This window comes from Nyctereutes procyonoides, unplaced genomic scaffold (genome assembly GCF_905146905.1).
Source record: "Nyctereutes procyonoides isolate TBG_1078 unplaced genomic scaffold, NYPRO_anot_genome, whole genome shotgun sequence".
In the NCBI taxonomy this organism is placed as follows: domain Eukaryota; kingdom Metazoa; phylum Chordata; class Mammalia; order Carnivora; family Canidae; genus Nyctereutes; species Nyctereutes procyonoides.
The window spans coordinates 7,504,667-7,724,794 of NW_026575043.1; the positions used below are offsets into that span (position 1 = coordinate 7,504,667).

General features: G+C 39.3%; 1 protein-coding gene across 2 annotated transcripts; it reads left to right on the forward strand.

Annotated features, from left to right (window-relative positions):
• Positions 1-264: 264 nt before the first annotated feature.
• MBOAT1 (membrane bound O-acyltransferase domain containing 1) lies at positions 265-115,908 on the forward strand. 2 transcript variants are annotated; one of them, XM_055323401.1, is made up of 13 exons: positions 265-331; positions 59,377-59,522; positions 60,767-60,844; positions 66,454-66,549; positions 89,441-89,496; positions 91,453-91,507; positions 92,994-93,177; positions 95,470-95,662; positions 101,488-101,591; positions 103,857-103,921; positions 105,909-106,041; positions 108,417-108,568; positions 114,589-115,908. In XM_055323401.1, the coding sequence occupies exons 3-13, from the start codon at positions 60,798-60,800 to the stop codon at positions 114,713-114,715; spliced, it is 1,212 nt and encodes a 403-aa protein (XP_055179376.1). In that variant the 5' UTR covers positions 265-331; positions 59,377-59,522; positions 60,767-60,797; the 3' UTR covers positions 114,716-115,908. The 2 variants fall into 2 exon arrangements, with proteins under 2 accessions (XP_055179376.1, XP_055179375.1); XM_055323400.1 differs by lacking the exon at positions 265-331 and adding an exon at positions 1,290-1,544.
• Positions 115,909-220,128: the final 104,220 nt, after the last annotated feature.

Genomic DNA, 220,128 nt, shown 5'->3' on the forward strand with positions numbered 1-220,128 from the left:
CTTTCTTTCTTTCTTTTTCCTTCCTTCCTTCCTTCCTTCCTTCCTTCCTTCCTTCCTTCCTTCCTTCCTTCCTTCCTTCCTTCCATTGGTGAGGGAACATTGGTTGAGGGACTCTGGCTTGGTGATGTAAAATTCAGGGCAGCCCCTTGGTGATGGAACTCCTCCAGCAGGCAAAACTGAATGCTGGGCTGTGGAGGGGAAGTTGTTACCAGTATCTGGCAGGCCTGCAAGTGCATCTGAAGTCAGAGGCCACACTGATCACCATATAAGGTCTGCCTGGACGTCACTGCCCCCCTCTTTGGATTCTCCTCGGTTCAATAACATCTCCCAGGTAAACTGCTGATGCAAAAGCTTTGGGCTCGGTTTTCCCCATGAATCCTGCGGGCTCCCGTGGGCCCCCTTTCCCCTGGTCTTCTGCCCATCAGTTCAGGGCACTACTTTCCTGAAAGCTTTCTTCATCAGCTGGCGCACAGCCATTCCTGGGAAGACTCTGCAAGACTCGCATGATTCTGGAAACCCATGGATCGGGTGAAACAGTCTTCCCGAGTGCCAGTGATACATTTGTCCCCGTCTGGGGGCAGAGAGGAAGCGTTTCCCCTTTGAGAACCCGCGCACGAAGAAAGTGTATCGGGATGCACGTAACAGAAACACCCGTTTCGTCCAGAGGCCAAATATTTCTCAATCCGGAGGGATGGGAGGAAGCGATCAGAAGCCAGCCGCGCTCTGCCTTTGCTGGGGTGACGCGGATCAGGGTGCAGGAAACCCCGTCTTGCTCAGAGGAGGGTGAAGAGAGGGGGCGTGGGTGCCGGGGCGCCGGCTCTCCCCGGGCTCCCAGCCGCCGGCACGTTAACCCTCTGGGGCGACGGCCGCCAGGGAGGGGGCTGGAAAGGGGAGCGCTGAGAAGGACCGGGGCGCCGACCCGCGGGGGCACGGCCGGGAGGGGCCCGGGGCGGCCCGGGCGGAGGGGGCAGCGCGGGGCGGGGGCGGGGGCGGGGGCGGGGCAGGCCCGCGGGCTCGGGAGGAGGAAGAGGACGGCCCAGACCGCAGGCCCCGCTGCAGCCGCGCACCCCGGTCCGCGGCGCGGGCTCCCGCAGGGCTGGGCGCGCGGGGCGGCGCTTCCCCGCCTTCCCTCCTCCTCCTCCTCCTCCTCCTCCTCCCCGCCCCCCCGGGGCCGTCCCGCGGCCCGGCCAATGAGCGGCGAGAGGACGGCAGCGGGAAGCCGAGCGCCGGGGCCGCGGCCTCCCCCGCCCCGCCCCCCCCCCCCCCCCCGCGCCCCGGGGCCGCCGAGCCCGCGCCAGGTCTGCGCCCCGGGACTTCGCGGCCGTCGCGGCCCCGGCCTGGTGGCTCGTCCCCGGGAGGCAGGCGGCGGCGCGCGAGCTCTCGGGCCGCGGCAGGGCGAGCGGGGCGGCGCGGGCTGGGCCGGGGCAGCCGCCTCCCGAAGATGCGGGATGGCAGCGCGGCCGCCGTCCAGCCGCTCCCAGCGCACCACGGGCTCCACCTGCCTGCACGCGCTCAGCGAGCTCCTGGGCATCCCGCTGGACCAGGTAAGCGCGCGGCCGGGGCGCGCGGGGCGCGGGCGCGGGGCCCCTTCGCCCCCGACGCACCCCTCCCGGGCCCGAGCGGGTTTCACCGCTCCACACGCTCCACACGCTCCACAGGTGGGCTTTTTTTTTTTTTTTTCCTTTTTCTTCCCCCCCGCCCCCCGGCTTGATGTTTTTTGTCCTGCAAGTGTAGAAAAACAAAACAAAACAAAACAAACAAACAAAAAAAAAACAACTGGCAGACAGGTTCAAATAAGCTTTTTTTTTCTTTTTGAGGTTTTGGGTTGCCTCGTTTCCTGTAACCAGGTTCTAAAGTATTTTGATAGATAAATCAAGGGTTTTTTTCTATCAGCGTGGTCGAGTCTTTATTATTTTTAATTTAAATGTCTCTACTTTTTTTTTTTTTTTTTTAGTGTTTATTTGAGAAAGAGAGAGCAGGAGCAGCGGGTGGAGAGGGAGAAGCAGGCTCCCCGCGGCCCGCGGAGCAGGGAGCCCATGCGGGGACTCGATCCCAGGACCCCACGATCATGATCTGAGCCTGGCCTGAGCCGGAGACAGATGCTTAACCAATGGAGCCACCCAGGCGCCCCTAGACATCTCTATTTAAAAGAGAAGCCTGATGACTCTGTAGGCGGTGGTAGCCTGTAGCTTTTGAACAGGGGGACCTGGGTTTTAGACTTGGGCGGTGGAACTCGTGTCACATCAGGGTGACAGTTATTTTGTACCACGTATGACGTCCACAGGGAGGAATTACACAAGGACCCTGTGGTTTCCTGAGGGCCCTTACTTTATTCAGTGGGTTTATCCTTGAGGTCCCAGGCTCCTGGGTGAGTTACATTAGTGTGAGAAGAGAGGCTCGTGGAAGTTACTTGGACTGTCCAGGAATTGTCTGCTCCTATTAAAATTGAGAATGGCAGGAAAGAACAGTAATTCCTGAACATGAAACCTGCCTGAGGGTTGAGGCTGTCTTACTCATTTTCTTTTCTCTTTAGGTGCTGCAAGCTAGTGCTGCTATGTATTTCATAGTGAGTCAATAAATACGTGGTGACTTCGTGGAATGGGGAGCGGTGGAGGAGGGCCGATTACATTCCTTTTTCGTGTCATACTGAGTTTTGCTCCAGGTTTCTTTTTTTGCTTTTTGCTAGTGATTTCTCCCCCCCCAAACGGGAGAATACCTGCTGCCTTCACCACTCACATTCCTTCTGCAATGAGGAAGTGAGATCTGGCTGTTTGCCTTATTCAGATACTGTTTACTAAGCCACCCATCCACCTGGCTCCCTCCAAGGATCTGATTCAGAGCTCCACCTCCTCCTGGTAGTTGCCTTCTCATCAGTTGAAAATCCAGAGAGTTAACACCTTGGGAGAGGTACCAGATGCTGACTGGTGCTTTTGTAATTTGTAGTGAGGATGAGAGAGACCCAGGGACTGGGGCAGAGGTGGAGAGGCTAGCGAATTCTTTTGTCCTGAAATTACTGTAACTCCCAGCTGAATTTCCTTAAGGGGAGTGTGTTTTGTACTTACCCCTTCAGCCCCAGCCCCACCCCCATCAGAATTTATTTTAATTGCAGTTTCTGTTTTAAGTTATTTGGCATTGCTGGAGAGAGGAGTCCAGGGAGGCTTTTTGCGTGGAAAGGGATAGTTAGGAGACCTTGACAAGTTACAACTGGGAAGTGCTAGTATGATGTTATTGAGTGCTTTTTTCACTGCATCCACCTCCATCCCCAATCTTCTGGATTTCTGTCTCAGGGACCCTGTTTTTAATTTATAAAGAAATGGGATGCCTGGGTGGCTCAGCGGTTGGGCGTCTGCCTTTGGCTTAGGGCGTGATCCCGGGTGCAAGGGTTGGGTCCCCTCATCAGGCTCCCTACAAGGGAGCCTACTTCTCCCTCTGCCTATGTCTCTGCCTCTCTGTGTCTCTCATGAATAAATAAAAAAAAATGATTTATAAAAAAAAAATCAAAGAGCCTTAAGGGTGTTTAAGGCTGGGAGAAAGGAATTTCTGGAATAAACTGAAGGACAGATATGAGCAATGGGCAAGGAAGGAGCCCTGTTATTTCGTGGATCTTAGGGTGGTCCCAGCACCCTCCCGCAGGGTCACATCTGAGTGGCTTTTGGTAGAAGAAGCAAGTCTAGGGCAATGACCCTGCTTGTTTATTTAAGGCCTGGGGCAAATCCCAAACCATAAGTAATGTGGTTTGAGGCTAAATTGTGGCTTGAGAATTTGGAAGCTTGGTGTGTTTTTTTCCCCTCACACTTTCAAGGCCTTTTAAAGTCTTAGATGTCAGACTTGACCTGCTCTGCCAGCAAACTTCTTTGGTGACTGCTTCTGTGACCACTGGCCTCTAAGAGCCCCAGTGTCCTCATGGGTAAAATCAGATCTACATTTTGGAGTTGAGGAATTTTATGTAGATAGAAAATGCCCGACATCAGAAAGGTTCTGCACTCAGGCAGGGCCCCAGCAGCAAAAATAATTTAACTCAACAGGTTGCAGTGAAGAAGCTTTAATGAACTAGAGGGATGTAGGCAGAATTTAGGGGGCGTTCAGATACCAAAACCTGGACTAGCAAGAGGACAGGGGAGGATGTGCTGTTGCCATGGCCCAGTGAGAGCTGCATCCAGGCCCTTCTGGGATGTAGGTGGGAAGCAGAGAGAGAACCTCAGTGCTTCTCCTCTTCATCTGCAGCCCTTCCAGCTCTTGCCTGTTCTCTCTTGGTGGTCAGACCCCACCCAAGTGTGGCTGGCTTGGGGTGTCCTGGTGATGCAGTCTGTAGGGGCTCCACCCCACCCTGTGCCACCCCCCAGCACAGAACTTGGAAGAGAAAGATAGAGCCAGATCTGGAGGACAATCCAAGGACAAGAGCACAGTCCTTAATAAATGTTTGCTTCTGTCCCATTAAAAAGTGACTTGTTCCTGGCCTTCGATATGCTAAACATGATGACACATGTACTTCAGGTTACTCAAGTAGCTCTTCACATGCCACTTGAAGGCATTGAATCTTTTCTCGCCCATCTTAACATTTCATGTGTATATTTGTAATTTTTTTAAAAAAAATTTTATTTATTCATGAGAGACACAGAGAGAGACAGAGACATAGGCAGAGGGAGAAGCAGGCTCCCTGCGGGGAGCCTGATGCTGGACTTCATCCCAGGACCCCAGGATTAGGACCTGAGCCAAAGGCAGATGCTCAACCACTGAGCCGCCTGGATGCTCCTATATTTGTAATTTATGAATGGAATGCACTTCTGAGGATGTCTTTGGCTTCTGGGTGTCCCCATGTCAAGTAGTTTATTACTTGCAAAAACTGAAATGTCCACTGAGCATTCTGCTGCGTGAGTGAAGAACCCTTTTCTTATTTTTCATTTGCCTCTTCCATTTGTCTGTTCTGTTAACTCCTGGTAGAAGTTTGTGTGTGATTGTGAGGAAAAGTCTATGGTTTTAATTTCCAAGGATTTTACTAGTCTGACATCTTCCTAAAGATGTTAACTGTAAGATCATCTTATTTAATTAGAAGTGAGTAGAGCACAGAATTCAGATGCAGAGTGTGGGAAATGAAGGATGGCATAGGAACCCCCACAGGTGCCTCACAGATGAGTTTGTTGGAAGTTGCATTTCTAAAACAGCAGGTTCCTGTATCTCTAGCAAGTACGGAGTTCTGGCCACTAGTAGGATTATTCAGATATAAAGCTTCACTTACCCAGGATAAATGAGGTAAGCACTTTTCTTTCCCTTTCATAGTGAATCAGGGAACAAAGGATGTGTTTTGTCTTATTGTTTAAGCCATCAGCTCATGCCCTCTCTAGTTGGTTTTGGTTGTGGTTTGAGTCACCATCTGCCTTTAACCATCACTTACGAAGTTTGCAAGACTGATTTAGCCACGGAGATGGATGGATATTGCTGACGTTATTAATTTACGTGGTATGTGGCCATATACTAGGAGTTGTGGAAGCTGAGAAAGCCAGTTGTGGAAGCCAGTTTGCTGGCTTTAAGGAATTTCCAGTTGAAATGGGGTGGGGGAGCTCTGGGTGCCAAGGCTGTTTTTACCCACCGGCACCCTGAACTTTTGTATTTTCGCATAAAGTATCAATTCATTGTTGAATTAGGATTCCTTGTCTGGGTCTCATTTTTTCACCCCGCAACCTGATCAGAAAAAGGAGCAAGGGAAAAACAGACCAGGACATAAGAACTCAGGAAATGATTTTGAGATTAAAGCAGCAAAGATTGAGGACAATTAATGCAAGTTTGTATTACAGTTTGAAAGGCTGGGTGAACGAAGACCAGCTCTCAAGACCTGCCATTCTTCACTAATGGTGATACCAGTAGTGAGTTTTGATGATTCCATTGGGGCCTCTGACCTCATGGTTTCTTTAATTGTCTAGACCTTTTGGTCAGTGGTTGGCTCCTTTGTCCATCCTTAGAAAGCCCAACCTGCATGTTTCTTCTTCTTCTTCTTCTTTTTTTTTTTTTTAAAGGAAATTAGTATTTATTTTAAAGATTTTATTTATTTATTCATGAAAGACACAGAGAGAAAGAGAGAGGCAGAGACACAGGCAGAGGGAGAAGCAGGCTCCACGCAGGGATCCTGACTTGTGACTCGATCCTGGGTCTCTGGAATCATGCCCTGGACTGAAGGCGGCGCTAAACTGCTGAGCCACCCGGGCTGCCCCTTCGTGTTTCTTCCTACCTAAATCTTGCCCTTGGCTAAATGCTCAGCTCATGTTCCACCCTCATTATTCAATCAATTAAATATTTATTTAATGCTCTTAGTGCCACGAACCTGGCCAGGTAGTAGAAATACAAGGATCAGAAAAATCCAAGTCCCTGTTTTGGAAGAGCTTATAGACCATCAGAGGAGACAAAGGCCCCATATAATGAACAAGTAGTGTGTACTCACCGACTTGTGCAGGTGCTAGCAGAAATTTGTAGGTGGTGCTCTGGTGGAACAGAGAAGGGAAAACCAAACCACAGGACTTGTTGGATTCCTGTAGAATTTACTATTTAGCTTTGACAGGTTTACTTTTGACACTTGGTAAACATGACCTTGGATTGTTAGTTATCTTGCTGTGTTTGTTTTTTTTTTTTAAATTTTTTTTTAAAATTTATTTATTTATGATAGTCACAGAGAGAGAGAGAGAGAGAGAGAGGCAGAGACATAGGCAGAGGGAGAAGCAGGCTCCATGCACCGGGTGCCCGACGTGGGATTCGATCCCGGGTCTCCAGGATCGCGCCCTGGGCCAAAGGCAGGCGCCAAGCCGCTGCACCACCCAGGGATCCCCCTCTTGCTGTGTTTGTATGCTGAATTTCAAACTCATTTAAAGTCTCCTTGAAGTAGAGATTTTATCCCTCCTTGTATTCCAAGGACATAGTAGGTACTTAATAAATATGTATCATTAGTAACAAATGTGCCAGTGGTAATGATGTGCATTATCGAACTTCAATATACTTAAAGCTTGTTTTTATTATTTATTTATGTATATATTTATTTAAAACTATTTTAAAATTATTTATTTATCTATTCATGAGAGACAGAGAGAGAGAGAGAGAGAGAGAGAGAGAGGCAGAGACATAGGCAGAATCGAGTCCCATGCAGGGAGCCCAACGTGGTACTCGATTCCGGGTCTCCAGGATCACACCCTGGGCCAAAGGTGGCGGTAAAACTGCTGAGCCACCGGGGCTGCCCTTAAAGCTTGTTTTAAGGACAGCAGATCAGCCTTTGTAGAGGGAAGGGTTCTTTGCCTAACTGGACCCCTCCGTTGATGCTACCTCCAGGCTGTACCCTTGGGTTTCTGACTTGAACAATCTGCTCTTTGCCTTGGGGCTTTCCAATTCATCCCACCTCAGGATGGGTTGGGCATATGGCAGGCCATAGAACATAAGCCCAGTAGAATCTCCCCTTCATTGTCTGATTTTGAAAATGATGGGCTAGCAGGAGAAAAGTAATTGGGTTAGGCTGCAAATAAGTACTGAGTTTCTGTGGTGCGCCTCAAGAATTCCTTGGGGAGCGTTAGGTTGTGATGATTTAAACAGGATTAAAATAGGGCCCATCCTCAAAGTTTTGCTGGGTGAGGCAGGGACAGATACACCAGTTCTTGCTCATGTGTAGTGCCTGGGCCAGCAGTAGCAGCTCGGACGCTAGTTAGAAATGGTCATCCTCTGTCTAGTGCCTCATCTGCTGCCCCGGGGGGTTGGTTTAGTGAACCCCGCCAAAGTCTGTGAACCACTGCTGCACACAGCTAACTGGGATGCAAATTAATCAGGCATAGAGGAAGCAGAAGGAAGGGAAAGATCTATTCTGCTTTTATGGGGGGGTACTGAGGTATGCTTGTGAGAGAGCCTCTCGCTGATGAGGTGGGACACAAACTGGGTCTTGCAAGATGATGAAGGGGCATTTATCAGGCATGGTGTGTAGAAAGAACAATTCAGAGGAGCGGATGAGTGAATTTGTGCTTTGTTCTGGGAACTGAGAGCCCACTGAGGTGGATGGTGGGCTGCTGTGTGCAGCCTGCGGGGTCTGGGCCAGGGAAGAGAGCAGGAGTCCCATCAGGAGGAAGCCAGAGGGCTCTGGTGGGGTGTGTGCATTTCATCCTGCAGGCCAGGGGTCTGCAAACCTTTTCTGTAGAGGGCCAGACAGTAAATATTTTAGGTTGCACTGGCCCTGCAGCCTGTCACAGCTACTCAACTCTGACTTTGCATGAAAGCATCCATAGGTAATATGTAAATAATTGGCTGCAGCTGTATTCTTATGAAACTTCATTAATGGACACTTCTGAAATTTGATATACATATATTTATATAATATATATTTTAAAAAGTTATTTAAATTCGGATTAGTTGACATATAGTGTAATAGTAGTTTCAGGGGTAGAATTTAGTGATTTATCAATTGCATATGACATCCAGTGCACATCACATCAGAGTTTCATATAATTTTAAATCCATCAGGCAATTTTCTTTTTGTGATTATTTTCAACCCTTAAAAAATAAAACACACACACACATGTATATTTTTAGCAGGTAGGCCATACAAAAATAGGCAGTGGGCTGGATCTGGCTCGAGGCCTGGACTTTGCAGACCTTTGCTAGAGAAGAACTTCAGGTTTGATGCGTGGACTATTGTGAGAATCCGCTGCCATGCATGTTTCTGGGATTTGGCCCAAACTGGTGAATCCAAATGTGAGGGTATGGGGGCTCCCCAGGGGATTCTCCGGCCTACTGAATTTTAGGGCCACTGGTGCCATCAAAGGGAAGGCCCCGGGGGGCTTAAGTTATGAAAAGATTTTCATTTTGTGACATTTTGTGATGTGGTGCAGGACTCCTGGCTGCAGGATGCAGGGATGGAGGACGCATGGGGGTCTGAGGTGGGTGTAGCATTGTCTGTGGGGCAGCAGAGGAAGAGCCGTCCAGGGTCCATGTAACGGGTTGCTGAGTGTAACCAACCCACTGAAAATCGCAAATTTTTAGCGGCACGAGTTTGTGCCAATTTGTGATTTTTCTCTTTCAGGGGCTCCTTGTAGGAGCAAAAGTAAAACCGGTGGACCTTTGCAGAGAAGGTTGCTGAAAAGCGAAGAAGGAAGGGTGTTGAAAGATGCTGACAAGTACTTGGAAGGGAAACAGCCAGAGCTTGGAGGGACTCTGAGGAGCAGGTGTAGAGGAAGGGGAGGGTAGCTGGGCCTGCACGGTGCTGTGGAAGATTCCTAGTGAAGCTTCTCTTGGCAGTGACAAAAATCTGGGTGTGCGTGTGGGAGGAGGGATGACAGCTGGGTTTAGCCTGGAGTGGCAGGGTACTGGGAGATTTCGCACACTTCCTCCCAAGAGATTGCGGCAGGTGAACTTGGGGATGTGAGCTGGAGCCACTGCAAGAGCGAAGCCTTCTAGTAGATTCTGGGTGTGTGAAGCCAGAGGGAGAAGGCACTGCTTGCCCTCAGGCGCTCAAGCACCTGCTCTGTCCACCTCGCTCTGTGTGAGGGAGTCTGGACGGAGCACAGGTTTTATTTAAGGGAGGTAGAAGGAAAATGACCTAAGTAAGGCAGCAGAGGGAGATTTGGAAGGGCAGTGACGTCCTCCTCTCTACTTGCCTGTTGTGGCGGTATAAGGCGCAGGCAGGTGCCTGGAGGCAGGCAGTTCTCCACCAAGCCTCAGAGGGAAGGGAGAGAGCTGGGAAGGGCACCTCGGGGTTTGGGGTGGGGTTTAGGGTAGAGTGGAGGGAGGACTGTGAGGAGGTCAACAGTGGGGAGGAGGGCTGAGGTGGGGTGATGAGTCACGGGGGATGAGGAAGTCAGGAGTGGCATGTGGCTGCAAGTTGACAAGGAGGGCCTGGTGGCTAGGCATGAGGGTCAGGGTGGATGGCAGGCTTCGGGGGAGGCATGGGTGGCCCCCTGGGGTCCCAGAGTCCTGCTCTGCTGGTCACTGGGTGCCCAGTGACCAACCCCAAACACTATGGTCTTTCCTGGGGTTGCACATAAATGTGGTGGAAAGTTCCTTTGCGGTTCAGAGGAGGTTGCTCTCCAGAGGTAGAGGGCAGCTTGCAGAAACAGGGAATATCAAAGGGTAAGATGTGTTGAAGGCAAGATTATGAGGACTAAATCACAAACACTATAGAATTGAGAGGACAGGGCTGGTGGAGTTAGGGCCATCCCTCTGTCCAGATCCTGCAGGAGCCTGTGCACACAGAGCAGGAGGATGAGCAGTCTCCATTCGAGGGGACTCTGGGTGAGTTCAGTTGTTGGGCTGGCCCCACTGGAAAGTGTTGCCGGGTGTTGCAATCTGGTGGCTTAACTGGACAGTCACTGAAGGGAGGCAGAGAGAGTGCAGCTGTGGCCATGTACTTCCTGGAACAAGAGGTGGGTCTTTATAACCTCGCCTCGGTTTACCTTTCTGGCTTAACGACACCAACAGCTCTGTATAGTGAATGCTTGTGCTGTCAGGCATTCAGTCAGCTTCTCTGTGAGGATTATATCATTTAACTGGTATGACAACACTGAAAGCTATGCCAGAAACTTCCATTTAAACAGTGGGCCTACAGGGTGTAACTCCTTGTAGTCCTGGGGGTGGGGGCAGAGGCGGGACTCGAACCCAGGACCTGTGACAGCTGTGCTCCTAGGCACTGTACTGCAGGGCACCCACCACTTACTTCCGTGTGCTGTCCCCCAGCGGACTGTTGATATCTTATACCTCAAATGCTCTGTGCCTTTTGCACCTGCCAGCTTTCCAACCACACCCTTCCTTCCCTCTGAGCCTTGTTCTTCCCCATTCTTCTTTCCTATCCCATCTCTTCCTGCTCTCTGTAACCCTTACCTTGCTGTCTCCCTTGGCTCCAGGGCCAAATGGGTGCCTTCTTTTTTTTCTGTCTCTCCACAGCACTGTGCATACCACATCGCGGATATTACCTTATGTTTTCCATATTTATTGGTCTTTCTGCCTTGCCTGACCCTGGGAGGCCTGCCTGCCCTTCCTCTTAAGAGTTCATCCATTTTTTTGACAGACAGAGAGAGAGAGAGAGAGAGAGAGAGAGAGAGAGAACAAGCAGGGGGAACAGCAGTGGGAGAGGAAAAAGCTTAGCAGGGAGCCCGATGATGTGATGATGCGGGGTTCCATCCCAGGACCCTGAGATCACGACTGAGCTGAAGGCAGAGGCTCAACCGACTGAGCCACCCAGGCACCCCTAAATGACCATATTCTTTGTAAACCCTTAGGATACAGTGAGCTCCATGCTTCAGGGAGTGTGTGTACCTGCCACTTCCCCAGGGAACTGGGAGGATCTGGGTGGGGTAGTGGGGACTTCCTGGGAGTTGCTGCTTTAGGAGGAGGAGAAGGGGAATGTGCTGGGCCCGAGCCAGGTGGGATGGGCAGCGTATTCCAGGAAGCAGAAGCTGTTTGAGCAAAAGTGCTGAGACTCAACTGTAGAAAAGATACACCTTGTTTGTGGGCAGTGACCGAGCACGGATCTTAGTCATTGTGGTGTGCTTCGTGCTGTGTAGGAACTTAATAAACTGTCTGTTGAAGTGGGATTTTATTTACATTCTTGTATCGGAATGAAGGAGTAAGTTAAGTTAAACTTGGGCACCTGTTCATTTTACCAACTGGTGAGGTCTGCATATTGTTATTTGGAACCTTCATTTCAGATTGATAGGCCTAATTTCTGATTGAAAAGTTAACAGAAGGCCCAGCTGGCTGCTGATAGTTGGATGTTAGGCTTGACTTGTTTAAATATAAAATTCTCCATTCCCATTTTCATCATGTGGGGTTGATGTATGCATTCTTTGGAATGATAGATGCAGATACTAATGTCAGTTTGGGGCCAGTTTTCTCAGATTCGTTTGAACAACACGAGGAAGTTTCCTTTAGCAGCCTGTGGTCAAGTCCCATGGGTAAATGGTGCCATATACCCAAGAATTTCCAAGAGTTTTGCAGCACGGCCTCCGAATTGCATTTATCAGGAAAGATTTCTTGAAAAAGACTCTAAGGAGATCCAATCTAGAAATATGTTTTGTAGCAGGAATTCAGAATGTGTAATTTAATAACAGTACTTGGTTGTGTGCTTTCCAGAAGCTTTCTATTTTAAGTAAGTCAACCTTTTTGGTAAACAAGATAAAGGGGAAACTTGCTACAGTCTTATTAATGGCCAATTCCTACAGTTTCACCAACATCAGTGTAGTCAGTGGGAAAAGTAATATCACATCATTTATATCGGTTAAAAATGTGCTTTATTGAAAGACCACTGTCCCTTTGGGCTCACAAACGTTGACCATCTACCACTCGATGAGCTCATTAACCCGTTTGTGTTTTTTTAGTTTATCCAAAAGATGTGCCCCTGGTCCCTTGTAGTGGTGGGACTCTGCTTACAGCTTTCTGCACTTGTGAGATGTTCGTCTTTTATGTGTTAGTAATAACAGTCTGATTTGAAGTAGGGTTTGGAAAGTCCACAGCAGCATCAAAGCAGTTTTAGGTGTTGAATTCAGATTTCTGGGCTGATACTGCTGGGGATTTCCCAACCCTCTGATTATTACCGATATTCCATTTTCAGGTATTTTTACCAAACAGCACAGAGCTCAGGTTCTAGTCTCATTTACAAAAGAGCAGGGGTACCTTTGAACACTTTTTGTTCAGGTGGTTCTAACTGCTTCCTTCAAACAAGGAATTCAAATGAAAAAGATTGGTTTATGTTCCCCTCCCCCCCAGCCCCCATCCCTCAGCACCCCCTGTGCCCCATCCATCTTCTGAATGCAAAGGTATTCAGCCAGAGGTTGCTAAGGCCTCAAGGAAGTGGCTAAATTCAAAAGTCGTTTTGTGAAATTCCATGAAGTGGTTTAACTGTGAATGTCACAGGGTTAAAACTTTTTTTTTTCCTGGCATTATATTTTACTCTTTGTTTTTATTTAAATCTTAAAAATTATTTTTAACTAATGAATTTTGTGCTTTTTATTTTGTATAAGTACAGTAAAAAAAATCAGTTTTCTGATGACATAACGTATATGCTTATTATCAAAATCACAGAAAAGAGGAGATAATGAAGGATTCCCCCCTTCTCCTCCTTTGCGGCTGTCTGGATCCCCTCCCCACTGGCAGCCAGTGACATCCTTTCAGAGGCAGGCTTTGCATACGTGTGCACAGAATCTTTTCGTCTGTTTTTCTGATAGTGTACAGTTCTTCCACTCCTTGCCTTTTTTTTTTTTAACTTAACAGTGATCTCTTAGGGAGTGATTCATATCTGTATATACAAGAGTTAGTTCTGACTCTTGTGGCATTTGACTTCCTTTCTGCTTTTTCTGAGAGTTCTGTTTCTTTGCTTCCAGGAACTGCCTTGTCCCTTAGCAAAGGCTGATGGTGCTGTTGGTGCTGGGTGAGGAGGTTGGGGAGGGGTCTTCCCACGTTGGCACCGCCTCCTCCGTTCTCAATCCCAAGGACTGTAGTAATAAACAACAAAATTTCAACTGAATGAATATAAAGATCAAGTTGGCTTTATTCAACATTTCATGAATCAGACAGCATCTCATCTAGTAACAGAAAGGAGCTCTGCCAAGCTGAAGGAAAGGAAAGATTTTTAAATGCAGAGAGGGGGTGGAAAAAGGAAATTATTAGCAAAGAATGTATTATTTCAGGCAAAGTCCCCTTCCTCAGGAGAATCAGAAGGGTCCCTGGGGAGGGATTATCTCAACAGTGCTGTCAGCCAGTGATTCCAAGTTGATTGGTTAAAGTTTACATTCCCGGGGAGGTGAAACTACAATTAGTTTAGGTATTAAGTCTTTGCCGATTGGGGCTTAGCACAAGTGACTCCAATTTGGGCATGCTCTCTCCTTTTTAACAATGGAGAGCACTGATGCTCCCCCCCCCCCCATCCAATAGCACTTGTGGTGGGGAGAGAGATTGGGGTTTGTTTCCAGTTTCCCCTCAGATGGAGAGAAGTACATCTAGACTGAAACATGAGAATCTGAAAGATCTCCACTATCCTTGAGTCCCAGAGATGAAAATGGCTCTATCTCTAACCAGCCTGGTGTCGCTGTGCTTCTCCAGACCTCTTAGTATGCCCATCTGCTGGAAACGTACTTAGCTCTAAATTTTGTGATTGCAGAATCTTCAATAGTAGCAAGGAAGGCTTGGTTCTACATCACAAAGAAACACTTTTTGAGGGTAATGCCCACCAACCAAGGTTCTTTATTTTCCATGTTTTAATGGATGTTTCTAAAAGGAATGTACATATGTTTTTTACTATCTTATTTCTGTAAGTGAAATGCATGCATTTTGGTGCATATTGGCTGAAGTGAGTTAACATTTGGGGTTCTGAAATTGTCTTCTTTCACCTCTGTTGGCATGGAAGACATTTTCTATGTCCTTCTGAGTCTGTCTAGCTGAACCAAGAATCAAATTGACATGAGACTGATTAACAGGAAAAAATCAAATTTAATAGTGTATGTGTAGGGAGTCCATGCAGACATGGAAATTCCAATGGCAGGCCTCTATGACAGGAAGCCTCTATGACATCCTGAGCTAAGGAGAGGGGTAAGGTCTGGAGATACAGAGAGGAGGAAGACCATTAGCAGAAAGGTGAGGAGATGTTTGGAAAACAAAGGTTGCCCTGGATGCAATGAATTTCTTAGGTAAAGAGGAGTCTGTTAACAGCTCTCTTCCTGATACCAGCTGTACTTTCCAATGTAAATTTAGGCAGTGGACAGGGAGGTGAAGGATTTTTCCTGTACCTGCTGGGTTTTGATTGCTTTTAGCTCAAAATCATCTTGATGCCAAAGTGGTCCATCTTGGGGTTGCCTGACCTTGACCACCATATCCCCTTGTTAGACTAAGATCACAATTTAGGAATTTGTGTGCTTTCCTCTAGAAAGAAGGTCATGGAAAGGAGAGCTGCTATTTCTCATCTACTAGGGCTGTTGAACTGTTTTTCCTCCCTTGTCCATTCTTCTCCAGACATGTTCACTTGTCTGCAGATTATTTAACAAAAGGAAAGCAAACCAACATTTATGTGAAATTATATTTAGAGAGTCATTTTATACAATTGTGGAGGAAAGGACAAAATGATTTTTTTATTATTTTAAAGATTTTATGTATTTATTCACAAAAGACACAGACACACACACACACAGAGGGAGAGACACAGGTAGAGGGAGAAGCAGACTCCATGCAGGAAGCCCACTATGGGACTTGATCCCAGGACTCCGGGATTACAACCTGAGCCAAAGGTAGACGCTCAACCTCTGAGCCACCTAGGCGTCCCTACAAAATGATTAAAAAAATTTTTTTTAATGTATAGTGTGGGAAACAGGGCAAAAGAAGAATTAAATTTCTTTACTACTTATGTCCACTGACAAGTCCTTGAAACAGACCTGACAAGTCCTTGAACTACCTTCCTGTGGTAGTTCAGCTGCGTTTTGACATTTTGCTAAGGGCTAAAGCCAATCTTAGCCCAACCCCCCCGGATTCTGTAAGTCTACTTTAACATGTAAAAATTCCTTTGGGGCACTTGGGTGGCTCAGTGGTTGAGTGTGTCTGCCTTTGGCTCACATCGTGATCCTGGGATCCTGGGATTGAGTCCTGCATTAGGTTCCCCGAGGGAGCTGCTTATGTCTCTACCTCTCTCTCTGTGTCTCTAATGAATAAATAAATAAAATCTTTAAAAATTCCTTTGGAAACTTCCTTTATCTCTTACCGTCCCCTGCCCCCCACCAAGATATATGTTAGCAGTTATCCTGCAAGCATATGGCCCACAGATATACATCTAAAGGGTCTCATGACTAAGGTTTTACTAGACAGTAATGAATGACCTTTTCCTAAGGATAGCTAGCCCCCTCAAGGTCCTGGGAAGCTTGTTTCCAAAATACCTTGGAGGTTTGTACTGTCGCTCACCCCCTCCCAACTTGAAAGTATATAATGAGTCACCTGTCACAACCGCAATGCAGCTTTCTCTGCCTGTCAGTCCTGTCTCCGCACTTTAATAAAACCACTTTTTTACACTGAAAATGTCCCAGGATTTCTTCTTGACCATTTGCTCTGAACTCTATTTCCATATCACCTGGAGATGGAGTTTACAAAAGTATTTTCACAATCTCAGCCTCATGGAGTTAACAATTACCTCAATTTTATAGTTAGCTTTACTAAATTGCAAAACTTAAGTTGACTTATGTGGTTTTTATCTTTCTATTCAAGTATTTGAGTGTCTTTAGACATATCTTTGTTTTATTGCTGGTTCTGTTATCTTAGTTTAAAAGAAGGGCAAAATGTGGTTGTAGTCTAAAAATAATCATTTTATCAAGATTTAGGGTGAAGCTCAATTTCTGCATACTAATGAATACTGAATTATAAGTGTGCATCTTAGCTAGGTGGAATCACAGAGAGAATTTGAAGGCAGGTAGGGAGCGATAAAACTATTTAGAAATTGATCATTCACGAGTTTTTATGAGAGCTGGAGAATCAGATCTTGTATGCTTGGCAACCCTGAAACATTTACTAGAGTAATATGTGTCTCACTTTAGTCCTCTGTTGCAAAGTTTCCAGAAGAATTTGAGTGTTAGGAAAAGGCAATGAAAATGGTCATCAGAACAACTTAGCTTCACAATTATGTGAAGATTGCTAAATGAAAGGAAATAACTTTGAGTAAAACAACAACAACAACAACAACAAAAAACAAAACAAAAAAAACCTAAGGATAGCAAAAGCCACAGAACAAGGAGTGGCCATCAGTGAAGACCTTCAAATGCTGGTTAGGAACCTTAGGTGGGGTGCATCACTAATGCATCTCATTTCCCCAAGAAGGCCTTAAACATGATGGCTTCTGTGGAGAGCTCCTTTGTTGTGTTATTTTGTAGTTAGCTCTCATATGCTCAAGTGAAAATACCAAGGGTCTCCACAGTATTTTAGGAAATGACTTGCACTTCTTTCAAAGAGTGCCCTTTGCTTTATCATAGATGGATCACAGGTTTTGGTAAAAAGATTTTTTTTTAAACTTTTTGTTTTGGAGTAATTTTAGATTTATGGAAGAGTTGTAATGGTAGTACAAGGAGTTTTTGTATATGCCTCAGCCAGTTTTCCCCAATGGCAGCATCTTACATTACCATAGTACATGTGTCAAAACTGAAAAAATCAACATGGATATATTATATTAACTGTTAAATAAATTCCAGACTTTCTGAATTTTACCAATTTTTCCATTAATGTGCTCTTTTATCCCAGGATCCTGTATGTTACAAGTCACCCATTTACAGTGTGTACAGTTCAAAATGTTTTCTAGTATAGTCACAGAGTTCTGTGCCCATTGTCACATTCTAATTTTGGAACATTTGTGTCCCTCCTGCCCCAAAGAAATCCCCATATCGTTAGCAGTTCCCACTTCTTCCCAAATCCTACTTCTCTTTTTCTCCCTCTGTCCAGGCCCTGGCAACCACTAACCTACATTCTTTCTCTGTAAATTGACTTATCCTGGCTGTTTCCTATATATGGAGTCATATAATGTATGTTTTTGTGATTTTTTTTTTTTAATTTTCAAAGGTCTTGGTGGTTTTTGACTGGGTGCTCATGCTCTGTTATACTTAAACTATGGAGATATTTTGAGACCTGGATCTAAAGCACAAACCTTTTAAGCAAATTTGGGTTTCCCTCTGCCAGGGCACCTGGGAGCACTCCCAATCTGCGCTCACTTAAATTACATTTTCTGCTTTGGATTTTTTTTTTTTTTGTGGTCATACAGGGCATATAAATTTAGGCCTCCAAGCTCTCATTCTCAGGGGTGTCTTTGTACATTTTGTCTCTCCACTGAGAGTCACAGCCCATATAAACACACATTCCACTGTCTTGGCTGTGGGAAGAACAATTTTCCCTAGTGAGGGGTTGCCTTTTAGGAGTTTAAGTCCAGTCCTGGCTTCAAGACATGTCTTCACTTTATGCAGAGTCTCCAGTTTTGTCTTTTCTCAGCCTGCTTTGTTTCTGGGGCCTAAGCTCTGGACTCTCTGGAGGACGTGTCAGCTTACACGTCTGATTTCTGCTTTTTTGCATTTCTGGCTTCTGAGGAATTTGTTTACTTTCTCACTAGTTCAGTTGTGCATGAAAATGATCAAGCATGTCAGTATGAGCTCATGTTTAGCTTAACAAACATAGATGATTTCCATTTAGGAATGTTTTAATATGTGTGTATACTCAAGAGTTGGTATATACACCTATTTTCTTTTGCTGTCAGCTCAAAGGGTCTGCTGGAGTGACAATCCACTAGCAGTGAGTACACCTGTACCCAGATATTGGTTTCTAATACCTTTCTCCAAAACAAAATAAATCAAAACAAAAACAAAAGCTCCTAGTGATGAGAATGTTTCAAATCGACACAGGAGCCCACCCAAAAAGAGCTTGGAATGGCTAGAACTGGAAATATTTGAGCAACGGAGTAAAGAAGCCTTAGATTATAAAAGTATAGATTATAGATCTATAATCTACAGATTATAAGCCAAAGTATAAAATAAACATCAAGCAGTTCACAGTGATATAAATAAATAAGTAAATAAATGGGGGAAAATAAACAAATCTCCTTGCAGACGAATTCCAAATAATACTCTTTCCTCAGGGGAGGGGTAGTATAACTTTCCACTCCATGAATGTGGGCCGTGCATCATGACTTCCTTCCAAAGAGAATAGTATGGAAACGGAAGGTGGGGGACAATAGTTGGACAGTGCAAGAACTTAGTAAGTCTTACCTCTGTCAAGTGACGAAGACCAATATCAGTGAAAATTATATTGGTAGTGCATTACCCTTTGTATGGTGTGGGGAAAGTGACACTTCCATCATCTTTCTTTCCAAAGCCCATAACCCTTATCTAATTATGAGAAAAACATTAGACAAATCCCAGTTGAGGGAGTCTACAAAGTATCAGACTAGTACTCCTCAAACTGTCAAGGTCATCAAACACAAGGAAAGTCTGAGAAACTGCTAATCATGCCTACGGTAAGGGATTGTTGTGAATGTCAGATGAGGTAGGTGATCCCTGGGGAAGGTGATAGCAGACACCAAATGACATTTGCTGTCATTTCCTCATTGCCAGCTCAGTCCCTCTTTTGAAGCTAATAGAGAAAAATGTAAGCACTTCAGTGAGGTGGGTGTGGGTGGGTTCAGCTAGTATCTGATGAACAGGAAGAAAACATTGGACTTTGCAGATGCTAGAGGAGGAAGGAATTTGGATACTCCAAGGCAGAAAAGAGGGGGCAGAAGGATTAAGTGAAGATGTGGACAACAGGTGGAAGGAAAGCTTTTTTTTTTTTTTTTTTTTTGACCATAGTGAAATGGGAAGGTGGAGATCTAAGCTGATAGGTGAGTAGGTTTTGTGTACCTAGGAAGTGTGAAAGAAACTTTTTTATCAGGTAAACATTACTTATCAACTGAAACCTGGGGTTGTTAGTTTGGGTGTGTTCCTAACCACCAGGGTGGCTTTGCATGTGGGAATATTAGGAAAATCAACTGTCTTCTAAAGCAGACACCAAGGCATAGTTTTTTACTTATTTACCAGACATTTGGGTATATAAAAGACACAACTTTGATTTCTTGGGATGAAAGGAAAATACAGGGGCGTCTGAGTGGCTCAGTGGTTGAGTGCCTGCCTTAGGCCTGGGGTGTAATCCTGGAGTCCCGGGATCGAGTCTCACATCAGGCTCCCTCCATGGAGCCTGCTTCTCCCTCTGCCTGTGTCTCTGCCTCTCTCTCTCTCTCTCTCTCTCTCTCTCTCTCTCTCTCTGTGTGTGTGTGTGTGTGTGTGTCTCATGAATAAGTAAATAAAATCTTAAAAAAAAAAAAAGCAAAGGAAAATACAACTTAAGCCCTGAGGAGGTATGGGTCATAGGTATACTTACTGTATCATATGGCAATATTTCTCATTCCAGCTTCCAGTCATGGTGCAAATCTAGCTATATGTAAAGCTTTTTACAATGACTGCTCCCTATATACTGTGCTAAATACACACTCTGCACGAATTATCTCAAGTAAGCCACACAACAACCCTGTTGGTAAATCATATACCCCCATGAAAAACTGGGAACAAATATGTACTTGGGTGAGATCCCGTGGCTGGTCAGCAGTACAACCAGGATTTCAACCCAGGAATTTTGAGTTCCAATCCTAGACTCCTATCCACTCTTGTATTTTATGTCTAAGGGTATGAAATGCAGCCTCAAAGTGGGAATGATTAGGAGAATATTTGGAAAATCTGGGAATGAACTAGACTACAAAGAAGTTTTGCAGTTGCCCCATTTGACTTGTGTGGGGGTACCATGATCTGAGGGACATGTTTTGCTCTCCTGTCCATAGCAGGTGATGCTCTGCAAAGGTAGGTGGCCACAGTCCACTCTGTGCTGTTGGAGTCACAACCCCTCTGCCCTGGTTTTTAGTGCTGGGTGTCAGTTTAAGAACAGTTCCAGTTTAAGAACACTGGAAAACCGAGGTGTAGCTGAAGGAAGATGAGCCTTGTACCTGGTTCATACGAGGATAGATAAAGGAGAAAGATGTGTTTAACTTAAAAGCCTTATATGATTGCAGTTTTCAGATATTTGAAGAATATAATTGTGTCCTCAACACAATTAAACTCATGGGACAGAAACTTTAGGTTTCAATTCATCATAAAGTTCCTTATTAATGAGAGTTGTGTAGATGAAAGAAGACCATTGGTGTTCATGAGTCCGCCATCCCTGGCAGTATTCAATCAGAGGCTGTAAGATGACTCATCATCAGGAGCTATGCCCTTCCTTCCCCATGTCCCTACCTGCGTGCCCTGAGTCTTGTTGCTTATCCAGCTGCCACTCTACGTGATTCTGGTTTTAGTGTTAATTGACTGACAGTGGCTTAAGGAGCAGCCTTTCTTGGCGGGCATTTAAAGGTCACAGGATCTGTAAATGTTAAGCAGTAAATGAATAGTTGGATTAAATCATAGTATTTTCAAGCTATGGAACCATATACAGGCATTGGAATAAAGGCAGATTTGAAGATGTCCATCACATTGAATAAAAGCAAGTTGCTGGACAACGTGTATATTATGATCCCATGTCTCATTTAAATAAAAAAAAATCAAAATACTCTCTCTCTCTCTCTGTCTCTCTCTCTCTCCAGTTCTGGAATGATAGTTACCAAAATGTAGCTAGTGGTCACAGTGACCTTGACCTTCTCAACAGTCATCCAGATGATTGGGGAGGGCCAAGGAAACTTGTAAATTTTTACATCTCTCTCTTTTTTTTTTAATATAGCATTTGGCATTTAAAAACTTTAAAAGGAAAGAGCTTCAAGACCTAAAGGAATGAAGTAGTTGTGCAAAATAAGTTGGTGTGGTGGTTGCTTTGGGGCTATCACAGTTCTGAAGCCCATAGGGTTGCAGAGAAAGGTGTCAGGAGACAAAGAAGGTGGAGTTCTTACACACTTAGAGTTCTGAGTATCTGGGTGAATGGAACTGTTTGACAGGAAAGTGAAACAATGTGACTTCTGCTTTGGGCCACATTAAGAGGAGAGCAGAAAAAAAAAGAGGAGAGCAGACTTTCAAAAATGAGTTGTCTTTGGGGGAAAGTGAGCTGTGAGTGATCAGAGCTGGGAAGATGGAGGTTTGGAGAGCGCCAGCATCTGAAGGCAGAAGGCAGAGGAAGCCAGGAAGAGGCATGACCTTGGTGGCATGGTGTAAGCTGAGGTCACAGAGACTTGCCTTGGCCAGCATTTCCACTGAGCATGCATAGAGGAGCCAGGAAGGGCAGATTAGAAAAGGTAGTTTATTTATTTTTTATTTTTAAAAGGTTTTATTTATTCATGAGAGACACAGAGAGGCAGAGACATAGACAGAGGGAAAAGCAGGCTCCCTGTAGGGAGCCCTATGTGGGACTTGATCTTAGGACCCTGGGATCATGCCCTGCACTGAAGGCAGACACTCAACTACTGAGCCACCCAGGTGTTCCTAGGAAAGGTAATTTAGACTAGTAGTTTGGGGTTGGGTGATGATGGGAGGGGTGTTGTAGGTTCCTCAGGTGGGAGGAAATGGACATATGTGTAGACCACTCATGAGAGCAGTCTGGTGACTTTGGAAGAGAGACAAGACATAATGGCAGGAAGGATCAAGGGGGAGTTTGGTGTTTGTTTTTTAAGATGGGAATTGTCCATGTTTGAAGATAGCGGTGAAGCTGAAACCTGGGGAGAAGAAGCTGACAGACATGGTGTTATACAGTAGATTAAATGTGAGAACACTAGGCCAGCTGAGGACACTGACAGAAGGTCCCTTCTCCACCCAGGAGAGTGGGATTGGGCCTGACTTACTTCACGGTGGAGATGGGAAGGAGGGGTGCTCCTGCTGAGTAGCTCTGGCTTTGGTCTTTGGGTAAAAATATGAAAAGTAACTTACCAGGGGCTCCTGGGTGGCTCATCAGTTTAGCCTCTGCCTTCAGCTCAGGTCATGATCTTGGAATCCTGGGATTGAGCCCTGCGACAGGCTCCACGCTCAGCAGGGAGTCAGCTTGAGGATTCTCTCTCTCTGCTCCTCACACATTCTCTTTCTCTATACATAAATAGGGATGCCTGGGTGGCTCAACCGTTGAGCAGTTGAGCGTCTGCCTTTAGCCCAGGGCATGGTCCTGGAGTCCCGGGATTGAGTCCCACATTGGGCTCCTTGCAGGGAGCCTGCTTCTCTCTCTGCCTATGTCTTTGCCTCTCTCTCTTTCTGTGAATAAATAAATAAAATCTTAAGAAAAATAAATAGTCTTTAAAAAACCCTAACTTATCAGTATTTATTGTTCAGAAAGAGTGAAGTGGACAGAAGCCATCAAAAAGGTAGAATGGGCTCAGTGTCCCAAAGACGTAGGGCATCCTAAAGGCTTAAGGCATTCTAGGGCAGTTCACAGTATCTGTGGTGTACAGCACTCATTCCCAAACAGTGGTCACCCTCAGAATTACTTGGGCGTCTCTTTAAACACAGGGATGCCTGGGACCCACCCCTGATCTTTCTGAGTCTGAATTTCCTAAGAAGTCCCAGTCTAAGACTCTTAGGAATTTAAAGAATCAGTGTACCCTTCAAGAGCTGCCTGGGACATGCTGATGGCCTTTAAGAGGAAGCATGACTTTCCAAACCGTAAATACTCTGAGTATAGTGTGAAGGTTTGCTTGTCTGAGCATTGACTCCTCGAGGGACTTGTTCTAACTAAATTTTTGCTCACTTGGGAATTTCAAGTCTACCATGGTAATCAGGCAACGTGGTATTTCTCAGGCTGAGCACCTTCTGTATGTGCAGATATGTGTTTGTTCATTGTTCTCAGCCTACCATGTCTTGTTCTTCCTCAACTCCAAGGCCTCTCTAACTGCCCCTCAGTCCTTTTTCTCTGAGTGCTCTTCACAGGGTTGCTTCTTACTCACGCTTCATATGGTGTTTGCATTTTACTTTCAAACATTGGGAGAAAACCAGTGTTCTGTTAAATTTCTTCCTTTCTTGACCTGACCAATGGAAATGATTCTTTCGTATTAATTAATCCAGAAGTCTCACTCTTAGTTATGTGACTCTTTCCTACTCCTCTTTGTTAGAGATAGAGATTGCTGGATCTCTTCTGGTTTTGTAAACTATTTTAAATTTGTAAAAATAGGAATTTGGAACTATTTTCACAGTGAAAGTGGGAGGAAGAAAGGGTGTTCTGTGGGACCACAGTAGAGACCACCCCAAAGAACATTTCCCATTAAGTGTGTGTGGAAGAGCCATTTAGATACTTGTGCAAAATATGTTACATATGTTTTGTTATGAAATTTTCTGGATTAGCCTAACAATAATCTTATTTCCTTCCTCATTTAACAGCAAGATCCAGGCTTACTGAAATTAGATTACTTGCCCAAGGACATCCAACTAGCTAGTGGCAGAACTGGGCTCATGTGCTTTCCAGTATGGCAAGCTTACTACTTTGTTCATGTCTTCAGAATTAGTAAGATGTGTCCATGGTAAGAAGGCTGGACCATTGAATTAAATGCTTACTGTAAATGAAGTTTCAGGTTTTTAAACATTCCAGACAGCTTAGGAATTTGCTCTTATGTCCTTGGGAGGACTTTATGTTACTATCTGAAATGAGCAAATTGTGATGGTCAGAGATGTTTCAGAGGAATAAACAGAGGTTATTTTTATCTCTAAGATGTTTAAATTTGAAGTACATGGTTCCAAACAACTTGGTAAATAATAGTTTTATAGCCATGTTTACAGGCTGCAGGTTTTGCCGAAAGCTTTCCACATGTCAGAATTTGGAACTTGTTCAGTTAACTAGAAATTGATCTTGGGGAATAACTCAAGGCTCTGTGTTTTTTCTGAATTTCTGGTTTATTTACTTTCAAAAGTAGATGGCTTTTTTTCTCGTGTGGTTTTCTTAAGTCTCAGACCCAGTTAGAGTTTAAATCCCTTTACGTTGCCTGAGATGTACCTTTGATAGAATATTCCTGTTTGTGCTACTTCTTCAAGGGCTGTCCCAGTGTACTGCCTCAAAGTCGTGGCAGTTCAGGCTGGTGTCTTTGACTCCAGATTCAGACCAGTGGTCAGGCAGGAAAGAGTGTGCACTAAACTTACTTTTTCTTTTCTTTTCTTTTCTTTTCTTTTCTTTTCTTTTCTTTTCTTTTCTTTTCTTCTTTTCTTTTCTTTTCTTTTCTTTTCTTTTCTTTTCTTTCTTTCTTTTCTTTCTTTTTTCTCTCTTTTCTCTTTCTCAACCTCTTTTTCTGTTTCTCATTCCCTCACCTTGGGTTTTAGGAAGGATGATGAAAATGAGGGCACTTGAGTTTTTAAGTGCTTAGGAGAGTGAGGATGGTGGGGATGGTATACCAGAAGCACCATTGAAGATGGACCACGTGCTGGTGTAGCCACTGTGGACAGCAGCATGGAGGATCCTTAAAAAAACTAAAAATAGAACTACCCTAAAATCCAGCAATTTCTCTTCTGAGTATATACACAGAGGAAATGAAATCACTCTTTTAAAGAGTTATCTTCACAGCCCATATTCATTACAGCATTGTTCATAATAGCTAAGATGTGGAAACAATCTAAGTGCCCATTGATGGATGAATGGATAAAGAAAATGTGATACACACACACACACACACACACACACACACACAGCAGTGGAATGTCGTTCAGCCAAAAAAAGGAAAGGAAAGCCTACCATTTGTAGCAACATGGTTGAACCTTGGGGATATTATGCTAGGTGAGATGAATCAGACAAAGACAAATGCTGTATGGTTTTACTTTTGTGTAAATCTAGATAGACTGATGATGTCTGTAATCATACTGAAAATCTATAGATTCTTATTCAGGAGGCCGAGAGGGGTGGGGTGAAGATCGAGTACCTGCAGAATGAATGGAATCCCTGCAGGTGCTGAAGCTTTCAGCAAATTCCAACCCTCCTACCCCCATTTCCTTCCTCCTCAGAGTTTGTTGATGTGAAGTAGTAGATAAAGTCAGACACAGCTGTTTATTAACTGCCTGGGAAACCTTGGGCAAGTTACTAACCCTCTTGTGTTGGGCACTGTCCTAGGTAATAGGTTTACAGAGATGAATAAAACTTGTTCCTTGCCTATAGGGAACTCAAGCCTAACTGGAATACAGGCACACAAACAAATAATTGCAGTTACATGTGACAATTAAAATAATAGGTACATATAAGTAGTACAGAGCTAGCATAGAGGCAGATATCTAGTCCACCATGTGTGTCCAAGGATGGGAGTAGGAGGGTGGAGAGAAGAGGGGGAGAAGTAGGGAATTGGGGGTCAGGTGATGGTAGGGGGTGGGCTGTACCTGAAGGTCTTGGCAGAGATGTGGCTGGATTGTTCTAAGCAGTTCATTTAACACAGAATGGTTTGAGTATGTACAGATGAATTGCTTGCCACAAAATTTGGGGAGTTTTTTTGTTTTGGTGGAGGGGATTTAGCTTTGTGATAGGAGTATCTTCTTGTTCATGCCCAAAGGGAAGTACTAGAGGAAAGTGGGTGTCGCCACTTGGCCACACATATCCATGTGCTTTTGTGAGACAGCTGCACCTGTGTGGAGAACCAGCTCCTCTCCATGTGTAAATTGGTAGAGCCACTTTGAAGGACAGCTTTTGGAAAAATCCACAAAAATTTAAAAATGTGCATGGGTTGACACAGCAATTTCATGTCTCAGTATTTCCAAATGTGCGCAAGCAGACGTGGGTGGGGATGCTCACTGGAGCAATAATGAGAAACTGCAAGCTCCTGCTATATATCCACCAGTAAGGGAATTGCTAAATGAGCCATGCTCATTGCATACCGTGAAATATTATGCAGCAGGTTAAAAAAAAAAGGCAGTTGGTTCTATATGGACTAATATAGTTCTCCATGACATAGTTTTGAATGGAAAGCGAGTTGTAGCATGATAACTACAATGCACTACCTACTTATGAAAAAGAAAACAAACCTGTATTTATTTAATGTAAAGAAAAGGTTTGGGGAGATAAACACTTCAAACTGATACCTCCTCTGGGAGGATGGGAAAGACTGGAAAGTCAAAGGGGACTTGTCTGTAGGGTTAACACATTTTCAAACAAGGAAAAATTACTGATGTATTACATGCGAAAGTGAACTTTAAAAAAAGGACTCCTCGGCTATTTTTGGTGCAGTAAACTGTTTCTCAAACCTGCCTGAAGATAAGGAATGGCTTGGAATGCTTGTAAAAAACCCCCAGATTCCCAGCCCCAAGAATCCATATATGTATGTATGTGTGTGTGTGTGTATATATATATATATACTTTAAAGATTTTATTTATTTACTCATGACACACACACACACACACACACACACACACACACACACACAGAGGCAGAGACATAGGCAGAGAGAGAAGCAGGCTCCATGCAGGAAGCCTGATGTGAGACTCGATTCCGGGACTCCAGGATCATGCCCTGGGCTGAAGGCAGATGCTCAACTGCTGAGCCACCCAGGTGTCCCAAGAATTGATATATTTAATAAGCAACCCAGGTGATCCCTACCAGCAAAGTTGGGAAACTTTAAGGTAGAGCCAGCCCCAGATAATACTCAGGAATTTTACTTTTCCTGGGTATTTCTCAGCCTTGTTCATTAAAGTGAAGCAAGAGTCACTGTTAAATGCAGCTCTCTCTTGCTTTCTTCCTTTGGGAGTCAAGTAGAGTAAGAGAATATCAACATACCTCAGTCCACCTCCAGAATTTAAAATATAGAGGTAATGGCCCCCTCTGTGTAATATTGAGGGCTTGCCCAAATCTGGGGAGTCTTGTAGACACGCAGGTGTTAGTTATCCATCTAGGGATTAAGGCCCAGCCATCAGCTGTGGCTAAGTGACTAGGGTCCTGCTTTCCTAGGGTGGTTGCCCATTCCTTGTATGCCTTTCTGCCAGTGTCGGCTTCCAACCCTGGGTTGCCATCGAATATTCTCTAGCCTCTTTTTGTGAATGGTGTCACTGTCGACAGTGTCCCATCCTCTGCCTGTCTTCCCATCTGCAAGATGACCAGGGATGCTGTGATCGTCAGACTTGGCTTTGCCAGACAGGCTAGACTTCCCCATCAGTGCCAGCACTGGTACAGACCCCTGGAATGCTTCTCTGATGTTAGGTGAGGCATCTTCCTGCCCATCTTGCTGTGAGTTACTGGCTAGAGACCCCCTGAGTTCCTAAGATACATTTCGATTTTAGGGGGAGTGATGTCAAAGATTTTGGAGCTGGGTGGGAGGCCTTTTGGGGAGCACTGTGCTGGCAGCAATAACTTGGTGGTCACAGCTATTTAGTTCTTGTCCTTTGCTTTGCTAATTAGTCTTTAGTCTTGATTTTGTTAGGAAACTTATACTTGACGGGGCTCAGAGCTGGATACCACCAACCAACCAGAATACCTTTTCATCCATTCACCATGACAAATACAACAGATATGCAGGATGGAAATACTGATGTTAGTCATTCCATTTATATCCCACACAAGATACTTTCCCTGCAAATTTAAAGTCTCATCATACATAAAGGGGGTCAGCTGTCTGGGCGTCACAGTTGGGGATTGAGCTATGCTGGTGGACCCAGCTGCATCATATGGCTGTACCTGGGTCAGCTGGTTGTGGTACCTGTTCCCCCAAAGGGTGCTCACATACTCAACTTTTTTTTCTTTTGTTGTTTAATAGAATCTTTGCAGACCTCCCCTTTCTGTACACACATTATCTTTTCCAGGTAGATCATAGTATGGATTAGATTATGGTTTGTTTTAGTTACATTCCAGCCTCAAGGACAGGGCAGCCTGCCAGGTACCTTGAGTGAGAGAGTAACAAAGGGGAACAGAGGACAGGGAGTTCTGTGTGGCTGTAATGATAGCCTCACTTCTCTGGACAGAAGTGATAAGGTCAGGGGATTTTCAATATCTGAAGAGTACTGTCTCTTTGGATAAATGTAATACCAGTTCTTTCCATTGTGTTCTCCAAATATTTGTCCATCAGTGATAAATAACTTCTCCATTATGTTCCAGAATTACAAAAACTGTTGGCGTGTAAGGGTTTCCATTTTCACCCTTGCCTGGGTGAGTGGAATCAATTGAGAAATATTCACAGGTCTCAGCTGAGATGCTAGGTATCAGCTTTGATACTGGGAAAACTAACATGGAGATGTCAGTACGGCTCTGGGGCTAAGGAGGAGCTCCTGCAAACCTGGATTGAACTGATTTATACCAATGTGGGGTGGAACAGCATGTTGTTGCCCCTTGGCCAGCGAGAGGTGGGGGAGACTGAGCAGCCTTTAGGGAGGCATCTCAGGAGGGAGTCTGGACCTCAAGGTCCTGATCCCTCCCCTAGAAAAAGGAAGGATCCCCCTAGTGTCAGTCATACCCTCCTTTGGGCATACTGAGGGGCAAGGGGGGAAAAGAGGATTTCTGCTCAGTGTTCTAGAGAGGAGAAGTCTTGGATTGTATGTGAGCCCAGGAGGAGAGGTTCTCGGCTTGTAAAGATGTGAGTAACCTTTGGCTTGAGTAAATACTCATTCTCTTAGAAACTCTGGAAGTGGGCTGGTACTCTCATTTTAAAACTGAGGAATTTGAGTCATTTGTTCAGGGTCACCCAGGTCTATGTGGAGGGCACGGACTTCAGCCAGGGCCCCCTGATGCCTAACCCCAAGCCATACCATCATACCAGGTTGCCTGTCAGAGGATGTGTGTGGTGCTAACCCTTCCTTAAATTCACTCTGAGTTAAAATAATCTTTCAATAGGCCAAGGCCTAAGACAGTCAATATGTGTACCTGTACCCTTTAATTGTGCTCTACACGCACAGCATCTACTTAGCGTGACCCCTTCAACATCTGGTTCCTGTGCAGAGGTGAGCTCTCTCAGATGCTCATGGGGTTCGTGTCTCACATGCGGGGAAATCAGCGATGCCTCATACCTGAGTGGTCTTTTGTGCTTGCTTCAGCCCTTTCTCTAGAAGACTGGCACCAGAGCACCTGCTATTTTTTGCATATTGTAGCAGTAGTACAGTGCCTGAACCCACCCAAGCTCTCTGGGGTTATTTAATTGAGTAAATGTCTTCACCTACTTCTGAGTTCAAGAGAGAAGAGGATGGAAGGGAGAGAGAAGGCCAGAAAGAGAAGATAGAATAAAGTAGGAGCAAGCAGAAGGAGAGGATGGAGGGGGATGATACTAAGGGAGTGAAAGAAAATAATTTTTAAAAAGGAGAAGACAGGAGAGGTCACAGAATATTGTGCTTCCTCCTCGACCTGAGACAGCCCTGCCCCTTTTGGGGGGCACTGGCTGTCCTTGTCTTTGGCAGTACATGGGAAGGGGCATCACCACAGCCATGGCCAGTGTGGCCTCTTTTGTTGCCAGAGTGTCATTCATGATTCGTCAGTAGTAGCCTCCAAGATGGGAAATGCTCTCAACAGGCAGGTACTTTGGTGGCTGACAAGTAGGCAAGGTTAAATCACCTGGTTTCTATTTTTAGCATGCTGTTAGTCCTAAAGCTGATTGGTCCAAGCTAATCATTTGCTACTTTATTCTATTTTAATTGTGTGTCTCACTAAACTCAGTTTCAGCTACATCAAACTGGCTTTTTCTCCTTTTCCCTTAAATTCTAGATATTTTATTGTTTGTGGTGCACCCATAAGTGGGATTATTTTCATTTATTTATTTATTTATTTATTTTAAATTTTTTATTTATTTATGATAGTCACAGAGAGAGAGAGAGAGAGAGGCAGAGACACAGGCAGAGGGAGATGCAGGCTCTGTGCCGGGAGCCCGACACGGGACTCGATCCCGGGTCTCCAGGATCGCGCCCTGGGCCAAAGGCAGGCGCCAAACCGCTGCGCCACCCAGGGATCCCTGGGATTATTTTCTTAATTTCACTTTCTGCTGGTTCATTATGGGTATATGGGAATGCAACCGATTTCTGTACATTGATTTTGTAGCCTGTAACTTTACTAAATTCATTTTTCAGTTCTAGGAGTTTTTTGATGGAGTCTTTAGGGTTTTCTTTTCTATCTATAGAATCATGTCATCTGCAAATAGTGAAGTTTTACTTCTTCCTTACTAATTTGGATGCCTTTATTTCTTTTGGTTGTCTCATCGTGTTGCAAGGATTTCCAGTACTATTGAATAAAAATGGTGAGAGTAGGGGCGCCTGGGTGGTGCAGTCGGTTGAGTGCCTGGCTCTTGGTTTTGACTCAGGATATGATCTCCTGGTTGTGGTATCGGTCCCGTGTCAGGCTTCCCGCTCAGTGCAGTCTGCTTAAGATTCTTTTTCCCTCTCCTTCTGCCCCTTCCCATTTGTGTGCTCTATCTCCCTTTATCTCTCTAAAATAAATAAAATCTTAAAAAAAAAGTGAGAGAGGACACCCTTGTTTTTGCTTCTGACCTTAGGGGAAAAGCTCTCAGTTTGATGATGATGTTTGCTGTGGGTTTTTTATTTTAATAAAGATTTTATTTAAAAATAAAGAGACAGAGAGAGAGAGGCAGAGACACAGGCAGAGGGAGAAGCAGGCTGCATGCTGGGAGCCTGAATTGGGACTCGGTCTCAGGACTCCAGGATCACACCCTAGGCTGAAGGCGGCGCTAAATCGCTGAGCCACCTTGGCCCCTGCTGTGGGTTTTTCATATAAGGCCTTTATTACATTGACATATGTTTCCTTTAAACCTACTTTGTTGAGGGTTTTTATCATGAATAGATGTACATTGTCAAATGCTGTTTTTATATTGAAATGAGCAAATGGTTTTTATCCTTTTTCTTATTGATGTGACATATCACATTGATTGTTTCGCAAATGTTAAAGAACCTTCGCATCCCAGGAATAAATCCCACTTGATTCTGGTGAATGATTTTTAAAAAATGTATATTGGATTCTGTTTGCTAATACATATTTCTTAAAATTTTATTTATTTATTTGATAGAACGAGAAAGAGAGCACACGCAGGAGGAGCGGCAGAGGGAGAGTGAGAAGCAAACTCCCCGCATAGCGGGAGCCCACGCATAGTGGGAGCCCAGTGCAGGGCTCAATCCCAGAATTCTGGGATCATGACCCTAGCCAAAGACAGAGGCTTAACCTAGTCACCCCTGTTTGCTAATATTTTGTTGATTCATGAGAGATATTGGCCTAGAGTTCTCTTTTTTGGCAGGGTCTTTATCTGGTTTTGGTATCAGGGTAACGCTGGCTTTGTAGAATGAATTTGGAAATTTTCCTTCCTCTTCCATTTTTGTAACAGTTTGAGAAGAATAGGTATTAACTCTTTAAAATGTTTGGTAGAGGGATCCCTGGGTGGCGCAGCGGTTTGGCGCCTGCCTTTGGCCCAGGGCGCGATCCTGGAGACCCGGGATCGAATCCCACGTCGGGCTCCAGGTGCATGGAGCCTGCTTCTCCCTCTGCCTGTGTCTCTGCCTCTCTCTCTCTCACTGTGTGCCTATCATAAATAAATAAAAATTAAAAAAAAAACTTAAAAATAAAATAAAATGTTTGGTAGAATTTGCCTGTGAAGCCGTCTGGTCCTGCACTTTTGTTTGTGGAGAGTATTTTGATTACTTTTGTTTGTTGAGATTATTCTGATTACCGATTCAATTTCATTGCTGGTGATGGTCTGTTCAAGTTTCCTATTTCTTCCTGCTTTAGTAGGTTATATGTATTTGTGGTCTTTCCAGATTTTTTCTTATGTTTGATTTCTAGTTATATAGGATTGTGGTCAGAAAAGATGCATAGGAATAAACCAAAGAGGTGAAAGACTTCCACTCTGAAAACTATAAAGCACTAATGAAAGAAATTCAAGACATGCAAAGAAAGGGACATTTTATGCTTATGGGTTAGAACAACAAATATTGTTAAAATGTCTATAATACCCAAAGCAATCTACACATTTAATGCAATCCCTAACAAAATACTGACAGTATTCTTCACAGAACAAGAACAAACAATCTGGGCAGCCCGGGTGACTCAGTGGTTTAGTGCTGCCTTCGGCCCAGGGTGTGATCCTGGAGACCCGGGATTGAGTCCCACGTTGGGCTCCCTACATGGAGCCTGCTTCTCCCTCTGCCTGTGTCTCTGCCTCTCTCTCTCTGTGTCTCTCATGAATAAATAAATAAAATCTTAAAAAAAAAAGAAACAATCCTAGAATTTGTATGGAACTACAAAAGACATCACATAGCCAAAGCAATCTTGAAAAAGAAAACAAAACTGGAGGTATCACAAGTCCAGGTTTCAAGTTATATTACACAGTGGTAGTAATTAAAATAGTATGCTACTGTCATAAAAATGGACACGTAGATTAATGGAATAGAAGAAAATCCAGAAATCAACCCACAGTTATATGATCAATTAATTGTCAACAAAGGAGGAATCCTTTGGGAAAAAGGATCCAATGGGAAAAAGACAATCTCTTCAATAAATGATGTTGGGAAAACTGGACATGCAAAAGAATGAAACCGGACCACTTTCTTCTGCATCACAGAAAAATAAACTCAAAAGGATTAAAGACTTAAATGTGAGACCTTAAACTATAAAAATCCTTAAATAGAGCATAGACAGTAATTTCTCTGATATAGGCTATTTTTCTAGATATGTCTTCTGAGGTAAGGGAATAACAGCAAAAATAAGCTATTGAGACCATGTTAAAAAAAAAAGCTTCTGTACAGCAAAGGAAACAATCAACAAAAGTAAAAGGCAACCTATAGAATGGTAGAAGGTATTTGCAAGTAACATATCTGATAAAGGGTTAGTACCCAAAATATATAAAGAACTGGTGTAACTCAACACCCAAAACCCAAATAATCCAATTAAAAGCTGGGCAAAAGACAGGAACAGATATTTATTCAAGGAAAACATGCATATGGCCCACAGAGACATGAAAAGATGTTCAACATCACTTATCATCAGGACATGCAAATCAAAACTACAGTGAGATCTCTCCTTACACCTGTCAGAATAACTAAAATAAAAACCACAAGAAACAACAAGTATTGACGAGGATGTGAGGAAAAAGGAAACTTTGTGCATTGTTGGTGGGAAGGCAAACTGGTGTAACCACTGAGGAAAACAGTATTGAAGTTCCTCAAAAAATTAAAAATAGAACTACCTTGTGATCTAGCAACCACACTACTAGGTATTTACCCCAAGAATACAAAAGCACTAATTCAAAGGAATATATTATTTATGGCATTATTTATAATTGACAAACAATGAAAGCAGCCATCAAATGATGAATGGGTAAAGATAAAGATATATATTATATAAAATATTTCACTATATATAATATATAATATTCTACTATATATAGTGAAATATTACTCAGCCATAAAAAAGAATGAAATCTTGCTATTTGCAACAACATGAATAGAATGAGAGAGTATTATACTAAGCAATGTAAGTGAACTAAGTTAGTAAAAGATAAATACCAGATGATATCATTCATATGTGAAATTTCAGAAACAAAACAAATGAGCAACAGGAAAAAAAGAGAAAGACGAACCAAGAACTGACTCTTAACTATAGAGAACAAACTGATGGTTACCAGAGGGGAGGTAGGTGAGGGTATAGCTAAAATAGGTGATGGGGATTAAAGAGAACATTTACCATGATGAGAAACAACCACCACCAACAACACAACAAAATAAAAACAAAAAGAAAACACAAGAACAAAAAACTCACCTGCAACCCACCAGGGAGTTCAGGACTTTTGATCATTAGCTCCCCATTCTCCTGGGTGGTGCTATACCAATAAATAAATAAATAGCAAATTGCCTTTCTTCACTGCAAAAAAAAAAAAAAAAAGTTCTAATTAAGCCTTTTGGTGCCTCTAGTTTGAAAATATTTTATAGGTTTACATAAGGGATGCCATTTATTAAATGAAGTTTTCTTTATATTCACTTGTCCATGGATACATGGTATGTTTTTAATTTGGAAAAAAAAGTAACAAATCATTGGTACTTGTTAAGTGGTAGAAGGGAGAGTAGGTGCCATGTTTAAAAGCCAGAAAATCTATTTAAAGGCCAGAAATTCACGTAATATTTAGGGCAGCTCAAAGCGGAATTTTGTTGGCAGATTCACCAACTGCAGACAACTCTTGAATTTAGTTAGCAAAGAAATCAGAGCAGCGATTCTGTGTGGGTGGGGGAGTAGGGTGTAGACAGTCCATGACCAGTGGTGCTTGTTAGAACGAGAAGAGGTTAGTGAGTGCCCTTGAGGTCTATCTGAGAGTCTGCACTGGGGCATCTCAGAGAGATTGATAGAGTGAATAAATTGCAGAGCTGTGTGACGAATGATGGGCAAGAGATCCAGAAAGAGCTAGGGTGATTGGACGTGATTGGGAGAGGAATAAGGGAAAACTGAAGCAGGTTGGAGGCTATCAAGCTACCTCAGATGTTTATTGAAAGAGCCCAAGGAGTGTCTGCTCTCTGGGCGATGCTAAGGTCAACCAGATAAGGCTCCTCTCTTTAAGGAGGACATAGGCTACTAGTGAAGAGGACCAGTCCATGGATACTTCAGGTACAAGACATGACGTGATGGGTGCATTTGGCCCACATGAGCCAGAGGGAAGGGGGAGACTCAGCGTTTGCCTCTCCCTAGTTCTTATAGAAGTTTTTTTTTTTTTTTTTAACAAAACATGTTGAGCCAGGACCCTGAGATCAAGACCTGAACTGAGATTAAGAGTTGAATGCTTAACTGACTGAGCTATGCACGTGCCCCTGATTTTCTTTTTTTCTTTACTCTAACTCTTGGCAAGTCCCTGTTACCAGCTGAACATCCAGTGTATGTTTGGTGAGCTGAACTTTGAGGAACAGTGGCTGGTGGGATAGGCTAGCTCCACTCATTGTGTTGGTGACAGTGCAATGTATTTATTTCTCATGCTGTCTGTGTGGTTACCAGTACTTTTACATGAAGTGAACTAGTTAATCATTAGCTGGCAGATGACAATCCACCTGCTCCCGTAAGCTAAGTCACTTGATCTCGACAAAAGTGTTAGAATCATTTATGGGAATTTCTGAGTTAGAAAGGAAATCATGGATCATCGATGTGACCTCCTGATGGCCTCAGAAAGCTGAGGCCCTCAGACGACCTGAGTTGCCTGATGTTTCATACATAATAGACATTGACTGCAGCCCACGTTTAGCCTGTCACAGAGCTAGTCAGTGTCCTGTCTGGGGTTAGGAAATGGATAGCCTCACTCTGATTCCACATGTACTTGGAAGGGCCATCAAATCTAAGATACCTATTTATTTTTAAGTACTTATTTCCCAGAATTCTGTGATGCTTTTATAACCTGGGGATGTTTTGTGGCATTAGCTACTTGATAAGGATTGCAGTGATGGTCTCTTCCTAGCCATAGCAAGCTCAGCGTTCACTGTAGAGGGAAAGGGTATCATTTGGGGGTGGCCTAGGAGTGTATTCATTGAATAAACAAGTTGCGACTGTGTGCACATTCTGTACGAATTTTAGGAACCTTCCTGTTTCATTATGTGCAGGTACCCTTCAGCCTCCTCTTCCCCATAGAATTTATATCCCTGAGAACTAGCAGCAACAGGCAGTAACTGCTGCCTTATACTGTCGAATGGCCCAATTCACAAATAGAAATAGAAAAAAAAAAAAAAACACCACAGGAGGAAGGAAATGGTTATCTTGGCTTAGTGGGGTTGCAAGGTGAGTAGATTTCTTTTTTTAAAGTTTATACCACTGCAAAAGCTAAATTATAGACTCTGGAGGACTGAGGGGTTACAGGTAAAACCCACAGGACTTTTCCCTCCATATTGGGACAGATTACCTTTAACACTCGACTGTGAGCTTGCAGGGCATGGGTTCCGTGAGTGACACTGAGTGCCGGCTCACATCTGCCCAATTGTCATTCCTTCTGCCATCAGGGACTTAGAGAATCTGATATCAGAAAAGAGGGCAAAAGGAAGTTGAGGCGGTAGAGGTGCTGGCAGGCAAGTTGTACTTTGGTGGGAATCAAACAAAAGTGAGAAAAAGTTTTAGCGATAGCCAACATTTTAGGATAATTAGAAACATTTGCCAAGTTTTGTGAAAAATCTTTGTGCTTCACTTTATTGTCCATATATATCTATACGGCTTGGTGGATTTTTAAAAAATAGTTACCTTTATTATGATAGCATCCCCAAGGCAGATCTGAATCCCCCCTCCCCCGTTTGCTCCTTAAAATAATGAAACAAGAGAAAATATTTAAATTCCTGAAGGCCAAAGGCCGATGAACTGGCAAAAGGTGACTTTTTAATTGTTGAAACGCCAACAGTTGGGGTCTTCATTAGTGTTTTCATCCAGGTATGGGCAGGTAATTCTTGATGGTAGGTTAGGCTGTAAAAAAATTTTTTAGTGTTTGCTGTGTATGAAATCACTTGTCAACTGTCCAGTTCAACCCATCTTTTTTTCTTTTTTAATAAAGATTTTATTTATTCATGAGAGACACAGAGAGACAGAGACATAAGCAGGGTCCCTGTGAGGAACCCAGTGTGGGACTCAGTTCCAGGACCCTGGGATGATGACCTGAACCAAAGGCAGATGCTCAACCACTGAGCCACCAGGTGCCCCTAAGTTCAACCCATCTTTAAAATTAATAATTGTGAGGCCATACCTCCTTATTGGCTTTGAAATGGAGTAAAAAACTGATCATAAATGCTCTCATCTCCTTTCGGTCTTATTTTCTGACTGTTTAAACTCTCAACTTTAAAAAAACTTAGCTATTTATAAAGTAAAAATAACTTTTGATGATGATAATAATAATGAATCCTTGGATTTGCCAGTGCTATTCTAGACATTAATATCTTACATATATATTAATTCACTAAAACCTCGCAACCACCCTAAAGTGGGAGGGCTTATGTCTATGAATGAAGACATTAATAAGTAGTGGGTGGATACAAAATCTGGATCTGGAGAGACCCCAGGCTGTACTTTCAACCACAACACTGCACCATGTTAATTCTAAAATAAACAAAACCCAAAAACACATGCCCTCGCAGGCAACCTCCAAAATTAACTCTTGCAACAACCTTTATGATGCTATTGGGCTCCTTGATGTGTGTTGCAATTGTGCATATGTCTTACAGCACGTGATATTTTTTTTTTCTTAAATTTCTCTTGAAGAGGAAAATAAAAATAAGAGCCTAAGCTTAAATTCTCTACTAAAGAGGAAGCAGTGTCTGGGCTAAAGATAGTTTCTTGCCTTGGGCTTTTCTTCCTATATTATTTTTATTAATTAAAGAAAAATTTGTTGTGAGCCCTTAAAGGGGATCAGGTGTTGGGGAAGGAATTGTGTTTTGATGCTTTTCTCTGTTTCCCCTCCTTGCCTACAGAAGTCTTCACTGTGCATTTCAGAACTTAACAGAAAATGGCTTTACTGTAACTTTCTTTCTTGACTGTCTTAGTAAATAATATATCCAAGGTGAATTAATTTGCCTCTTATGAATGTCACCAACTCTGTTCTGCCATGGGTCCATCATGCCAGATGTGAAAATGGAAATTAAAGGACTTTTGACAATATAACTTTTTGCTTTGAAAATTGTCTGTAATTGGTTGGTTGATATTATTTTTAGTTGGTGTGGGTTCCATGAGTGGAACTGTTTGCAGGTCTTGATTTCTTCAAGCTACTCACAAGAAGCAGCTCTTCCTTCTGGTGCCCTGATGCATCCCACCGGATTGCACACAGCAGTGCCATTGTGCTGTGCGACTCCAGCAGTGGCCACCTGGAGCTTCTATAGATTGGTGGCCTGGGTACCTGGGCCCCCAGTACTGCTTTTACCCCTCACTTCTCCCTCTGTTGTCTTAGATTTTCTCTAGGCATGCCCAACAGCTCTGCACTGTATCATGAAGCTCATTTTTTGAGACAAGAGCAAGTGCAACGATGCCACCTGGAAGAGGTGTTCCGTTGATAGCCATGCACACTGCTCCATGCATGTTGCTCCTATGTGTGCATATTCCTTGCACCATGATGGGTCTGGAGTGCACCACAAGAACTGCAATCAGTGCCATCACAGACTTGTTTAGTGTGCTACCATTTTTTTAAGTCCCTTCAAACCCTGTATTTTATATAAAATTTATAAACCTTTACAGAAAACTGGCCATTATTATTAGTCTTGCTTTTCTTTTGAATTCATAGAGGCTCCAGTAAGTGGCTGGCTGAGGGCTACTGGGGCCTGACAGGAAGCCTGTGGAGGTTGGCCCATGGGATGAGGGAGGCAGGAACTTCACCACAGCCTGGTCCATGCTGTGTTTGCTCAGGACTGTCTCTTGGGCATTGAGAAGAGGTAGGTGGAGTAGTGAGAACACCGGGTTAGAACTGTCTTTGCTTTTTCAGGTCTAGAGAAAAAACAAGAAATCAAGCAGTTTTCCAATCAGTAAAGCCTGAGTATAATTTTGCATTTGCCCAAATAGCCTATGACCTACTGGAAAGCACAGAAGGGAAAAGAACTAGTTGGAGTCCTTCTTTGGAACCACCAGAAGTGGGAGCCATTGAGCGAGGCATGCTGTAGCTGTCTGTATTCCCCCCTTTTTCCCTTGGATTTATTTCAGTTTTCTTCTATACATCTCTTTTCTTCTTTACCATTAGGTTTGGATTGTATTAATTCCATCTAAATAGTTGTACATTCATTTATTCTACAGAGATTAAATTCTTATGTGCCAGGCGCTGTACTAGGTGCCAGGGATCCAAAAAGTAACAGGCCAATAGGTTTCTGTCCATGAGACCCTCACATACTATTGGAGAAACAATTGGATTTTGTCAAGAGTCTTAATTGTTTGTGCTGTCAATTCTGAGTTCTAGAGTGATGTGGCAAGAAGCGACCATTACCATATACTTTTTGTCTTTTCCCTTCTTATTTATATGCCATCCCCAATATTTTTGTCTTTATCATTTCTCTATATTTTAAACCCAGGATTCCTAAATATTTACCAGCACTGCCTAGCTCTGCATGTAGTACTCAGACTTAAACAGTTGTCCAATTTCTGGTCCGTCTCTAAGTCAAACAGAGTTTTAAATCTCTTTTGTGTCCTCCTATTTATGAACAGCAAAATGTATTTTGACTCTTTCAGATATTTTCCAAAATTAGTCATTAATCATTTCTGATGACATGTTTCCATTAAGTTGTGGTATTGTTTTGTTTTGTTTTGTTTTTGTTTTTTTAGAGAGGAAGAGCATGCACATCTGCACGCCTGCGGGAGTGGGGGTTGGGGGCGGGGCAGAGAGAGAAGGAAAGAGAGGATCTTAAGCAGGCTCCATGCCTTGTGCAGAGCCTCATGTGGGGCTTGATCTCCAACCCTAAGATAATGACCTGAGCTGAAATCAAGAGTCAATAATTTGAAGAATTAACACTTGGAACTTAAAGAACAGCACTTCTTGAAGTCATTCATAGCTCCAAAACATTCTTGTAATCTCAAAAATGCCTTCCAGTAAACATTTTCTGAATGCCTAGCAGAGGTATGACACTATGTTCCTTATAGAATAAAAAATAAGCATAGTCTCTGCCTTCTTGAATCTATTGGTCCAGGTAATGAGATCTTTAAAACAGAGCACAAGAAGTGATGTGATTGTGGAAGTTGAAGGTGTAGTGGGAGCAGGAGAAGGGAAGGCTTCCTAGAAGAGGTGACCTCTAAGCTACAATCAAAGGACTGCAGAGGAGGGGAGGGAGGGATGGACAAGATCAGAGGTAGGGAGATTAGCAAATGGCTGTTGGAAATTGTCGAGTTGAAATGAATGGTAGCCTGAATTAAGTTAGATGTGGAGAGGGGAACATGCGGATTTAAGATAGATTTAGAAGGTAGAATTAATAGAGTGAGGAGATTGGTTCTGTTTGGGAGGGGGCATGTAAGAGAGAAGTACAGTTCTCTGGTTTCTGGCCTGAAAGCAGTCAGGTGGTTGAAGAGTCCCACCCTTTAGCAGAGACCCAGAAAGAGGAATAGATGGGAGGGAAAGATGATGAGCTCTGTTAGGGACATACTGGAATTCAGGTGTCTGTAGTTTATCCAAGCAAAGATTCCAGCAGGCATGGGAATATACGTATAGGAATTCAAGGGAGAACCTCTGGGCTGCAGAAAATGATTTGGGATTCTCCAGCTGGTATTTGAGGCATAGGAGTAAGGGAGGTCTCTTGGCATGTAATGTGGTATGAGAAGAGAAGCTGGCCTAGAATGGTCTCCAGAAGGCCACTGTGGTAGCAGGTGACAGGGGAGCAGCTCTCAGAGGAAAGGGATAAAAAGTGATCAGAAAGGTAAAGACAACACAGAGAATGTGGTGTCAGGGAGTCAAGAAGAAAGAGCGTAGAGTCAAGTATAGTGTCAAATATGTTCCTGGCAGGCAAAGACTGGATATGGTTCCTTGGCTTTGGCAAGCAAGAATATGGTGGTGATTTGGGCAGAGCAGTTGTGGGGTATTAGGGATAGGCCATAGTTTGTGGCATGAAGGGGAGGTTGAGAAATGGAGTATGATTTTAGGGATTCTTTGGAATTCATTTTTTTTTTAAGATTTTATTTATTTATTCATGAGAGACACAGAGAAAGGCAGAGACACAGGCAGAGGGAGAGGCAGGCTCCATGCAGGAGCCCGATGTGGGACTCGATCCCAGAACTCCAGGACCATGCCTAAGCCAAAGGCAGATGCTCAACTGCTTGAGCCACCTAGATGTCCCATGGAATTCAGTTTTTAAAATAAAATCCCATCCTTTTCCCCTATGACTGCATAGGTGGAAGAATTAATAGGTACCAAAGAAAAGCATGCTTATTACTTGAAAACAAATTTTTAACCTTAGTTGGTAATTTGTTTCCTACCTTTGAAAACTGTATATAGTTTGCTGTTGAATAGGCTAAGGTGTTTTTGTTGTTGTTTTTAAAAAAACAGGATGCACGGTTTCTTTGACTCTTGGTCCACATTACAAGTTCCCTTTTGCTACAAACACATATTCTAGAGAAGGTGATTACATAATAGGAGCTGAAAATAGATTTGTTCCTAGGGACCAAGCAAAATCACAGATTTTCCTCTTAGAATGATCTGCCATGATACAAGGGCTACCAGCCCTTCAGTAGTCTCTCCACTGTTGGAGCAGTTATATCTCTGTTGTATCCCACCTGGCCCCACAAGGTCTCTCTCTGATAAAAGCTAAATGGTAATGTGTTTTACTTTCAGTGTAAACTAAATTAAAATTAATTCTGCGGTGAGACTTTGGAGAATTTCATAACACTCTCAGATAATTGGTCACACCCTAGGGAATTGCATAAGAAAATATAGTCCTGGTTTTGCATTTTCTGTTTCCCCAAAGATCTCACTGAGTAGCATCTTCAACAGCAAGTAGTATTATGAGTGTTAGGAAAGTGTATAGTTCAGTGGAGGGCATCTTCCTTGGAGAGGTAAAGTTTTTACTTAAGTCCACCAGGAAAGAAGTTCAAATTGGATTTTCTTGTTTAGGAGCAACATAAGTTGTTGGGGAGAGAGGCAAGTTGTGAGTCTGTTTCCTTCCCTCTCGTTAAATAACCTTATTTAACCTCTGCATTTTATCCTCTGGGAAAACAGTGATGCTATTTGTACTCACTGCCTCCTTAGTGATGTGAAATAACCAAATGCAGTGTGTGTCTATGAGTACACATGTGTGTTACTTTTTTATAAGAAAGATGACACTGTGGTATCATATAGTTAATTCATGCTCCATGCTGGTTGGGCTTCTGTTTCTCGATTAATTCTATTTCCAATGTGTATGCCTAAGAATTTTAAAATAAGTAATGAGATTTGGAAAAAAAAGTGTTAGAGAAAAGGATGAATGTAGCCTTTTAAAAGCACAGTCACAAGCTCATCTCATTTGGCAAAGAAGATGGATTAATTGTGTTTTCATATAGGACAGATATTTGACTATAGAGGAGCATATTACGCATTTGATAGGCCATCAGGGATTTTTTTTTGGGGGTATGTTTCATCATTTATATCCTTTCTACTAAAGGATGTGTAGAGACATTCGTCAACTATAATTAGTACTTGAGCTTTTCTCCTTGCTACTGTGTTGGGAAAACAGCTTGATGGAAAAAAAAAAAAGATAATATCTAGCATGTACTGAACAAGCAGTGTGCTAATCACTTGACATGTATTAACTCATTTAATTCTGTGAGAGTAGGTCTATTATCATGCTTATGTTATGGAAGAATTTGAAAAACAGGTTAAGTAACTTGGCTAAGGTTGTCCAGCCAGGGGTTGAGTTACGATGGGATCTGTCTCCAGCAGGCTGAGTTCATAGCTTGTATTCTTCACTCTATTCTAGATATCATCACTATTGGTTAAATCTGTGTGCTTAATTCATCTGCATAACTCTCCCTTTTTATAGTAAATACTTAAAAATGTTAATGTAGTGGCCAATAAAGTCATTGGCCAAAGCTCAATAATAAATCAACTAGCAGTCAGGAAAATGTAAATTGAATTACTACAATACCAATGTTTACTACCTGATTGAAAAAATTAAGCAGATTCATAGCATACAGTGCTGGCAAAGGTGAAGGATAAAGACCATAGGCATATATGATGGTGGGAGTAAAACATTTCTTCCAACTTTTAGAGAAGGTATCTGGTCATACTTATCAAATTAAAAAAATATATACCATTTGTCTAAACTCCTAGGACTTCATCTTACAGACAAAATCTTCAGTGCATAAAGATATATATCAACAAGGATTTTTTTATGGTGCTGTTTGTAGTGGCCGAAAACCCCTGGAAACCACTTGGAGGTTGGAAACTACTTGAGTAAATTATGTCGTAAACATAATATTGAAATTTTGGAAAACTAATAAGGCCCTTTTCTTTCCTCCTGGATGTGGACCAACTTGGAAATAGAATCCAAGAGACAGAGGAAGATCAAAATATTACCTTTATTAATGATAAAGTTGATTAACCTTTATAATATAAAACAAAACAAAGAAAAGTTGATTACTTTATTAATGATAAAACCACAGTAGGTTCCCTTTCTCTTTACCCTTGAATGAGACTGACTTACCCCTCAACCCTGAACACTGGTAGCTGGGCAACCACACAAGACCCCCTCGGAAGGACAAAGCAGGGAGCATAGAGAGAGAAGGCCCTTTCTAAATGCAGACCTGACCCTAAAGAGAGAAGTCCCAGAAGGTCTGAACTAGTCATGTTCAGTGTTTCCTCTCAAATTCAGTTGGCTAAGTCATGCCTCCGTCCCAGGAAAGGAAGGACTGAGGGCGGTCAGGTTAGATACTGTTCATATTTTCCCTTCTAGGGAATGGAGTGGAAATTATTTTTATGGAAATCATTCTATGGAAAACTAAAACATTCCCCACTCTAACACATATTATGGAATACCATGCAGTTTTAAAAAGTACATACAAGCTCAATGTGAGTAGACCTGGAAAGATGTCTGTGATATTTTATTAAGTGAAACATTGAATTACATGATTACCATGTAATCAATACCATGATTATATTAAAGGAAAAACCAACATGTATGGGTACATTTTTATAGATATAGATAAAAATATTAAAAAATTGACTCCAGTTTGCAAAGAAACATGGTGGGTGGTGTGTGTAGAAGGTTGGGAATGGGGGGGACCATGAGTTTTTTTCACTGTATATTTCTGTGTCTTTCAGTTGTTAAAATAAGTGTTTATTAATTTTTTTATAGGAACATAAAATGAAATGAAAAATAACCACTACTTTTTTCAATTGACTTCATTTTGGTATAGTTTTGCTAGATGCCTGGAAGAAAACCCTGAAATTCTTTTGTTATATTTCATTTAGTTCTCATAATATAGGATAGTAGTTTGATTACTTTGGATGACTTTTGTCTGTTCTGTATGAATCAGTTGGTTTTCCAATTTGTTTTTAAACCTTCTACAAAAAGTGGGGTGTACAGTGCACTAGACCTTTTTAGTAGCTCTTCCTATAGTTAATAAAGCTCTTCTGTGATGGGGTGATGAGTGTCAGGGAGCCAAAATGTAGCCAGTTAGTCAGCCAGCAGGTATGTCAACAAAGTATTAATAAAGATATTGTAGGTCATGTTGGGCATGGAGATCTGAATCCATTTATAAGGTGGAAGCAGATCTGTCTGTAGATTTAGGAGCCTCCTGCCATAGTCTCCCCTCTGTGGGCTAGTTTCCTTACCTACAAATGAGGGGCTTGCTCCAGATAATTGCTAATAGTCTAAGATTCTCTTGTATATTTTATGACTGAATTAAAATCTTTAATTACTCTAAAATGGACTTGCTAAACTGCCTGTCACACACACACACACACACACACACACACACACACCTGCTTCTGGTGGTGATCTCTATCTGTGTGTAAAACTTGACATATCCAGGCCCTGGTCAAGATTATAAAGCCATAATCAAACCAGTAATCAAAAACCTCCCCACAGGGACACTGGGGTGACGCTCAGTTGGTTGAGGGTCTGACTCTTGGTTTCAGCACAGGTTGTGATCTCTTGGGTTGTGAGATTGAGCCCTCTGTACTCAGCAGGGAGTCTGCTTGAGGATTCTCTCCCTCTGCCCGCCGCCTCTAATCTTTACAAAAACACACAAAACCTCTCCACAAACAAAAATCCTGGACCATATGGTTTCACTGGTGAATTCTACTGAACATTAAAAAGGAGGATTAATACCAATCCTTAAACTTTTTCAAAAAACAGAAGAGGAGAGAATACTTCCAAACTAATGTTATGAGGCCAGCGTTACCCTGAAACCAAAACCAGACAAAGACACCACTAGAAAAGAAAATTATAGGCTAATCTCTCTGGAAAACAGAGATGCAAAAGTCTTCAACAAATATTAGCAAACCAAATTCAACAATATGACAAAATTCAAATGTCATGATCAAGTAGGATTCATCCCAGGGATGCAGGGATGGTTCAGTATCTACAAACAATCAACATGATACATACACCACATTAACAAAATGAAGGATAAAATCATATGGCCATCTCAATAGATGCAGAGGCATTTGACAAAATTCAGCATCCATTTATTATAAAATTGACAAAGTGGGTATAGAGGGAACAATTCTCACAATAATAAAGGCCATTATAATAAAACCACAGCTGATATCATATTCAGTGGTGAAAAGGTAAAAGCTTTTCTTAAGTCAGGAATAAGGCAGGGGTGCCTGCTATCACTACTTTTATTCAACACAGTAGTGTAAGTCCTAGCCAGAGCAGTTAGGCAAGAAGAAGAAACAAAAGGCATCAGAATTAGAAAGAAAGAAGTAGAACTGTCTCTAATTCCAAATGACATGTTCTATAGAAAACCCTACAGACTGTACCAAAAAACTGTTAGAACTGGTAAATTAATTCAGTAAGTTGCAAGATATGAGATCAATGTACAGAAATCTGTTATATTGCTACTCACTAATAATTAGCTATCAGAAAGATAAATTAAAATAACTCACAATTAAATAAAAAAGAAGATACCAGAATAAATTTAACCAAAAAGGTGAAAGACCTGTATATTAAAAACTATAAGATATTGGGGCACCTGGGTGGCTCAGTGGTTGAATGTCTGCCTTTGGCTCAGGTTGTGATCCTGGAGTCCTGGAATCGAGTTTCGCATCAGGGTCCCTGCAGCGAGCCTGCTTCTCCCTTTGCCTATGTCTCTGCCTCTCTCTGTGTCTCTCATGAATAAATAAATAAAATCTTAAAAAACAAAATAAAACTATAAGATATTGATGAAAAAGATTGAAGAGGACAGAAATAACTGAAAAGATAGACCATGCTTTTGGATTAGAAGAATGAATATTGTTAAAATGTCCATACTATCCAAAGCAATCTACATATTTAATGCAATCCCTATCAAAATTCCATGGCATTTTCCACAGCAACAGAACAAACAATCTTAAAATTTGTATAGAGCCACAAAAGACCATAGCTAAATCAGTCTTGAGAAAGAAGAACAAAGCTAGAGGCATCATGCTTTCTGATTTCAAAGTATTCTACAAAGGTGTAACAAAACACTATGGTATTGGTATAAAACAGTTTAATGGAACAGACTAGAAAACCCAGAAATACACCATGTTACAAATTAACGGTCTATTAATTTATAACAAAGGAACCAGGAATGTATAATGGGGGAAGTACAGTCTTTCCAATAGATGATGATGGGAAAATTGTACAGCCACATGCAAAAGAATGAAACTTGACCACTATCTTTCACCATACACAAAATGGATTAAAGATTTGACTGTAAGACCTGAAACTGTAAAACTCCTACAAGAAAACATAAGCAGTAAACTCCTTAATGTAGGTCTTGGCAATGATCTTTTGGATTTGAGGCGAAAAACAAAGGCAATCAAAAAGTGAACAAGTGGGACTACATCAAACTAAAAAGTTACACATCAAAGGATATCATCAACAGCATCAAAAGTCAGCCTAGCGATTCAGAGAAGATATTTTGCAAATCACGTATGTGATAAGGGGTTAGTATCCCAAATATATAAAGAACTCATACAACTCAATAGCAAAAAATAATCTGGTTAGAAATTGGGCAGAGGAACTGAATAAACATTTTTCCAAAGAAGATATACAGATGGCCAACAGACACGTGAAAAAAGATGTTTGATATCACTCATCATCAGAGAATGCAAATCAGAAGCACAGTGAGCTATCACCTCACACCTGTCAGAATGGCTGTTATCAAAAGGATAAGAAATAATATGTGTTGGTGAGGATGTGGAGTAGAGTTCTCATGGTGGGAGTTCTCCTCATGGGCTATTGGTGGGAGTGTAATTTGGTGCAAACACTATGGAAGATGGTATGCATGCTCCTCAAAAAATTAGAAATAGAACTACCATATGATCTAGCAATTCCACTTCTGGGTATTTATTCAAAAGAAATGCAAACTCTTTACTTGAAAAGATATCTGCACCCCTATATTCATTGCAGCATTATTTGCAGTAGCCAACATGTAGAAACACCCTTAGTGTCCATTAATGTTTGAATGGTTAAAGAAAGTGCATATGCATATGCATGTGTGTGATGGAATATTACTCAGCCATAAAAAAGGAAAATTGCCATTTGTGACAATATTAATGGACTTTGAGGGCATTATGCTAATGAAACAAGATAGAGAAAGACAAATATCATATGAGCTCACATATGTGGAATCTAAAAAATATCCCAGAACTCATAGATACAGAGAACAGATTGATGGTTGCCAGAGGTAGGGGCTGGGGAGTGGGCAAAATGGGTGTAGGGCATTGAAAGGCACAAACTTCCAGTTGAAAACCAGTCATGGAAATGTAATATACAGCATGGCGACCGTCATTAACAATACTGTGTTGTGTATTTGATAGTTGCTAAGAGATAGATCTTAAAAATTCTTGTCACAAAAAAAAAAAAATTCTTGTCACCAGAAAAAGAACTGTAACAATGTGTGGTGATGGATGTTAATTGGCTTATTGTGGTAATCATAACATAATGCACAAAAATATCAAGGGGCACTTGGCTGGCTCAGTCAGAAGAGCATGTGACTCTTGTTCTCAGGGTCGTGAGTTCGAGCCCTAAGTTGGGTGTGGAGATTACTTAAATAAGTGAATATATAAAAACTTTAAAAAAATATATTTATTTATATTTACATATTTATATATATTTTTATTATATATATATATTTTTAAGTTTTGAAACTAAATATCAGATCTTTTTTTGTACACCTGAAACTAATATGTTATATGTTAGTTAGATATTAGTAAGGTAAAGTTGCCCCAAACATTACACTTCCTAGTTAAGTGGTTCTTCCTTCTGTACTTCTGTCCCTTCTTCCCACTGTTAGTCTTAGGGTTCCTCACTCAGACCTTATTCTGAGACGGTCCTCTCAGACCTCCTGCATCCCATCTTACTTCCATCCCACATCCAAGGCTGGTAAAGAATTGCAAGCAGGTACACTGGACCAGAGTCGGGACACCTTAGTTCTCAGCTCTGAGAACAGCCACTCGGTAGCTGTGTGACCCAGGCCAAGTCATTGACAGTCTCTGGGCTTCACTTCTCTCACCTGGAAAATGAGATGTTGGAATGACAGGTGAAGGTTTAATTAAGTGAATCATCCATGGTGGCTAAGCAGATTGTTTCTGGATCCAGAATCCCTGAGTTTAAATTCTAGTGTTGCCAGTGACTAGGTATGTGATGTTTGTGAAAATGTCTTAACTTCTCTGTGACTTAATTTACTTTTGTTTAAAATTTACTGTGCCTCAAAGAGCCTCAAGAAGTTGTGAATGTTGAAGGAGTAACACAGGAGGACTTAAAGCAGTGCCTGGGATGTACACACCCTGCTGCTAGTTATTATTATCGTGTTGCTGTTGTTGTCACTTTTGACTGGCTAACAATGGAATTCATTCTAGTGGGCAGATCACATCTCCAGAGGATATATAGGTGGCTGTCTGTGGACAGGGTTTTCAGGACTCCTCAAATGGTCCTGAATTCTATTCAGTCTTCCTGCCTCCTTGGCCCAGGATTAGAAGTATATGATTTATGGGGTGGGAGATAAGCTGGAGACAGATCCTTAAAAAAAGATGTCACCCACATATTTTCAGGTTTTACTCTGCCGTGGCTAAACAGACAGCATAAACATTTTTTTTTGCCCCTGTATCCACTGGAGTTCATTTTTAAAGCATTTTAATTTTAAATCATAACTAATACATGACACAATATTTACAGAATAGGGCAAGCTGCAAGTCTTCCTGTGCAGTGTAAATGAGCCAAGAATACAGGATTTTTTTTTCCTTTGAAGTAAGAGAGGGATTATCTCATTCCAGAGGGACTGGATGACATACCCTGAACTGGGGGCAAGGAGGCTTCTGATGTGAGTATACAAACTCCAAAGAGAAAGTCTATGGAAGTCTCCGAGATGAGTTGTTGGAACTGGCTTTGAGCCCCACCTCCTCACCCTACAAGATGGAGATCTTGAGAGGCAATCGCAGGCAGTGGCTAAGCATGTCAGTTTAAGTCCTGATGCTCCTCTCTGGTGGAGGAGCTTTGGAGTCCTTTATGTTGTGTCTGAGATCCTCGGTAGGACATTGAGGCTTGCCAAGAAGGTTAAGTCAGGTAATGGGTGTGAAGCACTTAGTATCACAGCCAACATTTGTTGAGCTCAGTAAATGTACATGCCCAATAAATGCCTATTGTTATTACTTAAAACTTGTGTGTTTTAAACAAAGCCTACGGGTTGTGTAAAGCCATTGTAGGCCAATGAGCTTTTTTTTTTTTAAGTATTTATTTATTTGAGAGAGAGAGTGCCTGAGAGCAGGAGCAGAAGGGGGAGTGCAGAGGGAGCGAGAGAAGCAGACTCCCTCCTGAGCAGGGAGCCTGATGTGGGGCCCGATCCCAGGACCCTGGGATCATGACCTGAGCTGAAGGCAGATGCTTAACCAATTGAGCCACCCAGGCGCCCCTGCCAATGAGCTGTTGATAGCTGTGGGGTCAGGGAGGCAGGGGGCAGGGACACCCCTCTCCTGTGGGTGGGCCGAGAGACCCTTCCAGGGTGTAGGAGGTTCCCACATGTGCCAAGATGCACAGCTCCTCACAGCCTTGCCTTTGGGGCTTGCTCACTTTCCACACGTGGGTGCAAGGGAAATGAAGTGTGTTTCATTCCTGCAGTTTGAGTAAAGGATTTTTACTGGGCGGTATGATGGGGTTGAATCGTGGTCCCCCACCAAATCCAGATGTTGAAATCCTAACCGTTTGTGAATCCAGCCACCATACCATAACCGTTTTGGTTTTCATCCTCCTCACGTGTGAAATAGGGAGGAAGCTACTTCAAAAAGTTGTTACAAAGCTTAAATCAAATAGTTTACATGGGGTTTAGCACTGCACCCGACACGTGGTGAGCACTGGATGAATGGCACGTATGGTTATGGTGGGCCACTAAAAGCCCATTTCGTTTTAAACCACACACGTGGATGATCAACTTTAAATGATATTTGCTTATCGACAAGCTTCGAAAAAATCAGCTCATTACACGTTTAAAAGGACTTCTTGCTGAGGTTCCAAGGCGTTGGAACAGAAGCGTCACAAGGATCTCTTTGAAAGTGCAAAGTAGCAGAAGAGTATGGTACAAACACTTTTTGTTCTGTGCTGCAGAAGGGAATAGGATTTCTTGTCATCTCCCCCAGCCACATTTATTAGTAGGAGGCAATGCAAGAGAGTACTGTTTGTGGAGGAGGAATGGCTGGCCTTTAAATAAGGAATTGTTTAATTAGATTGGTTTTGTCTGGGAGCATATAAGGCAGTGTTGCTTGAGAGAAACATTCCAGGCCTGGATGGTCGCCTGCGCCTCATTGGTGAGCCACCATCGTAGAGGAAATAATTTTGCACTGTAATATTTGCTGTTTGTTAAAAATAGACTGCTTGCATCTCTTCATTAGGAAGAAGGCAATGTTTTTTGCTCCTGGCAAAGTTCGTTTCTCGTTGGAAGGATATGAAGGCCATGGAACAGAAATCCCCAAATAATGCCTTTGTAGCAGCACATAACTGCTGAAAGATTTAAGATTTAAGACATACATTAGAAAATTGCAGCACAGTTTGCTTGTGTTTTGGTGAAATAGGGAGTCAAACCCTTGGGCTTGTGTTTTATTTTCTTGCAATGACTTTGAAATCTTGTAAGAGCCGTGGAAATTGAGCTCCTGTTGAATCTGAGGTATGTCAGGCTTGCGTGTGTGGAAGAGACTGACCAAAACAGCTGTGCTCTCCTGTTTCCTTGTGCATAAGGACCCACACAATACTTTAATTGTGCAGAGCATATTGTTGAATATCACAAATGAAAGCGCAGCTTTCTTTTCTGCTCCGGAGAGGGTGTGTCAGCACAAAAGTAGAGACGTTGCACATGTTCCTTTTAAATGTGAAGTTTATTTAAGAGCATCATGGTACAGATTTTATTCTTTCTGGCCGTCCACACTGTTACCATTGACATTTTGCCACGTATAGAACGTGTTTTTCTTTAAGAGCAAACTTGTTACAGGTTGTTTTTTTTTTTTTTTTACTTATGGCTAATTCTTCCCTGAACTTTATCTGCAGTTGGTGCTAATAAATGCAACCTTGAGGCTTAGGGATTTTAATGAAGATTTTTTTAAAAAAAAGATTTTATTTATTTACTCATGAGAGACACACAGAGAGAGGCAGAGACATAGGCAGAGGGAGAAGCAGGCTTCCTGTGGGGAGCCCGATGCAGGACTCGATTCCAGGACCCCAGGATCCTGATCTGAGCCAAAGGCGGACACTCAACCACTGAGCCACCCAGGCACCCCTAAATGCAGATTTTTAAGTTTCTTAGATTGCCTTGATGGTGTGTGTGTGTGTGTGTGTGTGTGTGAAAATCCACATGGAGTTTACAACTATAAATTGTAAAAAAAAAAATTACAGAAAATTTGCTTTGTTTCCTGTCACCTGACAAAATAGCCAACTTCCACTTTGTGTGGTACGTTTGCCTTTTTTCCTAATGCCACTATTCGTTTTTTTTTTTGACATAGTTGTAAACATACATACAATTTTATACTCTGTGTTTTTTAATTAGTTATAACAAATGCTTTTCATCTGATTATAGGCACTTTGCATGCCCAGTTTTAATACTGTTACACTGCATAGGTCTACGCACTAATTACTATCCTCCATGTCCTGTGTTTAAAAGGTAGATCTTACTTTATTTTGTTTTATAAGTAATACCTTCACATTTTCTCAGCATTTCACCTTCTGTTATCCAACAGATGGATTTCCAGGAATTGGTTGAATGTGCAGCTTATAGCAAATACCAGCACAGTGCTTTCAAGAAGGATTATACCTCAAGGTACATCCTTGAGCTGTTTCATATGTTAACCAGCGTCTTTACTAGTTGTTGAACTTTTAGGTCCCTTCTTCTTGGGACTGGAAATAATACGGCGGTAAAAATTTTTGTGTAAAATTTTGTGCACATTTCTAATAGTGGCGATGATGATTGGTTGAAAATTTACAGCCATGGCTAGCTATGCAAAAAAATGTGACTTTGAAATTCCTCCCTGCTGCACTTTATTTAGCTTTCAAGCGAAATTTCCAGTTATAAGCAGCTCCCTAAAGTTTTGTCTGCCCCTGCCCCTAGGAATAAGCTAAGCCTGAAGGGTCCACATACCTTTGGAGCCATGGTGAGGGCCTCAGGTCCTTGTGCCACTGGGGCCTCGCTGGCCTCTGCTGGAATGGAGCCTCTCAATTTGGTTTTGCTGCTCTTTGCTGCTTTGTCCTCTGTACCATGCAGTGTCTCCCGTGGCTCCTGGGGGCAGGTTCACACTTAGCATCCACATCAGTGAAACCCCAAGACCTTCTCAGGCCTGTCAGCCCTCTGCCGGTCTCTCAGCTGCTCCCGGAGCCTGGGAGAGGGGCCTGAGTGATGCCTCTGGTTTGTGTACTTCATCACCTTCTGAGCCTCTTGGAAGCACTGCTGGCATCACCTGGGGCTGCGTTGAGAAGCCAGGCAACCAGTGTCCTATGGAAATACTTGTATCATTCCTCCAGACTTCTTTCCTTTATTTGTAGAGACTGCTTAGACTTTTTCAGATTTCTCTCTGCTTTAGGTTTACGAAACCCAACTTGGGAGTTGGAAAACCCAGAGATTGACTCTTTGTCGTAGGCTGCATTGCCTCTCCCTGTGGAAGAAAGGACACATGGAAAATTCTGGCCGTTGCCTGAACATGTGGTGGGAAAGGGAACCAGTACAAGGGCAGCAGGGAGGAGGCTGGGGAAGCCAGATCGTAATAGCTCAACAGTAGTTACTGTGTGTTGAGTTACTCTACACATAATTCGTTATGTTATCATAGTGGGTGTAGAATAATATTAATAGCAGGTGCCTGTCAGCACCAGGCACTGGGGAGCCAGTTCGTAATAGCTCAATAATAGTTACTGTGTATTGAGTTATTCTACACATAATTCGTTATCATAGTGAGTGTAGAGTGATATTTATTAATGTTAATTAGAATAATATTAATAGCAGGTGCTTGTCAGCACCAGGCACTGTTTGAAGTAATCTTACGTATTTAGTTCCAACAAGCCTGTGAAGTGGTACCACCACTATTACCCCCATCAAATGAACTAAGAGTAGAAGCACAGCAAGCTCTTGTGGTTCTTCAGTCAGTAAATGGTGGATCCTGGTTTTGAAGCCAGATATTCGGCTCTAGGTCAACTCTTGCAACACCTGGATCTATTGTTGGTTGTGGGATGCGGGGTCATGAGCCCTTCAAGTGGTTATTATTGAAGGTAGATCTGTTTCTTTTGTAATGGTAATTTGACACGCTTCTTCTGGAAGTTTGATCATTTCATAAAAGGCTTTTGTTATTATTGTTTTTACTATTTAAGAAGACAGGATCCCTTTATCACTTTGATTTGTTTCTGTACTTACGTGTATCTATTACCTCACTAACTTAGGTGTTTCTCCAATTTGGGTAGTTTCAACTTCTGGTAGTCACCAGAGTTTAGTATCTATCATCTCAGGCCAGTGATTTGCTTTCCAGAGTTGTGTAATTTTTAAAACCTGTTTGTTATGGGAAGGCTCAAACACACACAGAAGTGGAGAAGTTAGTAGGATGAGCGTTCTTAGGCTCAGCACTCACTTTTCAGCTCATGGCCAATCTTGTTTCATCTATACCATGATTTGTTAACACTGGCTCTCCTGACCTGTTGGGTCAAAATATTCTCTGTTGTGTGGGGCTGTCCTGTGCCTCTTCAGATATTATCCTCTACCCACTAAATACCAGTAGCATTTCTTCTGGTTATGACAACCAAAAATGTTGCCTAAGGAGCAAGTCTTCCCCTGAGAACCACTGATTTGTACTCCCTCCACTCTCCCTATCCCTTCAAGATTATTTGAAGGCAGATCCTATACATTAAATCAAAACACATTTTGAGTTGTGTTTCTGAAAAACAATGCCTCCAATTTTATTGGTCCTATATATAGAGAGGAAAGAAGTAATGATCTCATTCTGTCCCTATATGAATTAGTGTCATGGCAGCCTGCCCCCATCGGCTGCAGAGATGGTCATAGTTCATTCCAGCTACTAGAGTTGATATGAAGTAGCAAATGCAAAGAAATTGGTACCATGCTTCAGCCTAAAGTTTAAAAAAATGTTTTGTGGTAAAATAGACAAAATATAAAATCTTCCATTTTAACTATTTGTAAGCATACAGTGCAGTTCAGTGGCATTAAGCACATTCCCATTGTTATGCAACTATCACCACCACCCATCTCCAGAATTCTTTTTATCTTGCAAAACCGAAACTCTGTATCTGTTAAATAATAACCCCATTCCCCCACCCCTCAGTCTGTCTACTATGAATCACCTTTCTACTCTCAGTCTCAATGAATTTAACTGCTGTATTCTAGGTACTTCATTTAAGCGGAGTCATGCAATAGTTTTCCTTTTGTGACTGCATTATTCACTTAGCGTAATGCCCTCAAAGTTTATCCATGTTGTGGCATATGTCAGAATTTCTCCCATCTCAAGGCTGAATAATATTCCATTGTGTATTAGGCCACATTTAAAAAAAATTATTTATTTATTCATGAGAGACACCGAGAGAGAGAGGCAGAGACACAGTCAGAGGGAGAAGCAGCCTCCATGCAGGGAGCCCGATGTGGGGCTTGATCCCGGGACTCCAGGATCACGCTCTGCACCAAAGGCAGGCGCTAAACCGCTGAGCCACCCAGGGATCTCCTGTTATACCACATTTTGTTTATCCATTCATCCGTTGATAGATGCTTGGGTTGATTCCACCTTTTGGCTATTGTGAATAGAGCTGTTACAAACATGGGCGAAGAAATATATCTTCAAGACCCCACTTTCAGTTCTTTTGAGTAAATACCCACAAGTGGATTTGCCAGATCATATATATAATGTATAATGGTAGGTTTAATTTTTTGGAGAACCGCCATGTTGTTTTCCACAGTGGCTGCACCATCCTACATTCCTACTTGCAATGCAGAAGTGTTCTAATGTCCTCATCCTTGCCAACATGTATTTCTTTTTTTAAATAATAGCCATTCTAATGGGTGCGAAGTGGTGTCTAACTGGTTCAACTTGTGCCTTTTAAGATATACATCTGATAGTGGAAAAGCAGTTCTGTTAGAAGCCTCCTGTAGAACTAAGCAGTGCTGCTGTGTTTCCACTTTTGCCTTGGAACAGTTTGCCAGGGAACATTCAGATAGCCGTCCATGACTCACTCCCGGGAAGAGGATGAGCGAGTGGGTTGTGTCTGTGTGGAGGAGGAAGCTTGCAGTCCCTAGCGAAGTCTTGCATTTAAACATTAACTACTAACAGTTAAAGGATTCAGGTTAGATTAGCATCAGGGGCCATTAGAGCCAGAAAAGACATTAGAGACCAGGTCTACCAAATCACGTTTGGCAACCCCCTCCAAAAAAACTGAAACCCAGAGCGTGTCAGTCTTCTTGACTTGGTGGTAGTGACAGTTTCATGCCCGCTGTCCCCAGTACCTGGCATGCAGAGTCAACCTGTGAATGTTTGTAGAATTATTCAAGGAATTACCTAAGGCTGCCCAGCTGATACCTGAGAGTCAGAACTAGGGCATTCAGTCAGGTTCAGGTGAGATTATGGTGGCTGAAAGATGGCAGATAGCGTCAGTGACCCAAGCAGTCTTCATTCACTTCTTCATTTCTTTATTGATCGCTGGAATGACAAGATGAGATGGAATTTTTGCACGGTGAGCCTTATTCTTCCTTGGAGGGCAGCAGGGACCCACTTTCTTTAAGACAACCCAGCTGATGACTGTCGGGGGGCTGAGGAAGGGCCAGCTGAGTGACAGCCACCAAGCTTAAATCTGTTCCATCTTATCCCTGCCCCGCAGCCTTTATGGTCCCATCCTCCCATCCTCCCATCCTCTACTTGTGCCTTTCTTCTTTCTGGGAAAGCCTAGTTCCTCCTGGGTACCTCTGTGTGTGGGGGGGGTCTCTATCTTTAGTCTGCTAAAGCAGGTGTTCTCTATCTTGCCTGCTTACCAGAACCATCGGGATGCATCGGAAAGTCCTGATGCCAGGCCAGTTATATCAGAAGGCCTGGGGACGGGACCCCAGCAGCAGTATTTTTAATGTCCTTAACCACCCCCCCCTTTGCCTTCCAGTTTTTACCTAAACATTTTTTTCCTCCTTATTATTAGCCTGAGTCTCCTCCTTCCTTAGCCATGAAACTTCTTTTACTTATTTGGATCTAAAGGGCACATAATATAAGAGAATGATAATGTAGTAAGTTCACACAATGTTATTGTTACTTTATGATCACTTGTAGGTTGTTACACTCCTTTCTCAGAGTATAAGCTCCTGAAGGCAAGGGCGGTGGCTCCTTTCTCCTCTGTCTCACTGTGTCTCAAAGTGACTGTGCATCACCATCCCTTGGGGGGCTTTAAAGCAGCCCACCTTGAGAACGTCTAATTTAGTAGGTCTCAGGTGGGACATAAGAATTTGCATTTCTGACAGATATCCACGTGATGCTGATGCTGCTGGTCTGGGGACTACACTTGAGAAAGCACTACTCTACCCTTTGAATCATTCCTCATGTGCAGGGGCACTCAGTAATTACTGGCCTACCCAAAGTTATGGAACAGATTTCCCCTTGGATGCTCTCCTAAATGACTATGTTCCTCTGTGGCTGAGAGAATGAAAGAATATTTGATTGATCACCTACAGATGATCCTAACTTCAACTTTATGGTTGCCAATTCCTTTATATTTTGAACCTTGCTAAGATGGTTATTTTTCTCTCCATTGGGTGTGTGTGTGTGAGAGAGGGTTGTTGTTGGTGTATTTAGGCTACATAAAAAGGTAGGACTTCGTGGGGAGATGGGATAATTGGGTGATGGGCATTACGCTAGGCACCTGATGTGATGAACACTGGGTTTTATACACAACTGATGAATGAATTATTGAACTCTAAATCTGAAACTAATAATGTACTGTATGTTGGCAATTGCATTTAAGTTAAAAAAAAAAAAAGTATGACCGTAACATGTAGGCTCAGATCACAATTCACTTCCTCTCTGGCTTTCAGGATAGAAAGTGGTGGCAGAGGCACCTGGGTGGCTCAGTGGTTTAGCTTCTGTCTTTGGCTCAGGGTGTGATCCCTGGGTCCTGGGATCGAGTCTCACATCGGGCTCCCTGCAGGGAGTCTGCTTCTCCCTCTGCCTATGTCTCTCCCTCTCTTTCTGTGTCTTTCATGAAAAAATAAATAAAATCTTTGAAAAAACAAGAAAGTGATGGCAGGCAAGAGCGGGTATAGTTTTTGGAAACATCAGTAAAGAATGATCTTCTAATAGAGGGGGGTGGGAATTCAGCACAATTTTTAAAAACGACACAGAAGGGCTGCCTGGATGACTCAGTTGGTTAAGCAGCTGACTCTTGATTTTGGCTCGGGTCTTGATCTCAGAGTTGTGAGTTCGGGCTCCGAGTTGGGCTCCGTACTGGGCATGGAGCCTAATAAAATGGTAATAATAAAATAAATAAAAAAAATGAAACAAAATATTCTTCAAAAGCATTTCTGTGGATTATCAGGAGTCCATAGTAGCCTTGATTTTTACTGGGAAAACAAAATGAACTCAGGGGGCACCAATGTTGCCCCCTCCAGCCCCACCGCGGCGACAGCCCTAATGAGTTTCACCAACAGCCACAGTTTTCTGTAGTGTAAGGGACTGTGGAGACTAAATTTGAGGCTCTATATAGATATCTATATCCTTGCTCCCTTTTATGTTAAATGTCTTCTAAAAGTGAAGTTTTCATTCTGAATACTCTTGAGAAGGTTGATCCACTTTTCCGGTTGTCACTGACGGTTACATCACTTGAAAGATCAGCTGAACTTTCCCATGGGTATCAGGGAATTATTTTTATATATTCCTTTAGGTCTAATATTTTTGACAGAGAGATCAATGGGATTTTTCTAGGGAATTTGTTGCCTGTTTTGCATAATTAGCAGGAAGTTTAAAGGGAGGCTATTTTCTTCTTCTTTTTTTTTTTTGAGACTTTATTTGAGAAGGAGGGAGAGCATAAACAAGGGTGGAGGGGTAGAGGGAGAGGGAGAAGCAGGCTCCCTGCTGAGTAGGGAGCCCAACATGGCTCCATCCTAGGGCCCTGGGATCATGACCTAAGCTGAAGGCAGACAGTGGTTAACTGATTGAGCCCCCAGGCACCCCGAGGCTCTTTTGTTTTATATATGGATTTTTAATGCTACCCCTTGGACTTGACCAATGCTTTTGTTAATTTGGTGTTAATTTAAAATGAGAAAAATTAGGGGCACCTGGGTGGACTCAGTAGGTTAAGTCTGCCCTAGGCTCAGGTCATGATCCCGGGGTCTGGGGATCAAGCCCCGTGTCAGACTCCCTGCTCATCAGGGAGTCTGCTTCTCCTTCTCCCTCTGCCCCTCCCCTCAAGTTATGCCCATACTCTCTCTCTCAAACAGATACAATCTTAAAAAAATGAGAAAAACTAGAGTCAAAACAGCTGATGATTACTTTGGAGAGACGGATTTAGTTTTTTAGGTATTAAATGAAGACAGCGTCATGGATTTGATTCATTTGTGTCTCTAAGGGAACACGTGCTTTATTTTAAGATCATGCTGTGGGTGAGCATGGGGTGGGGCAAAAGAGACCCAGTAAACTGACCTCACCATCACTGAGGTCCTTTTACATTAAAAAGCCCTCTTTATGGGTGGAAAAGCAACCTTGGCTAGTTTTAAAGGATTGGAAACATAACTCAGGTTCCTCACTTCTTACACCAGATGAAGGCATGGTTAATTTTTAGCCCCTGAACCTTTTCCAAATGAACACACTGCTGAGAAGAAAATCCAAGGCCAAGTCTTAGAGGCCCTTTGCTCTAGAAATCTGAAAAGAGTAAAGAGAACTTACACAGGTAAAAGGGTAAAGGTTTTGAGTCTCTCTCTCTCTTTTTTCCCCTGTACAGGTGAATTTTGTGGCATGCCAGCTCTTTGCTTTGTTTGCTGCTTTCTGGTTCCGCATCTACTTAAGTCCTGGTAAAACCAGTCCCGATGTCCGGCACGCACTTGTCACCATTTTTGGCATCTATTTTGTCATCTTTTGTTTTGGCTGGTGAGTATGAGCCTCAGGAATACTAATCTTTATCCTTTGGGTAATACTCTTTGTGGCAATACCCTTGGCATTTCCCAGGCACCAAGGAAAGAAATATATTTACTGCTATTATAAACTAATGGAGATGTTCCAGGAATGTCCATTAGCGGTAAGAACCTAGAACTACCCGTTAGAAGTCAGTTCAGTGAATTTTTCTATAAGTTATGCTTCTATTGATTTCACCCTGGGTCATGTAAATGAATCAAGATTTCATTTTCCGGGTGAGGGACCTTTCCTATCTGTTGTAGATATTGATGGTGTTTTTCTTGCGTTACTGTTAGAGCTAATCGGTGTTAGTCCTATGCCTGGAGTAGAATAATAGTTTTAGTGCTGGTTTGAGGAAATGCGAGTCATAGCTCAACAGAGAGAGCCCATAGATGACACTTCTCTACTACATAAACGGACCGGTTACCGTGGGAGTGGCACTTCTCAGGGAAAAAATTTTAGGAACCAACATTTTTAGACATACAACATACAACCTAAATTTGTGAATTTATTCAGAATACTAGAATACTACTCTTCAATAAAAATTTGAGAAAGGATGATACATATTTTGAATCAGCTGTCAGGAGATAATCTTGATATCTGGGAAAGGTCAGTTTGAGTCCTGATTTTTTTTAAGATTTTATTTATTTATTAATAAATAAAAAAAAAAAGAGAGAGAGAGAGAGAGGCAGAGACACAGGCAGGGGGAGAAGCAGGCTCCATGCAAGAAGCCGGATGTGGGACTTGATCCCGGGTCTCCAGGATCAGACCCTGGGCTGAAGGTGGCGCTAAACCCCTGAGCCAGCCAGGCTGCCCCCCTCTCACCTTTTTAAAGATTTTAGGGTCCTGATGTTTTAAAATCAAAACAACAACAACAATAAGTTTTGAGAAAAGAACTCTTCTGCATTCTCAGCTGTATGTGTGCAAAAGCATCAGCATTCCATTTATGGGCTCTTGACATCACTAGCACTGCAGTTGGCAGACCATGCCATGACTTTCTCCTGTCATTTCAAGATGTAGTATCTTAATTACACAGAGCAAAAATACTTGATTTATTTTCTCTTACATAAACACGAGGTAATGGATCACGTGCTTTTTGCCGGGGTGGGGGGGTGGGGGGGTGGGGGTGGGAGGGGGGGAGCAGTAGCATCGAGTATCCAGTAGGTATGCTAATTCCGAGTGTATTCAGTGTTTTCCCTTCTCTCCATAATGTTTTAAAGGTACTCTGTACATCTTTTTGTGCTGGTGTTAATGTGCTACGGGATCATGGTCACTGCAAGCGTATCCAGTATTCACAGGTAAGATTCTGGGAGTGAACCAGGCAAGGTGAGGTTTTTCATGACCTCTGCAATGTGTTTCCAGGATAAAGGGGCACCTTCCCTATTTGCCTGTCACAGTGGCATATCCTAAGTGGGATATCCCATATCTCTGGGGTATCAGAAAGAGAGAGGGGGGCCCTTAAACACTGGAAGTATTCAGAGGAAGCTTTGCAAAAGTGGTGGGAAGTCTCAGGTGTCAAAGTAGAAGCAGCCCTGTGGTAGCCACGAACTGGAAACAGTCCAAATGGCCACCACAGTGGGATACTACTCAGCAATAGAAAGGAATGAATGACTGATAACACACAATCACATGGATGAATCCTTGAAATAAATATACAGGAAGAAGGAAGCCACACAAATTCTGTTCTTGAAAATGCAAACTTACCTGTAGTGATAGAGAGCAGATCAGAGCTTACCTGGGTGGGACGGTACAGAGAGACGTGGAAGTAATCAGAGAGGCAGGAAGAAGCATGGGGGTGATGGATATGTTACCTTGAATTTGGCTGTGGTTTTCCAGTGGTGTACCTATGTCAAAACTTTCTGTACTTAAAATATGTACAATAAAATGTTAAGAGCAGAAGAAGTATTCTTACCATGATACTTTCATTCAAAAGTACAAAAGTAACTTAATTCTGCCTTGAAGGCAACATGCTTGGATTATTGATTCAGACACCTGGGTATCATCTATTTAGCTTTGTCTCTGTTTCCCATGGTCTGTAAAAAACCTCAGTATTAATACTGCCTTTCAGTAACGCAGGAATGTAAGCTCTATGAAAACAAAGTTCACAGTTGTATCCTCAGAGCCTAGAACAATACCTGGCACAAGTAAAGACTTAATATTTATGGAATGAATGACTGAATATCTTTGAAAAGACATTTGCCCTGTTATGACTTCTTTTCTGATGGCTTCTCTGAAAAAGCGGGTGCCTTACATCAGCTTCAGAAGGCTCTCTGATTAATAAGGCTGTTAGCATGATGGTTTTCCTTTTGAAAATTGTTGGAATTTAACTTTTTAGTGTATAATTGTGTAAAGTACTCAAAATAAATTTCTGGTTTTCAAGGAAAAATATATTTGCATGATTTTGAATTGTGTTTTCACCCAACTTTGTGTCCAGATGAGCTCTGAAAAACTGGATGGTAATCACCTCTCTTCTGAATGCCTTCCTTGAAGGGGATAGTGTCACTCCTTCAGAAGGGAAATAGGAAATCCACATTTCTAAGCCTAGGTTTTGGGAATGCTTCATATTATGACAAAATGCTGTTTTTAGTGGAGGGTGAAAATGTCTGGCTTTTCCCAAACTTGAGTTTCAGAGCAATTCAACAGTTGATAAAAATGTTGTTGCATCTCTATAGCACATTTTTAACTGCCTTGCAAATTGTGATTTGTCAGCTCTGGCCACACTTGTGGGATGTTGATGGGGTGTGGACCATTTTTCGGAGGGTCAGGAGGCTACACTCACACTTGTTCCAGGCTGGGCCCAGTGTTGGTCTCTGGCCAGGAATGGAACACTCCAGCCTTGGCCAAGCAAGTGGTTTACTGACAGGCTATGAGTGTTTCACCATAATAATATTGTGGTAGCAGAGGGCCGTGTCATAAGACCAGAAAGGACGCCAGAACGAGTTCTTCCCTTCTTTCTTTGCTTGTGTAGTTGCCAAGACAGCAAAAGTAGGGAGTGGTTCATCATTCATGACGAAGAGAAGTTGCTTCCTATTGATGCAAGGAAAGAGCATTAGACTGGAAATCTGGCTCTTTCTAGCAGCATGAGTTCAGAAAGTTCACACAGCTTCTCTGCACATTAGATTTCCCATAAAATGAAGGGCTTGGACTTTAGTTTTCTTCAGGATCAGGATTTCATGATTCTTTGTGAATTGTTTCCTTCCCCTTGCTGAGTTACAAGAGTTCTGTCATATGGCTGGGGAAGGTCAGTCTTTGCTGCTATGGGGAGTTAACCCATTTCTGAACATATCCTATCTGTCTTTGTCTAGAGAATTCTTGGGGCACCAGGTCTGTTTCCTTCCAAAGCCACTCTATTGGACAGAAATCATAGGTGTTAATTTATCATATCTGAATCAACTGGAACAGAATATATAGTTTGTATCTCCCAAGACTGACACGGAATGTGATAATGTGACCAGTTGTAGGGGGTACTGCTTTATGCCCAGTGCTAACTAAGCCAAGCTCCTTTAAATAGTTTTCATTATTTTTAATATCTAAAGTCTTTTTAGTGTATCATTTAATATATTTAATATTTCATATAATTATTGCAAATATATTCTTTCTAGGACAGTCCTATGGGATTTAGGTCCTCACTCGCCCCCTCCCCTGCCCGCCAAGGTGAGGAAATGAAAGCTCAGAGAAGTAATAGGTATACAGATCAATGAATTTTCACAAACTGAATATATCCATGTTATCATCACCCAGGTCAGTAGGGAAATATTATCATTGCTCAGCCCCAATCTCTACCACACCCCTTCTTCCTAAAATAACTACTCTCTGGACTTCTCACATGAGTTTGGCCATGGTTGGGATTTGAAATCATGTTGGTCTGTCTCCAGAATATGTACTCTCTCTACCACTCCTGGATTCCTTAGATTTTTCAGGTTTGTGTAGAGGATGAATACATTGCCCTGTTGTATTGGGCCATAGTACTTGGCACCATCCTTGATAGATAGCTCTTTTTATAAGAAGTGAGTTGAACTTGCTTTTCTCTCTGGGTGAAGGGGCAGAGGAAGGTATGGGTATAGTTCATGTTGAGGAGAAATAGGACTCAGGCATGGTTGCATTCAAAAGGGCCCTGCGAGAATTTGTCTTCTGATTTGGCTTTTGCTTTTGCCTTGACCCTCACGAACTGGCTGGAGAAAGAAACAGAGGCTGGAGGCAGAAAGGCCTAATTACATTCTATTTCTGCTCAGCTCTTCAGAGAGTTGCTTTCTGTTAGTTGCTTTGTTCACCATATTCCTGTCTTGGAAAAGGTTAAGGATGAACCTGAGGCAGGGCAAGTCTTTTTTTTGTGTGTGTGTGTGTCATAACATCATTGTAAATAACAGTAAAAAGAACATAAAGTCACACAGTGCTTCAGAGTTTACAGAACTCCTTCACACACACTGTCTGGTTCTCCCTTGCTACCAAATGAATTTTTATTATTCCTATTTCACTATTCCGTAGGTTACGCTGGTCTTCACGAGTTATTTTAATGAGGATTTGTGAAGTTCAATAAGAATTTGATACGAGAATATATATCTCCCCTGTTTTATGACCCATGTTTAAAAATGTTATACCTTCTGCATTTATGTCTATTTCTGAGGGGTTCCTGAGCCATTTAAAATGTTGAATGTACTCATTTCAGTTCATGTTAACTAATAGTGCATGAACCTCTTCTATGGTCAAGAGTTGGGATGCTCAAGGTCACAGTGAGTTGGCATAACAGACACGTGCATATAATTGCAGCATTATAATTATGTGTGTTGCATGCAGTGCTAGAGAAATACTGGCAGTGGAGCAATGAATTGTGCTGGAGGTGGGGTGGAAGGGATGGGGCAAGCCAGCGCCAGGGACCTGACTGGGAGCTGAGCCTTACCTTAATTAGGCAGTTCGCAGGTGGGCTAGAGGATGGGGAATGGGGTTGCAGGCAGGGGAAGGGGCATGTGGAAGGCATTTGGCCTGAAGATGGAGTCTGTAATTGTGGAGAGTGAGCACGCAGTGGAGTTTGAACGTAAGGTGTTTGTGGAGTGTGGCAGGAGATGACTCTAGAAGGGAAAGGTAGAGCTTAGTGTGTGAAGCACATCACAGGCTGCATTTAAGAGGTTTGTGTTTTTTTTTAAGATTTTATTTATTTATTCAGGACAGACAGACACACACACATACACACACACACACACACACACAGAGAGAGAGAGAGAGAGAGAGAGGGAGAGGAGAGAGGGAGGGAGAGGGAGAAGCAGGCTCCATGCAGGGAGCCTGACGTGGGACTCAATCCCGGGTCTCCAGGATCACACCTCGGGTTGAAGGCGGTGCTAAACTGCTGGGCCACCAGGGCTGCCCTGCATTTAGGAGTTTTGATGTGACTGGACAGTGGGACCCATCACAGGCTTTTAAGATTGGTAACATTTATTTAGTTGTTGGTGCATGCAGTATGCAGTAGTCTGTTCTTGTGAATGAAACACACAAAACATTCTTGCTTTCATGGGGCTTTTGATCTAGTAGGGGAGACAATGGTTAATTAGATTATCACTGTTAAAAAGAAAACCTTAGGGGCGCCTGGGTGGCTCATTGGTTGGGCCTTTGACTTGAGTTGTGATCCTGAGATTGAGCCTGGTGTCCTGAGCAGGGAGCCTGCTTCTCCTCCCACTGCCTCCCCCTGCTTGTGTTCTCTGGCTCTATCTCTCTGTCAAATAAATAAATACAATCTGTTTAAAAACAAAAACAAAAACCCATAGACCCACATGGAGTCACTTAGGCCAGCTCACCAAACAGGGGCTTAATACCTAACCTCCCTGCAGTTTCAACTCCCAGAAATATGTCTTCACCGGTCAGCCAGGAATTATCTGGCTAGCACCTAGGAGGCTCTGTCACGTGGGCCCTCCCCGTCCCCCAAAGGGAAGGGGAGGCCATCTGCACCGTAAGACACTTCCCTTTAAGAGAAAGTGGCCTTGTCTGAAACAACTCCTTCTTCTCTTTTCTTGGTCACTTCCTCATTCTACTCTTCTTCCTGTAGAAATCTTCCATTTTGTACCACTCCTTGGAGCTCCCCTCTACTTCCTAGATGGGGTGCTGGTACTAGATCAACACATCACTTAATAAAGATGATTACATCTTCAAGTTTGACTCAGTTGCATTTTTGTCCTTTAATGTCACATATGTATAATTACAGATTGATGAATGTTCTGAATGGTGCCCATGCATGTGTATGTGTATGCGTGCATGTTGCTGGTTTGTACCATGTTCAGGGCTGGTCTCTGAAGGAAGCCACAGGACGATCGGAGTCTGTGGTAACTGAAGCCTCAGGCTTGGGCAGGGAGGGTCCCCGAGCAGAGCACTGGGAATGCTAACACCTAAGGAGTAAGCGGAGTAAGATAAGCTGAGCAGAGCCATGGAGGAATTAACTAGAGAAGTAGGAAGCAGATAAGAAGAATAGAAGCCAAGAAAACAAAGTGTTTCATGATGGGAGTGGTCAGCAGTGTAATACTGGTCTGTATTTTACAAAGATCTTGTGTAAATGCGATGGTTGTGAAGAGGAGAATCTGAGTGCAAGACCTTCCAGGTCAGTGCTTCCCAGCTCTGGCTGCACAATGGAATTACACCTGCTGGGTGTAACTTGTACCAATTAAGCCTGAATATTGAGGGCAAGTCCCAAGGCATCTGCAGTTTGGAAACCTTCCTGGGTGACTCCATTGTCCTGTCATGGTCCCCATGACAAAAGATGAAGGGTTCCAGGCAACGAATGCAAAAGTGAAGGGAGCGCATGGACAGGCTTGCAGATAGAGCAGAGAAGACTTTGTGATGGATTGCATATGGGGAGTGAAGGAGAGGATGGAGAAAATTGTCATTCCCTTGCGTCATCATCTGATCCTCCCTGTTTTGGTTTCAGATACACCTTTTTAGTAGCAATGGGATACCTGACCATATGCCACATCAGCCGAATATACATCTTCCACTATGGAATCCTCACTACAGATTTTTCTGGGTGAGTATCTTAATTTGGCTGGGGGGTCCTTTGCCTGCAGACTCTGACTTACTCTCTTGGGGTCTGTAAAGATCAAGCCTACACAGGAGACTCCTTGGTGGTTGGTTAAATCAGTTGGTAAGACTGATGAGGTTGGGGTAGAAGATTTGATTGGTCTGCGGGACCACTGGCTCTGCCGTGTTGCAAGGTAGGGGTTGCATACATGTTGCATATGGTCTCTGTGCCGTATCTCTCCTGCTGCCTGTTTTTTGTAGTTACGTTGGAACACAGCAAGGCACGGACTCATTTATGTGCTGTCTCTGGCTTACGGTGGTAAGACTTGTGTAGTTGTGACAAAACCATATGACCCACAAAGCTTAAAAGATTTACTGTCTTGCTCTTTACAGAAAAGTTTTTCCAAGCCCTATCCTAAGGCTCCTCACACAGGGTGTTTATCTCATCCTAATTTTTAATAATATGGAAATTCTTCCAAACTAGCTGATGAGGGGATCCTTGGGTGGCTCAGTGGTTTGGCGCCTGCCTTTGGTCCTGGAGTCTGGGGTCGAGTCCCGCGTCGGGCTCCCGGCATGGAGCCTGCTTCTCCCTCTGCCTGTGTCTCTGCCTCTCTCTCTCTCTCTCTCTGTCTATCATGAATAATAATAAAAAAAAAATTCTCAAACTAGCTGACGAACAGACCCCCTTGAGCATGTCCCCTGGCTGCCCTGGCCCCTCCCCCAGATTCCCTAGACTTCTGGCAACTAGAAGGTAATACCCTAGCACAGCAAGGGTCTCCATACCAGTTGTAAAAACTTTTTTATGTCACCATGGCCTTGACCTAGTGGACCGCCCCTCTCCTGATGGTCACGTGGTGAAGACTATAGAGAGAGAAGTGAAAATTTTGTGCTCTGTTGCTCTTTGTGTAGGAGCAGTATTTTATGAATCTCGAGGAGTGGACAGTAATGCAGAGAGACCCCTCATAACACATTGTCTGATAGCCATGTTACTTCCCTAGGAGCTCGGGCCTGTTTTCTGCAGCAATCCGAGGTCAGGGAAAGCCTGTTTTCTCCACTCAGGTTGGATTGGGCTTCATTCCATGAGTTCTTGGAGAATGGGTAATAAAATAAAGGGGTTGCAACTCACAGCTTGTTTCTGTAAACCTTGCTGCTCATGCAGCTCCACAGTTCCACCATGAAGAGGCTCCAGAAGACAGAGATGTTGCTTTGAGGCACCAAGACTGTTGGTTGTCCTTAAGTTTTCTGTGTTTGTGGTTTCCTCTTTCAGGCATCAGTTCTCTCAGTCTTGGGCTTCTGAGATCTGACGTTTCTCTTTGACTAGTCTCCTTTCTGCATTCCCCTCCCCATAGTTGCGGGGTGCAGTTGTTCAGTTTTTCTGAGACGAATTCACAAACTCTTTTTTTAAAAAGATTTTATTTATTTATTTGAGAGAGAGAAAGAGAGCATGAGCAGGGGTCAGGCGCAGGGAGGAGGGAGAAACAAACTCCCGCTGAGCAGGGAGCCTGATGCGGGCTTGATCCCAGGACCCTGAGATCATGACCTGAGCTGAAGGCAGACGCTTAAAGCTTAACTGAGCCACCCAGGTGTCCAGATTCACATTTTACTTTCTCATAATGTGTCTTGGAAAAATCATGTTAGGAGCACCAAAGACAACAAGCCAGGAAGTTATAGCATTAAAATGAATCTTTAAACAGTGATTATAACATAACTAACCCTAGTGTTTGGTCAACAAACTTCATTTTTTGGTTTTACCCACAAACTGTAACAGCCCCCCACCCTCGCCCTCCACACATACACACACACATACACCCTTAGAAGAGCTCCTGACACTTATTAGGTGTTTGGTAAATGACTCTGTGAAATACTGGAGTTAATTTGTCAGTTCTTTTTTCAGTGCTGCAGAAGCTGCAGTTAAGGAGCTCCTCCAGCTATACTGAGTTGAGATAGTGAACAAAAAGCTTTGACTTCAACCCCAAGTAGATTATTACCTGTTTCTCACCTATATCATCTTTTCTTTTGGGGGGCATGAAACATATATTCATTCATTTACTTCTGCAAGAGTTTTTGAGACCCCACTTTGCTAGGCACAGTGCCAGGTGTGGAAGGCACCATCACTTAGGTAGGAGGAAGGGTGCTTCAGGCAGAGGAAGCAGCAATACAAGAGCACAGAATTGTGACAGGTGCCTATCAAGGTTCCAGAAACCTGCCTTGCTCTCCTTTACTTCCCACATTCCTTTGTCCCCAGGTCCTATCAGGCAGGCAGCCTGGCTGTCACTAGGCTCCAGACACTGCTGTCTGTGTGTCCTCTGCCACCACTTTGGACCACCCCATGTCTGCATCTTTCCCAACTGGCCGTCTCATTTTACCCTACCCCTTGTCCGCTCTGTGCTGTCTATACCGACCAGAGCGAGCTCTAAAATTTCAAAGCAGATGATGATCTGGACCCGATTCTCCTGTGGTCTTCTCCTGCTGTGTACTGCATATGGCAGCATTGCAGGAGAGCTTACGGCCTGCACACACGCACACTGGGCTGGTTCATGTCTCTGTGTGTATGCCTTGCTCATTCCTCTGGTTAGAAGGCCCATTTTTACCCTTGTCTGTGTGGAAATCTCTTACTGCACTTTCTACAACCCAGCTCAAAATCGCTGCTTTACAAAGCTTTCCCTGATTCCCACCTGTTCCTTCCCCCATCCCCTTCTTCTTCCTCCTGTTGGTCATTGCATTTTGGACCCTGCCTGGGAGGAGGGCTCTCACGTGGCTTTCATGGCTGGTGCCGCCTGTCACCTGTAAATCCGACCCCCTGAGATCCCAGTGCACAGTGTTTTGAGTTAGAGGGCAGGGGTGCTTCTGCTTTCACCAATTGATCTGTATGCTTGTCTAGTGTCATATATGTTTTATTCCCAAACTGACTTATTCCGGTTTGAACTTGAGTAGAACTGATTATATGTGGATGTGAAAGGAGAGAGTAGTTTCTCTAAATCTTGGCTGGGGCCTTTGGAAAGGGACTAAGGCAAGTTGGGTGTGTTACAAGTAGTAGGTGCTGAATGTAAAGTGGTTAAGAGTCTGGAAGGGAATGGGGGAGGACTAGAGCTGGGCAGGATTCTGTTCTCAGGTCACTCTGCAGTGTGTGCATCTTGACTTTGTTTTACCTTCTCAGTCCACATCAGAGGCAGTGACTCTGGAGGTGGCACGCGGGGCTCATGTAAGGGAGAATCTATCACTCAGCTGACCCAAGCTCCAAGGAGAGGCTTTGGTGCTGAATCAAGAGGTGCATTCATTTATCACTTGGCAGATGCTGATGGAGAACCCTGAGCATGCCAGGCCGGGTCACAGGAGGGAGGGACGAGCAAAGGCTGTGGCAGGTACTTATACTTACGAACTACAAGTCTGTATGGGGAATTCACACATGAGCATATCATTGTGAACTGGTTGAACTCAGTCTCAGAACATGTTCTTCTTTGGAAATAGGATCTTTGTAGGTATAACTAGTTAAGATGAGGACATACTAGATTAGGGTAGGCCCTCAATTCATTATGGCTGGTGGGGTCCTTCTAAGGAGGCCATAGGTGACACAGATGCCAGGGATGCATAGTGGGGAGAAGGCCAAGTGAAGACATAGGCAGAGATAAGGGCGAGGTAGCTGTAGGCTAGGGAGCTCCAAGGACTGCTGGAAGCCACCAGCAGCTGGAGTAAAGCATGGCCTCCTTGGCCTCCAGAAGGAACCAGCCCTGCCAACACCTTGATTTCAGACTTCTGGGCTCCAGAAAACAGTGAGACCATCATGTTCTGGTTTAAAGCCACCCAATTTGTGGTAATCAGTTATGGCAGCTCTCTCGGACATCAGTGCACAGTGTTTTATGACTGCTTGCCTTTTGATGGGCTAACAGGTGTGCCCTGCTTCTGATCATGCAGGGTAAGATAATGTCCTCACTGTCCCCATTTCTCCCCCTTCTGATCACACCTCCTCCTCTGTAGGTTCTATCCATAAAACCGCAAACTCTTGAATGATTATTACATCGTTTTTAGTATAACCAGACCTGGCGGAAGTTATCAGTAGGAAAACATAAAGGGCGTTCGTGGAAAACAGCAGTGTGCTTGTGAAATGTGGTGGATTTTGGGGACTTTGATAACAGGGGACAATGGAAACCCATCACTGTCAGCTTGACTTCCAGCAGCATGGTCATGACACATTTCCTCAAGTGATGTTTGTGCTTGGGCATTTTTTTGGTCTCCTTGTATTAAGGAGTCGCTAATATTACACACAAAACCATAGAATGTTTGGGAATGCCTGGGTGGCTTAGTCAGGAAGTCTTTGACTCTTGATCTCCATTCAGGTCATGATCTCAGGGTTGTGAGACTGAGCCCCATGTCAGGCTCCATGCTCAGCTTGAGGTCTGCTCAAGATTCTTTCTCCCTCTGCCTGTCCTCCTCCTCCTGCTTATACACTTTCTCTCTAAATAAATAAAATCTTTGACAACATTTGAACTAGAAGGGACTCTGTGGGAAAGGATACAAAGAAGGTAGGCCTATTACCTGTAGCTCTCAGTGGTTGTGCTGTTTGGCTCTTAAGGGTACCTTTTTTTTTTTTAATTTTTAAGTTACAGAACATTGTTAAGCAGCATTATTTTTCTACTCCCACCATAAATGCATACGGGCCTCACTGACATAAATCCATCTTCTCGGATAAACAAATGGAGAGATACAGACCAACCTGAAATTGACAAGATGTTTTAAATCTCAAATTGTCAGTTAGAGATTCTTTACCAATGTCTGCTTTATAATGATGAACATGTAGGCAACCCCCAGCTCCCCTTCAGAATGTAATTTGTTTAGCACTGCCATTGGATTCAGTTTTAAAATCTTATTTTGTGGAGGAATAAAGTAGCATTTTGATGTTGAACCTGGTGTTTTAAAGCAGCCTGATGAGAGAGCTATTCTCTCTGGAGCATGCATCCAAATCTAAGTGCTTAGCATGCTTTATTATGTCTTTAGAATAAGAGCCCAGAAAGGAATTGAATGGGATTAGTTGAGATAAGTATTTGTGTCAAACAACATATATATGTTTTTAATTTGGGGGAGCACATAAACTCATGCTTTAGATTATTCTGGGGCTTGAAATTTTATCATTCTGAAAGCAATCAAGTTTTCATGGGCTGGACTGGCATTAATGGTGAGAATCACACACAAGATACAGTTTTATTGGTGTTGCTAATACAGTTTATATCAATACGTGTAGTGGTAGATCCTTTGTGTTTTCTCTGTGAATGTGGGCTATTAAAAATACCAGAACATTTACTGTTCTCGTGGGGGAAGCTCAACAATTGCTTGTAATAAACCTGGTACTTGATTCCTTTTAAGTTTGAGATAGTGAATGGATTCTTCTTTTCTGCTCACAGAAGGGTACAAATTGAGTATTATGAGGGAAGCAGCAAAAAGAACCTTTATTTCCTCTTTGCAAGCTAGGCCAGATTCAGGCAGATAATTGCTCTCCTATGATGTTGGCAATTTGAATTGCCTGTGTGTTTTTGAAAACGGTCTGAAATGAGAACTCTTACACACTTAGAGTGGGAGTATAAATTGGTACAACCGTTCTAGAAGACAATAAAATTTCAAGCAAGAATTTTTGCTTTTGAAAAGAATCATATTCTAGGGGCTCTTGGGTGGCTCAGTTGGTTAAGCATCTGACTCTTGATTTCGGCTCAGGTCTCGATCTCAGGGTCATGAGATCAAGCCTTGCTTCAGGCTCTGTGCTCAGCAGGGAGTCTGCTTGAGATTCTCTCCCTCTGCCCCTCCCCCTACATGTACCTGCATGCATGTGCTCTCTCTCTCTCTCTCTCTCTCTCTGTCAAATAAATAAATGTCATCTTTAAAAGATCATATTGTGTGATAGGATAAATTCCTAGGAATTAAAAAAAAATTCCTAGGAATTGAATTACCTTAAGGAAATCAAATTTATTCATAAGCGTGTTCAACTGTTGTCAATGGTAGTGAAAAATTGGAAACATCCTACATGGTCCAGAAAGAGGCAAATGATTAAATTATGGTACTACTGTGTGTCTACTGAAAATGATTTCGAAGAATGTTTAATGACACTGGAAAATGCTTCCAGTGGAATGGAATATCAAAATTGCAAAGCTAATCCACTTAAGACTCCCATTTTTTTATGAATATGGACATGTGTCAGAAAGGCTGGAAGGAGGTAATCAAAATGCTAAGACAGTGGTTCTGTTGGGGGGGTCTTTATTGGCTATTTTAATAATTGTTTCTTTTTTATGATTATAATGAGACATCCTAAATGTTATTTAAAACTATTTGCAAGTACATTATGAATGCATATCCTATGCATGCTGAATTATAGCCTCTAGGAATGGACCAATAGCCCTCTGTGTTCCCTGTTACCTTATTGAGGTTGATAGAAATAATGGAAATATTACTTGTCTGTACCCCTTGCTAGTGGAAGTGATAATTTGCCTAACTCTCCACAGAAATATGCTTTCCTCTGTTGGTTTACGACATCCTGTCCCTTCTACCTGGCCAACCCAATATGTGCGAGAAATTGGGTTCTACTATGATATGGACAAAGAAGTGATATTTGTAGGGAGTTTTCATGATTTGCTTATTTCATGTTTATTCTTTAGGATTTTGGCAGCTTCTTGTTAACTTAGCTTAGTCACTTGGAGTTGAAGTCCAAGGGCATGAGTTTAAGTTCTACCAAGAATATTTGGTAAGTTCCTATTAAAATGGAGAACTGGTATTTTGTTGTGATCATTAAATGCCAAAGAAGGGAGATTATATCTTCGAAAAATTAATAGGAAGAAGCCCATTCTTCTCTGCTTGACTGGTGGATGGTTCCCAGAAGATACCAGGCGAACTTTGAAATGAGTTGAGAGGAGTTTCCCCTACTTTCAGTTGTAGTCCTAGGGAGCCTGATGGGACAATGTATTTTGTTTGCTGTGGGTCCTGGAGTCCTGTGTTTTCTTCGCTGATGCTGGCACAGTTGAAAGGAGTTTGGGAGCATTCCACTAAAATTGAAATATCATCACCTCCCTCTTCAGTAATCCAGGGAGCAGGGGGTAAGCAGTAAGGCAGGAAGTGATAGGGAGGTGAGAAAGTACCATCTGAACCTCCTGTGTCCCTCAGCTATTGGGCCGAGGCTACTATTTGCACAGTTCATGTTGCAATTGGCTCTCCTGGTTGTTGTGCAAGATGGCAGGCCCAGCCGATGTTGTTGCTGATTGCAAGTTTGTTATGGTCCTATTCTCCCATCCTGTCAAAGTAATGCTTGCCTGACTCTTCGCTTTCCTAATGTATTACTATTATAAGGGGACTTCCATTAGAAAGAAAGAAGTAATAAAAATACAAAGCATAACTTTTGGGATCTAAAATTACCTTTTCAGGAAAATAAGATCCCTGAATATCAGATCTGGCTTGATGCTGGCCAGCCAGCTGTATGATCAACTGGCTCTTTAACCTCTAACTGAGGACTGCATAATATTATTGCTCCGTCCCAGTTTTATCAGGACAGAGGACTTAACCACCCTAGGTCCAGAGAGTAAGGGAAGTTTTATTGGAATAGTGTTAAAAATTGAGATTTTGTTTAATGTTTTCAAGATAGGTTTTTTATTGTTGGGAGTTGATATGAGAAGTAGATAGAATGGATACCACTTCTGGTAAATTGCCCAGAGTTTGTTGGAAGGCATTGATTTTCTGTGTGTGTGTGTGTGTGTGTGTGTGTGTGTGTGTGTACATACATATGTACGTATTGGGGGGAGTGGCATTTTTTTGTCTTTCTGCTCTAATCACATATCTATCTGCCTGTTTTTCCTTATTCATTTTCCCCCTGTATTTTTTTTTCTTATCCCAATTAGAATAATAGTGTTGGGGCACCTGGGTGGCTCAGTGGTTGAGCATCTGCTTTTGGCTCAGGTCATGATCCTGGGGTCCTGGGATCAAGTTCCGCATCGGGGGGTGAGGGGGTGGGAGCCTGCTTCTCCCTCTGCCTATGTCTCTACCTCTTTCTCTGTGTCTCTGATGAGTGAATAAATAAAATCTTAAAAAAAAAGAATAATAATGTTAGGGTCAGGAAGAAAAAAGTGCTTTTCTTTGTGTGTGTGTGTGTGTATACATTTTCTTCTTTTATTGAATTACTCATTTTTAAATATTAAGTATAATTAACAAAGAATGTTATATTAGATTCAGGTGTACAATATCGTGATTCAATATTTCCATACATCCCCTGGTGCTCACCACAGCAAAGGCCCTCCTTAATCGCCATCATCCCCTCCCTCTCCTCTGGTGACCATCAATTTGTTCTCTATATTTAAGAGTCTGTCTTTTGTTTGTTTCTCTTTTTTTGTGTTCATTTGTTTTGTTTCTTTTCTTTTTTTTTTAAGATTTTATTTATTTGAGAGAGAGAGAGAGGTAGGGAAGGGCAGAGGGAGAGAAAGAGAGAGAGAGAGAAGCAGATTCCCTACTGAGTAGGATGCCTGGTGCAGGGCTCAGTCCTAGGACCCAGAGATCATGACCTGAGCCAAAAGCAGATGCTTAACAGGCTGAGCTGCCCAGGCACCCTTCATTTGTTTTGTTTCTTAAATTCCAAATATAAGTGAAATCATATGGTATTTGTCTTTTCTCTGATTGACTCATTTCACTTAGCATTATATTCTCCAGATCCATTCATGTTGTTACATATAGGAGGATTTCATTCTTTCTTATGGCTGAATAATAATCCATTGTTTGTGTATATTACATCTTCTTTATCCATTTACATGTCCATGGACACTTGGGCTGCTTTCATATTTTGGCTATTGTAAATAATTCTGCAATAAACATAGAGGTGCATGTATCCCTTTGATTTAGTGTTTTTGTATTTCTTGGGTAAATAAATTTAGTGGAATCACTGGATCATGTGGTAATCCTTTTTTTAACACTTTGAGGAACCTCCACACCATTTTCCATAGTAGCTACACTTGTTTGCATTCCCACCATCAGTGCAAGAGGGTTCCTTTATTCCATGTACTCATCAATACCTGTTTCTTTTGTTTTGGATTTTAGCCATTCTGACAAGTGTTAGGTGATATTTCATCGTAGTTTGGTTTGCATTTCCCTGGTGACGAGTGATGTTGAGCTCCTTTTCCTGTGTCAGTTGGGCATCTGCATGTCCTCCTTGGAGAAATGTCTGTTCATGTATTTTGCCCATTTTTTTAATTGGATTGTTTTTTGGGTGTTGAGTTGTATGAGTTCTTTATATATTTTGGTTTCTAACTCTTTTTTGGGTATGTCATTTGCAAATATTTCCTCCCATTCTGTAGGTGGCCTTTGAGTTTTGTTGATAGTTTCTTTCCCTGGGCAGAAGCTTTTTACTTTGGTGTAGTTCCCATAGTTTTATTTTTGTTTTTGTGTCCTTTTCCTAGGAGACATATCTAGAAAGATGTTGTAACTGCCAATGTCAGAGACATTTTGCTTGTGCTTTCTTTAGGATTTTGATGTTTTCAGGTCTCACATTAGGCCTTTTTTTTTTTTTTAAGATTTTATTTATTTATTCATGAGAGACACACAGAGGGAGACAAAGACATAGACAGAGGGAGACTCAGGCTCCTCAAGGGGAGCCCAATGTGGGACTTGATCCCAGCACTTCAGGACCACACCCTGAGCCAAAGGCCAATGCTCAACCATTGAGCCACCCAGGCATCCCTCACATTTAGGTCTTTAATCCATTTTGAGTTTATTTTTGTGTCTGGGGTGAGAAAATGGTCCAGTTTCATTCTTTTGTAGCTGTCCAGTTTTCCTAAGACCATTTGCTGAAGAGACTTTTGCCCATTGCATATTTTTTCCTCTTTTGTCAAAGATTAATTGACCATATATTGTTGTGGGTTTATTTCTGGGCTCCCTATTGTGTTCCATGGATACTACAGCTTTGTAGTATATCTTGAAATCTGGGCTTGGGATACCTCCAGTTTTATTATTCTTTTTGAAGTTTACATTGGCTCTCCAAGGTCATTTATGGGTTTTGTACAAAGTTTAGGATTATTTGTTAGGATTATTGAAAAATGCAATTGGAGGGTGCCTGGGTGACTGAGTTGGTGAAGTGTTGGACTTTTGATTTTGGCCCAGGTCATGATCTCAGGGTCCTGAGTTTGAGCCCCACATTGGGCTCCATGGTCAGTGCAGAGTCTGCTTGAGATTTTCTCTTTCCCTCTTGCTCTGCCCCTTCCTACCAGCTCATGTGCTCTCTCCCTTTCTCTCTAACTAAAATCTTAAAAAAAAAAGAAAAGAAAAATGCTGCTGGTATTTTGCTAGGGATTGCATTAAATATGTAGATTACTTTGGGTAGTACAGACATTTTAATAGTATGTTTAATCCATGAACATGGGATATCTTTCCATTTGTGTCTTCTTCAGTTTCTTTAATTAATGTTTTATAGTTTACAGAGTATAGGTCTTTCACCTACTTGTTTAAGTTTCTTCCTAAGTATTTTATTCTTCTTGGTGCAATTATAAATGGAATTTTTTTTTAATTTGAGAGAGAGTGGGTGTGTGTGCATGAGCTTGGGAGGGGGGCAGAGGGAGAAGTAGAAGCAGACTCCCTGCTGAGCAGGGAGCCAGCCTTGGGGCTTGATCCCAGGACCTGGGGATCATGACCTGAGCCAAAGGCTGATGCTTAACTAACTGAGCCATGCAGGCTTCCCTGGAATTGTTTTCTTAACTTTTTTCTGCTATTTCATTATTAGTGTCTAGAAATGCAACAGATTTCTATACATTGATTTTGTATCCTGTGGTCTTATTAAATTCCCTAATCAGTTCTAGTAGTTTCTCGATGGAGTCTTTTGGGTTTTCATTCTCTTTTTCTCTCTCTTTTTGTCTCTCTCTCTCTCCTTTAAGATTTTTCTTTTATTTGGGAGAGTGAGAGAGAGAAGAAAGGGGTAGGAGGAAATTGAGAATCTTGAAGCAGTCTCCCCACAGAGCATAGAGCCTGATGTGGGACTTGATCTCAGGACCATGAAATCCTGACCTGAACTGAAATCAAGAGTTAGCCACTTAACCAACTGAGCCACCCAGGAGCCCCTTGGAATCTTTCAGGTTTTCTGTAGTTAGTATCCTGTCACCTGCATATAGTGAAAGTTTTACTTCTTCCTTACCAATTTGGATACCTTTTGTTCCTTTTTCTTGTCTGATTGCTGTGGCTAGGACTTCCAGTACTATGCTGAATAAAAGTGCTGAGGGTGGACATCCTTGTCCTCTTTCTATCTTAGGGGAAAGCCCTCAGTTTTTCACCATTCAGTATGATTTAGCTGTAGTTTTTCTGTATATGGCCTAATTATGTTGGGGTATGTTCCCTCTAAAAATGCTTTGCTGAGGGGTTTTCTCATGAATGAATGTACTTTGTCAAGTGCTTTTTCTCCATCCATTGAAATGATCATGTGGTTTTTTATCATTTTTCTTATTGATATGATGTATCACATTGATGATTGTGAATATTAAACTACCTTTGCATCTTGGGATTAAATCCCACTTGATTGTGGTGAATGATTGTTTTAATGTAATGTTTGATTCAGTTTGCTAATATTTTGTTGAGGATTTTTGCATCTGTTTTCATCAGATATATTGGCTTACAGCTCTATTTGTAGTGTCTTTCTCTGGTTGAATTGGGCAGTTTTCATTCTTCTTCTATTTTTTTGGAATAGTAGAATAGTAGGTGTTAACTCTCCTTTAAATGTTTGGTAGGATTTATCTGTGAAGCTGTCTGGTCCTGGGCTTTTGTTTGTTAGGAGTTGTTGTTGTTATTATTATTATTATTATTATTATTATTGTTTGAATTTCATTGCTGGTGTTTGGTCTGTTCCATTTTATGTTTCTCCCCGATTCCGTTTTGGGAGGTTATGTTTCCAGGAATATTCTGGGTAGTCCAGTATAATGGCATATAATTTTTCATAATGTTCTCTTACAATCCTATGTATTTCTGTGGTATTGATGGGTATTTCTCCCCTTTCATTTCTGATTTTGTTCGAGTCCTCTCTCCCTCTCTCTCTTTTGGATCAATTTGGCTAAAAGTTTGTCAGAATTTGTTGATCTTTTCAAAGAACCCGCTCATGGTTTCATTGATCTGTTCTGTTGTTTTTTAGTTTCTATTTTGTTCATTTCTGCTTTAATCTTTATTATTTCCTTGCTTCTCCTGGTTTGTGGTTTTGTTTGTTTTTCTTTTTCTAGCTCATTTAGGTATAAGATTAGGTTCTTTGTTTGAAATTTTTCTTGCTTCTTGAGGTGGGCCTATTGCTATACACTTCCCTCTTAGAACCACTTCTGCTGCATCCCAAATAATTTAGATCAGTGTGTTTTCATTTTCATTTGTCTCTATGTCCATTTTTTTAAATTTTCTCTTTGATATCTAGGTTGATCTGTTCATTGTTGAGTAGCATGTTATTTAACTTCCATGTATTTGTGTTCTTTCCAGATTTTTTTCTTGTGGCTGACTTCTAGTTTCTTGGTGTTGTGGTCAGAAAAGATGCATGGTGTGACTTAAGTCTTCTGAATTTGCTGAGACTTGTTTTGTGGTATAACATGTGATCTCTTCTAGAGAATGTTCCCTTTACACTGAAAAGAATGTGTATTCTGTTGTTTTAGGATAGAATATTTTGAATATATGTTAGGTCCATCTTGTCCAATGTGTTGTTCAAAGCTACTGCTTCCTTGGTGATTCTCTGTTTGGATGATCTATCCATTGATGTAAATGGGGTGTTAAACTCCCCTATTTTTGTATTAGTATCAATGACTTCCTTTATGTTTTTAAGTAACTGTTCAATGTATTGGAGTGCCCCTATATTTGTTGCATAAATATTTTTTATTTAAATTCAGTTATCCAACATATAGTACATCATTAGTTTCAGATGTAGTGTTCAGTAATTTATCAGTTGCATATAACACCCAGGGCTCATCACATCACGAGGCCTCCTTAACGCCCATTACCCAATTACCCCATCTATTTCCTACTTCCCCTTGGTTACATAAATATTTACAGTTGTTCTGTCTTCTTGTTGAATTGTTCCCTTAATGTTTATGTAGTTTCCTTTGTCTCTTGTTACAGGTCTTTATTTCAAAGTCTATTTTGTCCAAGTATTGCGATTCTGACTTTCTTTTGACCTCCATTTGCATGATAAATGTTTTCCCTTTCCATCACTTTCAATCTGCAGGTGTCTTTAGGTCTGCAATTGGTCTTTTTTAGGCACCATATAGATGGGTCTTGCTTTTTTATCCATTCTGCCATCCTGTGTCTTTTGATTGGAACATTTAGCTTATTTGCATTCATAGTAATTATTGACAAGTATGTGTTTATTGCCATTTTGTTACTTATTTTACAGCTGTTTTTATAGTTCTTCTTTGATCCTTTCTTCCTATTAGATTGACTGACTTATTTAGTGATATACATGGCTTCCTTTCTCTCTCTCTCTTTTTTTTTTTTTTGCTATGCATTACTAGCTTTCTGTTTGTGATTATCATTAGGTTTATATATAACATCTTAAGCATATAGCAGTCTATATTAAGTTGATGGTCACATATGTTTGAATCCATTGTAAAACTAAGTTTTATTCTCCTCCTCCCTACATTTTAGATATATGATGTCATTCTTTATATCTTTATTTTCTGAATCTCTTGACTGATTTTTGTGGATATACTTAATTTTACTGCTTTTCTGCTTCTTACTTTGTTCCTGCTTATGATCTTCCATTTCCACTCAAAGAATCTCTTTTAACATTTCTTGTAAGATAGGTTTTGTGGTAATGGATTCCTTTAACTTTTGTTTGTCTGGGAAATTCTATATTTTCCCCGAGATAAAAAATTCTAGATACTACTCAGTGCTCATTCGTGATAAGTTTATTCTTTAATCCCCATCATCGATTTCACTCATCTCTCCACCCACCCCACCCCCCTTGAATAACCATGAGTTTGTTCTCTACAGTTAAGTCTTTTTCTTGGGTTGTCTCTCTTTTTTCCCTCTGTTCATTTGTTTTGTTTCTTAAATTTCAAATATGAGTGAAATCATATAATATTTGTCTTTCTCTGACTGACTTATTTCACTTAGCATAATATTCTTTAGATCCATTCACAACTATTTGTTTTTTGGGTGTTGAATTGTAGGAGTTCTTTATATATTTTGGACACTAACGCTTTATTGGCTATGCCATTTGCAAATATTTCCTCCCATTCTGTAGGTTAACTTTCAATTTTGTTGATGGTTTTCTTCCCTGGGCAGAAGCTTTTTATTTTGATGTAGTTTCAATAGTTTTATTTTCACTTTTGTTTCCTTTGCTTAGGAGACATATCTAGAAGGATGGTGCTACGGCTGATGTCAGAGACATTTTGTGCTCTCTGCTAGGATTTTGATGGTTTCAGGTCTCACATTTACGTCTTTAATCCATTTTGAGTTTATTTTTGTCTCATGTGAGAAAGTGGTCTAGTTTCATTCTTTTGGGTGTAGCTGTCCAGTTTTCCCAAGACCATTTGCTGAAGAGACTTTTGCCCATTGCATATTTTTTCCTCTTTTGTCAAAGATTAATTGAACATATAATTGTAGGTTTGCTTCTGGACTATTTTGTGTTCTATTGAAACATGCGTCTATTTTTATAACAGTACCATACTGTTTTGATCACTACAGCTTTGTAACATAACTTGAAATCTGGAATTATGATATTTCTAACTTTGTTTTTCTTTTTCAAGATTTCTTTGGCTATTTGAAGTCCTTTGTGGTTCCACACAAATTTAAGGATAATTTGTTCTAGTTTTATGAAAACTGTTGGTATTATGATAGGCTTGCTTTAGATCTATAGATTGCGTTGGATAGTTATAGACATTTTAACAATATTTGTTCATTCAATCCGTTAGCATGGAAGAGTTTTCCATTTGTTTGTGTCATCTTCCATTTCTTTCATGCTAGTGCTTTATAGTTTATAAAAGTGCACATTTTATAAAAGTGCACATTTCACTTCCTTGGTTATGTTTCTTCCTAGGTATTTTATTCTTTTTCATGCAACTGTAAATGGGAGTATTTTCTTAATTTCTCTTTTTGCTACTTCATTATTAATGTATAGAAATGCAGTTAATTTCTCTACATTGATTTTTGTATCTTGTGATCTTATTGAATTCCCTTACCAGTTTAAAAAGTTTTCTATATGTGTTATCATGTCATCTGTGAAAGTTTTACTTCTTCATTACCAATTTGAATGCCATTTATTCCTTTTTACCTGTCTTATTTCTGCGGCTATGACCTTTAGTAATATGTTGTATAAAAGTGGTGAGAGGGGACATCCTTGTCTTGTTCCCAATCTTATGGGGAGACTTTCAGTTTTTACCAGTGATTATGATGTTAGTGTGGATTGTTTATATATGGCCTTTATTATGCTGAGGTATATTCTCTCTTAGCCTACTTGTTGAGTTTTTATCATGAATGGATATTGTACTTTGTGAAATGTTTTTTCTGCATCTTGAAATAATCACATGGTTTTTATCCTTTCTCTTACTGATACGAGGTATCACATTGATGGATTTGTGAATATTGAGCTACCCTTGCATTCTTGGAATAAATGCCATTTTATTGTGGTGAATGTGTTTTTAAATGTATTGTTGGATTTGGTTTGCTAATATTTTGTTGAGGATTTTTGCATCTGTGCTCATCAGAGATATTGGCCTGCAGTTCTCTTTTTTTTGTAGTGTCTCTAAAAATTTTTTTTTTTGTAATGGCTTTCTCTGATTTTGGTATCAAGGTAATGAGGTAAAGAATAAATATGGAAGTTTTCCTTCCTCTTCAGTTTTTATAAACATTTTTTTTAAAGATTTGATTTTGGTATCAAGGTAATGGTATCAAGAATAAATATGGAAGTTTTCCTTCCTCTTCAGTTTTTATAAACATTTTTTTTAAAGATTTTATTTATTTATTCATGAGAGACACAGAGAGAGAGGCAGAGACACAGGCAGAGGGAGAAGCAGACTCCAAGCAGGAAGCCTTATGTGGGACTTGATCCTGGGACTCCAGGATCACGCCCTGGGCCAAAGGCAGGCACCAAACCACTGAGCCACCCAGGGATCCCCTTTCCTCTTCAGTTTTTTTGGATTATTTGAAAAGGGTAGGTATTGACTCTTTTTAGATGTTTGGTAGACTTCACCTGTGAAGCTGTCTGGTCCTGGACTTTAGATTCAATTTCATTGCTGGTCATTGGTCTTTTAAAATTTTCTATTTCTTCCCAATTAATTTTTGAGAAGTTCTATGCTTCTGGGAATTTATCTGTTTCTTCAAAGTTGTCCCATTTTGTTGGCATATAATTTTTCATGATATTCTCTTATAGTCCTTTGTATTTTTGTGGTGTTGGTTGTTCTTTCTCCTCCTCTTTCATTTCTGATTTTGCTTATTTGAGTTCTTTTTTTTTTTTTTTAAGAGTCTGGCTAAAGGTTTATCAATTTTGTTGATCCTATCTGAGAAATTCTTCATCTCTCCTTCTATCCTAAATGATAGCCTTGCTGGATAGGGCATTTTTGGCTGCAGATTTTTTCTTTTTAGCACTTGAAAATATCCTACTTCTTCCAATTGGCCTACAGACATTCTGCTGGAAAAATCAGTGGAGAGTCTTATGGGGTTTCCCTTGTATGTAACCATTTTCTTTCTTTCTTTCGCTGTTTTTAAAATTTTCTCTTTGTCTCTGCATTTTGACATTTTAATTTCTTATGTCTTAGTGTGGACTTTCTTGGGTTGATTTTATTGGGAGGAGGGATGGGGGCTCTCTGTGCCTCCTAGATTTGGATCTCTGTTTCCTTTCCCAGATTAGGGAAGATTTCACCTGTTATTTCCTGAAATAAATTTTCTGCCCACTCTTGTCTTTCTTCTTCTGGGACCCCTGTCATGTAAATGTTGTTACATTTTTTGATGTCACTGAGTTACCTTAATCTCTTCTCATTTATTATTATTTTTTCTTTCTCCCATTCAGCTTGATTGTTTTCCATTACTCTGTCCTCCCAGTTGCTGATCCATTTTTCTGCTTCCTCTATCTACATTTATTCCTTTCTGGAATATTACTTATTCTGTTTCATTTAGGTCTCTGCTCTGATTTTATCCTGTTCTTTCATTTGGGACATAGTCCTATGTCTCCTAATATTGTCTTACTCTCTGTTTCTCTGTGTTGGGACAATCAGCTATGTTTCCTGTTCTTCAGAGTAGTGGCTTTATGAAGAAGACGTCCTGTCATGCAGTGTCCCTGTTCATCAGAACCTGGTCTTTAGAGTTGTTTTCTTTTTTTTTTCTTTTTTCTTTAAAAGATTTTGTTTATTTATTCATGAGAGACACAGAGAGAGGTAGAGACACAGGCTGAGGGAGAAGCAGGCTCCATGTGGGGAGCCTGATGTGGGACTTGATCCCAGAACTCCAGGATCATGACCTGAGCTGAAGGCAGATGCTCAACCGCTGAGCCACCTAGGCGTCCCTGTGGTTGTTTTCCTATGTGTGTTGAGTGCACCCTACTATTGTGGTTGAACTGCATTTGTCTTTATTCCAGTTGTCTGCAATGGCTCTCTTTGCCTGTTGTGGGCAGGATTTGGTCCCTTTACTGCTAATGGACCAGTTGGGCTGCCTTCGGCTTGAATTTGTTCAGACCAGGCATTTTCTAGAGCTGTGGTCACATTGAACTATGTGCTTTTTCCTGACAGGCTCGAGTTGGTGGATAGGACCTTCAGTCAGACCAGATTTCTGTCCCAGTCCACTACTAGGGCCACAATCTAAATGGTGTGTGTGGTTATTGTCCCCTCTCCCCCAGCCAGGAGTCACTTGGAGTGCTGTTGGTCCCTGTTGCAGCTGCTTTCACAGTGCCAGCTTGTGATGCTGTTCTGAATGGATTCTTGCCAAGCACAGATTGGACAGGGCAGGGGAGTGGGGGTTGTACAGTATTAGCGAGCTAGTTGGAGAGTGTTTGAGCTTGTTCTTGCAGGTGAAATAGGCAGGGTTGTGGGGGAGAGAAATGGTTCCTTTTGTTTTTGGAGAAGATTCTTAAAGATTATTTGCCCCTCAAGCACACATTCTGAGATTAGTAAATACATCTGTATACCACAGTATACCCCAGGTATTTCTCAAACTGTTGCTTCTGTGCTGTATCTCAGCAGAGCTATTTGTTATGCTGTCTCTTTAGGGTTCAGGACTCAGTTTCCCATCACCCTCCAGCTGTCCCAGAGCTGAGCCTGCTGATTTTTAACATTCTAGTTGTTAAGCCTTGCTGGTTCTAAGAAGTGGCAAAGTTTAGCCCCTTTGGTTTTCAAAGCCAAATGTGATGGGGGTTCATTTTCCCACTCTGGGTCCCCAGGGCTTGAGGTACCTGAGCAGGAACAGGTGTCTGCTCCTGTCCATGATTGCAGTGTCGCCTACAGACAGTCTCATGGGTCAGTTTGGTTCACAACCATGTCTCCACTCTTCCTACTCTTTTCAAGGTGGCCTTTTCTCTATGCTTAGCTGTGGCAAGTCTGTTTTGCCAGTCTTCAGGACATTTTTGGGGCTATTTACACTAGCTATTTTCTAGCTGTATCTGTGGACAAGGTGAGCTTAGGATCTTCCTACTTTACCATCTTCCCTAGAAGTTGACCTGATGATATTTTTTTGTTTTTGTTTTTTATTCATTGAAAAAAATTTGTAAGACAAGAGAAATGGCCCTACCTCAACCATGCTGGACCCAAACCTTGATTTAAGATGATCGGATGGTTCCCATGGATTCAAGTCCAGTGTCTACTGCTAGTGAATGTATACAAATCCATGGACAAGGCACACTTCTCAGGGGGTGGAAAGTCTGAGTACAATTCAAGTGTCAAGGCCTCATTGTTCTGAGGAAGTTCTTTGGCTACACCAAGGAGACTTTTTTGTGTCCTTCTTGTACTTGTAGTATGTGTTCATGTACCCTGGATTTTGAATTTTTGCAAAAGTTCGCATGAATTTTAATCACAAACCATCAAACACGTCTTGGATTATTTTAGGTTTTGACTGAAATACAATATGGATGATACTTGAGTTTCATCTTTTAATTTAAGTCAGTAACTTTTTGGATTTCACTCTCAAATTTCATAACTTGGGCATTCTAAATTTGGCATCTGATCTACTCTAAGTGTAAGTAAATTGATCAATGAAAAAGTGTTGAGAGAGGAAGTCTTCTGAGCAAGAGCATATGGCACTCCTTACATCCATAGAAAAGTGAGTAAGTAGGAGGATTCTAACTCCATTTCCTCTTTGTGAACAGGTTCTAGTTCTAGCTTGCAGATTTTAGATCTGCTTTTTCACAAGTTAGTAGTATATTGTGTTTAATAAACCCATGGTCACGTGTGAATTGTTTCTTAAGTTGCTAGAAACTTCTTGAGATGTTTAAAATGGAAGCAATATATTGTTGAAAGTAGTCTAGATGACAAATAACTAAATTTGGTCCACAGCTTTTTTTTCTCTCCAAAGGAGACATTGTTTCCCCAAAATAAAGATGACAATACAATTTTTACACAGACCCAATAGTGCTGACCTCATATTGAATATTTATTGACCATTATCTAGAAATTCAGTATTGCGTATTGTATTTGTCCAGGTTCTCTGAGGGGGATGCCAAGATGGGAATAGCAGCATAAGAGATTTGCCATGTAAAATGCCTGTGAGGGAAACTAGGGAGGCTGGAATAGCCATCAGATTGAAATGCATGTCTGACCCCTGAGATGAGAGAGGCAAGGAAGAAAGGAAGACCACAGTGCAGGTCTAAGACAATTTCATCAAGTTCAGTAAGCAGTCTTCTAGCAAAACTTGCCCTGGGGAGAGTACCACACCTCATTTGCAGGGGTCTGCCTTGGTACCTGCCACACTCTGTCACCGGGCTGTGTCATTGGCTGGAGTAGCTCAAGGGGGCGTGACCTCAGCATGAATTTGGAGATAGAATTGGCAGCAGCAGTGGCTAATCATTGCTCCCTCCCTCAAAGCTCATAGTTTTGAGTGACTTCTGCTCATGGCAATTGCATATATAAGACTATTTACTGTATTTTTGAACATGAGCCTTATTATGGAATACATTAAATGTAATGCCAGATAGAGGAAAACAAATGTTATATTTCTATAGAGACAGAAAGTTAGGCTAATTCCATAACATTTTATTTTTTGATATATCTATTTTTTAAACCCCTTAAAAAATGAAGCTATGGATTAAATGGAATGTACAAACTTACTTGGTTTGCAAATTGCATAGTCATCAGAATGTGTGCCTCAAATTTTAAAAAATGTTGTACTGGGCTTTGTGTAAGGAAAGTTGAGAGTTAGGTCCTATTACTGATTCCTAGGACTTTTGATCTAGTAGGAAAAAAAAAGTCCAAAAGGCTTTGTAAAGAAACTATCGTGTTTTCAAAGTTATGTTAAAAAAAGTTCTTGGCATCTGTTATACGTTCTGGGTCCAAGGTCTTGTTGAATATCAGGAATGTGAGATGCAAAATTATATTGGTCTTTAAGACCACATTGTTGTAGAAAGCTTCAACACAGCTCTTATTCTGGGATCCAAACCTCTGTGCTCTGGAAGAGCAATTCTTTTTTTCAATCTAAATGAGCATAGTCACAATCAGTGTTAGCTATGAGCATGTCCTACAGTACTAGAATGATCACTTTGATGGCTCCCTATTTTGCCACACCTGCTTCTCACCAGTCCTGGAAGAGCATGGCTATCCTTCCCTTCTGCAGTGTAACCATTAGCATAATTAATTATACAACATTTTCACCACCCCCTAGAGAAACCCGTATGCATTAGCTATAGTCCTCATTTCCCTCCCAATTGCTCCAGCCTGAGGCAACCAGCAATTTATTTCCTGTCTCTATGGATTTGCCTATTCTGCTATTTCGTACAAATGGAATCATACAATATATGACTTTTGTGTCTGGTGTCTTTCACTTAGTATAATGTTTTCAGGTCCATCCATATTATAGCATGGGTCAGTACTTCACTGTGTTTATTGTTGAATAATAGTCTAATGTACAGACATACCACATTTCACTTGGGTTATTTCCTTTTGGGCTATAATGATGTTTTTCTGAACAGGTGTGTACAAGTTTTTGTATAGATACATTTTTATTTCTCATGGGTATATACCTAGGAGTGGAACTGCTTGGTAATACAGTAACTCTATGTTTAATGTTTTAAGAAACTGCCAGACTTTCTGAAGTAGCTGGACCTTTTAATGTTCCCACCAACAATGTTTGAGGGTTCCAGTTCTCCACCTCCTAACCAATACTTGTTATCTTTTTGATTCTAGTCATCCTTGTGCTTGTGAAGTGGTATATGATTTGGTTTGCATTTCTCTGATGGCTGATTATGGCTGAGCATCTTTTCACCTGCTTATTTACCATTCATATATCTTTTTCCGAGAACATCCATTCCAGTCCTTTGACTATTTTTGAATTGGGTGATTGTCTTATTCTTATTGAATTGTAAGAGTTCTTTATATATTCTAATACCAAGTCCCTTATCAGACGTATAATTTGCACATATATTCATACATTCTGTGAAATGTCTTTTCACTTTTTTGATGGTATGTGTCATTTGAAGCACGGAATTTTAAGTTTTAAATGCTACCCATTTAACCTATATTTTTCTTTCATTACTTATGCTTTTGGTGTTACATTTATGACACCATCACCAAAGCTAAGGCCATGAAGATATGTGCCTATGCTTTCTTTGAAGAGTTTTATAGTTTCTGCTCTTACATTTAGATCTTTGATGCATTTTTAATTACTTTTATATTTTTATGTGGCTATCTGGTTGCATCATCACTATTTTAAAAAGCTGTTCTTGAGCAGCCTGAGTGGCTCAGCGGTTTAGTGCCGCCTTCAGCCTAGGGCGTGATCCTGGAGACCTGGGATCGAGTCCCACATCAGGCTCCCTGCATGGAGCCTGCTTCTCCCTCTGCCTGTGTCTCTGCCTCTCTCTCTTTTTCTCTCTCTGTCTCTCATGAATAAATAAATAAAATCTTTAAAAAATAATAAAAATAAAAAGCTGTCCTTGCTTCCGTTGAATTATCTTGGCACCTTTCTTGGCATGGGTGCCACTTCATAGGCAAATTTTTATTTGATGTCTTTTTTCAAATTAGGATGGGTGTTATTTTTTGGTCACTAAATGGTTTATTGACAGTATTTTACAAAAGTATCTTTTGCTATGTGTGCATGGAAGAATTGCCTTTAATAGAGCAACACATTTAGGACATATTAGGATAAAGAAGCCAGAATATTATATCTCGTCCAAGTGGAACTGGGGCGCTAGATTAGGTATCCCCCAAACTAGGAGTGGTCATACTTTGTGCATCTGAGTTCTCTAGAGATCTTGTTCAAATGCAGATTCCCATTTTCTGGCTCTGGAATGGAGTGTGCAAGAGTCTACATTTTTTTTTAAAGATTTTATTTATTTATTCATGAGAGACACAGAGAAAGAGAGAGAGAGACAGAGACATAGGCAGAGGGAGAAGCAGGCTCCATGCAGGGAGCCCAACGTGGGACTCCATACCGGGTCTCCAGGATCAGGCCCAGGGCTGAAGGTGGCCCTAAACCGCTGAGCCACCCAGGCTGCCCGAGAGTCTGCATTTTTAATGAGCCCCAGAGCACACTGATGGTGCTGGTCCTGGAACTTACACTTTGAGTAACAGTGCAAGAGGGGCCTCCTGATATGATCTCGTTCAGTGTTGTAATATCTACTTATTTAAAATGATTTGAAGGGAGTTTATTGAATTTAGTGTTTTTTTGTTTTGTTTTGTTTTGTTTTTGTTTTTGCTTTGTATTAAATAGCCTTCAAGATGAAAAAACTACCATGCAGGGAAATAGAATAAATGTTTCTTCTAGTGGTCCTTCTGCCAATCGATTATCCTCTATCTTCCTTTTAGGCCTCTGATGATTGTCACACAGAAGATCACGACCTTGGCATTCCAAGTTCATGATGGTGAGAAAAATGACTCTCCTGTTGGTGCTGAGAGCGAGACTGACATTCAGAGCTCTTTGTTTGGACTCTACCCATAGTCCAGAGTTTAGCCAAGTTCTGGCAGTTCTTCTATAACTTGTCAAAAATTTGCAAGCTTCTTTAATCAAAACTCTTCTCAACTATTACGCACCACTTCCCTGCTGAATCTGTAGTCTAAATTTGCTGAAGTATTTACCCTGAGAACAGTTGGCTTTCTGTTTACTTATGTAATATTTTAAATTTATGGTTCTCACTGCCCTTCATTTCCAAATCTGCTGAGAAGGAATGGCATTCTTTTTCTTTGGTTTAATATGAGAAGCTCATAAGGTAATAAAAAAATAGTATTGGCTGGTTAACCATTTTTAATGCTAGTTTTGTTTTGTTTAGTGTTTTTGTTTTGTTTGGCTTGGAAGATTATCTAATGAGATTAGCCTGGCCCTTCTCCTTGGAAGAAGGAAGGATCTTCTGTTTGTATACAATTGAACATTTTCTTTGCTCATGCCTTTCCTGCAAATGACCAGAAAGTGTGATTTACACGATTAGGACCTGGTTCCAGGGAAGGAGGACGGCACTTTCAGCCTGGTGGAAGATTTCAAAGTGGGTGGAAGAGGTGTCAGGTGCAATTAGTAAAAGTATATTTTGCAGATTTGTACTGCTCTGGCAAACGCTTTCTGACTGTTGAAGCTCCTTTATGTGCTACCAGATTGAGAAGATTTATGATCTCTGCTAGCTAGTCTTATTTTTCTTTAAAGCTTGGGATTTGATTTAATTTCATTCTGACCCTGGATATTCCTAGTTCATACTTGACGATTTAGTCATTCTTCAGAGAACAGGGTCATTTTGTATCAAGGATGGAGCCTTTCTAGGGTAACCAAGTGTCCTGGTTTGTCCAGAACAGAGTAGTTTCCCAGGACATAAGACCTTTAGGGCCCAACTTGGGAAAGTCCAGGGCAAACTGAGGCGAGTTGCTAAATGTCTTTGTACCCAAGTCTAGTTGGTAGTCGTTATAGTCTAACGTTAGCACATAAACTAGTAGCTAAAATCAATTTAATCTTTAGGACTGCCAGAGATGTATGGTTGACATCTTAGAAAAAAATGTGATTTTTTTTTTAACACTGCTTCTTTTTTTTTAATAGGCTTTTTGCCTAAATTTACTTTTTAAAGCATTCTCAGTTTACCTGATTTTCTGGAAAAACCCTTACATGCAGCAAGGTGTTTATTTGCCATTTCTTTTTTTCTCATGTGCAGTAGGAACAAGTAAATTCCAGAAACACTGTCTTCCTTTATACATATTTTCTGAATTGCCTTTTTGATTGGTGACCATCATCACTTTTAGCTGAATATACAGCTTTGTAGTCAAGCTCTGTAGCTTTTAGATGACATGTCGGATTTTTTGACTATAAGTTAACATATACATTTTATGAGAAGCACAAATGTGATTTGGTTCCCTCCCCCTTTTCTGACATGGATGAATTTTAAAAGAAGCAGAATCACCTAATAAATCTTTTATGTTTTCCCTGCATTCAGGATTATATTTCCTGTTTTTTAGAAGAGGAAAGTCCCCTGTTCCTTTCCCCATTCCACACCCATGCTTTCAGCTGGTGCCAGGTGTCTGCAGCCAGCATAATCAGGGAGGTCTTTAAGGTGGTGCAGGCTGCAAAGGCAGGCTTCTTTCTCTCATGTAACAATGAAAACATAGTACTTTGGTAAGGAGTGCAGGAGATGTAGGGAGTTCCCTGAGATCCATGTCCTATGCAATTTAAATAGGAGTAACCCCTACTCTCTCCCCTCTTCACAAGAGCCTGTAGAGACTGTCAGAAAAGAAAATGATTTTATGATGTGTGAAATAAAGCACTTTTTTTCAAATGACTTTTAGAAGCCTCATTTAGAATTATCTACTTCAAACATCTTATTTCTACATTTTTTTTTATTTTGTAGGATTAGGTCGAAGAGCTGAAGACCTCTCTGCTGAGCAACAGCGTCTTGCTGTAAAGTAAGTTAAACAATATATTCTTGAACCCTTTGTATATCAGTGTCTAGAAATCTCTCTCATTTCTCAGTAGATATTAACCCTATTAGATGGATGTATTATTATTTATTTAATGAATCTGCTGTTGATGGATACTTGGGTTGTCTGCCACTCTTTGGCTTTTACAAACCCTGTTCCCAGGTCATTTTAAAGAGGTTTGGGCATAGCAGTGGGGGATAGGTTTCCAGAAGTGGGATTACTGGGCCAGAGAGTAAATGGATCTGTGATTTTGTTAGTTTTATGAGATTCTCCTTCACGACTGTAGTTATGTCCGTTACAGAGTTATTTTTATTGGCCCATGTGTCTGAGGGTCCTCAAGAAACAATAATCAGCGCGCATCAGAATGATTAAATGCCTCGATGAAGACGGATAGGAGGTAGGGCTGGAGAGGGGAATGTAGGATGGGACTGAGTGCCTCGTTTTCGCAGTAAAAGATTGGGTAGGACTTGGAAGCAATGGAGACCCACTGCAAACGACTAATGAATCAGACTCTTTGCTCAGCGTTATGGGGGGTATAAATGCTGGGCATTTGACCCTGGGTATTCCTAGTTCATACTTGACAATTTAGTCATTCTGTAGGGAACGATGTCATTTTATACCAAAGATGGAGTCTTTTTAGGGTAACAAACTGTCCTGGTTTATCCAGAACAGAGTAGTTTTCCCAGACATGAGACCTTCAGGGCCCAACTTGGGAAAGTCCAGGGCAAACTGGGGCGAGCTGCTAAATGTCTTTGTACCCAAGTCTAGTTGGTAGGGCATAATTCCAGTGACCGGTTAGCAATGGCATTTTAGGGAGCCTTTCCCCACAATACTCTCCGGGCCCTTTAAATGCCATTAAAACACTACCCAGAACTGGTCTCTACAGAATTTTTCCCCTGCCAATACTTTTGTCTGTTGTTCAGGACCTCGTGCCTGGATGCCAAAGCAGACAAGAGGGAGTTACAGAGGGAGTTCTGTGTGTCCTCTTCAAATGGAAACTGATTCCACCCATCATCTGTTTTGTGTTTATTTTGGCAGCCGGAAGGGGGCTTTCCCATTTCACAGCATCTCAGTCAACTCACATTAGGTCAGGTTCCCACCCCACCTCGTGTTTATTACCTCCATTTTCTCTTGCAGACAGCTAAGGCTGCTGAGAAAGAGCACATCTCAGCCTCAGAGTTGCCCTGGACCTCTCCCTCCGTGTCTATAGCTGCAGTCGACCAGCAGAGGGCGCCACGGAGCGCTGTGCCTTCCCTGAGCCACCTGCCTTCTCTGAGCCACCTGCCTCTATTAACTTGTCCTTTCCACAAGGTTTCTAGCTTAGATGGGTTTTCAGAGAAACAAAGACACCCCATGTCATGGTTCATCATCCATAAAGACAACACCTGTGTTTAGGAGTGGCTTATTCGCAGATATTCAAGAAAAATCCGAGACTGAAGGTTTTTCAATTTTTTTTTTTCTATTTTCACAGAGTAAAACCCTCGTTTTTGGAATACTTAAGCTACCTTCTCAACTTCATGAGTGTCATAGCTGGCCCTTGCAACAATTTCAAGGATTATATAGCCTTTATCGAGGGGAGACATATACATGCGAAGTTGCTGGAAGTGAACTGGAAGCAGAGAGGTTTCCACAACCTGCCAGAACCTTCTCCCACCGTAAGATTTTAGTGCCAAGTATTTACCCAGAGCTCCACAAAAATAGAGTTCTGCTGCCAGGGCTGAGTCTCACTAGTAATTGTTCTAATTAAAAAGCCAAGTAGTTTACTAGAAAGCTTGGCCAATAACTCGCTGTCACCCTCATTTACCTCACAGAGGAGCTTATTGGCTGGAATAATTAAAGCAATCGATCCATTCTGCAACTGGACAATATTTAATGCTTATAATGTGCTCAGCACTGTGCTAGTTAGTGTATTCGGATTGATGAGTGTTTTTTTTTTTTTTTTTTTTTGTCCTTATGTATAGAAATTCATATCCAGCCAAAGGACAATGTCATGAAAGGGGGATGGGGAGAGAGTGGGAACCAGAACCAATGTGATTTTTATTGCAGGGCCTGTTTCTTGAATGGGAAACCAGTGTTATGTTGGCATGCTTAAAGATTGGTTTTATTGGCTGAATGTTTAAGATGTTTTTTTGGAAATAATATTTTAATTTTAACCTGAATTTTATTAATTTCGAATTAGTCGACATTAGGATGACTTATTGAACTTTACAAATATGCTAAATTTATTCAGATCAAATATCCCATATTTAAGGGAAGTCTAATTATTTGAAAGAACAGGGAAAATTGGAAAAAGGAGAAAATCAGGATAATTGAGTTAAATATTTGTAAATGCTAAACTCTGGGCAAAATTAATTATTTGAAAACTTAAGTAATTTATTAAGCATGAATTTTCAGATAGTTTTGACACAGTCAGGTCTTCGGCAGCTTATGGCTTGTCAATTGTCTCAGCTCTTACTGTGTTATTGAAGCAGTGCAGGGGTAAGGTCGCCATGGCCATGAGACATCAAAGTCCTCACAGGTGTTTCTTGGCTGAATCTACCAGAGTCGTGCTTTTGTGTTTCACATGCTCTCATTTAGAGACTATGATCACAGAGTCTTAGTATCACTCTCCAAGGAGACTCTTGCATTTTTGTGCAAAAAGTGAAGTGGTCAGGTGGTATTTTGGCTAAGGACACATCAGTGGGAGGTATCTGGAACTCACAGGCTGATGCTTCCCCAGTGTGTTGTCATAATCATGGCTAAACATGGTGAGCACTTGACTGGGAGCCAGATGCTATTCTCGGTACTTTGCAAATATTCATTCACCTGAACCTCAAGCCACTCTGAGAGAGGTACTGTAGCTATCCCCTTATTACAAAAAAAGTGCCCCCCCCCTTTTTTAAAGATTTGAGAGAGAACACACGATGGAGAATGCAAGCATGAGTGGGGAGGGGGAGTGAGGGAGAGAGAGAATCTTAAACCAACTTGGCAATGAATGCAGAGCCTGAGACTCGGCTTGATCTCATGACCCATGAGATCATGACTTGAGCCAAAATCAAAAGTTGGTGCTTAATTGACTGAGCCATCCAGGCACCCCACTAAGTGGCCTGTTTTTATAAAGTTGGGCACTATAGTTCTATTGATGTTATATGACATTCCCTGGAATGTCAGAGAAAGTGGGCAAAATCGTTTGGTCTAGAGGCATTTAAAATGCCAATGCATCTTAATACTAGAGCCAACTACATGTAGACCACCTTGGAAGGCTTTCTAAAGCTTTCCATTACCTGCTCATGTCTTGATTCAGGTATTTAAAAACTTGTACAGAATCCTTCCTAGCTAAGCCTCTGTCCTCCTTTTGGTAATTCAAACCCATTTCCTTGACTCTGCTGGTGACAGAAGTGGAAGGCGATTGGTTATTTCTTTCTGATGGAAGACTGCCACCCTATAATGCTCTTTCTCTTATGTTTTGGGTTATAAGTCTACCTTCCTTTTGGGGCACCTGGATGGGTCAGTTGGTTAAGCCTTTGGCTCAGGTCATGATCTCAGGGTCCTGGGATGGAGCCCCACACTGGGCTCCCTGCTCAGCAGGGAGTCTGCTTTTCCTTCTCCCTCTGCCCTTCCCCCCTACTCATGCTCTTTCTCGCTCTCAAATAAAATCTTTTTTTTTTTTAAAAAAAAAAAAACTACCTTCTTTTTGTTGGTAGAATGTGCTGGTGATCATTTTCTTCCATTTTAGATATATTCAGACCTCAAGTGTCAGAGGTGTATTCTTCATTTACATTTAGCCCATATGCCCAGCATCCAATTTGTGTCCTAAGAATGCGCCTACTGGTGGTGTTCCATCTAGGGAATATTACCAGAGCAGCTATTGGAACAGCTTTGTTCAAAATGTGCCCTTGCTGAAATTGTTTTCCTCATACCAGAGGCCTGAATGGTTACACTGATTTTTTTTTTCCCCCACATTTCAGGGAGCTGTGATACACAAGTTGTGTATGACCTTGGTGTCTCTCCTCCTGTTTTTGACACTCACCAAGACCTTCCCGGTCACCTGCCTGGTTGATGATTGGTTTGTTCACAAAGCAAACTTTCTGACTCGGCTCTGCTACTTATATATTGTCATGCAAGCCTCGAAGCCCAAGTATTACTTTGCCTGGACGTTAGGTACGTTTGATGGAATGGCCCTGAATGAATGAGGGAGAGTGATACTCCTTGGATGGCTTACCCAGAACAGCATTTTGGATCACCTAATCAAAAAAAATTAATACATGATGGAGGCAGCTGAGCCAATATCATTTTGTACTTTCCAGCTAGCACTCCTATGTCCCACCATCCATAAATTCAATTATCTGTGATAAGAGAAAAGCAATCTTGGCTGTCATTTCAGCTCAATGTTATTAACAGATGTCCAAACTTGGAAGCTTCCTCCACCAATTGAAGCTCCATTAGTACAGTGGAAAGTTAAGGGAAAATTCTAGAATGATCTGGCTGTATTGTGATTTTTCTGGGTGGTACATAATAGAGGGTACACGCTTGAATAACTTTACCAACACACATGCTGATTTAGGTTGCACTTTTAAAGAAACAGTTGTTTAAAAAAATTTGTTGGTTAAGCTTTATGCCTTAGAAACTGACTTCAAGTGATAAATATTTTTTTTTAAGGTAGAAAGTTCAACTTTATTTGCTTTTTTCCTCTCTCCTTTCAAACAATTTTAGACTGGAAAAGTTTAAAGCTTTGCTGGAGTGAGCAGTAAGTCCTCCTATTTACTTACCAGGAATGGTAAGGAATTTTGATAAGGCACGGCAGCCCTATCTACTTCATATTTGGAGCCCTTACAGGAATGGAAATTTAACTTCTTAGCTGAAGGTGATCTGGGTCTTGATGTCAGAAAGCACTGATTTGGTTTATTAAGTCAAACAGATGATTAAACTCAGTGCCTAATGCTTAGCCCATGTTCCATGAGTGAAGGCATAGCACTTCACTGAGTTCTGTTTCCTTCATTTCATGCTCCAAGTTTTTAATCCCTAAATTAAAGCTTGTAGCTGCTAAATGATTTTTATTTTTTTTTATTGTGATAAAATATAACATAGAATTTGTCATTTTACCCATCTCTAGTGGACAAATTAATGGCATCAAGTTCATTCACAGTGTTGTGCAACCATCACCACCATCCATCTCCAGAACTTTTCCCATCACCCCAAACAGGAGCGCTGTACCCATTAAGAAAAAAGTAATAACTCCTCATTCCTCTCTCTCCTCAAGTCCTGGTCCAGATTATTTTTAAAAGTTGACATGTTCAGGGAGAAATTCAGTCCAGTGCAGTGTTTATGTAACACTTGGCCAGAAAAGATCAGCTTTTAAAAAATTTGCAGTGTGGGAAATTTGGTCACCTTTGGTTTAATGCAGGGAGTGTTTGCTGATAGGAAGGTTCTGAGCTAGGAGGAATGCAAAGGTGAATAAGGCCTCTTCTCTGCCGTCAAGACTGTTCTGGTCTGTGGGCATGGAGATGTGTGTGCCCACCATGGAGAGCTGTCTCAATGCCAGGAATACCGAAAGGAATGCTGAATATAGACCCGTTGTTTTGGAAGGCTGCAAAAGCCTTATTTTCACTCTTTCTGCAGTGGCTTTATTAAGAATGCTGATCTCTTCGGTAGGTAGGCATGATACGTGCTATGGTTGAAATCTGTTTAGAACACCAGGCTTACTTTTCTACATGAAATACTTATTATTTTCACCTTGCTCTAACCTGTGTGTGTTTGCAAATGAGAGAGTGAGAGGAAGAGAGACCATCTCCCTCTCCTTTCTACCTTCTACTTCTTTACTTACCCTTCCTTTTCTCTCCCTTCTCCCTACCTTTCCCACTCCCATGTTCTGTGTCCTAGGGCTTCAGGGCTGGCTTCTGGACTAAATCAGCTCCTGCTTTAGGAGGGAAGCAAGGCCATGCGTGGCCTCCTAGGGAAAGTCTAACACGAGGTGGGTTGTGCTGGCGGAGGTGGGGGTGAGGAGGGGCGGTTCTAGGCAACAAGGGGGCGTCTGGCATCGGTCTGCCCTTTTGGGACTGCCCCAAATATTGGGAGTGTCCTTTTCTGTGGGTAGCTTTCTCCGTGGACTTGGCTCTTTTCTGTACGTCCTTCCCTTTATCTTTTTTTGGGTAGCTTCAGGAGAGACGCACTTCATTAATTTGTACGGCCTCGATTTGAACTTTGTTACGGTGTCAGTTGCATAGGCTGGTCTGAAATTAATCTTTGTATTATTTATGATTAAAGAAGCAATGAATAGCATAACGGGGAATATTTAAACTGCTTAACCGAATGATTGTTTTTTCCAACTCCTTAGAACATCATTTGCATATAATTGATGCACTAATTATACATGATTATAAATTTAATCCTTAAAGCTGGCCTCTTCATGAATCTCAGCCGATCCGCATGGTGTTCGCCTTGCTCTCCTTACTGTTTATAGTAAAATAATAAAAGCAATTTTCTTTGGATGTAGTGTACAATTCTGGTTGTTTTTCTCTTACTAATTAGTACTAACTAGTGAGACTCAACTTCAGCCCAGGCTGTGTTCCAAGGATCACAACCTCCAAAATATGGGTGTCCAAGCTCATTTATCTGTAATAATACAATAGACAATACAAGTAAAGCCAGTTTGGGGTTGGCGAACTTAGAACCTCTCACTGCTCGGAGGCAAAAAACACGTCTTGGATAAACGGTGGTGGAAGGACAAGGGGGTACAGGCTGAGTAGCCAGGCTCTGGATGCAGCATCTGAGAGCCACTATTCTGGTCCTTCCTTTGTCTTTCATAGTGGCTCCCAGACACTCAGGTAGTGGGATCAGAATTCTTTCTAGCATTTGGAGCCTGGCACTGTTTACCACCTGAGTGATCAGTGTGTTAGCATCGCTAAGCCTTGGGAAGATGGGGATAGTGAGAACAGCAGCTAACATTTCTTGAGTGCTGACTTGGGCTAGGCACTGTGCCATGAGCTCTACTCACATCTCATCTAATTCTTTCAATGTGGCTTTAAGATAGGTACCATTCATATCTCCATTTTCTTCTCAACGGAATGGATTTCTAGATGTTAGACACTCTCTCGAGGCTGTACATTCTGTATGTTGCTCAGTGGACATGGGAAGCCAGGGGCTCTGCCTCTAGAGCCTGCCCTGACCCACCATCTTCACACCGCTGGGAGCACTGGAGGAGAATGCCTGTAGAGTGCTTTGTAAAATCCTAGAAAGACTGCAGGCACCAAACAGAGAAGTTGTTGCTATTCTGCTTTTTAGATGAGGCTGGAGGTAGGAGAAGCAATTGCAGGGCTCCTGGTCTCATACCATCCACCAGCTTAGTTTTAGTTTCCAACACTGACCCCGAAGGGCTCCTCTCCTTCTGGTTCAGCTCATCTTGTCATTCAGTGTCTTCCCACACATTTAAAACTTCAATCCTTGGGGCACCAGGGTGGCTCAGTCATTCAACCATCTGCCTTCAACTCAGGTCATGATCCTGGGGTCCTGGGGCCAAGCCTGCTTCTCCCTCTGCCTGCTGCCCCCTCTGCTTGGGTATGCGTTTGTGCATCCTCACTCTCTCTCTGTTAAATAAACAATCTTGGGCAGCCCAGGTGGCTCAGCGGTTTAGCACTGCCTTCAGCCCAGGGCATGATCCTGGAGACCCGAGATCGAGTTCTGCGTCAAGCCTGCTTCTCCCTCTGCCTGTGTCTCTGCCTCTCTCTCTCTCTGTGTGTGTGTCTCTCATGAAAAAATAAATAAAATCTTTTTAAAATAAATAAATAAATAATCTTAAAAAACAAACAACTTTGTTTCCTAACTGGTACACCCCTGCTAAGTTGCTTTTTTCCTTTTCCATGGAGTTTCCATCCAGTCAGCTAGGGAGAATGACCTAGCAGCACTCAGAACTTCTCATCCTTCTAAAAGAAACCAGATCATTTCCCAGTGAAGCCAAGCATAAGATAAGCAGTGTTAAATCACCCAACTATGCCAAAAGGAAAGGAGACAAACATAGATTGTTTTTCTTGAGAGTAACTCTTCAGAAGTCACTCTGGAGCTGGACCTGAATGTCTATGGAGAAAAACGAATGAAGCCTCAAGACAGACTTCTCTAAGATCTCCCTAGATCTAAGATCTAGTTGTGGTTGATCTTACAGTGTTGTGGTTTACAGTGTTGTGGTTTAGTTTACTTCTTATTTTGATTCCAGTATAGTTAATATACAATGTTATTAGTTTAGGTATATAATATACTGATTCAACACTTCTGTGCATCACCTGGTGCTCATGATGATGAGTGCCCTCCTTCATCCTTATCATCTATTTCACCTATCCCCACCCCCACCAGTGGGAACCATCAGCGTGTTCTCTGTAGTTCAGAGTTTGTTTCTTGGCTTGTCTCTTTTTTTCTTTTGTCTTGTTTCTCAAATTCCACATACGAGTGAGACATATGGTGTTTGTCTTTCTGACTTATATCACTTCGCATTACAGTTCTCTAGATCCACTCATGTTACTGTAAATGGCAAGATTTCATTTTTTATGGCTGAGTAATATTCCATTGTAGATACATGCCACCTCTTTATCCATTCATCTGTTGATGGACTACTTCAGCTGTTTCCATAGTTTGGCTATTGTAGATAGTGCTGCTATAAACATACGGGTGCAAATAGCCCTTTGAACTAGTATTTTTGTATTTTGGGGGTAAACACCCATAGTGCGATTACTGGATCATAGGGTAGTTCTATTTGTAATTTTTTGAGGAACCTCCATACCATTCCCCAGAGTGGTTGCACCAGTTTATATTCCCACCAAAAGTGTAAGAGCATTTCCCTTTCTCTACATCCTTGCCAACACCTCTTGTTTCTTGGATTTTTTTTTTTTTTAGCCATTCTGACGTGTGAGGTGATACCTCATTGTGATTTGATTTGCATTTCCCTGATGATGAGTGATATTGAGCATCTTTTCATGTGTTTGTTGGCCATCTGTATGTCTTCTTTGGAGCAATGTCTGTCATGTCTTCTGCCCATTTTTTAATTGGATTATTTGTTTTGTGGGTGTTGAAGTTTATTTTTTTTTTAAAGAAAATATTCTGACAGAATTGAACTAAGTGGAGAGAGAATTAGCCTTTTGGTCATCATAATAAGAGTATGTTGATTTCATCAGGTCTCTATTTGGTTACAGAATCACATAATTGAGGAATTAGAAATGTTATACTCAATGTAGGAGGACATCTTATAGTTCAGTGAAGTGGAATAAAGATGGAAACCTGACCTTTCTCAAACTGACTTTATGGGTAGGATGCTTTGGTAATTGGGTCCACGTGTGGTCTCCGTGGTGGCTGGCCCCACATTCACATCTCTAGCTCTGTCTTTTGTCTTGTGTTCTAAACTTTTCTAACTATATCTTGGCAGCCCCAACTTTTCTAACTATATCTTGGCAGCCCCAGCCCCAACCTACTGGCATGTCATGCTTAATATGTCCAGAATGAGCTCCAATTTCTCTTTCAGAGCTGGTTCTCCTCCTGACCTAATGCTATCCATTCATGTTGTGCCATCTTTAATGGCAGCTCCTGGACCTGTCCAAATCACCTGGTTCCCCTGTTTCTTCTGACCCCTGCTTCTGAGCTGAGATGTATGTTTACCTTCTTCCTTTCTCTTCTTACATGAAGTTGGTCACTAAATCCTATTGTTTGTCCCAGTTCATTTTTCTTTTATTTTAATTTTGCATTTTAGGAGCATCTAGTGCCTTCTTCCTTAGCAGGTGCTCACTAAATGCTAGTTAATAAATAAAAAATGAATAAAAATTAAGGCTACCAAAGAGCTCAAAAGGTTTTTCTGATTTATAATGATCCTTTTAGTTGTTTTGGTTTCTTTTCCAAGGAGAAACTACTGCCTGTCTCTCAATCTTAAAGCAAGACAGACATTTAATATCTTTTAAAACAGCAATGTGACTTTTGTTCCATATCCTAATATGTTGTTTTAAAAACCATAGCTGATGCAGTGAATAATGCAGCTGGCTTTGGGTTCAGTGGAGTGGATAAGAATGGAAATTTCTGTTGGGATCTGCTTTCTAACCTAAACATCTGGAAAATTGAGGTGAGTCTACTATGTTTTTGAATCAAGCTTCCATTATTGAATAATGGTGAATAAAGCAAATAGTGTGCTTTGAGTGCAGTATCCCCGGAAGCTCTTCCTCAGAGTGTCTGAGGGAGAGCCATCAGGGAATGCCAGGTCCAGCAGCCTCCTGGACATTTTGCATCTTGGAATTTTTCCTGTTTTTTTTTTTTTTTTTTTTTTTTTAAGATACCTACTTTCTTGACAGTTGTAATGGTTCAAGAAATGACATGCAGAAATCTGAAAAAGAGCCAGGAAAATCTTTTTTGTTGTTTATATTCCTGTTCTCTCAACTAGAAAGTCCAGATGCCATTTTCTCTTGTTTCACATTCTACTTTCTTCAATCAGGAATACAGACGGGGAGGCTCCTGTATTGAGATTTTAATATTGCAAGCCCTCTGTCATCCTTTTGAAACATTTCTAATCCATCTTATTTTAAGAACTGTCACGACATAGAGCTTTTAGACCACTAGAATCAGTGTGGCTGTTTGTCTTCCACTGGCTTTGTTCTTGGACCACAGCTCTCAAGATGTCCACATCTTCAGAGGTGGTCTCTTTGGGGCCACATCATTCTTGGTTTCCTTATATCATTAGCACTCGGAACTCATAGGAAGGCCCAGTCTTCGACCCTTTCCTCCTTGCTGCTGGGAGTAAAGTCATGGTTCTCAATATACAGAAGGGTTGGTTCTCTAGCCAGGTGACTCATATTTGCTGTTGGATGTGGTTTCCCACCCACCACAGGGCAGGCAGGGTGCCACTGGAGAGCAAGCGAAGGAAATATGCATGTAGAGCAAGAAACAAGGGATGTGGAGACTGACCACCTGCTTCCCGTTAGGTGGACATTAGGCCAAAAGGAGACATGGCAGATGTTCTCCACCTTCTTGATCCCTGAGACTTCTCTTCATCTTAAATGGATAAACTGTAGCCTCCAGAGCCACTTTTCTCAATTTTGGAAAGCAATGTGGATCATCTACAAGGTTCTCATGTCTATACAAGAAAGTTCAAATGTGTTATAACTTTGCTCCCTTTTCCCACTCAAATTCTCTTCCTCAAAAGTCATGGGCCACTGTTAGCTGCTTCAGAGCACTGTGGGCACATGTCCTTTAGAGTGGCTCCCCTTCCGTCTGGCTGCCCACCAGTACACCAAGACCTAGTCCTTTCACTGAGTATGTGGCCAGCGTGAAGGGCTAAGTTATTAAGTCATATCTTTATTATCAAAGAAAACCAGAAAGAGGGAGTTTGGATATTCAGTAGAGTTGATAGAGAGCAAAGAACTAAAGAAAACCAAGGACATCTGACTTAGTTAAGGTACATTGAAGCTGTGCATATAGCATTTTATTAGCCATAGAGAACATAAATAAAACCCCTTAGGGTTTTGAAATAAAAAGTCATAATACAATATCTATCTTCTATTTATAGCTCCATCCATCCCTCTATCCATCTCTCTATTATCTCTCTCCTTCCCTCCAAATGTACTAGTGTATGGCCTGAGATTTTCTTTTGGTTAAAATAGAAAAAAAGTGGTACTTTCACCTTTGTTAGGAATTCTGGCTCTTGAATGTTTGCTTCATGCTTTCTACTACCAGCCTTTGATAAGACTTTTTTTTTTTTAAATGAGAAAACCCAATTGATGGCTTAATTTAGAATCTCTCTTCCATAGTACTAGTGTCATTGCCAGTTGGGTGATGTCTGTTTTCTTTTTTGTATTGAGACCCCTTCATGCATGAAATCTCTCGCTATTCTAAATACAACTGGAAGCATTTGAACCTGAGCAGCTATTTGTAGCATAACTCCACAAGACTGACCTAGTTTATAGATGGCCACATAGTGAACGATGACAAATTTAGGCTGTCTCCAGAAAGGCCCTAAATTGACATGATTAAACTTTTCCTGTGGCAAACCCCTTTTTAGAGTGTTTAGTTTTAAAACTCAGATGACTTAAGTTTTTTTTTTTTTTTTTAACCAGAGTAGAAGAAAAACCTACAAGACATTCCCTCAATTTTCCTATCATTTGAAAATAAATCTCGAGGGAAATGAAGACTTTGTAAGCCAAGTCTTAGTGCAAAGTAAATCTTATAAATACCAGAAAATTTTACTGTGTAGGTTGGAACAGCTGATCTACTCTTGATGGAGTAGTCCCTATTGAAATAGCACATCTCATCTGCCGCCAGGGAAATTCTGGGGAAGACTTTCCATTACTTGGGGTATTTTTAAAGCTAATGATAGGTGTTATTTTCTTCTTTCTAGACTGCCACAAGTTTCAAAATGTACTTAGAAAACTGGAATATTCAGACAGCTACTTGGCTAAAGCGGTAAGAAAAATAAGAATGACCTCATTACTCATGGCACTTGGATATGTTTAGATGGGAGTCACCAGATGAGCCGCAAGTCTGCCAGTAGTAATGTGTCATCTGACACTGTTGTTTTGTATTAACATCTATGCCCTGTAAATGGAAAAGTAGAAATACAGTGATGTGAGAAGGTCACTATGTACCATATTTTAGTGTATCACTGAATAGTGCCATTCCTGTGCAGCAGCCACTCATTTAGCTTTCATATCAATCCCATGAGATGTTGGTAGTCATCCCTATTTTACAGATGAGGAAAGTGAGCACAGAGAGGTTATGTCACTTGTCCAAAGTCACACAGCTAATGCTTATCATGAATCCCAATAGACTGTCTCAAGAGCCAGGCTCTTAAACCTCTGTGTTGTGCCACCTCTTACCTAGAGAATACATTGCTCAAATGTCAAGGAAGGTCAGTATCAGCATCGAATCACTGACGATCTCCATTTATCCCTAGCATTAAGAGCTTTATGGTACCCTAGACCTTTATGCTTTTTAACTTTGTTTTTTGTTCGTATTTCTCTATCCTTGTGTTTCCCTACACATTGCAAAATTGGAAACATTACTTAATATGGAACTAATAATATGCTATCTTTGAAGCAACAAATTCTAGCTAGTGAATATTCCTATCATATGAATGCAGGGAGAGTATGATTCTATCAGGCTGTAGATTCTGTTTTTGACCCATAGCATTTTTCATGGGCCACAACATTGGGGTAAGAGACAATGTATTGTAACACCTCCAAAGTAAGCTCATGCACTGTTGTCTGAAAGTTGATCTGAACATGCAGTTTTGGAAAACTTGCACTTATTTTTGCTATTAATCTGATCAATAATTTTAGCGTAAAACTCTATTTCTCTATATTGGGTAGTCCCAATGGATCAAAAATCCTACCATCTCCATTAGGAGTTTATGTTCTAAGATGACTGAACATATATGAGCACATAATAAATGAAAAAAAATATTTTAAAATATCATTTTAGAAAATGAAATATCTTATTTGTACAAAAAGATAGACACAGACACTAAGAAACAAATACCCGGGCAAACTACCCCGTTTCAAAGAAACATTGCCAAGTGGCATCCCAGTCCTGTCTTTCTCTCCCCGAATGCATTCTCTTTCTTTGTATGAAATGGGAGCCATAATCCTTAGTTTGGGTTCAAATCCATTATTTTTGACAACCTATGCAGAGCTAGATTAGTGTTGACTATTTGAATTCTTATCTTTTTATTTGGGTCCTCTTGTTTAGTAAACCACATAGTGGCTTCCTTATAGTGCCACTGGTGATTTGTAGATTGAATTTAGTAAAACAACAAGAGTCAAAGATCTCCAAGGTATTTGAGGACAATTTCTACATCCTCACAATATCAGTTTTTCAAGCAAATTCATGGAATGAAATCCAACGGACACCGTAAGAGCTGAAAATTCATATAGTTGACACACTGATTTTGTACTGGAGTCATTGCCACAATAGATGAAAGGGTTTGCAGCATTGGCTAGTCAGGTGGCATAGGGGCCATGTTGGAAAGAATTACTTTTGACTAAATGAGGATATCTGCTTCTAAAGATGCTATCTTAATATTAAAATTTGTAGTGCCAGTGGCACCTATCCATAAATTTTCTGGTAAATTAGGGTATTGGTGGAGTAAGCTTCTCCAAGGCAGGAACTATTACTGCATAGAGTGACCACTTGGAGTTTTTTAGATGTAGTATGATGGGGTCTAGATCATTTCATTCCTTGCAGGTTAAAACTTCATATCCCTCTCCCCAAATGACTGTGAATTGCCTGTCTGGTAGCATTCAGGACATGGAGTTTAGGCAGCTAGGGTTGCATTCAAAGTCCCTGATAGGGAATTGATGAGATGATTTTTGCATGGTCTGAAGACACAAGTGTAGGTAAACGTTTCTGCTATGTTTCACCTGTGACTCATTGCATCTTCCTCTCTTCACAGAGTATGCTATGAACGGGTTCCATGGTACCCCACGGTGCTAACCTTCTTCCTGTCTGCCTTGTGGCATGGTGTCTACCCTGGATACTATTTTACTTTCTTAACTGGAATCCTTGTCACAGTAGCAGCCAGAACAGTAAGCTTCCTTTGGTTGTAGGATCTTTTCCTTTATAATCTGATGCCTCTATGTTTGTTGTGTTCTGATCCTATTAGGAGGTGGTGGAGTTGGGAGTGAAAAATCCAACAGAAGTCTTCCTATTAGAGAAATACTTCAATATATAGCAATTTTGAACAATAAAATGAACTATTTTCATGTTATTTACAGATGTTTTGGCAAAACAAAAGAAATTTTAGGAGTAATGAACGTTTAATACTTTAGAAGAGTAAAACTTTTTAAAGATTTATTTTAGAGAGAGAGTACATACATGAATGGGGGAAGGGGCAGAGGGAAAGCAGACTCCCTGCTGAGCACAGAGGCCAATATGTGGGGGCTTGATCCCTTGACCCTGAGATCAAGACCTGAGCCCAAACCAAGAGTCAAATGCTCAACTGACTGAGCCCCAGGCACCCCATCTCTGTGGCTGAAAACATGTTTAATCATTACACAGAGAGTCTACCAATACAGATGAGTAATTGACTAATTGAGGCTCATAGGCTTCATTCTGCTTATATTCAATTTCTCATTTCAGTATCCTAAGTTTAGAAATAATTCACAAAGTCTGTGCAGCCAGTAAAATTGCAGTCACAGAAACTGTGGGGTTAGAGACTGCTCTAACTTTTCATGTTCTCATGCCTGATCTGGTAAATTAGTCTGTGTAAAATTCTCTGTGAATTTTAGAAATTTGGTTCTCGGGACACTTGGGTGACTCAGTGGTTAAGTGATTGCCTTCAGCTCAGGGCATGATCCTGGGTCTGGGGACTGAGTCTCGCATCAGGCTTCCTGTGAGGAGCCTGCTTCTCCTTCTGTCTGTGTCTCTGCCTCTCTCTCTATATGACTCATGGATGAATAAATAAAAAAATTTAAAAAAAAAGAAATTTGGTTCTCTAGGTTTTTGGGGTAGACTTCAGTTTGTCTTCAAGTGTTCCTGGTTGTAGAGCAGGATGATAAAGAAAGAAAAAATATGCCTGTCCTTAATGAGTGAGATGAACATGTATGTAAATAATTGCAATTTAGCATGCTCTGATTGTCAGATGGAGTTTGGTATTTGATTTAATTGCAGTCTTTGATAATGATTGGGGCCTTTGTTATTCAGGTGCCAGGAATTTTTTCTGGTATTTGCCAAACTGTATTTTGGATGTGAACTTAGGAGCCCCAACAGAGCTATTCATTCACTCATTCTTTTTTTTTTTTCACTCATTCTTTAATTCATATATTCCATGAATATTTCAGGAGCCCTCCTTATGTGCCAGTTTGTGTTCTAGTCATTGGGATACCACAGTGAATAGGAGTCCCTTCCCCACAGAATCTCTGTTTTAGTTAGGTGAATGTTTGTTGGAATATATGTGTGAACAAGAATGATAATTGATCACTACTCATACTGCTTAGTATACTTTTAAAGTAAAGTATATATTATATATGGAAAATAACACATTTTCTTTTCTCCCATTCATATTCTTACTTAGATTAGAAAAGAAAAGTAAAGAACAAATGGCCAGGACAAACTAAGACAAAGACCAGAATTTTGTTTCTTAAAATATCCAGAGTATTATTCCTTAAAATGTCTTTAGCTCTGTGATCTCAGCTGGTATAAAACCACTGATTTATATAAAGCCTTTCTTTAGTAGAACAGTGTTCCCAGGAGAATGAACTCAGTAATGAAATACCTTATGGGTTTTCTGATACCACTCAAGTTCCTCCATTGGATGGAGCTCTGGCTCACCCTTGAACTCAAGGCCCAGAAGATGTTTTTAGCATACCAAGGCAGCCTTGGGAAGCCTAACCTGCTTTGGGGCTCACCTACCTCTAAGCGAGCCACTGTTTCAGCTGTGCCTTTGTTTCTTGGAGCTGGGAATTGGGTGTCTTTCTGGAGGCAAATCTAGTCCCAGTATGACAAAAGACCTACAAATTAATTATGGAAAAGCTGACTTTTTCATAATTAACTTAAAATTATATCAGGTTAATATTTACTGGCAAAAAAATCACTGGAATAAGATTTTTAATGCATTACTAAATGACAAAACAGTCTAGAAAATAAATCCATGCCATCAATGAAAGTACGAATATGGTTATGTATGAATAGAGAAAGGCTAGGAAGGATATGTACCAAGTTTATAAACCTCTCCCTTTGTCTGGGAGATGTCAAAAAATAAATTCTTTCTTTGCTTAGTTCTTTGTTCTTTGAACATTTGTCTACAGTGAACATAAATATATATCTTTATAATAATAAAAACCACAATGGTACTTTTAATCACTGATATTCCTGAAGTATACTGCCTGCATGCACAGAATAAAAGTTGTTTTTATTTTTCATACTTTCTCCTGCCCCTGGCTTTGCCTTCCTTTGCTCGCAGGTGAGGAACAACTACAGACATTGCTTCCTTTCCTCCAGAGCCCTCAAGGTTGTGTATGATGTGGTCACCTGGGCAGTCACTCAGCTGGCTGTCTCTTACACAGTTGCACCCTTTGTCCTGTTGGCAGTTGAGCCAACCATCAGCTTATACAAGTAAGTTTCCATTTTTCTCAATTGCTGTTTTGTAAACTGGTCTGTTTTCTCTGTGTTTGACTCAGGAGTTGGTAAACTGAGTCACTCAGTATTAAGAATTTCTAAATACAGCTTCGATATGTAAACTGTGAGTCACTCAGTATTAAGAATTTCTAAATATAGCCCATAGAAAGCTCTGGGAGGAAATGGTTATCCTAGGGATCCCAACAAACATATAACCATACATCTGAGCAAAATTGACAGGAAGCCTTTCAGACATCCCTAACGTAATTAAAGGATGCTGTGACCGTGAAGTTTGCAGCAATCTGTCTGGATTATCAACTCAGAGGATGAATGTGGGGTTATGTTGGAGTCTTGGGGAGCATTCTGAGAGCAGGACAGAAATGGGCAGGAGCTGGGTGGGATGACCTGAGGTCCCTGGTCTGCAGGGAGAGCCTGGGGTGCTAGTGGGATGATAGCACTGGTGGTGCACATGGGGGATTGATGGTTTGAGCTGTGGGATGGAGGAAAAAGATGGCTCACACCAGAAACAAGAGACCTTTAAGGAAGGAGTGTCCGGCTTTTGTATTCAACTCCCAGTGGTCCTGATGAACTCTAAACCGATTCTTGCTTAACTTTTATTATTTCTCCCAGATTGATTTAGTATTTTTCTACTATTGTCAACTGGTTTGTGACCTGGGGCAAATAATTAACCTCTCTTAACTGGCTTTTCTCACCTGTAAGTGAGGTTTAAGAATATACTCTATCACAAAAAACTGTTTTTCGGATTGGAATGAAATAAATGTGCAAAGGGCTTAGCCTTATGCCTGGCATATAATCTGTACTTAATAAAGGCTGACTTGGTATTGTTCAGTGGTATATTGATTTTGGAGCATAGCTCGGACTTCAAAATAAATGCAAACATGTCCCATTTTAAGTGGGGATTTCTGGGTAGTTGTTGCACTAGTCAAATGATCAAAGTAGCTTTTACTACTCAGTACACAGATAGCAAGGTCTATAAGTAGAGAGATCCCCTCCCCCTTTCTGCACCCCTCCCCCCCCCCCCCGACCGCCTGTGGGTCATAGGGTCATAGGAAAAGAAGTGGAGGGAAGTGTGTGATGCCCGTGAAGTCAGTTTCTGTACTACCTGTTAGGTCATAGGTGTTCTGTCAGTATAGCATGGAAGTTGAGCTGGTTTATATACCAATGTTTCTAGACGTAGGTTGCCAGAATAGTGGGAAAGAATTAGAATCTTCAGCAAGAAGAACCCTCAGTGCAGGTCCTACAGTCCTAGGAGCACAGACCTGTTAAGTTCTAGAGTAAGAGTATTGAAATTGAGTGCCCCTTCCCCGAGCTCCCTCTTCTGAGAGGCGCCCCCTCCCTCTTCCCCCACCTGCTCCGCCCTGGATTCCTGGATTGCTGGTTTCCCTCCTTAGCTGGTTTCCCTCCACCTTGTCCAGCCTCAGGGCCGCCCCACTTGCACACACGGCCTTCTTTCCCCTTCTCTCTGGACCAATATTTGCCCCTTCTGGTCTTTTATATTATTCACAGTAAGCTAATGTGCCTGGCTTAGGTGCTAATTGTTTTTGTTACAAAGTCTCACAGGTCTGAGTTGTCTGCTTCTGACATGAACCCACCCCCAATACCTCCGTATGCCCCAGTATTTTAAATGCATGATACTGCCAAATGCCAGATTTTCCCCCCCAAGAATGTATGTATCACATTATATCAGAAATGCCTGCATTCAACTCAAAACCACTTAATACCTTCCATTTGCTGGGTACTGTCCTAGAAGCTGGGGATAAGATGGTAAGAAAAATATGGAAAAAAATATGGAAATCAGTCCTGGTACTCTGGAGGGGATAGCTTGTTGGAGGAGACAGGTATTAATGGGCAAATTTATAAATACGTGCACTGAGATCGTACTCTGAATGGTACAAAGACTTATGAGAGCGGGTAGCAGGAATCTGACTCATACTGGACATTCAGGGCAGCTTTTGGGTGAGAGTGGCCTCTGGGCTAGGATGTGGAAGCTGTAGCGGGGGAGTGAAACAGGCATAGTGTGTGTGAGGATGGAGGGTGGTGGGCAAGGTGGGGCATTCTGAACTGTGCTCCAGACACAGGAAACAGCATAGAAAAGGCCCCCTGGGCTACGAGGAGGTCTGTGCACTGAAGCCCCAAGTAACGAGTGTTGCAGAACGTAGAACCCGTGGTAGATAGCAGTGGGCTGAGGAGAGAAAGAAGTAGGTATCAGTATCCCCATTTATCATATGATGAAGTGGAAGCTCAGAGAGGGTAATTGAACAAAACTCACACAGCTAGACCTAACTTTCAGACCCAGAATTCCTTTACAGCGAGAACAGTAATGCAGTCACTAAACATTTCTTTAGGAGAAGCTACTTAGGAAGAATGTTACTGGTGGAGGATCATGCTAAATAGTGATTTAAGATAACATGCATTTAACTGACTAAAGTATGCTGATCCCTACACTCTGGGGCTCTAGGGGAAGAATCTAATAGTTACCAACCCAGATTACCCAAGTAGATTTCCATTTCATTTCAAACACAGTAATTCCCTATCCAGATCAGCTCTGTCCAGTAGAAGTGTTTGCCACGACAGGAATGCCATCCAGTTGTGTTAGCCATCAGCACATGTGGCCATGGAGCATTTGAAATGTGGCTAGTTCCTTACTCAAGGAACTGAATTTTTAATTTTATCAATTTATTCAGTTGAATTTTTCGTCAATTTAATTTTATCAATTTTTAATCAATTTGAATTTTAAGAGTCACATGTTGCCAAAGGTGAATCCTACATTGCATCTCAAAAGGTGTTTTTAGTATCTCTTAAGAGATTCACTGAATCTGATGAAAGAAATGAGAATTGAATCCTCTTTTAATGGAGATGGGTCTGCTTGTATTCTAGATCTGTTCCTCACTTGGGGCTACTTTCTGTAACTGGAAATGAATGGCAGGTGTGTGCAAATCTACTTCTCAGCACATCCTTCACTGCTTAACGTTTGAATTTCAGACATGCTTTATTTTTAAGTGTAGTCAGTTTTCCATCTACAGTGAGACTTCCTAACTTTAAATTACTGTCTAGGGGGATCCCTGGGTGGCTCAGTGGTTTAGTGCCTGCCTTCGGCCTAGGACATGATCCTTGAGTCCCGGGATCGAGTCCCATGTCAGGCTCCACACAGGGACTCTGCCCCCCCCCCCTCTGTGTCTCTCATGAATAAATAAATAAAATCTTAAAAAAAATAAATTCCTCTCTAATCTTTTTTAAGTTGTAAATGAATCCCAAGTGAAAAATGAAAGAATTCGTCTTAACTCAGGATGCTAGGACTGAGTACAGACCGAGTGAGTTCAACAACAGACATTTCTCACAGTTGAGGAGGCTGGGAAGTCCATGATCAAGATGCCAGTGGATTTGGTTTTTGGTGAAAGTTCTCTTCTTGGTTTACGGAAGACTGCCTTCTTGCAGTTTCCTCACCTGGCAGAGAGACAGAGACATATATAGGAGAATATAGGAGAGACAGAGACAGAGGGACAGCTCCCACTCTGTTTTCTCTTTATCTTCTTATAAAGGCACTAATCTCATCATGGGGACCCCACCCCAACCAGATTACCTCCCAAAGCTCCACTTCTTCAAATTCCATCATGTGGGAAGTTAGGGCTTCAACACATGAATTGGGGGTTGGGGTACAAATGTAGTCCATAGCAGAACCTTTCTGTGAACTCATTTTGAAAAGCAAATCCATATGTGTTAATTTGTCTTTAAATAGATGACCCTTTTTTTGTTTTTAAGATTTTATTTATTTATACATGAGAGACACAGATCAAGAGAGAGAGAGAGAGAGAGGCAGAGAAACAGGCAGAGGGAGAAGCAGGCTCCACACAGGGAGCCTGATGCAGGACTCAATCTCAGGACTCCAGAATCATGCCCTGGGCCGAAGGCAGGCACTAAACCACTAAGCCACCCAGGGATCCCAAGGATGTTAGAATTTGAACAAAGTCCTTGAGAGTAGGAACTATGCCTCATTCATCTGTGTATCCAGGGTACCCAGTGTGCTCAATAAATGTTGAGTTTTTCCATAATAGAAAAATGAAATAGTCGTTAAAATTTTAGAAAATGTGGCATGTCAGAATAGCTTTCTAAACTTTGCCAGGGGATTGAAATATTTTTCCCTTGACTCCCAAAATATTTGGTTTTAATCCACATAATTATTCCAGTGTAAATATGGCCATCTTTCAAAGGTTATGGCAAATGCAAGACAAAGTATATTTTAGGTGTACAGCTTTTAAAATCTTTGGTTGGGGTGCCTGTTGAGAACCCTAGTTTACACCTTGAGCTGGCATTTTTTTTAAAGATTTTATTTATTTATTTGAGAAACGGAGAGGCAGAGACACAGGCAGAGGCAGAAGCAGGCAGAGGCAGAAGCAGGCTTCCATTCAGGAAGCCTGACGTGGGACTCAATCCCCAGTCTCCAGGATCACACCCTGGGCTGAAGGTGGTGCTAAACCACTGAGCCACCCGGGCTGCCTGAGCTGCCTGAGCTGGTGTTTCTGTCTGTAGAACTCTTTCATTCTCAAGTGTTCTGGTTTTGACAATAAATGAGTTGCTCACTTGCCTGGGGCTGGGTAAATTATAGGGGTTCCCTATCCGCAGTTTTACCTTCCATGGTTTCAGTTACAGACACTCAGTTGCTCTCCAGAAACAGATGATCCTCCTTCTGATGTATATGGTCAGAAGGCCAGTAGTAGTCTAATGCTTCTAGTGTAATCATCTCCCATCATCACAAGAAGAGTGAGTATAGTACTGTTGGACTGTATTTTGAGAGAGAAGAGACCACATTCTCATAACTTATTACAGTGGTTAATATGGTTATAATTGTATTATTTATTGTTAATCTCTTACTGTGCCTAGTTTATAAACTATATCATAGGTATATAGAGGAAAAAACAGCATATATTGGGCTCGGTATTATCTGCAGTTTCAGACATCCACTTGCAGGTTTTGGAACATGCCCTACAGCCAAGGGGTGGAGGACACGTACCCTTACTCCTGTATACTTGTCTTGTTTCCCATTCCCCTGAAGAAAGAGATGGAGGCTTTGCCTTTTTGTAAATCCCAGTTTAATGCTTTGTGCATCCTAAGCAGTAAATACTTATTGAAAGAATGAATGAAAATGTGTTTGTTGCTGTTAGAAGTCTTGACTGTTCTGTAGACATGTTCAGGGACGTTTAGGGGATATGAAAATTATCTGATTCTAATGTGTCTGACGTGATCACAGAAGCTGAGAATGACACATGAATCCATTGTGGTTTTTTTTTCCTCCTCTTAACATTATTTTCCTTTGATCTTCAAAGAGCATTGGAGAAAGTTTAAGTCCAGCCTTTCCAAAAGGATACAGAACAATTATACAAATGCGAGCTGTTTCTAATTACTTGCATTTCCAGATATGCCCAGTATTTATTGTCTACATTGTGCTCAACATGTTGAATACCACATTTACGCAATAAAAGTCCACAGACTCAAAAGCAACACTTGTTTCTTATTAATTTGGATGAAAGCTGTTTTCAGAGTTGTGGAGTAGGTTTTGAAAATCTGAATTCTTCTGGCTCCTAACACACACAAGAAGAACCCCTTATACTTGAGTACATCGGCTAAAGTTGCATATGTATCTAGGGAACAGAGTATAAGGTTTGGATTTTCCTATGTGTCCTTACATTTTGAATAGTAGGAGTTTCTGGCTCTCATGGGATTAATGTTCTCAGTCTGCTTATGGCAGTACTGTGTGTCTATCTGCAGATGGGCTGAGGGGTTTACTCTACCCAGTCCTGTGGTTTTAGTCTATCTCTGGCCTGCTCACCTCCTGGGGTGTCTGTGGGGTGGACTGAGGCAAGCCTGAGTAAAAACACATCTGCTTCTGCCAAAAGCAGTGCCTTTAGTTGCTGGACTGTAGATGATGTAATCACATCCATGAAACATTTCCTTTTGGTATCCTTGTGTGAAATATAATTTTTGTGTATGTTTTATTCCAGGTCCATGTACTTTTATTTACATATCATAAGTCTCCTGATAATACTTTTTCTGCCAATCAAACCACATGCTCATATTCAGAGGCAGCCTCAGACTCTGAACTCCGTTAATAAGAAAAAAAAAGACTGATACCTCCAAGGAAGCTGAGCAAGTAAAACTGCAAAATGTCAGAAAGATGAGATCAAAGGCTCAAAGGTTTGCCAGGGACTTAGAAGTGATGTTTACATGCATTTTTTTTTAAGTGCAGGGAGTATTTTATAACACCTTTTATAGGATGGAGTCAGCCACGTCCAGTTGATTTAATATTTCCTAGGACATTTGAATGGCATGGAGGTGTGTGGAGAATGGCATGGAGGTGTGTGGAGAATGAGCCATTCTGGGCTGCTGGGTCCTTGCTTTTCTAGCATGATTTCCAGCCTCTGGAACCTGTGCATCTGCTCCAAAAGGCAAAGGTTGTTGCTGACGGAGTTTGTCTTCCAGAACATACCCAGATACAGTTTTTTCTTGGGAAGCCTCAGAACTTTGACCACAGTAACTATGTGGAAGACCATGGAGGAGAGGGATCCTGCAAAGAGGAGCCAGGAAGACTTGCTGTGAACACTTGAATGGATTGAAGGTCAGGCATGCCCTAAAGTAGGCTGGATTTTTTTTTCCCAGGGATAGAACTCTTCCCTTTTTTCTTTGAACTGAGCCAAGATTGGAAATCAGAAAGTCTCCTGTACACAGGCACCAGGAGTCTAGGAAAGCCTACTATTTTCCATTCCACATGCTCCATCTGCTTGCCCAGGGATGACCCTGAGAAAACACCCAAATGTTTGCATCATCAAAGGCAGCAGAATGTCTTTTAAATAAGCCATTTTAAAAAAAGTAATTTAAAGTTATATAGAAGCCTGATAAGAAGTAATAGGCATTTTTCTCTTTGCTCCCCTCATTCCATAGAAGTGTTAATGATCATGGCTATGATGCGCATGTGGGCAGATTTTCACTTTTCTGATTTTGCAGCTGATTAAATCTGTTTTAGTTGAATCATCATATTGGAAAGCAGAAATTGAAAACCATCTTCTATCTTTGTTATGAATGTGCTGTGGTTCCTTTCAGGGACTTCTATTGGTTAATATTCTATGTGGGAGAAAGAAACATGGTATTAAATATGCAAGATAATAATGATGATGCTGATAATAAATTATATGTTACAATGGTGTGCCCTCAAATAAATGCCTTGGGAGGAGAGAATTTGTTCAAATCAGATGGTCAAAACTTGGTTTCATATTGAATGAATACTGAATGAATGTTTCTCTATAAAGGAAATATTTCTGAACAGACGAATTAGTTTTTTTGTTTGTTTCTGTGAGTAGAGACTTGAAATTATGAAGCACATGTGTATATTTGTGTGTTTCTCTAGGTTTTAACAAACTTTGTTTAAAATTTGAGCATTTATAACATTTTCAATTTATCCTTCCCCTGTCAGGCACTTGAATGGTTTTGGTTTTTGGTTTGATTTCCTATCTTCATTCCCAACTCTGCAGGTAGGCTTAAACCCCCTTTTACAGATGAGGAAACAGAAAATCAGTGGGATGTTTGCTAACTGTCCCCACAGTCCCAAAGTAAGTGAAAAAGCAGAGATTAAAATCCATGGTAGTCCCAAGAGAGCTGTTGGCAGTTGGTATTTCCATGAGGTATCCTGCTGCTGCTTCTCTTAGGACAAAAAAATGTGAAGTGATGTGCTTGTCCCTTGAAGAGTTTTATGATGCTAGAGAAGAATACCGGAATCTGAACTCTAGGCCTTATGTAAGGTAATGGAAGTTAAAAGTAGCATTTTGGCCAGTGTTTGAGGCTCACCCCAATTTAACGAGGTAACCTCGGGGGGCAATCCTACCTGTCTGGTCCATGAGGGATGTTATGGGAGAGGAGATATAAGTCTTAAAATCTGTCTGGGTCTTTTTCCAACAGGAACATTTTGAGGCTCAAGACCAAGAAAAATGCACGCTAGTAAGAATGGTACATATCACCAGGAGCACAAAGTATATTGAGTAATCCATGTTATAGTGAAATCTTTGAACTTGCAATATGATTTATAATCAGGCTTCACTGTACTTAAATGTCTTCATTTTTTAAAAAGATTTTATTTATTTGACAGTGTGTGAGCACAAGCAGGGGGAGTGGCAAGCAGAGGGAGAGGGAGAAACAGACTCCCCACTGAGCAGAGAGCCCCACATGGGGCTTGATCCCAGGACCCTAGGATCATGACCTGAACTGAAGGCAGACGCTTAAATGATTGAGCCACCCAGATGCTGCTAAACATCTTCGTTTCTGAGAGAAGAATTTTGGTAGAGATTATCAGTAAGAGAGGTTATCACTAGGGTGATCAACTGTCCTGTCATGCTAATGACTCTGCTGACTCTACTCTTCAGTACTGGGAAACATGGACCATAGGTCCCTTTAGTGTCTGCTAAGAATTCATTACAGAATGGAGTCAAAGTGAAGCCTTTGCATTCTGGGCTTATAAATGTTATATGTCAGACAGTGCTGGGCCCTTAGCACATTTTTCTTATTGCAGGGTTTATTTATTTATTTTATTCAGTGCAGGCATGCTTCTTTTTGTGCACTTCACTTTGTTGTGCTTTGCAGGTACTGCATTTCTTACAAATGAAAGGTTCATGACAACCATATGTTAAGCGAGTCTACCGGCACCATTTTTCCGACACCGTTTTTTACTTATGTCTGTCAGATTTTGGTAATTCTCACAGTATTTCAGACTTTTTAATTATTTTAGGATGCCATGAAGCTCACCCAGATAAGACAAGGAACTTAGCTGAGAAGTGTGTGTGTTCTGACTGTTCCAACCAGCTGTTCTCCATCTCTCTCTCTCTCCCTCTCCTCAGGCCTCCCTATTTCCCAAGACACAAAAATACTGAGACTAGGCCCATTAATCACCCTACAAGGGCCTCCAAGCATTCAAGTAAGAGTAATAATCACACATCTATCACTGTAAATCAAAAGCTAGGAATGATTAAGCTCAGCGAGGAAGGCATGCTGAAAACTGAGATAGGCTGAAAGCTAGGCCTCTTGCACCAAACAGCCAACTTGAATGCAAATGACAAGTTCTTGAAGGAAATGAAAAGTGCTATTCTAGTGAACAAGGTAAGAAAGCAAAAGTCTTACTGCTGTTATGGAGACAGTTTTAGTGGTCTGAAGAAATCAAATCAACCATAGCTTCCACTTAAGCCAAAGCCTAATCCAGAGCAAGGTCCTAGCTCTCTTCAATTCTGTGAAGGCTGAGAGAGGTGAGGAAGCTGCAGAGGGAAAGTCTGAAGCTAATAGACATTGGTTCTTGAGGTTTGAGGAAAGCAGCTGCCTCCATAACAGAAAAGGGCAGAGTAAAGCAGCAAGTGCTGATGTAGAAGCTGGAGCGTTTTCCAGAAGACCTAGCTGAGAGAGCTCATGAAGGTGGCTGCCCTAAACAACAGATTTTCAATTTAGTTGAAACAGCCTTCTATTGGAAGAAGATGCCTTCCAGGATTTTCATAACTGCAAAGGAGAAGTTAATGCCTGCCTTCAAAGGACAGGCTGACTCTCCTGTTAGGGGCTGATGAAGCTGCTGACTTACTTGAAGCCAACGCTCATTTACCATTCTGAAAATCCTAGGGCCCTTAAGAATGATGCTAGATCTACCCTGCCTGTGCTCTATAAACAGAACAACAGAGCCTGGATGACAGCACATATTTACAGCATGGTTTCCTGAACATTTTAAGCCCACTGTCGAGACCTATAGCTCAGGAAAAAAGATTCCTTTCAAAACATGATTGCATAGCACACACCAGGACACCCCTGATTGGCACTCACTACAGCTTTAGCCTTCTCACCAAGGTGACACAGACACAAAGCACCACAGAACAATCCAGGCCCATCTGAAAGGAAAAAAAAAAAACCTCTACAACCAAGAATATTCTACCTGGCAAGGTTATTCAGAATTGAAGGACAGGATTTCATATACAAGAATTTAAAATGTTCATCACCACTAAACTGGCCTACAAGAACTGTTAAAGTGGCAAATATAAATAAAAAGATGTAAAATGGGACAACATATACATAAAATGTGAAAAGGGGAATAAAAAAGTTCTTTTAGAATGTGTTCAAACTTAAGTGACCATCAACTTAATATAAAGTGCTATATACTTAGGCTGTTACATGTGAACCACATAGTAACCACAAACCCAAAACCTATAATATATATATATATATACAAAAAATAAAGAAGTAGAACACTCTATAAAGTCACCAATCATAAGGAAAGAGAACAAGAAACAGGAAAACTACAAAAAATCATCAGAAAACAATGACCAAATGGCAATAAGCACATACCTATCAATAAATACTTTATCTATTTATTTATTTTTATTTATTTTTTTAATAATTACTTTAAATGTAAATGGTCCACTTAAAAGACAAAGGGTGGTTGAAAGATTAAAAAAAAAAAAAAACAAGACACATCCATATACTGCCAATAAGAGCCTCACTTCAGTTCTAAAGACACATACAGACTGAAAGGAAAGCCCTCCCCACAAAAGAAATTCCATGCAAATGGAAGAAAAAAACCCACAATGTGCAATCCTTATATCAGAAAAAATGGATTTTAAAACAAAGACTGGGGACACCTGGGTGGCTCAGCAGTAGAGCATCTGCCTTCAGCTCAGATTGTGATCCTGGGGTCCGGGGATCGAGTCCTGCGTTGGGTTCCCTGCAGGGAGCCTGCTTCTCTCTCTACCTATGTCTCTGCCTCTCTCTGTCTCTCATAAATATGTACGTACATACATACATACGTACGTACGTACATACATACTATAATGAGTGACCATGAAGGACATTACATAATGATACAAGGATCAATCCAACAAGAGGATATAACAATGTGAATATTCATGCACCCAACATGGGAGCACCTACATACATAAAACAAATATTAATAGACATAAAGGGAGAAACTGACAGGGACAGTTAACACCTCACTTAAATCAGTGGTTAGATCATCCAGGCAGAAAAGGAAAAGGAAACAGTATCTTTGAATGAAACATTAGACCACACGGACTTAACAGATATATGCAGAACATTCCATACAAAACCAACAGAATACACATTCAAGTGCATATTGCGACATTCTCCAGGATAGATCACGTTAGGCCACAAAGCAAGTCTTAATAAATTTGAAAAGGTTGAAATTATATTCATTTTTTTCTGATCACAATGGGTTGAAACTAGAAATCAATCATGAAAATAAAACTGGAAATAATACAATCACGAATCTAAACAACATGCTACTAAATGACCAATGGGCCAGTGAAATCAGAGGAAGTGAAAAAAAAATAGAGACAAGTGGAAATGAAAATATGGCCAAAATCTTTGGGACACAACCAAAGCAGTTTTAAAAGAGAAATTTAGGGGCACTTGTGTGGCTCAGTCAGTAGTGTGTCCTGCTCTTGATTTCAGCTCAGGTCATGATCTCAGGATCCTGGGATTGAGCCCCAAATTGGGCTCCACACTCAGGTGGAGTCTACTGTAGGATTCTCTCCCCCTGCTGTTTCTTTCTCCCTATGCCCCTTACCCACCTGCCCATTCATTCATTCATTCATTCATTCATTCTTATCTCTCTAAAAGAAAAGTCTTTAAAAGGAAATTTAGGGCAGCCCTGGTGGCTGAGCAGTTTAGCGCCGCCTCCAGCCCAGGGCGTGATCCTGGAGACCCTGGATCGAGTCCTACGTCGGGCTCCCTGCATGGAGCCTGCTTCTCTCTCTGCCTGTGTCTCTCTTTCTGTGTCTCTAATAAATAAAATCGTTTTGGTTTTTTTTTTTTTTAAAGGAAACTTATACAGGTCTACCTCAAGAAACAAGAAAAATGTCAAACAATCCACCTAATACCTAAAGGGACCAGAGAACAAATAAACCCAAAGGTTATTGAAGGAAGGAAATAAAGATTTTTAAAAACCCACAAAAGATCAATGAAACCAAAATCTGATTCTTTAAAAAGATAAAGTTGATAAACGTTTAGCCAGACTCATCAAGAAAACAAAAGTGAGGGAGAGAACTCAAATAAAATTTGAAACAAAAGAGAAGTGACAACCAATAACACAGAATGCAAAGGATTTTTTAAAACTACTAAGAAAAGTGATATGCCAACAAATTGAAAAGCCTAGAACAAATAGGTAAACTTCTAGAAACATACAATCTTCCAAAACGGAATCAGGAAGAACTAGAAAATTGGAACAGACCAATTAGTAGTAACAAAAGTGAATCAGTAATCTAAAACCTCCCAGCAAACAAAATTCTAGGACGAGAAGGTATCACAGGTGAATTCTATCAAGTATTTAAAGAAGACTTAATACCTATTCTAAAACTATTCTAAAAGATAGAAGATGGAAGAAAGCTTTTAAATACACTCTCTGAGGCCAGCATCACCCTGATAAAGACACAGACACAACCAAAAAAGAGAATTATAGGCCAATATCCTTTATGAATATAGATGCAAAAATTCTTTTTTTTAATAAATTTTTTATTGGTGTTCAATTTGCCAACATATAGAATAACACCCAGTGCTCATTCCGTCAAGTGCCCACCTCAGTGCCCGTCACCCATTCATCCCCACCCCCCGCCCTCCTCCCCTTTCACCACCCCTAGTTCATTTCCCAGAGTTAGGAGTCTTTATGTTCTGTCTCCCTTTCTGGTATTTCCCACACATTTCTTCTCCCTTCCCTTATATTCCCTTTCACTATTATTTATATTCCCCAAATGAATGAGAACATACACTGTTTGTCCTTCTCTGATTACTTACTTCACTCAGCATAATACCCTCCAGTTCCATCCACGTTGAAGCAAATGGTGGGTATTTGTTGTTTCTAATGGCTGAGGAATATTCCATTGTATACGTAAACCACATCTTCTTTATCCATTCATCTTTCGATGGACACCGAGGCTCCTTCCACAGTTTGGCTATTGTGGACATGGTTGCTAGAAGCATCGGGGTGCAGGTGTCCCGGCGTTTCACTGCATCTGTATCTTTGGGGTAAATCCCCAGCAGTGCAATTGCTGGGTCGTAGGGCAGGTCTATTTTTAACTCTTTGAGGAACCTCCACACAGTTTTCCAGAGTGGCTGCACCAGTTCACATTCCCGCCAACAGTGTAAGAGGGTTCCCTTTTCTCCGAGATGCAAAAATTCTTAACAAAACATTAGCAAACCACATTTGACAACATAATAAAAGAATTATTCACCACTTATCAGGTGGGTTCTATTCTTGGGATGCAAAGATGACTCAATATTTGCAAGATGTGATACACAACATTAACAAAATGAAGAATAAAAATATCATGTCAATAGAGAAAGCATTTAACAAAATACAACATCCATTCATGATCAAAAGCCTGAACAGAGGTTTAAAGGGAACATACCTCAACATAATAAAGGCCATATATGAGAAAACCACATCTATTATCATACTGGTGAAAAGCTGAGAGACAAAGATATCTACTTTCAATACTTTTATTCAACATAGTCCTAGCCACAGCAATCAGAGATGAAAAGGAAATAAAAGACATCCAAATTAATAAGAAAAAAAGTTAAATTGTCACTATATGCAGATGACATGATAGTATACATAGAAAACCCTAAAGATTCTGAAAACTATCAGAATAAATGAATTCAGTAATGTTGCAGGTTACAAAATTAACATAAACATCTGTTGCATTTCATTACATTAATAATGAAGTAGCAGATAGGGAAATTGAGAAAACAATCCCATTTACAATGGTTCCAAAAGAATAAAATACCTAGGAAGAAACATAACCAAGGAGGTGAAATATCTATACTCTGAACACTATAAAACATAGATGAAAGAAAGATGATCAAGAAAATTAAAAGATATACCATTTCCATGGATTGGAAGAATTAATATTATTTAAATGTCTATACTACCCAAAGTAATCTACAGATTCAATGCAATCTCTATCAAAATACCAATAGCATTTCTCACAGAACTAGAAAAAATACTGAAATTTGTAGAGTTCCACACTGTCCTAAATATACATTGATTAAACAGTTTTGGGTCAGTGAGCTTTTGGTTTAAAAGAAATACACCATACACAAAACAGACTCAAAGTGAAATGTAAGAAAGTAGTCCGGTTTCATTCTTCTGTATGTCACCGTCCAGTTTTCCCAGCACCATTTCTTGAAGACTTTTTCCCATTGTATATTCTTGCCTCCTTAGTCAAAGATTAATTGGATATATAATTGTCAGCTTATTTCTGGGCTTTCTATACTCTTCCAGTGATCTATGTGTCTATTTTTGTGCCAGTACCATATTATTTCAGTTACTATAGCTTTGTAATATAACTTGAAATTTGGAATTATGATACTTCCAGCTTTGTTTTTGCAACCTGAAACCATAAAAATCCTAGAAGAGAACACAGACAGTGATTTCTGACATTGGCTGTAACATCCTTCTAAACAGATCTCCTGAGGCCAGAGAAACAAAAGCAAAAATAATCTTTTCCAACTACATCAAAATAAAAGTTTCTGCAGAGGAAAAGAAACAATCAACAAAACTAAAGACAACCTACTGAATGGAAGATGTTTGCAAATGACATATCCAATAAAAGGTTAATATCCAAAATACATAAAAAACTGATACACTCAACACCCAAAAAATAAACAATCCAATTTAAAAATGAGAAGAAGACATGAACAGACATTTCTCCAAAGAAAACATACAGATGACCAACAGACACATGAAAAGATGCTCAGCATCACTCATTATCAGGGAAATGTAAATCAAAACCACAAGATACCACTTCATACCTGTCAGAATAGCTAAAATAAAAACCACAGGAAAAGAGTTGATGAGGATGTGGAGAAAAAGGAACCCTCCTGCACTGTTGGTGAGTATGAAAACTGGTGCAGCCACTGTGGAAAACTGTATGGATGGTTCTCAAAAAAAAAAAAAAAATAGAAGTAACTTACAATCCAGGAATTGCACTAGTGGGTATTTACCCAAAAAATATAAGAACACTGATTCAAAGGGATACGTGCATTCCAATGTTTATAGCAGCATTATTTACAATAGCCAAATTATGGAAGTAGCTCAAATGTCCATCAATTTGATGATGAATGGTTAAAGGAGATATAGTATACACACACACAATGGAATATTAGCCATAAAAAGAATGAAATCTTGCCATTTGCAATGACATAGATGGAGCTAGAGGGCATTATGCTAAGTGAAATAAATCAGAGAAGGACAGATACCCTATGATTTTACTCATGTGGAATTAAGAAGTAAAACAAATGAACAATGGAAAAAGAGACAAACCAAAAAACAAACTCTTGACTATAGAGAACAAACAGATGGTTACCAGAGGGGAGGGGGAGTTGGGGGATGGGTGAAGGGGATTAAAAGCACATTTACCATGATGAGCACTGAGTAATATATGGAATTGTTGAATCATTAGACTGTACATCTGAAACAAATATAACACTATATGTTAACTGAACTGGAATTAAAAGGAAAAAAATGAAAGAACTAGATTTCATAGTTTGTTTTTGAAAAAGCCAAATCTAAAATATTTTATTTGGGGGATTTTCTTTTCCTCTTTAAGGTAACAACAAGGAACATTATTCAATAGTTGCAAAAGCAATAATTCGGTGAGGTTTTTTTTTTTATATTTGAAGGGAAAAGAAGGCAGAAACTAGGAAATTGGGAGGAGAAAAGAGGGCATGGCAGGTGGTCTCCAGAACTAGTATGGGTGCACCCTGCTTTACTATGCAGGCTCTGAGAACACAGTCATCCTGAGCAGCGTCTCCACTTTGGCTGCACAGAACCACATGGGAAGTTTAAAAATATTGACCAATGTGCAACCCCTCTCAAGGGACCACATTTTATTTCTTTTGTCTCCAGAACTTGGCATAGTGCCTGGCATGTAATGATTTAGTAAGTGTTTGTTGAATGAATGAGGGATTGAATGAATTAGTTTAATGCATATTGCACTAGAAGGTTCTGTTGAAGTCACTTTTGAACTGCGAAATATTTTCTGGTTTCAGAACTAGTTTTTGAAATAAAGGCTTGTGTTTTCAGGGGATCCTGAAAGCCCATTATGTAAAATATTCACTTGGGCAGTCAGTTTAAGTAGTCTGAAACTCCCTCATCTGGCCATCGATGGACATTAACAGATGCATTCACTTCTTAAATGTTAGGTCTGGCATGGGCCTGATATTCTGTTAGATACTGCAGGTAAAAGATGCTGAAGACCCATTCTCTGTGCTCAAAATGCTGTGACTAAAAAGACATGATCTAGGTGTGTGCCCAGGACAACCCTGGATTTCAGAATTATTCAGTGATTGGTTGCATTATACTCTTACTTTCCTATAAGTGCGGAGCTACCTCATTTCGTGGTGCCTGATGGTGGCCCAGCACAGCAACATTACTGTTTTCCAGCTTCATGTACAGGCTCTTGTCCTGTCCTTTGGAATCAAGCTTGCCCTTGTCCTGAAATTAGATGTTGGCATTGCAACATATCATTACCTGTTAATGCAGTGGCCACCCAAAGGAGCAGACTGTACTTTCATACTTGCCTGTAGTCATAGTGGGGCATCTAATCTTCCTCCAGGAGGATGTTTAGTAAAGGTCCCATGCTCAGTGAATGACTTTATGAGGCCCAGGGGAAGAGGTATTTGCCGAGAGAAAGCTCATCCCACATGAGCTTTGTCTAATTCCCTAAACTTATTCAAGGTTGCCTACCGGATGCTAGAAGATGAAAGCTAGCTTTTACTGATATTTCCCATCATATCTAATGTTACCTCATATAGTTTTGTGAACTTGGTATTATCCTTTTTTTTTTTTTTCAGATGTGGAAGGGCACAAGGGCAAGCTTGATTCCAAAGGACAGGACAAGAGTCCTGTACATGAGGCTGGAACACAGTAATATTGCTGTGCTGGGCCACCATCAGGCACCACGAAATGAGGTAGCTCCGTACTTTTAGGAAAGCAAGAGTATAATGCAACCAAGGCTCAGAGATTTTAAATAACTTCCCAAGGTTGCCCGCCTAGTTAGTGGAGGAGCTGGGGTTCAAGTCCTAGTCTGGGCAACTCCAAAATCCATCTTCCCCTTGGTGCAGAAGCACTTATGTTTTCAGAGGGACAAAATAATTTTAGCAGCAGACTGCCTGGTCCTGCCACTTAGGGGAGTTATTAAACATATGCAAGGAGTGGGGAAATAGATTCACTGTTGAAAGTGCCAACTGCCCTTATTTCCATCTTCTCTTACTCTCTGCTAGTTAGGGGAAGGAGCAAACCGGTGAGGTGAGAGTCAAACTATATCATTTGATTCCATTCAAGAGAAGGTGTTTTGAAGCTTCTGTCAGTGTTTGTGGTCCTCAAAGACTTTTTAAGAGGATCCTTAGTGCATTTTGAAATATGCAGAGTTTGGCCTAGTTTCAATACCTGATGTAGGTTGTGTGGAGCAAACTGCTATAGGGGAGAAATGGACAGAACTTGGAGGAAATTAGGCACACACTGCTCTGCAGCAGAAGAATGTCCTGGCCGGAAGTGACAAGGCCTGAGAAGGGGAAATCCCCGTAGGTGGATTGGTCAGGGTGACCTTGAAGATTTGGATGTGATAGAATTCTGGATTATTATGGAATATTCATCTCTTACCTCCATGGCTGGAGATACTTTTATTTTTTTTAATTTTTTTTTATTTATGATAGGCACACAGTGAGAGAGAGAGAGAGAGAGGCAGAGACACAGGTAGAGGGAGAAGCAGGCTCCATGCACCGGGAGCCCGACGTGGGACTCGATCCCGGGTCTCCAGGATCGTGCCCTGGGCCAAAGGCAGGCGCCAAACCGCTGCGCCACCCAGGGATCCCTGGAGATACTTTTAATCTTAGAGAAGGTAGATTTGGTTCCAGTTTGGCTGGCATTGGAAGGGAGAAGGGGACAGATCCAGCGTGATGGAGAATTCAGTAAGTGCTAGAGAATGGAGCAGGATATATCCAGGAGTCATCTAAGCCTCTTGTGAGAACCGTCCAGAATTCTAGCCAAAATATTGACCATAGGGTTGGAAGTGGTGCTATGCTTTCTATAATTTGAATTTGTAACTACAAGGATATCTTATAAAGTGAACTTATATCTTATAAACTGAATATAGATCACCCTTGGATAAGACCTTGGGGATCGGCAGCTAACAGATACTTGGTTACAACCTCCAGGGTCCCCTTCCCCAGATACCTGATATCTGTAGGTAGTTATGCCTAGGAATTAGTATTCTTAACTCACTCCCCACAGAATTCTGATGAGCAGCCAGATGTGGGCATGACTGGTTTCCTTTCATGTTTTTAACATCTGAGGAAACGGAGGCCCAGGGAGTCTGATGAGGTTCATTGTATCACAGAGCTCTTCTGTAGCAGAATTGAGGGTAGAAGCAAATTCTTTGACCCAGCAGAGTGCATCTCATGGGAAAATGGGTTTGGGATGAGCCTCCTAAATTTCCTATAATTTATATGATAGATGAGCATACCCTTCTAAGGCCTGAAAATGGGGGCACAGGTGAGCAGTTGGGTGTTTCAGTGACCTGGACACCTGCCTTCCCGGGGTACCAGCTGGCTTCTACGTGCCATGGCATAATATCAGCCTCTCAGTTTTCCCTGAAATGCTGATACAACCAGTGGAGGCAGATTGGGAGCACTTTTCTGGATAGCACAGCACTTTTCTCTATGGCTTTCTGGATCCACATAGCCCTGGGGATCAAATGGCCCCTTTTGTTCTCAAAGAAAGTTCACACAGAATAAGCACTTTTGACATTAAAATGTACACAGGCTAAGCAGTTGCCAGCTACAATCATCCATTCTTTCCAGGCCTTTTTTTCTGTCTTTTGCCTTGTGTTTCAGAGGCAAAATGACCTTTCAGCATTTTCAGCTGCAGTCTCGAGTCACAACTAGCTCTGTGTGCACCAGCCTGGAAAAGCCCTGGATGCTGGGACAGGTTTTCTGCCTGGCTACCAGTCCTGTCTCCCTCTGGTCCTTTTGCAAGCTACTGCCAGAGAATCGTCCTGGACAGCCCATCAGGCCAGTCTTTATAAAAAATTCTGTCCACTCCTACCGTCTGCAACTTAAAACCTACTTCTTCGCCTCTGACCCTGACCAGCCTGGTTCCCACCCCTCCCACCAGGCAATGCAGCTGCCCCACTTAGAGCCCTGCCCCAGCTGCCTGGGGCATTTGTGACTCTGTGCCCTTGTTATCTTTTATTGCTGCAGCCTGAAAGACCTTCCTTTTTTGAGCAGATGTTTCCCAAAGTAAAAAAAGGCCTTTCTGGCAGAGAAAATACAAAGTGCAAGATGCTGTTTTCACTCTGATGTCTTTCTCCATTCACCTCGGTTCTGCTCACAGATCCCCAGTAATACTTTGTGCCATGACTTGATTTCATCTGTCTCTCCCCAGCCAGACTGCCAGCTGCCTGACAGGTTGTGTTTATCTTATATCTTCATACCTAACAAGACTCTGGACCCAAAGGGGTACTGGCGTCTGTGTTGATTGAACAAATGATTGAAGGATTGAATTCCATTCACCCTAACAGGGTTCTTTCTCTGGGGTGAGGGAGAGGAGGAATCCTAACGAAGCAAGCTGGCTTTGGGCATCTGTCCTCTACTTTTAGAGAACAACCCTATAAATGGCCTTAGTAATGACCAAAGGCACGATGTTTCCTTGACCTTTAACATCCAGGCTTTCCCTTGAATATGGTGTTAGATCAAACTTCTGGCCACTGGGGTTCAGGTGGGATATAGGATCAACATACTTGAACTAAATTCCTGGGAGTTATCTACTCATGGGATTCCATATTTCTGAGACTCTCATCTTTTACAACTTTTGGTAGTCAGTGGGACTTTGGTCTGCATAACCATGGCTTTATTTATCCATCTTCTACTGATGGATTTTGCATTCATCTACTCAGGCTACCATAGCAAAGTATCACAGACTGGATGGCCTCAGCAACAGAAAGTTATTGTCTTACAGTTCTGAAAGCTAGAAGTCTGAGATTAAGGTGTTGGCAGGGTTGATTACTTTAAAAAAAATTTTTTAAGACAAAAAGGGTGAGAGAGCACAAGTAGGGGCAGGGAGGGGCAGAAGAAGAGGGAGAGAGAATCTTAAGCAGGCTCCACACTCAGAATGAAGCCTGACTTGGGGCTCGATCTCATGACCCTGAGATCATGACCTGAGCCAAAATTAAGAAGTTGTTGAATTAGACAAACAACTGAGCCACCCAGGCATCCCAGGGTTGATTTCTTCTCTCTTGTTGGCTTGTAGATCGCCATCTTCCTTTATCTTCACATGGTTTTCTTTCACTACATGTCTGTGTCCTAATCTCTTCTTATAAGGACACCATATTGGATTAGAGCTCACCTCAGTGACTTCATTTTAACTTATCTCTTTAAAGACCCTATTGCTAAATATAGTCACATTCTGAGGTACTGAGATTTAAGACCTCCAACAAAAACAAATTTTGGGGGCACATGATTCCATCCACAATGGACCGTTAGGTTGTTCTTACTGTTTCCATGGTTTTAAGCCATGAAGACACCCTTTTGGATTTCTCTGTACACACATGGGGTAATAAGGTAAATATGGGGAAGTAGAATCACAGGATCTCGGTATAAAGGAATAGATTTTTGAGCTTGTCTACATGTGATTGCTCTCCAAATGGTTATAGGAATTTACCTCCTGCCCTGCAATGTAGAGTAGGTATTTGTTCACATTATCACTGGTACTTGGTATGATTATATTTTTGTTTTTGCCAATCTGATCAGTGTTAAAAAAAATATACAGAGAAAAGTAATTCTACCACCTACATCTATCCTCAATTCTCTTGTCCCATTCCCTGGAGAGAGCCACTATTATCTTTTTTTTTTTCAGTCTTTCAGAGAAATTCTATACCCTGCATATGGCTTTTCAGAAATATAAGCATTTCCCATGTTATTATATAAACTTCCTAACAGTTGTTTTTAATAGCTGTGTGTACTAGTCTATGAATAAATGTGCCATAGTTTTGAAAACATCCCCCTAGTTATTGGGCATTGATTATTGCTTCAGTAATGAAAAACTCCTTTTAGAAAAGTTTTAAATTCATGAAAAGAACAAGGCACCCATAATCCCAGAAACTGTTGACATTTTATTGTATTTCTAGTTTTTCTTTTGCAGTTTAAGAACTTTTCTAGTTGTTCTTCCTTTTTTTTTCAAGTAGGCTCCATGCCCAGCATGAAGCCCAACATGAGACTTGAACCCATGACCCTGAGATCAAGACCTGAGCTGAGATCAAGAGTTTGATGCTTAACCGACTGAGCCACACAAGTGCCCCTCTAGTTATTCTTTTTATACGCACTGATTTTTACAAAAGTCTAATACTTACTAGAGAGTTTGGTTGTTTTTTTTTTCTTATTTGACTTTACAGTTGAGTATACCCCAAGTGATCAAAATCTTCCATCCCTTTCTCTACTGCTCCAGTGAACACATCAAGGAATGAAAACTAGTGAGGCCACGATGGGGGTTGGCTTGAACACGGTCTATAATTTAAAAAAATTTAAAAGATAAATCAATTGCCAACTTTGTCTTTTAAAATTACTATCACTAAGAAGACACTTTGACAGGAGAGAGGGATCATGGCAGACTAGGAGGAGCTTGAGCTTACCTTGTCCCATGGTAAGCTGACCCCCTGAGGCAACAGTTACATTTATGCGACAAACTCGGAAAACAATGTGAAGACTGGCAGAATGGATCTTCCACAGCTAGTCATAGAGAAAAGACCACATCATAAAGGGTAGGAGGAGTGGAGATGCCATTGAGATCCAAACCCTCAGCACAACTAACCACAAATAGGAGGGACACCATACAGAGGAGGTAGAGGATCAGAATGCACATTAGGTTCCCTTGGCTGTGGGGATACTCATTGGGAAAACAAATCCCCATAACTCTGGCTTTGAAAATCAGTGGGACTTACTTTTGGGAGGTTTAGAAATCATCAGGGCTTAACCCCAGGGAGCTGGAGGTGATAGGAAACTAAGTCTGCATCCTTGAAGAACCAGCATGATAAATAACTTGGTGGGAGACACAACATAGAGCAGTAGTTTGAAAAGACCCTGGGGGTTTATATGAAACATTTATTGAGTAATATTAAGGCATGTGCTGGAGGGGTGGGGATCTGCACAAGATTTCTCTGGGAACAAAAGTGCTAGTAGATGACATTTTTCTTGCCTCACCACCTAGCTCAGATAGTCAGTTACTTGCAGGAGCCAATTCTAACACTCTCCATCTAAGTTTTTGGCACTGCATGACCCACCCTGGCATTCCCCTGCAGACCAGTCCCAACCCAACGCACTCACTGGGGCAGGCATCCCTCCAAAGCAGTTCCTATTCCAGCCAGTCATCCCTCCAAGGCAGGTAGCTTCAACTAGGATCAGCATCACTTCAAAGTAAATCCTGCACTGAGGAGGTAGGGGAATAATACCACACACCAGCAGACATTCGGTTCCTGCAGCAGAGCCTCTTAGCTGGCTCTACAAGGAGAAAGTCTTGCCCTATGATATACACGCAACCCTCACAGAGGCTAAGTGCAAACAACTAAGCTGGATCCCAGGCACCTAACAGTGAGCCCATGGTGACCATAGCCAGGCCTCACATTATCATGAGAAGCAAATCATGCCAATGTGCCCATAGAAGATGACGTGGGTCATAGCAACCAATTGGGCTGGCGGCCAGAACTATCCACTAGTATGTCCATGGAAACTGTGGCTCAGCCACAACAGTAGAGCCACACAGAGTCCACATATAGAATACCCTTAGATATCTGGTCCTAGAGACCAGAGGATTGCACTATAAGACACCACAGGACCCTCTCTTTAAAAGACCACTACTTTGAAGACCAGGAGTTTCTGATAACCTACCTAATATAGAGAAAAAAAGAGAAAGAAATAGACAAAATGAGGCATAAAATATGTCTCAAATGAAAGAACAAGGCAAAATCATAGAAAAAGAGCTAAACAAAATAGAGATAAAAATATCCTTGATAAACACTTTGAAGTAATATTATTAAGATACTCATTGGACTAAAGAAAAGAGTAGACAAACTCAGAATTTCAACAAAGATGTAGAAAATATAAAAAACAAAGATATAGAAAATATAAAAAAACAACCATTCAGGGCACTTGGGTGGCATCTGACTCTTGATTTCAGCTCAGGTCATGATCTCAGAGTCATGAGATTGAGCCCTGTGTAGGGCTTCATGCTGGGTGTGGAGACTGCTTAAAATTCTCCCTCTCGCTCCCTCCCTCCCTCCCTCCCTCCCTCCCTCCCTCCCTTCCTCCCTCTATCCTTCCCCTCTAAAAAACCACTCTCTAAAAAATAAAACGAAACAAAACCCCCAAAAAACAAACCAGTCAGAGCTGAGGAACACAATAACACTAGTAAACTAGAGGTGGCAAAAGAACAGATCAATGGTATGGAAGCAACCAAACTGAAGAGCAAAAAAGAAAAAAATAATAAAAAATGAAAATAGGTTTAGGAACTACAATGATGTCATTGAGTATAACGTTCACATTATAGTGATACTGGAAGGAGAAAAAGAAACAAGAGTACAGAAAATTATTTGGAGAAATAACAACTGAAAACTTCCATCTGTGGAAGAAACAAACACCCAGGTGTAGGAAGCAGAGAGCTCCTAACAATATAAACTCAGGGAGGTCCACAGCAAATCACATAATAATGATAATGAAAAAAATTAAAGATAGAATCTTAGAAGCTATAAGAGAAAAGAAAAACAGTTACATACACGGAAAGTTCCATAAGGTTACTAGATAATTTTTCAGCAAAAAAAATTGTGAACCATAAGGGAGTGGAATGATATATTTAAATTGCTGCAAGGAAAAAAACTTGCAACCAAGAATACTCTACCAGGCAAGGTTATTGTTCAGAATTGAAGGAGAGATGAAGAGTTTCCCAGACAGAAATTAACAGAGTTCATCACCATTCAGCCAGCTTACAAGAAATGTTAAAGGGAATTACATGGAAAGAAAAGATCATAATTAGAATAAACCTATGAAAGTAAAAAATTCCACTGTTAAAAGCAAACATATAATTAAGGTAATTTAATCACTTACAGAACTAGTATGAAGGTCAAAACACAAAAGTAATAAAATCATTACATTTACAAAAATTAGTGAAGGGATATGAACAATAAAAATGTAAAATATGACACTATATACATAAAGCATGGAAGGGAATAAAATATAATGCTTTTAGAATATATATGAACTTAATATATTCTCCAAACACATAGGATGTTATATATGAACCCAATGATGACCACAAACAAAAAGCTATAATTGATATATAAAAAATAAAGAGAAAGTAATGCAAGCATTGCAACATAGACATTAAACCACAAGGGAACCACAAATAGACATTAAACCACAAGGGAAGACAGTAAGAAGAAAAAAACTAAGAACTACAAAAACAATCAGAAAAAATAAAAAAACAATACCAATAAATATTTACCAGTGATTACATTAAATGTAAATGGACTAAGTGCTCCAATCAAAGCACATAGGGTGACTGAAGAGGTGAAGAAACAGGACCCATCTATATACTTCCTACAAGAGAGTCGCTTTAACTTAAAGCACATACAGACGGTGGTTGAAGGGATGGAAAAAAGATATTCCATATAAGTAAAAGTTGGCGGGGTTGGGGAAGCCAGGGAAGTTATACTTCCATCAGAGAAAAAAATGCTTTAAAACAATGACTGAGGGCAGCCTGGTGGCTCAGTGGTTTAGCGCCACCTTTGGCCCAGGTTGTGATCCCGGAGACCCAGGATCAAGTCCTGTGTCGGGCTTCCTGCGTGGAGCCTGGTTCTCCCTCTGCCTGTGTCTCTGCTTTTCTCTCGCTCTGTGTCTCTCATGAATAAATAAATAAAATCTGTTAAAAAACAAACAACGAAAACAAAGACTGAATCAAGAGACCAAGAAAAGCATTCCAGGATGAAAAAGGGACCAATCAAGAGAATATAGTAATTACAAATATCTATGCACCTGGGCACTTGGATGGCTCAGCGGTTAAGCGTCTGCCTTTGGCTCAGGTCATGATCCCAGGGTCCTGGGATTGAGTCCCATATTGGGCTCCCCGCGGGGAGCCTGCTTTCCCTCTGCCTCTGTCTCTGCCTCTTTCTGTGTCTGTCATGAATTAGTAAAAAAAATCTTTAAAAAAAATCTAGGCACACAACATTGGAGCATCTAAATGCATAAAGCAAATATTAATAGATATAAGAGGAGAAATTGATATTAATAGTAGACTTTAATACCCCATGTACATCAATGGATAGACCATTTTGACAGAAAATCAACAAGGAAACAGGCTTTGAATGACACATTAGACCTGATGGACCTAATAGATAAATACAGAATATTCCATTGCCCCCAAAACCAGAATACACATTCTTTTCTAGTGTACATGGAACATTTTCCAGAAGAGATCATGTTAGGCCACAAAACAAGTCTCAAGAACTTTTAGAAGACTGAAATCATGTCAAGTATTTTTTCTGACCACAATGATATGAGACTAGAAATCAATTACAAGGAAAAAAATAACCTAGAAAATAATCCAAATACATGAAAGCTAAATAATATTCTACTAAACAACCAATGGCTAAATGAAGAAATCGAAGAGGAAATAAAAAAATACATGAAGACAAAAATAGAAACACAATGATACAAGATCTTTGGAATGCAGCAAAAGCAATTCTAAAAAGGAAGTTTATAGTGATACAGGGCTACCTACTTCAAGAAAGAAGAAAAAAATCTAATAAATAATCCAAACTCACACCAAAGAAACTAGAAAAGAAGAACAAACAAAGCTCAAAGTTATAGAAGGAAGGCAATAATAAAGACTAGACCATAAATAAATAAAATAGAAACTAAATGCATACAAGAGGCACCTGGCTGGCTCAGTCAGTTAAGCATCCGACCGTTGATTTTGGCTCAGGTCATGCTCTCAGGGTCCTGGGATTGAGTCCTGTGTTGGGCTCCATGGTCCGTGTGGAGTCTGCTTGGAATTCTCCCTCCTTCTGTACTCCTCCCCCAACTCATGCTCTCTACTTCTCTCTAAAATAAAGTGAAATAAATGACCGAACACGTAAATAAATAAATGCAAAAGTTCAATGAAACCAAGAGCTGGTTCTTTGAAAAATAAAATTGATAAACCTTTGGCCAGACTCATCAAGAGAGAAATAACTCAAAGTGAGAAATGAAGGAGAAATAACAACCAACATTATGTAAATACAAAGGGTTATAAAATATGAAAAACTATATGCCAACAAATTAGACAACCTACAAGAAACAGATAAATTCCTAGATGGCACCAAACAAACTATTAGAATTGATAAATGAACTCAGTAAAGTGGCAGGATACAAAATTAATATACAAAATTCTGGTGCATTTCATTACACTAATGAAGCAGAAAAATAAGTTAACAATCCCTTTAAAGTTGCTTTTCATGTTCACACAATGGAATTTTATTCAGCCATATAGAATATGAAATCTTGTCATTTGCAACAACATAGATAGACCTAGAGGGTATTTTGCAAAGTCACATAATTCAGAGACAGAACGACAAGTATCATATGATTTCGTGTACACGTAAAATCTAAAAACCAAAACAAATGAACAAAGAAAATAGAAACAGACTCCTAGAGAACAAACTGGTGGTGGCCAAAAGGAAGGTGGATTGGGGGATAAATGAACTAGGTGAAGGGGATTTAGAGCTATAAACATTTAGTTATAAATAACTCACAGAGATGAAAAGCACAGGATAGGGGATGTGGTCAATAATATTGTAACTATATGGTGATAGATGGTGACTATACTTACCATGGTGAGTGCTGAGTAACATACAGAATTGTCAGATGGGTTGTATACCTGAAACTAATATAACTGCATACCAATTTTACTTCAATAATAAGCATAATAGAAATGTTTTAGATATCTCAGAATCCATCAGAAAATGAGGCTGAAGTCTGCTTCTCTGAGGCCTCATTTAACCTGTCCACTGCTAAGCGACTTGATTTAGCTTCTTGGTAAGTGGGATGTGTTTGTAAAGGAAATATGGTCCTTTAAAGCAAAGCCACTCTTTCGTCCATAAAGTTGAATGATCTTTTAAAAACCTGCAAAGAAACATCTTTTTATGACAGAATGAGTTCACGGCCTTCTCTGGCTCACCAGATTTGAATTGCTATTAATAAAGATAATTTATCCTAATGTCAATAAAAAAGATTAGGAGAAAGAATCTCAGTAGAGAAGAGTAATAAAGTACACAAAACCTCAAAGCTATCTGAGACCTTTAAAAATCTTCAGTCTGTAAGCATTTTTTGCATTAGTAGATCCTGTATGAATAAGGTATTTAAATTAAACCTATTTAGTATGTCAATACTAAATATAGCTGAAGTTAAAATATTGACCCTGGTTAACATAATTTTGGTATTCTTAAAATGTGCAAAAACTCGTAATAATAATAATAATTTGCAAACTAGATGCTAATTATGCTGGAAAAAAAAACCCCAGTAGGCATAGAACTGCTCTGAACTGGATAAAGGCATACATACCACACATAAACTCACTGCAGTCATTTGAACATCAGTCCTGGTGAGCAAAAGTGTGACAAGTATTTGAAGAGGGAAAATTCCAGTGTGTTGCTTTTTGGATGTTGCAGAATCACTGTCTCCCAAGAGTCTGAAGCAGGGAGGATGCTAGAATTACAAGAAAGTGCTGAGAGAAGCTTTGTAACTGAGTAGGTTAAAAGCTTAAAGCAAGGTCTCCAGTGCTTCCATTATTTTTGCTGTCATATAGGGACCCCATGAGTGGGTGTCCTCTTAATGTTTCCCAACAGGAGAGCATTGAGTCTCAAAATTTATTTAAAGTCTAGGTTTTATAGTATTTCTTGAGAGAGATTTAAGATAAAGCAAGGAGGCATTAGAAGTGACACCTCTTTCAATTATAAATCATAAATTATCTCTGTCCAAAGATCTCTGGACTTAAAAGTGGATGGTTTTTCTGAATTGGTGGAAAGTAATGACATCTTGTGGACATTTATAGTAACTGCAGGCAACTCATTTTGCATTATAAAGCCAAGTTTTCATTCATTTTTTTCCGCCCACTGTTCCTTCCTTGGTAGGTTTATTAGTTCATTCATTCACACTCTTAACACTTAAACAGCAAATGACAGTCTATTGGAGCAAAGGTTTGATGACTGTGTTCCTGTAGGGTCAAATTCTGCACTGTCCTCTCTCTACCTTAGAAAAGACAAACAAGGTGTCACTGTCCATTTTTAAGTTAGGAACCTGATATCTGAAGAAGTTGATCAACTTTCCCATGGACAATCAGTGAGTGATAGTGTCAGCTTTGCATCATCGGACTGAAGTCTGGTATTGCCAAACTATGTAAGTTAATTTTGAGAATTCTATCAGAAACTCTTCTTGTGCTATTGGTTTGAATAAAGTGTAGTTGGGACTTGTTTTTTTTAAGCCTTATTAATTTCTAGATGAAGAATGATCCTTTTAAGAACACAGAAATGTCCATAAATGGTCATGAGTTTCATCTCCTAAGAAGCACACTTGTGATGGGGATTTCACTTTAAGGGGAAGAAATTTGTTTGGGAAGTGATAGAGGAAGGATCTGGAATGTGGGAGACAGGGACGGGTTGGCAAATAAGACGGAGTGCATTGTGATTAGTAGATTACCTCTGTGGGTAAATGGGACACAGTCTGTTGGGATCCCTGGGAGACCATGTAAAGCACATCCCAGAGTTATGCCACCTGAGAATAGAGGAGGCTGGAGTATTGATGGACAAAATCTCTTTTGTCATTGAGACAACTTGCCAACACCATGGCATGTCCTGCAAGCAGGCAAGGCATGATTAATAGCCGCATAGTGTCCTGGGCATGCTCATAGGGGATTTCCATTAGAAGCTTCTGCATGCACAAGGGAGTTGAGTGCTGAAAGGAAATGGCTGGGCAGTTGCTATATCCCCACACAGATACACCTGCTCTTCCTATATTTGATATCATTACCACTGTGATTCACATGTCTGGCACCATACAACATGATGAGAGACATAAAATAAATTTAAAGATACAGGATCTCTACATATCAAAATAGGCTAATCAAGAATACATACACACTTGAATAAAAGTAACATGAAGTTTATTATTTAGTGTCAAAATGAGTAAAGGAGATATCAAACCCTGTAGGTTCAGAGAAGAGAGTCATCAGAAAACCTTTCTGAGGAAGAACTCTAAGGAATGATGGGATTTGGGCAAAGAGAGTGAAGAGGGGAGGAGAGATTGAAAAAAAGTATAGGAAGGTACACATGGAAAATTTCTCAGGATATATCAGTACTTAGGCCACAAAACAAATCTCAATAAATTTAAGAACACTGATATTATATCAATTATCTTTTCTGATCACAACTATTGTAAAGTGGAAAGCAATTACAAGAAAAAAACTGGGAAAAAAACCCCCACAAACACATGGAGGTTAAACAGTATTCTATTAAATAACTAATGGGTTAATGAAAAAAAGGGGAAGTAAGAAAATCCCTGGAGACAAAATAAAACAGAAAAATAATGGCTCAAAACCCTTAGGATGCAGGAAAGGCAGTTCTGAGAGAGAAATTTATATGCAGAACTATTTCAAGAAACAAGAAAAATCTCAGATGATCTAACCTTACATCTAAAGAAACTAGAAAAAGAAGAGCAAAGCCCAAAATCAGTAGAAAAAAATAATAAAGATTAGAGTGGCAATCAATAAGAGACTAAAAAGATAAAATAAAAATAACTGAAACTAAGAGCTGGTTTTTGAAAAAAATTAACAAAATTGAATCTTTAGCCAGACTCATAAAAAAGAGAGAACTCTTAACAAAATCAGAAATGAAACAAAAGTTACAACTGACCACAAACATTCAAAGGATTATAAGACAATAGAATGAAAAACTGAAATGGATAAAATCCTAGAAATACACAATCTTTCAAGACTAAATAAAAAAGAAATACAAAATATGAGCAGACTGATTCCTAGTAACAAAATTGAATCAGGCAAAAATCTCCCAAGAAATGAAAATCCAGGACCTGATGTCTTCATAGGTAAATTCTGACCATTCACTCACTCATTCATTCATTCATTCATTCATTCATTCAGAGACTGTGTACACATGTGTTCAAGTGAGGGTGGGGAGGGACAGAAAGAGAGAGAGAGAATCCTAAGCAGTGTCCACATCCAGCAGGGAGCCCAATACAGGGCGCGATCTCATGACTGAGATCATCACCTGATCTGAAATCAAGTTGGATGTTTAGCCAACTGAGCCACCCAGGTGCCCCTGACCAAACATTTATTTTTTTTTTCTGACCAAACATTTAAATAAGAGTTGAAAGAGAGGGAAGGAGGCACCCAGGTGGTTTAGGCAATTAAGCACCTGCCTTCAGCTCACGTCATGATCTCAGGGCCCTGCCATCGGGCTCCCTGCTCAGCAAGGAGTCTGCTTCTCCCTCTCCCTCTGTGCTCTTGCTCTCTCTCAAATAAATAAATAAAATCAGAAAAGAAAGGAAAGGAAGAAAGAAAAGAAAGAAGAAAGAAAGAGAAAGAAAGAAAAAGAAAAAGAAAGAAAGAGAAAGAAAGAAAGAAAGAAAGAAGAAAGAAAGAGAAAGAAAGAAAGAAGAAAGAAAGAGAAAGAAGAAAGAAAGAAAGAAAGAAAGAAAGAAAGAAAGAAAGAAAGATAGATGGCAGAGTAGGAGGATCCTGAGCTCACCTTGTCCCAGATGCACTAAAACAAGAACTACGTGTATTACATGTCACTCTGAAAATAATCCGAAGACTACCAGAACAGATCTTCCACAGGTAAGTGTAGAGAGAAGGCCACATCAAAAAGAGTAGGAGTGGTGATACAGTCAGGAATCAAATCCCCAGACTGACTAACCACAAACTAGAGAGACATCACAAGCACAGAAGAGTGAGGGGATCAGACCCCACACTGGGCACCTGTGGACTTGGTGACCTGCATTAGAAAGATAAGCCCACATAATGTGTAGCTTTGAACACCAGCAGGGCTCAACTCCAGGTGAGCTGGAGGACTGTAGGAAGCCAAGTCTCTTGCCCTTAAAGAGATACTGTGCTAATAACAGCATGAGACACAGCCCAGAAGCGCAGTGGGAAAAGTGCCTGGGATATACCTGCAGATTTACTTACTAATGTTGGGACAAGTGCCACAGGAGCAGAGAACTCCACCAGATTTCTTCAGGAACAAATATGTTGGTAGGGTGGTTTTTCTTGCCTTCTCCCAGCCTAAATAGCCAGATGCTTATGAGAACTGGTTCTACTGTTCTCCAAAGAACTTGCTAGCATCATGCACCCTGCTCTAGTGTTTCTCTGCAAATCCACTCTACCCAACCCACTTGCCCTGGAAGGGACTTCTCCAAAGTGGCTTCTATCCTGTCACACCCAGCAGGTAATAATGTTGGCCAAGACCAGCACCACTCCAAAACCCACCCCACACAGCAGTACTCCTACTGTTCCTACAGACAGGCCTTCCAGCTGGGTGTGCAGGGAACAAGTCCTGCCCTTCAGTGCACTCACAACTGTCACAGTGACTAACTGTAGACAGCGAGGCTATGAGCTGATCCCTTCCAGGAACATGCTGCAGCAGTGCCTCTCAGCAAGGAGGGGAGAAAACTCTGCCTAATAGTGCTCCCTAGAAGGTGAAGCATTCATTACAGCTAGCTGGATTGAAGGCTAGCATCCACCACAAGGGAGCCAACACAGGGGCAACCCTAGAGTACCTGGTTACAGTGACCACAGGACCCTTCTACACAATGCTACTAGTTTCAACACTAGGAGACATAGGTGACCTGCCTAATATATGGAAAAACAGAGAGAGACAAATGAGGAGATGGAGAAATTTGTCCCAGGTGAAAGAAGACAAAACCATAGAAAAAGAATTTAACAAAATGAAGAAGAGCAATATATGTGATAAAGAGTTCATTGTAATGGTCATAAAAAAATTCACCAGACTTGAGAGAAGAGTGGATGAACTCAGTGAGAACTTCAACAAAGAAATAGAAAATATTAAAGAACCAGTGAGAGCTGAAAAATACAGTAACTGTAATAAAAAATACACCAGAGAGAATCACTAGCACATTAAAGGATGCAAAACAAACAAACAAACAAACAAACAAAGAAAAACAACCCAACAAATCCCAGCTTGGTAATCTGGAAGACAGAGTAATGGAAAGTAAACAAGTTGAAGAGCAAAAAAGAAAAAGAAATGATAAAAATGAGAACAGGTTAAGGGATCTCTGTAACATCATTCAGTGTAATAACATTTACATTATAGGGATCCCAGAAGAAAAGGAAGAAGGGGGCAGAAAGTTTATTTGAATAAATAATAGATGAATATTTTCCTAATCTGGCAAAGGAAATAGACATTCTAGGTCTAGAAAGTCCCAAAGTCCCCAAATACGATAAAACCAAGGAAGTCTATAGCAAGACAAAATTAACATGAAAAAATTAAAGATAAATAATCTTAAAAGCTGACAGAGAAAAGAAAACATTTACAAATAAGGGAAATCCCATAAAGTTAAAGGCTGGTTTTTCAGCAAAAATGTTTCAGGCCAAAAGGGAGTGGCATGATATATTCAAAGTCCTGAAAGAAAAAAACTGCACCCCAAAATATTCTACCCTCCAAGATTATCTTTCAGAATTGAAGAGGAGATAAAGAGCTTCACAGACAACAAAAGTTAAAGGAGTTCATCACCACTAAATCAGCTTGATAAAAATGTTAAATTAGGAAATTCTAGGACTAGAAAGAAAAGGCCATAACTAGAATAAAATTATGGAGGGGAAAAAATTAATATGTAAAGGCAAACATAAAGATAGTAGATTAATCATTTATAAAGCGAGTATGGGAGTGAAAAAATGAAAGTAATAAACTCAATTATATCTACAAAAATTAGTCAAGGAAGGGGGTGCCTGGGTGTCTCAGGTGGTTAAGCATCTGACATTGGCTCAGGTCATGATCCCAAGGTCCTGGGATTGAGCTTCACATAGGGCCCCCTGCACAGCAGGGAACCTGCTTATCCCTTTCCCTCTGTCTACCACTCCCCCTGCATGTGCTCTCTTCTCTCTCTGTCAAATAAATAGATAAAATATTTTTAAAAGGTTAATTATGGGATACAAATAATAAAAAAGTGAAATATGACACTGTAAACATAAAATGTGGAGGGGTAAAACTCTAGTATTTTTAGAATGTGTTTGAATTTAGGTGACCATCAACTGAATATAGACTGCTGTACACATATAAAACCCATGATAACAAAAAATAAAAACCCTTTAATAGATACATGAAAAATAAAGAGAAAAAAAACAAAGCAAAACACTAGGGAAAGACATAAAACTACAAGAGAAGAAAAGAAAAAAGAAACAGAAAAATGACAAAACAAGCAGAAAATGGTTAACAAAATGATAATAAGTACATACCTGTCAATGATTACCTTAAATGTAAATGGACTTAAATGCTTCAATCAAAAGACATAAGATGACTGAATGGATTGAAAAAAAAAAGACCCATCTATATGCTGCATATCAGACATTTCAGACCTAAAAACACATATAGATTTAAAGTGAAGGATGGAAAAAGATATTCTCCAAAAGATATTCTAAAAGGAAGAAGAAAAAAAGTGAGGGTAGCAATACCGTATCAGACAAAATAGTTATTAAAATAAAGATTGTAGCAAGAGACAAAGAAAAGCATACATAATAATAAAAGAATCAATCGAACAAGAGGACATAACAATTGTAAATATCTATGCGCTCATCATGGGAGTACTTAAATATATAAAGCAAATATTAATAGATATAAAGAGAGAAATTGACAGTAATACAATAATACTATGGGACTTTAACACCCTACTTGCATCAATTGATAGGTTATTCAGATAGGAAATCAACAAGGAAATAGGCTTTGAAAACACATCAGACTACATGGACCTAACAGATATATATAGAGCATTTCATCTCCAAACAGCAAAATACACATTTTTTTCAGGTACTCATAGAATATTCTCTGAGATCACATGGTAGGCCGCAAAACAAGTCTTAATAAATTTAAGAATATTAAAATTACATCAAGCATTTTTTTCTGACCACAATGGTATAAAAATAGATACCAATCACAAGAAAAAAAAAAAACACAAACAGGCAGAAGCTAAAAACATGCACTAAAATTCAATGGTTTAGTGAAGAAATCAAAGAGTAAATTTAAAAAAATCCCTGGAGGGAATTGAAAATGCAAACACATGCTTCAAAATCTTTGGGACCCAGAAAAAGCAGTTCTAAGAGGGAAGTTTATAGCAATACAGAACTATCTCAGGAGATAAGAAAAACCTCAAATAAACCATTTAAAGTTATATCTCAAGGACTAGAAAAGACATCTAATTAACAAGAGAAAGGATGAAAGATCGTGTGATGATCTTAATAGAGACAGAAAAGCATTTTAAAATGCAACACGTGTTCATGCTAAAAATTCCCAACAAAGTGATTTTGGTGGGAACATACCTCAGTGTAATACAGGAAATGTATTACAGGCATGACAAACCCACAGCTAACATTATACTCACTGGTTAAAAACTGAAAAGTTTTTGTTCTAGAAAAGGAACAAGACTAGGATGTATAGTCTCACCACTTTTATTCAACACAATATTAGAAATCCTAGTCACAGCAATCACACAAGAAATAAAAATCCTATAAATTGTTAACAAAGAAGTAAAATTACCACTATTCACAGATGACATGATACTGTATATAGAAACCCCTAAAGATGCCACTATAACACTATTAGAAATGTGTGGGAGATATCAGAAAGGGACACAGAACATAAAGACTTCTAACTCTGGGAAATGAACTAGGGGTGGTGGAAGGGGAGGAGGGCGGGGGTGAATGGGTGACGGGCACGGAGGGGGACACTTGACGGGATGAGCACTGGGTGTTATTCTGTATGTTGGTAAATTGAACACCAATAAAAATTAATTTATAAAAAAAACACAAAAGAACAAAAAAAAAAAGAAAAAAAAAAAAAAGAACTAATAGATGAATTCAGTAAAGTTCCAGGATATAAAATCAACACAAAGAAATATGTTGTATTTCTGTACACTAAAAACAAATTGGCAGAAAGAGAAAATAAGAAAAAAAAACTATTTACAATTGCATCAAAAAGAATAAAATACTTAGAAACAGAAGCACCTGGCTGGCTCATTAAGTAGAACATGTGAGTCTTGACCTTGAAGTCATGAGTTTGAGCCCCACATTTGGCATGCAACCTACTGGATGAATGAATAAATAAAATAAATAAAATACTTAAGAATAAATTTAACTGAAGGTAAATAACTATACTCTGAAAACTGTGAGACATTGAAGAAAGAAATTTAAGATGATACAAATAAATGGAAAGATATACTGTGCATGAATTGGAAGAATTAATATTCTCAAAATGTTCATATTATCAAAGCATCCTACAGATTCAATGCAATCTTCATGAAAATACCAACAATATTTTTCACAGAATTAGAATCAATAATCATAAATTTTCTGTTGAGCAAAAAAGGACCTCCAATAGCCAAAGCCATCTTGAGAAAGAAGCACAAAGGTGGACATACCATGTTCCCAGATTCCAAACTATACTAAAAATTACTGGAATCAAATGGTATAATAATGGCATAAAAATAGATACATAGACCAATAGAATGTAACAGAGTCTAGAAATAAACCCACACTTCTATGGTCAATTAATCTATGACAAAGGCAAGAATGCACAATGGGGAAAGATAACCTCTTCAACAAATGCTGTCGGGGCACCTGGGTTGTTCAGTTGGTTAAGCATCTGCCTTTGACTCCCGTCATGATCCCAGAGTCCTCGGATCAAGCCCTGCCTTGAGCTCCCACCTTAGCAGGGAGCCTGCTTCTCCTTTTGTCTGCCCCTCCCCTCCACTCTTGCTCTCTCTCTCTCTCAAATAAATAAATAAATAAATAAATAAATAAATAAATAAAATCTTTAAAAAATGTTATTGGGAAAACTGGACAGTTGCATGGGAAAAAAATGAAACTGGGCCATTTATCCCATACTCAAAAACATACTCAAATTGGATTAAAGATCTAAATGTAAAACATGAAGCCATAAAATTCCTAGAAAAAAACATAGGTAGTAAATTGTTGGACATGAGTCTTAGCAAAATTTTACTTAGCCTCTCTCCTCTAGCAAATGAAAAAACAAATCAAATATGAACAATAGGAACTGAATCAGGCTAAAAAGTTTTCCCACATTTAAGGAAACCATCAGCAAAACTAAAAGGCAGCCTACTGAATGGGAGAGCATTTTGCAAATGAGTTCAAAATTAAAATAAAAAATGATAGCTTAGGCCACAGAAAGATAATCCATTAGAGAGAAGACAAAAGCTAATATGTGGAGCCCACTTAGCAGACAGTATAGTCATCCACCAAGAGAGTGCTTCTTATAACTTGATGGTGGCAGTGATGGATAAGAGTTGATGGAATCAAGAGGTATTTAGGACATGCAGCAGATAGGAAGCAGAAAGGGTTGATAGGTGACAGTGATGCCATTCACTGAAATAAGAAATGGTAGAGTACCCAGGCTTAGACAGAATGATGAGTTCCATTTTATACAACATATATGAGATGCCTTTGAAATGTCCATGAAGAGAGTTAGGTTTGACAGTGAGGTTCTAGAGCTCAGGGAAGAGTTCGGGCCTGAAGATAAATTTTGAAACTGTTTAGAACACAGGTGAGGACTTCTAAGAAACCAAGTGGCATAAAGAAGAGGACTAAGGAAGCGCAACATATTGAGGTTGGGTGGAAAGGAAAGGAAAACAAACATATGGCATTAGAAGTGGAAACAAGGATCCAGCCAGAGGTATGGATGGCGAAAATAATTATAAAGGGTTATCTACAATTACATGAGCTATTTGAAAATGTAGAGGAAATGGAAAATTTTCTAGAAAAATAGAAATTAGCAATTATAAAACATGAACAGGCCATAACAACAGAACAGATTGTTAAAGCTACTAAAGATCTACTTACCCCTGAAAAAAGAAGCCATGCACAGATATTCTTTATAATTGGGTTCTTTCTAACCTTTCAAGAACTGAAAACTTTGGTCTCTCAGGTCTTTACCTTGGAAATGCACCTAACTTGGCAAATGAAAAACTAGGGAATCAAGAAGAGAACATAAAATGTTAATGGTATGGTAACCAACAGAGTCAGGGGAAGACTGACTCATGGCCTAGTTTCTGCATGAGTATTCATAGTAAACATTCCCTGCTTGATACCCAATGGTAGTAGTTTTCAGTATTTCTAACTCTGGATCAAGTCAGAACATGAGCATTGGGACCTTCACATTTGTAGCTAATTACACAGTGTGGAACATCTGCAAGGCATTATAGAGGGATGCTATAGTACATAAATTCAAGACCATTATAATCTTATTTTCTAGGAATCCTCCATAAAATATTTGGGTCCAAGTATCTTCAAAGAGTTGAGCTTGTGTTTGGAGTTGGGTTGATTCCCCTCTCTCTTATTTGCGAAGTCTGACAAAATAAAAATGGTATTATTGTATAAGGTGACATAGTTTGAACTCTCATTGGATGGAGAACTTGGAAACCTATTTTGGAAGCGCTGGAAATAGGCCACAGTAACAAATAAGCAAGGTGCTAGCAAAGGAGGTTGGTTGAGGAAAGACAGCAATGAGATTTGCAGACTGTGAAACAGCTGAGATCAGTGTGGCTGAGTAGAGACACTGGGTGACTGTGTGGGACTGTAGACCTGATTTGGGGAGCTGTGAGAGTCTCTCCCAGGTAATCTTTGGTCTTGGCCTCTCTGAGAGCAGAGGTCAGTTTCTGATACTAGATCTTGGGGCAGGGGTGGGGGTGGGGGTTGGAAACAAATATGGGTCCTGGAGCCTGTCTTGTTTGGTACATGCTTTTCTCATAGTATCATTCTGGACCAGGACATAAAACTGGAAACTGTTTTAAGTTCATATGATTAAGTTATCAGAGGTGGTTGAGTGACATCATGGTGGTATAAGACACTCCTTTTTGTGCACCATTTTAAACAATGAATAAGACATCTACTCATTAACAAAGGTAACTTGTGGATGTAGTAGGATCCAACATCATAGGCCAAGGAAGTCTCATTAACCTATACATCTGATAATAGGCAGATAAACCTGGATGTGGAATAAGCAGAGCTAGAAATATGCCCTAACTCCTCTTGCCATGGTTAGTAAAAGACCTGAAGGATGCTGACCTAGGCAGATACTCACAGACAAGAAAGAATTTGCAGGAGTCCATCTTTCCCAATTGGAGATCCAGAAAGCCATTGTAGCAAAAAGAAAAAAAGTGTATATATTTATAATCTATAGAAATATATACTTGTATTGATAATCTATACAAATATATATTTACAATCTCCATATATACACATATACATGTATATATACATATTTTTTTAAAGTTTGGTCATAGTAGAGATGGTAAGAGGACTTTTTCCAGCACTGCCACCTCCCCCAAGGCAACACTGCATGAAGCAGAACTATCCAATAGTGGAGACCTCTCCCACAGTGGAAAAGAACAGATAGTGATTTGTGTGGGACATGGTTGAACAAACCTATTTCTCTCCAGCAGACCCCAGAGTACTGATATTCCTAGTGGGAATATCCAAGGGTTAAATGGGTCCAGTTCTTTCAGATTATACCCATGACTTCAGCAGGGAGTGCAGTCATGAGTCTCTGGGAGTATCTCAACCAAAGATCTTCCCACTAGGTCCACAGGCACCCCAAATGCTCCAAGTTCTAAACCTACACTTCTCCTCACTCTGTGGTCAGCTCCTTGTGTGTACTTCCTAGTGTGGTGGTGGAAGCAAGTAAAGGGAATCCTAGTAAAGGGAATGATATCTGAAAAATAGACCATGATTTATGGGCAAGGGAGGAAGAAACATGCTCACAAACATGAGCTATAGTACTTCCTCTGAAAAACCCAAAATGTGAAGGAAATCCCAGGTATAACAGCATTAATGAAAAGTATTCACCATAGAGGCAACTATTAAAGATTTAAGTGGTATCTTTTACTTCAAATATGAAAGTAGCAATGCAAAACTATAAAGAGCATAAAAAAATCAAAGAAACTTGTCATTACTGGGGTGCCTGGATGGCTGAGTTGGTTGAACGTCTGCCTTTGGCCCAGGTCATAATCCAGGATCCTGGGATCAAACCCTGTATTGGGGTCCCCACTCTGCAGGAAGTCTACTTATCCTTCTTACCTTCCCCCATTCATTCTCTCTTTCTCTCTCATAAACAAATAAAATTTTTAAAAAAGAAACTTGTCATTACCAAAAGATGACAATAATTCTCTAATAAACAAACTCAGTGGCATGGAATCATGTGATTTAGCTGACAAAGAAATGAAAATACTTTTGATAAAACTCAGTGAGCTACAGAAAACTCAGACAGTTCAATAAGTCATGTGAGAAACAACATCAACAAAATGAGATATTTATCAAAGAGACAGAAATCATTAAAAAGAACCAAGAAAAGTCTATAGGTGAAGAATTTAATGAATGATATGAAAAAAAATGCAACAAGAAGCATTGCAACAGAGTAGAACAAATGAAAGATAAAATAAGTAAACTAGAATACGGGAAATTTGAAACAACTAAGTCAAAGCAGAACAATGAAAAAAGAATGAAAAAGTAGAAAAAGCTTATGTGATCTATGGACCCCATCAAAAGAAATATTAGGACAATTGGGATTCCAGAAAGGACAAGAGGGGAGGAACTTTATTTAAAAAATAATAACTGATATCTTCTTAAACCTGGGGAAGGACCTAGTTCACAAAGCTAAGAGATTACTCCTCTCTAAATGCAAAATGATCTTTTCAAAGAGACATTATAATGACATTGTGAAAAATGAAGATAAAGAGAGGATCCTAAAAGCAACCAAGGGAAAAAAGACTGTAACCTACAAAGAATTCCCATTAGGCTGTCACCAGATTTCTTTTTTATTTTTATTTTTATTTATATTTATTTATTTATTTTATAAATTTATTTTTTATTGGTGTTCAATTTGCCAACATATAGAATAACACCCAGTGCTCATTCGTCAAGTGCCCACCTCAGTGGCCATGACCCAGTCACCCCCACCCCCCGCCCACCTCACCTTCCACCACCCCTAGTTCGTTTCCCAGAGTTAAGAGTCTCTCATGTTCTGTCTCCCTCCCTGATATTTCCCACTCATTTTCTCCCCTTTCCCCTTTACTACCTGTCACTATTTTTTTATATTCCTCAAATGAATGAGACCATATAATGTTTGTCCTTCTCCACTTGACTTATTTCACTCAGCATAATACCCTCCAGTTCCATCCACATCGAAGCAAATGGTGGGTATTTGTCGTTTCTAATGGCTAATATTCCATTGTATACATAAACCACATCTTCTTTATCCATTCATCTTTCGATGGACACCGAGGCTCCTTCCACAGTTTGGCTATTGTGGACATGGCTGCTAGAAACACCGGGGTGCAGGTGTCCCGGTGTTTCACTGCATCTGTATCTTTGGGGTAAATCCCGAGCAGTGCAATTGCTGGGTTGTAGGGCAGGTCTATTTTTAACTCTTTGAGGAACCTCCACACAGTTTTCCAGAGTGGCTGCACCAGTTCACATTCCCACCAACAGTGTAAGAGGGTTCCCCTTTCTCCACATCCTCTCCAACATTTGTGGTTTCCTGCTTTGTTAATTTTCCCCATTCTCACTGGTGTGAGGTGGTATCTCATTGTGTGTTTTTTTTTAATTTTTATTTATTTATGTATGATAGTCACAGAGAGAGAGGCAGAGACACAGGCAGAGGGAGAAGCAGGCTCCATGCACCGGGAGGCCGATGTGGGATTCCATCCCGGGTCTCCAGGATCGCGCCCTGGGACAAAGGCAGCCGCTAAACTGCTGCGCCACCCAGGGATCCCCTCATTGTGGTTTTGATTTGTATTTTGCTGATGGCAAGTGATGTGGAGCATTTTCTCATGTGCTTGTTGGCCATGTCTATGTCTTCCTCTGTGAGATTTCTGTTCATGTCTTTTGCCCATTTCATGATTGGATTGTTTGTTTCTTTGCTGTTGAGTTTAATAAGTTCTTTATAGATCTTGGATACTAGCCCTTTATCTGATACGTCATTTGCAAATATCTTCTCCCATTCTGTAGGTTGTATTTGAGTTTGTTGACGGTATCTTTTGCTGTGCAAAACCTTCTAGATGAAGTCCCAATAGTTCCTTTTTGCTTTTGTTTCTCTTGCCTTCATGGATGTGTCTTGCAAGAACTTACTGTGGCCAAGTTCAAAAAGGGTGTTGCCTGTGTTCTCCTCTAGGATTTTGAAGGAATCTTGTCTCACATTTAGATCTTTCATCCATTTTGAGTTTATCTTTGTGTATGGTGCAAGAGAGTGGTCTAGTTTCATTCTTCTGCATGTGGATGTCCAATTTTCCCAGCACCATTTATTGAAGAGACTTTCTTCCAATAGATAGTCTTTCCTGCTTTATCGAATATTAGTTGACCATAAAGTTCAGGGTCCACTTCTGGGTTCTCTATTCTGTTCCACTGATCTGTGTGTCTGTTTTTGTGCCAGTACCACACTGTCTTGATGACCACAGCTTTGTAGTACAACCTGAAATCTGGCATTGTGATGCCCCCAGCTATGGTTTTCTTTTTTAGAATTCCCCTGGCTATTCGGGGTCTTTTCTGATTCCACACAAATCTTAAAATAATTTGTTCTAAGTCTCTGAAGAAAGTCCATGGTATTTTGATAGGGATTGCATTAAACGTGTAAATTGCCCTGGGTAACATTGACATTTTCACAATATTAATTCTGCCAATCCATGAGCATGGAATATTTTTCCATTTCTTTGTGTCTTCCTCAATTTCTTTCAGAAGTGTTGTATAGTTTTTAGGGTATAGATCCTTTACCTCTTTGGTTAGGTTTATTCCTAGGTATCTTATGCTTTTGGGTGCAATTGTAAATGGGATTGACTCCTTAATTTCTCTTTCTTCAGTCTCATTGTTAGTGTATAGAAATGCCACTGACGGGGATCCCTGGGTGGTTCAGCGGTTTAGCGCCTGCCTTTGGCCCAGCCATTTCTTTAAATAGGTTTCTCTCCCTTTCTCCCTCTCTTCTACTTCTAGCACTGTCATTACTTCTTTGAATTGTGTCTTACAGGCTCATGGTTTTTCTCCACTCTTTTTCATTCTGATTTCTTTATTCTCCTCAAACTGAATATCAACAGATGTTAAACTATACTATTATAGTTACCATGATTTGTTATGACATCAAAAATATAAAAGGGAGAAAGAAAGGGTACAGCTTTGGTAGGTGATCAAAGTTGAGTTAAATTAAACTATTTTATCTATAAGATGTATTCCATAACCCTCATAGTAACTACAAAGCAAAAACCTAGAACAGGTTCATAGAAGAAAAGGAAAAAGGGAACCAGAGTGACATCAGCAAGATGAAAGGTTAGGAGGTCCCAATTCTTGTCTCCTCTTCACATGCACAAAACATTAAGGGAAGAAAGAGCTCGGGGAAAGCTCTGGACTACACAGAACAAGCAAAAGCCATTTGAGCTCTAAAATTAAGGATGGCAGCATAGAACAGACAGGAAGGACTTTCTCTGTGTCTCTCCATCCCCTAGTCAGAAGTCACCCTGGGCAGGGGTGGGGGTAGAAGGTATAGATTCCCTCAGAGAATGTACACCCCACAGAGAAAAAGGAGGGCAGCAGAAGCAAGCCCCACCACTGTAGAAGTTTATAGCCTGTGCTATAGAGGTTACCCACAGTGTTCACCAACACTCACCCCAGTGAGAGTGGCCTGAAATGCCCTCTGCATCTACTTCCAGAGGCTGGAGCTATCACTAAAGTGAGACATGTCCTGGGCAGCCACAGTTGCTACTGCACCCTGTATTCAGGGGTTGGGTACCACACACGGCTTCTCACCATATGTAAGATCAGGGACCCACCTCTGGTCCCACCTCTGGTCCCCCACCAATACTGGGACAGCTCCTTTGCCCTAACCTCCACATCCAGGACCTCAAGTCATGCTTTGGCTGCCATTTTGGTTGCTTTTGTCATCCTGGGCCCCACCACTGGGTTTCAAGTCATAGGTCTGAATTGTCATTGCAAAGGGCACTGCAACTGCCCAAAGCACTATCCCCACATTGGCAGTTTGAGTCCATCACTCTTAGAACTGGGTTGTTACTACCCTAAAAACCATCCCCTCCCCCAGATCCATGCTCTAAATTGTTATTGCCGAGGGTGGTACTACTGCCCTAAGCCCCACTTGGGATGCATGTTGGGTTCTGCGAGTCACTGGGGCCAAGTCAACTCCATAGGTCTAAAAATCACAGCACTGAATATTGCCAGAGCCATGAGGGTGCTATTCAGAGCCAAGCACTCTGGGTTCCTCATGGGGGTGTAATAGACCACCACTGGAATCATGCTGCTATCCTGTGACTGTCCCCTAGATCCAGAATTGAGACTTTGACCCAATATCCCCAGGCTGTGCGACTACTGGACCCTGTGCATGGTCCCAAGATACCTCTCCATCTTGCCATCCCAGGGCCTATGCCACTGCTGCGTTACCCCTTCTGCCCACCAGCCAGAGTCAGAGGGTAAGCCCTCAAGACCTAGTACCATGGGATATCTACACACTTCCACAAGTGGCCTCAGCAAGTGGCCTGTGCTCTAGGCCCCAGGTGCTATGGTAGTTCCATGTATGCTGATCCTAGGCTCCTGGTCCCAACACTATTATGAGTGCTCTGAGTGCCAGCACACCAGAGCAGGTTCCAAGAAGAATCCCCCTGACTGGAACTTTTGCCCATTGGAAAAAAGAAGAGAAACATCCAGCAGGCCTCACCTCCAATTAGCTCTACCTGTCACTGACACAGGTCCTCTGAAGTCACAGATACAGAAAATCCCTTCAGTGAGATAAGCATCAACCTCAGCTGATGGAGTGGAATGAAGACTACAACATTGTGCCTTTTGAGCACAAAAGATGGTACATTCCACTAAACTGGTGCCCTTATAGAAATTGCTAGGTGAAGCCAGGCTGAAAAGAGTAGGAGAGGTCACTGAACCCTCAGATATATAGGTATCAACACAAAGCAATCAAAAACACAAAAAGGCAAAGAAACATGATATCACCAGAGGAAAACAATAATATCCCAGTAAATGACCCACAAAGAAAGAGAGATTTGTGAGTTATCTGAAAAGGGATTTAAAATAGTTATTTTGAGGAAGCTTTGTGAGATTCAAAAGAACACAAACAAGTGAATGGACTCAGGAAAGCAATAAATGAACGAACCAAGAAGTTCAACAAAGAAATAGAAGTCAAAGACCCCTGGGTGGCTCAGCCAGTTAAGCATTTGGTGTGGGCTCAGGTCATGATCTCAGAGTCCTGGGATGAAGCCCTGAGATGCTCCATGCTCAGCAGGGAGTCTGCTTCTCCCTCTGCCTCTCACCCCCACTCATGCATGCTTTCTCTCAAATAAATACATCTTTTAAAAAACAGAAAAAAAGAAATAAGTCATAAGAAACAAATTCTGAAAATAAGAAATATAGTAAGTGAAATAAAAAAATGCAACAGATAGCTTCAAAGACAGGTTCATTCCAGCAGAAAAAAAGAGTCAATGAGCTTGAACACACATCTGTTGATATTCAGTTTGAGGAGAATAAAGAAATCAGAATGAAAAAGAGTGGAGAAAAACCATGAGCCTGTAAGACACAATTCAAAGAAGTAATGACAGTGCTAGAAGTAGAAGAGAGGGAGAAAGGGAGAGAAACCTATTTAAAGAAATAATGGCTGGAAACTTCCCTAATCTGAAGAGTGATATGGCCATCCAGGTACAGGAAGCTAAAAGATCCTCATATTTAACCCAAAGAGATCTTCAATGAGATACATTATAATCAAGCTCTCAAAAATCAAAGACAAGGATAGAATTTTGGCAAAAGCAAGAGAAAATACTATCATCTTATAGAAGTGAATTCTAATAAGGCTATAAGCTTATTCTCAGCAGAAGCCTTGCAGTCCAGGAAATAATAGTAAGATATATTAAAAATGCTCGAAGAAAAAAAGTCAACCAAGAATATCTTGCCCAGAAAGCTCTCATTCAGAAATGACAGGAAGATTAAAGACTTTCCCAAACAAAACTTGAAGGAATTTATCACCACTAGACCTGCACTATAAGGAATGCTTAAGTGAGTTCTTCAAGGTAAAACAAAGGGTAAAACAAAAGGATGGTAATTCGTAACATGAAAACATAGGAAAGTATAAAATTCGCTGGTAAAAATAAATACATAGTCAAATTCGAAATAGTCTACTATTGCAATGTGGTTTGTAAATCACTTTGAAGAAAATCTTGAGAGACAAAAATATTGAAAATAACTATAATACCTACATTATTATTATTAATTAATGGACACATAAAATAAAAGATGTAATTTGAGACATCAGCATAAATCATAGGGGCTGGTTGAAACATAAATGGATAGAAATTACTTATGCAATTGAAGTTGTATTCAGGTAAAAACAGACAGCTATTAAATATACCATGAAATCCTCATGGTAACCACAAAACAAAAACCTGTAATACACATAAAAGTGATAAAGTAAGAAGAACCAAAGCATACCATGGCATAAAAATCATCAACTTACAAAGAAAGATAGTAAGAAAGGAAAAGACAAAATAAATACAAAACAATCAGATAACAATAAAATGGTGATAGTAATTTTTTATCAATAATCACATTAAATGTTAATGCTTACATTTTGCCATTAAAAGACAGAGTTGCTGAGTGATGAAAAAGCAAAACTATATGCTGCCTGCAAGAGACTCTCTTAAGCTTTAAGGACACTTACAGACTGAAAATGAAGGGATACTTCAGCCAGATGGAAACCCAAAGAGCACAGAGGTAACTTATACTTATGTCAGACAAAGTAGACTTTCAGTCAGAGTGTACGAAGAGAGAAAGGAAGTCATTATATGTTGATAAGGGAGTAAGTTCATAAGGGAAATATAATGATTCTAAACATATAAGTGCCCAAATTGAACTACCTAATATATTAAATTATTATTAACAGATATGAAGCAAAAACAATAGACATCAAAGCAATAATAGTAGGGGACCTCAATACATGACTTACAGTGCAAATTATTGAGACCACATATCAGTAAAGAATTAATCGAGTTGAATGACATTTAGACTAAATAGACCTAACAGACATTGAACTGAAGAATTAAATAGACAGCTTTTTTTTTTTAAAGATTTTAGTTATTTATTCAGGAGAGACAGAGAGAGAGAGAGGCAGAGACACAGGCGGAGGGAGAAGCAGGCTCCATGCAGGGACCCCGACATGGGACTTGATCCCGGGACCCCAGGATCACGCCCTGGGCCAAAGGCAGGTGCTAAACCACTGAGTCACCCGGGCGTCCCAAATACAGTGCTTTAAAAGCAGACCATAAAAGACACTGAATAGACAAAACAATTCTGAAAAAGAAACCAAATCTGGAGGCATCATGATTTTGGACTTCAAGCTACGGTACAAAGCTATAACCATCAAGATTACATACCAGTATGGTATTGGCACAAACACAGACGCATAGATCAATGGAACAGAATAGAAAACCCAGAAAAGGACCCACAACTATATGGTTAACTAATCTCCAAAAAAAGGAGGAAAGAATATCCAAGGGTAAAAAGTCCCTTCAACAAACAGTTTTGGGAAAACTAGACAGCAACATGCAAAAGAATGAAACTGGACCACTCTCTTATATCATACACAAAAATAAGTTCAAAATGGATGAAAGACCTAAATGTGAGACAGGAAACCATGAAAACCCTAGAGGACAACACAAGAAGCAACATCTTTGATCTTGGCCATAGCAGCTTCTTACTAGACACATCACCATAGGAAAGGGAAACAAAAGCAAAAATAAACTAGTGGGACTTCATCAAACACAAAAACTTCTGCACAGCAAAGGAAACAATCAATAAAACTAAAAGGCAGCCTATGAAATGGGAGAAAATATTTGCAAAAAATATTTGCAAATAATACAGCTGGTAAAGGGTAAGCATCCAAAATGTGTAAAAACCCTGCTGGGGTGCCTGGGTGGCTCAGTCAGTTAAGCATCTGACTCTTGATCTCAGCTCAGATCTTGATCTCACCCCATACTGGGTTCCATGCTGGGTGTGGAGCCTACTTAAAAAAAAAAAAAACAACTCATCAGACTGAATACTCAAAAACCAAATAATCCAGTTAAGAAATGGGCAGAAGACATGAATAGACTTCTCCAAAGACAATGTCCAGAAGGCTAACAGACATATGAAAAGATACTCAGCATCACTCATCATCAGGGAAATACAAATTAAAACCACAATGAGATAGCACCTCACACCTACCACCTCACACCTTTAAAACTTATGAAAACAAATAATGCAATGATATTAAGATATACACTTTTGTATTTTTATTCTTATATAAGTTATTTGCCAGCTGTTGTTGGCCTCTAGTTCAGTCTGTGTTATTTAAAATCTAATATATGAATTATTTGGATTGAATTCATGTTTGGGGCCACATTATTGTTATGTATTGATGTACAGCCTTGAATGTGAATAATTATTGTAAACTATATTTTACAGCTTTTTTTCTGGCTTTATTATATAAATTTTCTATTCAGCCAATGATTTAATCATATAATTTAATGAATCTGTTTTCTTCTCTTTTTTTCAAATATTTGTGCTTTAGATGTAGTTCCTGGATGATGAATTTTCCATGTATGCTTGGTAGTCTTGTAATAAAGAGCATGTAGAGTGTAAAAAAATGGCTAAAATTAACAATGCAGAAAACAAGAGATGTTGGTGAAGATGGTGAGAAAGGGGAACCTCTTATAGTGTTGGTGGGAATACAAACTGGTGCAGCTACTCTGAAAAACATATGAAGATTCCTCAAAAACTTAAAAATAGAAATATCCTATGATCCAGCAATTGCACAGACATTTACCCAAAGGATACAAAAATGTAGACTGAAGGGTTACATGCACCCTGATATTTATAGCAGCATTATCAACAGTAGTCAAACTAAGGAAAGAGCCCAAGTATCCATCAACTGATGAATGGATAAAGAAGAGATGATATATATGTATACAATGGGATATTACTCCAATGGGATATTACTCAGCCATCAAAAAGAGTGAAATCTTGCCATTTGCAATGAAGTGGATTGAGCTAGAGTGTATTATGCTAAGTGAAATCATTAAGAGAAAGACAAATACCATATGATTTCACTCATATTTAAGAGTGAATTTAGAATTCATTCAAGAATTTAAGAAACAAAATAGATGAACATATGCGAAGGGAGAAAAGGAGGGAAACAAACCATAAGAGACCCTTTTCTTTTTGAAGGTTTATTTATTTATTGAGAGAGAGAGCAAGCACAAGTGAGAGGGTCAGAGGGACAGGTAAAAAGAATCCCAAGCGGACTTTGCCCTAAGCGTGGAGCCCAATGTGGGGCTTGATCTCACAACCCTGAAATTATGACCTCAGCTAAAACCAAGAGTTGGATCCTTAACCAATTGTTAAGGCTCCCCACAAACTATAAAAGACTCTTAATGATAGACAACAAACTGAGGGTTGGTGGAGGGAGGTGGGTGAGGGACAGTCTAGATAGATGATTGGTATTAAGGAGTGTACTGGTATGAAGAGCACTGGGTATTGTGTTTAATTGATGTATCGCTGAATTATACTCCTTTTTTATTTTTATTTTTATTTATTTATGAGAGAGAGAGAGAGAGAGAGAGAGAGAGAGAGAGAGAGAGAGGCAGAGACACAGGCAGAGGGAGAAGCAGGCTCCATGCACCAGGAGCCCGACGTGGGACTCGATCCCGGGTCTCCAGGATCGCGCCCTGGGCCAAAGGCAGGCGCCAAACCGCTGCGCCACCCAGGGATCCCCCTGAATTATACTCCTGAAACAAATATTGTACTGTGTATTAACTAACTAGAATTTAAATAAAAATTTAAAAAATTTAATTCAATTTAATTTAAAAAGAGCAAGCAGACTTGTCCATCAAAAGAATCAATGACCTATAAGACATTTGTAGTTATCCAATCACAGTATGAAAAAGAGTTAAGAAAGTCTAATGGACTAATGGGACATAATGAGACAAAGCAACATTTACATAATGAGAAATCCAGAATAAGGAAAAAAGGGACAAAAATATTTTTAAAACAATAATGGTTGAGAACACCCCAAACATTGGGAGACACAGATGTCCAGATCCAAGAGGCCTACAGGGTCTTCAATGTGTTGAACTCAATTAGAGCCACATCAAGACACATTACAATTGTCAAAAATCAGTCAAAGAAATAATTTTGAAATCAGCAAGAGAAAAGATAGAAGTTATATACGAGGGAATCTCCATAGGACTATTGGTAGATTTCCTTTTTTTTTAAGATTTTATTTATTTATTTATTCATAAGAGACTGAGAGAGAGACAGAGAGAGAGAGAGAGAGAGAGAGAGAGAGAGGCAGAGACCCAGGCAGAGGGAGAAGCAGGCTCCATGCAGGGAGCCAGACGTGAGACTCTATCCCAGGACTCCAGGATCACACCCTGGGCTGAAGGTGGCGCTAAATTGCTGAGCCACCTGGGCTGCCCTATTGGTAGATTTCCTTTTTTTTTTTTTTTTAAGATTTTATTTATTTATTCATAGACACACAGAGAGAGAGGCAGAGACACAGGCAGAGGGAGAAGCAGGCTCCACGCAGGGGGCCGGATGGGGGACTCGATCCTAGGTCTTCAGGATCACACCCCAGGCTGCAGGCGGCGCCAAACCCCTGCACCACCGGGGCTGCCCTATTGGTAGATTTCCTAACAACACTTTTCAAAATGTAAAAACACTTAACACTTTTGTAAAAGTACGTTATAATTTATCAGTAATTACATTAAATGTAAATGAAAAAAATAAATGTAAATGTATTTTATTCTTTAATCAAAGACACAGTGGCTGAATGTGTGAAAAAACAAAATCTAACAATATGTTGCCTGTAAGAGATCTACTTTGCCTTAAAGACTCATACATAGAATGAAGGGATGGAAAAAGATATTGCAAGGAAATAGTAACAACAAAAAAAGCATGAGTAATTACTTATATCAAACAAGATAGACTTTAAGCTACAAATGATAAGAAGAATTAAGGTCATTAAGTAATAATGAATAGGTCAATATATCAAGAATATATAATAATTGTACATATTTATGCATCCAATACAGGTGCAGCTAAACACATAAAGCAAAAATTAACAAGCTAAAAGGAAAAAAAACAATACAGTAGTAGTTGGGGACTTGAATGCCCCATTATTAACAATAAATTATCCGGAAAAATAATCAATAAGCTAATAATGAATTTGAACACTACAGAATAAATGGACCTAATAGACATATACAGGAAATTCTCCAACAACAGCAGCATACACATTCCTCTCAAGTGCACATGGAGCATATTCTGGGATATACCATATGCTATGCCACAAAACAAGTCTTAGCAAACTCATGAAGATTGAAATCATACTAAGTATTTTCTTCGACTACAATGGTATAAAACTAGAAATCATTGAGGAAAACTGGAAAATTTATATATGTAGCAATTAGCCACCACTCTCCTGAAGAACCGATGGATTAAAGAAGAAATTAAAAGGGAAATTAAAAAATACCTTGAGAGAAACCAAAGTGGAAACAGTGAAATTTATGGGATGCAGCAAAAGCAGTTCTAAAGTGGAAGTTCATAGCAATAAACACCTATATTAGGAAACAAGATCTGAAACAATATCACCCTAAGCCTCTTGGAACCAGATAAAATAGACAAATTTGGCCCAGAGTTAGCAGAAGGAAAGAGATAATAAAGAGTAGAAAGAACAAAATAGAGGAAAACAAAAGGAAAGTTTAACTAAATTGATTCTTTGAAAAAATAAGTGAAATTACAAAACTTCAGCTAAACCAACAAAGGAGAAAATAGAGGATCAAAATAAAAAATTATAAATGAAAAAAGAGACTGACACCATAGAAATGAAAGATGATTATAAGTGACTATATGGGGGCAGCCCGGGTGGCTCAGCGGTTTAGCGCTGCCTTCAGCCCAGGGCGTGATCCTGAAGTCCCAGCATCGAGTCCCACATCAGGCTCCCTGCATGGAGCCTGCTTCTCCCTCTGCCTGTGTCTCTGCCTCTCTCTCTCTCTCCTGTCTGTGTTTCTCATGAATAAATAAAAATAAAATCTTAAAAAAAGATAAGTGACTATACGTGAGCAAACTGGATAATCTAAAAAAAAATTCTTAGAAACATACAATCTCCAAAACTGAATCAAGAGAGAAAATTTGAACAGGTCATTAATAGCAAGTAGATTCAATCAGTAATCAAAAATCTCCCAATGAAGTAGAGCCTAGAATCAGATGCCTTTAGTGGTGAATTTTATCAAATGCTTAAAGAAGGATAAATGCTAATTTTTCTTAAACCCTTCAAGAAATCAGAAGAGGAAAAATTCCCAAACTCATTTATAGGCTAGCATTACTCTGGTACCAAGGACAGAAAAGGACACTACAAGTTAACAAACAAACAAAAAACAAACAAAGTAAAATCAAACCAAAACAAAAAACCCAAAGACACACAAACTGCTGGGGACCAATATCCCTAATGAATATAAATGCAGATATTCTCAATAATATACCAGTTAACTGAGTGAAGTAGCATATCAAAAGAATCATTTACTATCATCAAGTGGGATTTATCTCAAGGATGCAAAGATAGTTCAACATGCACAAATCAGTTAACGTGATACATCACATTAATAAAATGAAAGAAAAAAATCACGTTTATCTCAGTACAGAAAAAAGCAACTGACAAAATTAACAACCCTTTATGTTAAAAAATTTTAACCAGTTAGATATAGAAGGTATGTATCTCAAGATAATAAAAATCATATATGATAATAGCTAATGGCATACTCATTGGTGAGAGAAATCTCTTCCTATAAGATCAGAACAAGACAAGGGATCTCACTCTCACTACCCTTATTCAGCACAGCACTGGGAGACCTAGCCAGAGCCATCAGGCAAGAAAAAGAATATCAAAGCCATCATGATTGGAAAGAAGAAATAAAATTGTCTCAGTACACCTGGGTGGCTCAGTGGTTGAGTGTGTCTGCCTTTGGCTCAGGTCATGATCCCAGGGTCCTGGGATCGAGTCCTGCATTGAGCTCCCTGTGGGGAGCCTGTTTCTCCCTCTGCCTGTGTCTCTGCCTCTCTCATGAATAAATAAATAAAATCTTTAAAAAAAGAAATAAAATTGTCTCTATTTGAAGATAACATGATTTCATATATAGGAAATCCTAGTCTCCACTGAGCAACTGTTAGATCTAATAAACAAATTCAGTAATTTTGCACAACGAAATTAACAATGCAATATTAACATACAAAAGTAACTACAAAATCAGTAGTTATATTATTAACAATAAGTTATATGAAAAATATACAAATAAAAGATCCATTTGTAACAGCATCAAAGCAATAAAATATGTAGAAATAAGTTTAACCAAGGAGACAGAAAGATCTCTACTCTCAAAACTATAAGACCTGGTGAACGAAGTCAAAGACTCAAAAAGAAAGGCATCCCATGTTCAGAGATTAGAAAAATTAATTTGGTTAAGATGTCCATAGTATCCAAAGCCATCTATAGATTCAATGCCATCCCTATCAAGATTCTAATGGGATTTTTTTAGAGAAGTACAAAACATGATTCTAAAATACATAGGAAACCATTAAAGACCCCAAATAACCCAAAATCCTGAGAAATGGTATAGTAATGGTATAGTCATCAAAACAGTATGGTAAGTGCATGAAATCAAACACTGACCAAAGAACAGAATAGAGAATTCAAAAGTATGCCCATGCATACATGGTCAACTAATATTTGACAGGGAAGCCTGGAATAGTTCATGGAAAACAACATCCTCTTCTAAATAGTGGTGGAAAAATTGGACAATCACATGTAAAAGAAAAAAAAAACCATTATCCCTATTTTACACAACTCACAAAAGTTAATTCAAAATGGATTAAAGATTCATGTATAAGACTGGAAATCATATAAATCCTACTAGAAAAGAAAAGCTCCTTAGCATGGTCTTGGCAAAGACTTTTTTTGAGGACTCCTAATGCACAAGCAATAAAACAAACAAGTGGGACTACATGAAACTATAAACCTTCTGCACAACAAAAGAAATGATCAACAAGATAAAAAGACTACCTATGGAATAGGGAATATATCTGATCAGGGGTTAATACCTAAAAGACACAACAAAGTCATGTAGCTCAATAGCAATAAAACAATCAAATTTAAAAATGGGTAAAAATCCTGACTAGGCATTTTTTCAAAGAAGATATATCATATAGACAAGTGGTAAATAAAAAGGTGCTGAACATCAGTATCACGAGGGAAAAGAAAATTCAAACCACAATGATATCACCTCATGCCAGTTAGAATGGCCATTATCAAAAAGATGTGAGATATTAAGTGCTGGTGAGGATGTAAAATAAAGGGAATCATTGGAAATTTTTAGTATGACTGTGCAGTGGTAGAGCCACCATGGAAATCAGTATTGAAATTTCTCAAAAAGTTAAAAATAGACCTACCATATAATTCAGCAATTCCACTTCTGCGACTGTATCTGAAGGAAACAAAAACACAAGGTTGAGAGGATATCTGTATTAATATATATATATATATATATATAAGCATTATTTACAATATCCAAGACATAGGTAACAGCCTGTATCCAACAACAGATGAATAGATACATAAGTTGAGTGTATACACTCACGCATACACACACACACACACACACAATGGAATATTATCACTCATAAAGAAGGAAATCTTGACATTTATCACAACATGGGTGGACTTTGAGAACATTATGCTAAATGAAATAAATCAGGCAGAGATAAATACTTTATGATCACACATATACATAGAGCCTAAAAACAAACAATGCCCCCTCCAAAAACAAACAAACAATTCCAGATTAGGTTTGTGGCTAATAGAGGTGGAACGTTGTGGGAAGGAAAGTTGGATAAAGCTAGTCAAAAGGCACAACCTTTCAGTTATAAGGTAAATAAGTAATGTACAACTTGGTGACTGATCTTAACAACTTACAAACATACCATACACTATTGTTATGAGAATACCTCCTAAGAATTCTCATCACAAAGTAAAAAGGAGGTTTTCTTTGTCATACATACATGTGTGCGTAAATGTTTTTTTTCTTTTGTCTATAGGAGATGATGGATATTAACTGAATTTGTAGCGATTACTTCACAATATATGTAAGTCAAAGCATGCTGTACATCTTAAACTTGTATTACACTATAAAATTATATCTTATTAAAACTGAAAAAAAAATACAAAAAAATTCCTTCACAGCATAAGAAAAATTAAAACAGGGGCGCCTGGGTTCCTCAGTTGGTTAAGCATCCAATTCTTGATTTCAGCTCAGGTCATGATCTTTGGATTGTGAGATCAAGCCTAGTGTTGGGTTTTGTGGTTGGCATGGAACCTGCTTAATAGTCCCTCTCCGCCTCTGCTTCTCCAACACCCCTCCTCTAAAAAGAAACAATGAAACAGATGAAGTGGTTCAGGGAATATGGTAAAGTAGGATGCCACATAGGCCGTCACTTTCAACACCAGAAGATGTAGCTGACCTCCCTAATACACAGGAACATACACAGAGAATCAGACAAATAGAGCAAACACAGGAAATGAGGAACATGATAAAATCACAGCAAGAGACTTAAATGAGATGGAGATAAGCAATATGCCTAATAACTCAAGTAATAGTCATAAAGATACTCACTGGACTTGAGAAAAAATAGAAGAACTCTGAGTACTTCAACAAAGTGATAAAAAATATATATATATTTTTAAAATGAATTAGAGATGGGGATGCCTGGGTGGCTCAGTGGTTGAGCATTTGCCTTTGGCTCAGAGTGTGATCCTGGGGTCCCAGATAGAGTCCTACATTGGGCTCCCTGCATGGAGACTGCTTCTCCCTCTGCCTGTGTCTCTGCCTCTCTCTCTCTCTCATGAAAAAATAAATAAAATCTTTAATAAAAAATGAGTTGGACATGAATAATTCAATAACCAAAATAAAAAATACACTAGAGGGACTCAACATCAGATTACAGAATGCAAAAGAACAAATTAGGAAGACATGTAATGAAAGCAACTAAGCTAAACAGAAAAAAAAGAATAAAAAATGAAAATATGTTAAGCAAATTAATGTCATCAAACATAATACAAGTGTAACACTAAAGAAAGTTATCAAACTACAAAGGAATAGAGTGAAAAAGAAGAAAGGAAAAGAGAGAAACTACAAAACTACGAAAACACCAGAAAACAAAAAATGGCAATACATTTATACCTATCAATAATTACTTTTAAATGTAAATGAATTAAATGCTCTAATCAAAAGACATAGGGTATCTTACTGCATAAAGAACAAGACTCATCTACATGCTGACTATAAGGACCTCAATTCAGTCCTAAAGCACATACAGACTGAAAATCAAGGGCTGGACAAATAAACCATGCAAATGGAAGCAAAAGCAATAACAAGCCAGAGTATCAGTATTTAGACAAGATAGACTTTAAAACAAAGACTGTAGCAAGAGACAAGGAAGGGCACTGCATAATGATAAAAAGATCATCCAACAAAGAATATAACAATTGTAAATATCTATTCACTCCACTTAGGAGTACCTAAATATATAAAGCAAATGTTAATAGACATAAATGTAGATATGTACAATAATAAATAATAATAAATAAATAATAAAAGGGGGCTTCAATACTCTAACTACATCAATGGAGAAATAACCCAGACAGAAAATCATTGAGAAAAAGGGGTTTTGAACAACACCAACCAGATGGAACTAAAAGCTATATACAGGATATTCCATATAAAAATAGCAGAATACGCATTATTTTCAGGTTCACATGGAACATTCTCCAGGATAGATCATATGAGGCCTCAAACAAACAAATCTCAATGTATTTACTATTATTTTTGAAATATCATGCATCTTTCTGACCACAATAGAAATGAATTATAAGAAAAGATCTGAAAGGAACACAAAACATGGAAACAAAATAAAATGCTACTAAAAATAAGAGGGTTAAGTAAGAAGTCAAATTTAAAAAATGGAGACAAAGTAGACATAATGGTTCAAAGTCTTTGGGATACACCTAAAGCAGTTATAAGAGGGAAGGACCCTATTGCCCCATCCCTGTTTCTCAAAAGTACCATGACTTTTAATAATATACTTTCTTTTCCTGGTTTTTGAACTTTATGTAAAATAGGATCCTATGATATATATTTAAATTTGTGTCTAGATAATTTTCCTTTGCTTTCTGTTTATTTGTATGGAATTACTTTTTAAAAAGATTTATTTATTTATTTATTTATTTATTTATTTATTTATTTATTTATGAGAGACATAGAGAGAGAGGCAGAGACATAGGCAGAGGGAGAAGCAGACTCCCTGTGGGGACTCCGATGTGGGGTTCGATCCCAGGACCCCAGGATCACAACCTGAGCCAAAGGCAGATGCTCAACCACTGAGTATTGAATTACTTTTGTATCTAAACCTTGTATTTCATGGTTTCACTAAGCATATTTTTATCTCAAAATGTATCTATATATTTACTACTAGATTTACTATTTATAAAAATACAGCATTTTCATTTAATATTTAGTTCTTCCTTTTCAACCCTGTATCTTTTTTTCTTTTTCTTGCCTTATTACATTGACAAGGAATTCTAGTACATATTTTCTTATCCTTAAATTCAATAGGAAAGACCAGCATTTCACTATCAAGTAAAACAGTTGCTATGGTTTTTTGTATGTGTTGATTAGATCAAGGGAACTTCTTTCTATTCCTAATTTTCCAAGGCTTCTTTTGGTTGGGGTGGGGTGCCAGAGTGACATAAGTCATTTTTTTCCAGTTTTATTGAGCTATAATTCATATAACATTGTACTGATTTAAGGTATACAACATAATGATTAGATATATGTATATATTGTAAAATGACTACTTCAATAAGTCTAGTTAAATCTAACACCTCATGTACTTATAATTTTTTTCTTGTGATGCAAACTTATGTCTTTTAACTTTGAAATATAAAATCTTCTATATATATATATTTTTTTTTCTTTTTCTGAGGTTTTCACTAGAAGGTATGCCTTTTTACCTGATCATTGGGGAACTATAGTTCTAAGTTGGTTTTTTTTTTTTTTTTTTTTTTGGTCTTAAGCTCATGTTGCTATCTATATTGTTGCTATAGCATAGGAGTACAAATCACCTCCTGATATCTGGCTCTATATAGCTTAAGATAAAAATATAGTTCAGAGGCTTATAATGGTATATAAATAAAAGTAGGTGTAATAATTATTTTTCAAGTAAGTGGTAAAATGTAGGCCTATGCATTCAAAAATACAAAGGCACTACTGCTACTAATAAAACAGTCAGTGAGGAGGAGTTAAAGCCATGCTTAAAGTTTATAGCCTTAAATTTATGTATTTATAAAGAATAAAATCTAAAAATAAATCAGCTGAGGATTCTCCTTAATAAGTTAGAATTAGATAAGGAAGTTAAACTCCCCCCAAAGTAGAAAGAAGGATATAGTAAGGTAAAAGAAAAAATTAACAATACAAAATAAGAAAGATAATGAAATTAAATAAATGTTGGTTCTTGGAAAGGATTAGTAAACTTTATTAAATCCAGGATAGACTGATTAAGTGAATACAGGTAGAAAACACAAATAACTAACATGAGGAATAAAAAAAGAGAAAACATTGGAGATTCTGCTGCATTCACTAAAAAAATTATAATATATTATGAGCAGTTTCAGCAGTGTTTGATAAGGTAGATGAAATTGACATGTTCTTAAAAATGTCAGTGGTGACTGACTTCAAATGTCAAAAGAAGAAATATAAAAATCAAAGTAATATTAAATACATTGGATTTATAACAACTTTCTCAGAAAGAAAATTTCAGATTCAGAAGTCCCACTCATTAGTTCTTTCAAACTTTTTATAGAACTAAAGCTAAATTTTACAACTCTTTAGAGATTAGGAAACTTAAAAATATGATCTCCAGTGCCTAAGGACACTTGACACCAAAATGTGAAAAATATAAAATAAATTTCAATCTCAATCTCAAAAATCCTAAATATTATCAAAGTGAATTGGGGAAAATGTGAAAAAGATAATGAATCTTGCTTTTATTGGTTTATTCTGGGAATGTCAACTTGGACTAGTATTCAAAGTAACCAATGTGATTAACATGCTTGCTAAATAAAGAGGAAAAATTATAATGATCATTTTAACAGAGGCATAAATTTTAAAACATTTAATATCTTTCCACAGATTCAAAAAGCCTTGGCAATGCCACCAAATATGAAGGATTATAAGACACTACAATAAAACATTTTAGGCCAACAAATTGGGCAACCTAAAAAATGAATAAATTCCTAGAAACATAAAATCTATTAAGTTGAATCATGAAGAAATAAGAAATGTGAATAGATCAATTACTGCTCAGGAATGAATGGTAATAAAAACCTCCCTACAAACAATAGGCTAGGAATAGATGGTTTCACTGGTGAATTCTAACAAATATTTTAAAAATATTAACACTTTTCAAACTTTTCCAAATAATTGAGGAGCAAACACTTCACATTTTATGAGGTCAGTATTACCCTGATAACAAAACTAGACAAGGAAACTGCAAGAAAAAAAATTGCAAGCCAATATCCCTGATGAAACATATATGCAAATATCTTCAACAAAATATTAGCAAAGCAATTTCAACAACACATTAGAAAAATTATCCACCATGACCCAATGTTCCTTATTTCAGCTGTGCAAATATGGTTCAATAGCCTAAAATCCATTAGTGTGATACATCAAATTAACAGAAGGAAGAATAAAAGTCATATGATCATCTCAATAGGTACAGAGAAAGCATTTGACAACATACAATACCTGTTCATGATAAAAACTCCATTAGGCAGAGTTAGAGGGAGCATACCTTAATACACTAAAGGAAATACAAGAAAAACCTATAGCTAACAGCATACTTAATGGTGAAAAACTAAAAGCTTTTTCTATAAGATCAAGAACAAGGGTTTGCATTCTCACCATTTGTCCAACATAGTAATGGAAATACTAGTTGCATCAAGAAATAAAAAATATTCAAATTGGTAAAGAAGAAATAAAACTGTCCAAATCATAAATGACATTATATACAGAAACTAAAGATACCACCCCCAAAACTGTTAGAAATGATAAATAAATTCAGTAGAGCTGAAGGATATGAAATCAATATACAAACAGTGGCACTTCTATACAATAATAATGAATAATTAGAGAAATTAAGAAAATGTCCATTTCCAATTGAATAAAAAAGAACAAAATACCAGTAATAAATTTAACCAAGTGGGTAAAAAACCTGTCACTGAGTACTGAAAAGACATTAAAAAGAAACTGAAGACCATACAATTAAATGGAAAGATATGCATGCTCATTAAATGGCACAATTAATATTAAAATGTGAACACCGGGGCACCTGTGGGCTCAGCTGGTTAGGCATCTGACTCTTGCTTTCAGCTCAGGTCATAATTCTCATGGTTTGTGAGATCGAGCCCTGCATGGTGCTCCATGCTCAGTGGGGGGCCTGCTTGAAGATTCTTTCCCTTTGCCTCTCTCCTCACTCGTTCTCACTCTCTCAAATAAATAAATAAATCTTAAAAAAAATAAACTGTCAACACTACCACTAACTACAGATTAAACACAATCCCTACCAAAATCCTAATAGCATTTTTCACAGCAAAATCCTAAACTTTATATGGATTTACAAAAGACCCCAAATGGTCACAGTCTCTTGAGAGAGAAGAAAGTTGGAGGTAGCAGCACACTTCCAGATTTCAAAGTACATTGCAAAAGTGTACTTGTCAAAATGGTATGGTGCTGGCATAAAAGACACATAGAGTAATAAAACAGAAAGAGAGCCCACAAATAGACCTATGGATACATGGTGATTAAATTTATGATAAACTTTCCAAAAACATGTAGTGGGGAAAGGACAATTTCTTCAATAAACACTGCTGGAAAAACTTGACAGCCTCATGCAACATAATTAAATTAGAACACTTTCTATCACACATACACAAAAATAACTCTAAATTTATTAAACTCTTGATATAAGATCTGAAACCATAAAACTCATCTAGAACACCAAAATCAAAGGCAATAAAAGCAAAAGTGAACAAGTGGGACAACGTCAAGCTAACATGCTTCTGCACCACAAATAAAATCATCAACAAAAGGTAGCTAACCTATTGAATTAGAGAATGTATTATCAAATCATATATCTAATAAGGACTTACTATTCAAGATATATAAAGAAGTCATACACTCAATAGCAACAACAACAACAAACAAACTATCCAATTAATACATAGGCAAAGGAACTAAATGGACTTTTTTTTTTCAAGGCCAACAAGTACTTGAACGAATGCTCAACATTACTTATCATGAGAGAAATGCAAATCAAAATCACAATGAGATATCTCTTTATCTGTTAGAATTGTTGTAATAAAAAAGATAGATACCAAGTGTTGTTGAGAATGTGGAGAAAAGGCAGCCCTGTGCCCTGTAAGTGGGAACATAAATTGATTCAACCATTGTGGAAAACAGTGTGGAAGTTCTTAAAAAATTAAAAAATAGAGCTACCATAAGATCCACCAAATCTTCTTCTGGATATACATCCAAAAGACATGAAATTATTATTCCAAATAGATATCTGCATCCCCATATTTATTGCAAGATTATTTATAACTGCTAAGGCATATAGCAAACCTAAGTGTTGTTGACAGATAAATGGATGAAGATGGCATTATACACACACATGTGCACACACACACAAACACCTACACATATACACACGGTGGAATATTATTCAGGCATATAAAAAAGGGTAATCATACCATTTGCAAGAACCTGGATGGACCATGAGAGTATTATGCTAAGAGCAAGAAGACAGATAGACAAATATTGTATGATCTCACTTATAAATGGATTCTAAAAAAGCCAATTCACAGAGACAGAAAACAGATTGTTGTTTGCCAGATGTGTGTGGTGGGTGATGGGGACAAAGTTGAAGGTGGTCAGAAGATACAAATTTCCAGTTATAAGATAAATAAGTTCTGGGAATATAATGGGCAATGTGGTGACTATAGTTAATAATAGTATAATCTATATTTCAAAGTTAAAAGACATAAGTTTGCATCACAAGAAAAAAATTATAAGTACATGAGGTGTTAGATTTAACTAGACTTATTGAAGTAGTCATTTTACAATATATACATATATCTAATCATTATGTTGTATACCTTAAATCAGTACAATGTTATATGAATTATAGCTCAATAAAACTGGAAAAAAATGACTTATGTCACTCTGGCACCCCACCCCAACCAAAAGAAGCCTTGGAAAATTAGGAATAGAAAGAAGTTCCCTTGATCTAATCAACACATACAAAAAACCATAGCAACTGTTTTACTTGATAGTGAAATGCTGGTCTTTCCTATTGAATTTAAGGATAAGAAAATATGTACTAGAATTCCTTGTCAATGTAATAAGGCAAGAAAAAGAAAAAAAGATACAGGGTTGAAAAGGAAGAACTAAATATTAAATGAAAATGCTGTATTTTTATAAATAGTAAATCTAGTAGTAAATATATAGATACATTTTGAGATAAAAATATGCTTAGTGAAACCATGAAATACAAGGTTTAGATACAAAAGTAATTCAATACTCAGTGGTTGAGCATCTGCCTTTGGCTCAGGTTGTGATCCTGGGGTCCTGGGATCGAACCCCACATCGGAGTCCCCACAGGGAGTCTGCTTCTCCCTCTGCCTATGTCTCTGCCTCTCTCTCTATGTCTCTCATAAATAAATAAATAAATAAATAAATAAATAAATAAATAAATCTTTTTAAAAAGTAATTCCATACAAATAAACAGAAAGCAAAGGAAAATTATCTAGACACAAATTAATATATATCATAGGATCCTATTTTACATAAAGTTCAAAAACCAGGAAAAGAAAGTATATTATTAAAAGTCATGGTACTTTTGAGAAACAGGGATGGGGCAATAGGGTCCTTCTAGAAAGCTGGCAATGCTCTATTTCTTGATCTAAATGGAGGTTTTTACAAATATTTACTTTGTGACAGTTGAGCTGTAATGTTTTGTACACTTATCTGAATTTAAAAATTTAATATAATAAAAGTATAAAACCGTATAAGTCAATTTAAAAGCAATTGTGTGGGGATCCCTAGGTGGCTCAGCAGTTTGGCACCTGCCTTCGGCCCAGGGCATGATCCTGCAGTCCCGGGATCGAGTCCCACATCAGGTTCCATGCATAGAACCTACTTCTCCCTCTGCCTGTGTCTCTGCCTCTCTATTTCTGTGTGTCTCTCATGAATAAATAAATAAAATCTTTAAAAAATAAATAAAAGCAATGGTGCCTATAAACATAATTTACAATATATATAAATTTGGTTTCAGAAATATTCAATTATTTGAATGCAATAGAACAAAACCAATTAATTTATCACTACATGATTCTACCAAAGTATGTCAAAAAAAATAAGGACACAACTAGAATGTACAAACCAAATATTGATACAGAAGTAATGCCAATAGTGATGTCACAAAGATGGCAACATAGGTAATTTCTGAATAAAAATATAAAAATATGTTCATTAACATCATACTAAGTTGATAGTAATACAGTAGTAGAGGAACTTAACACCTCAGTTACATCAATAGACAGATCACCCAAATACAAAATCAATAAAGAAGCAGTGGCCTTTAATGATACATTGGACCAGATGGATGTAATTAATAAATTCAGAACGTTCCATCCAAAACACAGCTGAACACAACACAACTTTAAATGCACATGGAACTTTCTCCAGGAGAGATCACATATTGGATCACAAAAAAGTGTCAATAAATTAAAGATGGAAATTATATTATGCATATTTTCTGATCACAACACTGTGAAATTAGAAATCAACCACAAGAAAAAGTCTGGTAAGAATGAAAATCTGTGGAGGAAAATAACTTGCAACTAAACAATTAATGGGTCAACAGGAAATAAAATGAGAAATTAAAAAGTACAGGAAACAAATAAAAATGAAACACAATGGTCCAAAACCTCTGGGATGCAGCAAAAGCAGTTCTAAGAGGGATGCTACATATTGGGAAGTTTATAACAACACAGGCCTACCACAAGAAGAAGCAAGAAAAGAAAAATATCTAATAAAGAACCTAACCCTACACCTAAAGGAGCTAGAAAAAAAGGAATGAACAAAGCTCAAATTTAGTAGAGGGAAGGAAATAATAAATTGTAGAGTGGAAATAAGTGAGATAGATACTAAAAAAAAAAATAGCAATGATCAATGGAACCAACAGGTGGTTCTTTGGAAAGTTAAACCTTTAACCAAACTCATCAAGAAAAAAAATGACAGAAGACTCAATTAAATAGAAGCAGAAATGAAAGAGAGAAATGATGACCAACAGAAATAGAAAAGATTATGGGAGAATATGATAAAAATCATATGCCAACAAATGAGACAGCCCAAGGGTGGATAAATTTCAAGAAACATAAAATCTTCTAAAAGTGAATCAGGAAATTAGTAAATTTGAACAGATCAATTAGTAGTAAGATAAATGAATTGGTAATAAAAACACTCTCCCCAAAATCAAAAGTGAAGCAACAGTTGGGTTCACAGGAATTCTACCAAACACTTGAAGAGTTATTACCTAGGTAGTCTTTAAATTATTTTTAAAAATAGGTAAGAAAAATTCCCAACTCGTTCTATGAGACCAGCACTACTCTGATCCCCAAACCAAAGACACTACAAAAAAGAAAACTATAGGCCAATATTCCTGATGAATTTAGATGCAGAAGTCTTCATCAAAATATTAGAAAACTGAATTCAACAATACATTTAAAGAATCATACCTAAAAAAATAAATAAAAGATCATCCCTAATGATCAAGTGGGATTTATTCTAGAGATGCAAGAATAATTTAATATCCACAAATCAGTCAGTGTGATGCATTGACAAGAGGAAGGATAAAATATAATCATCTTATAGATCCAGAAAAAGCATTTAATAAAATACAAATCTGTTCACAATAAAAACCCTTAAATAAAGTGGGTTTAGAGGAAGCTCACCTCAACATAATAAAGGGCACCCACAGCTAACATAATGCTTAATGGTGAAACTCCTATCTTCTTATCTTCTAAGATTCAGGAAGAAGACAAAGATGTTCACTTTCACCACTTATAGTCAACACAATATTGGATGTTCTAGCCAAGGCAATGAAAAAGAAATAAAATGTATTCAGATTGATAGCAAAGAAGTAAAACTGACACTGTTTGTGGGGTACATGATACTACATATAGAAAACCATAAAGACTTCACTAAAACACTATTAGAATAGATGAATTCAGTAAAGTTGCAGTGTATAAAATAAAAAAATACAAAAATATGTCTTGTTTTTATAGAGTAACAAAAACTAGTGAAAGAGAAATTAAGAAAAAATCCCATTTAAAATGGCATTTGAAAGGAGAAAAATTAGGAACAATTTTAACTGAAAAACAAAAGATCTGTATTCTGAAAACTGAAGACATTGAAGAAATACATTTTAAGGGGATACAAATTAAATGGAAAAATATACATGCATGCATTGGAAGAACTAATATTGTTAAAATGTCCACATTACCCAAAGGAATCTACAGAAAAAAATGCAATCTCCATGAAAGCACCAATAGTATTTTTCACAGAACTAGAACAAATAATCCTAAAATTTCTTGAAACCACAAATGACCCCAAATATCCAAAACCATTTTGAAAAAGTGTAACAAAGCTAGACATATCATAATCCCATGTTTTATTCTATGCTACAAAGCTATAGGAATCAAACCAGTATGATACTGGTACAAAAATAAATAGATCAGCATAACAGAACAGAGATCTCAGAAATAAATCCATGCTTATATGGTCAAATAATCTCAACAAAGGAGGCAAGAATGTAATATGGGGGAAAAGATAGTATTTCAATAAATGGCATTGGGAAAATTGAACAGGCACACACAAGAAAAAGAAATTGGACCCCTTACACCATACACGAAGACAAACTCAAATTGGATTAAGCACTTAAATGTAAGACCTGAAGTCATAAAACTCATAAAAGAAAACATGGGCAATAAACTCTTGGACATTGGCCTTAGGAACACTTCTTTGGATCTGTGTCTCCAGTTGAGAGCAATAAATAAATAAATGAATAAATGAATGAATGCAAAAATAAACAATTGAACTACATTAAGTTTTTGCACAGTAGAAAGACCATCAACAAAATGAAAATACAACCTACTGTATGAGTTTATTTGCAAAAAATCTATCTCATAAGGTGTTAATATCCAAAATATATAAAGAAGTCAAATCATACAATTCAACACCAAAAAGACAAATAATCTAAAAATGGGCAGAGGAGATGAAAAAATATTTTTACAAAGAAAGCATACAGATGGCCAACAGACACATGAAAAGATGCTCAATATTACTAATCATTGAGAAAATTCAAATGAAAATTACAATGATATATTACCTCGTTGGTCAGAACAGTTAGTGTAGGAAAAAGAAAAAATAAGTGTTGCCAAGAATCTGCACTGTTTATGGGAATGTAAATTTGCACATACACTATGGAAAACTCTATGGGGTTCTTCAAAAAATTAAAAATAGAAATAGCATAAAATATATCCACTCCTGGATATTTACCTTAAGATAATGAAAACACTAATTTGAAAAACAGATGCACCACTATGTAGCTTTATTTACAATAGCCAAGATATAAAAGCAATCTTAGTATTCATTGATATATGAATAGATAAAGATGTGGTACACATACACTATGGAATATTACTCAGACATAAAAAGGAATGAAATCTGGCCATTGAAACAACATGGATGGATCTAGAAAGTATTACACTAAGTGAAAAAAGTCGGACAAAGATAAATCTCAAATGATTTCACATATATATGGAATCTAGATAAGAAAATAAATGATCAAGAGAGAAACAAAAGAAACAGAAACAAATTCAAAATACAGAGAAGAAACTTGTGGTTGCCAGTGGGGATGTGGGTGAGAGAATGGGCAAAATAGGCAAAGGGTATTAAAAGGTACAAACTTCCAGTTATAAAATAAATAAGTCACAATGATCAAAGTAGAGCATAGGGAATATAGTCAATAATATTATAATAATTTTGTATGGTGGCTATGCTAACTGCAATTATTTTGGTGATCATTTTGTGATTCATATAATTGTCATATCACTGTTTTACACCTGAAACTAATAAAATTGAAAACGAAACAAAAAGGTATAAGTGTGGACATCTTTTTGATCTGTCTTCCTCAGTGGGAAGTTGAAAGTACCCCCTTGCCATTTATATCAAATTAATATAACATAAATTTTAAAATAAAATAGTTAAAAGGCTTATAAGGTAAATACAAGTACATGTAATATTATTTTAAGTGATAAAATACAGGCCTATGCATACAAATATACAAAAGTAATATAACTACTAATCTAATAGATCAATGAGAAGCAGTTAAAGCTATGCTTCAGTTTATATCCTTATTAATATATCTGTAAAGAATAAGATCTGAAAATAATTAAGCATTCATCTCAAGAAGTTAGAATAAGATAAAGTAATTGAAAGTCCCTCTCCCAAATAGAGTAAAGGTAAGAGAAAAGGCTAATGAAATAATAACAATCAAGAAAGCAATTCAATAAAGCTAAGAGTTAGTTCTTAGAAAGGAATAATAAGTCTATTAAATCCAGAATAGACTCATTAAAAGGGAATAGGTAGAAACCACAAATAACTAATGTTAGGGTTATAAAAGGAGACAACAATATATATCCTATTGCAAACATTTAAAAAGTTTAAAATAAATGTGTTTTAAATAAACAGTGTTTGGTAAGCTAGACAAAATTAACACATTTCACAAAAATGCCAATGATGATTGATCTTAACTGACACAAAAATGAAAAATAAGAATTATATTAAATTGTATTTATAATCAACAACCTTTCTATAAAGAAAACTTTAGGCTCAGAAGTCTCACTAATGCTATCTTCCAAGAATTAATGATAAATTTTATAACTCTTCAGAAAATAGGGAATTATAAAGATAATCCTCAGCACCTAATTAATCTTGATACCAAAATGTAATATTATAAGGAAAATACCAGTTGAATTTCAAAAATCTTAAACAAAATACCAAAGTAAATTGGGGATATGTAAAAAGGACAATAAATCTTGGTCTTATTGGTTTATTTTGGGAATGCCAGCTTGGTTTGGTATCCAAAAGTCAATCAGTGTAATCAACATGCTTAGGTAGTAAAGGAGCACAGTTACAATGATCATTTTAACAAATACATAAAGTGCAATTAAAGACATTCAATATCTACTCATGATTTTTAAAGTCCTTGGCAATACCACACAAATATAAAGGATAAGACACTCCAAACAATCATATGCCAATATATTAGACAATGTAAACAAAACGGATAAATTCCTAGAAACATTTAACCTACCAAGATTGAACCAGGAAGAAATAGGAAATCTGAATAGACAGTTACTACTAAGGAGAATGTATCAGTCATAAGAACCTCCCTACAAACAGATTGTTTCACTGGTGAATTCTATCAAATATTAAATAAAAATTAATACCAATCTTTTTCCAAATTTTCAATCCATGAGGAAATACTTCCAAATGCATTTTGTGAGGTCAGAATTACCACGATCAAAACCAAACAAAGAAATTACAAGAAAAGAACATTGCAAGCCAGAATCTCTGATGAAACACAGATGTGAATATTCTCACCAAATATTAGCAAATCAATTTCAACAATACATTAAAAAATTATTCATCATAATACAGTATGATTTATCTCAGCTGTGCAAGGATGGTTCAATATAGTCAAATCAATCAGCATGATATATCACATTAATAAGAGGGAGAATAAATGTCATATGATCATCTCAATAAGTTCAGAAAAAGCATTAAACAAAATACAACATCTGTTTGTGATAAAAAAAAACTCTCAACAAATTGGGTTAAGAAAATATACCTCAACATAATAGACTATATTTGAAAAACACACTGTTACTGGTAAAAAAAAAAAAAAAGAAAGAAAGAAAGCTCTCCCTCTAAGATCAAGATTAAGACAAGAATGTGCACTCACCACCTTCATCCAACACAGTACTGGAAGTACCCGCTGCAGCAGTAAGACAAGAAAAAGAAATAAAGTGGGATCCCTGGGTGGCGTAGCAGTTTAGCGCCTGCCTTTGGCCCAGGGTGCAATCCTGGAGACCCAGGATCGAATCCCACGTCAGGCTCCTGGTGCATGGAGCCTGCTTCTCCCTCTGCCTATGTCTATGCCTCTCTCTCTCTCTCTCTCTCTCTCTCTCTCTCTCTCTCTGTGTGTGAATATCATAAATAAATAAAAATTAAAAAAAGAAAAAGAAATAAAGTATATTCGGATTTGTAAGGAAGAAGTAAAACTGTCAGAATTTGTGGATGATACATACAGACCACAAAAAACATAACTTATAAATGAATTCAGTAGAGTTGCATAATACAAAATCAATATACAAATAGTTGGATTTCTATACAATAATAATAGAGAAATTACAAAAACATTTCTACTTATAACTGTATCAAAAGAATATAATACTAGTCATAAATATAACCAAAGAGGTAAAATACTTGTACAGGGACTACTAAAAGACATTAATGAAAGAAATTGAAGATTGCACAAATAAATGGAAAGATGTTCTGTGCTTATTGGAAAAATACTGTGAAAATGTGTTTATTAACAAAGCAAGGTACAGATTCAATGCAACCTTTACCAAAATTCTACTGGCAGAAATAGAAAAAACAGTCCTAAAATTTATATGGAGCCACAAAGACCCTACGAAGTTCAAGTGGTTTAGAGAAAGAACAAAACTGGAGGTGTCATACTTCCTGATGTCAAACTACATTACAAAGTTATACTGATCAAAAGAGTATGATAGTGACATAAAAGCAAACATATACATTAATGAATAGAAGTTCAAAATAAACACACTAATACATAGTCAATGTATTTATGATGAAAAGTCAAAACTATACAATGAGAAGGTGATAGTCTGACAAAGGTGGTGCTTGGAAAAATGGACAGTCACATGCGAAAGAATGGCTATTATACACCACACCCAAAAGTCAACTCAAAATTCATTAAAGATTGAATGTAACTCCTAAAATCATAACACCTAGAAGGAGTTTTAAGAGGTGTGCTCCTTGACATCAGCCTTGGTGTTGATTATTTGAATTTGACACCAAAAAGCAACAAATATAAACATAAACAAAACTAAAAATCTGCACAATAAAAGAAGCCACCACCACCAACAGCAGAAACAATCTACATAATTTGATAAAATATCTGCAAACCACATATCTAATAAGGTTTTAATATTTTTAAAACCTAAGACAATAGCAAAAAACCCCACCTAGACCAACAATTTGAATAAAAATGGGCAGAGAAGATGAAAAGACATTGTTCCAAAGACAACACAGAAATGACCAATAGGTACATGAAAATATGCTTTAAATTGCTAATCAGAAAAATGCAAATCAAAACCACATTTAGATATCACTTCATACATGTTAGAATGGCTATCATAAAAAAGACAGGAGATAACAAGTACTAGCAATAGTGTGAAGAAAAGAGAGCATTTGTGCCCTGTTGGTGGGAATATAAATTGGTGGAGCCACTATGGAAAACAGTATGGAATTTTCTCAAAAAATAAAAATTAGAACTACCATGTGATATTGCAATTCCACCTCTGGGTAGTTATCCAAAAGAAACAAAAACACTAACTCAAAAGGATATATGCACCTGCATGTTCATTGAAGTATTATTTATGATAGCCAAGACAAGGAGGCTATGTATCTATCAAAGGATGAGTGGATAAAGAAAATGTGGTATATATATATATATATATATATATATATATATATATATATATAGTCTCTCTCTCTCTCTCTCTCTCTCTCTCTCTCTCTCTCACACACACACACACACATACACCAAAGAATATTATTCAGCCACAAAAAGAAGGAAATCTCTCCATTTGTAATAACTTGAATGGACCATGAGGGCATTATGCTAGGTGAAATAATTCAGACAGAGGAAGAAAAATACCATATAATCTCTCTAATATTAAAGAAAAAAACCCATGAAGTCACAGGTCGAAATTCATGGTTGTCAGAGGCTGGGGTGTGGAGTGTGTGTAATGGGTAAAGGGGCTCAAAAGGTAAAAACTTCCAGTTATAAAATAAGTCACAGGATATATAAGGCAAAACACAGTGATTATAGCTAATATACTGTATTGTATATTTGAAAGTTGCTGAGATAGATCTTAAAATTTCATCCCAAGGAAAAATGTAACTAAACATGGTGACAAATATAAACTAGACTTGTGGTTATTATTTCACAATATATACACAAATATTGAATCATTATGTATACTTGAAAGTAACAAAATATTATGTCAGTTATTGTTATTATTATTATTATTATTATTATGAATTAAAAATCCCATTTAAAATTGAGAAAAGAATAAAGTGCCTAAGAATAAATTTAATAATTTCAAGGAGGTGAAATATCTGTACACTGAAAACTGTGACATGAATGAAAAAAATGAAGACAATAAAATGGAAAGATATTCTGATATTCTGAGCTCATGGATTGGGAAAATAAATACTATTAAAATGTCCACAGTACCCAAAGTGATTGACAGATTCAACACAATCCATATGGTTCAAATGGCATTTTTTCATAGAAATAAAACAATCTTAAAATATGTAGATCCACAAAAGACCTCAAACGCTCGAGATAGAAAAAAGCTAGATGCATCATACTTCATCATTTCAAAATACATTTAAAAACTACACTCATCAAAACAGTATGGAATTGGCATAAATGCACACACACGTATTAATGAAACAGAAAGACAGCCTTCAAATAAACTCATGCATATATGGTCAATAAATTTATGATAAAGGGTCAAAGAATATACCATGAGGAAAGGACAATCTATTCAACAAATGGTGCTGGAAACTGGAGAGCCATGTGCAAAAGAATTGAATTAGACCTATATCACCATACACAAAAATGAACTCAAAATATATGTAGAAATTGAAACTTTAAAAATCCTTTTAGCATACAAAATCAAATGCAACAGAAGTAAAAATAAGCATGCATAACTATATCAAACTAAAAAGCTTCTACATAGTGAATGAAATAATCAACAAAAGGAAAAGTCACACTATTGAATGAGAGAATATATTTATAAATGATATATCTGATAAGGGTTTAATATCCAAAATATATAAAGTCATACACTCAATAGCAAAAAAATGAATATACCAAGCAATCCTAATAAGCATAGGAACTAAATAGACTTGTTCCCAAAAGTAATAAGTACTAGAGTCAGTATTAAACATCATTTTTCATCTGAGAAATGCAAATTAAAACCCACAATGAGACATGTATTTATCTGTTAAAAGAGCTGTCATCAAATAATAATGGTTGTCTATAATGTGGAAAAAGGGAACACTTCTGCATTGTGTATGGGCATGTTCATTCATTCAACCATTATGGGAAACAGTATGGAGGTACTATAAAAAATTAAAAGTAGAGCTTCCATATGATCCAGGAAATCCTCTTTTGTGTACATATACTCAATGGATATTAAATCATTATTCAAAGATGTATCTGCAACCCCATGGTCATTGCAGCATTATTTACAAGAGCCAAGGCATGGAAACAGTGTGTTATTGACAGATGAATAGACAAAGGAGATGTAATGTGTTATGTGTCTCTATGTGTATACACACATACAAAGTAGAATATTATTCAGGTATTAAAGAAAAAAATCCTTTCATTTGTGACAACATGGTTGGACCTTGAGGTTATTATGATAAATAAAAATGTCAGACAGAGAAACACAAATAGTGTACAATCTCACTTATATGCAGAATCTAAAGCCAAACTTAGAGAAACAGAGAACAGATTAGTGGTTGCTAGATATAGGTGCTGAGTGGTGGGAAATAGGTAAAGGTGGTCAAAAGATACAAACCGCTAGTTATAAGCTAAACAAGTTTTGGGGATGTAGTGTTCAACATGCTGACTATAGTTAATAATAGTGTATTTTCTATTTCAAAGTTAAGGGAATAGATCTTAAAAGTTTGCATCAGAAGAAAAAATGTAACTGAGTTATTGGATTTAACTAGACGTATTGAGGTAATCATTTTATAATATATACAAATATCAAATCATTATTAATACATTATTAAACTAATACAATGTTATATGTGAATTATATCTCAGTACAACTAGAAAAAAAATTAAGTATCTGACTCCAAGTACCCCACCCCAACAAGAACAAAAGAACCTTAGAAGATTAGAAATAGAAAGCAGCTTCCTTTAATCAACATATACAAAAATCTGTAGTAATTGGGCTTCATAGTTAAATGTTGAAGTCTTTCCTCTTGAAATTGAAGATAAAAAATATGTACTAGACTTCCTAGTAATTAAAATGAGGCAATAAAAAGATACAAGGGTAGGAAAAGCAGAAATAAATTTTTTATTAAATGCAAATGCCATAATTTTATAAATAGTAAACTCTGTAGTAAATACATACAGATAAATATCAGGATCAATAAATAAGCTTAGTAAGGTCATTAAATACAAGGTCTATATACAAAAGGTTTTCTATAATAAAAAAACAGAAAGCAAACAAAAATAGCTAGACAAAAATAAGTATATAAGATTATATTTATATAAAGTTCAAGAAACAGAAAAACCCAAAGTATATTATTAAAAGTCATGGTAGTTACTTTTAAGAAACAGAGAAGAGGCATTAGAAGTCCTTCTAACATGCTGGCAATACTCTACTTCCTGATCTAGATGGAGGTTACACAAATGTTCACTTTGTGATAGTTGAGCTATATGTTTACAACGTTTTGTCCACTTATGTTCATGCATGTTAAAACTTAAAATAATAAAATTAAAAAGCCAGATACATCAGTTTATTAAGCGATGGTTTCTATAAACATAATTTATAATATATATATATATATATAAAGTATAGTTTTTGTTTCAGAAACATTCAATTATTGGAATGCAATATAAGAAAATAAACATTAATTTATCACCGTATAATTCTACTACCAAATTATGTTGAAAACATAAGGCTACAACAATACAAAAACGAACAAGCCTAACATGGACACAGAAGAAGAGAGTGCCAGGAATGATGTCACAAAGATGGCAATGTAGACTCTTTATGACATCATTTCCTCTCAAGAGAAGAACAACTAACAACTACTCATGGACAAGACATCAGTGAGAGAATCCTAGAGCATGAGAGTGAGGCTGAAGCAACCCCTCCACCACGAAGACCTAATAACAATAGAAGGGTAAGAGGAATGGTTACAAGCTGACTGCATTGACTCTCCAAGATGCCAGTAGCTAAGGGGTCTTCTTGGAATCCATAGTTCCCCTGGTGGGAAAAGAGAACCCAGTGTAAAAACATTCCCCAAGTATTGTAGGTCATTTCATGGGAGCCCCTATTCTAGTTTGCCCCGTGGGAATAACAGAGGAATCTGCCAGGCTCAGCCACTGGGAATCCCTGATGGAGGAGACAGGCGGGTCTTGCAAACACTGCCACTCAGATCTTGGCAAACTGAGTCCGTACCTACAGAGCCCAGTAGTAGTCCCAACTTGTGTCTTTTCTCACCTAAAGAACTAAATCAGTAGAACAGTCTGACCAGGAAACTCATGGGGTACAGGTCAGCCTCTTGCAGATCCTCAGAGAGTTTTACTAGTTCTAGAGCATGGTGTACCCATGTCAGTGCAGAAGAGCTAGTCATAGGTATAACCACTGGGAGTGAGCATGACTCCTCCTTCTCTGCCCCTGAAGATCTTTTTTAGAAATTTGGGAGTTGCCTCAAGTGGATCCTCCCAGGTTCACCCAGGCAGGAGAACTAAGTCATAGCCCCATTTGCTACAGAGCACTGCCCCAGTTCCATCTGACACAAAGGGCTGGCATATACCCCCAGAAGCTTTTAAGTTAACAATGCTTGAACTGAAAGGATGGTGGGCAGAACTGACTGTCCTCAGAGAAAATCTAGCTCTTGGCATAGAGGGTTTCCCTTTTATGTTCAGGCAGTGGCATTAATTAATAGCCTCACCCACTATGGAACATGGCTCCCAGCCCCATCTGACGGAAAGGCCAATGAAAACACCTGGAAACTGGTACATAAGCCGGAAATGCTTAAACCAGGCAAGAGTCATGTGGGCAGATCTGATCATCCCCAGAGCCAAGCCAGTGACCATGCTCAGCCAGTGGCATGGGTCAGCTTAAATCAAGACCCCAAACAAGGAGCCTTAGTGCCTCAGAAGCTGCTTCTCCTGCTGTAATTAGGCAGGAAAACTAATCCATAGCTCCACTTATGCTGAATACAGAATTTAACTCACCACCAGGGACCTTACAGAATACATGGGAAGCTGCATCACCTATCAGTCATGCTTACAGTGGAACTATAGTGGAAAGTATAGTCCATGGCTTTCCCTGTCTGTAGTGCTAAACCAATGGCCTCACCTGACTAGGATATTCAGTAAACAGTCTTGCCTGTCTTGGGTTCCCAAACAATAAGCCATGCAGCCCCTAGAACCTGATGTGCTGCCCTATTAGGGCATGGAAGTTAATTTATAGTCTGACTTACTGCTGAGTATAATACCAGTCCTGATCATATGGAAAACTTGAGAAAATCCAGGAAAGTTTGAAGCCCATTCTTGAGCCTCACTTGAGCAGGAGCAAAGCTTGCAGTCTTATACAATTGTTCTCAGAGAGGGGCATACCTCCCCATCTCTCCATTCCTAACCTCAGAGCTCAAACAATTTTTCTTGTATGAAAATATACCTTAATAGTAGGCCCCAACTGTACAAGGATGGCATATCCAGAAACCCAAACAGAGGTGACTGGTGAAGAACTATCTCTGTGAAAACAAATCTGAAATTCTGAAAGAGGAGACCACTTACTCAAATGCATAGTTATAATTGTGAAGAATCAAGGATCATGAAAAATCAAGTAAGTATGATAACACTAAAGGAAACTAATAAAATTCTAATAAGTGACCCCCAAAATGTGGATATTTAAGAACAAAGAATTCAGAATAATCCTCTATTTAAATAATTCACATGAATTACAAGAACACACAGACAACTAAATGAATTTAGGGAAAAATGCATGAACAAATCAAGAAGTTTAAGAAAAAACAGGAACCATAAAAAAATATACCGAGCCATCCTAGAGCTTAAAAAAGTACAATAACTGAACTAAAAAACTTAATAAGGGATTCAAAAGCTGACTTGATAGAAGAATCAGCAATCTAGAAGACAGGACACTTGATTGGAATTGGTCAGAGGAGCAAAAAGGAAAAAAAAAAAAGAATGAACAAGAGTGAAGAAAGCCTGTGGAACTTATGGGGCAGAAGAGCAATCTGGAAGACAGGACACTTGATTGACACTGGTCAGGGGAGCAAAAAAGAAAAAAAAAAGAATGAACAAGAATGAAAGCCTGTGGGACTTATGGGACAGAATGAAAAGAACATTATTTGCATTATAGGAATTCCAAGAAAATGAGAGAGAGGGAAAGATAGTATATTTAAATCAATAATGGCTGAAATGTACCTGGGGAGAAAAGTGGACATTCAGATCCAAGAGGCCCAAAGTGACTTTATAGATTGAACCAGAATGGGCCTATAGATAGCATTATTATCTATAATAATAATAATAGTTGTGAAAAATCAATGACAAAGAATTGTGAAAGTTGCAAGATAAAAGAGATAAGTTAAATACAAAGAACCCCTCATAATTAACAGTGGATATCTCAATAGAAACTTTTCAAGCTAGAAGAGAATGGGATAAGATATTCAAAATATTAAAAAAAATCAACCAAGAATACTCTACCCAAGGAAGCTGTCCTTCAGAAATGAAAAAGAGACTGAGATTTTCCTGAATAAACAAAAGCTGAGGGAATTCATTACCATGAGGCATGTTTTATAAGAAATGCTAAAAACAGTTATTTGAGTGGAAATAAAGACACCAATTAACAACATAAAAACATAAGATGACAGTGCAAACCTCCCTGGTAACAGCAAATGTGTAGTCAAAGTTAAATTCTGTAATATGTTAATGGTTGTGCATATTTCAATTACAACTCTAGTTTTAAAAGCAAAGGTAGGAAAAATAATCATAACTATAATAATCTGTGCTAGTTATACAGTATAAAATATATTACATGTAAATTATAACATCAAAAATCTAAAATGTGAGAGTAGGAGATGAAAAGCATAAAAATTCCAATGAAATTGTGGTTTCACTCTGTTTAAAATAGAATGTTATAAGTTCAACATATCTTCTGTAAGTTTCATGTTAGCTCAGGACAAAATCTGTAGTTATTCCACAGATTTTGTATCTGTATGATACAAAAATCAAAGCATATTTATAGCATATCAAAACACACAAAAGACACAGCAGGACAAGAAACAAAGAATAGTGGATCTACAAAACTGAAAGCAATAAAAATGACAATATGGAGTCTTTACATATCAATAATTACTTTAAATGTAAATAGATTAAATTCTCCAATCAAAAAACATAGAATGGCTCAATGGATTGAAAAAGCCAAGATTCCTATTGACTGAGAGTGAAGGGATCAAAAAAATATTTCAAGCAAACCACCACCCAAACTCAACAAAAGGTAGCTGTGTCACACAAAAGAGACTTTAAAAATGATAAAGGGATCCCTGGGTGGCGCAGCGGTTTGGCGCCTGCCTTTGGCCCAGGGCGCGATCCTGGAGACCCGGGATCGAATCCCACATCGGGCTCCCGGTGCATGGAGCCTGCTTCTCCCTCTGCCTGTGTCTCTGCCTCTCTCTCTCTCTCTCTCTGTGACTATCATAAATAAAAAAAATAAAATAAAAAATAAAAATGATAAAAAAGTGACAAAAAGATAAAAACATAATGTTAAAGAAATCAAGAAGATATAACTTTATATATCTATGCAATTTTTCTATAAGTCTGAATTTATTTCAAAATTAAAATAAAAAAGATATTGCTTAGGCTATATAAAGAGAATCCATTAGTGAGAAGACAAAAGAAATTTATGGAGCCCATGTACCAGGCAGTATTGACATTCAAGAAAGCAATTCTGGTAACTCAGTAGTGGTGGCAATAGAGATAATGTAGATAATGTAGATAGAATTAAGATGTATTTAGGATATACAACAAACAGGATTTAATGAGAATATAGGGCTTACAGATGGTTATGCCATTCACTGAAATAAAAGAGTAGAGATATCTAGGCTAACAGGAAGTGATGAGTTTCATTTTGTACAACATATATGAGGTACCTTTGGAAGGTCCATAAGGAAAGTTAGGTTAGGCAGTGAAGATTTTCAGTTTTAGAGCTCAAGGAAGAGATTAGGACTGAAGATATACTAAAACAATGAGTATGGGTGAGGTCTTCTAAAAAGGCAAGTGGAAGAGAAAAGCCCAACATATAAAGGTTGGGTGGAAAGGAAAACAAATATATTTGCATTTGAGATGAAACAGAGATGCAGCAACAAGCATACACAGACTAAAAACCATTATATGCAATTTCATGAGAGATTTGAAAATGTAGAGAAAATAGATAATTTCTAGCAAAATTAAAATTACCAATTATAACTTAGATTGACCATAACAACAGAACTGTAAAGCCCACTAAGAATTCACTTTCTATTGAAAAAAGGAGGGGATCCCTGGGTGGCGCAGTGGTTTAGGGCCTGCCTTTGGCCCAGGGCGCGATCCTGGAGACCCAGGATCGAATCCCACGTCGGGCTCCCGGTGCATAGAGCCTGGTTCTCCCTCTGCCTGTGTCTCTGCCTCTCTCTCTCTCTCTCTCTCTGTGTGTGACTATCATAAATAAATAAAAATTTAAAAAAAAGAAAAAAGGAGCAATGCCTAAGATATTTTTCATAATCAAGTTCTAACTCCAGAACCAGAAAACTTCTGTTTCTAAGGTCTTAACCTTGGGAACACACTTTATTTGGGGGAAAATGAAAAACTAGGAAATAATGATCACAGAATTAAGAGGAGAACATAAAACATTAATGTATGGTAACCAACAGAGTCAGGGGAGGACTGACTTATGGCATAGTTTCTGCATTAGTATTCATAGTAAACATTCCCTGCTTGATACTCAGTGATAGTAGTTTTCAATATTTCTAACACTGGATCAAGTCAGAACATGAGGACTGGGACCCTCACACTTATGGCTACTTAATGTGGAACATCTGCAAGGCATTATAGAGAAATATTGTAGTACATAGATGCAGGACCAGTTATAGTCTTATTTTCTAAGAATCTGCCATAAAAGATTTGGGCCCAAGTGTCTTCAAAAAGGTGAGCTTGTGCTTGGAATAGGGCTAATTCCTCCATCTCTAATTTGCAAAGCCCTTTGAAGTAAAAATGGTGTCACTGTAAAAGACAATCTAGCTTAAACTCTCATGGGATTTAGACCTGTGAACCCTGGAAACAGACTCGGTAACAAGTAATAAGAGTTATAACAAAAAAGATTCATTGAGTGAAAGAAGGCTATGAGATATTCAGGCTATGCAGTGGCTAGGATCAATGAGACTGGACAGAGACCATGGGTGACTGTGTGGGACTTTAGACCTGATTTGGAGAGCTATGACAGTCTCCTTTTGCTGATCTTTGCTCTTGGCCACTCTGAAAGCAGAGTTCAGTTTCTGATACTAGATCTTGGGGTGGGGGTGGGAGTTGGACACACACATGGGTCCTGAAACTCTTACTTGGTACATAATTTTCTCACTATATTATTCTGGACCAGGACATGAAATTGAAAAAAATACTTTAAGTTTACATTACCAAGCTCCCCAAACTGTAAAATAAAATGGTGATAAAAGAGTGACATCAGCATCATGGTGGTGTAAGATGTTCTTTCTTTTGGTGCACCATTTTAAACAAGGAGACATCTATCTGTAAACAAGCATATTTATGCATGTTGTAGGATCTAGCATCATATGCCAAGGGACCTGAGAATAGTCTTACCTACATATACATCTGGTAACAGGTAGACAGACCTTGGCACTGCTGTAGATCAAGCAGAGCAAGCTAACCAGCTCTAGTCCCCTTTGGCATGTTGGGGAAAGATCTGGAGTGTGCTGACCTGGGCAGATACCTACAAACAAGACAGAATTTATAGAAGTGTGGCCTTACTAAGATTATATATGTACCCCCATGTGTTTTCTATCTGTGTGTGTGTGTGTGTGTGTGTGTGTGTGTATCTATGAATGAGTTTGGATATAGTAGAAATGGTAAGAGGATTTTCCCTGTACTGCCACCTCCATCAAGTGAACATTGCTCGAGGCTGACCTATCAGAGGTGACCTCCCCCACAGGGAAAAGGAGAGAACTAAATGAGTACCTAGCTACCTAGTTGTGTGACCCATGTTGGAAAAACCGATCTCTCTCTAGCAGCACCCAGAACACTAAGGTGGAACCTCTATGACTGAGTAGGGGTGGGAGGAAGTTTGGGAAAGATTAGAATGTCAAAGAATATTTTAAAAGGTACAGTTCCTGTTGATTGCAGTTAGGACTTCAGCACAGACTACACTCATGGGCTTCTGGGAGTACCATACCCAAGGAACTCCCCAGTAAGTTCACAGGAACTCCTGATGGTCCAAGTGCTAAACCCATACCCCCATGGCCAATTTCTTGTGTGCACCACCCACTGCAGTGGGAGCAAGTCTGGTGTACTGAGTGCTGTCAGAAAGACAGACAATATCCATGGATAATAGAGAAATCACAAACTTTAGCCATATCACTCCCTTCTAGAAAACCAAGAAGGTTGAGAAAATTCAAGACATACAATATCAATTAGAAGTATATTCAATCTGAGGAGGGGCAAGATGGCAGAAGAGTAGGGTCCCCAAGTCACCTGTCCCCAAAAAATTACCTAGATAACCTTCAAATCATCCTGAAAATCTACGAATTCGGCCTGAGATTTAAAGAGAGACCAGCTGGAACGCTACAGTGAGAAGAGTTCGCACTTCTATCAAGGTAGGAAGACGGGGAAAAAGAAATAAAGGAACAAAAGGCATCCAAGGGGGAGGAGCCCCGCGAGGAGCCGGGCTGAGGCTGGGGCGAGTGTCCCCAGGACAGGAGAGCCCCGTCCCGGAGGAGCAGGAGCTGCACCAACCTTCCCGGGCGGAAAGGGGCTCGCAGGGAGTTGGAGCAGGACCCAGGAGGGCGGGGATGCCCTCGGGCTCCCGGGGACACTAACAGACACCTGCGCCCCGGGAGAGTGCGCCGAGCTCCCTAAGGGCTGCAGCGCGCACGGCGGGGCCCGGAGCAGCTCGGAGGGGCTCGGGCGGCGGCTCCGCGGAGGGGGCTGCAGGGCGGGAGCGCGAATCCACCAGCGCAGGCCCCGGAGCACAGGGCGCCGGGACACAGCCCAGGATCCGGCCTCCCACGGGACAGGCAGAGGCCGGGAGGGCCCAGGACAGCGAGGACGCTCCTGCCCTGAGCTGAGCAGATCAGCGGCCCCGCCCCGGAGCATCCAGGCCCTGCAGACTGAGAGCTCTGGAGCTACTGCAGGAGCTAACTCCAGGGCTCCAGAGCTGGCCGCGGCCACTGCGGTTGTTCCTCCTGGGGCCTCACGGGGTAAACAACCCCCACTGAGCCCTGCAGCAGGCAGGGGCAGAGCAGCTCCCCCAAGTGCTAACACCTGAAAATCAGCACAACAGGCCCCTCCCCCAGAAGACCAGCTGGACGGACCAGTTCCAGGGGAAGTCAAGGGACTTAAAGTCCACAGAATCAGAGGATACTCCCTGGTGTTTTTTTTTTTTTTTCTTTTTTCTTTTCTTCTTGATTTTTGATTGCTTCCCCCACCCCCCTTTTTTCACTTTTCTTTCTTTTTCTTTCTCTTTTTCTTCTCTTTTTTCCTTTTTTTTCTTTTTCTTTTTTCTCTTTCTCTTTTCTTTCCTTCTCTCTCTTTCTCTCCTTTTCCCAATACAACTTGTTTTTGGCCACTCGCACTGAGCAAAATGACTAGAAGGAAAACCTCACCTCAAAAGAAAGAATCAGAAACAGCCCTCTCTTCTCCCACAGAGTTACAAAATCTGGATTACAATTCAATGTCAGAAAGCCAATTCAGAAGCACTATTCTACAGCTACTGGTGGCTCTAGAAAAAAGCATTAAGGACTCACAAGACTTCATGACTGCAGAATTTAGATCCAATCAGGCAGAAATTAAAAATCAATTGAATGAGATGCAATCCAAACTAGAAGTCCTAACGACGAGGGTTAACGAGGTGGAAGAACGAGTGAGTGACATAGAAGACAAGTTAATGGCAAAGAGGGAAACTGAGGAAAAAAGAGACAGACAGTTAAAAGACCATGAAGACAGATTAAGGGAAATAAATGACAGCCTAAGGAAGAAAAACCTACATTTAATTGGGGTTCCAGGGCGCCAAAAGGGACAGAGGGCCAAAATATATATTTGAACAAATCCTAGCTGAAAACTTTCCCAATCTGGGAAGGGAAACAGGCATTCAGATCCAGGAAATAGAGAGATCCCCCCCCCCCTCTAAAATCAATAAAAACCGTTCAACACCTCGACATCCAATAGTGAAGCTTGCAAATTCCAAAGATAAAGAGAAGATCCTTAAAGCAGCAAGAGACAAGAAGTCCCTGACTTTCATGGGGAGGAATATTAGGGTAACAGCAGACCTCTCCACAGAGACGTGGCAGGCCAGAAAGGGCTGGCAGGATATATTCAGGGTCCTAAATGAGAAGAACATGCAACCAAGAATACTTTATCCAGCAAGGCTCTCATTCAGAATGGAAGGAGAGATAAAGAGCTTCCAAGACAGGCAGGAACTGAAAGAATATGTGACCTCCAAACCAGCTCTTGAAGACATTTTAAGGGGGACTCTTAAAATTCCCCTTTAAGAAGTTCAGTGGAACAATCCACAAAAACAAGGACTAAATAGATATCATGATGACACTAAACTCGTTATCTGTCAATAGTAACTCTGAACGTGAACGGGCTTAATGACCCCATCAAAAGGCGCAGGGTTTCAGACTGGATAAAAAAGCAGGACCCATCTATTTGCTGTCTACAAGAGACTCATTTTAGACAGAAGGACATCTACAACCTGAAAATAAAAGGTTGGAGAACCATTTACCATTCAATGGTTCTCAAAAGAAAGCAGGGGTAGCCATCCTTATATCAGATAAACTAAAATTTACCCCGAAGACTGTAGTGAGAGACGAAGAGGGACACTATATCATACTTAAAGTATATCATCATCTATCCAGCAAGAGGACTTAACAATCCTCAATATATATGCCCCGAATGTGGGAGCTGCCAAATACTTAAACGAATTATTAACCAAAGTGAAGAAATACTTAGATAATAATACACTTATACTTGGTGACTTCAATCTAGCTCTTTCTACCCTCGACAGGTCTTCTAAGCACAACATCTCCAAAGAAACGAGAGCTTTAAATGATACAGTGGACCAGATAGATTTCACAGATATCTACAGAACTTTACATCCAAACTCAACTGATTACACATTCTTCTCAAGTGCACATGGAACTTTCTCCAGAATAGACCACATACTGGGTCACAAATCGGGTCTGAACCGATACCAAAAGATTGGGATCGCCCCCTGCGTATTCTCAGACCATACCGCCTTGAAATTAGAACTCAATCACAAGAAGAAGTTTGGAAGGACCTCAAACACGTGGAGGTTAAGGACCATCCTGCTAAAAGATAAAAGGGTCAACCAGGAAATTAAGGAAGAATTAAAAAGATTCATGGAAACTAATGAGAATGAAGATACAACTGTTCAAAATCTTTGGGATGCAGCAAAAGCAGTCCTGAGGGGGAAATACATCGCAATACAAGCATCCATTCAAAAACTGGAAAGAACTCAAATACAAAAGCTAACCTTACACATAAAGGAGCTAGAGAAGAAGCAGCAAATCGACCCGACGCCCAGCAGAAGAAGAGAGTTAATTAAAATTCGAGCAGAAATCAACGAAATTGAGACCAGAAGAACTGTGGGACAGATCAATAGAACCAGGAGTTGGTTCTTTGAAAGAATTAATAAGATAGATAAACCATTAGCCAACCTTATTAAAAAGAAGAGAGAGAAGACTCAAATTAATAAAATCATGAATGAGAAAGGAGAGATCACTACCAACACCAAGGAAATACAAACGATTTTAAAAACATATTATGAACAGCTCTACGCCAATAAATTAGGCAATCTAGAAGAAATGGATGCATTCCTGGAAAGCCACAAACTACCAAAACTGGAGCAGGAAGAAATAGAAAACCTGAATGGGCCAATAACCAGGGAGGAAATTGAAGAAGTCATCAAATACCTCCCAAGACACAAGAGTCCAGGGCCAGATGGCTTCCCAGGGGATTTCTATCAAACGTTTAAAGAAGAAATCATACCTATACTACTAAAGCTGTTTGGAAAGATAGAAAGAGATAGAGTACTTCCAAATTCATTCTATGAGGCCAGCATCACCTTAATTCCCAAACCAGACAAAGACCCCACCAAAAAGGAGAATTACAGACCAATATCCCTGATGAACATGGATGCAAAAATTCTCAACAAGATATTAGCCAATAGGATCCAACAACACATTAAGAAAATTATTCACCACGACCAAGTAGGATTTATCCCCGGGACACAAGGCTGGTTCAACACTCGTAAAACAATCAAATGTGATTCATCATATCAGCAAGAGAAAAACCAAGAACCATATGATCCTCTCATTAGATGCAGAGAAAGCATTTGACAAAATACAGCATCCATTCTTGATCAAAACTCTTCAGAGTGTAGGGATAGAGGGAACTTTCCTCGACATCTTAAAAGCCATCTACGAAAAGCCCACAGCAAATATCATTCTCAATGGGGAAGCACTGGGAGTCTTTCCCCTAAGATCAGGAACAAGACAGGGATGTCCACTCTCACCACTGCTATTCAACATAGTATGAATATGAGGAAGTCCTAGCCTCAGCAATCAGACAACAAAAAGACATTAAAGGCATTCAAATTGGCAAAGAAGAAGTCAAACTCTCCCTCTTCACCGATGACATGATACTCTACATAGAAAACCCAAAAGCCTCCACGCCAAGATTGCTAGAACTCATACAGCAATTTGGTAGCGTGGCAGGATACAAAATCAATGCCCAGAAATCAATGGCATTCCTATACACTAACAATGAGACTGAAGAAAGAGAAATCAAGGAGTCAATCCCATTTACAATTGCACCCAAAAGCATAAGATACCTAGGAATAAACCTAACCAAAGAGGTAAAGGATCTATACCCTCAAAACTATAGAACACTTCTGAAAGAAATTGAGGAAGACACAAAGAGATGGAAAAATATTCCATGCTCATGGATTGGCAGAATTAATATTGTGAAAATGTCAATGTTACCCAGGGCAATTTACACGTTTAATGCAATCCCTATCAAAATACCATGGACTTTCTTCAGAGACTTAGAACAAATTATTTTAAGATTTGTGTGGAATCAGAAAAGACCCCGAATAGCCAGGGGAATTCTAAAAAAGAAAACCATAGCTGGGGGCATCACAATGCCAGATTTCAGGTTGTACTACAAAGCTGTGGTCATCAAGACAGTGTGGTACTGGCACAAAAACAGACACATAGATCAATGGAACAGAATAGAGAACCCAGAAATGGACCCTGAACTTTATGGTCAACTAATATTCAATAAAGGAGGAAAGACTATCCACTGGAAGAAAGACAGTCTCTTCAATAAATGGTGCTGGGAAAATTGGACATCCACATGCAGAAGAATGAAACTAGACCACTCTCTTGCACCATACACAAAGACAAACTCAAAATGGATGAAAGATCTAAATGTGAGACAAGATTCCATCAAAATCCTAGAGGAGAACACAGGCAACACCCTTTTTGAACTTGGCCACAGTAACTTCTTGAAAGATACATCCACGAAAGCAAAAGAAACAAAAGCAAAAATGAACTATTGGGACTTCATCAAGATAAGAAGCTTTTGCACAGCAAAGGATACAGTCAACAAAACTCAAAGACAACCTACAGAATGGGAGAAGATATTTGCAAATAACACATCAGATAAAGGGCTAGTTTCCAAAATCTATAAAGAACTTCTTAAACTCAACACCAAAGAAACAAACAATCCAATCATGAAATGGGCAAAAGACATGAAGAGAAATCTCACAGAGGAAGACATAGACATGGCCAACATGCACATGAGAAAATGCTCTGCATCACTTGCCATCAGGGAAATACAAATCAAAACCACAATGAGATACCACCTCACACCAGTGAGAATGGGGAACATTAACAAGGCAGGAAACAACAAATGTTGGAGAGGATGCGGAGAAAAGGGAACCCTCTTACACTGATGGTGGGAATGTGAACTGGTGCAGCCACTCTGGAAAACTGTGTGGAGGTTCCTCAAAGAATTAAAAATAGACTAGACCTGCCCTACGACCCAGCAATTGCACTGTTAGGGATTTACCCCAAAGATTCAGATGCAATTAAACGCCGGGACACGTGCTCCCCGATGTTTCTAGCAGCCATGTCCACAATAGCCAAACTGTGGAAGGAGCCTCGGTGCCCATCGAAAGATGAATGGATAAAGAAGATGTGGTTTATGTATACAATGGAATATTACTCAGCCATTAGAAACGACAAATACCCACCATTTGCTTCAACGTGGATGGAACTGGAGGGTATTATGCTGAGTGAAGTAAGTCAATTGGAGAAGAACAAACAGTGTATGTTCTCATTCTTTGGGGAATATGAATAATAGTGAAAGGGAATATAAGGGAAGGGAGAAGAAATGTGTGGGAGATATCAGAAAGGGAGACAGAACATAAAGACTTCTAACTCTGGGAAATGAACTAGGGGTGGTGGAGGGGGAGGAGGGCGGGAGGTGGGGGTGAATGGGTGACGGGCACTAAGGGGGACACTTGACGGAATGAGCACTGGGTGTTATTCTGTTTGTTGGTAAATTGAACACCAATAAAAATTAATTTATAAAAAAAAGAATAAAAGACAACATACTGAATAGGAAAAGATATTTGCAAATAATATTACTGATAAGGTATTAATATACAAAATATATAAAAACTCACGCAGCTTAACATCAAAACAAATACTCTAATTAAAAAATGGTATCTAGATGGCTATAGACAATGTGATATGGTATCCACATCACTAATCATCAGGGAAATGTAAATCAAAATCACAATAGACTATCACTTCATTCCTGTCAGAATGAGTAGTATCCAAAAGACCAAAAAAATAAGTCTTTGCAAAATGTGCAGAAAAGGAAACTCTCATGAATTGATGGATAATGTAAATTGGTGTTAGTAGCCCTTATGGAAAACTATTATATTTCCTCAAAAATTAAAAAACAGCAATACCTTATGATCCAGAAATTCCCCTCCTGGGTATTTACCCATAGAAAATTAAAACAATAATTCAAAAAGATAGATGCACTCCTATTTTATTGCAGTATACAAGACTAAAGTGGTTAAAAATCAATTCTATCTACAATAATTAGTTAAGGGATGCACAAAATAAAAAGATGTCAAATACACTAAATACATAGGAGTAAAAATGTAGTTCTTTTACAATGTGTTCGAACAAAAATGACCATCAACTTTAATATAAACTGCCATACTTAGAGGGTGTTATATATGAACATTGAACACAAGTCATAAAGGTGTAATAGATACACAAATAATAAAAAGGAAAGGAATCAACATAGATCACTAAATGAAGCCATCAAATTACAGGGGAAAGAGCAAGAGAAGGACAAACTACAAAAACAACCTAAAAGTAACTAACAAAAAGGCAATAAGTACATACCTACCAATTATTGGTTTAAATGCAAGTGGAGGAAATAAATCCAATCAAAAGATGTAGCATGACAGAACCATAACAACAACAACAACAAACAGAGCCATTGATATACTGCTTACAGGAGACTTGTTATAGACCTAAAGACACATACAGACTGGAAATTTAAAAAAAAAAACCTGAATGAAATATTCCATGAAAATGGAAACAAAAATAATCTGAGTAGCAATACTTATATTAGACATAATAGACTTCAACACAAAGGCTGGGGATGCCTGAGTGGCTCAGCAGTTGAGCATCTGCATTTGGCTCAGGGCGTGATCCTGGTCCAGGGATTAAGTCCCACATCGGGCTCCCTGTGGGGAGCCTGCTTCTCCCTCTGCCTATGTCTCTGCCTCTTTCTCTGTGTCTCTCAGGAATAAATAAATCAAGTCATAAAAAAAAAAAAAAAAACACAACGGCTGTAACAAGAGACAAAGAAGGATGTTACATAATGGTAAAGCGTTCAGTCCAACAAGATAATACAACAATTGTAAATATCTATTCATCCAACATAGAGGCATCTTGATACTTACAGAAAATATTAGTAGCTATAAAAGGAGAAATTAGGGACGCCTGAGTGGCTCAGTGATTGAGCATTTGCCTTCAGCTCACGCCATGATCCTGGGGTCCTGGGATCGAGTCCTGCATCAGGCCTGCTTCTCCATCTGCTTGTGTCTCTGTCTCTCTTTCTGTGTCTCCCATGAATAAATACAATTTTAAAGGAGGAGAAATTATCAGTAAAACAATACAGTATTTTATTGTATTTTTAAATGTATTCTTTTACAATAGGGAATTTTAACATCCCACTTACATCAATGGATAGATCATACAGAAAGATAATCAATAAGGAAATAGGCATTGCATAACATTAGATCAGATGGACTTAACAGACATACACAGAATATTCCATCTCCATAGAGAAGAATACATGTTCTTTTCAATTGCCCATGGAGAACTCTTCAAGATAGATTACATGTTTTTTTTTTAATTTTTAATTATTTATTTATGATAGTCACAGAGAGAGAGAGAGAGAGAGAGAGAGGCAGAGACACAGGCAGAGGGAGAAGCAGGCTCCATGCACCGGGAGCCCGATGTGGGATTCGATCCCGGGTCTCCAGGATCGCGCCCTGGGCCAAAGGCAGGCGCCAAACCGCTGCGCCACCCAGGGATCCCTAGATTACATGTTAAACCACAAAACAAGTCTTAATAAATTTAAGACTGAAATCCTATGAAGCAATCATTTTTGACCACTGTGGTATAAAACTAGGAATTAATTACAAGAAAAAAAAAGGAAAAAAATATGTGGAGGATACACAGCTTGCTCCTCAATAACAAATTAGTGAATGAAGAAATCAAAGAGAAAGTACCTTGAGGCAAATGAAAATGGACACAGAGCATTCCAGAATCCTCAGGATGCAACAAAAGCAATTTTAAGAGGGAAAATAATAGTGATACCAGCTTATATCCAGAAATAAGAAATATGTCAATTAAAGAATGTATGTTAATACCTAAAAGAACTAAGAAGAAAAAAAAGCACACAAAGCTGTTAGAAAAAGGAAGAAAATAATAAAGATAAGAGCACAATAAATGAAATAAAAGCTAAAAATAAATCAATTAAACTAAGACCTGCTCCTTTCAAAATATGAAAAAAATTAATGAACATTTAGTAAAACTTGTCCAGAAAGCAAGATAGAGAACTCAAATAATTAAAATCAGAAATGCAGGAGAAGTTACAACTAAAATACATCCTAGTGTAGTACACCACAGAAACACAAAGGCTTATAAAAGACAAAACTTATCCACCAACAAAATTGGATAACTTATAAGATATATATACATTCAGAAACATACAACCATTTGAGAGTGAATCAGGAAGAAAAAGTCTAAAAAGACTGTTAGTAATGTAATTGAATTAGTAATTTAAAAATTCTCTAAAAAATAAGAGCCAATGGCTTTACAGATGAATTATACCAAATATTTCAAGAAGACTTAATACCTATATCATTCTCAAACTATTCCAAAAACAGAAGAGGAGCAAATCCTTCCAAATTCATTCTACAGGGATGCCTGGGGAGCTCAGCAGTTGAGTGTCTGCCTTTGGCTCAAGGTGTGATCCTGTGGTCCTGGGATTGAGTCCTACATTGGGCTCCCTGTGAGGAGCCTGCTTCTCCCTATGCCTCTGCCTGTGTCTCTGCCTCTCTCTATGTCTCTAAAATCTTGAAAAAAATCATTATAGAAGGCCAATATTACCTTGATACCAAAACCATATAAGGACACCACAAAAAAGAAACTTGCAGATCAATATCCCTGAGGAACATAGGTGCAAAAATCTGTAAAAAAAAATTACAAACCGAATTCAACAATATATTAAAAGAATGATACACGACAGTCAGGTGGGATTTATTCCAGGGTTGTAAAAATGGTTCAATGTCTAAAAATTAATCAACATCATACACAACATTAAGAAAATAAAGGGAAAATCATATAATTATCTTAATAAATGCAGTAAAAGCATTTGACAGATTCAATATCCATTCATGATAAAAAAAAACTCTTAAAATGGGAATAGAGGGAACATTCCTCAAAATAAGAAAGACATATATGATAAACCCACAGCTAACATCATATTCAATGATAAAAAGCTGAAAGCTTTTCTCTAAGATCAGGAATAAAACAAGAATGTCCACTGTCACCATTTTTATGCAACATAGTACCAGAAATCTTAGACATGGCAATTAGATGAGAAGAAATAAGGTAAGTAAAATTGTCACTAATTGCAAGTGAAATGATAAAATATCTAGAAAATCTTAAAGACTTCATGAAATAACTATTAGAACTAATAAATTTAGTAAAGTTGGAGGATACAAAGTTTAATATACAGAAGTCTCTGTGCTCTTATACAAATTAACTTTTATACAGATAAAAATATAGTGATTTATACAGATAAACTTGAATAATAATAAACTTATAGAAATTGACATTAAGAAAACAATCCCATTTATAATTGCATCAAAAAGATAAAATGTCTAGGAAGAAATTTATTTTTTTATGATTTAAAAAAATTTTATTACATATTTTTTAAATTGGAGTTCAATTTGCCAACGTATAGCATAACATCCAGTGCTCATCCCATCAAGTGCCCCCCTCAGTGCCCGTCGCCCAGTCACCTCCACCCCCCGCCTACCTCCCTTTCCCCTTGTTTGTTTCCCAGAGTTAGGAGTCTCTCATGTTCTGTCTTCCTTTCTTATATTTCCCACTCATTTTTTCTCCTTTCCCCTTTATTCCCTTTCACTATTTTTTATATTCCCTAGCAAGAAATTTAACCAAGGGAGTGAGAGATCTTCACAATGAGCCTCTGAGATATTGATGAAAGAAATTCAAGGTGATACAAATAAATGAAAAGATATACCATGTTCCTGGATTGGAAGAATATTGTTAAAATGTTCATGCCACTCAAAACAATCTACAGGTTCAATGTAATCCCTGTCAAAATATCAGTAACATTTTTCACAGAACTAGAAAAAATAATCCAAAAATTTTGTATGAAAGCAAAAATTAGCCCATTAGCCCAAAAAATAATCTGGAGAAAGAAGAGCAGGGAGGTATTCACACACAAAGTTCAAACTAAGCTACCAAGCTATAGTAATCAAAATAGTATGGTACTGGCTTAAAAATAGGCATACAGATCAGCAGATTAAAGAGAGAGCCCAGAAATAAATCACATTTATATGATGAATAATCCATGACAAAAGAGGCAAGGATATACAATGGGGAGAAGATAATCTCTTCAATGAATGGTCTTGGGAAATCTGGACAGCTATATGCAAAAGAAAGAAAGTAAGCCACTTGCTTACACCATATGCAAAAATGAACTCAAAATGGACTAAAAACCTGAATGTAAGATTTGAAACCATAAAACTCCTAAAAGAAACAGGTTTTATACTCTTAGACATATATTTTAGCAATATTTTTTGATATCTTTCACCTAAGCCAAGAACAACAAAAACAAAATAAACAATTGGGACTAGTCAAGGTAAAAAACGTTTGCACAACAAAGGAAAATATCAACAAACCTAAAAGGCAGCCTACTGAATGGCAGAAGAATTTACAAGTGATATTTCTTATAAGGTGTTATGAAAAATATATTTTTAAAAATTCATATACCTCAATACCAATAAAATCCACAAAGCAAATAATTTGATAAAAAAAATGGGCAGAGGACATGAATAGATTTTTTTTCCAAAATGACATATGATGGCCAACAGACACATGAAACGATGTTTAACACCAATTATCATCAGGAAAGGCAAACTAAAATCACAATAAAATATTGCCTCGTTTCTATCAGAATGGCTAGTATAAAAAAGACAAGAAATGGCAATGGTATGTAAGGATGTAGAGAAAAGCAAATCCCCACGCACTGCTGGTTACAATGTAAGTTTGGTGAAGCCACTATAGAAAATTGAATGGAAATTCCTGGAAACATTAAAAATAGAAATACATTGTGATCCGGTAATTCTTCTCCTGGGAATTTACCCAAAGAAAACAAAAACACTAATTTGAAAAGACAGGTGCACCTCTATGTTTATTGCAGCATCATTTACAATAGCCAAGATATGGTAGCAAACCCAAGTATCTTCAATAGATGAATGGATAAAGAAGTCACAGTATAAATGTACAGTGGAATATTAGTCATAAAAATGAAATTATAGCATTTCTGACATGGATAGATCTAAGGGTATTATGCTAAATGAAATAAGTTAGAGGAAGTAATATAAATACCATAAGATTTCCTTTATATATAGAATTTTAAAAATAAAAGAAATGACCAAAAATTAGAAGCAGACTTATTAAACAAAGATCAAACTTGTTGTGACCAGAAAGGAGAGAGTTGAGGGGTGAGCAAAATAGGTGAAGGGACTTAAGAGGTACAATCTTTAAGTCATATTGTAAGTCATGGAATAGAAAGTTCAGCAATGACAGTATAATCAATATTATAATAATTTTGGATGATAACAGACAGTAACTAAACTGATTTTGGTGATCATTTTTGATGTATATAAATGTTGAATCATTATGTTGTACACATATTATAGTGGTGTATCACAATATATTAATATATTACAAATTAATTATATTATAAATTAATATATGATTATTTAATATATTGTAACAACCAATTAATTGACATAGTCTTATAATTATTGATTATGCTATAATTATAATTTATTAGCATATAATAAATCAACAATACTTTGATTAAAAATAAAACAGTATCTTACTGGTATAAAGGTAGACACATGGACCAATGGAACAGAATAGCCCCAAAATGAATCGATTCATTGACAATCAACTAATATCTGAGAAAGGAGCCAAGGACACTTGGAGATAGTGTGTTCAACAAATGGTGTTTGGAAAACTGGAGAACACATGGAGAAAAATGAAATTGAAGCCTCAATTTACACCTTTCACAGAAATTAATTCAAATGGATTAAAGACTGAAACAAGTCCTGATACCATAAAAATCCTAGAGAAATACCAAGAGAAGGAATTTCTTTACATTGGTCTGTACAATTAAAAAAATGTGGCACTAAAAGCACAAACAAGAGCAAAAATCAATAAATTGGAGTATATCAAACTAAAAAGCTTATTCATGACATCACCATCACACAAATGGAAGTTATTCTTGACTTTGTTTTCATATACTCAACATATATATACTCAACTCAACAAAGCAAGCAACTATCAATGGACATGGTACCACTGAGAAAATCCTTAAATATGGGGGTAAGGTTGAAACACCCTCTTGAACCACAGAGACCAGAAATGGGCATTAGAAAATAAACAGAAACTGCTACTTGAGGACCACATTTCTACACCCCAGACTGGCATAGCACTGCACTGAGAGGTTTCCCCTGAGCCTATGGTCCCTACAATGAGAGAAGAAAGCTCATGTTGGGCATCCAGCTCCACCAGCATTGTAGGTCATTTATTGGGAGCCCCCACTCCAGTCTTGCTCCAATGAGATTATGCAGGAATATGTAGGATTTACCACTGGGAATGTTATTGATTTAAAAAATTTTTAATTTAAATTCAGTAGTTAACAAATAGTATATTATTAGTTTCAGAGGTAGAGTTCAGTGATCATCAGTTACCTATAACATCCAGTGCTCATTAATGCTACTGTGATGGAAAATGGGCAAGGGCCTTGCAACCACCAGTACTCAGATCTTAGCTGACCAAGTTTCAACCTGCACTGCCTAAGTAATATTCACAACCAGCATCTTTGCTCATCTGTAGAATAAAAATGGTGGTGTGGTCTGACCTGGGAACCTAGTGGAGTACATATATGGCTGATTCTGGTCCTTATATTAGGAGATTTTCTGGTCCTGGAATATGGCTTGCTCCCACTAAGGCAGGCTGGCTCATTGTTGAGTATAGCTCCCAGCCTCACCTGATCAGACAGGAAAGCTGTCCAGAACATCTAAAAAGCTGGACAGCTTAGCAACACTGAGAAGTCAGAGATGAGTACAGGTGGAGTAACACAGGTAGCACCATTTGGAAAGGGAACTTGGGGACTGGGTCAGTTTGAGTCAAAACCATAGACAAAGACCCTTAGGTTTGGAGTGATTACTCCACTCCATACAGGCAGGGTAGCTGATAGCCCAATCCATTGATGAGTTTAGTTTCTGTGCCCTCTTAAAGAGGAAGCTTGGCTGGGAACACCTACAAGCCTGCTTGGAGCTGGACCTCCTATTCTGCCCAATGCCTGGCCAGAACACCCAAACCCATAACACTTGACAGAGACTACATAAAGCAGAATTTATCATCTGCAGAGCAAAGCCACTGGTACCATTTGGCCAGGGAACTCAGGAAGAAGATTGGCTTGAGTCAAGACCATGAACAAAGACTTCTTGCACTTGGGTTTATCCCCCAGCTCTGCTCATTCATAACCCCACCCAACTGTTCGGTGTAACTCCTACTTTCTCCCAACCAGAAAAGCTAGAAAGATTACCTGGAACTGCTTAATCCAATGATAATTGAGCAGAGGACAGCAGGTAGATCTGATCATCTGCAGAGTATAGCCATCGACACTGTTCAACCAGGGAACTTGGGGCATTGTTAAGTTTGAGTCAAGAACACAGATAAAGACCTTTTCTGCCCTTGCAGTCAGTTTTCTCATTACTCCTGGGCAAAAAAAATTAATTAGTAGTATTGCCCATGGTGAATATAGTCTTCAATTTGGCCAACCAGGGAGCTTAAACAGGACACGTAGGAAGCTGTAAAGCTCATCCAACAGCTCTACTTACAGTGTCACTTGAATAGAGAACACAGACCATGGCTTTCTCTGTCTGCAGATCAAGACAAATGGCCCTATCTGGCCATGGAATTTAGTGCACACTCTTGCCTGATTCAGATCTACAAACTATGAGCCATGCAGGTTTTGGGACTTGTCTGGCTGCTTCACCAGGGAAACGAAGTTCATTCATAGTCCCACCTCCTGCTGAGTGTAGTACCTAGTCCTGATCATCTAATGAAAATCCAGGTGATTGGGAAGCTCATCCTAAAAGTTGGTTGGGCAGACTATCAAGCCAGCAATCCTGTTCAGTTGTTTTCAGCCAGTGAACACCTCTCTTTATCTCAGAGCTCAGGCAGTGGCCTCATCCCAAAATAATCCTTGATAGCAAGACTTACCTGCTAAACATTTTACATCAGACATGTTCAGCAATACAAGCTGAGCTGACTGGTGAAGAACTGTCTCTACCAAAGTAAAACTGTTAAGTCTGGGAGAGGACATCACCTCCTATAATGCATAAATAACAATTAAGTCATCAAGGATTATGAAAAATCTGGTAAACTTGACACAATCAAAGAAAACTAATAAAGCTTGAACAGATGATCCCAAGAAATGGACATCTACAAGCTATTAGACAAAGAATTAAGAATAATCCCTTTAAAGAAGTTTAGTGAACTGCAAGAACACAGACAACTAAATAAGTAAAAGAAGAAAATGAGAATTTCGACCAAAAAATGGAAAGCATAAAAAAATCCTAGAGATAAAAAAATACTGAAGAATTCAGTATAAAGCTTCAAAAATAAAACTTGTCTATTTAGAAGAAAAAATCAATGAACTACAAGACATTTGAAAATATCCAGGAGCAAAAGGAAAAAATAATGAAAAAGAGCAAAGTCTATGTGACTTATAGGACAATACTTTTTAGAAAACCACTATTCTCATGGGAATTCTAGAAGAGAAAAGGAGACAAAAAGAAAGTACTTTCAAAGCAATTATGGTTGGATAGGGAGGGGCAGGATGGCGGAAGAGTAGGGGTCCTCAACTCATCTGGCACCACAAACTTACCTAGATAACTTTCAAAACATCCTGAAAACCTAAAAATTCGACCTGAGACTTAAAGAGAGAACAGCTGGAATGCTACAGAGAAAAGTTTTTGCTTCTAACAAGGTAGGAAGGAGAAAAAAATAAAAATAAAAAAGAATAAAGTGAGGGAGGGGAACTGTGACTAGCAGGGCTAAAGCCTCCGGGACAGGAAAGCCCAGCCTTGGGAAGCAGGAATTTTAAAATCTGCTCCAGAGTTTTCCCTGATTGAAAAGTGCTTAGCCAGGAAATTGGGCAGAATCACAGGAGGGGCAGTGAAGCCTCAAGATTCCGGGGGTCACTATTAGAAGAGAGAAAAGCACACTGCAAACCAAGGTCTGATATCAGCAACTGGCTAGAGCACTGCAGCCCTCCGGGGCATTTGGGAGAAACCAGTCAGTTAGGTGGGCCAGCCCCAGAGCTGCCTTTATCCCAGAGGCTGGCAGTGGATGGAGTGGCCGTTTTCCATTCCCTTTGGGGGAGGTGGTCCCCGGGAACACGGGTCAAGTAGCACAGGGTCCTGGATCTCAGGGCTCCCAAGCGGACAAAGCTGGGAATCCTGTGTTCCCTGTGGGACAGGTGGAAGTGGGGAGGGCACAGGAAAGTGAGAACTCTCCTGCCCTGGGGCTCCCCACAAGCTGCGCAGATCAGTGCACCCACGCCTGCCCCCAGGAGCATCTAGGCCAGTGTGGACTGGGAGAATGTGATTAGCTCAACTCCAGAGCTGAAAATCTGGCTGCTGCCATTTTCGCCCCCTCCTTGTTTTACCTTGTGCCTGGGAGAGGTGGGGCCTCTAGGGAACAAAGGCCTCACAGGATAAACAGCTCACACTGAGCCCCGCACCTGGCAGGGGGGTGGGGCATCTCTGCCCAGGTACACACACCTGAGAATCAGTGCAGCAGACCCCTCCCCCAGAAGAACTGCCAGAAGTACAAGGGAACAGCAAGTTTACTATAAGCAGCACCGAAAACTCCAGGACTGAGGGAAAATAGTATATTGAACTAGAGGGACCTTTTTAATTCTTTTTCCATTATGACTCGTTTTTATATCAGACAAAAAATTTCCAATATTTTTCTCTTTTACCACCTTAACTATTTTATCAACTCTTCATTTTTAAGTTTTTTCCTTTTTGACTTTCATATTTCTACAACTTCATGTCTTAGATATATTTTACACTTCTGGATTCCCTTCAACATATTCAATTTAATTTTGGTAGATATATGAGATATGGGTTTTTGTTTTTGTTTTTTTCTGTCTCATTTTATTTTACAATGGTGGAAGTTAGTACCTTCTAACACACCACCAACATACACCTGGAACCAAGTGGAACACTGTGTTGGCTCATTCTGTGAGATTATATCTCTCTCCCTTCTCATCCTGCCCTCTCCCTCTTTTATCTTGTTAATGTTTTGGTGGTCAATGTTGGGACTTTAAGTATAGCTGGTTTATGTAAATCTGGGTTTGAGCATCTTCTAACATACAGAACAAAATGCACTCAGAATCAAGAGAATCACCCTTTAGGACCTCTCATGTAGACTACATTCTCTCTCCACTACCACTTCCTCACAATCAACCCCCCCCCCCCCGTTTTCCTACTCTTTACTTTGTCCCCCCTTTGTTTCTTCTTCTTTGTTTTTGGTTTTTGGATTTTTTATTTGTACTACTTTGTTTTAAAATTTGTTTTTCACTTCAATGGTCCTTTTGTTTTATTTTGTTCTGTTCTTTTTTTTTTCTTCTTTTATTTTCTGGTCTCTGACCTCCTTAGAATCATCTAAGGTGACCAATTACTTAGGTCATAATTGATATTTTTGACGCAGCCTACTCATACAGCCACTCTACACTGGACAAAATGACTAGAAGAATTCACCACAAAAGAACCAGAAACAACACTGTCTGCCAGAGAGTTACAGAATTTGGATTTAAATACAATGTCAGAAATTAAATTCAGAAGTACAATTATAAAGGTATTGGTGGGGGATCCCTGGGTGGCGCAGCGGTTTGGCGCCTGCCTTTGGCCCAGGGCGCGATCCTGGAGACCCGGGATCGAATCCCATATCGGGCTCCCGGTGCATGGAGCCTGCTTCTCCCTCTGCCTAAGTCTCTGCCTCTCTCTCTGTGTGTGTGTGACTATCATAAATAAATAAATTAAAAAAAATAAATAAAGGTATTGGTGGCTCTGGAAAAAAGCATAAAGGACTCTAGAGACGTTGTTACTGCAGAATTGAGATCTAATAAGGCCAAAATTAAAAATAGATTAAATGAGATGTAATCCAAAATGGATGTTCTAATTGCTAGGGTTAATGGGATGGAAGAGTGTGAGTGACATAGAAGACAAGTTGATGGTAAGGAAGGAAGCTGAGGAAAAAAGAGGAAAACAATTAAGAGCCCATGAGGAAAGGCTTAGAGAAATAAATGATAGCCCAAGAAGGAAGAATATCCATCTAATTAGGATTCCAGAAGAGGCTAAGAGAGAGAAAGGACCACAAAGTATATTTGAACAAATCATAGCTGAGAACGTCCCAAATCAGGAGAAGGAAACAGGCATTCAGATCCAAGAGATAGAGATGACCCCCCCAAAATCAGTCAAAACCATTTAACTGCAAATTTGCAATTTGAAACTTGCAAATTTCAAAGATAAAGAGAAAATTCTTGAAGCAGCTCGAGACAAGAGATTCTTAACTTATAATGGGAGAAAGATCAGATTACCATTAGACCTCTCCACAGAGACCTGGCAGGCCAGAAAGGGTTGGCAGGATATATTCAGGGTACTAAATGAGAAGAACATGCAGCCAAGAATAATTCATCCAGCAATGCTGTCACTCAGAATAGAAAGAGAGATAAAGAGCTTTCAGGATAGATAGAAACTGAAAGAATATGTGACCACCAAACTAGCTCTGCAAGAAATATTAAGAGGGACCCTGTAAAAAAAAGAAGGCACACACAAAAAAAAAAACAATTCACAAAAACATGGACTGTGTAGGTAATACCATGACACTAAATTCATATCTTTCAATAGTTACTCTGAATGTGAATGGGCTAAATGAGCCCATCAAAAGACAGAGGATATTGGACTGGATGAAAAAGCAAGACCCATCTATATGCTGTCTACAAGAGACTCATTTTATACCTAGGGAAACCTCCAGCCTGAAAATGAAGGGGAGGAGAACCACTTACCATTAAAATGGTCCTATAAAGAAAGCTGGGGTAGCAATCCTCATCAGATAAATTAGAGTTTATACCAAAGACTGTAGTAAGAGATGAAGAGGGACACTATATCATAGTTAAAGGCTCTATCCACACAAGAAGATCTAACAGTCATGAATATTTATGCCCTTAATGTGGGATCTGCCAAGTATATCAATTAATAAACAAAGTAAAGAGATACTTAGATAATAATACACGAATAGTAGGAGACTTCAACATGACACTCTCAGCAAAAGACAGATATAAGCAGAACATTAACAAAGAAACAAAGGTCTTGAATGATACACTGGACCAAATAGAATCCACAGATATATACAGAACATTCCATCCGAATGCAACTGAATGTGTATTCTTCTCAAGTGCACATGGAACTTTCTCCAGAATAGACCACATACTGGGTCACAAATCAAGTCTCAACCGATACCAAAAGATTGGAATTGTCCCCTGCATATTTTCAGACCACAATGCTTTGAAACTAGAACGCAATCAGAAGAAGAAATTTGGAAGAAACTCAAACATGTGGAGGTTAAAGAGCATCCTACTAAAAGATGAATGAGTCGACCAGAAAATTCAAGAAGAATTAAAAAGATTCATGGAAACTAATGAAAATGAAGATACAACCATTCAAAATCTTTGGGATACAGCAAAAGCAGCCCTAAGAGGGAGATACATCGCAATACAAGCATCCCTCAGAAAATTGGGAAAAACTCATATACACAAGGTAATCTTATACCTAAAGAAATTGGAGAAAAAACAGCAAGTAATGCCTACACCAAGCAGAACAAGAGAGATCATAAAGATTCAAGCAGAACTCAATGAAATAGAGACCAGAGAACTGTAGAACAGATCAACAAAACTAGGAGCTGGTTCTTTGAAAGAATTAATAACATAGATAAACCCATAGCCAACCTTATTAAAAATAAAGGAGAAAAGACTCAAATTAATAAAATCGTGAACAAAAGAGGAGAGATTGCAACCAACATCAAGGGGAATAAAAAAGATTTTTAAAAACGTAGTATGAGCAGCCACATGCCAACAAATTCGGTTATCTAGAATAAATGAATGCATTTCTGGAAACCCATAAATTACCAAAACTGAAACAAGAAGTAATAGAAATAGTAATAGTAATATTACTGAGTAATAGTAATAGAAGTAATAGAACAGGCCAATAACCAGGGAGGAAATTGAAGCAGTCATCAAAAACCTCCCAAGACACAAAAATCCAGGGCCAGATGGCTTCCCAGGGGAATTCTATCAAAAGTTCAAATAAAAATAATACCTATACTACTAAAACTATTTCAAAGGATAGAAAGGGATGGAATACTTCCAAACTTGTTGAGGAGGCCAGCATCAGCTTGACTCCAAAACCAAAGACCCCACCAAAAAAGAGAATTATACTCCGATACTGCTGATGAACACAGATGCAAAAATTCTCACCAATATACTAGCCATCAGGATCCAACAGTACATTAAGAAAATTATTCACCATGACCAAGTAGGATTTATCCATGGGATGCAAGGGAGGTTCAACATTTGTAAAAACAATCAACATGATAGAGCCCATCAACAAGAGAAAAAACAACCATATGATCCTCTCAATAGATACAGAGAATGCATTTGACAAAAGACAGCATCCATTTCTGATAAAAACTCTTCAAAGTGTAGGGATAGAGAGAACATTCCTCAGCATCCTAAAAGCCATCTATGAAAAGACCACAGCAAATATCATTCCCAATGGAGAAAAACTGAGAGCCTTTCCCCTAAGATCAGGAACACGACAGGGATATCCACTCTCACCACAGTTATTCATTATTGTACTAGAAGTCCTAGCCTCAGCAATCAGACAACAAAAAGAAATAAAAGGCATTCATATTGGCAAAGAAGAAGTCAAACTCTCCCTCTTTGCAGATGACATGATACTGTACATAGAAAGTCCAAAAGACTCCACCCCAAGATTGCAAGAACTCAAAAACAATTCGGCAATGTTTCAGGATACAAAAGCAATGCCCAGAAATCAGTGGCATTTCCATACGCTAACAAAGAGACCGAAGAAAGAGAAATTAAGGAATCAATCCCATTTACAATTGTACCCAAAACCATAAGATACCTAGGATTAAACCTAACCAAAGAGGTAAATGATCTACACTCTCAAAACTACAGAACACTTCTGAATGAAATTGAGGAAGATGTAAAGAGATGGGAAAATCATTCCATTCTCATGGATTTGAAGAATAAATATTGTGAAAATGTCTATGCTGCCCAGGGCAATTTACACGTTCAATGCAATCTCTACCAAAATACCACGGACTTTCTTCACAGAATTGGAACAAATAATCTCAAGATCTGTACTGAATCAGAAAAGACCCAAGATAGCAAGAGGAATATTGAAGAAGAAAACCAATTCTGGAGGCATCACAATGTTGAATTTCAAGCTGTATTACAAAGCTGTGATCATCAAGACAGTGGTACTGGCACAAAAACAGACACATAGATCAAAGGAACAGAATAGAGAACCCAGCAATGGACCCTCAAGTCTGTGGTCAACTAACATTTGACAAAGCGGGAAAGAATATCCACTGGACAAAGGACGGTCTATTCAATAAATGGCGCTGGGAAAATTGGACAGCCACGTGCAGAAGAATGAAACTAGACCACTCTCTTACACCAGACACAGAGATAAACTCAAAATGGTGGAAAGATCTAAATGTGAGACAATAATCCATCAAAATCCTAGAGGAGAACACAGGCAACACCCTTTTTGAACTTGGCCACAGAAACTTCTTGCAAGATACATCTATGAAAGCAAAGGGAAACAAAAGCAAAAAATGAACTCTTGAGACTTCATCAAGATAAAAAGCTCCTACACAGCAAAAGAAACAGTCAACAAAACTAAAAGACAACCTACAGAATGGGAGAAGATATTTGCAAATGACATATCAGATAAAAGGCTAGTATCCAAGATCTATAACAAACTTATTAAACTCAACATCCAAGACACAAACAATCTAATCATGAAATGGGCAAAAGATATGAACAGAAATTTCACAGAGGAAGACATAGACATGGCCAACAAGCACATGAGAAAATGCTCCACGTCCCTTGCTATCAGGGAAATACAGATCAATAGCACAATGAGATACCACCTCACACCAGTGAGAATGGTGAACATTAACAAGATGGGAAACCACAAATGTTGAAGAGGATGTGGAGAAAGGGGAACCCTCTTGCACTGTAGTGGGAATGTGAACTGGTGCAGCCACTCTGGAAAACTGTGTGGAGGTTCCTCAAATAGTTAAAAATAGAGCTACCCTATGACCCAGCAATTGCACTGCTGGGGAATTACCCCAAAGATACAGATTTAGTGAAAGACCGAGACACCTGCACCCCGATGTTTCTAGCAGCAATGTCCACAATAGCCAAACTGTGGAAAGAGCCTCGGTGTCCAACAAAAGATGAATGGATAGAGAAGATGTCATATATAATATATATAATATGTATAACTGGAGGATATTATGATGAGTGAAGTAAGTCAATTGGAGAAGGACAAACATTATAGGGTTTCATTTATTCAGGGAATATAAAAAAAATAGGGAAAGGAATAAAGGGGAAAGGAGAGAAAATAGTGGGAAATATCAGAAAGGGTGACAGAATATGAGAGACTCCTAACTCTGGGAAACAAAGAAGGGGTAGTGGAAGGGGTGATGGGCCGTGGGATGGGGTGACTGGGTAGTGGGCACTGAGGGGGCACTTGACATGATGAGCACTGAGTGTTATACTATATTTGGCAAATCGAACTCCAATAAGAAAAATACAAAAAAGAAAGAAAGGACAATAGCATCATAAAAGCATAAGATAATAGTGAAAACTTCCTGGTATTGTGCATTTGCTGTAAAAATTAAATTCTTTAATTATGATAATTGCTGCATGCTTACATCTCTCCATGTAAAATTAAAAAAAAACAAATGTAGCAAAAATAACCACAACACATTAATCTGTTATAGGATATACAATATAAAAACAAATTGTGACCTGTAACATCAATAAAATGTGAGGAGAAGGAGAAATCTAAAGGTTATGAATGCTTTGTTTGTTTAAAATAAGATATTATAATGTTATATGTTATATATAACCTCACGGTAACTGTGAGGAGAAATCTAAAGGTTATGAATGCTTTCTTTGTTTAAAATAAGATAGTATAATGTTATATGTTATATAAACCTCACGGTAACTGTGAGATAAAACATTTGGTGTCTACCTCTGGTTCCTGGCACGGAGATCATGAAACCCTTCTTACTTCCTATTTTCCGTTGTACAGAGCCAATTTTGGGTGGGCTCCTGGATAACTTTTGCATGAGGGCTGGTCACTGGAATAAAAAGCCATGGTTAGAAGCTAGGAATTTTATTTTCCTCCCTTATCCCTCATTCTCTTCTCATGAGAAGGGATAAGGTATGAAAATGAAGTTAATAATCAATCACAGAAGCTTCTGTGCTTAAGATTCTTCAGGACCTCACCCTTTGTAACTCTTCATCTGGCTGTTCATCTGTACTGTTTAAGTTATCCTTTAATAACCTGGTAAATATAAGTGTTCTCCTAAGTTCTAGGAGATATTCTAGCATATTAAGCAAACCTGAGATGTTAGTAGTGGGAACTTGTAGCCAAGTCACACAGCATTTACAGGAAACATGGGACAGAGAATAAGGTAACAGCAGATATGAACAATACTGTAGACAAAATGAGCCTAAGAGACATTTACAAAACATTCTCTGACACCAACAGAATATACATTTTTTCTAGTACACAGGGAATACTTTCTAGGATAGACCATATGTTATACCACATAACAAGTCTTAGAAATTTTAAAAAGATTAAATCATATCAAGTACCTTCTCTGATCACAATGGTATGAAATTTGAAAGCAAGAAGGAAAATGTGAAAATTCATACACACATGGAAATTAAACAACTCCTAAACAATCAATGGATCAAAGAAGACATTAAAGTGTCATTTAAAAATAACTTGAGACAAAACAAAATAGGAAATAAAACACAACAAATCTAACAGGATGTGGCAAAAGTCTCTAAGATGGAAGTTTACAGCAATAAATATCTACATTAAGAAATGAGAAGTCAAACATAGTAACTCTATACCTCAAGGAAACAGAAAAAAGACAAACTGAGGCCAAAGTTAGCAAAAAATAAAGATTGGAGTAGAAAAATGAAATACAGAAACAATAAAAATTAACCAAACAGTTCATTTTTGAAAGGATGAACAGAATGACAAAATGTTAGCTAAACCAAATAGAAAAAAAGAAAGAACCCAAATCAACAATTATAAATGAAACAGGAGACATTACAACTGATTCTACAGAAATAAAAATCCAATATGAACAACTAAGCCAACAAACTGGACAACCTAAATGAATTGGAAAAATTCTTAGAAACACAACCTCCGTGACTGAATCAGGAAAAAAATAGAAAATCTGAACAGACTACTAATAGTAATCAGATGGAATCAGTAATTAAAAATTTCTCAATAAAGAAAAGCCTAGGATAAAATGGTGAACCTTATCTAATATTTAAAGAAGAATAAACACCAATCTTTGTTAAACTCTTCAAAAGTCATGCAGAAGGAAAAACTTGCAAACTCATTTTAGAAAACCAGCATTACTGATATCAAAGCTGAGAAAGGTCACCAAAAGTAAAGTACATTACAGGCCAATATCTATAGTGAACACCAAACTGAATTCAACCGCGTGTTACAGAGATCAATCATTCACCATGATGAAGTGGGATTTATCCCTGAGAGACAAGAATTGTTCAACATGCACAAAGTCAACATGATATATCACATTAGCAGAATGAAAGAGAAATTCATGTATTTATCTAAGAGTTGAAGAAAAAGCATCTGACAAGATTGAAAATCACTTTATGATAAAAACTCTTAACAAATTAGATATAGAAACTCAACATAATACAAGCCATATATAACTAATCCACAGCAAATATCACACTCAATTATGAAAAAATGATTTTTTTTTTAAAGAATAGAACAAGAGAGAACTCTGGCCAGGGTGATTCAACATAGTACAGAAAGTCCCTGCTAGACTAATCTGGCAAGAAAAGAAATAAATAAAAGGCATCAGAATTGGGAAGGAGGAAAATATTTTCTCTATTTGTAAATGACATGATTTTATATATAAAATATTCTACTCTCCACAAAAAATTGTTAAATCAACAAACTATATTGAAATTGGATGACAAAATTAACAAAATTTACATACAAATTAAATAACGGAATTAATGTACTAACAATACATTTTCTGAAAAATAAAGGAAAATATTCCATTTACAATATTATTATTATTCAAAAATAATAAAATAATTAGGAGTAGTTTTAACCAAGGAGGTAGAAATAAAAGTACAAAACATTGTAAAAGTACAAAACATTAGTGAAAGAAATCAGAGACACAAAGAGGTATCTATTTTCATAGATTAGATTTATTATTCTTAAAATGTACATTATATCCAAAGCCAGTATATTCAGTGCAATCCCTATCAAGATTCTAATTTCTTTTTTTTACAGAAGTAGAAAAAAATTCCTAAAATGTATATGGAGTCACAAAAGACACACATAACCAAAACAATCCTGAGAAAGAATAAAGCTGGAGGTATAACACATCCTGATTTAGCCTATAGTATAAAGTTATAGTATTTAAAACAGTAGAGCACTGGCATAAAATTAAATAATGACCAATGGAACAGAATAGAGAACCCAGAAATATTCCCATGTATACATGCTAACCTAACATTTGACAAGGGAGCCCAACATACTCAATGGAAAAGGAGAGTCTCTTCTGAATCATGCTGAGAGAATCAGATATTCACATTTAAAAGAATTAAAGACCCTTAGTTCATACCACTCATAAAAATTAACTCAAAATGGATTAAAGACTTTATAGACAGGAAGCCATAAATATCGTTGAGGAAATCAGGAAAAAAATGTTCCTTAATCTGGTCTTGGAAATGATTTTTTGGATGACATTCAAAGCACAAAAAACAAAACAATAAACAAGCGGGACTACATCAAACTAAAAAGCTGCTGTACAGCAATAGAAATAATCAACAAAATGAAAAAAACTACTTAATGAAATAGGAAAATATTTGTAGGCCATATATTTGATGAGGGGTTAATATCTATAAAGACATACAATTCAATAGCAATATAACACATAGTGCAACTTAAAAATAGGCAAAATACCTGAATAATAATTTTCCCAAAAAACATATAAAGTGGCCAATGGGTATATGAAAAGGTACTCAACATCACTGATCAATAAGGAAATCCAAATCAAAACTACAATGATGTCATCTCATGACTCTTAGAATGGCCATTATTAAAGACCATAGCTATCACATGCTGGTGAAGATGTGGAAAGAGGAAATTCTTGTACACTGTTGGTAAGATTATAAATTGATACTGCCACTGTGGGAAACAATATGGAAGTTCCTCAAGAAATTAAAAATGGACTCACTATATGATTTCTCAATTTAACTTTTGGGAATATATCTGAAGGAAACATACTATGTTGAGAACATATCCACACTCCCATGTCCTGAGCAGCCTTATTTATGATAGTAAAGACACTGGAACAACCAAGTGTTCATCAACAGATGAATAGATAAATAAGTTGTGATACACACACACACACAATCATACATGTAATGGACTATTACTTGGTCAGAAAGAAGGAAATCTGACCTTTATGAAAACATGGATGAACTATAAAGACATTGTGTTAAGGCAAATAAGTTAGAGGTAGACAAATACAGTATGATCTCACTTATATGTGCAATCTAAAAAACAAGCATAAAAAAAAAACAAGCATCAGTCGACGGACACTTGGGCTGTTTACCTAATTTGCCTATTGTAGATAATGCTGCTATAAACATTGGGGTGCATGTATCCCTTTGGTTAGTATTTTTGTATCCTTTGGGTAAATACGTAGTAGTGCAACTGCTGGCTCATAGGGTAGCTCTATTTTTAACTTTTTGAGCAACCTCCATACTGTTTTCCAGAGTGGCTGCACCAGTTAGCATTCCCACCAATAGTTCAAGAGGATTCCCCCTTCTCCACATCCTCATCAACACCTATTGTTTCTTGTTTTTTATTCTAGCCATTCTGAGAGGTATGAGGTGATATCTGATTGTATTTGCATTTCCCTGATGATGAGTAATGTTAACACCTTTTTGTGTGTTTGTTGGCCACCTGTATGTCTTCCATACTGTATTTTTACTAAAACTTAAATAAAAACAAAAATAAATACTCTTCCACTAGAAAAATAATAAAAAAGCAAACAAAAAACTTAAAAGCCAAAATAATAAAAAAAGAATTCAGATCTATGGTTAACAGAAGTGAAAGATTATAGGAGGGAGAATTGGATGAAGGTGGTCAGAAGGTAAAATACAAGTACTAAAGATGTATTGTAGGACATGATGAATAATGTTAACGCTGCTATATGGTATATTTGGAAATGGTTAAGGGAATACCCCCCCCCCCCGCTCAGAGTTCTAACAACAGGGGAAAAAAAAGTTTTCTTCTTTTTTTTTTTTGTATCTATATGAGATGATGGATGTTAACTACGTTTGTTATAATTACCTCACAATATATGTAAGTCAAATCATAATATACACCTTAAACTTTGGTGCTGTAAATGAATTATATCTCATTAAAAGTGGGAAAACATCTTCCTCAGAGCAAAATCAAGAAAAAATTAAAGAGGTTCAGGCAACATGTTTGAGTGGGAGCATCCTGAGTTAATCCTGTCTCACAGACACTGTTAAAACAGCTACTCTATGTTCTGCAACTAACTCTAAGAATGGCCTGAAAATTGGCATAATAAACCATCCACAGTTAATTGAGACAGAGGCCACATCAAAAAGGGGAGGAGGCATGGAGGTGTGGTTGGAAACCAAACCTCTGGCAAGACTAATAAATGTGAGGGATGCTCCAAGCCCAGAAAAGTGAGAGGCACCCAAGGTGATGGGGGCCCACACTGGAAAGATGAGTCCCCATAACATCTTTTTGAAAATCAGTTAGGCTTAACTTAGCCCTTAAAATGAATGGGGCATTCTCTCCAGGCACTTTAAAAACCAGTGGGACTTAATTCCAAATACATTAAAAATCAGTGGGCTTAACTCTGGGACAACTGGAGGGCAATAAGAAACAAAGTCCTCACCCATAACAGGTCAGTATAAATAACTTGGCTGAAGACACAGCACAGAAGCAGTAGCTTGAAAAGCACCTTGGGTATGCATGAAGATTTATTTATAAGCTCAGAATGTTTATGGAGGGCCAAGTATATTCAGGAGATTGTTCTAATAACGAAAATTCTATCAGGGACCATTTCTCTTCCCCTCCCAAGCTTAGATAGCCAGATACTTGTGGGAGCCAACATGAACACTATCTTGCTAGCACCACATGCCCTGCTCCCACATTCCCCTGCAAGCCTAACACATCCAACCTACCTGTTTCATTAGACATCCCTTCAAAGTGGCTACTTCCCCACCACACCATACAAGCAACCCTGGCAGGGATCAATGCTACTCCAAGTAGCTCCGCCCTGAAGAAAGAGGGAGATACTCCCCCATACTAACACACCTGTGGTTACAGAAGCAGAGCCTTTTGCTGGCTGTGCAGGAAAAAAAAGCTCTACCACTTGGTGTGCATGCATCTGTGATAGAGAAGTAACTACAGACATCTACTCTGTCAGCCCTACCCTGCAACAAATACCTCTCAGTTGGCCTCATGGGGAGAAAGTTCTGCTGTTTGTTTTGCCACAAAACTGTTGCACATAGGCTGACTGCATATAACTAGACTGAGACCTGACCCCGCATACCTACAAACCTTCTGTGGCCTCAGAAGGTCCATCAATAGTACAGACACCAAATCCTGCCCAGTGGATCCACAGCAGGCAATGCAGGTCACTGTAGTTGACTGAGCTGAAGAAAAATACAGCTTCAGCTACAATAGGAAGGCACACACAACCTGTACAGATGACACCCCTGAAGTGCCTTGTTCTGGTGATCAGAGCATCAGAAGATTTGTTTTACATAAGGGCACTACTTTTATGACTAAGAGGCATAATTGACTTCCTGAATACATAGAAACAAACAGAGTTAAACAAAATGAGAAGACAGATGAATATGTCCCAAATATAAGAACATGACAAAGTCACAGCAAAAGAGCTCAATGAAATGGAGATAGAAATATGCCTGACAAAAAATTCAAGTAATGGTCATAAAGATATAGTTATCAGATATCCTTATAACCATTACTTGGTCATATGACCATTACTTTTCTCACTGAACTTGAGAAAGAAGGGGAAGACCTCCAATAAGAACTAAGAATTCCAACAAAGAGATAGAAAATATAAAGAATCAGAGATAGAGAATTCAATAACTGAAATAAAAAATACAGTAGAGGGAATAAGTAGCAGATTAGAGGATACAAAAAAACAGGTCAGTGATCTGGAAATTAGGGTAATGAAAAGCAGCCAAGCTAAACAGAAAAAAAAATAATAAAAAATGAGAATAGGTTAAGGGAACTCAGTGAAATCATGAATTATAATAACATTTGCAATATAAGGATCCCAGAAGGAGAAGAAAAAGGTATGGGGGCAGAAATCTTATTTGAATAAATAACAGTTGAAAACTTTCAAATTCTGAGGAAGAAAGGCATCCTGGTCCAGAAAGAACAGAGTACAAAATAAGATAAATATAAGAAGATCCATATCAAGGCACATAATAATTAAAATGGCAAAAATCAGAGATAAAGAGAGAAACCTAAAAGCAAGAGAGAAGAAAACAGTTGCACAAAAGGAAAACCTCATAAGGCTTCTTCCTGCTGATCTTTAACAGAAACTTTGTGGGCCAGAAAAATGGCATAATCTATTCGAAGTACTGAAAAAAAACAAACAAACCCTGAAACCAAGAATACTCAATAAAGTTATCATTCAGAATTGGAGAGATAAAAATTTTTCAGATAAATAAAAGGTAAGTAAATTTATCAGTAAATTAGCCTCACCAGAAATGCCAAAAGGAATTCTTTGAGTGGGAGGAAAATGTCATAACTAACTAACTAACTAACTAACTAACTAAATAAATAAATAAATAAATAGAAAAAATTACAGCAAAGGCATACATATAGTAAAGATAGTAGATTAACCACTTACAAGGATATAATACAGATTAAAACACAAGAGTAGTAAAATTATTCATACCTACAATAACTATTCAAGGGATACATAGAATTAAAAAAATGAACAACACAACATCCTATACATAAAATGTAAAGAGAGGAGGCAAAAATTTGTATACGTAGAATGTGTTTAAACTTAAGCAACTGTCACCTGTAAAAAAAGTTTTTTTTAAATTTTTTAATTTAAGCATAGAATTACCGTAACCAGCAATTCATTTTTTTAAGATTTTATTTATTCATGAGAGACAGAGAGAGAGAGAGAGAGAGAAAGAGAGAGGCAGAGACACAGGCAAAGGGAGAAAGAAGCAGGCTCCATGCAGGGAGCCCAGTGTAGGACTTGATCCCAAGACTCCAGGATCACGTCCTAGGCAGAAGGCAGGCACTAAACCGCCGAGCCACCCAGGGACCTTCCCTGTCAACTTAATATAGACTGCTATACACATAGAGTGTTATATATAAACCCAATGGTAACCAAAAACAAAAATGTAGGATACATACACAAAAAAGTAAGGGATATAGCACTAAATAAAGACATCAAATTTAACAGAAAATAAAGACATCCAATCACAAAGGAAGTGCAATTGCTGAGCTAGAGAGTATTATGCTAGGCAAAATAAGTCAGTCAGAGAAAGATAAATATATTATCTCATATATGGAATTTAAGAAACAAATGAGCAAAGGGAACAAAGTAGAGAGAGGCAAACTTAGAAACAAACTCTGAAGTATAGAGAACAAACTGATGGTTACCAGAATGGAGGTGGGTGGGAGAATGGGATAAATAGGTGATGGGGATGAAGGAGGGCACTTATTCTGATGAGCTCTGGTTGTTTTATTGAAGTAATTAATTACTGTATTATACATCTGAAACTTATATTACACTAATATTAACTAACTGGAATTTATTTTTTTTAATTTTTTAAATTTATTTTTGATAGTCACAGAGAGAGAAAGAGAGAGGCAGAGACATAGGCAGAGGGAGAAGCAGGCTCCATGCACTGGGAGCCCGACGTGGGATTCGATCCCAGGTCTCCAGGATCGTGCCCTGGACCAAAGGCAGGCAGCAAACCGCTGCGCCACCCAGGGATCCTAACTAACTGGAATTTAAATAAAAACTTAACGCATTATTTTGAAAAGTGGTAAATAAAAGGAATGAATCAAATAACAACAAAAAAAACCCCA

Coding starts and splice junctions, on each gene's coding strand:
- MBOAT1 (XM_055323400.1), top strand. CDS start 1,449: ATGGCAGCGCGGCCGCCGTCCAGCCGCTCCCAGCGCACCACGGGCTCC. Junction 91,508..92,993: donor CAACAGCGTCTTGCTGTAAA/GTAAGTTAAACA, acceptor CTATTTTCACAG/AGTAAAACCCTCGTTTTTGG. Junction 103,922..105,908: donor ACAGCTACTTGGCTAAAGCG/GTAAGAAAAATA, acceptor CTCTCTTCACAG/AGTATGCTATGAACGGGTTC.